We start from the raw sequence: 288,358 nt of genomic DNA, 5'->3' as shown, positions 1-288,358 counted from the left end.
GCTGTTGCTCTACATCTCCCAGGCCTGGCACCTCTGCTGAAACAAGGCTAGGCTGTTGATCCAGAGTGTCCCCTGAAGGAGACTCAACAGCCCCAGGATCTGGTAGGACAGAACTAGGACCTGGCAAGGCAGGGTTGGGGTCTAGCAGTCTCTCAGTTTCCTCCTTCTCATCCTCCTCATTGCTGGTCGTGATACAATGTTCCATTCAGTTGCACACAGAAAGTCTAGTGCGCATTTGTCCAGGGACTTGGCAGCCAACGGACTTTGTTCGTGGCTGCGCACCTGCGCAGTTGCGCACCTGCGCACCATCGCAGGAGGGCTTGGGTCAGGTCCTGAGTTGCTGTGTGCGCAGCAGAGGAATTGACATGTAGGGTTGTCTTCCTCTGCTGCAGCTTTGTTACATCGCTGTGTGGATTATTGGCCATGGATGATGGACAGCTGGGCGAGGGGATGGTGGATTGTTCTATGTTGTATGGAGCTCCTATTAGAGTAGTGTGGGGCAGGGGGAGATATAGTGGTAGGAGAGTGGAGTCGTTTCGGAAGGGAAGGCAGGATCGATGCGTAATATCTATCTCTCCTTCCATCCTCTCTCCTATCCCAAAAGATCTGTGGGTCAGTCCAACTGTACCACAAACCCTGTCTCTGCTCCTGTGCAATGCCAGGTCTGTAAAGAACAAGACCCATATCTTGTATGATTTGTTGGAGGAAAAGTGTTGTGACCTGGCACGCATTACTGAGACCTGGCTTGGGCCTGAAAGCGAAGCAGTGTGGGCTCAGACCCTCCCAGCTGGGTACTCAGTTAAGGACCAGTGCAGGTTAGGTGGGCGGGGGGGAGGTGTTGCCTTGATCCATAAGAACACCCTTTCCTTGACCAGGAACCATTTACGTCAGACAGATTACATTGAGTGTATTTACCTGACCCTGAAGAACAGGGACAGTTTGGGGATTTTGTTGGTCTACCGGCCACCCCGTGTGCTAACAGACTCCCTAACTGAGCTGACACAGCTGGTCTCGGAACTGTTGTTGGAGTCCCCTAGACTTTTAGTCTTGGGGGACCTCAACATCCCTTTTGAGACCAGTCGTGATCCAACTGGTGCGGCTCGGGAGTTCATGGCTACCATGACAGCCATGGGCCTGTCCCAATTAGTCTCAGGACCTACGCATTCGGCTGGTAATACACTTGATGTTCTCTTCTGTACGGATATGGAGACACCATGGGCAGAGATTTCTAATGTCTCTCCCTTGTCATGGACGGACCATTTCCTGGTCGAGGCTAATATCAAGGCTTCTACCCGGATCCCTCCTGGGGGTGGCGGACCTATTCGGATGGTCCACCCTTGAAGGCTGATGGAACCTAAAAGGTTCCAAGAAGCCCTAGAGGGGCTTATGGTTGGAACTGACGGCGATTCTCTTGATACCCTAACTAACATCTGGGATATTGATCTCTCCAGGGCTATATACAGTATCGCTCCCAAGCGTCCTCTCAGACCTGCTTCCAAAAAATGGCCTTGGTGTACAGAAGATCTTCGGGCCAGGAAGCGGATTTTGCGTCGACTAGAGCACAAATGGTGGAGACATCAGGCCTTAGCTGACAAGACACTCCTGGATTCTCTTTTGAAGGACTACGGAGTGGCGATAATCGCAGCAAAGAACTCTTTCTTTTCTGCGCGTATCGCGTCCGCGGAGTCGTGTCCGGCAGAGCTGTTCAGGGTAGTGAGGGAGCTTACTCAACTCCCTCCTCCCCTGAACCCTATTTTGGAACCATCGAAAGCCTGCTGCGACGAGTTTAACAACTTCTTTACAGATAAAATCTCTCGGATAAGGGCTGATCTCGACTCCATTATTAGTTCAGAATCTAGAGTAGAGGTGTCCAGAGCTTCCGTGGACTTGGTTAAACTGGATCACTTTGAGTCTGTCTGTACTGAGGATGTGGACAAGATTCTTCGAAGCGTTAGGAAGACGACTTGCTCTCTCGATCCCTGTCCTTCATGGCTGACAGCTCAAGGGGGAACGGTTGTGACTAATATGTTGCACCGTATTATCAATACATCCTTCAGGGATGGGCAGTTTCCATCAACTTTGAAGACGGCCATTGTTAAACCTTTGTTGAAAAAGCCCTCCCTTGACCCCCTAATTCGGAACAATTATCGGCCTGTCTCGCTGCTGCCATTTTTAGGGAAGGTGATCGAGAGGGCAGTTGCCTTTCAGCTTCAAGGAATCTTGGATGAGACGGATTATCTGGACCCATTTCAAACCGGCTTCCGGGCGGGCTATGGAGTTGAGACTGCTATGGTCACCTTAGTTGATGATCTCCATCTGGGTATGGACAGGGGGAGCGTGTCCCTGTTAGTGCTCTTGGACATCTCAGCGGCCTTCGATACCATCGACCATGGTATCCTTCTGGGTCGCCTGAGGGAGTTGGGTATCGGGGGCTCTGCTTTGCAGTGGTTCCGTTCCTACCTCTCGGGCAGATCCCAGATGGTGGAGCTGGGGGACTATCGCTCCGATAGGAGGGCCCTGACATCTGGGGTCCCCCAGGGAGCGATTTTGTCCCCTATGCTTTTTAACATTTACATGAAGCCGCTGGGAGAGATCATCCGGAGACATGGGGCGCGGTGTTATCAGTACGCTGATGACACCCAAATAGTCTTCTCTGTGTCTCCGACTGATGCAGTGACTAGGGATGGCATCTCTCCTCTTAATGCTTGCTTGGAGTCGGTAATGGGTTGGATGAGGGAAAACAGACTCAGCCTGAATCCAGAGAAAACGGAAGTACTGGTGATTGGCTCTCCTGGCCCGGGTAAGGAAATTTTTCCACCTGTCCTAAATGGGGTCACGCTCCCTGTGAAGGACTCTTTTTGCAGTTTGGGGGTGCTTCTGGACTCGTTGCTTCACCTTACTGCTCAGGTGGATGCGGCGGTCAAGAGCACCTGTTATCAGCTTCGGCTGATACGCCAACTGCAACCCTTCCTTGGCTGGGGGGACCTTGAAACCGTTATACATGCTCTGGTAACCTCTCAATTAGATTTCTGTAATGCGCTTTACATGGGGCAACCCTTGTACCAAACCCGGAAGCTTCAATTAGTGCAGAATATGGCTGCTCAGCTGGTTACTGGATGTTCCAGGGCCAGCCATATAAAACCAGTCCTAAAAGATCTCCATTGGCTGCCTATTCGCTTCCGGTCCGAATACAAGGTGTTGGTTATCACCTATAAAGCTCTAAATGGCTTGGGTCCAGGGTACTTGGAGGACCACCTCTCCCCATACAATCTGCCCCACACTCTCAGGTCGGGTGAGAGACATCTTTTAAGAGTTCCAGACGCTCGATATGTATCAGCTCAGAGGGCTTTCTCTATTTCAGCCCCTCAGCTCTGGAACTCTTTCCCCAATGAGCTCCGTACTTCCACCTCCCTCGATGCTTTCAACATTGAAGACTTTTTTGTTCCGCCAGGCTTTCCCCCAGTGAGCCTTGTGGTCATTCTCTTCCCCTTGGCAAAGTTTTTGTGTATTCCATTCTACACAGCCACTTGTATAGGGTGTTGTTAGTTTTTACTGTTCTTAATTGTTAACTTTGTATTATTGTCATGCTGATGTTTTAATTGTCTTACTCTTTCATGTACACCGCTGTGATCGCTGGAATAGCGGTATAGAAATAAAATTTTATTATTATTATTATTATTATTATTATTATTTCTAATACAATGTTGATCCATTTTGTTATTTCCTGTCAGTACGGGATGATGACTGGACTGAGGATGATGACTAGTCTGGAGGATAGCATATGGATTTATGGTACCTCCATGTTCAGAACATTATTCGTCCTGGTATAATCTATTCATTGTCCAGATTATTTTTTGTTCTATTAATTGCAATTATAGATCTAGGGAGGAGTTTTTGATGCTTGCTAGAATACCTGCCCAGAGGAAAGCATCTATTGTGTTTTTCCTAATTTGATAACCCATTTGTCAATGCTCATCCAAACTGGGACCCAGTTCACCTCTAACACAGTACTATAAAATTCTGTGTGCTCACCAGATATTTTATACTACATGTGAATTTGGGGGAAAGGTTTGTATTCATACTTACAGTTTTTGAATTGTTTAAAGCAACTATTCAAATCAATAAGTACCGAGGTATTAATTCCTAGGCTTGTCTACGCGTGTTTCCTCTATTTTTTATTCCGGCATTGCCCCAAAGTGTTGGGTCTCCATATATTGATGGATCAAAGCCCGGGGATGCACTCTGATTCCTCCATACTCTCCTTGTTGCTGTGATGTGGGGTTTCAAATGTAATTGGGTTTTTGGCAATGATTGGAGGTCACCTATTCTTCTAATAGTTCTATTTTCTGTCTCTTGTAACCCATTCATTCAGGACTTTCTATGCCCCCCCCCCCCAATCTAGTATGTTGCCTAGAGAATCCTGAATGTGCTTTGAGAGGTTTTGAGGTGGGGAAGATAAAGCTACCTTTATTAACTGGTAATTGCAGTTTGTATCATGTATGATATTTGACCAGCCCCTAATATGAATGATGGGAATGAAGCATCTATGTGTGAAAAATATTTCTTAAGGATGTAATCCCCAGAGGACATCTATGTTGCAAGGGACTAAATCAGCAGCCCATGCCCCTGAAGGCCTTCTCCATCTCCTACAGACTATCTCTCCTTAGCAAGAAGGTAGCACCCCCACCCTTATATCTCCACCATAGGGATTGCTGTCTTCTTCCACACTACAATGTCTTTCCTATAATAAACACCCTTCTTATTTTGCTACGAATCTTGGTGCGATTGTTTTCCAGGGTAAAGAGATCACCTCCATTGATCCTGATATTCCAGTGAACCCACTTACTACAAATGCATGTCCACAGTCTCATTCCAGCTACCAAAAACCCTGACCAGCAAAACGACCAAAAACTGAAACCTGAAGGGAAATTAGGAATTTAATGGAGAGGCTTGATATCCCGAACATACATAAGTGCCATAACTATTTACTGTATTATAAGTTCTCACTTAGATATTTTAAAAGCAACCTCCGTTCTCTATGCCCTGGTCCTTAAGTAGCTAAATGGCACCACCATCACCAGTCCCGGACTGCAGGACAAAACTCAGCCCAAAATGTAGGACATTTAAGGTCCACCATTTTTCTTCAATGTCCTACATTTTGGGCTGAGTTTTGTCCTGCAGTTGTCCTACAGTTTGGTCGCGAATTTGTTCCACATTTTGTCCCTGGTAAAAGTGGACAATTATGGCAACCCGTAGTGGAATCTCCTTTTTGGAGGCTTTTAAACAGAGGCCAGATGGCCATCTATTGGAAGTGCTTTCATTGTGTATTTTTGCATGGCATAATGGGGCTGGAATGGATGGGTCTTGCAGTGTCTTCCAACACTATGATTCTCTGATTTTTAGCAATTGGGAGGAGGGGATGGGTCCCAGAATAAACCACTCTTCAGTGGTGAAGAATGCTGTTTTGGGGGGATTGGGGACAGGAAATAAAAGCAATAGGGGGAATGGAATGGAGTATTCTACAAATGAGGAGAGCTGCATGGCTTGTAGGAAATACAAAGAGGTGCTTTGCAAAGTGCAACATTTAGTTGCAGGTCCCAGTTGTTCCTGTTGAAAAACAAACTACAAATTCAACAAGCTATTTTAAAATGTCAAAAAAGTGACAACAATAACAAAAGCTATTAGAGGTGTAAGAGCTGGCACTGAAATTGCACACAAAGTGCCAGAAAGCTACTTATTAATAGCTATGCTTGCTTTTAAGACAAAAGTCAGCTTCCTGTGCCAACCTAATAATGCAATTTCTTTCTTTCTTTTTTTTAAAAAAAGCAATACCACAAAGCAACCCTTGCAAAACAAGCCATTTTGACCTTATTGCATATGAACATTTCCTTTCCTGTTTGCATCACATCATGTTGCTTTACATAGCATAAATCATACTTTCCTTTGTATCAGCTTCAACAAGTTAGCACAACATTTAGTTAGTTCTCTGAGAGAGGAAAGACAATAGGAAGTAAACTCAGCATACAAAGAACATAGCTAGTTTGTTCTGATGCTATATTCTCAGTCTGAGGAGCTGTAGATGTAAAGAGATGTGAAAATATGACCTACCCAAAATTAGTATACACTTTGATTTTGTTCTCATACTTTCTAAGGATCCTTTCAAAGAAGCCTTTGCCTCTAGCAATCACATAAATAGATTGTAATTATCATAATGCCATCTAAAAGCTATTAGGCAATGTGGAAAAGGGTGGAACAGTTTACAGTACCGCTCCCAGCAACATAAAAAATGAATGGTCCTACCACTTGTTCTGAACTTGGAAATGATAGTTGCAATTAAGAAATTACTTAAAATTAGTTGCTGTTGCCATAACAAAGGTTGAACTGTTGTATATGTGAACATTTCTTTTCCAGTGAAACTGTAATTTGTTACTTTTATAATCATGGGAGTGGTGAAGGAGGAATAATACAGGGACACTTTGAACTTGTCTTTACATTTGAACTGTCTCATGTGTCTAGAGTAGTGATTCCCAGACTCTGGTCCTCCACATGTTTTGGACTTCAGCTGCCAGAAGCCTCAACACTCTTGGCCAGTGGTCTGGGATTTTGGGAGCTGAAGTCCAAAACACCTGGAAAGCTAGAGTTTGGGAGTCACTGGTCTGGAAAAATTTGTCACATGTGAATCAATAGCGGAAAACACAACTGGGAGTGGCATTGATGGACTTCCCCCATTAATGTAAAGGAGCACTTCAGGAGCAGATGGAATATGAAGCAGCTACAGGGCAGATACAGTGGCATGTAATAAGGAACAACCACAGACGCACTATCTTACTGTAATCCTGCTTTTGCAGCCTTATGTGATAAAGTCCTTTCACACTAGACAATTAGAGTGTATGCCATTTAGTTTTACTCTTTTATATTTATTGTTTTTACGTACAGTGCTGTGCAAGTCTACAGCGCTATATAAATAAATGTTTAAATTCAGGAGTGGAAAACAATTATCCATCTATGATGTTTTGTCCATCTTCCATGGCAGTGCATAGCATTTGGAATTTGGGATTGTTATCTCCTCAAATGTAATGCTGAATGAGATGTTCAATGGAACATTTTCTTCTTGGAGGTGGTAGCCTTGTAGATGGTAGCCTCAGCTCTTCTGTGATACTTCATTTTACTTTTCTCACTGTTCCTAAATTAATTGTTCTGTTCTGTACCCAAGGATTCGTCCTTCTGGGACTTTTGGCACAATGTCTTGGGTTTTATTTTATTTTTTAAAAGTAACTTTCCATGCTCTGGAGTGGTTACAATGTTGTTGACGGGAGAACAAAGACAGTGCTTGACAATATTCTCCGTGTTACACATTTCAACCCGTACACTGTAATTACTTTATTTACTTATTTTTTAAAAATAAAGATGTATTTCAAGACCTATTGTGGGAGAAGCTTTTTAAAAAATCATAGAATTTAGGCAGATATAATTGTGCATCAATGTAATAAAGTTGCTACGCTGTTATTGGGGTGGGAGCTTAGAGACAGTATTGTGAAATCATCAAGTTTTGGGGACAAAAATGCGAAGACCAGCCCTACCATTAGGAAGACTGAGGCCTCAGGTAGAAGATGCTGAAGGAAGCAGAAAGAGCTGTGTGCCATATGTCTTGCCTTGCCCCCATAACTAATCTCCCTTAAAAGTCAAACAAGGTAAATTAAGCACATATTTAGAAGAAGTGCTCACTCAACTGATGAAAGACGTTTCTTTTAAATTATTCAATTTTATTGTTAAATTGCATTGTTCTTTTAAACTGTAAGCTGCTTTGGGTCCCAATTTTAGAGGAAAAGTTGGTTGATTATGTAATAATAATAATAATAATAATAATAATATCACCTTTTTCATACTACATGTTATTTTTTTCACATCCACTATGTTTTGTGGCTTTATTTTGTTGCTGGAAAGTAAACATGGGCTTTATTTGCAAATTGGTTAGTGAAGCATATATCTCCAAGAAAACACTATTGTGTGAGAGAAAATGTGTTAATCACAGGGAATACATATTTTCCTTAACCCAAAGAACTTGTAGTTTAATCCTAAGAATCAGTGTTAGCAAAGGACATTTTTGTAATGCAAATACTGACACATGATTCAACTGTTAATCTGCTTGGCACTTTTATCACATGGCAGGAAGCACCATCTAGGAGGACCAAACACTCTTGGGTCACAGTTTTTTGTGGGTTTTGGGGGCTATGTGGCTGTGTTCTGGAAGAATTTATTCCTGATATTTTGCCTGCATCTGTGGCTGGCATGTTCCAAGATACCAGCCACAAATGCAGGCGAAACCTCAGGGATAAATTATTCCAGAACACCTCCACATAGCCCAAAAAACCCACAAAAAACTATGGATGCTAGCCATGAAAGCCTTCAGCTTCTCTTGGGTCAGCCCTAAGATTATGGGAAGTGTCTGACGGAAGAATTTTACAAGTGGAAAGGCAATTTATTCTGGTGGAGAGATGTCTTGAATTTGAGGGAGGACCAGTGGCAAGAGCCAGAAACAGGAATGAGGTTTGATCCAGGTCAAAAGATCATTTTAAAGAGGTACCCCAAACAAACAAACAAAAACAAACAAAAAAGATGAGGCTGCATCTGCACTGCAGAAATAACTCAATTTGACACCATTTTAAATGCCATGGGTCAAGGTTATGGACTCCTGGGAATTACAGTCTATTGTAGTTCCAGAATTGTCTGACAGAGAAGGCTAAATTTCTCACAAAACTACAGTTTCCAGAACTCCATAGCATTGAGCCAGGGCAGTTAAAGTGGTGTCAAACTGGATTATTTCTGCAGTGCAGATGCAACCCTAGAAGTAGAGTACCATGACATGCCACAGAATGCAGTGTGGGTTTAGCTCCCCACCATTCATAAATAGCTGCAGTTCATGTCAAAAGTCTTCAGTTTAGAGTTTAGATCTGAGGAAAGTGACTGTCTTATTGGTAAACTTTGTTAGCCCTTCAGCTAAAGGAAAGCGCAGGGTAAAACTTCTTTAAACCAATAACATGTATCCTACTTGTAGAATAAATATTATACAAAGCAAATTCCAAGACAACATCTTTGAATAACCAGGAAATCCAGCCATGATCCTTATGATTCATGAAGGCCGGTCCTTTGTGGTTTGAGAGGATATTTAAAATACAGTGCTCTTCTCATGCAATCAATTCTAATCATCATTGACTCAGTCTGTGTTCTAATCAATTTTCATTAAAGGTACTTATCTGCTTATTAACAGAGAGATGCACTGTAAACCATCACCCTCCAACTTTTTTCTAAGTCTTAAAGTAGCATTAAGGGCTCAATAATACATGTTAAGAGAACTTGTGAATATTTCAGGTCCGTCTAGCTTCCCTTGGGCATAATCCTCGAGGAGCAAGATGTGTGATGTACAGCAACATGTTAGAAGCCCTGATCTTTATCCCCCACGTACACATAAAACTTTCAGTGGATGGCAACGACACTCCCAGTAATTATCTGTTTTTATTTATTTAAGTAAGTTTGGCTCTTAGTCCACTGAGACTCCCAAGGCAACGAACAGGAAATAAGAACTGATAAAAACATCATTTAAAAACAGCTCAGTTTTTTTCCAAAGCAGTTATTAAAAAGACATCCTCAAAAGAGTTTTTTAAAAATGATACAATTAAAAAAACAAAACCAAGGGCAGCAAAGAACAGTACAATCTTGTTGGTTGTCCATTGGAAACTCAAGCGGGATGGACACAATTTGACTTCCAAGGTGCTACTATAGAGAAAGTCCTGTTTCATGAAACCTAGGTCCAAAAGGCACTGCAGAAATAATCCAGTTTGAGACCGCTTAACTGCCCTGGCTCAGTGCTAGGGAATCCTGGGAATTGTAGTTTATTGTAGCACTAGAGCTCCCTGACAGAAAATGCTCAATGTCTCACAAAACTACAGTTCCCAGAATTCCCTAGCATTGAGCCAGTTAGTCTCAGACTGGACTATTTCTGCAGTGTGTTTTGGACTCTAGTTTCTTGGGACAGTGAGACATGCAGCAAAGCCTCCACTGAAGATTTCAAATTCTAAGATCAGTCTAATATTACTCTAAACATAATGTACATTATGGGAAGCTTTGTCTTTTTACTTAACCCTTTGCAGTAAAATTTATATTTACCAATGGAAAATTAAAATGTAATTGTGGAACTTTTTATTGACAAATTTCACTAATATATTAATACATTTCAACTAAGTACTGTACTGGGCAAAGCAGCCTGCATTAATAAACAAGAACTAAAAGGAACCTAACAAGCACTAGAGATTCTGATTGTTATCTTCCCAAATTATCATGGAAAGACTATGACTATGGAGACATTAAAAATGTAATTAGAAAAACTGTACACAATTAGGATGTTAAGCTTTATACAGTATGAATTAACTATTACGTATTTAATGTTCAAGACACTTGTGAGGATCAGATAAGTAATTTCAATAGCAATCTTGATTTTAATTTTCAAATTACTCTAGCAGAGCTAATTCCATTAATACCGATAGAAATCAAAGTGGGAAACCCTCTCTTTCCTTGCATTTATGTGGCAAGCTTCCCAAATTACACTGGTGGTGGATCTCCCATACTACACAGTATGCTTCTAAAATTTTACTGTTTAGGTTTATATCTTATTTATCTTCAAAGCACAAGGGAGAGGATAACATCTATTCTAAGAGACCCATTCTTCTGATAGAATGGGACAAAAGAAATACATATGAACATTGGAGAATATTTATTTTAATTAAGGAATAGCTATAATTTTTATTGCAACATTTAATTCAGGGAATCCAGCCTCTTTATGGTAACAATTTCCCCAGTTCCAGAAGCGTAATTGTGCCAGTCTGTTACAGGAAACCCCTGTCCCCAAAAGTGCTATAGCACCTTACAGACCAGCCTTTCCCAACCTACTGCTTTCCAGATGTATTGGACTACAATCCAATAATGCCGCAGCTATGGGAAAGCATCCTATTGCAAAAGACTGTTGTGAACTAAGAAATCTACTATTATATCTGAAATCAACCAGGCATAAAAGCAGTGAATGGAACAGAAAAAGCCGAAGACTGACTTAGTTATGAAAGAATCCACTGCAAAGGCTCTGACCACACTGACCACCTGAGCAGAACTCGGGTGAAAAAGGTTTGTTGACAGGCACAACCTCTTGGAATATGAGTGTGACCACTGGATTACATAGGATTCTTCCCTCTTCATAACCCTAGTCTAACTCAAAAACCCTTGAAAGATATAGCCATGTTAGTTTTTAGAATCGGTACGTAGCACCTTTAGACTGAAAGAAAGAGGTTGGCAGCATGAGCTTTCATAGACTTCAGTCTACTTCCTCAGATGCATCAAAAACCCTTGTCTAACTCAAACCCTTATCTAAGTGTCACTCAGCAACTGTTATTCACCAACCTTATGGGAATCTGAATCAGCATTCACTCCAACATTACAGTCTCTCCCCCCCCAACAGCTTTGTTGTTAGTTTTTTGTGGGGTTTTTGGGCTATGTGGCCATGTTCTAGAAGAGTTTATTCCTGACGTTTTGCCAATATCTGTGGCTGGCGTCTTGTTCTTGTATTTATTGTTCTTGTTAACTGCCCTTGAGTGGCCCTCATGGCAGCCCTATGGGTGAGACATCCCCAAGACTATCTTCCACTACTGGGCTTAGTTCCTGCAAAGACATGACCATGACCTCCTTAAATGAGTCCATCCACTGAGCATGTGGCCTTCCTCTCTTTCTACTACCCACTACCTTTCCTAGGAGTTTATCACACTGGGGCTGATATCGGCATTAAAGAGAGATTAAAGCGCATTTAAAGCATCCCGCAAATGAAGCAGAAATGGCAAGTAATTGCACGAACGATTGTCACATGCAATTGCGCAAATAAAGCGATATTGGAAACACAGTGTCGCTGAAATCCCGGAAGTAAAAAGATGCATGTTAATGCTTCTTTGTGACCACTTTAATGGCAGGTTTTGTGTGATATCGTGCGAAATCGTTGGGTGTAATTACACAATTTTTCCGGGATATTCACAGGATAAACTCCCAATCTCCTTAGCCTTATTATTATTATTATTATTATATTATTAATTTATATCCCACTTTCCTCCTGGTACAGGGACTCAAGGGTTGCCTCAAGGTTGCCATTAATTGGAAACAACAGCGCATAACAACAAAAACTGTAGTAGCTTTTTAGCTTTCATTTTTATAATTGGTACTTTTTTATAATTGTTAATGTAACGTTTAATACAATTTTAATAGCGTTATGCTAATTTATGTTAGGGACAGGGATATGATTCAGATCTATTGCATTGTTTTGTGACTTTTTATGTCTTTCATTTGTACTGTAACCTGCCTTGATTCCTTCAGAAAATGGGATATAAATAAATCATAATATTATTATTTCCAAATGGATGTCCATGTCGTCACAAAACCCTCTCACAGTTTTTGAGGCGCCAAAGGTCAAGATCAAGGGGAGGTGGGTCGAGGAGGGATTAGTGTTTGATGCAGTGACCAGTGCTTTGAGTGTTGGACTACTATGACTCTGGAGACCAGGGTTCAATTCACAGCTCGGCCATGGAAACCCACTGAGAGTCCTTGGGCAAGTCACACTCTCTCAGCCTCAGGGGTAGGCCATGGCAAAAAACCCTCTGACAACACTGAAACAACTTGCATAAGGCACGCAGCAGCAGCAGCAGCAACAATAATGAAAAAGGTGCGCGAGGGGAATCACTGAGGAGCTGACAATGACCAGCAGAAACGTGATCGCTCTCTGCGCATGCGCTCTTAGGAGGTGCCATATATACCGGCTTGCGCCTAGATAGCACGAGAAAGGGGGCGTCTAAGGCGAGCTCTGATTGGCTACTCGCGTTCCCCTTACTCTTTCTTGGCGCTTCGGATTGGCTGAGCTCCCGAGCGTTAACTCGGCCCTCCTCGTTCTGATTGGCTCCTCCCTCTCTCTATGTCTTTCCCCCCCCCTCGACTGGTTACTAAACCCTCGCGGCTCTGTGATTGGCTGCCCGAGAAAATCCTTTCCCCCGCCCATTGAGCCTCTTCTTCGGAGGAGCGAATGAAGTTTGGCGGTTGGAGAGAAAAGAGAGGAGTGGGGTCGTCAATCCCCCCTCCCTCTGTTCTTTTTGGCCCCGCCCCTTAGTTCTCTGAGGCTACTTGCCGGGCGTAGCCCCGCCCACCCCTTCATTCCTCGGGTGGCGGTTGGGCTCCTGTCTCGCGCAAGGGGGATTTCCGCGGAGAAGCCTCCTCTCTTCCTCTTGTTTTTCCCCCCCACCCCTCCCCCGCCGCGAGGACAAGGCGCGCGCGCGCCTCCAGGTCTCCAGGGCAACGGTAAGTGGGGGGGCGCCCCTCGCGCGCGCGCTGCGTATAACGGTCGTCCTTGTCGTCGTCAACGGCGCCTAAACAGTCCTGACTAAGGAGCCCCTTGGGCGCAGACGGGGCTCGGGAGCGGGGAGGAGGGGGCAAATACTGTAGTGGAAACAGGCTCAGGGAGCTGAGTCCCGGGGGTATCCTCCTCTTGCTGCTGCTGCTACTGCTCTGTTGTCGCCCCTCCTTTATTATGTATATACACACGCAAGACGAATACAAGGAGAGTTGCGTGTGGCACAACTGTTTTCTCCTCATTAGCCTATAAGGCTGCATCCACACTGGGGAAATAACCCGGTTTGGTAGCGCTTTAACTCTTCTCTGGCTCAAGGCTATGGAATTCTGGGAGTTGGAGTTTGTTGTGGGCCCAGAGCGGGGCAGAGCTCTGCTCTGGGCCCCACAACAAACTCCAACTCCCAGAATTCCATAGCCTTGAGCCAGGATAAGTGCTGCCAAACCAGGTTATTTCCGTCCTATATGCACTGCTGAAGTATCAACTAATTCACGCCCCATCGTCGCCCTTCGCCGAGGAGGAAGCGGGTGCTGCATACGCGTCTCAAGAAACAAAAGCGTCGACCAAGGCACGCACCACCATCGACGTTCACTGCGAAAGAAGACGCGTCGTCTACGCGTTCTGAAAAGCAAAACTAAAGTTATCAGCTAACGTGCACCATCATTAACATCACTGAGAACCAAACGCGTTTGGAGGAACTAGACTTTAGTTTACGAAAGCTCATGCCACCGACTTCTTTCTTTCAGTTAGTCTCAGGGGTGCTCCAAGATCTCTCTACATCACTGAGGAAGAAATTACATATGCCATAAATGCATTAAAGTGTCAACTAATGCACCCACTATCATTAACGTTCACTGGGGAGGAAGGGAGTGTCATACATGCATTACAAAAAAGTGTCAGCCAAGGCACACACCATCATGAGAACCAAATGCATCATTGGCCACCAAATGCATTTGGAGGAAGTAGACTGAAGCCTACAAAACCTCATGCCGCCTACTTCTTTCGGTTAGTCTCAGAGGTGCTCCAAGACCTCTCTATATGACCGAGGAGGAAATGACATATGTCATCAATGCATTTTAAAAAGGAAAATTAAAGTATCAACTAAGGTGCGTGCCATTTTCAACATTCACAGGGGAGGAAGAGGTGTCACACATGCATTGTAGAAAGCAAAACTTAAGTGTCAACCGAAGCATGCACTATCATTAACACAATTAACATGCAGTTGTACTACCCATCCGCCTGTATTTCTAGCTGGGATAAACAGATGAAGCTCCTCTGTTGTTTCCCCCTCCTCCTGACCCTTTTCAGGGCACAGGATTATTCTGTTAAGTGCCTGGGAGTGTAAAAGCTAGGATGGTTGTGCTTCTGAACATGAGGCGATTTGTGTGATTTTGCAAGCAGAATGGAGAACAGCTGGGTCATGCTCTGAGCATGGATGCTTCATTTTTCTAAACACAGTGTTGCAGATAGGCATTATTAACGCTGTTTGAAATGGAAGGTGGTTCTCAACTTTTCACTGAGGAGATTAGTCTCTAGAAATGGAATCTAAACAAGATGAGCTTTCCTTGTACATTCTCCAGTTTTGTGCAGCCTTTTGCCCTTCATCATTGTCAGAAGACAGTCCAGGGACTGAATTTGGTCCTGCCTGACATTCTGGAAAGTGAGGCAAAGCTGGGCTGCACCTTGTTCTGAATCAGAAATTCAAAAACAAAGAACAGACAAATGAAAAACCCTTTCTTCTCCTTTGCCTTTGCTTACCAACGCAGTGTTGATCACTAGTAGCTCCTTTTGCCAAATGATAAACCAATGTGGTAGATATCAGTATTTTAAGATGTGGTTTATGTAGAATTAAATTGCCACTTATCTGTCTAGACTGGTTTGGCTCCAGACTGAAATTTTCCTTTTCTAGTTGTATATAAAAGAAGGGGAACGATGCCTTTTAAATAAACTTTGTAGTTTACTTTTGCTTTCCCATAGTGAGGAGAGTTGATAGTAGAAAGCAGTTTTGTGCACAATCAATCTAAATGACGGACAAACAATTAAACACACCACGGACATTGTAATAACATGACTTTAACTCCATTTTGAAGAGAAGAGATCAGGGTTTGAGAAAAAAGCGGAAAAGCCCATCTTTCACAAAAACACCCCACAGTAGCTTCAACTATAAGAGAAGAACTGTCTTGATCCAATAAGGTCATTATTATAATGTCTGGGGTAAGAGATAATCCAAACAGAAGTGTATCTGGTAAGTGCAGTTTGGTCATACAGAGCAATTTTCAGATTGGGAAAATCTAAATACTGCAGTGCTACCTGTATAGTGTTCTTGAAGTGCACTTTAAATATGGTACAGTATCAGTTAAGAAGATCCATCTTGTATGAGTGTCACATGATCAAATTTCTTGATAATAAATGTTGATGAGAAGCTGCTCCTCCCTCCCTCTTCTCTACAATTATGAAAGATTGGAGGATTTCACATCATTTGTCTAAGGTGTTTTGTTATCTCCTGTTGTAGATTGTATTATAGTAGTTGGTGTATCCACAAAAGCACAGTATAGATAGCAGCAGCGTCAATATTAGAAATCAGTTTAATATGAAATGATAGCTTTGCACAGCTGAGAAATTCAGTTACTGTGCAATAAATTCCAGTGACATTTACCAATCAGTTGGCAAGATACATTGTGAAGCTGAGGCAGTAATGTATGAGGTTATTATGCTAATTTTGACTTTATTGGGAGTATGCCAATATATAACATGGAATAATAAGAACATACTTCATATTATGGATTCTAAATTCCTTTGGTCATTACAATAAATTCCATACCAGTGCTTTTAGGGAAATCACTTCCATGATGTCTGTTTCTATCTAGATTTCGTATTTTGATATTGGTACAGGTTGCGTATTGCTTATCCAAAATGCTTGGGACCAGAGCTTTTTGGGGGTTTGGGATTTTGGAATATTTGCATATACATGATGACAAATATTGGTGATGGGACCCAAGTCTAAACACAAAATTGATTTTTGTTTCATATACACTTTATACACATTGCCTAAAAGTAATTTAATACAATATTTTTAATAATTTTTTTGCATGTAACTTGCAAAAAAATTATGCTCATTGAATCATTGTACTTGTTGGCATCATTTCAACACTCAAAATGTTTTTGATTTTGGAGACTTTTGGATTAGGGATGCTCAGCCTCTATAACAGTAAGTACTAATGTATATTTTTGTGGTACCTACATGTACTTGATGAAAAGAGCTCTTCATATGGATTGCCTACTATTTGCTTTAAAGTTTGGAAGGAAATGCTGGCAGTCTTTATCTAAGAAAGTTTTCTAAAATGTAAAGTACAATTACACAAATTTGTCTGAAGGACTAACATCAATCCTGGTTTTATTTAACTCAACAGATGCAGTTTATGTTGCTTTTTAGTCGTCAGGGGAAGCTGAGACTTCAGAAATGGTATGTCCCATTGTCTGACAAAGAAAAGAAGAAAATCACAAGAGAACTTGTTCAAACAGTCTTAGCCCGAAAACCGAAAATGTGCAGCTTTCTGGAATGGAGAGACCTGAAGATTGTCTACAAAAGGTGGTTTCCTTATATAAGCTTATAATTAACAGATGAAAGACACTAGATAGTAGAAAGGAGGGTTTCCTGCCTTGTGTGTGGTGGTGGGGATATTTTAAGAGTTATAGCATTATAGAGATTGTCCATGACTAGAATGGTGTTCATACATTTAGGAATGTGCTGATAAAATGATGAGATTATTTCATACTTCATCAACAGGTTTGTATTCAGCTGTTGTAGATTAAATATACATATTTGAAAATTTTATTGTTTGAATGATGAAACTTTACCACAATCAGTTTGTTATAAACTAGGTTTTGATCTATCTGGAACATGGAAAAGATTGTAAAGCTTTATGGATTTATTCTTATAGCCAGGTGGAGTCTGGACCAAGAGCTATACTGATGATTCTAAAACAATTCTTGCTACCATAGTGAAATGACTTCACCCATTTTAATATACAGTGAACTCTCCTTATCTGCTGGCTTGCCATTTGTGGATTCGAGTATCTGCGGATGGCAAGCGCTACCATTGGGGACAAAAGCTCCTTGCACCCTTTCCCCCTTTCTGTCTTCCTCCTTCCCTCCCTCTCCTTCCTTCTCCCCTCCTCCTCCCTTACCTTCTTCCTTCCTCTTTGCCCCGGCATGGCTTGATTCAGAGCACCATTGGCTGAAGGGAACCAGCGCCAGGGCCGGAGCTTCAGTTTTGGAGCCCAGGGGCTCCCTCCCGGGTGCTAGGCTTGGAAACAGGGCTACTAAACACAAGCCTCGGCCCTGGCCGACTAGATAGCAGACTCTACCCCCAGTCAAGCTGGCACCACCATTAAGGACAATGGGACTTGGGCATCTGCGGATTTTGGTATTTGCAGGGGGGGGAGGCATTTGGAACGGATACCAAGGACCCACTGTATAAGGAGATTAAGTACAATTTGTATTTTAGTCCAGTCATAAATCTCTCCAGGTTGGAAATGTCATGTCTCACAGATCAACTGGGAACATTTATGTAAAAGAAGAGGCAGAATTGAGAATTATGAAGATGCCATATAATCAGTAGCTATCAACTGGAACACAGACCAGACTGACTTGTCATATTTAGGGTCTGGAGAAACTGCTTCATACTTTCAAAATTTAGTGATCAACCGTGTTTTTTCTGTAATGTACTGCTTAGTTTATTCTAGAAAAAACATGGTTGCCAACTTGACGTATTGCTTAGTTCAGGGCAGGTATGATTTGGTCTGAGGTTACAACTCTGGAGACTAGGATTTGATTCTCTGCTGGCCATGGAGAGACACTGGGTGATCTTGGGTGAGTCGCACAGACAAGAGGCCCAGAAAACCGTGTGGTAGGTTTGCCTTATGGTCCCCATAAATCAGAAATGACTTGAAGGCACAGAACAACAGCAGCAACAATTGCTTAGTTCAGACTTGTGTGAGACCAGAAACTGGATTGGTACTCGCTTCTGTTTGGTCTTCATTATTGTTGGTGATGTAGATCACTCTAGGGAGAGATGTTGTATATATTGGCGGGTTACAGACCGCCGAAAAGCGGCAGCCTGCACCCACCCGTTTCCCCGCCGGATCGGGGCCTCAGTAGCCAGAGCGGCAGCCGCTGAGGCCCCGATCCCCGCTTTCCAGGCCGTGGGTAAGCGGCAAAACGCCGCTTCCCTGCCACCTGGAAAGGGGTGTCCTTGGGGCTCCAAGCCCCAAGGACACCCCGTGATGTCAGGGAGGAGGAGAAAGGGGCCGCTTGGCCCCTTTCTCCTCTGCATCGCTGGGCGCAGCCGTCTGAAGGCTGCGCCCAGTGGCACAAAGCCAGGAAGGAGCTCTGAAACGGAGCTCCTTCCGGGGTCGCGGAAAGGGCGCACTAGGCGCCCTGGCGCAGCCCCAATACGTCACAACCGCGCCGCCTCGTTTGGAGGTAGCGTGGTCATGACGTATGATGGCAGCAGCCGTGTGGAACAGTCGCTGCCATTTTCTATGCACGGAGCACATACTAGGGTTAGGGGTGTCCGGAAAGGACGCCCCTTTCTAACCCTAGTACGCGCTCATCACGTACTTTAAGGCCCGTTTGTAACGGGCCATTGTCCTGACTGAGAGAGATGATTTTACATGTCTCTTACTTTAATAAAGTGAATGTCTCATAGGTGTGTTTGGAGGCAGCAGATGGCTCAGTAGGAGACAGTTTAACAACAACAAAAACACAAGCCTGCAATGAAAAAACCTTTTTCAATATTGTAGCTTTTTTAAATGTGTTTTTGGGTGCTAAATTGGAAAAATAAAATAAAAATGTTTTACCACATACAGTTCTTTCATAAATTTGATATTTTTTTTTCAATTCAGCTTTGATTAAGTGTAGACGTGGGTGTTCCAGTGCAAGTTCTTTTAGTGTTTTGGAACGGATGTTTGTTTTTCATATCATCCAGTTAAAGTGTTTTGAAAATCTATTAGAAGACTTTAAACTCTTTCCTACTCTTTGCAGTATCATTTCATTCAGTCATATTACAATATAGAGATGTCAAAGAAAATTTTTAAAAATACATAATGGAGCAAATGTGAGGTTGTTTTTTTATTTAGAATGTCAAATTCCTATAGAACCACACATTTTGAAAAAGGGTTTTACAATTCTCAGTTTTGTAGGCCTGTGTAATGTATTCCTTACTTGCCTCTTTATGGATCACGGTGGGGGGAAAACACATAACACAGTTAAAAGAACATATACAACTGATACACATTAAAAACAATCAATAGACACTTTAAAATTTCATAATTTAGAAATAATAAAAAATTATTTATTTATTTGTATACCGTTTTTCCCTAGATCAAAAAATCATCTGGATATGTCTACTGGAAGAGATTGGCATTTAGTAAATGGTGCACCAGTGCACAATTTAAAGTGTACGGTGCACCCTTTACAGTGCACTGGTTTCTACTGGTTAAAGGATAAAACATATATTCTCTGGGTGGAACAGAGAAGCAAGTCACAGTTCTTTGGGTTACACCATTTTATGCTAGTTCTAGAGCCAGGAGCCACAAGATCTTTTTCTGTCTGTTGAATCTGCTGACCCCTCTCTCCTCTGAGATTTTTCAGTCCTACTGCCTGTGACAGATGTTTTCAGGGTCTCTTCCTTCACTCTTTGGATCTGACTCCTCCTTCATAGTCTGGATCTTAGCACAGCTTTTCCTCCTTCTAAACAAAACAAAACAAACCTAGCTAGTCCATTTTTGGGGAACTCTTTTCAAATTACTTTGGTGTGCTTTTAAAATTGTTTCTTCATTCTGTATGGTTTCTCTTTACTCTTGTAGAAGGTGGAACTGTTAACATCTGCAAAATATATGAGATTATTATGATACTGCAAAAAAGAATTTGACAATGACCATGCAAGTCTGTACAGTCATTACATTAAAATATATTTGTTACAGATATGCAAGCCTCTACTTCTGTTGTGCCATTGAAGATCAGGATAATGAGCTAATTACTCTGGAAATAATTCATCGTTATGTAGAATTGCTCGACAAATATTTTGGAAGTGTAAGTTATTAACATTTTTTCTCCAGTGTTTTAATACTGATTGGTACTAAAGAGAGTTTCACTGGTGCTGAAAGAAGAGGTGAGGTAGTGATTTTTCAAGGTTCATCCTTAATCATGAAACCCCCTGCAAACTGTTCAAGAGAGTTAGGGGACCAGCTGGAATGTGGTGGGAACTGGTATTTAAGGCTGAAGTGGGAAGGAGAAATTGGTGAAAATGCCCATGTCCCTTTTGATGAGAAATCTCTGATCCTGATTTCCTTCGTGAACTGAAGGAGCCCATGTGTTTATGGAGGACCTGTATTTGATGACATCTTTTTAATCTGTATATAAGCCTACCTATCTAATGAAAAGTTGTTGTTGGTGGTGTGTGTGTGTTATATATATATATATATTCTGCACCTGCAGAATCTTAACAGTATTTTGCACACACTGAAAAAAATGCAAGAATAAAAGAAGGCTGACTTTGTATGTTGGCTTTATTTTATGACTTTAATGACTGAATCCCTTGGCTAGCGTGAATAACATGAGTAAGAATAAAAAGTTAATCTGTTATACTAAACTGTGTGGGTCATTTTCGTACTGCAAACTGGGGAAATTAGTAGGGTAGTAGGAAGAAGAGTCAGGGTAGTGTACAGTGGTGCCCCGGGTTACGAAATTAATTCGTTCCGGGGCGCCGTTCGTAACCCGAAAAGCCTTCGTAAGCCGGATCGCCATAGGCGCTAATGGGGAAAAGCCGCGTTTCGTGCGAAAAAGCCGAAAAAAGCACCAAAATTTTTTTTCGTAACCCGAATAAACATTCGTAACCCGGAACAATTATTTCCTATGGGATTTTTTCGTATCCCGGAAATTTCGTAACCTGGGTATTTCGTATCCCAGGGTACCACTGTAGTAGTTTGAGTGTTGGACTACGACTGCTACAGTCATATAAACCTGCTGGGAGACCTTGGGTGAGTCATGTACTCTCAGCCTCAGAAACTCTGTGATAAAGCCTTAAAGTTAGAAATGACTTGAAGGCACACAATAACAAATTAGGAAACAAGAAAAAAAAAACCTTAACCTACCTTCCTAAAGAAGGATTGTGAGCCAACATCTAACCATTTTATGTTTTCTAGGTATGTGAACTTGATATTATCTTCAATTTTGAAAAGGCTTATTTTATTTTGGATGAATTTCTCTTGGGAGGGGAAGTACAGGAAACTTCAAAGAAAAATGTTCTTAAAGCCATTGAACAGGCAGATCTATTACAGGAGGTAAGCAATTTTTATTTCTTTGCCAGAGCACACCAGCATGCTGTGTTCTTGTCTTAGAAAAGCTTTTATTCTTCCAAAGTTGTAAAAAAGCTTTTTAGCATGTCTAGCATGTAGCTTTTACTTAATACTCTCCTCTATACAGGATTGTGTTGCCCATTTCTTGGTTTATTTCGTTCTCACTCTATTCATTGTGCAACCTAGATAGAGTAGTAGTACTGCTTTAAAAAAAGTAATAGTCTTACTTTCCTAGCTTCTTTAAGCTAAGTGTTGCTAGACATGCAGTTGTGGTTTTTACATGTGCATCTTGTAATTTAGATGCTTTTTTGTTAGTATTCATTTTAATTCCTTATCCGTTTCTTTTTATTAAATTAATGGAATGTTTACAGCTAATTTTTGTTATACCTGATGCATGTATGCCTCTTTACTGTTTCATTGCTGAAATCCAGAAGCTAGACTCTCTTCTTTGACACTCTTTCAGGTATATTTAAAATTAACTTTGTCTTAAAAACAAGTCAGAATGCCATAGCTAATTAGATTTGCACTAGGTGCCTAGGAAATAGTTATAATGCTAGTCTTAGAACTATAGAAAATAGAGTAAATTTTTGGGTTGAAACTTTTTATCTCAGATGCTAACAAAATGTATAAACGTTTAAGAGTATCTGCTACCTTTAGTGCATTGATTTAAATTATGAGCATGGTTAAATACAGTAGTTGAAATGCTGGGGGTTTATTGAGAATTTACTTAATTTATTTGAAAAGCTTATAACCCATGTTGAGGGAACTCAAGGTAGCAAATAGCCAAAATAAAATTCCTAAAATAACATACTTTCCTTCAAGTTCACAGTATTCCATTCTGTGCCACCTATAAACCTGAGGTGGTAATGTAGAATTGGTAATGGAGGTGTTTTGAACTTTGGTTTCAACTTAACTATGTTTGTATCATGGGTCAGTTTCAGTTCATTTCTTTGTAGAGTTTAGGTTAAGATTAATTGTGAAAATTGTGAGCTTATAGCTTTGTTATATAGACACTATATGGATTCTATGCTTAGATTTGTATGTGTTTTGATCTGTTATGGATGTTTTGTTTGGATCTGTCTTGTATTCCCTGTGTGCTTATGGTACCATTCATCACTGAGATTTTTAAGGTAGTAAAAGGCATACTCTAACTTCATTACCTAAGAAGACTTTCAGGCTGTTGCCATCCCAGAATGGTTCAATTCTTGAAAACTTTTGTCATCAGAAATCTCTCAGTGGTAAAAATATCGACATATAGAAGAAAAGGCTAAGCTTAAGATATAAGCTTTCCACAGTGAAGCTGATAATGTAGGAGTTCTGAATTTAAATTCAGCATCTCACTATGGTTTGTTCATAATATATAAGAAGCACAACAGAAATGATAAAAACAAACAAACAAAAAACCCTGGAAGGTGCAGACTTGAAACATAATAGATTGTCCTCAGCCAGGTAGTGCCTGTAGACATGCTGCTGAAAGTTGCAGTACAACTACATTGCATGATTCCAATTCATACTATAAGGCAGCTCCAATGACACTATTTAGAGAGGCTTCTGAAATGTTTAACACTTAATATTTCAGACATTCTTCTCTCCCAATTTCTTGGAACTTGAATTTACATTTTGCTTATAAAAATGAACTCTTTCCTTCTTCCTTCTGTCTACAGTAAACCTATATGTATGTGTGAGGGATGGTTCCTTCAGAAAAAAACGAATCATTCACATTTTTATCATAAGGGGATGACATACCTCTTAGTTTTCATTGACTCTACCCACTGTTACACGTACTGGGCAGATTCTGAGGAATTTTAGCATAAGAAAGAATATGCAAGCTATTATGTGAGCATAAGGTTTCAAATGTCATTGATCATGAGAAACTAATTTTAGATTGAATTTTATAAAGAATCCTTAATTTATATATAACCTAGTAGATATTCTTGCTTCAGTATGTTTTGCTTAATTAGTTTGGACTCCATTAGTTCCTAACATGTAATTTCTCAGGTTTTTTCCCCATGGGAATTAGATGATATTAATTTTCTACTTGCCTCTCCACAAGGATGAAGGTGGGAAACAATGACAAATCAACAATGCACAACATCAAGTAAAACACATTAATTAAAACATGCAACAGTTTAAAAGGACAAATAAGACATAACACATTTTAAAACAATCCACAATCTAAATTCACAATTTAAAGGAAAGCCTGGCACAAGTAACTGGTCTTCAATGCTGTTTTAAATTTGGACAGTGTATTTAATTTGACATCAGCAGAAGAATATAGCAAGGAAAGCCTTGGTTGTTATCTAAGGTACTTCCTCAGAATTTTTGTAGCAACAGAATACTAATATAACAATATCCTCCCAATACATAACTGTAAATTTTCTTATTTAGCTTCCTATATTTAGTATTATTTTATGATCAAACATACCACAAAATTCATTGATCAAGATAAAATTCTATAGTTTGTTTAACTACTGCAGCAAAAAATGGGCATTATTCCCACTGAGATTTATTTAATGGCAAATTTTGAAGGTTGAGACTTTGATAGAATGTTACTTTGTCAAATTGTTACATAATTGTTTACTCAGTTATTTGACTGGAATCCTGTTGATTTTGTCAGTATAGTTTTGTATCTGGCATAGGCAGTGGCAAGATGACAAATGTCCTGAGTTCAGCAAAGGTCAGAATTTGACTTCTACAGCTTCCTTTTCCAGATTTCTAAAGCAATTTAAGTGGGGTGACTTGCATGGTCACCTATGCTACAGGTCATGTGATTGTCCAAATCACACATTCCAGAATACATTCATTCTGAATGAAATGGACAGGTATGATTTTTAATGGAAGAAGCATTAGATTAAGGAAAAATGTTTAACCTCTGTCACCAGTGCTAGTCTTCAGATGAGGGTTTTTTTTTTACCCAGCTAGGGTTCCCTGGTGCATTTTTATAGTGGTGGAATTGGTTGCAGGGAAGAAGCAATAGGCAGATTACATACTGTATTCCCTCTTGCTGTTTGTCTCTAAACATGTAACTTCTTCCCTTTTTAATTCATTTAATAATAGCATAGGACTTCAGGTCTGAGTCACCTGAATCCAAATGTAATCTAAAATTTATTTCATTAAGAGTATCTACAGTATTTTTCTATGTCATTTCTGTGGTATTTGTACAGGCATGACACAGTAGCACTCCTATATCTCCATTTCAGGCTGCTCTAGTAATGATGCCAGACTGTAAAGATCAGTCATATAAGGGGGAGAGACAATGCTAGTATGACAGGGTTAATTTTGTCTTTCTATATATGTGTGTGTGTTAGAGGAATATTTTTCTTCATATCATCATGTTCCTCTTACATGATTCTGCATTCTTGGGACATAGGAGCAAGACCTAGGTTAATGGAAAAACATTCTCATAATGTATCTATTTGATATTTACAAAAATTGCTCAACTGGGCACTAGGAGTGTCAGTACAGTACATTTTTTCCCTGTTGGAGATGCATATTTTTAAACTGCTTGCATAATGCATGAACTAAGTAGTTCTCTTGTGAAGTAAAGCTGTTTAATCCTCATTACAAACTTTATGCTAGGAGTTAGATAACTCTCAAAAACCATTTGGATGTTTGGTGTTTTGACCTCTGACCACAGAAGTAATCTTGAAAATATGCCATGCATGGAAAAATATTGAATTAAGACCTTCAGTATTCAGCTCCATTTTCTCTCCACCTGTATCTTAATGTGTCATCCATTTTCATATTTTAATAATTTTAATTTATTAAAATATTTAATAAATCTAAATAAATAAATAAATCTAAATAAATAAATAAATCTCCATAAATCTAAAGATCTCAAGGTGGCATACAGTTCATATGTTCATCTCTGTTTTTTGTTAGTACTAAACACTTCATGTATAATTTCATTGCTGAAAACTAAAAACTAATAAGAAAGGAGACATAACTTCCATTTTATATGTTTAAGCTGTAAGTTTGACAAAACTTTTAACTAAGTAAAATATATTTTAATATAATCCATTAAAAATAAATCTTCATAACTTGTTTCCAGCATAAAGGTGGATTTATAAATAGTGGGGGGAGATCTTGAATTTAATATGACCTCTTAAAGGAACAAATTAGTTGTGATGGATATTGTCATTCATGTGTGTGTGTGTTTGTGCCTTCAAGTTGCCTGTTGACTTATGGTGACCCCATAAATTTCATGGGTTTTTTTTTAGGAAAGGAATACATACACACAGGTACTTTTGCCAGTTCCTTCCTCTGAAGTACAGCCCACAGCAAACGGTATCCATTGGCTGTTTCCTACTCAAGTACTCACCAGAGCTGGCCCCGCTTAGCTTCACAAGATCAGCTGGGATCTGGTATATTTAGGGTATTTAGGTACCATCATTCATATGTCTGTCTTATTCGTTCATAACATTGAGGGTATAACAGTAAGATGAGCTCCTAGGAGAAAGATGTTCACCTCTTTGTGTTCTAGGTGAAAGAAAGCAAGTATCTTCAGCCTTCACATCTAGCTTGGCTCTTACAAATGGGCTTATTGTATTCAGAATAACAAGTCTAACATTGAGTGTATAAAAAGAAGATTCTTGCTGTGTTGAGTTCTTATGTTTCTGTGTGGAGTCCACTGGAATTTTCATTAATGTTTGAAACATTGACATTTTAAGCAGTGCAGTGAGTTAGATTCCTGAAAGCCTTAGCAGCCTTCATATGTACAAATCTTGTGACAGTGGAATTTCTTTTATATATGGCTAGTTTTGCAACAACAAAAATGTTTCACAAATACACTATCAAATTTTCAATTGTGCTTGGTTTTGTTCGTAGAGCCAGAATGAAGACTGGGGAGGTTTGTCTGAGGATATCTTATGATTAAGAACAGTCTAAAGGCTTAGCGTTTTGATCCCATCCGTACAATTGGTAACTACCAAATTTACCATTTTGGTGGCATGGATTATTACATGGGTGCTTTGCAAAGTTTTGCACGTGTAATGGAGCCCTTGCCTGAAATAAAAGGGGGGCAGAAAAGTGACTAGTGATGGGCTTAACCTTCTGCCATACTTGCATGACAGTATTGAAGTGTGCTTTGGGTGCTCTGTCTTCCTTTACTTTTCATACTAACAGCATCAGTTTGAAGTGTGTGATTTGTGGTTTTTGTTCTGGTGATATTCATTTTTCCCCTGTATAAATAGAGTTTGGATTCCCAAAGTTAATTGCTAGGCAGATGTTGATTTTATGAAATGCATTTAAATATCTCCTGGAAGAGTCATTATGTCTGCTATGAAGTGAATATAGGGCTTGCAGCAGAATAATGTCTGTACCCTACAACAGTTGATTGCATATACTACATAGTAAGACAAGGTAACCTTAAGTATACAGGCCATTACGGTATGTTTTGGTACAGAGCATTAGAGGAATGTGCTACACACAAAAAAGGTAAGTGTGTGTGAATGTGTGTGAGAGAAACATGTGAATATTCAAATGAAAGAAGCTTTTTCAGCTTACAACAACCTTACAATGAGAGACCTTCAAGAGCCTGGTCATCAACAGTCCTGCTTAGGTCTTCCAAATTCAAAATTATGAGACAAATTATACATTAGTTAACATATATGTAAGAAAGCCTTGAAATAGTAATATTTTCTTTTTTCTCTTTTTTTTAAAAAAAAGCTTATGCTGAATTTCTGAAATCAAAATATTACAACTACACATTGTCTATCATACTTAAGCCTGTCTTTAATGGAAGCATATTAGAGTAAAGCACATGAGACTGAATAACTATCAGGGTGTTTTTTTTTTTTTTTTTTAAAGTCAAAACTATTTCTTAATAGGATTTTAAAATTGAAAAATAAGTCATAGTGCCTACTGAATTTAATGTAAGACATGCAAGCCAGCATGTTCAAATCTGCAGTAAAACTGTTTCTTCTTCATGGTCTCGGTTATGTCTGCACCTGCACAACTACTTTGGAAACTTCTAGTGCCACTAAGCAGAACTTCAATTGCAATTTTTTGGTGGTAGCTCTGCCCACCCTTATAAAGCCCTGAATGTTCCCTCTCTTTCTCCAGTTCCTTTTGTCCGAAATGATAGCAGCTAGGAAGGAACTTCGCTCTGTTAGAGTTGCTCGTTTCAGATTGACCTAACAGACTTGAAATTCAACCATTTTTCTGGATTTTGACCACTCTTTTGACTTCGGATTTGAAATTGTCACTGATCACTCGACCTTGGACTATCTGACTTATGATTTGCCCGCCGATTTTACCTTTCAACTCTGGTTGAAAATGGCTTCATTCAAGTGATGCACCAAATGTGGTGCCAAGGTTCCCACTTCTGATCACCATGATTGGTGTGTTTTGTGCTTGGGTGAGGCCCACAATGTCAAGACCTGCCCGCACAGCAAGATCATGATCACCCAGGCACTCAAAAAACGGGACCTGAAACTCAAGGTGGCTCTGTGGGAGCAAGCCCTGAGATTGATCTCTGCTCCCGCAGCCCAGGACTCCTCAGCTGAGACCATCTCTACTTCCGGTAAGGAGAAGGAAAAAGACAGAGGGAGGCTTCCAAAGAGAAGAAAGCTTCCTGATCTGAGAAAGACTGAGGGGATGAAGGGTCCAAAAAGACTTCCAAGCAGAGGCATCAGGAGAATAATTCTTTCCACTTGAAGGAGGATAGACCAGCTGACCATTTAGCTTCTCAAGGGGGCCAACTGTGCTTCCTGTCTAGGGAAAACTGGCCGTGAAGAGCTTGTGGCTTTGGATGAATCTCCACCTGTGGCCCTTGGATTTGATCCAGCTGAGCAGCCTCTTCCCCAGCTTGAAACGCTCCCAACTCCCATCAGGTAGTGTTTCCCAGGTCATCCACCTCATCCAATATCTCCTGCTGGTCGATGCTGGCCAACTCGGCCGCAGTCTCCAGCTCCCAAAAGCTCTGTTACCTTTCCCAGCTGGTAGTTAGAACCTCCACTCCGACCAGATCTTCAGATCCACCTTGGTGTGAGTCACTCTACCCTTGACCCTCTTCCGAAATGCCTGAAGACTCTGAGGTCAGCTCGCTCTCCGAGAGGATAATAATAATAACAACAATAACAACAACTAATTTATTTATATTTCCCGCCTCTCCCTGCAGATTGAGGCGGGATTCCAACCAGATAAAACATAAGCGACAATAAGAAACAATAAAATTACAATCAACAATAATAATTCTAACAAAAACCTTACCCTTCCCATAGTTCAATGATAAAATCAACAATTAATAATTAGAGAAGCAATTAAAATACTCATCTGAGCACAATCACTAAACTGGAGCATTGAAGTGAATGGGATTATTTTATACAGAATCTGATGGGAAGGCCTATTGGAAGACATCCATCTTGACTGCTTTCTTAAAAGCATCTAAAGTAGTGCAGTGGACCCTTGTTATACTCTGGGGTTTGGTTCCAAGATCCCCCGTGTATAACAAAATCTGTGTATGCTCAAGTCCCATTAAATATAATGACATAGCAAAATGGTGTCCTTTATAAACAAAATGGAAGATGAAGGTTTGATATTTGAAATTTATACTTTTTTGGAACATTTTCAAACCATGTATGCTTGAATCCGTGTATAAAAAAATCCACGTATAAGAAGGGCCGACTGTAATAAGACGGATCTCCTCCGGCAGGTCATTCCACAGTTTTGGAGTGGCAGAAATAAAGGTCCTCTGGAAAGGACCACTAATCTGGTCTTCTGTAATTGAAATAAGTTCTTCCCAGAGGTTCTGAGAGTGCAGGGCAGACTATGTAGGAAGAGGCATTCCCACAAGTAACCTGGGCCCAAGCCACGTAGGGCTTTAAAGGTAATAACGAATACCATGTACTGTGCCCAGAAGCTGATCAAACTCAATGATCAAACTCTGGGCGCAGTATATCTCACTGTCCGACACCCGAGTCCAATGTGGAAAAGCCGTCAAAACCAGTCCACCTGGTTGACCTAAGTTCTGCCTCACCTATGAATGACATCAGATCATTTGCCAACCAGATAGTCCATATGGCCAACCCCCTCGATTGAGAGCAACTTGTTGACACAATTGAGAGGAGGGTCCACAGGAAGGTTACAACTCCTCCTTCCATTGGTTACCTCCTGTCGCTGGAGAGGATTGCCAAGCGCTGTTGGACAACCTCAGCCATGATCGCCTCCACCTCGAGGAAGATAGAATTTTAACGAATCTCTCCCTCGGCACTGGCTTGGTTGTTTGAGCATCCCAAGCTGAACTTGGCGCTCGTGGAGGGGTCCCAGCTGGCATTCACCCCGAAAACGCCTTCCTCTCTTACTGATAAGGAAAGTAAGAAGACTGATGGACTGGCGAAGAAGTTCTACACCTTGGTTGTGCTGGACGTGAAGGTGGCCAACTACACAGTTTGCATGGGGCCTATGTCCAGCACTTGATGGAACGCCTGGAGCCCATGCTGGAGTTGGTCCCAGGTAATAGGCCCTGGCCCTGGCCCTGGCCATCCAGGGTTCCATTCCACCGATTGCTCTGCCAAGATTCTCTCCAGGTCAGTGGTCCTCCGAAGACACGCCTGGCTCCGGTCTTCAGTTTTGACCCTGCAGGCCCAGGCTGTGATCAAGGACATGCCCTTCAATGACTTTGGTCTCTTTAAGAAAGAGACGGATGAGAAGCTCAGCATCTGATACTGGATGAATGTGGCTGCCAGGAAGCATGGCAAGGTATCTACCTCCCTCCAGTCTCCTTGGCGTCACTATGGAGGTGGTACCCCTCGCACCAACAGAGGTCTTACCAACAACAGGAGCATCTGTACCATGCACAAGACCAACCCATTATAGACTTGTGCCAGTTAAACACTTTTATTTTTTACTGCCATTTTCGTATAGTAACCCTTGCCTCTATTTTGCCACTCGTACAGAGAGAGAGGACACTGGTTTGCAACCCTGAACCTCAAAGATGCCTACTTCCACATTGGAATCCGGCAAGATGAGAGGAGATTCCTCACCTTTGCAATTGGGACTGAGATCTTCCAGTACAGGTTTCTTCCCTTCGGGATCTCCATGGCATCGAGAATCTTTACCAATTGGAATGTAAAAGTAACAGAGCAGAATGCCCTAGAATCAAGAAATAAAGTAGGATATTATGGACATTGCCTGATGTCCACGGTATAATTGGAAGTAGAAGATGGAGAAGCTCCATTCTGTCTTCAAAAACGACTAGGAGCAAATGGTGGCATAGAGCATGATCTGCTAATATCAAAACTTAGAGTAAAACTAAAGAACACTAAACTAACAATCATGCCAAAATACAATCTGAAGAACATCCCTGTAGAATTTAAAGGTAACATAAACATTGATTTGCACTATTAAACCTAATTGACTGGGAGCCAGAAGAATTCTGGGCTGAAATCAGGGACATTATAAGAGAGGAATGCAAAAAACCATTATCTGTGGCCAAAAAGAAAGAATCCTCAGTGGATGACAGTTGAAACTCTCTTAAGCAGTTATGGGCAGTTGAGAAGCAAAAGTAAATGTTGACAGAAATAGAATCAGAACTCTGAACAGAACTGTTCAGTGACTTGTACGTAGGGATAAGGAGTCAATGCAGAGAAAAAGAAGATGACGACATCAACAACAAAAAAGAACAGAAGACCTCCTCCACAAGATTGAGAAATGAAAGGAAGATTTAAATTAGGAATGCTTTAAGGGTAACACATTGTATGAACAAGTAAAAAGAAAAAGACAGTGGAAACCACGCAGAAGAACTATGATAAAAGGATGAAAGATATATTCAAAGAAGAACCGTGTGAAGATGAACCTCCAATTTTAAAAAATGAAGTGGAAGCTGCACACAGAGCCTATGGAAGAAATAAATCACCAGGAATAGATGGCATACCAATAGAGCTCCTCCAAGTACAGAGGTGGAATCAACTCTAGTTCCAGCTAAAATCTGTCAAAAAATAAAGACAATAAAACTAACCTTCAGATTTGAAGATGTTCAGTATACGATATGACTTCCATATCTGTAGGACCAGTACCAGCAATTTAATTTACTCACATCCAAGAAAAATATTTTCTGTCTAGGCATTTTCTAGGTCCTCTAGCGCGATTCTGTGGTATGCCTCTAGCAGACATTAACCATAGACTCATGCTGAAGGATCTAGAAATGTCTAGAGCAGTGTTCTCTCTAGGTCTTCCAGTAAGACTCTTATGTTCTACTTCCTCCATGAGTCATGTATTTTGGTAGGGCTTGCTATTATCTATACCAGGGGTCGGCAACCCCCGGCCCGTGGGCCAGATCTGGCCCGGCAAGGCCTTGGGACCGGCCCGAGCCCAGTCCTGCTGCCAATTGGGCAATCCGCAGCAGGACCAGGCCTCTCGCGCGAGAGGTCAAAGGCCCCGCGCCCTCACGCGAGAGGCCTTTGGGGGGCTGCTGGCCTCCTCCCTCCTTCCCAGCCCCCATGGAGGCCAGGAAGGAGCCCCAGGGGCTGCCGGCGGAAGCCTCCTCCCTCCTTCCCGGCCCCTGTGGAGGCCAGGAAGGAGCCCAGAGAGAGAGGCCTGGGGCTGCAAGAGCCGTGGCAGAGCCCAGGAGGCAGCCTGCCCAAACCCTTCCCTTCGGCCGAAAGGGCCCCTTGGAGCCCTTTCGGCCGAAGGGAAGACCCAAAGAGAAGGGCCTGCGATGGGTGCCCAAGCCCTTCCCTTTGGCCTCCCTCCCCTTCGGCTGAAAGGGCCCCTTGGAGCCCGTTTGGCCGAAGGAAGGGACCAAGGAGGAGAGGGCGGGCACACGCCTCCTCCTCTCCGTGGGGCTTCAGCAGACCTGAGGTGTCATTTGGAGGACACCTCAGGCCTGTTGAAGCCCCGAGGCTCCGCCCCCGGCATGCGGCTCCGACCCCGGAGGATGGAAGTTCCACCCCCGGCATGCGGCCCTGCCCCCGGAGGGTGGAAGCTCCACCCGCCTTCGGCCCCCCAGTTGTCTGAGGGACAGCAACCAGGCCCCTGGCTCAAAAAGGTTGCCTACCCCTGATCTATACTTTACAAGTTGGGGGACATGTCTCTTGTGGATATGAGGGTCATTTTCTAAGTTCCAGTCCCTAAGAATAGGGACATCAGGAAATGCAGTACCAATAGGGCCATTGCATTAATTTCCCATGAAAGCAGAGTGACGTTCATAATTCTATAGTAAAGTTTTTTGTGGGGGTTTTTGTGAGGGTTGGGGCTATGTCGCTGTTCTGGAAGAGTTTATTCCTCTATAACAAAGACTTACCATATAAAGAGCAAGAAATACTGCATGTCTAAGCTGGGTTCAGGAAAAAAAAAGATACACTACTATTAATTGGATAATAGAGCACTCTAAAGAATTTCAGAAGAAAATTAGACTGTGCTTTCTAGATTATAGCATCTAAATCCTTTGGTTGTGTAGATCATGAAAACTGGATCACTCTTGAAGAACTGGTTGGGCCACAACATTTAATTATGCTGATGTGTAGCCTGTACTCAAGACAGAATACGGAGAAACAGAATGCTTTTGAATGGGCCAGGGAACTTTATCACCCTGTCTGTTTAACTTGTATGCTTGACCACAAATTATTTACTTAACTTTACAGTAGATGATGAAGACATTGAAATAGTTCAAGATTTTCCAGTCATTAATCCAAATGGAGACTGCAGTCTGTAAATCAGAAGAATATTAGAATCTAGGCCACTGTGAAAGAATTAGACCGAATTCTGAACTGGAAAAGTTATAATTGAATACTAAAGTCAAGATGGTCCATGCCATTTTACTTCCAGTTTCTATGTATGCCTGTGAAAGCTGGGCAGTGAAGAAGATTGACAGGAAGAGAATCAACTCATTTGGGATTTAGTGCTAGAGAAGAGTTCTGTGGGTAATGTAGACTGCTAAAAAATAACAACAAATAAATGGATCCTAGAGCAAATTAAGCCTGAACTTTCCCTAGAAGCCAAGATGATTGGGCTGAGAGTGTCATATTTTGGACATATCATGAGAAAGCATTATTCACTAGAAAAAATACTGTTTGGTAAGGTAGAAGGAAGTAGGACAAGAGGGAGACCACATTGCAGCTGGATTGATTCAGTCAAGGAAGCCACAGCTCTGAGTCTGCTAGGCAAAACAGGGCTGTTGATGATAGGATGCCTTGGAGATCTCTCATTCATTGGGTCACCATAAGTCAAAGTCGGCTTGAAGGCAGTTGACAACAAGGCTCATACAGGAGATACAGTCTTTCAGAAGCCTAGAACAAAGCCATCTAGGATGTTGTAAGTCATAAGCAGCACTTTGAATTGTGTCCCATAGCAAGTGAAGCTTGTTGAATCCCAACAAGGGATTTGTATTTTTCCTGTAACTAGCCCTGATCTTCTTAAGAGTCTTTTTTTTGGAGGGGAGGGTTGAAATATGGATGGAGGTGGCTCTCTTATCTTTCTTGGGTTAGATATGAGTCAGTAGCATCATCCCATTGACTCCAGTCCTGGCTTTCTGGTAATGCTGGTGGACACCATGGAGGTGGCTGTCTTGGAGCATCAAAGGGTCAGCCCTGGCATCCCCCCGGCAGACAAATACATGCTGATGATATCACTCAAATCCCCCAAACAGGCTCATTGGGAGTAGGAGGCGATGGTTGGAGAAAGAACACAGTGTCTGAGGAGCCCCATAAGCTGCAGTGGCTGCAGCCATGCTGTAGATCGAAACGGCTACAGTCATATAGGGCTGGGCTGTAGACATGATGAGGCTGTATTGGAGGCCACTCACGTCGTATCAGTGCATGGGCTGGAACTAGCTGCAGCATTTTAGATTCACTGACATTTTTGAACAGTTTTCAAAGGCAGCTCCAGTTACAGTACGTCACAGTAATTTAAAAAGAATATAATGAAATCATGTGATCAACTGTGGCCAGATCTTAGGTCTCCAGACGCAGTTGGGAGTGGGAGGTGATGGTCAGAGCAGGGGATCTGAGTACACTTGGCTAATGCTGAAACCTGAGCATCCAGGCTCAGGGTTACATACCTAAGATATTGGGTGTGGGGGATAATTCCACCAAGCACAGGCTGATGTGCAGCAGAATACGTTAATGCTCTATTACATTAGTTCTTATTGGTGTAAATTAGTGTTTGAGTGTTGGACTACAAGTCTGGAGACCAGGGTTTGATTCCCAGCTTGGCCATGAAACCCACTGGGTGACCTTGGGCAAGTCACATGATTTTAGGCTATGGGGAAGGCAAAGGCAAATCTCCTCTGCTTTTCTTTCATATTTGTTCATTGGACTAATGTATTAATATATAGTAATCATACAGTATAGTTCATTGTGATACCCTGTCAGGAAAAACTTTTATCAGCATAGGTTCAGGCATGAATTCTGATCCTTCATGAGGTACTGACTGGCATGGTAATGTAGACTGAGAGAGGGTAGTAGGAAGGCAAACTCTGCTCTACTTGGCTTACTTCTGCTTGTACTGGTAGCGCAAAGCTAAATTTAGGCTTGATTTTGATCCTTATGTGACAGCTTTTACTCACAAGGTGAGCTTCTGTCCTACATTGGTTCCCATATCAGGCTGTCAGTGCAATGATAGGAAGGTCAGAAATGTGTGTCTGAAGTAGTGATAAGTTAATTATGGAGATGGTGCCACAGTAAAAGATAAACAGATGATTTGTAAGAGGATGACTGACAGGAATACGTAGAGGCTTCTCCAGTCTGTCTGAGAGCTTGCGGAAAAGGAGCTTGAGCATAAAGGTCTCACACTGTGTAAAGTGAGCTGCTGCTTAATTGGAACAACTGTACAGGATTCCAGGAAGGGATGGCGTCTTTTTAGACGTGACCTGCTTTTTTACAGTTTTGCCTCGTGATCTGAGCTGTAGGATGCAATCCCAACTGTCACCATAGTTAGAAGAAAGTGTTTCAGGAATAAGCTTTAAGATTTTGAGAGTTCTACCCTGAGACATCTGCACGCATTTATGAATGTTAGTGAAACTGATGGTTCCTATCACATTGTATCCTGTGAGGCTGCTGCCCCTTTTTGCTTAAAACTAAGAGATGGGTTGACTTTGTTGTTAAATCATAAACAAGTTACCTTACTTGAATGGGAATAAACATCCTTACAATTTTTTTTTACAGTAGAGGTGGGCAGTGAACATCAGAGGGAGGGGAGTGCAAAAGTCGATTGGGAGAGAATGTTAATGTTTTAACGTTTTAAATTATATTTTGAAGGTGAAAAGCTATAACAGAACTATTTCAGATGTCTCATTTGAGCCTGCTGTCAAATCACCCTGCTCATTTACACACACACATGGAAATAAATAAATGTATGTGAAGTCAGCATCTGATGAAAAGTTCCAGCTAGTTCCTTGACTTGTTCAAACTGCCATTTCCATGAGGAATTACAGCCCTGCAAGACTCAGTGGGAGTCATGCACACACAGTGGTTCCTCACTAGTTTTCCTTGTTCTTTATTCTTTGTAAGCTAAAAGAAATGGGGCACAAGGTTTTGATTTTTGCCCTGGTCCTGTAGGTATTCTCAGTGATGATGTGAATTTGTATAGAAATGTTAAAAGATATAGCTGTGTGCTTTTGTTCCTATATGGGATGGAACCCTTTTTTAATTGCTAAATAAATTCTACAGCAAGCTTTTTTCCTGATACCTTTAAAAATACAGTTTTATAAACTGAACTTAGTGAATTAATTAGTGACATAATAAATGGGCATAAAGCTAGCAAATTGGGCAACATCTTATGGAAAGTATGGGTGGGTGGGGGGCGCACACACATGAATATTTTTTTTAAAAAATCATGCCTCAACATTTTTCAATACCTTCATTAAAAAATAGACAGTGCAGGGGGTATTAACTGATTTGTCAGATTGCTACAAGTAGCAAGAAAAAATAGTTTTTTGTGGATTTTTCAGGCTATGAGGAAGTGTTCTAGAAGAGTTTTTTCCCTGATGTTTCGCCAGCATTGCCAGATATCTCTGAAGATGCCAGCCACAGCTGCTGGCAAAATGTCAGGAAAAAAATTCTTCTAGAACACGGCCTCATAGCCCGAAAAACCCATAAAAATTATGAATGCTGTCTGTGAAAGCCTTCAATTTCACTAAGAAAAAAATCGATTCAGTGTGATTTGACTAAATCCAATGCTAGTCCCAACTAAAATACCCATTAAAATAAATGGGACTTAATTACCATTAAAGTCCCATTTATTACAACAACAATAATATTTATTTATATTTTCCTGCCTCTCTCAGGTGGATCGAGGCACAGCAATAGGCCAATTCAAATATATTTTTGTTTCTGGGGAAAACACAAGATGTATACATGTTTGTAGGAACATCTGGAGTACTTGTATGTCTGAAATAGTATGCATAAAAACATAAATTGTTATATATGAAAATTTTCAGAGCATGTTTAAAGACTTTCTGGAATTCATTCCTTCAGTGATCTGATTATACTGAGGCTGCTCCTAGGAAAAACATGAGAGAATTTAAGATGCTGTGAATGGCCTTGAATGGCAAAAATGCACAAAGCCAAATCTCCATCTCTGTGTAGTTGGATTAGCAGTTAGCCAGCCTGGAATGTTAATGCAGGTGGTTTTAAAATGGATTAAGGAATGTGGTCTTGTGACTGATGCTTATAAAGAATCAGTTCTTTAGATTATGATTGAGGAAGGAAATACAAAACTCACTGTTGGGCAATACCTTTATATGAACCTACCAAAATGCCATCAAAAGTTGCGCCACAATTAATGCTAGCTTTCATACTGTCTAAGAAACAAATCAGTAGTGATCCAGTTGGATGTAGATACATGAAAAGGCAGACACAGTTTCTCTCCCAGAAGCAAAATTTGGTTGCTGAAAGTACAAATAAAATATGATCCCATATGTTAATTTGGTGTTGATTCCAGCAATATACAGATGGTGTTCTTCTTTTTCTTACTAAACTTAGCCATATGCAAACAAATGAAATATGGCAGTAAGTATGCATAGTGCAAATCAGCCATAATGAGTATGATGTGGGGGGGAAATCAAGAAAACATAAACATACACTATATAAAAAAGAAGAAAAAGAAAACTTGCAGTGATGTATGGTTGTATATAGCTTCAAAAACTATGTATTATGGTAATGTACCTTTTTCAGCCTACGTAACATTTATAGCAGTGCGTGTAATTCAAAAAATTGGATAGGAAAACAATAAAAGCATTAATAAGAATTTCCTAATAAGCATTAATAGAAGTACTGAATAAAAAAGCCATTTGTAAATATTGTATGTATGCAAAATTCTGTACTATTTACAAAGAATCTACACATTTCTTTTGTAGCCACGTCATGAATACTTTAATGTCCCAGTATACTAAATGACTTCATTCATCATGCATAAAAGAAGCAATAAAGCTGACTTACTCATGGCAGAACACTTATCCTCAGCTTGGTGAATCCAATCATCTTGAACAAATTAGTCAATATCACACTGTTATTTTTTTTGCTGTTTGTATATTTTCTTGTCTTACCATTTGCAATGTCTGTGTTTTTCCTTTCATTTGTCTTGTCAGCATGTCATAATTTTCATTTTAAAGTACTTAAATCTGTCATTAGCACTTGGCATAGCATGTAATATTCAAGCTGAAATACTATGTGGAGCCTAATTTTATAATTTAAATACTCAAAACCCATGGCACAGTATTCCATCAAACTGGATATAAAGCTGTTATTTGTAGGTGCAAAATAGATATCCTTATTCTTAAACTCATTAAACAAACAAGTATTTAAAACAGGGCTTATAGACAGTACCTAATTTAAAAACCTTGAAGATTTTTTTTTAAAATCTATTTTAGAAAGTAATTTTTAGTGCTTTGCATCTTGACTTCTTTGTACGAGTTTTAAAATTAAGCACTCTGATCTTGCATTATTAAAAGCTTCAGTGGACATGGTACTCCTCTAGTGTTTGAAAGGGCTCTCCCACTCACTGCAGTGTTGGAGTTGATTTTCATGCTCACTAATGGAGCTGACTTAGTCATTGCAAGGACAAGCAATATCTCTACTTGCTGGTAACCATCTGGAGACATCCACAGAAATGTATACACTATGAATAAAAAGTAAAGTTGCTACTCTGCAGTTTCTGTTCTGAAATGTGAACAGCGCAAGGAGGAAAAGTCACTTCTGCTTTGGAAAGTGACTAAATTATACAGTGGTTATGTTTTTCAAAAAGTTAATTTTAAAAAATAGGAGAGAATGGTTAGTTTGATCAACCATTGTGTGATAGAAAATTTCAGTTAAGTATTATCAAGATAACTATCAACACTCTCAACAGTGAGGGGCTTAAATACCAATTCTGCAACATTTCTAGAAATATTACTAGTAAATCATAGGAAATACCTGCATTATCAAACCTTAATTTTATAAAAATTGGTATTGCTTCTGTGAATGTATGTGGTTGTGCTTCATTGCATTCTGTTAATGGCTGAATCTTTAAAGTACTATGCATGGAGTGCTAATGAGCTGTTGTGGTCTGTTACAGTTTTATATTCCTGCATGCTTGCAAATTATTGTGAATTAGCTTTCCTGGCATGTCTGTAATAAAGTATTGCATGCACTTCTCACGTGAATGGCTTTTTTTTCCTCCTATCTCTTCTGCTGTGATATATTTCCTGTTTGTGCAATTTGCCATTGGTAATTTGGTCTGGAAACCTGTGAAACACTTAATTACACTGTACAAATTATTTCTAAAATAATTCCTTAATTACACATTTCCAAACAGCAGCTCACATTTATTACATTTGACCATTGCTATAAATGTATATTTTAATTCCCCCCCAGATAGAGTATCTATAATCCTCAATACTGATTCTGTAGTACTATTTGCTGATAGTACATTTGTTAAAGTCTGAAAGACTTAACTTTGAAATTTTACTAGCCATCTAGAAATAGTCAAAATTAACAAGCACTTGTATATTACAGTTATAATGTATTCACATTAGTTGGTTTTCCAGGATTTGTTCAGTTACCCAGAAGAACATTAATCTCTTATGAGTATATAGAGAGTGGGCAACTTTTGTGGGGTCAGGGACCACTTCTCTGGTTGGACAAGTGTTAGAAAGCTTAGCTTAGCAATTCTTTTTCCACTTACTGGACAGGGGCTCAGAAGAAAGGTGCAAAATTTAGCTGTTTTTTTAAAGGGAAAGAAAAATAAGATTGGTAAAAATAGACTACTGTATTTATACATTTCAGGTTCCATTATTTATTTTAAAAATACCCCATTCTTACTTGATGATTATTTGGAAAGATTTATTAGATTGCTAGTAACTCCCCCCTCGTTATTAATAAAGAAAATCCCTGAATCAATTCTTTAATTAAGTATTATTAAATTATATAAATTAATGTTAAATGTATCTGATTTGACTTTCATCTAATGTAGACATGGCAAATAGTTTCCACAGACACAATAATTAGTTTTTAATTTTGTGCATTTCATGGTTTGCTGCTGAATTTTGGCACAATTTTTTTAAATTTAATTTTTCTTTGGGATTGTGGAGGGCCACATGTGGTGTGCAGGATGCACTTTGTCCACCCTGATAGAGATCCACTAGCACAGAAGCAACCCTGTCTGTGTTTTTAAAAACACCTTTAACAAAATAGTGGGAAATTGACACTGACCTGTTGAAGTGGTGGGTATCTGCTGAGACCTAAATGGGTAGCTTACCTCATGAATTGTAAGGATGGTGGTTTTCCTGCTGTGGATCTTCCTGTTAGCAAAAATCTCTGCACAGATCAGCTATAGCTGGATTAAATAAAGATTCAAATGGAAAGGTAGTTCATGTACTCCAGTCTAAGCCAGATAGTGATGGAATGCCAGATCATGCCACCTTTGCAAATCTGGACATCCTGGAACCATTCTAGTTTGATGACAATGCATATTTTTAGTGACACAGTTTATCTTTTCACTCATCGATTTTTCGAAACACAATTTCTAAAACATATAAAAATGTGATAAAGATATATTCTTGGTTTTAAGGTCCTTGACTGAAGCCTATCAACATTGTCAGGGTTCAGTGATGAGACTGAACATCATTTGTTTGCTAATGCTTTTCTTTTAAAGTGAAAATTTTAAAACATGACTTTTGAAATTTTGTGATCACTTTGTGTTCCTCTTCTGGAACTCTGTAATTTAAAATGTATGTTTATACACGTTTAAACACTGCCTTTTTTGAGGAATTGTTGCTAAATTCTGACTCTCTCTTTTTTTGGCTATGCCTTATTTAGGATGCTAAAGTAAGTATTTATTCTGTTAATAACAAAATTACAGGTTGTGCTTTTAACAAAAAAAAAATTTTTTTGTTACAGAAAGGATTGTTAGGAAAATGGAACCTCTCTCATACCTCTTACAGTTTTGCTGCCAAACACTTTCAGATCACTTGCAGAATATTAAAAATTCCACGTGGTCTTGACATATACATCACTGAAACTCTAAACTACTAAATAACATAACTAGGATTGGTGCTTCCCAAAGGTTTTAGGCATATCATTTCAAAGATTCTGTGTTCAGAAGCTCATAATTCTCTGTCTGCCAGTTGACTCAAAGAAGGGGGGGTTGCAAGGAATGGCATATGTATGAAAGACAGAAAACTCCTGAAATGAAGGGTGTGCTCTTTAAGCACTAGTTTTGTGTCTGTGTGCCTTCAAGCCAGCTGTTGACCCCATACATTTCATAGAATTTTATTAGGTAAGGAATACACAGAGGTGGGCTTGCCAGTTCCTTACTTCCCTGTTAAATAGCAATGTGTGCTTCCACAGGAGCCCAAGATCTGTTCACTCTCTAATTTTCCTTCCACAGGAAGCGGAGACCCCTCGTAGTGTACTTGAAGAAATTGGACTGACATAAACCTCGTTTGCTGATGTCTTACATGGTGTTTCATATACCTGTAAATGTTCACTGCCTCCATTTAATGTTAGCTAATGGTGTTATGATGCTATTTGTCAGTATTACTGTTCTGCTGAGCTACTTCATTCAGGCCTACAAGAAAAAAACCCATTTACTGTGAAATTGGAAAAGGGAGCATACTTTTAAAAAGCTTTTGTGGAAAAAAATTAACAAGGGATTTTAAGCAACAGTAACATAAATAATAAATGGCAATTAAGGTGATTTCATAAAAATTTACTTTGCCATCATGTGTCAGATAATTTTACATTATGCCATATACTGAAAAACAGTAACATGGTAAGAAAGTGAAATGTGTTAACATAGAACTTGGCTTTGTGTAACCAAAGACTCGTTATTATACAGTCAGCATTTGTTAAAACTCAGTTTAGGTTATTACATAAGATTGGGGGGAAATAACTTTGTGACTATTTCATTTATACCAAAGAATCTTATTAAGGTCTGTAAAATCAAACTATTGTGAACTGTCTTGGTAGCTTCATTTCTAATAATTGAATTTTAAAGGATTTCATTAGAAATTCTAATGAATGAGATCATGATGAGATTGTAAATTCAATCAGAAAACTGAGTTAATGCATTGCAAAGAGAAATAGGTTGGGGTCATAATGAATTTTTTTTAAAAAAAAGACTTACTTTTTTTTACTAAATTTAAATGCTTTCTGAATTGAATACATAGTCTTTTGGAAAGTGTAAAGGAAAATTAATTCAAAACACACTGAGATACAGTGATATAATCCCAAAGGGAAACATGTAGAAAGAGAATATTACCAAGCTTCAATCTGTCTTTAACATTTTTACAAGTATCATCCACTTTATGTCTCTAAACTAGGACTTGAGCAGCTGCTTGTAGAGTTTGAAAATATGTAGCTATATATCAGTTTTCATATCACCTTGCACAAGGTTAGGTTTTGTTAAAATGCATTTCTTTGTATCATAGAAACAAGCCTTAAAATGGAAACTTTGTTTAAATCACTGCCATGTTTTCACAAGAAAAAAACCAGGCTGCAATGACATGCACATTTTACTTGGCAGTAGGCCCCAATATAACAGGACCTGCTTCCAAATAAACTTGCAAAGGTTTAGGCTGCAAAGGTATCACAAAGCCATAACTTATTTACTCTAATGTGTGTTTTGCTGTATATCCTATATCTTAGTGCTAGGAAAGCTTCAGTACAGAGCACATGCTGTGAAAAGCAGTGTAACTTCCCCCCATGTGTAATAACCTGTATGTGTTCTCACTTGGCAACTTCTCCAATAATGTAACGACTTGCTGTGATTGGTGTATTTAAAAGCATTCAAATGCTTTAAATGGTGCCACGAATTTGAAACACAGTTGTTTCTTGCTTCATTAACTACAGCAGAATCCTTATGAAAATAATCATGTTTGCATAAGGTACACAGGAGTTGTGTTCTACATTTCACTCTGGGAAAACATGGACTAATGAATTTCAGGTGATGTTAGAGTGGTCCTCTGCATGACACTGAAGGGACAGAAATACTTGCCACTGAAAAGCAGTTTTTGTTTGTATTCAAACCATATTTAAAGTTTACACTGTTGCCTTGTATGTGCTTGGTTGGAAAAGCTTTGTGATTGTGACATGCGCTATGTGGACACTGTCTTAGTATCACACCAGTTTAGTTGTAATAAATGTCCATTTCTACTCCATTACTCTGTCTGTCTATTCTAATAATTGATGGGAAGACATGTTTCTGTCTCAAAATGCAGCAAACACTTTTTAAGCACATAAACCTATCCTAACAACATGCAACCATTTTTCTGAGAAAAACTTATGAACTTATTTCTGTAATACACACTCACATATAGGGTATATTCCAGCTGTTACTTCAGAATTAAAAATAGTTTAGAGTGTAATTTAGTGCATATACTGTATCAGATAGAATGCCTTTTAAAAGTTATCCCCCCATTTCTATTTTGTTTTGCCTAATCAGGGGGAGAAATGCAGTGTTTAGGCACCAACAGTATTTCAGGACAGATTTCTTACTTTTTCTTCTTTTCTCTGGATGTGTGGACAGAGAATAGAACTTATTGTACTTATAATTATGTGTTTCCTTTTTAGAATACAAATACAACTTAACTGTAACAGTTTGCATGAGTTAGCAATATTAAAACTTGGTTTTGACAGTTTTACAGTAGGAGTATACAGTGGACCCTTGTTATACGCTGGGGATTGATTCCAATATCCTTGTGTATAACTAAATCCGTTATAATGACATAGCAAAATGGTGTTCCTTATAAAAAATGGAAAATCAAGGTTTGATATTTGAAATTTATACTTTTTTTGAACATTTTCAAACCGTGATGCTTGAATCCGTGTATAAAAAAATCAGTGTATAAGAAGGGCCAACCGTATTTACTTCTGTAGTAGGAGTATTCTGTTAAAATCCCAAGGTAATCCATATTGTGTTACAGTCAGAACTGGATTCATTCATGTAAGCTGAATTCATTTTGATTCTTGCCATTTTTCAGTTTTACCCCTGAAGTGTAGTATGGAATAATGCAAGTTAATGGAGTCACATCTCAGCTGCCTTTCTAGGTCTGAGATGAAACCACAGTTGTCTAAAATTCCGTTCACATCCAGTTCGGTTTTGTGCTCTAGAATTGTACCATGTGCACAATTTGATCTGGATTGAAAAGGACACACTTATACAACTATCTCTCTGAAGGGACTCTGGACAACAATGTGGAGAAATGTACCTGTGAACTCCCAGATGGTACTTTCCTTTGCATTTCTCCCTTAGCTTCCTGCACTCTCTTCCACTGAGAAAACATCAGGGACTTAGGGGAAGCAACCCTGTGTATTTCTGTTTACCTTCTCAAAATGAGAATCAGTCACTTAAATGGAAGTTCCATGCAGTCAATAATTATAGGCCCCATACAGACAGGCCAAAATAGAGCTGCTTCAGGTCACTTTGGATGTATGCTGTTTAAATGATGCATATGTCCTAAGAGTTTGGAAACTGCGCCAAAGCCACACTCCAGTCCTGAGGACTGGGGCGTCAGTTTGGCGTGGCTTTTGGACTCTTAGGATGCCTGCATCATTTAAACAGCATACATCCAAAGTGATGCGAAGCAGCTCTATTTTGGCCTGTCTGTAAGGGCCCTTATTTTTAACCCCACTACTTACAGCAGAGGTGGAAATTGTACACCACTGCAGCTCCCAGCAGTCTTAGCCAAGCATAGGCAAAGGTGAGGGATAGTTATTGTAGTCCAATCATATTTGGACCTTCACATGCATAGCACAAATAAGAAACACAATTGCAGGGCATCAGTTCCTTTAGCCTTAACTAGTAAAGCTAACTGCAGAAGAAGGAAACCAGTCCAACAGCAAGAAAACCACATACTCCCCATACCCCAGCTTGTGAGGTTTTCTGTAGTTACAAAGCATACTAAGAAACACATGCTAGCCAACATGTCCAGGACTGCTGGGAAGTGCAATCCAAAGACACCAAGTTGGGGAACACTTAGCAAACCACAAGGACATGGTTTTTTACATGCTGAACTGGTAACAAAGCACTAACTTGTGAAGTCAGACTTGTTTTGGTATAAAAATTGAAAGCACAGCTAAGAGCAAAGACTGATGGAAGTCTATCAATGAAGTGCTTACAAAACCCAGTTACCAAATTATTAACAGATTTTTAAAAAACGTCAAGTTTATCTTAAAATAATTTATTGCAAAAAGTAAGATTGGCCAGTGAACAGCAGCTTTATTTTGAAGCACAGTAATACATGACAAGTTCTCTACTATGCAACATCTCTGGAAATAATAGGTTGGTTGGCTTTTTAACTCAGGCTTCTTACAGTCATTCACTAACAGTAAATTCAACTGTTTCTTCCTCTGCTACTGGATCTCTTCCTGCCTCGACTCCTTGATCGAGAGGGACTTCTGCTACGTGTCAAGCTCCTGGTGCGACTCCGTCCTCTTTTCTTTTTACTGTGTGACCTTTTCCTTCCACGACTTTCTGACCTCTTGGGAAGGTGTCTTTTTTTATGCTTGTGATGGCTTTTTTTCCTCTCAGATTCTCCATTTCGTTTGTTGTAACCATGTTCTGGACTTGGGCTGCTTCTTCGTCTTGACCTACTATAATGTTCTTCATAGTAGCCCAATCTATTCCTCCTTTCCGAGTTTTTACTTGCTTCTTTAGTCCATTCAGGAGATATGTGAATATCTCTGTTGGCTTCCCAAAACTCATTGTTTGGATTTCTGAATACATGTAGGAAGTTGCAGTGCTTCCCTCTTGGACATTTTTGTCTTTCAAACAAACCTAAAATATTTTAAAATGATTATCCAAATCTGAATGTAGATAAATTTCTTTAGCCTTCAATGTCTGTTTATTTATTTTGTTCATTTTTGCTGCAAGACACTTTGTTCATTAACAGTGTTTAGTCTTTGAGAGTATTGCTGCTCTATAACTGTCTTTTCTGTGTACAGGAGATCTTACCCCATGACACAGCAGGTTTATGTATAAAGGCCAAAATCTTGCAGATGTATAGCTTTTTTTGGCAATGACTTCCCTACTCTTGATTCCACAAGCCTCCTGAGAAGCATAGGCATTTCTTCCCACAGCCACTGAACAACAGGGTGGAGACTATTCAGGCAGCACCTAGAGTAAAGAATGGCCAGCTGAATACTGTCCAGAAACCCTATCCCTGTCATTAAATGGCTGATGGAGCATGTGCTTTTCTAGCAGATCTGTGGACTGGTAGATCTGGAACTGGTAGCTAGGTGGAATTGCATGGGGTTAGTTATGCTCCACTACATGTGATGTAGGTTCTCAGCCAATTATTTTGTTGCATTTTAAGCCAGCAGCTGTACAGAAATTATTTCCAATTCTTCTGAAACAAAATTTATAACTTAAATTGAGGGGGAAGTAGTATTTCTTGGTGAAATCCTATATGTACAGCTTTGGTCATTTTGGAAAACTACACTGGACCCTTGGTATCCATTGGGGTTTTGTTCCAGGATCCCTCATGAATACCAAAATCCATGGCTGCTCATACAGTGGTGTAGTAAAATTGTGTCTCTTATATAAAATTGCAAAATCAAGCTTTGCTTATTGGAAATTAGTTTTTTAGAAATATTTTCAAGCCATGTATGGTTGAATCAGTGGATAAAACACCTGTGGATATGGAGAGCAGATTGTCTGTCCTTTGAAATAAAACTATGCTGAGAAATCCTGATTGGTGTAGCTTAGCTGATACTATCCATTTCATCATCCCTCAAAAGCCCTGAATTCACTTTTTAAAATAGCAGTTTATGAATACTAAGATATTATGCAAGGCATATATAGACTTAAAGGTATTATTAGATTTCACAGGCATACCACAAATTGCAGTCTTCCATCTTGTTACTGGGCAGAATTCACACTGAAGCTGCCGACCTGCATACCATCGACCATTGAATAAAGCAAGAGCCTCCTGACATTCTTGCTCTCTTTAAAAATAAATTTGAAAATGTGTCACTATAATCGCAAAACTAGTAAAACAACTTTTGTAAGCAAACACCAAAAAAATTACAGCTTGACTAGATAACCTCAGAAAGACACCTCTTGACAGTCTGTTCCTGTGCCACCTTTCCCATTCTTGCACCCTCCAAGGAGAATGCTTGACCTCCCAGCACAGGTCAAGGGAGCAGATTTGGACTTGCTGGACTGGCCAGAGATTCTCTCCTCTTTTCTCTGTGGCCTTGCCATCCCAGGTTTCCATGTTCTTGGGGGCAGGGAGGTACTGGAGGCTAAAAATGACTTAAGGACTAAAAAATATAACAGTTTAAGGAAGGGGAGTGTCAAAAAATTACATAGGATGACTGCAATAGATGCAGTGACAAAATGGAGCAGAAGAAAACACCTCTTATTGGAACACTAGGCAGGAAAAAAGCTTACTTTCTAGGGGGTTGCTCCTCCACATGGGGACACTAGAAAATCTTTCTTTTTATGTCAACTGAAATGAGTGGGAGGAGCAACTCAAGTTACAGGATGTTCTGCCATTATCTACTGGGAAAAGTGATACTGCACAAACATGGAGAGTTTACTACCTATACTAGGAAGGACTGGTCCATGGCAATAGAAAAGAAACAGGCACCCTTACTACAAATTTCCCTTATATTATTAATGTTTATCTATTAACTTCATTCATTTTTAAATACTTACAACTGATACTGAACATATACATTTCCTCGAAGATGAGGCTCAAAGTTGCAGCTGACCTATGTAAAAATTCAATGAAAACTTAATTTAGGCAGGATATAGAACCAATTTAGTTTAAGACAACATTGCTAGTTTGACATTCAGATCACCATTTGTTTTTGTACATTTTGAGGCTGCACTCCTACGGAAGCTTAACTGGGAATAGGTCCCATTAACTAATTAGGTGAAATTAGCGTTCTGAATAGACACAGGACTGCAAGATTACATTATGTACACACATTAACTATAGTACACAAAGTGTACAAATGTCAAGAATTATGAAAGCTGTAGTGCATTCTAGAGGGTACTGGGTTGCCAATCCCCGGGCAACATTGCACGTTCATTTTCTGTAAAATGAAGTGGTTTATCCGGAAAGTAGGGATGTTTTAAATACTTAACACTGCTTCTGAATCACCAATGGCACTTTCCCAACAAGCTATCCCATAATGCTCTAAATGTGGTATGATACTAATACTGAAGTAAGACAAGAGCACTTCAACTGAAACTTTTCTCAATGCTGTGATCTTCAAACAGAACCCTGCTGGAGAACCCTTCCTCTTGAAGACATTAAATGATCTGCAAGGTAATCCAGGCAAACCTTCCTTTTAAAAGACAGTATTCAATTGAGGGAGCAGGGATTGTGAAGGACGTAACGTCCCACACCCACTCAGTAAGTTCCTCCAGTCAGCAAGCAGAAAGAGGCTGACACGGGACAGAATACTCTCAGACAGGCTCTACAAGGGCTTCAGGATGAGCTTGTTTGTGGCTTCTCCACTGATGTCAATACAGATACTGCTTAGAGAATGGATGCTTCTCAAGAGGCCAAAATGCACTAACTCATGCAAGAGAATCTTGCTATCTTCCTGGTGTCATGTGTTTCTCCCAGTAATGTTAAAGCAACAGCCAATTGGTGAGGGTGGGTGGTGGATGGGGTGGGTTTCCATTTTATAACAGAAAGGGCAAGGACCATATGCAAGAGGCACAGTCTAATCCCAATCTGCAACCTTCACATTTTCTCATTTTACTACATTGATAGCAAGATGAAAAACTGGGATGGTTGCAAAATGGGATTAGGCTCTCTCTCTTGCCTGTAGTCCTGAGGTCAGAACAAATATAGAACAGAATCTACAAGTACATGTTGCTGAAAAGCAGAAAACAGCAGTACAATACATGTTGTGTACAGTGTACCTTGAACTGGATGACCTTCCCTATGTTCTTGAATTCAGGGAGTACATCTTCATAGAAGTCTAGGAACTGCTGGTAGATTTCTTCCTCACTGTATTCTAGGCTTGCATCTGTATCATAGTCATCTCTTTTACACTGTTCCATCCCAAAAGTAACAAACATACCCCTAATAAGGAGTGTCTGGCTAGAGGCTGGGTAATTGTGCCTCCGAGAACATCTTAAAATTAAAGAGAAAAATGCTGCTATTACATATTATGTAACTTAACACAAGCAATTAAGAAATTTTATCACTAACCACCACATATGTGCCACCATATAACAAAGTGATCAATAATTACAATAGAAGATTTGAATTCAAACCATTAGGTTCAGACTTTTACATCAGGGCAAAATGTCAGATGTCAGTTGGGCTACTAGTCAATGATCATCAACCCCAACCCCATTAAATATAGTGGCACAAACAGAAGGTTTGAACAAATGATACATCTCTCCATATCCATGGACTTGCCATCCGCGGATTCAACCATCCGCATACAGCAAGCCCTCGTTGTCTCCAATGGTAGAGTGTGCTCATGGTGCGCTGTAATTACGGACTGACCTTATTGTCCCCAGTGATTGCATGTGCACACGGCTGTGCTGCCACTAGAGACAATGTGGACTCAAGTATTCACAGATGTTGGTATCCACAGGGGGATCCGGAATGAATCCCCCGTAGATAGCAAGGGCCAACTGTAGTTTCATTTGTGAGGGCAATTGAAAAGGGGGAAAAACAGCCTGGAAAAGACTCCTGGTATTTTTTACTTTGCCCAAAGTAAAGCATAGGTTAGAGCTTCAAGGAGGGGACCATTTGATAAGAAACTGGACAGTGAAATAAGATGTGAACTCAAAAATGAACCCACAAATGTACAACTGAAAGTTTTAAAGTATCTTCCTTTTAACTTCATTGAGTCTGTGAAGGATCTCCCTTTCTTTTTTAAAGAACACAGAACTATTGCTTAAAATGTACCTCATGTACCCTTCCATCAAAGAAATGCAGAATGATTTAAGCAGTTTAGTGATTCAGGTCTATTTCTCAACACCTAGCCCCTAGTTCTTGGTCTAAACTCTCTCCCTAAAAAAATTATGGCAGCAAAGAAGAAAGAGAAACATTCCAGACAAGAAATTCACTGATGTTATATTGTAGTTTTTGGTTCTGATGCTCAGTTATGATCCATGGCAAAATGTGATTTATCTGATCATGTCTTAAATTTGAAGGGCCTTCCCTCCAGCTCTAATTAGCCAAGTGGGGTATGGTCTCAACTTTCCCTGCCAGTGTGTGCCTTGGCTTGTTGAAATAACGGTCTCTGTGTAAATACTCTCTCATGGGTTCTATAGGTGGCCAAACTCTTGTTACCATCATGGGGCAAAACAGACTGGCTCAATATGCTGGCTTGGAGGCCGCGTGGGGCGTTGTGTTTAGAAGACGCATGTCCAAACCCTGACGCCCACCCAACCAGATTGCAGGCAGTGTTGCGGTGCTCCAGAGGTGCAGCATTTATATGCTGCACTCCACAGGAGTGCCAAAAAGCCGGTGCTGCAGCAGAAAAGCCGCCCTTTTTCCACCCCAAAAAGGAGCAGCCTTTTGCCACTTCTTTTTGGTCTAAAAAAAATGCCGGATAGGGGCTGTGGCGTGTGGTTGTCGTGGCCCTGATCTAGTTTTAATGTGGTGGCATCAAGCTGCCTCTTTAGGGTCATCTGTACTGGCCATACTAATCTGCCTAATCTAGGTTATAGGATTCTCAATATCAGAAGCCATGCAATATTTGTAGTGGAAATAAAGACCATATAAATCAGGGGTAGGCAACCTGCGGCCCACAGGCCGGATGCGGCCCGGCGAGGCCTTGAGACCGGCCCCAGCCCGGTCCTGCCGCTGATTCCCGCCGGGGCCTTTGGCATCTCGTGCGAGGGGCATGGTGGGGCAATTGTCTATAGAAGTCTCAGAAACATGCATTTATCTTAACATTTTTTTAAAAAATCAGCAAATTTTTTCGCGCGTCCTCCATTTTTTATTTTAAAAGTGCCCTCCATTTGAAAAGTTTGTCCTACATTTGTCTCGGTTTATTTATTTATTTAATTTTTATTTATTTATTTATTTATTTATTTATTGGCTTCGGCCCCCCCAGTTGTCTGAGGGACAGCAACCCGGCCCCCGGCTCAAAAGGGTTGCCTACCCCTGATATAAATCATACAAACATAGAGATGGAAGAGTCCACAAGGGCCATCCAGTCCAACCCCCCTGCCATGCAGAAACTCACAAAGCATCCCCAATAGATGGCCATTCCGGCTCTGCTTAAAGACCTCCAAACTCCACCACACTCCGAGGAAGTGCAATGCTTGTTTATTTCTTTTGCACCTTTCTTCACACACACACACACACACACACACCCAAGGCCAGTCATAAGGGCGAAGGAGGAAATTGATTGTGATTGACATTATACATGCTTACTTTTTGTTAACCCAATTAGGAGACTGACTAGAAAATAAGTGTTGCTCATGCTGCATTACAAGTCATAGAATTGTAGAGTTGGAGGAGACCACAAGGGGCCATCCAGTCCAACTCCCTGCCATGCAGGAACTCACTATCAAAGCATCCCTGACAGATGACCATCCAGCCTCTGTTTAAAGACTTCCAAAGGAGACTCCACCACACTCCAAGGGAGTGTGTTCCACTTTCGAACAGCCCTTACTATCAAGAAGTTCCTCCTAATGTTGAGGTGGAATCTTTGTTCCTGTAGCTTGCATACATTGTTCTGTGTTCTAGCCTCTGGAGCAGCAGGAAACAAGCTTGCTCCATCCTCAATGTGACACCCCTTCAAATACTTAAAGGGGATTATCATAACCATAACCCTTAACCATCTCTTCTCCAAGCTAAAAATACCCAGCTCCCTAAGTATTTCCTTATAAGGCATGGTTTCCAGACCCTTCACCATTTTGGTTGCCCTCCTCTGGATATGCTCCAATTTGTCAACATCCTTTTTGAATTGTGGTGCCCAGAACTGGACACAGTGTTCTAGGTGAGGCCTGACCAAAGCAGAATAGAGTGGCACTATTACTTCCCACTATACTTTTATTGATGCAGCCTAAAATTGCATTGGTCTTTTTAAGCTGCTGCATCACACTGTTGACTCATATTCAACTTTTGGTCTACTAGGACTTCTAGATCCCTTTCACAAGTAGCCAGGTGTCCCCCCACCCACCCCAATCCTAAATCTATGCATTTCATTGTTTTGCTCTAAGTGCAGTATCTTACATTTCTCTGTGTTGAAATTCATTTTGTTAACATTGGCCCAGCTTTCTAATCTATCCAGGTCTTCTTGAATTGTGATCCTGTCCTCTGGGGTATTAGCTACTCCTCCTAATTTGGTGTCATCAATCTCCTTTCTCTCTTTTAGGAACTCAGTAAGTAGTGGAAAATCTTTTAAAAGGAGGCATTTAGTACAAGACGTATCAGCAATTAAATCTGTTCATTTAAAATGCATTAGTGATGCAAACAATAGCATCAGCATCACATTTTCACATTACCAACAGAATTTCCATTTACAGTAATGCTGCACACATAATGGGTCATTCAATAAGCACGGTCATTCAACAAGCACAGTGTGAAATTCAGTGGCATTCAAAACAGATTCCCACTTGCTGTTGCTTGCTACCAAATCTACCCCAAGATAGCCCAGAGACCCTCTGGATGTATACTCTTCCAACTCTATGACTGATTGTATGATTGTATATACTGGACTATAAGTCAACTTCATACATAAGTTGAGGGCAAGTTTGGGGACCAAAATTATGAATTTTGATATGACCCATGGATAAGTTGAGGGTAAAACTTAGGGGCATTTAACAAAGGATGTAAAGGACGAAGCAAAGGAAAAGAATGCCAAAGAACTTACAAAATTCCAGCAGGCATAACTGTTCATGCTCATACTAAAGGCTAAATGGATGAGAAAATAAGAGGAGGTTCAGTGATTCAAGGGCAGATGACACTCTTGCTTTTCAGCAGGGGATGGTTCCTTTTTTAATGAGAGTTATACAGCGCCTATATTGACCCATAGATAAGTCGACTCAGGGTTTTTTGGGTCTTTTTTTTTTTTAGTATATACAATAGGTGTAGGAAAAGAGTAGAAGGAAAGCCTTAGTGCAAGTGGAAGTCTATTCCTGAAATATTGGATGGTACCCTCAGAATTTATGCCAAAATATATTTAACCTTCAAGATGCTTTTTCAAAATGCAAAATACTTTTAAAAATCCATTTAGAGTTGAATTACCTGTCTCCAAATCTGCAAGCTCCAGTTTTAATGTAGAATGGGCAATTGGCTCGATCTTTCTCTGTTCCTATATTTTCTGGGGGTTCTGGATTGTGCCAGGTAGTTCCATTTTCTAGCTGTTTTTTCAAAAAAGAATTTACATGTCAAAAGAATCGGAACACTGTTTATTAATAAGCCCCAGTAACTAAATTTACCCAGTTGATTTTCTGATAACAACAAAGATTAAAATTCTTCCAATGCAAAAGGTATGTTTAGTTACAGCTAATAGTTTAAGGTAGGGAACAGGTAGAGAGGAACTGCTGGACCTCATCCCCTTCCCCACCACCTTTCCCTTCTCCTTTTGTGTCATGTCTTTTTAGATTGTAAGCCTAAGGGCAGGGAACCGTCTATTTAAAAAGATTGTATGTACAGCGCTGTGTAAATTTACAGCGCTTTATAAATAAAGGTTAATAATAACAATAATAATAGGGGTGGCCAGCTCCAGGGGCCAATGATACCCCAAGAGTCCTCTGAAAACCTCCTTACACTGTGGGAGAAGAATAAATATTTCTAAAAACAGTGGGATGGGAAGAAGGAACATCACATGGAAGGAAAACTGCTGTTCATGAAGGCTTCAATGAACAGTATTTAGCCTTTTTCACTGAATTTCCCCCCAAAAGGATCATGGTACCTCAAAACCACCCATGGCAGGGAAAGAACACCAAGTTTAAGGACATTTTAAGGGGGAAAGCTAAACAAACATTGACTTTCTTGTCTCTTAATATTTGTGCAAACAGATAATAACCTGTGTAACTACATATTACATGTTAGCATTTGGTACGCGTCACACAGCTTTTTCATACTCAAACATCACACATCATAAATATAGCCTCAAACAACCTCTTTTCTGTTTCCCTACTACAAAAACATGATCTCCTTAAATGCATCCTCACGAATACTGTTGTCACATGTTGCACTGCTATTCAACTAATACATGTATTGTGACTGTTAAGTGATAATAACACATTAATATACAAAGTAGCTTATATGTAGCAACAGAAGAGGCTGATAAGAAGTTAAAGAGCAGTTTAGAAATTCCTTAGCCTCACTGTTTCATTTTAAATAGTTCTAACTCACCTGACTTTCAGCCTGGTCCAACATCTTCTGCACAGCTTCCTATAAATGGTGCAAACATAGGACTAGTGAAAACTCTGAATGTAGACATCACCTGGAGTCTCTAGTTAAGATTATAATATTTGGTTTAAAGTTCATTTTCTCAAGCATCAGTAGTTTTGTTAAATACAACTGAAAGCCAAATGAGTTAAACTCCCAACACAAAGATGTACAAGCATTTTGGACTAAAACTAATGTTACGTTTGCAAAACTTTCTTCCGCCACCCCCACTTACAAATTTCCATGCTGTCGAAAACTGTCTCTAGTGTGTTTTGAGAGCTAAAGATGGGAGGGGAACTACTTTATGCCATTCTTTCAGCAGTAGACATCCACTGTTGGATTCTGCCAACTACATTTAAAGTCATGTCCTCAATTTCTACCATTACTCAATATTTCCTTTCTCAACAACTACAACAGACAAAAAAAGAAGTTAAAGAAATAGAAATGAAGACCAAAAAAAGTATTACCAGTTCTAATGACCAATTTTCCCAATTTCTTAAAAATCTCCCTCTATTGGAACTGGTTGGCCTAGATTCACCTTCTCATACGTATCAAATGAGACTTCATTTGCATGATTTGATTCTGGAAACTACTGTGAAGGAGAATGCCTGAACACTAGCCTAAAACACTCTCCTTCGTGAAGTCCAAATATTAAGTATGCCCATATCCACCAATGCTGCATCTGTGATGTCTGTGTAACGGAATTCAATGTTCCAGTATTGTATCTTCAATCTGGGTACCAGTGTACTGAAACAACATTTAAGTCTGCATAAATAGCGTTGAAATTATTGTGTATTATTGAAATTGCAATGCATTAACTCTCTTTGGCGGGATACAGACGGGCAAAAAGGGGTGTATTCATGACGTCATGAAGGTAGAGCCTTCAGACGGGCCTTACCTGAATGCCGCCATGAACATGCCCCCCGCACGCCCCAAGTGGGAAGAGGCGGCATTAAAAAGGTGCTGCTTTTCTCCGCTTCTTTTCCGTTTGATGCGCAGCTCCGTCTGTAAGCTGCTGCACCGGTACGCCAGAATTGCTACGCCGCTAATTTAAGTTGCCCATTTAAAAGCTCCGTGTCTGCTGCGTCGCATAATGAGTCAGGGTCCTGGAACACGCGCAGTTTGCAGTCAGGCTTTAATTGCAGCGTCAGCTGCCATGCAGGTGTGGAAGCTGCAGCACAGCTGCAGCGCATTTTAAGACTCGTAACCCTAACCCTAACCCTAACCCTAGAGCAACATGTACGCATGCGCTGCTTGGAAAGTTTGGACTTTAAAGTGAGCCCCTACACACATTCCTGTGCCATTTTCACCTAACAATAAAAAACGCTAAAACTGTAAATATTTACATATATACAAGGGAGGTGATGGGGGATGGCAGGGGGACAGCGGTGGCAGCGGCGACAGCTGTGGCTGTGCATTGCAGATTCAGCAGGAGCGCGGGGACCAAAGGAGAGGAGGCATCCATGATGCTGGTGACACTGGCAAAGTGCAAGCGGGCAAGGATGCCAACACCAGCTGATCATCAGCTGGCAGGAGACCACCATTGTTCTTGGGCAGAGCGGGGAAAAAAGTTTTAAAGGGGCTTGGGCACTTTAAATGTGCCCATAGGCTTTCTGCTGCCGCTGCTTAGCGCTGCAGCTGCGCATCCGCCAGCCGGCAAAGGAAAAAAAAAAGCCCCGTTTTTGGCCGCCCGTGAGGAAGCTGCCTCTCTCTTTGCAGCGTCCTCCGAGGCGGCGGTTTGGAAACTGCGGGTCAGAAACGGCCCCAGGTGAGGCGTCTTCACTGCCCCCCATGTGGAAGCCCCATCTCCTGAGCCACGCCCCCGGGGTGGGCGGTCTGGAGGCTCCGTATTCAGCAGAATACACCTCCAAGACGTCTTCCCCTGCCCGTTTGTATCCCGCCTTTATTTCTGTCCAGAGCTTTTAGAATACAGTATATTGCATCCCCATAAAAAGCCCTGTTTTTATCTTATTTAGAGCCTACCGCGACACCCGAGAAAGGACAGACCTTGTATATAACAGGTTTCTACTTATGCACTGATTAAAAAAAGGTAAACAGTACAAACCTATTTTGATCTTGTAAATAAGAAATAAAATGCCATCCAATATAAACTAAAACATACACATATTTTATGCTCCTTTGTTTTGTTCCTCTAACCAAAACCAGTTTGCCAAACCCTTAAAGGGTAAAATCATTTTCTTTAATCATGGTTTCATCAGAGGTGTTTGTTTAAATTTTATTCATTTCAGAAAAAAAGAGATTCTCCTCAACCTCATTATTATGTTGGGGAAATAATATATGCCAAATGCATATTTATTTTCAACTTTCCAAGGTTCTTAGGAGTATTTACTCAGTACTTCTACATGACACTACTGTGCTGGACAACCAAAATAATATGAGAAAGTCCTAGTGCTCTAGACAAGCTGAACCAAGAGATTTGCTTAGGATAAAAAGTTAAGTCCCAACCACACAACTTGGGAAAAACAAACCAGAAAGACTATGTGTTCTGTTCTATATATACAGCAAAAAGTATTCAAAGAACCACCTACAAAAAGCTGAGTGTTATGAGCTGAGTGTTCAGTTATGTTCCCTTCCCACACCCAACAAACTATAGAAAAAGATACATCTTGATGAATGAGTCAGGTAGTGATGAGCTGCAACATCTTTGAGTGGAAAAAGTGGTTAAGGAATCGCAGTAATGTAAGTGCAGATAGAGCCAAGTACTTGAAAAAGCTGATTATATGGAGGTTGCTACAGAGTCTTAGAGAAATTACACTAAACACACATATAACAGTTTGTAACTTGGCCCACAGTCTCCCAGAAAGAATTCTGTGTTTCTGAATGAACAATAAGAAAGATCTCACCCATTTGCCAGTTGTCTTAAAATTGCAGGAGTGCTAGAAGGGACAGCTTGGCCAGTTACTGCCCAAGAGTTGCTGCGAACTGGTTCCCCTTTATTTCTCTTTCTCCCTCATGATAAAGGGCATCATAATTTCAACTGCATGGGGAAAGGGGAGCTGCTAAGCATCGCTACATTTTTGGGACCACTGCAGGGGCCATTGTTAAGTTTTATCCTCCTGTTTTTCTGCCCGTTTTAAACCAAAGAAAAATAGTGAACGTTTGTATGATGTTCACAGAGCCTTGAGAAATAAGGAGGCATATAATATTGCAATAAAAACAAATTACAATTGGTTAAACAACTTAAGTGGCTCTATGCCCTGCAGTACGTTCTCAAGAGGTGAAACAACATTTACAATACAGTTCTGTGTATGTCTACTCCAAAGTAAATCCCACTAAGACCAATGAAGTAAATGGGTACAAGACTGCATGCTAATTTAGCCACAGAACTGAAGATTCAGTGGACAGTACATTAAGCAGTGCCTTGGAAATGTTACTTAAAAACCAGGCAACTCAGCAGCCACTTTCCACTTTAGCAAGTATTATTATACTGAGAGGATATGCACTGTGTTTATCCTCCTAGAGCACGAATCACCTCTCTTTCTTTCTTCACTTGTTGCTTCCGATCCTCTTCCTCTTGTTCTTTTCTTTGCTGTTCCTCCCATTCTTCTTTTATTTTTTGCTTTTCAAAAAAGGGAAAAACGACATTTCATCTAAAAGAACAGTTTTTATTTAAAATCATGCATACGAAAACTACTGTTTCAGGTTAAATATCTATTAAAGGTGCGAAGAGAGATTAAAAAATGTTAATGTTGTTTGAATCAATGACCCAAGTAAATATAGGTTTGTCTTTTTCCCAAACCTCAATACAGCTGCTTTTTGAGATACTGAAGAAAATTCTGTAGCTTTTGTTATTGGATATGTATTATGCAACACTTTTTTGTGTATTTTCATTGCCTATTGCAGTAACACACAACTAAAATAACTCAAAATGCTGTTAATTAACCAATCATAATTGGCTTCCTGATAATTAAATGGAAGTTTTTCAGTACAATGTTATGCACATCTACGACTTACTTCCAGGCAACTGTATTTAGGACTAAAGAAAGGAAGAATAATTCTGCTGCTTATTTATGGCCCAAGGCTAGAGATTGAAAAGGAGATTTGCTGGCAGAACAACCAAATTGTTGATATAGTAAACAGGAATGTATTAATTAGGCCAAGAGCCCTTGAATATATCTTGTAGCCAGCTGCCATGCCACATTTCCCCATATTTTACATGCAAAATACATTTTGCAGGTTGAGGTTTTTGTCAAGTGTGCCAGAGGACCTCCAACAATGTGTCAACTCCCAGAATACTCTTATCTCCAGTGATTGATTGCTCTTATATCACTTTCCTAGTCTCCTCAAACTGAAGTTAGGGTTGCTCCTTTAAGACAATACAGGCTAAACTGATTAGAACCAACGGCCATAACAACTATACGTCAGGGTTGCGTTTCGCATATTACTTAAGGGTAAAATCTGGTTGATTTTTTGTTTCCTTTTTTGAAGTAAGGCATCAGAGATTTTAAATTTTATACTGAGAATGCTAGTCCCAGAATGAATTCAAAACATATACCACACCTCTTCCTCTTCTTGCCGTTTTCTTGCTGCTGCTTCTTTTTCTTTTCTGATCCTGAAAGCTTCTTGAGCTCTTTCCTCTCTCAGCAACCATTCTTCATGGAGTCTTTGCCTGCAAATATAGTAACACTAGCTATCATTAAGCACTTTTCAATTTCATCTTTTTAACAATTATGTTCTGCTATTTATTTCTGAAAAGTAAAATCAAGCTTTCTTATAAAACTTTAAAATCACATGAAGTTTGCAATCCTACTTGTGAGTAGTTGTTTACAGGATTGCACTGTAATAATCCTAAACAAGCCAACCATCCTGCAAGAAAGCAAAATAAAAAGCTTACTGTTAAAAACTTGCTCAAACAGGATAGTCTTGGGCCAATTCCTAACTATAATAAAGATGGGACCAAACTACTCTCCAGGGTATCCAGTCTTTTTGGATAGTGATCACGTTTGAAACTGTGAATAAATATAACGGTTACCATCACAAGACAGTTACCATGGTGAGTATGGAGGTAAACAAAAAAAATTCACAGAAAAATAAGTTGCTGAAATATAACAAAATAACTTCTCAAAGAATATTGGGACATAAAAAAGTGTGGTCTGAGAGCTCCGGACACAAGCCTATTCTTCTTCATCAGATTGTTTTCCATCTTTCCTAGGGTTCTCATTATCAACCCCAAATTTCATCTATTGTCAGGTAGTGGGGTCTTTTCCGTCCTTGATTTCTTCCAGGTGTCCACCATTATTAGCTAAGAATGTTTCTTGGTTTATGTTGAGCCCAAAGGCAATCAGGGAAATAAATTTAACAGGCATCTAGAGATCAGCATTGCACTTTGAAACAGTCCTGTTGTTTTTACAACTTACAACCAGTGCACAGCTACCTCCTAATGTAAGTTATATCAGAAACAAACATAAAGCCACCTAAATAACATTCTAAAGCTACAGCCCTATGATTTTACTTGATCATAGAATCGTAGAGTTGGAAGAGACCACAAGGGCCATCCAGCCCAACCCCCTGCCATGCAGGAAATCTAAATCAAAGCATCCCCAAAAGATGGCCATCCAGACTCTGCTTAAAGACCTCCAAAGAGACTCCACTACACTCCAAGGGAGTTTATTCCACTGTCGAACAGCCCTTACTGCCAGGAAGTTCCTCCTAATGTTGAGGTGGAATCTCTTTTCCTGCAGCTTGGATCCATTGTTCCTGCTCCTGTTCTCTGGAGCAGCAGAAAACAAGCTTGTTCCCTCCTCAATGTGACACCCCTTCAAATATTGAAACAGGACTATCATATCACCTCTTAATCTTCTTTTCTCCAATCTAAACATCCCCAGCTCCCTAAGGCGTTCCTCATAAGGCATGGTTTCCAGACCATTCACTATTTTAGTCACCCTCCTTTGGACACGCTCCACTTTCTCAATGTCCTTTTTGAATTGTGGTGCCCAGAACTGGACACAATATTCCATGTGGGGCCTGACCAAAGCAGAATACAGTGGCACTATTACTTCTCTTGATCTAGACACTATACTTTTATTGATGCAGCTTAAAATTGCATTGGCCTTTTTAGCTGCCGCATCGCACTGTTCACTCATGTTAAACTTGCGGTCTACTTGGACTCTCAGATCCCTTTCACATGTAGTTTCATTCAGCCAGGTGTCCCCCATCCTATATCTGTGCATTTTATTTTTCTGCCCTAAGTGCAGTATCTTACATTTTTCTGTGTTGAATTTCATTTTGTTAGCTTTGGCCCAGCTTTCAAGTCTATTCAGGTCATTTTGAATTTTGATCCTGTCCTCTGGGGTATTAGCTATTCCTCCTAATTTGGTGTCATCTGCAAATTTGATAAGTATGCCCCCAATTCTGTCCTCCAAGTCATTGATAAAGATGTTGAATAACACTGGGTCCAGGACAGAGCCCTGTGGGACCCCACTGGTCACTTCTCTCCAGGATGAAAAGGAGCCATTGTTGAGCAGCCTTTGGGTTCTGCCAGTCAACCAATTACAAACCCATGTAATAGTTGCCTTGTCTAGCCCACATTTTACAAGCTTGTTTGCAAGAATGTCATGGGAAACCTTGTCAAAGGCCTTACTGAAATCAAGATATACTATACCCACAGCATTCCCTTCATCTACCAAGCTAGTAATTTTATCAAAGAAAGAGATTAGATTTGTCTGCCATGACTTGTTTCTCTGAAATCCATTTTGACTTTTTGTGATTATGGAATTGCCTTTTAAATGTTCACAGACTCCCTGCTTAATGATCTGCTTTAGAATCTTTCATGGTATAGATGTCAGACTAACTGGACGATAATTGTTGGGATCCTCTTTTTTCCCCTTTTTGAACATGGGGACAACGTTTGCCCTCCTTCAGTCTGCGGGGACTTCTCCTGTACTCCAGTTTTCAAAGATTATTGCCAATGGCTCCGATATTACATTTGCCAGTTCTTTTAATACCCTTGGATGTAGGGTATTAATGATACTAAGGCTAGTCTCCTAATATCATTTACTTCCAAGTAAACATGCAAAGAACTGGGCTGACAATTGCACATTTATTCACCTTTCCTCTTCAAGTTGTTTTTCTTCATCATCCAGTTCTTCTTCAGAAATATGTTCATCTTTATCTGCTTTTTCTAAAGGAAAAATATTTATTTTTTGAAATTATCCCTAACATTAATTGCTCACTGTAATTCAATAACATCTTAAGATCCCATTAGCACATTTTCTCAAGATTACCAAACAATGAATTACATCTCCCAAACCTTGATTCTATTAAACAGACTGCAACCTTCGCACAGAGCAGTAAAAAGCACTTTGATGATCACATATGCAGCCCAAACTTCAAGGACTCAATTGAGAATCCAGGAGTAACCTAAAGTGATTTATTACAGAAACCAAGAGTGATATATCCTAAACTACATTTTCTTGAAAAACAAGGCATACCAAAGTTATTCATGTTTGACATCATAATCAGTGGAATATGCAACAAAGTATTACAGTGCAGTCAGTTTTCTAGATTTCAGGCAAGAAATTATGCCCACTTTTGGGACACACCATTCCATATTCCCTCCCTAATTTTCTACTTCCCCTCTCTCAGCAATCTTATAACACCGAGTAAGCTCAGAATACATGACTGTTAACTCCTATGCTTTTCAGTTTCCACAAATATTGCAGTTTCCCTAAGCCCATGGATACTTTCTTCTTCAGCATGGAAAGTGATACCTTGAATATATAAGTATCTCCACTTCAATACGGAATTAATTATATGCATGATCCTATTTATTGTTTTATTAAAATACATAAAATTATTAAGGAGTTGAAATAATGTATCCTAGTATTTGTAGACTAAGATACAGCTTTCGTGGATGATTTTAAGTGGTTTGTTTGTTTTACTAGAAGTAAATATTGACAGCTGTGACAAACACATAGATTCTTAGAAGGGACGCCAAGGGCTATTTAGTCCAAGCTACAGCCATGCAGGAATACACAACTACACAACCCCGTAAAGATGCTCATCAATATTTATAGGCCTTCAAAGTTTCCACTGTTGAGCAGTTCTTACAGTAAAGAAACTATTCCTGTTGTTCAGATGAAATCTACCTTCTTCTAATTTGAATCCACTGGTTTGTGTTCTAGTGTATGGAAAAGCAGAAAACAAATTTTCCCAGTTTTCACAATTTCATCCCTTCAGATATTTAATTATAGAATCATAGAGTTGAAAGAGACTGCAAGGGCCATCCAGTCCAACTCCCTGCCATACAGGAAATCTCAATCAAAGCATCCCTGACAGATGGCCATCTAGCCTTTGTTTAAAGACCTCCAAGGAAGGAGATTCCACTACACTCTGAGGTTATCATGTCTTCTCTTCTCATCTCCAGGTTAAACATACCCAACTCCCTAAGTCAGGGGTCGTCAACTTCCGGCCCACGGGCGCCTTTCTGCCGGCCCCCGGACCCTCCTGCCGCTGAAATCGCCGCCGATTTCGGCCGCTCCGGCCGCCATTTTGCCCTTCAAAATGGTGGCGCCCATTAGGAGGCTCGATGCGGCCTCCGGAGCCCTGAAATGGGCGCCGCCCACCTCCCTCCTGGCTCCGCCCACCTCCCTCCTGGCTCTGCCCTCCCTCCTCCCTCCTCCCTCCTATAAATGGAGGGGCGGGGGGGAAGGAGGAGGAGGCAGAGAGAGAGGGAGGGAGGGAAGGAGGGGAGGAGAGAGAGAGGGTGGGAGGGAGAGAAGAGAGAGGGAGGGAGGGGAGGAGAGAGAGAGAGAAAGGGTGGGAGGGAGAGGAAAGAGAGGGAGGGAGGGGAGGAGAGAGAGAGAGAGAGAGAGAGAGAAAGGGTTGGAGGGAGAGGAGAGAGAGGGAGGGAGGGAGGGGAGAAGAGAGAAAGAGAAAGAGAGAGAGGGTGGGAGTGAGAGGGAGGGAGGAAGGGAGAGAAAGAAAGTGGGTTGAGACAGTGGCATGCATTTTTTGCTGTTTTGTGGCCTTGCCTAGTCACTTCCATTCTTGCAAATATTGCTATTATTATTATTGTTGTTATCCTTTGGTATTCTCTTTGCAAAATCCCCCCACATGGACTTGCTTGCTCTTTTCTGGGTTGAGACAGTGTGCATGCATTTTTCCTGTGTTATGGCATTGCTGGCCCTAGTAGCTTCTTGCAAATATTATTATTATTTTGCGGCTCCGCCCCCGGAGGGTGGAAACTCCGCCCCTGACATGTGGCTCCACCCCCGGATAGTGGAAGCTCCGCCCTGGCATGCGGCTCCGCCCCAGAGGGTGGAAGCTCCACCCCCCATGTGCGGCTCCGCCCCCGGAGGGTGGAAGCTCCACCCCCTGGCTTCGGCCCCCCAGTTGTCCTAGGGACAGCAACCTGGCCCCCAGCTCAAAAAGGTTGCCTACCCCTGCCCTAAGTCATTTCTCATAAAGCTTGGTTTCCAGACCTGTGATCATTTTGGTGGCCTTTCTCTGGACACATTGCCATTTGTCAACATCCTTCTTGAATTATGGTACCCAGAACTGCACACAGTGTTCCAGCATTCTGAACAAATCAGAACTGGGTGGCACTAACACTTCCGTTAATTTATATACTACACTCCCATTAATGCAGCATAAAATTGCACTGGCTTTTTGGGCTGCTGCATCACACCGTTGAAACCTCTTGCTCACTTCTGTCTTTTGGTAACAGTTCATGTTTTACAGTTAACAGCAATCTGTGTTTCTTTACATACAATGGCAGAATATTTACCTGCATCTCTCAGTTTTGCTAACGCTTGTCTCTTCTTCTTCCGTTTCTCCTTCTTCAAAAATGCTCTATACTTTTTGTGGCTGAAATATAGGAAAATAATTTTGTTAAAAAGTAAAATATAATAACAAGGAATTGACCTCCACAAACGATGAGTGCACAAGTGTTTACAACATCTTCCTGCTGAATTAAGGCTGTAATGCCAATGTCCTACATTTTTGCAGTGCCTTGTCCTCCTCTGTAACAAGGACATCTGGCCACACTGGTTTCAAGCTGTATCCCTCTGAATTCCCCACCCAATGCATCCTTGTTTTAACTGATGTTGTTTGTTAATTGTTGTTATTCCTCCCTTCGATCCATGGGCAAGAAATAAATAACATCATCATCAACATTATTATTTTCTATGTTTTCTTCTGACTTCCCATTTATAAACTGTGTTAGTCTGTCCATTTCAATCCTGTAATTGTACTTTTGCTGCCTCTGTCAGAAAGAGCTCTGGTACCGCAATAAACTACAATTCCCAGGACTCCCTAGCACTGAGCCAGGGCAGTTAAAGCCTTTAATTACCACCATCATCCTCTGTCTCCCAGTGATTCCCTATGGGCAAGCATTCCCCAATGACTCCCTATGGGCAGAGAATGTAAGCCCCTCAACCCTGATCAAAATGGAGGGCATTTTGGAGTTCGTCCTGGGCAGAAGGATGACATGGAGGACAGGTCCTGGAAGAGGAGGGGCCCTCTCCTCGCCCACCTCAGCCTCGCGGCTCCCTCCTCCGCTGGCGGCACTGGCAGCAACACGGGCGCCGCCATCTTAGATGGGGGCCTAGGCTTGTCACGTGATGCAGAGCCACCGGACGTGACGTAGAGCGCTTCCTGTGGGGAAAGGAGGAGATTCCTAGAGCGGCGAAAAAAAGAGTATAGACCCACTTTAACTGCCACGGATCAATGCTGTGGGATGCTGGGATTTGTAGTTTGTCGTGGCACCAGCGTTCCCTGACAGAGAAGGCTAAGTGCCTCAATGAAATAGAATTCAACTCCAAAGCTATAGCCTTATTGTAGCACTTTTGAGGCTAATTCATTAATCCCCAAACTGTGCCCCTTTAAGAGATTTTTGGGACTTCAACTCCCAGAAGCCTCAGCCACGTTGGACAATAGTCTGGGATTCTGGGAGCTGAAGTACAAAATCCCTTAAAAGAGCTCATTTTGCCGACCACTGGACTAACTGAAAGAAAGAAGTTGGCAGCATGAGATGAATGTATTGCCTGAGTAAAAGATATAGCCGTGTCAGTCTGTAGAATCAGTATGTAGAGAGATCTTGAAGCACCTTTGAGACTCACTGAGCTTTCCTAGACTTCAGCCTATTTCTTCAGATGCAGCGATGAATTCCATAGGAAGGAGCTGTGGCAGTTAATGTGGTACCAAACTGGGTTATTTCCACACGTGTGGATATAGCCTAACACTGAGGTTGCATCTGCACTGCACAAATAATCCAGTTTGACACCACTTTAACTGCCATGGCTCAATGCTATGGAATTTCTGGGAGTTGTAGTTTTGCAGCTTAGCCCTTTCTGGCTGCACCCGCACTGCAGGAATAATAATTCACTTTGACTGCCCTGGCTCAGTGCTAGGGAATTCTGAGAACTGTAGTTTTGACATTTGGCCTTTTCTGTCAGAGAGCAATGGTGCCACAACAAACTACAATTCCCAGGATTCCCTAGCACTGAGCCAGGGCAGTTAAAGTGGTCTTAGACACTAGACTGTTTCTGCAATGTGGATGCAGCCCGTCAGAGAGCTCTAGTACCACAACAAACTACAAATCCCAGGGTTCCTTAGAATGGAGCCATGGAGTCTGAGCAATACGTCCTCTGTCTGAAAAGTAGCTTTTCCTACTCTTATGTCCCATGAAAAATGTAGTCAAGCGGGTATATGTATAAAGTGGGTTCGGAGGGAGAGGACAGAAGGAGAACCAGGGAGATCTTGGCCTTATATTGCAATCACAACACCATCTCATACATAAATTAAAAAGACTTCCTCCCATACAGTCTCTTGTGGTTATTTGGCATCAAGTCGGCTTTGACCCTCTGGAAGAGAGACCTCCAGGAGACCTGACATCCTAGGTGCATCTACACTGTAGAAATAATGCAGTTTGACACCACTTGTAAGTGCTGTAGCTCCATCCTATGAAGTCCTGGGATTTGTAGTTGTGCAAGGTCTGTAGCCTTCTCTGCCAAAACATGTAGATTCCTCCTTTATGGCCAATAAAGAAAGTGGCTTCTGCCGCCATTGAAGTCCCTCAGTATCATCATAACTGACAACATCTCAGACAGAATGTAGGCCTGGGACTTTAACATCGTCACCATTTTTCTCCTGTATGATTTTTAACATCTTTGCCTGACGAAGAAGCCGGCGGAGCTCCGAAAGTTTGCATAATGTATTTTATACTTTGGAGTTGGCCCAACAAAGGTATCACTGTTTGTGGATTTTGATGGTTGGACACGTCTCCCCCCCAAAAAACCCCTTTGTCTCCTTTCCAGAGTAACATTTTTTTGTCCAAGGGAAGTTAATTTTTAGTCTGCAGGAGTAGTGATTAACTCCCACAGAATTTGAAACAGTTAATATGTCAAACACCACAGCTCAGTTTAAGTGGGAATGTAGCTGTTAATTAACCTATATGTCAGGAACATTTTGGCAGTCCTGGGTCTTCTTCCTTTACCAGCAATGAAAGTGACATGGGGGAGCTCCTGCTAAATTGTCCTCATTTTGGTTTCCCAAAGGGCTTCATTCTCCTTGTAAAGAAAACGTAATCAAAGGTGAATGCATAATAGAATGTACATCTCAGCATTCTTGAAAGGCCTAATCTAGACTGATATATTGAAATATTGATAATTAGTCGCAGACCACAATAATTCTGCCTCACTTCAATGCTGGAGCATTCATTCTGGTTTCCAGAAATGTTGATATGTACAGCTCTCCAGAACTGGTTATTTTTTTAAAAAAAATCCTGACTTTAATGGCCAACATTTCATATATTTAAACCAGAAAAGGTGTGTCCATGCAACATCAGGATGGCATCAAGATGGCAAAGGTTATTAATGAGGAAGAATACCGAGGCTAGAAGAGGCTGCAGCAGTTTGCTGTTGCCTGAGCCTATTGGGAAGGTCAAGAGTCCCATCCTCTCCTTTCTTTCCCCCACTGTTTGGTTAGCGAGTATAAACAACTTCTACACTTTGAACTCATTTTTGCAGCAATGGAAGTAAGCTGAGGACAAGGAGAGAAAGGAGGGGGAGAGAAAAACTGGGACATTTTAAAAGCAGAGGGATGGCAGAGGGTTGATTGGCTCTATCCCTGCCAAATCTGGACAATTGGAGGATATGTAAGGAGTTCTCAGAGTCAGTGCTCTCTGGGTCGGGTGCCCTGGCCACTCCAGGAATTTTTTATAAAGCTGATTTTAATTAGAATTGTCTGTATGGTGCCACTGCCATTTCTCTTGATGGCTTGCAGGGCATCCTTTTCCTAGCATCATCTTTGCCATCTTCACAGGACGGGGAAGGTACAGAGGTATTTCTGTCAACTCTTCCCTTTCTGGTCTAGTGGGCCAGTTGAGTGTCCAGTGTGTCCAGGAGTGGCCCTCATGAAATACAGCCCAGTGTTTCACTTCACTTTTATTCAGGCAGCAGTAGAGCTCAGCCATAGTTCCATAAGACACATGTGAAGTGTCTTTGCATTAAGTTCAGAAGACTTGGGAAGAAAGAAGCGTGGGGAAAAAAAAACAAGAGCTCAGTGTTTGCATTGCAAACTGGACACAATTCCACCCCAAAACAGTAAGTATCTAACGTAATATCTAAAAAACAGTGTTGAAAGTTGCATCCACAATTATCTGCTTTGATACCACTTTGACTGCCATGTCCTGCACTAACTAATAAAACAGATTATGTTAGAATAGTGCCCTTTTTTTAGCCCTTAAGAATGTTTAATAAAATATCTAGTCTCACAGTGGATCTGTGCATATGTGCCTTCAAGTCACCTTTCGACTTAGGCGACCCCATGGATCTCATAGGGTTTTCTTAGGCAAGGAATCCTCAGAGGTGGTTTAGCCAGTTCCTTCCTCTGAAATACAGCCTACAGGTATTCCTTGGCAGTCTGCTATTCAAGTATTTGTTCTGTTTACTATACTAGCCCAACTGAAATGCAGTCACATTCAGGAATGTTTGTGATCTGCACACTACGCAGTTATAGTGCTCTATTCCACTTCAGCTGCCATGGCAACAGAATCTTGGGGTTTGTAATTTGGTAAGGCCCTAGACCTCTCTGAGAATTCAAAGTACCCTGTCTCTGATTGCAAACCCCAGGACTCCATAGAAAAGAACCATGGTGGTTAAAGTAGAATTACAGTGTTATATTGCGTAGTGGGAATGGATAGGATGCTTTTAGGAGTGTGTGGCAGAGAAGTTATCCATTTTGTAGAGTTTATCATGAAAGGTGGTATGTGCATATTATTTGAGAAAAACAACCCTCTTTTTTTTCAAGAGCAAGGTTCAGAAATAAGATTTTCCTCTGTTGTAAACTACAAATCCCGGAAATGTAACATTCATCTAATCCTGAGATTAGCTGCTAGTCATAATATGTTTACTTTGTGCAGTGGCTCAGAAGCATGAAGAACGCCAGTGAGGATCAAGGGTTGAAATCTGTTGATGGTGAATTTGTCCAGCCAGGGCAAATGTTTTGGGAAATTGCTGGAGGTTTTGCTGTAATTTGGGAGCATATATATATATATATATATATATCCAAATAACATTTCTGTTGCTCCAGACTATCTTCCTGGTAGTTCTTGGTACCAGCTGCAACATTTACTCCCATCCTCATGTGGGTTTCTTTTTAATATCAAGATTTGCATTTGACAAAAAAAAGTGGGGGGATGAGTCTCTTTTCAATTGTCTCCTTTAAAACAAAACTTTGGGGAGAGGAGAATTTTTGTGCTGTAATGCATCTGTGAAATGGAGTTTTTGCACTGAAGTAGTATAATTCTAAGGGGGAAACAATTTAGAGGGAGAAATATTGCCCTTCAGATCATAGGATCATCTCAGCAAACCATGCCTCTTTTTTTAAAGACACTGAAAGAGCTCTAGTGAGGAACCAAGCAATCACTACAAACAGTCCGTCAAAAGAATCGAATTAGTGGCCATTTAGCTGAGAACAAATGGAAAAACTCTGCAAACACAAGAAACCATATTGTGAGAACTCATATTTCTTGTTTGTGGTCTCTGTGAATAATGTAAATGGGTTTTTCGGCACCTGCACAGAAAAAACCATTTGTGTGAATTCACAGATGACCACTCAAATAACTGCAGTTACAGGTAAGCAACTTGTCCTTCTTTAAACAAGTCTAGAGGAGTCCATAGTTTATTTTCCTCCTGGCTGTGAGTTCAACATACCTCCCATCTCTATTTTGTGAAGCTAATCAAGATGGTTTCTTTAAAATTATTATCTCATCACAGAGCATAGCTAAAACAGTGAAGTTTGTATTTGATGTGCTAGCTCATATTTTTCAAGGGATTATGGAGTTGAAAACCTCCACAGATAGTACAGGATTGCTGGCCACTCTAGACAGCCATCCTCTACCCGTGTAGGGCAATAAGGACACCGGTGGCAAACTGTGGGGCAAGTACTTTCGTCCCCAGTCACATGTGTGTAATCTATAAAGGTTCCACAGATAAAACCTGAAGAGTGCAAAGCAAACAGTATTATTTTAGAGCAGAGCAATGGCCTCTGCCCATTGATGTATTCCTCACTAAAGGCTATAGGCTAGGGCTGATAGGAGTTGCAGTCCAACAACATTTGGAGGCTGTACAATTCCCACATATTTTAGAATATTAAAGGTTCATGAACCCTGTCTTTTTCTTTTTTCTTTTTTCTTTTTTTTTTTTTGCATCTGGCCAAATTATTTTAAAAGATTTTGCTGTCTGCTATAAGTGTGGTACAGGAAAAAATGTATTTATAATTTGCTTCCAAGCACAGTGGGCCCATGGTGTCTGCTGAGGTTTGGTTTCAGGACCCCTCATAGATACCAAAATCTGTGGATGAGCAAGTCCCATTATATGCAATGGCATACTAAACTGGTGTCCCTTATATAAAATGGCAAAATCAAGGTTTGCTTTCTGGAATTTAAATAATATTTTTAAGCCATTGATGGTTGAATCCATGGGTGCAGAATCTGTAGATATGGAGAGCTTACTGTATATTTTAATTATTCTGAGAGTGCCATCTCAAAATGATACAGCATGAATGCACAGATACTTAATGCATTACAGAAAAGTAGTCCCAGTGGAATGTAGATCATATTCATACAACCTCTAGATGGGTAGTAACCACAGGGTGTACTAGTTTTCAGACTTTGCCCAACAGACTATGCACATTTTGTTGATAATTGTAGATACCTAATTGAATAGCCACCATCTTTGAGTGAAGTGATGGGCAATAGCTCCTGTACATCAAACCACTGCCTTTCATTCTTACTTTTCTTTTCAGCTTTGTAAGTAAACCCTATTCACTGCTAAAGTCTGAAGTTTTATGATGCCCAGGAATTCTCTCTCACCCCATCTCTTTTTCCCCAAAGCAGATCTATTAAGTCGCTTTTAGTAGCAACTGGTGGATCAAAGTCAGTAGGCAGTGAATGTGTACTGGGTTTTAGTCAGAAAGTGCTTGAGCCCATTACAGGGACAGGTCCACCACCTTGAACAGATTCTTTAGATTAAAACTTGGACTGGAATGTACAGTTTAATGTGCCAAACAATGCCTTCGAGGAGGGATGGGGGGAATGAGCAGTCATGGCTGCCAACTGCCTCCTGAGGCCAGCTGCTGTGTGAATGTGCACACCACAATCACTACTCCACCTCCTCCTGACGTTTGGGGCTGCTGTGTGCACACTTACACAGCAGCCCTGCATGATCATGGCTGCCAACAGCCTCCCAAAGTGGATGTGAATGTGTTACTAGAACCCGCTTCAGGAAAGCGTTGACTGCTACAATTGTTGTGAGTAAGAATAAGGATATGGGGAGAGAAGCAGAATCACACTCACTCACACCAAGTGACTGCCTCAGAACTGGAACTGCAGCGGAAGAGACCTATCACACAACGGCAGTAATGGAATAGCAACGAGACTGAGGGGTCATTCAAACATCAGGTTTTTTAGTACAATGATGCAAATCATCTCACGTATTCTGGCTTTGTTGTTCACACTATGGTACTGCATCGATGCACATCTCTATGAGTTTGTTTGCTCACATGTGCAACCATTCAAATAAAGATAGAGTCGTTGATGCAAATGCATTCAGAACACATTCAAGGTATGCAGCCTTTTATCCCAGGTCTATTCAGATCTATTTGTATTGGTTATTCACACTACCCACAATGCTGATCTTTTTTTAAAAAAACTTCGGGGGGGGGGAACCCGATATCAATTCTCCTGGATTTTTGGCAGCCCCTCCCAACTTAATCAGGTGCATTCAGGATGTGTGTGAACAATGGAGATTCAACCTAGATTCATCCTGAATTATTTTCACAATGTGAATAACACCTGAGAGCCTACTGACACTTTTTTTCCTACCAGTGAAAAGATGCACTATAGTAAAAAATGGAATGCAAGGCAGCAGCAGGATGGGCCACAACATTGTTGTACCAGCCAAAAACACTTTTATACTGTTAAAATTCCACTTTTATAGCCTTGTGTGATAAAACCCTTAGATTCAAAGGTTCTACAAGATATCTTTGCATATTGATATTCCAGATTAACATGGCTATGTCTCTTTTTTATTCTGGTAAGAAAAATGACACAAGAAGCAGTAAAAAATATGAGGTATATATATATATATATATATATATATATATATATATATATGCGCTAAAAACTCTCCCATAACATTTGAATCAGGACCTTTGTACATGACTAAAAGCCTAATCTGGACATCACAGCATAATCTGGACAGCAAAGCCTAATCTAGACATCATAGAACCATACAGTTGAAATACCAGAAGTCTCCTATCCTTCATAATTGGTGTCCCTAAGTGGCAGTATAATAAGTGTTTTCTAAAACAGCACTTTTAAATAAGGTGGTGAGTGGTTATGTTGTTCATGTGAGCCTACAACTGAAAAGGCAAACCATTCAACTTGTAGATATTAGATCAAGAAAATTAAATCGCTTTTACTCCTTTTGCTGAGGTACATAAAGATCTAAAAAGATGTATCTGGCAGAAGATAGTTGTTTTCCATAACTGTTTGCTAAAATAAGAAGGGTTAATTATTAAACCTTTTACTCAATGGCTCTCTAGTGCAGTTGATGCTTTAATCCTGGGTCACTAAAAGTTTAAGACTACATTACAGTGGAGGCTTTTTTCCCCTTCTTTTGCCTGAAGTTTTCCAATCTACAAGGATGTTAGGGGGATTGCTGCTTGCATCTGCTTGGGTTACTGTAGCCTATGCTGAACTTTGCAGACCAGGTAAGAGCCTATGCTTCCATGCATCATTCTTCTGCCACAGATGGCTTTAAATGATCTGACAAGCTAAAACCTAGGTCTTACCAGTACATTTTTACTTGTTTACTTGGAAATAAATCTTTCTCACCTCTGTGAGACTTATTTTTTGAGTAAATTTACCACTGGATTAGGCTATAAAATTATTTTAAAATAATTTGGATAATTCTTTTACTAAGGGAGTTAAAAGAACACTGAAAGACCTTAATGGAGCACCTCCCATGCTGTTTATAATAGTATATCGAAGTCATTGGTAATTCATCTTGTGCCAAAATGGTTTATGATTATGTTACACATGAAAACTGGTCTGCAGTTTCCGCATAGGTAATCCCCCCTCCTGGGGGTGTAGCTAGGCAGAGAGGGGAAATGAAGTGGTGCCTGTCACATAAAAATTCTTCAGTCACCAAATTTCTAGTATTACAGAAACTTAAAATTTCAGTTAAGCATTCAGAAACACAGATTATGTATCCCAAGAAAAGCAGAAGGCAAAGTTGCCAAGGGAATCTAAACAAAAGCAATACAAGAGTTCTAGGTGTGAATGATTTTCAATATCTTCCTCTCAAAAATGCTAAAAATGTGTGGAATGAAAGAAAGTTTCACTTGGAGGTTCAAAATTCCTCTTTTGGGGCAATGTCTCCCTCCATAGCTATATCCCTCTCCCAGAGCATTCACACTTATGGTCTTTCCTGTATTGATTTCTGTGAGCAGCCATTTCTCCAATAACAGAAGTTCCCGTTGTTGAAAAATAACTGCTCCCAAATGCGTTGATGATAGGAGAAGAGCGGGATGCCTCAATGATAATTAAATCATGGGAGGCAAGTGTGATTGGCTATCACACCCATGTGCTTTGGGCATGATTTAGCCACATTTTAGCCACGGTAAGCCTCTATGTGATAATCGCCTTAGGAGTTTATCACACGGGGGAAATCCCATGCAAAAACGGGGGTTTAAACTAGAAAAAAACTGCAAAAGTGAGTTGATTTTTGCACAACGTCATTGTTAAACTTGTGTTAATCCGAATGGAAAGTGGACAGAAAGTAGACAAAATCTGCTCCCAAAAGTAAAAAGGAGTGGCTTTTGTTTACTTTCTGTTCGGGTTAACACCAGTTTAACAATGACATGTGTGAAAGTCTACCTGCTTTTGTGGTTTTTGTCTAGCTTTTAAATTCCATTTCTGCACTGGATTTCCCCTGTGTGATAAACTCCTTACTCATGGAGACTTACCCTGTATTAATTACAGTTGGGAATTCTAATCACAGAATGTCCTGTTATATACAAAGCAACTGACCCTTAGCCCTTTATTCATGTGTGAAGTACACATTTCCATTTGTCACTTTTCTTTGCAACAGATGGAGAGAATGCTTTCAAAGTGCGGCTCAGTATCAAAACAGCTCTGGGAGACAATGCAGTAAGTGAAATATGAACATCTACTTTGGGGAGTGAAAGTTTTATGTAAGGCCAACTAGTATCATGCGCAAGATCAAAACATGTCTAAAAATGTTATTAAATTATCAATCAAGTATATTTTCCAACATGAAACTAGCAATTCTTTTGACATTTGGACAGCATTGTTGACATAGATGTAATGCTTTACATCCTTTAACAAACCCAAGAACAACAACGCATTCCCCCAGCTGCCTTTCAAGCTGCCAGTCTTTCATACATAATTTCCAGAGCCTGTTCCTAGTGTGAACCATGTACATACTGTAAGAAGCTGCTAATTTCCTCCATCCCACTAGAATCTCTATTTTGGCTGTTAGGCTACTGGAGAATTAAATAAAATGTGAACATGTGAGCTTCCATGGAAGAAAATATATTTTGTGTCAGGTTCTGGCTGCTTATAATCTGGCTGCTTTTGTCTAATGCTATTCAACAAGTGCTGAATAGTTCATCTCTTCAGCCTTAATTCTAAATACCCTTCCTCTAAAGGAAAGAAAAATCCCACTGTCTGTCCCATCACCTTCACAGAGACATTTCACGGGATCACAGAAGAGGACTTTTCAGGTTCTGAAACCCCCTTCCCAGAGATGTTAGATTGGAGCCCTCCTTGCTATCCTTCCATAGGAAGGTGAAAGTTTTGTTGTTGTCTAGCAAGCCTTTGAAGGTGGTTCTTCAAGGGGAAAGACTTAAGGCACTGTACTGTCTCTTTGTTTTCTTTTTTAATGTCAATGTTTGTAACTGGTATTAATTTTATGGATAGTATAACTATATTTTTAATTTTTCTATGATGTAACTTGGTTTTAACTTTTGTAAAACATCTTGAGTTCCAAACTGAGGAAAAAGTGAGATATAGATAAATATTATGATGGTGAATGTGATGGTGATGGTCCAGAATTAGATGTTTATTTTAACATAATACCAACAAAATTGTTATTTGTTGTTGTTGTTGTTGTGTGCTTTCAAGTCATTTCTGAGTGAAAACCTAAGGGGGCCCTACCACAGGGGTTCCTTGGCAAGATTTGTTCAGAGGAGGTTTGACATTGCTTTCCACTGAGCAGAGATTCAAATCCTGGTCTCCCAGAGGTCCAACATTCAAACCACTACATTGGCACATTTTCAGGGAATGGTTTAGGCAAAGGCATGTAGCAAAGAAAAACCCTTTACATATATACAGTATGTTCCAAGAACTGTTAGGTAATTTATTTATTTATTACCCACCTTTCTCCCAGACTGACACTTAAGGCAGCTTACAAAGAGATAGAAAATACAATAAAAACCACATAAGGTTAAAAACACACAAGTTTAAGATCAAAACATCATTAAGCAACAACAGGATTTTTAAAAGATTAAACAACACATTAGCATAAAAAGCCCATTTCTTGTTAAATATCTACCTGTCACAGCAGGTAGAGTCCTTATACTGGCCAGTAAGAGATGATCATTCAACCCTTGCCTTGCTGGAAACTGAATTTAAGTATCCTTGAATCTTCGTGCTAATACGGTATGTTTCATATGTAGTTTGTCTATGACAGCCTTCAGTTTACAAAGGAATGATATCTCTATGGGCATATGCTCACATCCATGCCTTTCCAAAGAGGTTCCAGAAATGTGGAATTGGTGACCCATGTGTGTGTGTTCCAGCTAATTTCATTTACACATATACACTCAGATAATTTGTAGATGACGTTTCAGGATTCTCTGCTGCTACATTCTAGCATTTACTATTTTACATCTTAAAGCAACATTGATTGAGTGTTCTCAAAAATGCAACTGATGCAGTTCTTTTGATACATGAGAAAGGAATTATAACCCATTAAATCTCGTGAAGCTACAGGAGGAACCTTGAGTAGACAGATGGTGCAGTTATATTGCTGCTTGTCTCATTGTGCTGTAATGTCTCATTGTTTACTTATGTCTGTCTAATTCATGGACCTGTCCAATATCCACTAGATGGTAAACTAGAAATCATTAACTATACATCTATTATATCTTGCTAAAGATTCTCATATAACAGAAGCAGGTTTCCAGCTCCAAAATTTTAGATACAACTTCAGACATCTGTTCCAGAAAAGGACCCAGCTCTGGTTGTTGCATGAGTGCAGTATGCATTGATGAAATAAAAGAATCGGGTGAGCTCTATTCTTTGGTGGAAAACCCTTCCCAACTATATGTGATCTGGATCAACCAGTCTCTCTGTTATTCCTGCCACACTGGAATAACAAAATCCTAGGAAGACAGTTCCAAACCTCAATAGCTCTATGAGAAGAAGTCCCCTGGATATCTTTAGTTAGGACTTTATCACACCAGCTTTTTTTCTCACAACAATCATGTAAGTGAAGCAAATGCGAACATACCATTTTGAAAACATTCAGTATCTCACTTCTCTTCAATTGTGATTGTGCTGCTTTGGCAATCCATGGTCCCTTCTACACCATCTCTGTAATACTGCCTTCCATGCCTTTTAGTGCATGAATGCCTTTGCCAAGGCTATTTTTACTCCCTTCCTTTTGTATTTTTCATTTTTATTTTTGCTGTAATTATGCAATCACAGCAAAAATGAAAATCATCATCATCATCATCATCAAAAATGAAAAGCACAGAGTAAAGGCAACCTTTGCCTGCCCCTGTAGGGCAGAAGCCAATCCTCCTTCTTGACCATGAGGGTTCTGAATACAAAGAGTCATAAACTCCAGGAAATAAAATTTAAAGTTCAATTTAAAGGAGGAATTGCCTCTGCCTACATCTTAACACAGAAAAACTATAACAAGATCTTGATAAAATGTAGGATTCTGACTCCAACATCATCATTTCCCCCCCTTGTTTCATTTTTAACACATTTGCCTGATGAAGAAGCCAGTGGAGCTTTGGAGTTTATCACTTAGGGAAAATTGGAACTTTAAATGGGTCCAAACCCGCAGTTATCCAGTATATTGGGCACAATTGCATAAATTGTTTTCAGGCGACGCTATGCGCAAACTGCTTAGCATCTGAACAGAAAGTGACATAAATTAGGGAATAGTCATACTGTGTTTTCATTTATGTTTCATTCAGGAATTCACCTTCTTTGCACAATTGCTGTAGTGTGAAAGCTATTTGTGGGATTTTGTGCTTGTTGGCAGATTTCCCATGGTTCTTTGCTGCTTTGTTGTGATGAGAGGGATGCAGCCTTTTATGCTTCAGCCAGGCTTTTAAAGGATCAGCAGGCACGCGCACACACACACACAGAAAAAGCTTCCTTCTCTCCCTTGTGAATGTCTCCTCCTCCAGCCATCTCCATTGGCCAGGTCTCTGAAAGGAACAGCTAGTGAGGGAAGGCAGGGACGCTGTGAGAGGAAAGTTTTCTCTTTTCTTTACATTACATTGGGTAATGTTCTGTTCTTTTTACTTAGTTTGGATACCAGTAAGGGCAGTACAGTATATTTTTATAAAGAAAATTGTATAAATAAAATTGTTTATTTCTCTGGGTGACTTCTGGTGACGCAACTACTGTTTGTGCACATGTACTAAAAAGTTATTTCCAAACCATCAGAGAGATTTGTCTGCATCGGTATGAAAACCAAATGCGCTTTCTACCAACTTTCTCACATTAGTAATGTGCTCTTAATGGATCATTGTGCTCTGCATGTGATAATCATTTGCACATTTGTGTGCTTTTCTGGGATGCAGCCACTTTAACCATTTTTGGGATTGAAGCACATAGGTTCCTGTGTGATAAACTCCTTTGAAAGATTGCATCATGCATTTTGTGCCTTTTCCTTGTTCAATAAAAGTATCACTGTTTTATGGATTTTGTATGTTATTGTGCTTTGCTATGTGGCCAACATGGCTATGTGGTGTAGTGGTTTGAGTGCTGTAGTATATGTAGTATAGTGGTTTGGGTGCTGGCCTAGGGCTTGGAAGATCAAAGTTCCAGACTCCACTGAGCTATGAACTCTATCTGTCTCCTCCTTTCTTTCCCAGAGTTGGTCTGAAGATAAAAATGGGGAAGAAGAGGAAGAAAAGTAGTACATAAATGTAATAAATAAATACAATATAATCATAGGTAGCCCCATGTAGAACATATTACAGTTTTCTAATTTGCATAAACCAATTTCTGTGTACATCAAGAGCAAAGCATTTTCTTCTTCAACCTGACAAAAAGAGGCGGAGATCTCTTCTTCTATCTCCCTTCCTATAATCATTATTTTGCTTCTTTACAGTATAGATGGGATGCTACTGAAGAATATCTCTTTAAAGCAATGGTGGCTTTTGCCATGAGACGATCCTCCAGGCAGAAAGCAACCAAGTGAGTATCCCTAATTTTGCTGTGAATATTCTTTGTTATTATGTGACATGGATGATACCCTGCAAATGTGAGAATTTCAGATTCAGCCAGTAAAGTTTCAATATTGCATGAAGGTCCATGAACTTAATTAACAAGTAGAAATGAGAGGACTCCAATGTTGGTTTAGGTAGCTGGGTGCAACCCCACTGCAGTAGTTTGTCACCATTTTAAATGCCAGGACAGTATCCTACAGAATTCTGGGATTTGTAGTTTGAGCCACCAGAGCTCTCTGACAGACCAGGCTGAATACCTCACCAAACTAGAAATCCCAGAATTCCACAGGATAGAGCCCTAAAGTGGTGTCAAGCTGCTTTATTTCTGTAGTGTGGCAGTTCTCGCTTTCTCAAACTGCATTAAATTATTGATCCGTCCATCTTGGTAGTGCCTCCAGTGATTTGCAGTGACTTTCTGGGGTCTCAGACAGAGGTATTTTTTATCACCACAGTTAAACCTATACCTTTTTACAAGCAAAGCAAGTGCTTCCTCACTGAGCAACATTTTTTTCCCACTGCAGCTGCCAAAGGTCTCAAGCAGCGATCTTTTCTATCATTCAATACCTATCACTTTGAACTAGAGATGCTCCGAATCGAACCAGGATCCTTCTGCATGTAGAGCACGTATTCTGCCACAGAGCCATGGAACCGTGCCTGATTTCAGTGCACAAACAGCTGTGCTCACAATTTATATTCATTGCTCTGTCATCCAGGCTGATGGGGATGTTATACTTCTCAGTTCATATTTAACAATTTTTAAAATTAAAACAGAACTTTTATTTCTCCATGGACATTCCATCCATTTGCAGAACACATAGCTAAATTTAACATTTTAAAATATAATGCAGTCAAAAAACTTACAAAGATTAGCTGCCAGTCATGCAGTACACAATGCACTTTATGTACTAAACTGTAAATCAACAGCTGAAGAACAAGAGTTCTATAGGCCTCTTCACATGCCACATTTCAGATTACAAAATTACGTAGAAGTCAAGAAGGAAATAGTAAAATATAATGTATGAGAATTAAAAAAACAAGTATATGAGGTGTTTATTGTCATGATTATGGTGCCAATTCCTAATTTCCTTTACTCCCCACCAAAGCAAAGCACTTTTAATAAAAGCAAAAGAAATGGCTCATTTTTTAATCAGAATAGAGACTGCAGTCAAGAAATCAGAAGAAGACTATATGGGCAGATATGAAGGAATTAAACAAGATCCTGAAATATCAAATCATTGAATACTAGAGTTAGGATAGTCTATGCCATTTTATTTCCAATTTCTATGTATGGTTGTGAGAAAAAGCTGACAGGAAAAGAATCAGATCATTCGAGATCTGGTGCTGGAGTATTCTTTCTTTCCTTTCTTCTTATTTTCACTTTCCTTTCTTCACCCCCTTTCCCCCTTATTCTCTCCCATTCTTTCTTTTATTGTAAATACCAGTATGTTAATATGCTTATTAGCATATCTTTATATATGTGTTTTAAAAATCTTAAAAATTCATTTAAAAAAGAGTTCTGTGGGTATTGTAGACTACTAAAAAAACAAATAAATGGGTCCTAGAGCAAATCAAGCCTGAACTCTCCCTAGAAGACAAAATGATTAAACAGCATTTGAAATAAAGAGTACAAGGAGAAAGTGTGGGAGAAGAAGAAAGAAAATGGGATGTTTTAAAAGTAGGTGAAAAAGTGGAATGACAGAGGATTAATAGGGACTGTCCTTGCCAATATGACATCTGTGATTAAGAAAACTAGTACTTAAGTGATTAGGCTCCACTGTTGCTGTGAAGATGATGCAAAACCTAACTGCTACAGTTTTTGTTTATGTTTTTGTTTATATTTGTTTACAAGCAGCTGTTTTGCTGGACCAAATGAAAACAGTTGTAGAAAAAGCCCAGTTTGGTAGAGCCATCTTTATTAATAAAGAGTTTTATTCCCAGTGATGAGTTCATGTGAATTCTTTATTTAATAAATCCAGCATATTATTTATGTAATAGAGGTATTCATAACCTTTGATCAGTCCATATTAAAATCTATATCATATAGTCTGTGTTTGTTATTTTGATTTTCATAATCTTTGACCTATTTAAAATATCAAGTGCAGCTTTTAGGGACAAGTAGTGTGAATACTTGTTCACTCTAACCCAATTTGGAACCAAAACCATGTTGCCTCCAGATTAGTCAAAAGCTCTCCTCAACCTCAGGAGGGGCACGAGTGGCCGTATGGTTGGATTAGAGAGTCTTTTACACCCCCTCACCTTTTCCAAAGAGCCTTTTTCTATAAAGGAAGTAACCAGACAGTGATTTCTTGTTTGGGAAAAGGAAAAGCCTTCTCCCTGCCTAAAAAAGGCGAGAGGATGCAAAAAGGACCAAAAACCCACAAACCTCCATAAATGACCAATAGTACTCACAAAGGCTTGGAGAGCACTATTGTCCCTCATTTGGCCAAACAAAACACACACACACACACACACACACACACACTTTGGGGGATTGAAATTCTTATCAGCAATAAAAATAAACTTGAAGGACTGGATGTGCTCATAGGCCGCATTTTTTGTGCCTAATGGATGGCTACACTCTTGTCTTATAATGGAATATTATTGCAAAGCTTACACATATGATGTTTATGGTGGAATTTTTAGCACAAAGGAAAAAGCAAAGAAAAATGAAAAATGCTAAATGATGGCTCACTATCTTTCTCAGAGTCCAGACTGAGAAAGGCCAGAAGCCTTTTTGGAAATTCTTGTCTTAAAAAGTAACTTTTCCAAGTTCTGGTTTTACCCTAAGATTCTGTTTTCAATGCCAAGGCTGAACTCCAACATGTTTGAAGCAATCATAAAGAAAATGCTGTGAAGATGTGAAGGTTTCATTTCTAGATAGATTTGAAACATGCCCTGTCTCTTTTGATTACTTGAACATGGATGATCATGACCTGTTATTTGCTAATAATCCTCCCCCTTTTTGTAACCTTTCACAGAATTTCCAATGTACAGCTTTGCAGTGTAACAGAGCGAGTATCATTTTGGTTCGTGGTTACCGATTCATCCACAAATATAACTGTTCCCAAGGGTGATGTGGAAGCAGCCATAAGGTACTGCAACAATGTGTGGCCATCCATATCTTTACAATGTAGTGATGTGACTCTTTAGTGTTGTTTGTGGTGGGAAATTGCTGGATTTTCTCTTTTTGCCTTGGGCACACATATATCTTATTAGGAAGCATGGTTTGCATAAGCCACTTCCATGGGCGATGTGATTACTAGCCCTGATCTGGAGGCATTTCAAGACTCTTATCCTGGTGTACATGTCTCGTCATCAAGGGCATATCCCTTATGTGTTTTAGTCATTGGAGCTAAACATTTCTTTGACTTCTACAGTAGAAGAACTGTAAGAAAACCCCATAGTGGGAAAGAACAAGCCATTTTGCAACCTATACAGCCAATGGTGTTCAATAAATTTGTTATCCATAAGTAGATTATCCATGAAGTTTTTGCTAAATTTTTGCAGAGGAAAATAGCTGCTGTATTTTTTTCAAGTTGCCGTAGAAATTAAGCATTTTTATAAAGGTTATCTTTAGGAAATGTAATGCTTCTTTTTCTTTTTTAAAAAAGCAGACATGGTAGTGAATGAGAATGCATTCTTTGGGAAGATTAACTTTTAAGCTTATGAGCAGATTAAATTGTTTTCTACAGAGAAATTCAAAACCAACTTCAGTGCATTAATGCAGGGCAAGGAGATTATTGATTTTTTCGACAGTAAGAATAGTGGAATGTGCTGAGGGTGGGTGTTCTTTGAAGCATTTGAAGTATAAGTAGATTTACATTAAGTCTGTTACTTCATTGGTGGCATGCTGTTCCAGGACCTTATCCATCACTTGTAGACAGGATTTGTTATTTTGAAGTGTCCAATACTGTACTTTAAACTCCAATTCCTAAGTGACAGATAAGTTAAAAAAAAAAAGTGGCAACCATTGTCTGAATCTGTGGAATGGACATGTAAGACAATGTTAATGAAATCCACAAGACCTCTACAATTTTGGCCAAGTTTTACACCCACAGGGAGTGGCCTAAATACCCTGAAGGCACGAGATCTCATTTGATCTTGCAAGGAAATCAGAGTCAACCCAGTTTAGTGCTTGTGTGGAGACCAGGCTATATTTCAGAGGAAAGAACTGGCAAACCACCTCTGCATCTTCCTAGCAATGAAAAACCCTATGAAACAGATGAAAAACCCTATGAAACAGTCATGAGGCTGCCACGAGTTGACAGATGACCTGAAGGCACACACACTCTTAAGCGGAAGACATATACACTCTTAATACCCACAGTGTTCTAAAAATAGTAGCTATGGTAAACTTGGCCACCACAACAGGTGAAGCAAGACACCCTGTAATTCAAATACTTTTATGTGCCAACAGATCATCCCAATTTAGAAATTTCCTTCCTACCACACCTTATCTCACATAAGAATCCACAGAAACCTCAAGGAGTATATTTGAAGTGGAACAAAGATCTCCTATGCTGAGTGTGGGTGTGTGTATTATTGATATGTACTTGTCCCAAAACTTGAAGGGCTTTAAAAGACAAAGCTGTTATCTTGTATTGAGTTCAGAAGATAACTGAAAGTTTGGTGAACTAGTGTAATATGATGTGAACGGGCAGCTTCTGTCAAAACTCTTGCAGCAAACTGGACCATATGGTGCTTCCTGTCTTTCTTCAAGTAGACTTCAGACAAAGTATTTCAGTGTCTCGTCTAAAGAGGCTATGAATGACTACAGCCAGGTCATGATGATTATTCATCCCTTGTGGTCCATACAGTTGCAATGTCTGGATATGAATATATTCATATTTAACATGAATAATGTGCCTTACTTTGATTTGTTTCAAAGGTCCAACAAAAATCGAATCAACAGTGCCTTTTTACTAGATGATAGCACACTGCAGTTCTTGCACATCTCAACAACTCTAGCTCCACCAATTGAGCCATCTGTGCCAACATGGCTGATTGTCTTTGGTGTTGTTCTTTGCCTGGTTGTAGTTGGGATTGTTCTCCTTGCCAGCTCTGGAATCTGTCAAAACAGGAGGTAAGCACTTCGTGTTTTCCAGTTTGGTGTCAGCCCAGATTCACAAAGCTGTATGCATTTCATGGTTGTATGTATCTTTATCTTGCTTCCTTCTTTATTTGAAGCAATGATGACATCTTCTTGTTCTCCTACCAGGCCTCCCAAATGTAGCTAACTACAGTAACTGAAAAACAAAGGGATAATTTTGAAAGGGGAAAAATGTAAAAAGACAAAATCTTGATGCTCAAGAACTGTGCAGGCTGTAGGCATATGACAATAAAGCAGTTTTCACTTGGTATCTAAATTCTATCACAGCCAGAAGTAGCTAGTGGCTCCTGTCAATGTGGTGGTGGTGAAATCTCATCCTAAATTTAAAGGACCTTTTTGGAGGCTGGAGTTCAGCACCTAGGATAGCTCCTTTAAACTTTTGATGAAGGTCTAAAGCAGTGGTCCTCAAACTGTGCACTTTAAGAGATTTTGGACTTCAGCTCCCAGAAGCCTCAGCCATGTTGGCCAATAGTCTGGGATTCTAGGAGCTGAAGTCCAACATCCCTTAGAGTATAGTTTGAGGACCACTAGTCTAGAGCCAAATCAGTGTTCACTGACATGGAAATTATCACTCTCCATTGGCATCAGATATCAGAGAAAGGACCTGTCAACACACCAGTGAATTCCATGGCTGGGTGCCACAGTAAGGAAAGCCCTCTTCCACTTCTTAACTGACTGTACCTCTGATTGTCCTGTGATATGGAAGATTGCTTCCCAGGCAACCTGTGCTGGAGGAGGGGATTTTGTAGGAGAAGGAGAACTACAGTTAAATGGGATGATATTGCTAGTCAGACTGATTACAGAAAGACAATCGTGGCACTTCCTCACCTGTCACTATTTGATCTAAATCCTTTTTACCACCCATTCCAGCATGGTGGCTGTTAGTTTGCATGCCAGTGGGGTGATGAATTTTTCACCCAAACTCTAAGGAACTACCATGTGGAATCCTATCTCCCAAAGCTTCAGCACCTTGAGTGTCTCCTTTCTTAAAATTCAGACTAAAGTCTAGAGTAAATTCACAACCCCACTGACATGAGGGGGCACTGACATCACTTGTGCATCAGCGTCTAGCTATCTGCAGGCTGGATGTCTGCATGGTCAGCAGCTCTTGTGTGACATGTCACTTCTCTACATCTATCATTCTTTCTAACAATAAACTCAAGAGTCCAGACAAGCTTATAGCCAAAATGGACCACTGAAAAGAGGGAGGTGTCAGTATCAAACTCAATGAACACCCAAGGTGTGCAGAAGTATAAAATATCCAGAAATACAAAATGTAAGAGGACAATCCCACTCCCCCTATAAAGCAGGCCAATGAATGTATTAAGAGCCACAGAATGTAGAATGAGAGCGGGGAAGAGAAGAACAGAATGGTCTGCTTGGAGTGCACAGCAGCATCACTTTTAGGTAGATGGGTACAGTACATTTGGTTGCAAGCCCCATGTTTGTAAGTGTGTATGCCTGTGCTTGCATCTATGTGTATTATTATTTCTAAAGTGGCATATATATATATATATACAGAAGAATTTGTAGCTTATGCTGCAGACTTTCATTCTCTCTGCAGAGGATGGAATTGCTATCTGATAGTTTGAAACATTGATCACATAAGCTGGTCCATGATCCTTTTAATGTTACATACAGACAGTAAAGTATAGTGGGAGGAAATACCCCATTTATTCCCCAGATCATGGTGCTATCCTACTCAAAAGGGTGCTGCCCCCTGATTTCCACACCTTCCATGGATGGTTTGCCCTGGTCTCAAGGGACTTTACCAATGGATACAGAAGAAATGAGATGGTAAGGCGAGGCAATGTATCTAGGTTCCACTTTTATACACACACTGGTCCATTGCTCCACTATCTAACAGCAGACCCAGCCAGAATGGACATACATTCCACAGGAAATGCAGGTGTAGCACTGTAGAAGTCCAGTGTAAGCAGCAGACATGCTTGGAAACTAGTATACCAGATATATTAGTTGAATATCATGCTATTGGTAGAGTGGGCTCTAATTCAATTACTAGTTCCAACTAGAGCAAACTCACTGGAGTGATATATTTTATGTAAATATTGATTTACCATTCAGCAATTGATTCACTGGATCTATTTTAGGTTGGGGCTAAGAACTAGAGTTCAGCCCTTTTTTTGGTTCATTAGAGTGCGTTCATAAGAAATATTCACCTTGTGATGACTGCCATCAGTCCCAAAAAGTCAATTTTTCAAACTGCATTGGAATGGACTCAAATATTGGTAGGATGTTAAGTCAGTAAATGATAATAATAACAATAATAATGAGAAAGAGAATAATATTCTGGACAAAAGACTTTGCACTGTTTCTTGGATCCATTAAAGCAAAGGCAGTTCTATGAACAAGCCTTGTGGAGATGCGGCTGTGTTGCAATCAAAGCGAGCCCTTCCTTGTCCATTTATTTTTAATAAATCACAACATCTGAGAATTTGCAGCAGAACAATATACCTTTATGGCTGTTAATATTGCTGATATATGAGCCCTGTCTGAGGTTGTTACAGTATATATTATAGATCTTGGAAGGAACTGAAGGTGACCTTTGGGTTGGTTATCTCCCAACATTGCTGATGCTGCATCATATAAGACATAGGAGGAGGCCTTGTCTATGAATCAGTGGCCCTCAAGGTTGAAAACCACTCTTGCAATAAAGACAGCAGAGACAATTTTTAACATGTTCTTTGTTGTAAAAATGCAACAATACATAGCGTTATTTTGGAGGAGGAACAGAAAGGTTGCTGCTTTTAGAGCTGAGTGAACCTGGATGATAAACTGTGTCAAAGACATAGGAGTGCTTTCTGTTTGCAAAACCTTCCTCCTCATATAAGACAAACAATTGTCTAAGCTTTGTCTATCACCTGTGTAGTCTACATCCCAGGCGCAGTTCCTGGAACCAGTCACCTTGGCTTGGTTGGCTTCTCGGGAATGGTAGCCTTCAGGTAGAACAGAGGGGAAGCCTCTCCCATGCCTTACAACTCTCAATTTGTCAGGGACAGTCCTGATTAATCCTCTGTCACTTTTCCAGCTGCTTTTAAAATGTGTCAGTTTCCCTCTCTCTTCTCACCTTCCCCTTTTGTTCTTGGCTTACTTCCATTACTGTATACTGGGTTCAAAGTGTAAAAGCAATTTGCAGTCAGTTATTTTAGCAACAGAGAGAGAATACAGAGGGCCTAATCATTCCTTCCCCAGTAGATTCAGGCAAAAGCAAATTGCTGTAGCCACTCCTAGTTTGTATGTTCTTCATTAACAACTTCTATTTTGACTACTGTCTGATGTTATTTGTCCAAATATGTCCCATTTTTCCTCAGTCTAATATTTGAGGGTATGCTATCCTTCCCTAACTTCTTCTGGGCTATTATTTTTAAAAAAGTATTTTCTAGTTTTCTTGTGTGTTTTTTTAACCCACCAAAGATTCAATCTAAATACATTTTTCTTGAGAGAATGGAGGTGCATAAGTTCCTTGATCTAAAATGAGGCTTCCCTATGTACCACAAGGAGACCTTTGCAGGTCATGGCAGAGGAGAGCTTCCCTGGGTAGCACTATGTTGGGTGACAGGCTGTCTTCCTTCCATGCTTCGAATGTGTCCAGGAGGCAGCAGCTAATATGGGTCTACCTGGTTGTCTGAGGAAGGGACTTGACCAGGCCTGTTGGAAGGCTTCACTCAGGTCCTGTCCCAGGATATAAATTTAAGCTGTTTGCTGCTCCTGAAGCCAGTTCATTGCTGAACAATGTCTCACCCTCCTACCCTTTGTTTTGTGATTAGGGAAGGTCCTGTCATAAGCAGTGGAGGGTCCCCATAAATGATCTTGGGGCACAGAAGAGTGAACCTGCCCAGCTTTGGGGAAGGAGGATTCATGGTCCTCCCCAGGAGGCAGGAGACCCACACAGTGGTATCTGCCCATGTGGCATCCCATTTCTGTCATCCTGGTTGGACCAGCAGGTGGGCTGTGGGATATGTTTTGCCATTGGTCGACAAAGTTGGGATGTCTGTCAGAATCCAGGACCCATGCTGAAGCCAAGCCTATGTCACTGTCATCAATAAAAGTTGTGGCCTCATTGCTTCATGTAATGGTTGTAGTGTGAGTTATTAGGAAGGTGGGGCTCTTCCGTTAGATCCCAGAATGAGCAGCAGTACCTTCCAGGAGGTATTCTTCCACACTTTAGAGAAAAGTGTGATGGAGGACAGGTTAAGCTTTTTAAAACGAAGGTATCCGTCTGCAATCACAATAATTTTGTCACTTAAGGTAAACCAATGAATTCATTAAAAATGCAGCTATGTTGTGCTGATGTGTTATTACGTACTGGGATTAAAAATTATTTATCACAGAAGAAGGGGGGATAAGATTTAGTGAGGTTTGTATTTCAAACATATTAATTATATGTTCGTATTTCAAACATTATTATATAAAACGTGTTATAACCTTGTGCCGAAATTTACTTTCAGAAGCTGATTTTTTAACTGGTGATTTCTTTCTACATTATACAAGCCTTGCATCTCTTCCTTGTTGTTTTAGGTCTAGGAGCTGAATGACACATTCAGAACTCTCACGTTCCATATTCCTTTCTTGGATGTACAGTAGGCCCTTGGTGTCCACTAGGGTTTGGTTCCAGACCACCCCCACCACCCCCACCACCCCCATTGATGCCAAAATCTGTGGATGCTCAAATTCCGTTAAATTAAATGGCATAGTAAAATGGTGTCCCTTATATAAAATGGCAAAATTAAGGTTTCATTTTTGAAATTTATATATTTTCAAAAATATTTTCAAGCTGTGGATAGTTGAATCTGCCGAAAAAGAATTAGTGGATATGGAGGGCCAGCTGTAACATTTTTGACTGCCAATGAGCACTATGTGTTCAAGTTGTTTCCTCTCATTTTGCTCACTCTGGCAAAGTAGCCAGGTAGAAGGATGCTAACATTTTTACTTTGCACTGATTGTGTATAGAGAGAATAGAGTATGTGTCATTTTTAAGAAGTTTCCATTTACCTCCTCTAGGTTGATTTAAAGAAGGGATTGATTTAAAGAAGGTTTTCCTGCTTGTCTTCTCCTCCATGTACACTTGCTGCATTCTTTGGGGCGGGTGTGTGACAATTTATTGCACAAGTATCTTTTATTTTGGCCAAAGTTTTAAAAAAATCTGGGCATACCTTGCAAAAAAGCTCCTATGGTCTGAAGAGAATTTTTTCTCCTTTTTCAATGATTTTCTTTTTAAAAATCCATAGATTATTGTGCAAAACTACTATTATACTGAAATACTGATATATTATAACTCTTTAAGGGGGCAGGGGAAGGAGAGAAAGGAGAATTAGACTTTTGTTCTGATATATCTCAGAATTATAACGAAACCCACTTGAGGGTGGGAATCAAATGTTGCCAGACTTTCTTTAAAACAAACAGAGAACTACAACAAATGTCACAACCTCCAGCTACTTGCTGTCTGGAGGAGCTCAATTTGAGTGTACCTCTATGTGCATGTCTATGTATTTGTCAGGGAACTAATACAGATGTGAGAACCCCACAATTTGGAGTTTGTCGTGAAGTTCAGAAAAAGCCGTTACCATACAATAGTTCTGAATGTCTAGATTGACTTCAGGCAAGTTGAAATTATTCTCGTTTCATTTTTCTCAGGTGCATGACCTTTGATGAAAATAACAAGTATTTGCTCCTCTTTTCAGGTGTAATAAGGAGCATGAAGAAACAGAAGGTTTACAAGAGAAATGTGAAACCACATTAACCATGGAAAATGGAATTCCCTGTGATACTTTAGATTTAAAAGCTGGCCATATTAATGGAGTCTACACAGCAGCAGATGACGAACGGTTTGCACCCTTATGAACAGTCACTTGTTTCTCACACACCCTTTGTGAGACTCTGCCCTTGTTTTATCTAGCTATGAATGTTGATTATCAAACAAGAGAAGAAACCCATGAACTTTGCCTTTTTATTTCCCCATGGAACACTTCCTTTAGTAAGCCATGCATATGCAAGCACATACACACTCAAAATGTGATTTGCCTCAAGATATTATTAATGAAAACATCTAACAAAACTCCAAGTCTTTGGATGTACAAGAGATTTGAGTCCAAAGGCTATTTTCCAGCCTGTGCCTTGCTATTAATTGTTTTCACTTTTAGTTACCTTTTATCCTTTATTTTATTTTCCTGGGGTGGAGGAGTATGAATTGCTTTGTTCCGATATATTCACCAACGCATTGATCTGTGAAGTACAGCTGCCACAGAATTCAGTTCATGTCACTGGAGCTCAGAGGGATTTGAAAAACTGATGAGCAAAAACAAATGTTGCACGTGACAAACAATGGCTTTTCAAAAGACTGATGAGGCCATTGTAGCTGTCAATGGCATTTTACTTTTATTTGCATCTTAATCTCCCACCATGAGTTCTGGTTTTACAGATTTGGGTAGCACTTCAAGAAGTAAGGAGGGGGGGAGGGGAACCAGTCCAGGACTGTTCCGATAAACATGAATATATTTTGGAGTGTCTGGCCTTGTCTGCACTTGCCAGAGTACTCCAGGGTTGACCTGAAGTATCCTAGTTCTACAGTTGCCCCAACCTGCCACTGTCACTTTGGTCTCCGTGCCATAGCAGCTGTCTGCACAGGCATCCCACTGGGCCACCCAGTGCATCCACCACTGCCATGGGTCACTTGCTTCTGAAATCAGAATAAGGCACCCAATGATGGTCATATGCTGAGTTCTTCGTTCTGACCTCACACTAAGTGACCCATGATAATGGCAAATGTGCTAGTTGGCCCAGCAGGATACCCATGCAGGTGACCAGAGTAGCATGGAGATGTAGGGCTTCAGATTTTCCCAGAAGATCCGGAGCAACAGGTAGTTTTTTTAAAAAATCATGTTAACCTTGTTTTGTCTGGATTATGGTGTTGGATGTGCCAGAGATTATCCAGACTGCTTGCACTAGAACCAGGGTTTGGGCAAATAGGACAATGCCAGAATAGGGTGTGGGGAAGGAATGGGCCTTTTGGCCTGTGAAGACAAGGCCTCTCTTAGTGTTTAGAGGATCAGCCACTAGAAGATGGCTGCAGTGTTCACATATGAAATTACAGTTAGCAAGAGAAGCAGTAACAGGCCATGTACATACTGATGTTCACAGGAAACACAGAGGGTCTAAGTCCAGACTTGTATGTATGGACTTCTCAATGTGCTTGAATCTCTGGCCCCTCATACAGTCTGCACGTTTGGCTGCTTGGGTACATTACTTTTTAAGAAACTGACTCCCAGAATTTTCAGTTGGTGTGACCATGGGACTTGTCTATAAAAAAACAAACAAAAAACCAACACTTTCCCAGGCTCTGCCTATTTTATCCTTTCCAACTGTAAACACTTCAGGCAAAATTAATCTTTCCCATGGCTCATATGATGTGGTTTGAGTTCTTTTGGCTAACAAATGATAAAATAAACTGTTTCAAAAAAGCATGTGATCTCTTAAATTTAAGATGTGAAACAAATTATTTTCATAATATGCAGGGTGGGGGATCATTTTGGGATTTTATCTTGAAACAATAATGACTTCTTTTTCATTCAAAACTGATCCGGAATGACTGTCTAACACATATATGTAAGATTAGGTAGATTATCACACAGGAAAACAGATGTGGGTTACATGCAGTTTGTATCCATCTCCGATGGATCTTACCACATTGACCCGTGCCTGAGTAGTGGGCAGCCTGTATGCAACCCAGGCTACTCCAGCAGCTTTTCAAGAACAGGAAATTCTGTTTTTGAAAAGATGCCAGAGAAGCCTGGGTTGCATATGGACTGCCTACTGCCCAGGCACGGGCCAATGCATGAAGATCCGTCAAAGATGGATACAAACTGCATGTAATCTGTGCCTGTTTTCCCGTGCGATAATCCCCTAAATTTCAGTTACTAACTTTTAACGTTATTTTAAAGAAGAATAAATATACTGTCAGCTCTCCATATCCATGGATTTTTTTATCCATGGATTCAACCATTCATGGGTTGAAAATATTTTTAAAAATATGTAAATTCCAAAAGCAAACTTTGATTTTATTTTATTATATAAGGGGCACCATTTTACTATGTCACTGTAGTTAATGAGATTTGAACATCCATGGCTTTTTGTATCCATGGGGATTTGTGGACCGAAACTCCAGCAGATACCAAGGACCCACTGTAATATCATACTGAAGTCACCCCATAGCTTGTTCTGACAGGGATCCAGTAGCATCACTGGGGGGATGCAGGGGGGGTAGGGACTGTACTGGGTGACACCCCAGAAGGGGGGTGACACCAGGTCAGCTCCCTGCCCCCTGCAGGCATTGTTTGGACTGATTTTCTTATCACCTTTCTTTACTGTCCCCTTATGACCTAAATATACCGTGTGGGAAAAGGCAATCCTATAAGTAACTTGGACCCAAACCATACAAGGCTTTAAAGGTAACAAACAACACTTTGTCCTTTACCTGGAAATTAATTGGCAGCTACTGCAGTGATGTTACTATTGCTGCAATATCGTCACTCAGATGTACCAGTACCTATTCTGTCTGCCATGCTTTAAGCTAATTGAAGTTTCCAAACTTGGTAGAGAGGTAGCCTAATGTACAGAACATTCCAGAAGTCCAGCCTTGAAATTACCAGTGTGTTCACCACCATCTTTAGGCCCTCCAATTCTAGGAAGGGAAGCAGCTAGCATAAAATCAGAAGCTGATAAAAAGCTCTCATGACCATTGCATCTGGACTGTCATTTGGAGTGACAGACATAACAATATCCTCAAGATACAAACAGTAACCCTATTCAGGATAGGTTGACACCCTAGGCTAAGATCCTTGATAGTAAGCCCATCTGTCTTGTCTGGATTCAGTTTCAATTTGTTTTTCCTTAACCAGCCCATTAGTTCCTCCTGGTATTTATTCAGAAGAGATTCACTGCCCTTAGCTGATGCTTTTACTGAAGGCCTAGAGAAGTATATTTGAGTGTCATTGAACATTGATAGCACCCTGCCCCATGTTTCTGAATGATTTCTCCAAGCAGTTTCATATAGATGTTGAATAGCATTGGAGATAGAATGGCACCTTCTGATATGCCATATAACATTTACATTTTTGAAAAGTAGCTATTCTTAAGCACCACCATCTGGAAACTATCTGAGAGATAAGACCAGAACCACTGAAGCACAGTGCTTCCAGTTCCCACCCACCCTCAGACACTGCAGGAGGATATCATGATCAATGATATCAAATGCTGCTGAGAGATCCAAAAGCACCAGCAGGGACACCCACACCCTGTCAATGCTAAAGTGAAGATCAATTCCATATCTTGCCCTGAAGCCAGTCTGAAATACTGTAGGTCTAGGAAGTATGTATTATTGAAGTTGGCTGGAGTTGGAAGGCAACTCCCAATCATCTTGCCCAGAAGAGGAAGATTTGATACTGGTCTATAGTTGTTAAAGTCCAGTGGGTCCCAGGGGGGCTTTTAAAGAAAAGGCTGCATCACTAAGCAGGATGGAAAATTTCCCTCCCCAAGAGATGCATTATTGTAATTGAGATCTGATTGCATTTCTTCCCTGGATGACCAGCCAGAAAGGACAGAGATCAAAAAAACAAGTTGTCTTCCTCACTCACCCTAGCAATTTGTCCACATCAGGAGTACTCACCAAGTGATATTTGTAATTGAAGTCTAATTGCATCTCCTCCTTGGACAACCAACCAAGAAGGATAGGGATCGAGAGGACAAGTTGTCTTCCTTTCTTGCCCCAGAATCTTGTCCACATCAGTGCTACTCAGCAATTGAAAACTGATTCAGTATAATCTTACAGATTCACTGGACCCCTCGTTGTCAACTTCTGCTATAATGATGGAGTGTAAGTATGCTTTTATCCAAGAAATTTCAGTGTGAAATGATTGTTAAAAGCATCACAGCAAACTGCTGAAGGCTCTAGAACTGGATTTGGTGAGAAGAGGTGTCTAAGTTAGACCTCTCATCACCCTGAATAGTTCAGTTGGATGCGAATCTGCCAATGCAATACATGCACAGAAATAAAACTCCCAACCCTGCATTATGTCCAGAACCCTGGGACACACATACGTGCCCAAAAGAAAACCAGATGTACCCCAAAACCTGCTTCATATTTGTTTTTTTTTAAAACCAAGGCACAGGCTGGGCCTTCAGCTTGTTTTAAAACAATATTGTCATTACCAGTTTTGGTAAAAAAAATATATTCCGGGGTGGGGGTGGGGGGTGTTCCTGTTTCAGAAAAAAAAAACATGGCAGGTAACAGGAAGCTTCTTTTGCATTGTCTCTTTTAACAGAATGAGAATAGTTGGGATAGCTCATTCTTAAACCCACCCATCTGTAATGTGTTTAGAAACTTTTTTGAGTTGGTGGCCCACGAATACACTTGTAAGAAATCAGACATACAACACACAGCGACTGTGATGGCTATATACTCCCTCTAGAATCAGAGGGAGCATATACATACAAAAATAATGACCACGTATGATCTACATAACTGAAACTAACGCCCAGTACACACCGCCTGCAATAGGCAGACTGGAACTGCCCCTCTGCTGTGCAGCATTATCGCAACAACCAAATGACATGGTACCGCTCCTGCTTGCTGTGCAGCTTTGATGCAGCAAAGCGCCATAGGACGGCGAGGCTACATCACAACTGCACAGCACCATTTGGACGCTGCACATCCGTGACGTCACTGATGCATGCGACATGTGGGCGGTGCTGCACAATCATGGCGCCCCCACACGTACTAGGGTTAGGGAGCATGCGGTTGGTGCATGCTCCCTAACCCTAGTATCGCCGGGAGCACGGCACATTTGGGTGGTCTATACTGCGCCTTAGATAATGAGAAAATCAAAATGGTTTAAAAGGTCCTGTACTTTGGATCAAACATTGATAAAAACTGTGACTGCAGTCAGGAAATAAGAAGAAGAATAGGAATGAAAAGGGCAGCCATAAAAGAACTAAACAAGATCCTAAAGTGTAAAGATATACAGTAGGATCTTGGTAGCTGCAGGGGATCAGTTCCAGACCCCCTCCTGGATACCAAAAAATGCAGGACCTCAAGTCCTGTCGTCCCTGATGGCAGTGTGACATGTGTGTGGCCATGTGTACATGCTGCCACTGGGGACGATAGGCCATCTGCAAATACTTCAATGCATGGATGGCAAGCACACAGATAATGAGGGCCCACTGTACAACTGTATACTAAAGTAAGAATCATCCAAGCTATTATATTCTTCATCAGCATGTATGGATGTAAGAGCTGGAAAGCGAAGAAAGCTGATAGAAGAAAGAAAATTAACTAACTGGAGATGTAGTGCTGGAATAGAGTACTGAAGATACTGTGGATGACCAAAAAGAACAGATCAAGCCTGAACTTTCCCTGGAAACCAAGGGGTCATTCACACTACATTATAGATCTCATAGCAAACTGGTTTATAAGTGAGTAGTTCCCACTGGTGCCGGTTTTTGCACACCCGAATCAAGGTGGATCTGGGCAAATTCCCCTTATCAAGGGTTTTCTGAAAGCATTGTTTTTCTTGTTTCTTTTTGGAAAACCCAATTTTCCATGGTGCTGGGAAATGTGAACTTGTCTCTGATCCTGGTCGGAGGATGGGCAGTTGGGCAGAACATGCCTCCCCTCTCGCTTTTGTAGGGCCATTGGTGCTTCATGTTCCCAAATCAACCGGATGCACATATTCTATCAGATTTAAAAAAAAAAACACAAAAAACACAGGAATGATCAAATGTGATTGATAAGGTGGCTCCATTAAAGCACCCATGCAGTTGACGAAAAAATGACTGCAGCAGATACTAGCAACATGTCACTACTGATGACAGCAGAAGTGAATATGTGCAACATTTGATTGACAGAACAAAAAAATCCACGGGAATGATTGAAAGCGATTGATAAAAAGGCTTCATCTTAACTCGATACTTGTTAAGTATGAACATCAGGCGGGTTAAATTGCACTGGGGAGGTTCGATCGGAGTAAAGGTAGTGAAAACATCCATTCCAGACATATTTGGTATTGGAGGAATGGATCGGCCTGAATCTATCCAGAGCAAAAGCGCTAGTGTGAAAGGGGCCCATGATGACGAAACTGAGGTTGTCATACTTTGGCTACATCATGAGGAGGCATGACTCACTAGAAAATACAATAATGCTAGGGGAGGTAGAAGGAAGAGAGGAAGACTGCATGACAGATGGATAGATTCAATTAGTAAGGTTACAGGCATAAATTAACAGAACCTGAGCAGTACAACTGAGGACCAGCGGTCTTGGAGATGTCTCATCCACAGGCTCGCTATGAGTCATAGTCAACTTGAGGACAGTTAACAGCAACAGGATCAGAGGTACTAAATGCTAATCATTTGGGAACAATAGCATGTTATTCCTCTCATGTCCTTCTATAAGTGTTTCCAGAAGTATTTGGTTGGTTGTCCACTGTGGAAAAAGATTATTTGGAGTAAGATAGGTTTTTGGGCTGATCCAACATATTCTTATAGTTCATTGTGCCCTGTATTTGCATTTCAACTCTGCCATGACTCAGTTCAGTTTGAAAAGAAGCCATACACCAAGCTAAAAAACTCAGATATCACATGATGTCCCTTTAAGTCATTTCTAACTTATGCCATCCCTACAGTGAACCTATCACAGGGTTTTCTGGGAGTGTGTGACTCACCCAGGGTCACCCAGGGGGTTTCTATGACTAAGCAGGGAATCAAATCCTGATCCCCAGAGTTGTAGTCCAATGGTAAAGCCACTGTGGCTGAGCAGGCAATCAAACTCTGATGTAGTGGCTTCAGCCCTGGACTATGACTCTGGAGACCAGGGTTCAATTCCTTACTCATCCATGGAAATCCCTGAGTGACCTTGGTCAAGCTACACACACTCAGCCCAAAACACCTTATGATAGATTTTCTTTAAGGTCATCATAAGTCAAAAATGACTTCAAGGCACATGACAACAACCAAGTCATTCAAAAGATCTCCACTTGACTTCCTGGACAAGTGCTATCATCACAGCAATTGGTACCTTATCACACATGGGTTTTAAATCACAATTTTAACAAGAGAATAGTGCATTTGGCAATACCTATTGCATGGATGATGCTGTCTCTGATAAATTGCTGTCTCTGAAGCGCTGTTAGAGGGCATCTTTTCATTGATGGAAAAAAACACCTGTCAATAAGCAGACAATCACACTGCCATCCCATTAGTCCACATGTGTGATAGGTTGCTCCCACAGCAGTCCCAATATTTGGCAGTCACGTGGTGTCAGTCTCCTCCTTTCCCCCTCTCCCCCTTACTATTCCTAAGCAGCCTATTTTCTTTATGACAGCTGCTAAAATGTTACAAAAGTTTTCCAAGTTATGAAAAATCTTGACCTGTTTCAATGTTTTCATCATCTACTTTAAAGCTATGCAAATCATCTGTGATCATTATTTTTGTTTTCTTAACGTTCAACTGTAAACCCGCCTTTATACTTTCTTCAATACTCATTCCAAGTCTTTGCTATTTTCTGCTAGTAATATGGTGTCATTTACATATGTTAAATTGTTGATGTTCCTTCCTCCAATTTTCATTCATCCTTCCTCCAAGTCTAATCCTGCTTTATGTATGATATGTTCAGCATGCAAGTTAAACAGATAGGGTGATAAAATGCAGCGTTGCCTGACCCCATTGCCAGTCGGAAACCATTGTTTTTTCCATATTCTGTCCTAACTCTTGTCCTGAATACAGGTTGTGCATCCAAATGATAAAATGCTGTGATATAGCAATTTCTTTGAAAATGATACATAGCTTTTAAAAAAATATATCTATACATTATCCAATGTATGTTTGTAATGTGATCCCTAGTGCCTCTTCCTTTGCTGAATCTAGCTTGGACATCTAACATTTCTTGCCCCATATGTAATAAAAGTCTTTGCTGTTGATTTGCTTGTGTGGGAAATTAATACAATGGTCCTGTGATTACTGCAATCCTTGATGTCCTCTTTCTTATGGTTTGGAGTATATATTGAATGTTTCCAATCTGTGAGCCATTGTTTTCAATTTTTGTTTACAGAATTTAAAATTTGTATAGATTCTATCTGTGTAGCTTCAGACAGTTCTACTGGTATGTCATCTGTTCCTGGTGATTTATTTCTCCCAAGTGCTTTGATAATAATGTTATTAGAGCCACTAAATTGTTACAAATTTGGTATGAAACTTTCATCAGGCAATATGTAGTGATGTCACTAGGGTGGTATGAGGGAAGTGGCCCATACCAGGTGATACCTCAGAAGAGGGATGGCACTAGGTTGGGCCCTCCCAGCTTGCGGTGGCAGCAGTGGAGTCCTCTTCTTTGATCTATGCCACCATACCAAAGGAGAGGGCTGAGCAACACTCCACTGGCAATGAAATGAAGGGGAGGAAGAGATAAGGATATCAGAAGTCATATATGTACAAACTGAATGTGCTTAGGCTTTTGGTGGGGGAGTCATTTCAGCCTATGCCAAATTCTATATTTTGATAATCTCAGATGCCAGTGTAATTGTGGGAAATGGCACCAGTGGTCTCCAGTGATGCCAGAACAATTCACTCCTGGATAAGCTTCCTTAGGACTGCAGTATAAAATTTGTTGAGATCACAAAGAGGCACCTGTTTGGACAATAAATGTTTTATCAAGACCTTTTTGCAAGGACAACCTCTTGACTCTGAACCCATCCTTTCTCAGGATATTTCTATGATGTAGAGATGTGTTAAATCTATGTGGTGGTTAATGACTAACTCAATGGTTAACAACTAACCCCATAGTTAGATTAGATAGTTAACTTCTAATCAGCTGTTTAGCAGCCAGATTCCTTAGCAGGGCTTGGCATATTTTTCTGCACAGATATCACAGAGAGAGAATCCAGTTTCAAAGCAAACAAATATATATTACAGGTACCAAGAATTGTTTGTAGTTAATTTTAATGTTCCCATTTGAATGATAAATAATAAAAATATGTCTGTGTGCCACTTGTGTAGCCCATTATGTTATTCTATTCTGCTTTCTCTTCTTTAAGGCTACCCATTTATCACTAGGTCTTGTCCTATTTCCAACTGGCTCCTGTTTCATTTTGATACTTTATTCGAGCGCTTTTTAAAAATACAGCATCACCTATATGCTCTATTCTCCTTGTTTTGGAAATTACAGTATGCTGAATCAGTCACCTTTCTATTCAATCTAAAATGGTAACTTTAAGTTGTATAACTCAGGGTGTAGCCACACTGCAGAGTTAAAGCAATTTAACATCACTTTAACTGCCATGACATATCCTACAGAATCCTGGGATTTGTAGTTTGGTGAGGTAGAGTAAAACAATGGAAACAAAGTAGGGGAAAATGTACAGGTTGGCTTAGAAATTTTGATGACAAAAATCATAACATTTCTAAGCTCTGAAACAATTGTTAGATAATAGTGAATCTAATGTTAAGTCAAAGGCTTTCATGGCCGGCATCCATCGTTTTTTGTGGGGGTTTTGGGCTATGTGGCCATTAATGTTCTAATAGTAAGAGTTTCTTCCTGACATTTCGCCAGCATCTGTGGCTGGCACAAATGCTGGTGAAACATCAAGAAGAAACTAATTTAGAACATGGCCACATAGCCCAAAAAACCCACAAAAACCAATCTAATGTTAGTTTCAAAGAGAAATCCTGAGACATTTTTGGCATCTTCTCAAGTACAATCCATCTGGAATGTCTTGTACTGACAGTGTTCTAGAATGAGGGACTACTGTTCTGAATACAAAAAACAAAACAAAACAAAAACCCACCATTTTTTTCATACAAAGACTCCCCCAAAATCTCAGAAGTCAGGGTTGTAAAGACAATACTAACATAGAGCAGAAGCAAACCCTTTTCAGACAGCCCATTCTCAGAGGTGATAACGCCATATCCAGGAAAAATGGTCTACATTTAAAGCAATGTAAACTTGATGGCTTGGATGGAGACCCATGGCGGATGACCACTGGAGAGAGGGTACTACAGTGAAATACAACATACTCCCACACACCACCCAGCTTACTCATAGGTAAGGTAAAGGTGGGGAAAGTGAAACACTCTTTTTAATTTCAGTTGCATTTCCCCCTCCTCAAATGCAATATATTTTCAATTAGATCAAATGAGGAGGGTTGGAAAAATGTGAAGAACTTTTGGGGCACAGTATGAGTATATTGCTTAGTACTGAGGGTGGGGAGCCAGTGTCTCTTTAGACTTTCTTGAACCACAACTTGATCCATCTTTGAACATTGGCCAAGCTGTCTGTGGATGATCCACACTGGAGTCCAACAACATCTGGCAGGTTTAATGTATAAGAAAGTGAACTTGATTCATTCCAGTGACTTAAGAGGAGCTGGAAAGAGGAACCTTGGGAAATGGACATTTGTTATGTTTTCTGTCACCAACTGTGTAATGAGTAAAACTGCAATGGGAATAGGAAAGAAGGAAGTGGAATCCTGCCCTTCTCAGTAGGCTCAAGCAAAAGCAAACTGCAACAACTTCTCCTAGCTTGTCTGTTCTTCCTCATTAATAAATTCTGTCATTATGGATAGATGGATGATAATACATGTGTGGATCGATGAACAATACAAAGGTATAACAAAATAATAAAAACATTCTAGAACAATTTCCTGTGATAAATAATATGTTAACATGACCAAAATTCATTTAATAATGAAACCAAAACAAATGTCCCTTTAAAAAGTGACAAGCAGAAAGAAAGAAAAGAAAAGAAAAGAAAAGAAAAGAAAGAGAGCCCATACAGACAAGCCAAAATAATTCTGCGGGACACTTTGGAGGTATTCTGTTTAAATGTTGCATGTGTCCTAAGAGGCCAGAAGCCACGACAAAGCCACGCTCCAGTCCTAAGGACTGGACCACAGCTTTGGCACAGCTTCTGGCCTCTTAGGACACATGCATCATTTAAACAGCATACCTCCAAAGTGACCTGAAGCAACTTTATTTTGGCCTGTCTGTACGGGCCCAAAGAAAGAAAGTTGTGCCATGTAGTTTTGTGAAGTGGTATCACTTTGATTCACTGCTAAATCACTCAGACATCAGCTCAAAAAGTTGCCTTTTGCATGGGGATTTCTGAAATTGTTTAAATGTGTTTTAACTTTTGAATCTTGTCGATTTTTAACATTTTTTAAAAATGGTACAGACTCTGTGAATGGGGGGGCAGGGGGCAGACCTATGGAACTTTAATCTAGGATGCACCATGGCACCCTGATGCTTGTTCAGGTGCAGAGATGTTTCCTTCCTTCCTTCCTTCCTGCCTTCCTTCCTTCCTTCCTTCCTTCCTTCCTTCCTTCCTTTATTCAACAGATACATATTCCATCATTTCTTTGAAGAGCTCAAGGCAGGTACCAAGATAAAATAATCAACTGGTGTGCATGTGTCTTTTAAAGCCCTTACAATGTAACTATGAATAACAGCTGGACATAACCAAATGCAACACTGAAGCAATTTAAATGAAAAACTAGATTAAAAACTGCATCCACTAATGTAGCAATCCATAGCCAAACTACAGTCCAAAAAAGGAAGGTTTTTATCAACTTGCAGAAGGACATCAGTGGAAAGGCAGGATGAGTTCAGCTGGAAATTTTCCATGGGCAAGAACTTCAATTACACGTCTGCACTATAATGCGTTAAGCCAAGAAGAGAGTTTGCAATGCTGGGGAAGACGCACTCGGACCACAGATAAGTAGGACAGGTACGGAAAGCCTGCCATTTGTTAAAATCTTTTTAAAAAATCTTAGGGGCCTAGCAAAAGGGAATCCATGGGGGTCTTGTCAGGACATGGGAAACTGAGCTGGAAGGAGTAGTGCCGAGGAGCAGAAGGAAAAGAAAGAGATGGTAAAAGCTGAGCAGGGAAGCTGGAAAAAGTCATACAGATGAGCATACTGAGATAAAGAATACCAAATTTCTCATGTCATTCTGATGTAAATAGTTAGAAATTTTAGGCTGTAGGCTTCTGATGTTATCATATTCTCAAGTGCTCAGCTGAGGAAACAAACAAACATAATAATATAGTGCTGATATTATGGTGTTAGCCACTCTGAGTCCCCTTAGCTGGAGAAAGGCTGAATAAAAAATGAATACTACTACCACTACGTAGTAGTTGTCTTGTTGACAGGCTGCTGGGGAAATGTAAACTGCCTTGGGGAGGCTTTTCCTCAAAAGGTGGTAGAGAAATATTTCAATTATAAAATATAAACCATACGTCAAATATTAACTGTATAGAAAGACCTTTCAAAAGAGCCATAAAGCACTATAGGTACTTATGCCTCTTCTAAGTTAATTATTCACTTTTGTATACTTGGGGGGGGGGGGGGAACCACACCAACACCTAGATTGTGTCCTTTTGCTGGATTCAAACTATAAAGTGCCCTGTGAACTGGATTCTGCCTTTCCCCCTCCCATAGCATGCCTATGTACAAATAAGCATTGATGCAGAAGCCTTCTTGAAGAAAGTTCATCCACATAGCATTTCTTGGCTCAAGAGGAAGTATGTTGTCCCAGCTCTACCTTATTTGGAACTTGGTTCTTCTGGCTGTAGCCCAGGATGTGACCCAACAGGCGACTGAATTTTTGACACAATTTAATATCAACGCAGAAAATCTATCTTATGAACGTTCACTCGCTGCATGGAATTATGACACCAACATCACAGAAGAGAATGCCTGGAAGATGGTGGGTACCACTGACAAGTTTTTTTTTTCTACTAATAGAACATAAGAAAGATAGGAATCAGAAAGATAGGAATCAGAAAGATAAAACAGGAGCCTAAAAAGGGGTTACAATGATGAATGAAATGAAAAATTAAGCACCATTAGGGCTCCAAACCAGTACTAGTCTCCCACAACTTGATACCCTCCAGAGAGGTCAGATTAATGCACCTACCATTCCCAGCCAGCACAGGTATTTATCTATTCACTAGGGGTGATGAAAGTTGTAGTCCATGTCTTTTTGGAGGATGGCAGTTTGGGAAAGGCTGCATGACATGCTGATCTAGAATTTATCAATACAGAACCCTCTTACATGAAGTGAGACTGAAACCAAATTAGAGGTGAACATGAAAAGTGGACATTTCCCTGAAATGGTCTGAACAACCAGCAGTACACTAAAGTATGCTGAATGTTATTTCCTATCCTTGAAGCATGGCAGTCTGGGGAGGGATCTCAGTTGAAGGCTGACTTTCTCCACTCTGTTCTCTGCTTTATGTATCAATTTGTCTCCTTTCTGCTAGTATTGACTATGACTTGTAATTCTAGCTTTAATGCACCCACTTGCCATTTTTAAAAAAAGCAATGCACTAAAGCAGATCAGATAGAATCCTATGATTTTCCCAAACAGGGCAGCTTGTAGGTTCCCCATCATGCCAGAAATGCTTTGTACTCAAATCTTCCAAATCCTTTTCCCAGAATGCCTCAGTTATAGAGCTCAGCTATAGGTTCCCAACTCTCCTGACTCTTACTTACTACTGACTACTGACTACTGAAAGATATCATATTATTACCACAGCAGCAACTAGGGATTGCCACACAGCCCAATGGTAGTAGTTTGATAGCCCTTTGCCATTGCTCCATTATATGGAATTCTGGGATTTGTACTTTGGCGTTGTCCTAAGAATCTTCTGCTACAGAATTCCAGTGCTAGAGAATCCTCTGGTAGTGAGCTCCACTGGACTCTCTTGAATTACAGTACCAGAGTTCTTCAGTAGGGAATTCCAGTAGGGAATTCACTAAACTAGAAATCCCAGAATCCTACAGAATGGGATGATGGAAATTCAAGTGACATTAAACTGCTATAGATGTGCATGTTTACCCTAACAGCTTACTCTGCCAAAAAAAAAAAAAGGGGGGGGGAGGTGGTGGAGTGCCTAAGGTTGGAATCCTGTGATAATGCTTGCTCAACATTGGATCCCCCCCCCCCCAAAAAAAAAAAATCTATAGTGTTCTCTTTCTTTCATTTAAAGCACTAACCTCAGAGAGGGAGAAAACTGAGTCAGGGATGGAGTGATAAGCAGAAATGGACTAGGTGTACTGAATCTGCCCCCATTTCAGTCCCCAGTGGTGCACTAAGCACAAAGACAAAATTGGATGTCCAAAGGGAGCTTTAACTAATTGTATTGTACAAAACAGAAACAAAAAGGGCAGCATTTGTGTGTGGGAGGAGAGATATAAAAATCAGCTCTGCCAATACTTCTCCTCTGCTGGCAAGGCTCCAACAAAGCTTTGGACAAGCCAGTCTCCAACAACAATGTGCTTCATCCTCCAGTTCTCCATCTCCCTACAACTTCAGCCTAAGTTAATTATGAGTCACGAATTGTTCAATCAGTTCCACACTATTGCTTTCAATAAAGTTACAAAGTGTGTGGAAATGTCCTATGGATCTATCATTGGCATCCTGAGTGCTGGCTACTGATGAGGAACCAGTGACAGCTAATGCTATCATGTAAACAGGGTGAGAAATCTATGCCAGGTGACATGCGACTCAACCTTTCCCCAAAATACATTCAGCACCTTGGAAAGCTTATTTAGGCCCTGTACAGATGAGAAATGTCAGCGGGAACAATCTGCTGCCAAAAGGAGCTTTGAAATGGAGCTCCTTCCTGCGTCATTTGCGCCCTGGGGCATCACGGTGACATGTTTTTAGACACTGTCTAAACGTGTGCACACCAAAATGGTGGCACCCATACGTACCAGGGCTTGGGAGCGTTCAGCTGCTGTGCACTCCCAAGCCCTAGTATAGGCTCAGCCATGCTGCTTTTGGCTCATCTGTACCGGGCCTTAGAGTTAAAAATAAAATTCAAGAATGGATTCACTGTACTACTGAAATGGGAGCCACCATGACAAGGAGCCAGGGGTAAGTGCATGTTGGAGGCAGAGTTACCAGTTTTCCTTCCATCATTTCTCTCAATTTCAGTGTTTCCCTTGTCCAGGTGAATGAAAATATCTGCAGCAGGCTGCAGCTGATGTGGCCCTAATGTGGAACTAAGAGGCTTTGGGTCCATAGCCCTTCCAAAACTGCCTCAAGTCTATCTCAGAACAGTCTGTTTTGGGGAGCACAGCCAGACATAGCTTTGCACAGGGGAAACTAAATTGTCCAGGGTGCAGATGCCCCCTGTTAATGAAACAGCAAGGAGAAAACCCCCTCCAGACAAGCAGATCTGGAGATAAGGAACATATTTGTAGTTATGAAAAATATTTTTATTTAAAGCATTTTTATTTTGTTCTTCAGACAGAAAAACTCTGATGTCAATATATAGATAAGTAAGCATACACAGAAATCAAGACAGATTCTTTCCTCAGGAGTCCACTCTAAAAGCAGAGCCTGGGAAAGTTACTTTTGGAAACTACAATTTCCCCAGTCAACCTCTGCCTGAAAGAAGTAACTCAGACAGAGAAGATAAACAAGCAAACTCTGGCACCAATATTTCCTTCATTCCTTGGCTGTTTCCAGTTCAAAAACCACCATTCCTGGGTCTCTAAGAAATAAACATAGCCTTTTCTGGTTACAGCCAAACCTTTTCACTTGTGGAATTTATACAGCATTTCTTCAGCATTGGTCACAACATTTTTTGAATCAAGCTACTTTAGGTATCTGTTCTCAGAAAGCACAGTGATGCTGTTTCAGAACAAGCAGGTGAGAATCTGAACTATCATCACCGCCATGAGCTTACTTGATAACATGGTAGGGTTTTAATGCCACAGCTGCCATGTAGTATCATGACAGCTTTCTTCTTTCTTAGATCAACCTTAGTTGCCCTCTGTATTTTTCAAATTGGAAATTGTATTTGCTTACTTACATTTCCGCAGGATTCATGTCAGAGTTTATGAGCACTATCACTCTGCTATCAGCATGGAGCAAGGTTTGCATTTCCCATTTTAATTTCCATTTTAGAATCACCAGCTGGCCCTGACATTTCCTGCTAGTTACAGGGATCATATAATTCCCTTGTTGAAATAGCTTTACTGGCTGGCAACTTTTCCTGAGGCACAGTTCACAGCTGATTATGACCTATAAAGCATAGGTCCTTGCTGTGTGAAAAACTGCATCTCTGTATATGAACCTACTTAAGTCTTTAGATCCTCAGAGGAAGGCCTTCCCTCAGTCGTTTCCACCATCACAGGTCCATCAGGTATGGACATCGGAAAGAGGCTTTTAGGTGGCTGCTTCCAGCCTGTGGACTTGCTCCCCCAAAGTCACCCAGTGGGTTTCATGGCTGAGCAGGAAATCCTAGTCTCCTGAGTCACAGTCCAACACTTAAACCACTATGCCACACTGGCTCATTCAGTGATAAATGGGAATTATGATTTATGAGCAATTTTAGAATAAAAAACATTATTAAGGATTCTGTGTGGTGTGGTAGGGGAGGAGGTACATGGGGGGGGGGTTTTACTGCATTGGGTAACGCCAACCCTAGTGATGCCACTGGTTGTAGGGAGTCTTTTTATGGGGGAGGGTGTTGCTGTACTTTGATCTTTAATGTTACATTTTCAATTATTTTTAACACCTTTTAAAACTTAATGGCATTTTAATATGATAAATTAAGGCCTTCCCAGAATAAACAACCCGGCCTTAGAAAAACGTCTGGGAAAGATACTGCTGCTCCCACTGATTGTTTGTTGGTATGATGTTGTTGACCTTCTGGTCAGTTTTTAACTTGTATGTTTGTTTGTTTGTTGTTGTTTTTGTTCTGTTTTTTAAAATATTATATTGGATTTAATACTTTTTTAAGGAGGGGAGGGTACCAGGGATTTTATATGTTTTGTATTTTTAACTTTGTTAGCCGCCCCGAATGTTCTCAGAGGGGCGGGATACAAATAAAATTATTATTATTATTATTATTATTATTATTATTATTATTATTATTATATTGCTTAATTATGTTTTAACATTTAATCAGCAGTTTTATATGCTTTATTTTTAGTCTTGTTGTAAGTCAGCGGTTCCCAACCTTTGTTGGGCCGCGACCCCCATTGCGGGCGAAAGTCCTGCCTGTGACCTCCCTCATTGGTTGGGAGGCCAGGTAGGGGCAGGACTTTTGACCACCTATAAGCCCCAGCGACCTTTGCGCTTGGAGGTCCCGCCCCTTCCTGGCCTCCCAACCAATCAGGGAGGCCACCAGTGAAGAAGGGGTGGGACTTCTGGCCGCAAAGACTTCTGGGGCTTGCAGCCCCGTCTCTGTTCCCTTCTTCCTGCGGGTGCCTGGCACCCGCGGGGAGAAGCAGAGGAAGAGGAGATGACTCCGTCCCTTTCCCCTTCTCCTCGCGGATGCCTTTGGTGGCACCCATGAGGAATCATAGAAGGAGAAGGGAAAGAGGAGGTGGTGGCCTCAGACCTTTATCCTTCCCCTCGCGGGTGCTTTCGATAGACCCCACGAGGAGAAGGGAAAGAGGAGGAAAGCGCCGGCACCTGCAGGGAAAAAGGGAGGAGGGGGAGGCAGGGGGGATCCCAACCTGGCAACCCCCAAAGGGGTCGAGCGACCCCCAGGTTGGGAACCCCTGTTGTAAGTCACCTTGAATCCAAGATTGGAAGAAAGGCAGTGTATAAATTATTTAATTAAATACTTTATCTGTTAAGCCTTCCAGGATATTCTAAAGTAGGAGTTCCCAACCTGGAGTGTCTGCATTCCCAGGGCATGTAAGATTGAATTTCAGGGTGTGTGACAAAGAGTGGCTTGTGTTGAGTCACTAGTCATCACTCTTTTATTTCTGAACTAGCTGTACCTGGTCACGTGATGCTGTGGCTCAGTCTGGTTAAAAAAAAAAAAAGAAAAGAAGGAAAAGAGAAAGCATACGTCACAATTCTTGTGGGTATACAATATTTTTTGTTGTTCCATTGTCTGTGTAGATATAGAGATTGTGTGGTTTGCTGACTCTAGAACATGCAACATATAACTGTCCATGTGAGAAGCAATCCATGTCTAGATTAAACCGCACAATTCTAAAGATTGGCCCTGACCTTTGTTGAGGGTGACTGCGAATGCCAATCAAATATTTAGTATAGCGTGTGTTGCTGTTACACCCAACAGATGGAGATGTTTTTCTTTAAAAAACATATTTTTACCTGTCACAGGTGTGACATCTATATAATAGTATGTCTGTATGTATAAAAACATGTGTGTATTCGAATAGAACGTTGTATCAAAATTTCAAAGCAATCATAGAATCGTAGAGTTGGAAGAGACCACAAGGGCCATCTAGTCCAATCCCCTGCCATGCAGGAACTCCCAAACAAAGCATCCCTGACAGATGGCCAACCAACCTCTGCTTAAAGACCTCTAAAGAAGAAGACTCCCCTATACTCTGAGGGAGTGTGTTCCACTGTCGAATAGCCCTCACTGTCAGGAAGTTTTTCATAATGTTGTAGTGGAATCTCTTTTCCTTTAGCTTGTATTCATTGCTCCGGGTCCTAGTCTCTGGAGCAGCAGAAAACAAGCTAGCTCCCTCCTCAATATGACATCCCTTCAAATATTTAAACAGGGCTATCATATCACCTCTTAACCTTCTCTTCTCCAGGCCAAACATCCCCAGCTCCCTAAGATGTTCCTCATAGGACATGGTTTTCAGACCCCTCACCCAATCGGTGAAGAACTTTAGGAGTTTTAAGATTTTGAATAAACAAACTTTTATATTTTTATTTCTATAGATAAATTAGAATCTAATTGCTCTATTTTGGTGGGTTACAGACTGCCTGTTTGGGGCGGGCTGCACCTGCCCCTTTCCCCGGTGTATCGGGGCCTCAGCTGCCAGACCGGCAGCCTCTGAGGCCCCGATCCGCCGCTTTCCAGGCTGCGGGGAAGCGGCAAAAGGCCCCTTCCCCGCAGCCTGAAAAGGGGTGTCCTTGAGGCTTCAAGCCTCAAGGACACCCCACGGCGGTGGGGAGGAGGAGAAAGGGGCCGCTTGGCCCCTTTCTCCCTTGCTTCGCTGGGCGCAGCCGTCTGAAGGCTGCGCCCACCGACGCAAAGCGGCGCCGCAAACCAGGAAGGAGCTCCAAAACGGAGCTCCTTCCTGGTCTGCGCAAAGGGCACACTAAGTGCCCTGGCGCGGACCGACAACGTCACGTCTGCGCCGCCCCGTATAGAGGCGGCGTGGTCGTGACATCGTCATGGCGGCCCCCATGTGGAAGGGGAGCCGCCATTTTGTACGGACTCAGTCCGTACTAGGGTTAGGGGTGTGTGGAAGCACCGCACCTTCCTAACCCTAGTACGGACCGACTCCATACTTTCATGGCGGTTTGTAACCCGCCTTAGGTTTGTATTTTATGCACTGAGTTAAAAGCTTTTTTAAAAGTTAAATTTCTTCATTTGCAGTGAAATTGAAATTTCATCTTCCAGTGTAATACATTCGGCCCTTCATATACACAAAGGTTCCATTCTGCTGCCCATGGATGCCAAAAAATATGGAACCTCAAGTACCGTTCTTTTTAATGAAGGAATGTGTACACATGCCACCATTAAGGAGAACACAATGAGGCCATCTGCAGATGCTCCAGTCCATGGGGGGCAAGCCCACGGTGGCAAGCCCGCAGATCAACAGGACTGACTGTATTACTTTTGTAGGGGGTGGAAATATTAATCAAACATTTCCTAGGGATGTGGGGCATAGAAAAGGTTGGGAATCACTGGTCTCAAGAATTATGAGTTCTTGTGACATAGCTGCTAGGGTTTTCCCCAAGTTTTGCCAGTTATGTTCAGTGCTTCATCCACTCATCCCATTCTTTTTGAGGGCTGGTTGTAGCAAATCTTGGATGTGTACTAGGGATCTTTCAATGGTTTATTAAATTCAATGGAAGACACGCATGTGTGTGTGTGTGTGTGTATGAGAGAGAGAAAGAGAGAGAGAGAGGACTTCTGGAGGACTGAAGCTTTCTTAACCTTGGCTTATTGGACTAGCAATGCAAGTTTCTATTTGAGGGTCTTTTCACAGTGAATAATGACACTGAGGGATATATATAACTGATGGCCACCAGAACTGATAGGGAGAGGATGAGGTGACAAAAGCTGGAGCGATAGAGTTACCAGAATTAAGACCAATTATGCTTCATTTACTCCCCAACCCTTTCCCTTTATCTTTGAAGACTTATGACCAAGGTCACAATTTGCATTTTTCTGTATTCTGAGCCAGCGTGGTGCAGTGGTTTCAGCACTGGACTATGACTCTGGAGATCTGAAATTTTTTAATTTCAACTCTGGAGACCAGTTCAGTTTTGGTTCAGTCATATATACCCACTTGGTGACATTAGGCAGATCACACTCTCTCAGCATCAGAGGATGGCAATGGCAAATCCCCTCTGAAGAAACTTGCCAAGAAAACCCCATAAGTCAGAAATGACTGGAAAGCATACAATAACAACAACAACATGTTGAACCCACATTCTAGTCCAATATTCTCTGCATCTTTGTTTTTCAAATGAATAATTTAGAACTCTAATTTATCTTTGTTTCAGAGTGCAGTGGGCTCTGAGTGGTCAATATTTTATGATGAGGCATCCCAACGGGCCAGTACTTTTGATCTGAACAGCATTTCAAATGAGACCATCAAACTCCAGCTTCATTTTCTACAGAACAGAGGAATATCTGTGTTGCCCACAGAAAAACAGAACCAAGTATGTTGCCAAATATATATGGGGTATTTCTGTGTTGAAATCAATCTGTTAGGTTGGTGGTTATAAAATAAATCCTGTTTCGCATTTATTCTAGTATTATATGCTAAACAAAAGAAGTAAACTCAAGTCTACAAAAAGCTCATGTTACCAACTTCTGTTTTTCAGTTAATTTCAAAGGTGCTACAAGATCCCTTTTGCGTACTAAACTGTCATTTTTATTTTGCTCAGAATGCAAGAGTAGATAATACAAATAGAAGTACTCTTGCACATATCATGGTAGATCATGCTGAAAAACTATAAACCATAAATGAAATGATATATTTCATTTTGTAAAATGACCATTCCAACCCACTGATCCCTTAAAAGGTGAAGAATTGTGCTGCCCATTCCCATTGAATCAAGTGCCACCTGGTTCAGCTGGTTTTCTTGCCAAGACAAGTACACTGAGAATTGTAGACTTAAGTTGCAATCCTTGGCTGGCATCATGTGCATAGGGGTTGGCAGGGGGCAGAAAGGTAGGCAGCTAGCTGTGCTTTAGCAGGAAGCTGCAGAATGACAAAAATATCCCCCCCCCCCCAAACCAGCAGCCTGACACTGTTTTAACTGCCATGGCTCAGTGCTGTGGAAATTTGGGATTTGTAGCTTTATGAGATATTTAGCCTTCTGTCAGAGAGCTCTAGTGCCACAACAAACTATGAATCTCAGGATTCCATATGATAGAGCCATGACAGTTAACACAGTGTCAAACTGCATTAATTCTGCATTGTGGCAGAAGCCCCAGATCCACACACACACTCCCCTACCGAGATCCTCTGGGAGGTCTGTCAAGATTATATCATCTTTCTGCAACCAGTCTGGCCTCCCTGTGGATAAGGACAATAAGGTAAAGACATAGGGAGGCTATGTTGCTGACTTGATCAGGGGCACATTTAATTAATTGAAATTTATTCAGAAGGAGGATCAGGTACTTGTACATGTTGCAAAAATGACATAACAAATTATGCAGCCAATATCTGAAATTATAGTTCCTATTGCCATACTGCTTATTTGGAGTTAATAGTTCCAGAAATTCAGAGCATTTTCAGTTTGACTATGAAGGTATATTTTAGCTTTTCTCGTGCATATTTTGGCTATTGCATATAAATAGTCTTGCAGCCAAAGAGAGTTTTGCAGGGAAATCAAATGAGCATCCTGCAAACAGACCATCATCAAGAATCATCATCATGCCAGAAGCCATTGTAAAACAAATCCATTTCGAATCCACGGTATATTTATTTCTTAAATCATCTATATCCCAAACAAGTATATTTTTATTTGGAAGTGGCCCCCATAACTATATGTTATATAGTGCAAGGGTTATATGCTTACAAGGAGAATGAGTGAGTGTATGTTATAAGTAAGCTGGAGCTGGAGGAAATGCTGACCTATAATTAATTGATGAAATATAATTAAGGATTAAAATAAAATGCAGACAAAGTTAACTCATCCTACATTCAGTTCAAAATAAATTTCCTATTCAAATAATATTTATCTGTCGGAAATCACAACAAAGATCAAGAGAGGATCTCCAGGAGAAGGAGTGAGTTAGACACACACTATGTGGCCATGTTCTGGAAGAGTTTATTCCTGCAATAGGAATAAACTCTTCTAGAGCATGGCCACATAGCCCCACAAACCCACAAAAAAATATGTTTGCTGGCCATGAAAGGCTTCAATTTCACATTGTCATGACTGAGTCTTTGTCTAGGAACCTACACAGTTAAAGCAAGCAGGGAGAAACCAAAATACCTGTTTGCCAGCTTCTGGAAAATAAGCTTTTGTTTAATGAAATCATATTTTTAAAAAACCTTTGATAGCCCTTCTGTGTTAATTCTAACTTGCACAAGCAAGCCTATTTAGGTCAGCTGGGGGCCCTTAGAAAATTAGCCTAGCCACATGTCAGCTGATTTTCTCCAAACATTAAGCAGCTGAGGCCTAATTCTGTAGATCCTATTCACTGGCAGACCACTGGAACAAGAGGGGCTAATTCTGAAGAAAACATCCATGCAGTCAGGAGTGAAAGAAGAAGAGAGGGGGAGGAAGGGGGGACAAAATCATGCCATATATTGTGAGGTTGAGTAGCTCCTTCATAATGCATTTCAACTGGCTCCCAATCAGTTTAAAAGATTTTATTTTTTTTAAAAAAACTATGATAATAGATATGAAGTTACAGTCTATACCTTCAGGGTCCATTAGTTTGATCCAAGCATTTTGACTGCGATTAAAGTAAATCCACAAAGCAGAGGAAACAGTAACAGGGTGCAATAACCCCAGAAGTGGCTTGTATGAGTGATAGGAGGGCACCTTGCTTGGAAGTGGTATGGTAAGATGCCACCCCTGTTCAGATCATGAGTCATGACTGTTTAGCCAGCAATGTGGTATTCGAGTCAATTGAATCAGACTCAAGTCAGAATCAAGCTGCTTCAGTAACTTGATTTGGACTCGAGACCGCAATAAATGACTCGACTCAAGAATTGTATATTTTTAGCAACCAGCTTTCTGGCCTAACTTCACCCAGAAGCCTATTGCCTAACATGTTTGCTCTTCCTTGTCAAGAAACATGCCATAAGCTATGGGGACAGGTTTGCCTTCTGCTGCTAGGAAAAGCTTTAGAAGGCTCCTCCACTGTGCAGTGGGGCCAGGATGCCGAGTAGACTTTATTTTTTAAAAAATTGCAGTCTTGATAAATTGCCTATGATATTTTTTGTTTACCTAGCTTACACATGGCTACATGATTTTTTAATTATTGAAACTCCACCCCCACATATACAACCACAACCAGCACCTCCTCCTCCTCCTCCTCCTCTTCCTCCTTTTCTATTAAAATTGGCTCCCAGACTTTAGACTCAGCTTGAGATCTGAAGGTTGAGACTTGGACTAAGAGACTTGAATACATCATGCCACATATATAGCCCTATCCCCTTCCACTGATGCTTCCATTGGAATTGTCTGCTCGCCTCCAGTGCCCCCGAATCATTCGGGAGCAGGCATTTCTCCTTGAATGATTCAGGGACACTGGAGACGAGCGGACGATTCTCTGACATTTAGGAAGCGCTTCAGGCTTTCACACATACTTCCTAAATGTTTTAGCAGCATTTTATCAGTGCTTACCCTATGGTCAGTGCTGGTATGAAAATCTTCTTCGAAGGGTGGGCTGCAGGGAAGGAGAGGATGTAAAAGCAGGAGTGAGTGATTTTGGGTTTAGGTTCAAAGGGAGGTTTGAGGTGAGTGAGAGGTCTTGAGAGATGGTCAGATAGGAATTCTGATTAGGCCTTAGAGAAATTCAGAGACGTATTCTGACAAGCCAGTAGGGAAACTGGGAAGAGAGACAAAGGGTCTCAGTATGGTTAGATAAGGATTCTGACTAGATAAGGAAGTGTACTTGAGTCAGTAAAGAGAAAACTGTGAGAAGCCTGCAACTGTTAATTTAAAGTAACCACATTAAGGAGATTATGGCATTGACAAATAATGTGACTGCTCCCTGACGGGATGCAGCCAGGTTACAGGATGCAGGCGGGTATTATCATATGTAATTTGCCACCGCTGCCACTGGGCGGCTGCTTCCCAGCTGCATCCTGGGTCCCAGGTGCACATCGGAGGCCACTTTTTGAAGCCAGGAGCTTTTTGACTTTGAAAAACGGCCTCCGACGTGCTGCTGGGACCCAGGATGCAGCTGCCCGGCGGCGGCAGGACAGATTATCTGCCATAATAACCGCTTGCATCTCACAACTCAGCTGCATTCCCATCAGGGAGCAGTTGGATTATATGTCAATGTGATAATCTCCTAAATTGAACTATTTAACCTAAACTAATTTCTTACTCAATGTTATTCAATAAAGTTACTGTTTATTTGTTATAACAGAAGTCTCTGTCTGAGTAAATGCTAGACATTACAGGAAAAAACAAATACACTACCTAATACAGTATATTGAATTAGCAAGAGGAAGAACTTGGGGCCATAGCCCTTATACGCTTAGAGAGACTGTGTAAATGTGAAGGGTGAAACAGGGCTGTGTCAATGACCAGGGACCTTCTGTAAGGAAGAGATAAAAGGTAACCTTGAGGCACATAAAAGGGGTCCCGTCACACCTCCATAGATAGAAGCCATTCCCACATGTAAAAGGCAGTGAAACTAGTAGGAGGAGGAAGGGCTAGAATGTTCATTCTTGTTCCTTCTCCCCACAGATTCACTGTAGCTACACTCAGAATGCATGAATAAGCTTTATGGTGTGACCTTTTAAAATGAATAAAATGCAGTTTTAAAACATGAGGTTAGCTCTCTGCAAACAAATAGATGGAGCAATTTGTGTAATTAAATAGATAAATCACAGCAAGCATATCAGAAAGATTCTTCTTTGCATCTTGAAATTAAATGATTTTATTTTTATTTTTTGAGGCATTGTACACCTTACAGCTCACAGATTTGAATATACTATTCCATACACTGCCTACTGTTACTCCACACTGTGACCTGGATCCAGTAATTATTCTGACATCCAAAAGAACAGATTCTCCAATCCCAAGAGTACAAGGGTATCCATAGACATCCAGGTGCAGCTCTGTTTCTGTCAAAGAGTGGCCAAGAGAGGAGGTGCCTGCGATTCATCTGGCTGTGTGCACTGGGGCTGAAGAAACTGCAGAAGGAGGTACAGGATACCTCTTTCTGCAATGGATTAAAAATGCTTAAACTGGTGTATAACTAGGACGCTGTCTGAACTGGCCATAAGTCTGGGGCCAGTCTGGAGCATTGTGCTCCAGAACTTGCCATGGATTGGCTATGATAGTGGGTACACACATCAGCCCCCCCCCCCCCCCCAGTGCAATAGCACAACACTGTTCACATGGGCTAGTTGGGCTGACATTTCATCAGCACAGCTGGCTGGTCCCATGTGTTTGGAGTTGCAGCCACTGTTTCAGTACCTACAGCAACTCCTTGGACAAGCTGCCTGTTACACCCCCAATTGCATGGCTGTGGTTTCAGATCACATGACTGGGAACTCTGGAAATCCCAGCCATGTAATTTGGGGGGGGGTCCCCTTCACCCTCTCTTCTCATTGGTTGCAAAGGCAAATCCAATCTCAGGAGATACAGTGATGCACTGGACTGCTTGTTCATGTAGCTCCTCCAGCTACTGAAGCAGCAGCCATGGTTCCAGGGACAATATAAAGTCGAAGGCTTTCATGGCCGGCATCCATAGTTTTTTGTAGGTTTTTCGGGCTATGTGGCCATGTTCTAGCAGAGTTTCTTTCTGATGTTTTGCCAGCATCTTCGCCAGCAAGAAGCCAGCCACACATGCTGGTGAAACATCAGTTCCAGGGTCAGGCCATCCCTTTCCCTGCACTGGCCTGACTCAGGCCAGACTCAGCTGTTTGCATACCATATAACTCCACACTAAGCATAGTGTTTTGGAGAAACTCTGGAGCTTGCTACAGCTTTTGCCAACTCCAGGGAAGAGTCGGGTTAACTGAGAAGACTTTTGGTATTTCACTGGAAGTTGCTGTGCAACATGTGATCAGGCAGCACTGGCACCAGAGCCGAAACAGGATTTTTCACACTTGTAGATAGGGCCCATGTGTATGCTTGTACATACTAACTACTGGAATTTGATCAGTGAGGGCTTATTATGGAATCAGCCTTCATCACTTGTAGAATCTTAGCCAGGGTGGGATCAAGGTTCCACAAATTAATTATCTTCCTCTTGTAATCTTTATGGGTTTTCCTATGATTTTTCCCATCTTTTTCTCACCACAAGCAAAATCCAGGAAAATATGGAAGAACTGCACAGTGTCTTGGGACCAGTGGCATAATAATAATAATAATAATAATAATAATAATAATAATAATATGTTTTATTTTTATACCGCTTTTCCGAGGTGATCAAAGCGGTTCACAGAATCAATAAAAATTAACACATCATAAAAACAACATGCAATAAGACAAGCAAGATGGCGGTCGGGGGGAGGGCTTGTCTTCTTAGCAGACAGAGGCCTGTTGTTGCTGGCCTGCTTCTCTCCCCCTCAAGATGGCGGTCGGGGGGAGGGCTTGTCTTCTTAGCAGGCAGAGGCCTGTTGTTGCTGGCCTGCTTCTCTCCCCCTCAAGATGGCGGTCGGGGGGAGGGCTTGTCTTCTTAGCAGGCAGAGGCCTGTTGTTGCTGGCCTGCTTCTCTCCCCCTCAAGATGGGGGTCAGGAGGAGGGCTTGTCTTCTTAGCAGGCAGAGGCCTGTTGTTGCTGGCCTGCTTCTCTCCCCCTCAAGATGGGGGTCGGGAGGAGGGCTTGTCTTCTTAGCAGGCAGAGGCCTGTTGTTGCTGGCCTGCTTCTCTCCCCCTTAAGATGGGGGTCGGGAGGAGGGCATCCCTGCACCTGGTGTCACCCGATGCAGGGGGTGGGTCTTCCAAGATGCAGGGCTTCTGAGCAACCCCTGCTCCCTGTGCTGCCTCATGCCACCCCATCATTTTCGTGATGAGGAAAAAGACAGGATGGTGCATGTAGGGGAGAGAGCATGTGAATGACACATGCAGTGATGGGGGCATGTGGGTCAGTGCATGGGGACAATGAGTGATCAAGGGAAGAGCCTGACTGGCTATCACATGGATGGGTTGCACCACTGCAACCCCCTCCCCAATTATGCCACTGCTTGGGAGTGCTAACTGTAGGAGCCCTCTCCTAGTTCCACTGATCGGTTGCTATTCCCTATAATCTGACCATAATTGACAGACAAGAGTCTAACACTACAATGTTAAATATATCCACCTGAAAGTCAACCCTAATGAATTCAATAGGACTTGTTCTTGAGTAGAAAAAATATTGGATTGCACTATGGAGATTATCACACTGGCTGTGTTTTCCCAATCTGGGCATGGGCTGAAACAGGTCTTATCATACAGCTCCATGCTTAGATTATTACCATCCCATACTTCTGTCCTTAGCTAAAAACGCTTCTTTTCCATTCTTAGCAAAGTGATGGGAGATGTTCCGATCGGGTATGGGATGGTAACGATCCGGGCATAGAGCTTGTGATAACACATGTTCCCAGCACGGTCTCAGATTGGGGAAAAAGCAGTTCAATAATCTCCCATGTTTATTCTGAAGTCCATTCCCAGTTTCTTGAAAAATACGTTTAGGATTATAGTTTCTGCCTTATAGTTTCTGCCTTAGAGGAGAGATAGGGAAGGAGAATTAATCTCTGATCACACGTCAGCAAAGTCAAGGTGGGAACAAAGAGTATTATTGTATCATGGTGGAATTATTTTTGCTCTCTAGGATGCAAAGTTCAGTGGGAACAGTGGGGAGTGGAGAAGCGTAAGGAAAAGTTGAGTTTCACTGTAGAAAAATTTCAGGTGAGAGAGAAGAAGGTAAATTTGTTCAAAGGAAGAATCCTCCAGGAATTGGTGGGCAAGAGCTTCCATCACTGCCAGCCACCACAACAAATGGTAGAGCTCAAAGTACACTAAAGGTGGGCAACTGTAGAAGATGAGGGGGACTTTCACAGGCTGCACTTTGCCCACCCATGCAGTATATAAAAAGCGGTACTTGAAATGAGTCATCTATGGTGATAATGAGAGATCAGCAATGTTCCTTTGCAAAAAAAATAATAACCATCAAGGCAATTACATTTTCAGTGTCATGAGTAATGGTTTTATACATTAGCCATTGTTGATGGGCTAGTGAGGAGAAGAGAGTTGCCACATAACTTAACTATACAGTGCAAGGTTGACCAGTAGATCTACCATCACTGGGGTAACCAAGCCACCCTAGATTCTACCATCACTCCTCCGGCAGCTGCTCTGAGTTGACTGGAGTTCTGCCAGTGTCCAACTAGGGCCCAGCAAAGGCAGAGCTCCCATTCAGAGCAACTGCAGGAGGAGAAAGGGTAAAATCCAGAGTGCATTCTACACCCTTGCAGTGCCAGATCCACCAGCTTCCCCACCCCAATGTGGCTAGAGGATTTTGGTTTGGCTTTGTTTTACTGTGAAACAAGGCCTAGCACAGGGTCATGTCTACATTACTTCCTAGAGTATAATAGTCCACCGCAGACAAGAGCAATGTAATAACCCTGCTATTCTAGGAAGTGTGGATGGAAGCCACAGGTCAAACTTCTGGAAGTGACTCAAGCAATATGCCATTCAAGGAACTGTGGCTGGGGGCTGCTTGCCATGCTTCTTGAAGTAGCTAAAGCATCATATTACTCCAATTTAACCTGAACCTGTGCATGTGCACATGCCACTGACTTGAACTGAACTCAGAAAGTTACTTTTTAAAGGTAGTTAATGGGCCATTACAATGTTGCAAATTTAATTTGTCATTATTCATTACAGTGTTTGAATTGGTAATTTGTTGCTCCTATTGCAGTTGTTGTTGTTATTTTAAGAACCCTAGGGTTAATAAGTCGTTGCTGTTCTGTGCTTTCAAGTTGTTTCTAACCTATGGTGACCCTAAGGCAAATGTATCATGTTTTCTTGGCATGATGTGTTCAGCAGGGTTTTGCCTTTGCCTTCCTCTGAGGGTGAGAGAGTGTGACTCACCCAAGGTCACACTGTGAGTTTCCATGGCTGAGTAGAGGACCCTGATCTCCAGACTTTTAGCCCAACATCCAAAACATTACACTACACTGGCTCTTGAGGGTTAACAAGAAAATGTCATAAAACCTGGGAAGTTCAAATTAAAATGCATCTAAAATGCCTTTTTAAAGTAATCTTTTTTTTAAAAAAAACCAAACAAACCCCATTTCTTTAAAAAGTATTCTTATTTATGTTACTTTTGAAATCTAACTTGTTTCCAAAAAGTTACAAGAAGTAACTATGCTTCTTGTAACTAACTACATCTGAGTTCTACTTTTTCAAAGGTTTTGGAATTTTTTGTATTTTCCTTTCAGTAATATCCATCTCATTTAAATTGCAGTTGATCCATATTTTAAATAAAATGGGTACTATCTATAGTACTGGGACTGTGTGCAAGTCATCTGACCCTTTCACCTGTTTACTACTGGAACCAGGTACAGTAATACTAAGCATCTCTTGTAGTTCTTTACGTACAGACTACAACTACTGAAACAATTAATTTTAAAAGGGATGTTGTTTTTATGCTTACAGATCACTTTTCAGTAAAGCCACCTGGGAGCTCATCTAACTGGCCAGAATACTCCAGGCTGCTCCCAAAGTTTTCTGGCCTTGGAGCTACCCTGAATTTTCCTGTTACCTTTGCACTCACAATGATGCTGAGTAGACCCATATATATGTCCCCACTGCTGTTGCTGGTGCAAGTCACTCCCTATCAGGTCACAAGGTGCCCAGCATCTGGGTGCCTTGTTGTGACCTCAGAGGGATTGACTTTGAAGTCACAGTGAGGACCTATTTGTAGTCACTACTGAGTGCTCCAGGTTTGCCTGCAAAATTTGGAGCAAAAGCTAAGCTTTTAAAATCCAGTTTAAGGGAGGCATAGGGTGGATTTGGTGTGGAACTGGTTTCACATAGTGAAGACAGTCCACACTGGAATTGGGGATTTGGCCCTGCATTGTAAAGACAGGTTGCTGTGAGGACAAGTGAGACCATTTTATTTAGTCCATGCAGAAAAGCCTTGGGACAAGTCTGTTAAGAGGTGGGAGAGCTATAGCCCTCTGGTTGTTGCTGAATTCCCAACTCCATTACTCCAGCCACTGGCCCTTGCTGGCCAGGGCTGATGGAACTTGGAGCCAAGGAGCATCTGGAGATCAATAAGAGTTTTGTTTGTTTGCTGCTGATCTATAGGCTATTTCAGACATTGAATTATTTTAGGTGTACACCTTGGTTAAATGAATCCTGAAAATGGTAGTATACAAATCAGAAATATGAGGAGGGCTTGTAAACACTTTCCTCCTGGGTATGCTCTTCTAAAAGCACTGAATGTAGCTCTTTATTGCATATATACTAGGTGGCAAGTCTGGGTTTGCTGAATATAAGGTGAAAACTGGCCCTTGAACAAGGGAAACTGATTCCTACTAGCTCTGTCTTTCCTGCTGTTATTTAGTTGGGCTGAGTCTCAGGCAGAGGTATTTTCCCATCTGACCATGCAGGATGAAGGTTCAGGGAGTTGTAATCCAAAAAAAGAAGAAATAATTTTCTGAGCGATAACCATAGATCACTTTAGGTGCTTTTAGTGAACAACATGAACAATATTTTGTAAAATAAGTACAGCTGGCCCTCCATTTCCATGTTTCTGCATCCACAGATTTAACCTTCCACAGCCTGAAAATGTTTTTTTTAACCCCCCCCCCAAAAAAAAAACCCCAAATCTTGATCTTGCCATTTTATATAAGGGTCAACATTTTATTACACCACTGGATAAAACAGGACTTGAGCATCAAGAGCATCAATGAATTTGGGTATCCATATGGGGTCCAAACCTTAATGGATACCAAGGGCTCACTGTAAATGAACTAATCGTTTTTTGCATTCTAGTCAGTGATGCATTCAAGTCTTTTAGTCCAAATCTCAAGCTTCTATCTTCTAACCTCAAGTTCAGTTTCAAGTCCTTGCAAATACTTTCAAGTCAAGTCTTAAGTATGGGAGCCAACTTTTAACAGAAAAAAATGGTTGGCTGCATTTCTCAAATGGAACAGCAAGTCAATTATGCAATGAGCTTGAGGAAGAGGTTGTGGTCTCTTGGCAGCCTGTCTCTGCTGCACATTAGAGAAGTTTTCTAAAAATTTTCAATATCTTTGGAAGGATCCTTCTACTACAAGCCTATTGTCTAATACATTTGCTGTTCCCTTCTGATAAATGTGTCCTGGACCATGGGGGCAGCTCTTGCCTGCTGCTTGAATGTCTCATGTAAAATCTCAAGTCAAGTCAGTGTGTCATTTTTGCCAAGTCAAGTCACTGAAGTGACTTGAGTCTGACTTAAGTCCGAGCCAATTAACTCATGTCTACATCACTGATTCTAGTATATCTACTTGGCTGAAATGTGTGGTTATAAGAGCAGGAATGGGAATCATGCAGCCCCCTCCAGATGCTGCAGGACTCCCAAGTCCCAGCACCTCTAAACTAGCCTAGCCAATGGTGAAGAAAGCTGAGAATTCTATTCCTTTGAGCTGAATGTGGTAAAAGGGATTGTCTAAAAAAAAGCTCCATCACTGATCTGACTTAGCAGACCACTGCAGGTGATTTAAATAATATAATCATTAGTGGGTTAAATGTTGGACTATGATTCTGGGAGACTAGGGTTCAAATCTCTGCTCAGCTGTGAAACTCACAGGATGCCCTTGGGCAAGTCACAGTCTCTCAGTCGCAGGAGAAGACAATGTCAAATCCCCTCTGAACAAATCTTGATAAGAAAACCTTGTGACAGAGTCACCTTATGGTCCTCACAAGTCAGAAATGACTTGCAGGCATATAACAGCAACAGCTAAAATATTAAACTAGAGATTTGTATAGCTGAGATTTTATCACACTACAGCAAAATTCTGGTTCTAAATGTGTATAAACCTGATTTCATGGCAACAGGCTTGGATGATATAATGGCAAAGAGCACTGACTATTCAGAGAGATTATGGGCTTGGCAAGGCTGGAGAGCTGATGTGGGCAAGAGAATGAGGCCTTTGTATGAGGGTTATGTCGAACTGAACAATGAGGCTGCAACAACTAATGGTAAGTTCCAATAATATCAATGGCTTTAGGCTGCAGCTTTTCTTTTTTACTCTCTGTCAACATTTTTGCAATTATATCTATTAGTTTTTGTGGTATGTCTGCTTGACAATCCAAATACTGCTAAATAAAAATATTCCATCAGTAAATTTAGTCATATCTAGACTATGGTCATCAATCTCCAATCAAAATTATCAAATGAGTGATGCTGGATACACTGTTAACCATCTAATATTGACAGCTAGATATTTTACAAATGTCCTTCAGACCCATGATGACCAGTGGGTCTCTCTTACCTGAAGCTGTACTGGGAATGGAAGTATAGCAGAAGGCCTGAAATGATGACGCATCTCATTGGCATTTGTTAAGGTTATCAAACATCATTTTGTTTTTCACAGGTTGTTCACTGTTATATATATAATGTCATGCTTTCAGAACAGAATATTGCTCCTCCTATTCTGTAAAGTGTTCTTAAAATGTATCAGCTTAAGCCCAACATAACACCTATGACTTTTATAGTGTAAGCAATCGGTGGCATCACTAGGGTTGGCATTGCCTGGTGCGGTAATTTATGGTGTCACCCCCGACATTGAGCTCCTCCCATACCACACCATACAGAATCCTTAGTAATGCTTTTTGTACTAATATTATTCATAAATTGTAATTCCCATATATTATGAATGTAATGGCAATAGTTGTGACATAAGCAACTAACAAAAATAAAATTATATCTTTAAATTGCATTGTCATAGCCTAAATGTATTTACATGGACATAATTGCATGTGGTTAAAGTTAAAAACTGGTACGATGTGATGCTTTTAAAGAAAAATTTAAAAGTTTTTTTTTATTCTCCTTTTTCTTCTCACTGAGCCTTATCCCACTCACACTACCATTTCTTCCGCTCCAGTGCTTTAAAGGGATGCAGGCAAATACCATAGCCTGTTTCTGCCAAATGGCAGATATTTGGGGACCTGGGGTGCAACCCCTCCTTAGAGTGTCATCTGGTGAGGCTCTTACCCCACACAAACCCTCAGCGACGCCCCTGCAAACAATTTTGTAGGACAATACTTATTATGCTTGGCTTTCACTGACTTTTATATTGAAAACAAGAATTTGTAATTTATGTCCCATTCCCATCCCACCTTTAAGATTATAATATCTCAGAGGAAGGTTGGTGGGTCTTCTCTGATACACACTAGACAAGCCTTCCAAACATGGGATTCTCTAGCTAGGTTGGAATATAATTCCCATCATGTGCCAGTTAGAGTTCCTATATCTGAAGGAACCTAGACTGAGAAAGGCAGATCTACAATTACATCATATATTACATATTTTAGCACCATTCTTGTTATTGTTGTTGTTATTTATTATTTATTTATATCACCTTTCCACCAGTTTGGGACTCAAAGCAGCATACAGTAATTTAAAAAACACATAGTTAAAAATTCAAAAAAATACAAAGATTTAAAAGAGATTAAGCAATAAAAAATTAAAAGACACACTATTAAATACACACACGTAAACCTAATCACCTAAACATCAAATGCCTGTCAAAAACTTGTCTGGAAAAAAAAATGTAGTGAGATTTCCAGTTTGACTTCTCTGGAAAAGAAGTGCCAGAGCTGGGGTCAGCCACATAAAAGACCCCCTCCTATGTTTCCACCAAATGTACCTGTGAGGGTGGTGAGACAGAAAGAAGGGCCTCTGCAGCATGTTCATAAAGAAAAATATGGTCCTTCAAATAACCTTGACCTGAGTCATAATGAACTTTATAGTCAAAATCAGCACTTTGAATGATGTCTAGCAGCCAGTGGAGCTGTTGCTACAAGGCAGATGACTCCCTGTAGCCACCCCCAATTAGCAATCTGGCTGCCGCTCTTTGGACCAATTGGTTTCCAGACACTCTCCAAAGGCAGCCCACATAGAGCACATTACAGTAATCCAGTGCTTCTCAATTATTTTCTCTCATGCCCCCCCTAGGAAGACGAAAACATTTCGCGCCCCCCGCGCAACTGTAAATAGTATCATTTGTCTATAAAATTGTTATAAGTACACCTCTGCATAACAGAGCCTCGCACCCCCCTTTACGGAGCCTCGCGCCCCCCCTGGGGGGCCCACCCCACTATTTGAGAAAGGCTGCAGTAATCCAACTGGGATGTAACTAGGGAATGTGTTGCTATGGTCAGATCTGACTTCACAAGGATTGGGCGCAGCTGGTACACAAGCTTTAACTGTGCAAATGTACTCCTGGCCACCACTGAAACCTAAGCTTCCAGACTCAGGTTTGAATCCAGGCACACCACAAGTTGTGGATTTGTGACTTCAGAGAAGTATAACATCATCCATCATACACTCAATCACTATTCTCTGATGTACCTTTCAACTGACAGGAGCTCCTCTGTTGTGTCTGGATTAAGTTTCAATTTGTTTACTTTCGTCCAGTCCATTACAAGCACTGGTTTAGGACCAAAACAGCTTCCTTGTCTTATGATGGAAAGTAGTAATAGAGAAGGGTATCATCTGCTTACTGATGGCACTGAACCCCAAAATTCTAGACAACCTCTTCCAGTGGTTTCATGTATACCATGGAGGACAGAACCAAACCTTGAGGGACCCCACAGACCAATGATCAAGGGGTTGGACAGGAGTCCTCAGCCCCACCTTCTGGGTCCACCTCTCCAGGAAGGAACAGAACCACTGTAAAACAGTGGCCCCAAGTCAGAATGCTCTGGTCAATGGTATAGAAAGTCACCAAGAAGCAGAACCAACAGGAACACACTCCCCCTGTCTAATTCTTGTCCACCAAGGTAACCAAGGCTGTCTTTGTCCCATAACCATGTGCGAAATCAGATTGAAATGGGTCAGAATAATCCACTTCATCTGGAAACCCCTGCACCACACACTCCAGAACCATGCCTAAAAGTGAAATGTTAGAGACTGGTTGATAATTGTCAAGCATGGTAGCATCCAGGGAGGGTGGCGGCTGCAGCGACTCCTCTTCTTCATGTTTGTATAACAGCCTCCTTCAGGCAAGCTGGAACTCTGCCTTGTTTTAGTGAGGCATTAACCACTCCCTCTACTGACTCAGCCAGTCCTCTTCTTGCTTTTTAAATAAGCTATGAAGGGCAAAGATTTAACACACCTGGGGTGGCTCTCATCTCTTCAACAATACACCAGTATTACATGTGCACCATTTCACCTTGAGCTGCACAAATTCAAAAGTATCCATTGTCACTGGACAAGCAGAGATCAAAGTTATATCCACCGGATTTATATAATTTATCATATCCAAGTCAGATAATTGCATTTCTCCTCAATCCCATGATATAATTTTTACGATAATATGACTGTCTCCATGACTGTTTTTCAGGTTATGCTGACTATGGAGATTACTGGAGGGGAGATTATGAAGTAGATTCCCCTGAAGTGTATCGATACCAGCGTGCACAGCTGATTACTGATGTGGAAAACACATTTCAACAAGTAACATTTGGCTTAAATGGCATTCTATTCAAAGCTGACCAGTTCTTAAACTGTTGTGTTGTGGGTGAATGGAGAACTGCATGGGCAAACGGGGTACCATATTATTACTTATGCAAAAATGGGAAAAGAACAGCCACCACCATACCAGGAGATATGTCAGCAAAAAGCCCCAAGAGTACTCCGACAAAAAGGGTGCACTTTTTTGCTTTACTGCATATGGGCCTGATTCAAGACATCAGTTTGAGTGTTTGAATAGATCCTGCCAGGGCCTTATGTTGTTCTGATGGCCCATCCCCAGTCATGGCTCATCTTCTTCTATGGTTCACACTAGGAATTTACAAAAAGAAATAAAACCCAATGACGGTCAAGTTGGGATGCACGGTATCAAACACAATTACCCATGAATTCCAAAAACACTTTGCAACCACACATAACACATTTTATAGACACAAAAATTAAAGGTAAGCTTGAAGCATCTTTAGAATAAGTAAATTTGTAATCCCTCAATCAAGACAAGTATCAGACTCATTTCGACCAACAATTGTCTTTCCCATTGCTGTAGGAATATCACTGCAATCACAGTTTCTCCTGTATAGACATAAAAGGAATAACACCTAATCTCAACCTAAGATGGGAAATATGGAGAAATAATACAGTTTGTAACATTAGTAACACCATTATAAAATGCACTGTCTATGCCCTTCTGTTTTAATATGGTGATATGTGGAAGAGAACTTTCTTTTATAACTGCCTTCTCCAAACTGGGCGCATGAAAAGGAGAGGTGTTCTCCCAGCCCCCCAGATGTGTCCCTCTCCAGCAGAGAACTACGAAAAGGGAGTCTCTTTCACACTAGACAGTTACAACAGTTTTCATCCCACTTTAATTGCTGTGGTTTCTTCTACAGTATCCTGGGATCTGTAGTCAGGGAGGCACTAGAGTTATCTGGCAGAGATTTCTACATAAATCATGAAACTCCAGATCCCAGGATTCCATAGACAGTTCAAATGGGATCAAAGTATTATCATTATCTACTGAAAAGACCAGCAGAGAAAACTGCTTTGGTGTCAATTAAACATTTTAATGTCCCTGTGGACATAATAGTGGCTTTGGCTGCTGCCACACTATAGGAATAAAGCAGTTTGACAATGACTCAGTGCTAAAGAATTTGGAGATTTGTAGTTTTGTGAGCTATTTAGCTTTCCCTGTCAGAGAGCTTTGTGCTCCACCAAAGAGGTGACACTTTTCACCTTGAGTCAGTTACCATGTTACCATGTTCAGTATATTGTCACATGTTCAGTATATTTACTGGTCATTGACTGAAATAAATAAATGTATGCATGTATGTATATGTTCTATATAACCTACTTTCCCCAAAGTTGTTGCAAGGAGGGATAGGGGAAAGTTTGATATGATTTCAAGCTGACTAGGGTGGAAATACTAATGAAAACCTTGCATTTCCCAGTGAGACAAATTAAATGGAATTATTCTGGTTGTTGCTGTTTTCCAGATAAAACCCTTGTATGAGCAGCTGCATGCTTATGTGAGGCACAATCTACAGAAGGTCTACGGCTCAAAGCACATTGACCCCAAAGGATGTCTTCCTGCTCATTTACTTGGTATGAAAATGCAACATTACAAGCCATGTCTGTTATGTGTCACAAAGGCAGACAATGCTGGTCTAGAAGGCTACATATAACAGGCAATATCTTGCTATTTTCTTCCCACTTCTCTGAGTATGACAGCAGCGCTGGCTGAGTTTTGCTTCCTCTGAAGGAGTGACTAAAAGATTTAACTTTGATTAGTGAAAATTGTTTGCAAATATACAAATAGAAAAGTGAATGGTAGTGTGACCTTCCCCACGTTGTTGGGCTACAACTCCATCATCTCTGGCTATTGTTGAATTTGATGGGATCATGGCAGTTGAAATCTAACACCATTCAATGGGCCTAAGTCCCCTTCTCCCTTGAATTATAGTGGTAGTTTCTAATGTTTGATCTTCAATTTGCATCGAATCCTGATACAGGGTATATGACCATCATTCCCACTAGAAACCGCTTCTGATCCTCACTGAATCGATTCCAGTTGAAATAAAGCGGGGCTAACATAAAAATCCAGGGTTTAAAAAATTGTAGTTTTTTGGTGCTTCTTTTCAAAAGATTCAGTTCTGACCCATGTCCAATAAGTGGGAACGCCAGATCAGAATCGATTCTTTTTCTGAGGGAAGATGTTTACCATCCCTCCCCAGAGATGCCCCAGTGGTGCTTTTTTCCTTTATTTGTTTTGTTTTAATAAACTTCATTGGAAAATTGATAGAATGGTAAAGCAACAATTTGCAAAGTGATTGCTTTAGCAATATATTGCTTCTTTGATAAAAGTTTAATTTTATTTTTAAAGGGGGGGGGGGCTTCTGTCCATCTCCTCCTTCTCTCACCCCCCTCCCGACCTTGCCTCCATCCTCCTCCTCCTCTCCATTCCATTCACCGGCCTTCCAGTGGAATAATTCCCTGCCTTCCAGGGGTCTGGATGGGCCCTGCCATGTCTGGATCACATGATATAGGCATGGCAGGGGTCTGGATGGGACCCCTGGGGGTCCCTTCCCTGCCATGCCTGGATCATGCAATGCAGGCATGGCAGGGTTCTGAACAGGAGCCCTGGGGGGTCCCCCTTCCCTCTGCCATGCCTGGATTTGAACAATCCAGGCATGGCAGGGGTCTGCCCCCCGCCTCTGATGACCTGCCCTTCATTTCAGCCCCCCTCATCTGCACAGGCTTGTAAGTCCAGACTGCTGCTTACGTCACAATGGTTGACTTGTCTTTTGCAGCGTGGCAACTAGTGGGAATGACAACTAGGCCACAAAAAATAACCTATTTCATAGGGGGTAAGAAAAAAAACCTTTTCATAGTGAGAACAAGGGACATCTTTGAATTGAATTCCAAAACGCAGCGAGAGTGAATCAGGATTTGATTCAACTAACAAGTGGGAATGACCCTCAAATGTTTGTAGTTTCATCACCCAGGGTGGCATTAGTAAAGGATTGGGGAAGTTGAGAACATCTGGAAGACCACTGGTCTCACCCACTATGAAGTAAGGGTATAGAAGAAGAGACATACACATTCTTGCCATGTTAATGATTTGATACCTTGTACAAGGTCTTCAAAAAGGGGCACGCTGCTTTGCTTCTTGGTACCTACCTGTTTATACAATAAGGTTTCCATAGCAGGGAAATTTCAAGGTAACAAGTTGCAGAGAAATACAAGAAGATGTCTTTTTTGAGTAAGCAAAGTACCCAATTATTTTTAATCAAATGCTGTAACATTTCATAGATAAAAAACAGGATACACATGACCAACATCTGGCCAAATATCAGAATGTGGTCAAGATGGCAAAACTTATTTATGAGGAAGAATGCACAAACATGGAGAGGATGCAGCAGTTTGCTTTTGCCCGAGCCTACTGGGAAGGAGAGGACACTGTCTCCTTTTCCTTCCCCCTATTGCGTTAATTGAGAGCAAACTACTTTTTCACTTTGAACTTGGTGTGCAGCAACTGAAATAAGCTGAGGACAAAGGGGAAATGTGGAAGAAGAGAGAGAGAAGCTGAATCATTTTAAATGCAGCTGAAAAAGTAGGATGAGAGAGGATTAATCGGGTCTCTCTATGTTGTCAAATCAGGACATGGAGGATATGTTTTTAATACTTAGCATGCAGTTATACTGTTGTTGTTGCATGCCTTCAAGTCATTTTCAACCTATGGTAACCCTAAGGCAAACCTAGCATGGGATTTTCTTGGCGAAGTTTCTTCAGAGGGTTTTTTTAAATTTTCCTTCATCTGACTGAGTGTGACTTGCCCAAGGTTACCCAGCAGGTTTCCATGGTCAAGCAGGGATTCGAACACTGGTCTCCAGAGTCCAACACTCAGACCATCAAACAACACTGGCTCCTGTAAAACTATAGCCAGTGTTTTTTCTGAAATGTCAGATGGGGCAAATTTATCAAGATGTTTCAGTACACTTTGCTGTAGTTCACAATGGTTTTTTTTTATTTTTAAATATCCAGCCACAATCTTTGGCATTTGAAAACAGCAGGTATTACTCATTTTGTGTTTACTGGAAATTATCCTTTTTCTGTTGAAGGTGATATGTGGGGAAGATTTTGGACAAATTTATACCCATTGATGATTCCCTATCCAGCTAAACCAAATATTGATGTATCGTCTGCAATGGTGGAAAAGGTAGGCCATGTACATGGGTTCCAACTGTTCATGTGCTAGCAGAATTTTTTTTTTTTTGGCTTTTAACATGATATTATATCAGGTATTTGAATTCTGAAAGGCAGTTCTTGATAGCATCATTGTTTTATTAGTACTTGATAGTCCTCTGTCTAGTGTAGGTAGTCCTCTGTCTAATGTAGGTGTATAAACAAAGTAGTGTTGCTTATGAAGCACCCATGCACAACAGGGAAGTATCAGTTGGTTTTCAGAAGTACAACAAAATGCTGGCTCTCTACTTAGGGTGACAGTGGAAAATTCAATAGAGGATGGGAATGGAATAGTATATATGATCCTGCAAAATTTTGTTGCAGGTCTCACGTATATTTTATCATTCATTCTTCACATTTCGAGACCAGCCAATAACTGAATTTCTGTGTGTAGTATACAAGGATAATTTGTATCACTTCCATCTAGGGCTCTGTAGGGTTGGGTTGGAGTCATCTTGGTCCATATTTCTACTCTCCCAATTTCCTCCTTTCCCTCTTTACATGACTTTGCAGGTCTTATCAGTTCATGCCTGCTGCCCTTGTCAATTTTATCCAGAATCCCATTTTCTTATATTCTGCACACATAGATTTAATTTAATGGCTTATTTCTACAAATGCCATGGATATGAACTAACTTTATGATCTGAATTAAATACAGAGATCTAAATCGAATTGCTAGTCCAAATTAGAATTCGTCAAAGTATTTCAGTAAGTGCTGATTGGTTCTACTGTAGCAAGGCTAGCAACTGGAGTAAAAAGTTAGCCTCTTTGAGTCCCTATGTTGAGAGAAAGGCAGGATAGGCATGTGCAAGTATGTGTGTGTGTGTGCAGTTAAAGATGCTGCACAAACAGCTAAGGCCTCATAATTCAGTTATTTTAAAGACTGCCAGTTAACAGTGAAATCTTTTTCAGAACTGGAATGTAACAACAATGTTTAAGGCTGCTGAGAATTTTTTTGTCTCAGTTGGACTCTATGAAATGACTGAAGGCTTCTGGAAGAATTCCATGCTGGTAGAACCAAATGATGGCAGAAAAGTTGTTTGTCATCCCACAGCTTGGGATTTGGGGAAATATGACTACAGGTACTGAAAACTCAAAGATTTTTCTTTCTTTTCTGATTCCTGTGAAACATGTGCTTGCATGCTCCACATAAAAGAAAACACAGACACTTGTGGCCTGGAATCTCTTCTCCACTGCAGCCATGCACCTATCCCACAGGATCCCAGAACTAAACATATCCAGCTTTAAAACTGGGAATTAAAATCTGAAACCACTTTAATTGTATTGGCTCCATCCAACAGAATCCCCGGAGTTGTAAATGCCATGAAGAATTTGTAGTGTAGTGAGGTTTTTCCTCCTTCCTGTTTTGTTTTGTTTTTTAATTAGCGTTACCATGTTATGGTGCAAAAGGGCAATTTCACTGACGCACTATAGCACTGTAAGAAAAAAAAACTTTAAAAAAAGGAAAGAGAAGGAAAAAAGGTCAATGTTTGTTCTGATATGTCTTGAAATTAAAAAGAAATCCACTAGAGTGGGAATAAAATATTGCAGCTGGTATAAAATTTGCCAGAAAATAGTTCAGGACAACAGGAAGGTTGTTTAGATTTTTTTAAAAAGAGAATTTCAACAATAAATACATTGTTATGGTATATTTGCTTCTTCTGGAAGAGCCCAATAATAATTTGCTGGGTTTTTGTCGCATCCAAAAAATGTTGGCCACTTCATTCTGCCAATTTAATCACAGTAGTACATCCACTGTTAACTTCCTGCATCTTCTCATGACACCTGTTCAACTTATAAGCAGAAGATATTGTAAGGAAAGCAGGCTTGGACACAGAGGAGAAGGTGTGAAAATAGGGAAGGCATATCAGTGATCTGAGATATGCTGATGACACGGTAATACTAGCAGAAAACCTCACAAGCTTTGAACAACTACTAAGGGAGATCAAAGAAGAAAGTGCAAAGGCAGGTTTACTGTTGAATATAAAGAAAACAAAAATAATGACTATGGAAAAATTACATAAATTCAAACTAGACAATGTGGAAATACAAACAGTAAAACAGTTCTCATATTGGGATCAAATATTGATAGAAATGGGGACTGCAGCCAGGAAATCGGAAGAAAGAACCAGAAAAAAATCCTAAAATGCAAAGATATACAACTCAGCACAAAAGTTAGAATCATACAAGCCATTGTATTCCCCATTACAATGTATGGATATGAGAGCTGGACAAAAAGCTGGAGATTCATAAAGAAGATAGGAAGAAAACCAATTCATTTGACATGTGGTGCTGGAGAAGAGTTCTGAGGATGGCCAAATAGACAAACAAAAGGGTCCTAGAGCAGACCATGCCAGAAATCTCCCTGGAAGCCAGGATGACAAAACTTAAGCTGGCATACTTTGGACACATCATGAGAAGACATGAAACACTGGAAAAAACAATAATGCTGGGAAAGGTGGAGGGAAGTAGAAAGAGAGGAAGGCTGCATGCTAGATGGATGTACTCTATTAAAGAGATCATGAGTATGGGTTTTTCAGGAATTGGGCAGAGCAATAGAAGACGGGGGTCTTGGAGATGTCTCATCAGCAGAGTTGCCATGGGTCGAGATCAACGCAAAGGCAGTTAACAACAATAACACTATGTACTGGGGTGGGGGGCTGCCCTTGAGGACCCAGAAGCTGCAGCTACTGAAATATTCAATAGCTAGGCTGCATAAACTACATAATAGCCATTTTAAAGGAAATACATTGGCTACTAAAATGCTTCTGGTCTGAATTCAAGTGCTGGTATTGACATTCAAAATCCTAATGTGCATAGGATATTGTTACTTGAAGGAGTGCCTTTTCCCATATATACTTCCCCATGGTTTGAGCAGCCTTCCTTGTGTCCTATCAGTCAGGGCAATATATTCTGGGAGGACCTGAAAGAGGGCCTTCTCTGCTTTGGCACCGTAGCACTCCCCTTGAAGACCCAATTGGCACCCAACAAAAAGCTACAAAGAGGTATATTGAAGAGTAACAGATTTATTGTTGCATAAACCTTCATGATGACAGTCCATTTTGTCAGAGGATGAAATACTACCTTGAGTTTTGAAGTCTGCACTATATTTGTCTGTAGGATCAAGATGTGCACAAAAGTGACTATGGATGACTTCCTCACAGCACATCATGAGATGGGCCACATTGAATATGATATGGCCTATTCCCATCTTCCTCTTTTGCTCAAAGGGGGTGCCAATGAAGGGTTCCATGAAGCTGTAGGAGAGATCATGTCACTTTCTGCAGCTACTCCAAAGCACCTGAAAACCCTTGGCCTTCTGGAGCCTACCTTTCAAGAAGATAGTGGTAAGATGGCATTGGGAGTTGTTGGTAGTTCTGGTGGTACAAGATTTCATAACTATTGTTAATTTATCAAAATTGTATTGGAAAGAATTTTCCTTTATCTCCCCCCACCCCCCACCCCAAAAAAGATCTCCTTGGCTGCATCTGCACTGCAGAAATAACCTTCTTTGCCTCAGTCTTCTCAGAAAAGGAAAAGGGTGCTCAACTTGAGGATAATGGAGCAGGGGACAGAATAAGGGAATTTCAGCACAGAATAAGTAAAGAGATAGTACAGGAATAGCTGGTTAATCTAAACGAATATAAATCTCCAGGACCAGATGAACTACATCCAAGGGTATTAAAAGATCTGGCAAATGTAATATTGGAGCCATTGGTAATAATCTTTGAGAACTCCTGGAAAACAGGAGAAGTGCCAGCAGACGTTGTCCCATCTTCAAAAAGGGAAAAAAAAGAGGAACCCAACAATTATCATCCAGTTAGTCTGACATCAATACCAGGAAAGATTCTAGAGCAGATAATTAAACAAAGAGTCTGTAAACATCTAGAAGCCAATGCCATAATCACAAAAATTCAACATGGGTTTCAAAGAAACAAGTCATACCAGACAAATCTGATCTCTTTCTTTGATAAAATTACCAGCTTGGTAGATGAAGGGAATGCTGTGGATATAGTATATCTTGATTTCAGTAAGGCCTTTGACAAGGTTTCCCATGACATTCTTGCAAACAAGCTTGCAAAATTTGGACTAGACAAGGTAACTGTTACATGGATTTGTAAGTAGTTGACTGGCCGAAGCCAAAGAGTGCTCAGCAATGGCTCCTTTTCAACCTGGAGAGAAGTGACCAGTGGGGTCCCACACGGCTCTGTACTGGGCCCAGTGCTATTCAACATCTTTATCAATGACTTGGATGACAGAATTGGGGGTGTACTTATCAAATGACACCAAATTAGGAGGAGTAGCTAATACCCCAGAGGACAAGATCAAAATTCAAAATGACCTTCATAGATTAGAAAGCTGGGCCAAAGCTAACGAAATGAATTTCAACACGGAGAAATGTAAGGTACTGAACTTAGGGCGGAAAAATGAAATGAACAAATATAGGATGGGGGACACCTGGCTGAATGAGACTACATGTGAAAGGGATCTGGGAGTCCAAGTAGATCACAAGTTGAATATGAGTCAACAGTGTGATGCGGCAGCAAACAAGGCCAATGCGATTTTAGGCTACATCAATAGAAGTATAGAGTCTAGATCAAGGGAAGTAATGGTGCCACTCTATTCTGCCCTGGTCAGGCCCCACCTGGAATACTGTGTCCAGTTCTGGGCACCACAATTTAAAAAGGACATTGAGAAACTGGAGCGTGTCCAAAGGAGGGTGAATAAAATGGTGAAGGAAGGGTCTGGAAACCATGCCCTATGAGGAATGACTTAGGGAGCTGGGGATGTTTAGCCTGGAGAAAAGAAGGTTAAGAGGTGATATGATAGCCCTGTTTAAATGTTTGAAGGGATGTCATATTGAGGAAGGAGCAAGCTTATTTTCTGCTGCTCCAGAGAACAGGACCTGGAACAATGGATGCAAGTTACAGGAAAAGAGATTCCACCTCAACATTAGGAGGAACTTCCTGACAGTAAGGGCTGTTCGACAGTGGAACACACTCCCTAGGAGTGTAGTGGAGTCTCCTTCTTTGGAGGTCTTTAAACAGAGGCTGGATGGCCATCTGTCGGGGATGCTTTGATTTAGATTTCCTGCATGGCAGGGGGTTGGATTGGATGGCCCCTGTGGTCTCTTCCAACTCTACGATTCTATGATTCTATGATGTAAGGCTGGAGCAAATGGACAGGAAAACGTGGGTTGATCCTGGATTTTCTGAAAACTAATTGAAACCTCAATGTCTGCACTGCCTGCTCCCAAGGTGGGCTGAATACCCATGGGCTGTCTGTCCTATGTAGTGTCAAGCCACTCTATGGCTATTTTTTTGTCGCCTCCCCACCATACATGTGCACCATCACACAAACACACCGCCTTCAGCCTCCAGGCACCCTCTTCCTGCCCAGATGCCATCCCAATGGATGCCCACCTGTATGCATTGGTGTGCCTAATGATACATTGGCAAAGCACAATCATGGAGGCCCACCATACATGCCCCCTCATCCGATGCCCCCTATTGGATTGCCTGGTTTGTATGTTGTCATTAAATCTATTGCATTATTGGTGAACATGTTTTTGCTTTGCCACAGTCCTGTGCTGGCACCAGGCTGTTTATATTCCAGTGTGATTGTATGCATTTTCCTCCTTCAATCGGAGTATCCCAGCTTCCTTTTACTCCAGTTTTTAATCCCAGACCATGGCTTCCTTTCACTTTCCAGCTAGTTTTGCCTTGTGCATTGTCTAAACACCCATCTTCAAAGCTGTTAGAAGCTGCTTTATTTGGCCAGTGTGGACTACTCCAGAGAACGCTAAATTGTGGACTACTCCAGAGAACGCTAAATATATCACAAAACTACAATTCCCAAAATTCCATAGCATTAAGCCATGGCAGTTAAAGTGGTGTTAAACTGGATTATTTCTACAGTGCGGATGCAGCCCTAGAGGAAGATATGTTTAGGAAGGATTAGGAATCATGTAAGTTTTATAATGATGTTGGTTAGTCCAAAGCTTGGAAGTAACATGTTAAAAATAAAAAAAAAATAAAAACTTTGTAATTAACTTTCAACATTTTAATAAGAATTATATAAAATTTATAATGCATCAGAGAATACTTGCTTTGTATTGCAAAAATGTTAATGGGGGACTTGGTTGGGAGGTTGGACATTTTTAGTGACTTTTTGCAAGGTGAAAAATATGAAATTGAGAGTGACATGTTAATAATGTATGCAAAGGGATCTTACAGTAGTTAATCTCAAAGGTAGTACAAGATCCCTTTGCATACTGATATTCCAGACTAGCATGGATATGTCTTTGAATGTTAATAATGGGTTATGTTACTCATAAAAAATTAGCAGTCAATGAGAATATAGTGGAGTTTTTTTGCATTACAGTTCCAATCACTGGGTTAAGGATGCTATTTTTATAATAAAATAGTTGGCTTTCTGTAAATTATAGATGCTCTCTTTTTGCCTTATTTTAACATTTTCCTGTATACTATTATATCTGAAGAAACTTACATATTGACTCTCTTTTTGTCTTATTTTTCATGTTTTCAAGTAAAATAAAATTCATTATATTAATTGTTGTCAGGAAGGCTTTTATTCAGGGTGTGTGTACTAGTTATGTTTTTTTTTATTTTTTGTATGTTTTATGCATTTTATACTGTTTTAATAAGATGATTTTAATTGTTTTTTTAAATTTTCATTCTAAAACCTTTACGTGCAGTTTTCATACAATGCTTTCAGCCAGTTTTGCTTTTCACTTCAGAAACAGATATCAATTTCCTGCTGAAACAAGCCCTCACTATTGTTGGAACAATGCCTTTCACTTACATGCTAGAGAAATGGCGGTGGATGGTGTTTTCTGGGCAGATCCCAAAGGACCAGTGGATAAGAAAATGGTGGGAGATGAAGTAAGTAAAGGAAATGGCTTGAAGGACCTGAAGAATTTCTGGGATATAAAAATATATACTTTAGAAGTATGTTTTAAAAAGTCATGTGACTATACTTTAAGGCCGCCTATGTTAGCTAACTTCCTAATTTTACAAACTGTTTCATTTCTGTTATAAAAGCGGAAGCGTAGATGAACCTATCTTCTAAGTATCTCTGCCAAAGGCACACATCTCTTTGCTTTATAGAGGTGACTGACATGTATGCATAATAATAAACGCTATTATGATGCACTGTTTGCTTTCCTGTTTTTTATTCCAGTCTTCAGTGCATCAAAAAGACAGGTGTCAGGAAGAATTTTTCTGCTGAATTCGAAATTGGGAAGGGTGCATACCAGCAGTTAGCAAGACCAAAAAGACAGTATACATCCAAGGCAAAGTGGCCAGGGCCAGATGTAATTCTTATTTCCTCATCTGTCAAACAAAACACAGCCCAGTACTTACTCAGGAGTAAACTACTGTGCAACAGTCTCCTGAGTGGCATCTCAGAGGTCACTTACATGCAACAGTTTCTCAGGCTGTAAACCAGCGTTTAGACCCATGCAAATGGGATCCTGTTGCAAAACTGATCACTGACATAAGAGAAAAGGAGGTTTACAGCCACATCTGGCCCAGAGGGGTTGAGGTTCCTCCTCTCTGATCAGACCTGTAAAAAAGGTAAAGGTTTCCTCTTTGACAAGATTGTGAATTTGAGTCTTATTACATGGGGCAGTGCTCATCTTTTTTACTAAGCTGAAGAGCCAGCATTGCCAAAGACAACTTTATGATCATGTGGCCAGCATGACTGCATAGTATGCTGTAACCTTCCCACCAAAGTGGTACTTATTTATCTACTTGCATCTTTACATGCTTTTGAACCGCTAGGTTGGCAGAAGTTGGTACTAGTAACAGGAGCTCACTTCATCATGTGGCACTTGGGCCTTGACCTGCCGACCAGACAATCTTGCAGTTATCAGAGTCAGTGTCTCAACTGCTGGTCCATCACATCACTTGCGTGATGAAACCAAAGGTTTGTTTGATCAAACCTTGCTTCCCCCAGAAATGATAAACTCTTGATATTTCTCTTCTCTACAGGCGAGATACAGTTGGTGTTGTGGAACCATTGCCACATGATGAGACATACTGTGATCCTGCAGCTCTCTTCCATGTAGCCAATGACTATTCTTTTATAAGGTAAGCTGACCTATGAGGCAGGCAAGAATCTTTGCAGTTTGAGACTTATTCTGCACAAAATTTGTGTGTAGTTATTTTTGCTCATAAAAGAGACTTTTCTGCCATGAAACAGAATTTTGTGAAGTCAGAGGCTTTCATGGCCAGCATCCATAGTTTGTTGTGGGTTTTTCAGGCAATGTGGCCATGTTCTAGATGAGTTTATTCCTGATGTTTATTCCCCACAGATGCTAGCGAAACATCAAGAATAAACTCGTCTAGAACATGGCCACATAGCCCAAAAAACCCCCACAAAAAACCTATACAACAGAATTCTCTTCACAAAAAATAGTATTTCTGCATAGAACTATTATTTCATGTGCAGAAAATGCTGTTTCCTGCACAGAAAAGGTTGTTTTCTGCACAAAACAACCATGTTTGAATTTTGCGTGTATTAAGCCCTGAATTGCAGATAGACAATCAATAACTGTGTGGTTTTCAAAGACTTTCTCACAACAGGAAGAAAATTGTTATAATGATTCCTTCCTTCCTTCCTTCCTTCAAGAATTAATATAGTTTGACACTACTTTAACTGTCATAGTTCCATCTTATGGGATCCTTGAATTTATAGTTTGTTGTAGCATGAGAGCTCTCTGACAGAGAAGACTAAATAGCTCACAAAACTAAAAACTCCAGAATTCCATAGCATTAAGCAATGGTAATTAAAGTGGCAGACAACTGCATTATTTCTACAGTTCAGATTAGACTGTAGTCATGACCATACTGTAGGGCTTCCTTTTCTACTTTTGAAACAGTTTTACCTGTCTTGATTCACTGGAGGGTCTCTCAAAACCCACCTACCATCTTGCTTGGGATCAACAGGCATTTAATTGCCCAGCTCTTCTCTCTAAACTCTCCCCTGCATGAACTGTTCTACCCAGCCATTTTGCACCTTCATGGTGTGACTATTTAAATTTATTATTATTATTATTATTATTATTATTATTATTATTATTATGCTTTATTTATATAGCACTGTAGATTTACTTAAAACTAAAATTCTTTAACCTGTTTTAGGGCCTGAACAAACAGGCCAAAATAAAGCTGCTTTTGGTCACTTTGGAGGTATGCTGTTTAAATGATGCATGCGTCCTAAGAGTCCGGAAGCCGCACCAAAGCCAAGCTCCAGTCCTAAAGACTGGAACGCAACTTTGGTGCAGATTCTGGCCTCTTAAGATGCAAGTGTTGTCACAATTCCCCACCACCTCACAATCCTTTCCTTCTTTGTGACCCAATACCTCTGTTGGTTTTTAAAGGGCAGTAGCGTGGATGGATTTCCAAACACAGGCCAAGTGGATAGTTAAACAAGAATAAAAGTTTATTTTAACACAGAATAGGCAAAGGTTACTTTGAAATGAAGTTGTTACTATGTCTTCTTTTATTACATATATACAGGTCTGGTTTTAACTCTCTAATAATAACTCAGCTGCACAGGCTATAGTATCACTCAAATCCCTCTTTCTTAGTCTGGCTACACTGAGTACAGCTTCTCCAGTACTTTAGTGAGATGTTGTATATGTTTTCCCCAAGAATTACTGAAGATACTGATATCATCGATGTAGGCTACCACACAATGTTTTAACCCCACTAAAATGTTGTCCACCAATCTTTGGAAGGTGGAGGGTGCGTTCTTTAACCCAAATGGCAACACTGTAAATTCATATAACCCCCTATGTGTAATAAAGGCAGTTTTTTAACTGGTCTTTAGGGCACATAGGCACTTGCCAATATCCCTTAGTCAAATCCAGGGTGGTGATATACTGAGCCCGTCCCATCTTTTCAATTAGATCCTTGGATCTGGGCATAGGATAGGTGTCAGTTTGGGTGACTTTGTTTAACCATCTATAATCTACACAAAACCTAATAGTATGGTTGGGTTTCTCCACCAAAACTACCGGAGATGCCCAAGGACTCTGTGATGGTACAATAATCCCCATCGTTAACATTGTATCAATTTTATCACTTATGTTATCTGCTAAAGGTCCAGTGACACAGTATGGGGAAGTAGCAATAGGTGTTGCTTCTCCTGTGTGGATATGATGGACTATCCCATTTATTCTCCCTGGCATATCTGAAAAGATGTTCTTAAACTTCGTTAACAACTGCATTACTTCTTTTCGTTGTTGAGGAGTGAGAGAAGGGTCAAGAGTAATCGCTTGTATCTTTTCTTTCCCCCCATTCTCCTGTCTCCAACTGGGAATGGCAATCCCATCATTCTCAGTCTCTTTAACCGCGTATAATACTAGATTTTCTCTCCTGTGATAGGGCTTTAAAATATTTACGTGTATAAACTTACACCCCATCTCCTTCCCCAAGTCCACTATATAGTTTATGTCATTGATTTTCTCTGACACTTGAAATAGACCGGACCAGGCATATTGTAGTTTGTTTCCTCTTGTTGTCTGTAGAAGTAAAACTTCATCTCCCAGCAGGAACTCTCTGACTCGAGCCTTTTTATCATACCACGACTTCTGTCGACCTTGAGCCGTCTCTAAGTTTTCCCCAGCACTTCGTAAAGCTTGATTTAGGGACGTCATCAAGTTTTGGATATAGGATACCACAGGTCTGGTTTTAACTCTCTAATAATAACTCAGCCACACAGGCTATTCTATCACTCAAGAAATTATGTAACCCAAACCCCTCTTTCTGAGTCTGGCTACACTGAGTCTCTCCTCTCTGGACTCTCCAGAACTAATACAGTCCCTCTCTGGACCTAACAGACCCTTCCTTAGTCTGTTATCAAAATACTGTTTCCTCAGTCCCTAATCCTAACTATCTCCCCACTGAACTCCAGCTTCATCCCTCAGGTCCAAACCCTAACTGACTCAACCCAACTGCCAAGTGGAATCTTCAAACTCCTCAGCCAGCACCTGATTGGCTAGTAGATTTCTGGCTTCTGATTGGCTGGTTTGTAAGTCAGTTCGTCACAAGTGTCATTTAAACAACATACCTCCAAAGTGACCCGAACCAGCTTTATTTCCACCTATCTGTTCAGGCCCTTAGACTATTTTAAGTAATTCTTTAGTATGTTAAATGTTTGAAAGAGTTTTTAATTGTTTACATTGATTTTATTTGTACACTTCCCATATAGATCAAGATATAAAGATTTAAATAAATAAATAAATAAATAAATAAATAAATAAATATTACAAAATGTAATCCACTCTGAGTGTTTCGGCTCACTTTAATTCTGAAGATGCTGAGGTTTCTGAGGGTAAATCTACACTGTAGAAATAATGCAGATTGTCACCACTTTATGGAACCCTAAAATGTATAGCTTTACAAAGTCTTTAGCCTTCTGTGCCAAAGTGTGCTGGTGCGCCACAAAACTACAAATTCCAGAACTCTCTAGAACAGAGCCATGGCAGTTAAAGTAATGTCAAATTGCATTATTTCTACTGTGTAGCTTCAGCCAGGGTTCCACCTCATACTTTGGATCATTTTTTAAAAATGTAATCTGAAGATATTTTTCTGGCTTTCATAATATTTGCATTTGTTTATAAATTTCTAGACTGAACATGCATTGAGGCCACCCTCATGTTTCCCAGAAAACCCACCAGCACTTTGATATTCTTGAGTGAGCAATCATCCTCTAGTGTGTCAATTTAGTCCAGGTCCAAAAATCTGCAAGCTTATCCGAATTTACATACATCTGGTTAGAATAGCCAGTATGATTCAGCTTGTATAGATCTAAGTTTTCACTTCTCACTGTCTGATATGTGTTTGTATAGGTAAAAAGGATAATTCAGCTCCGCTTATTATTTATTCCTTCTTGGGTCATTCCCAATTCAAGACATCACCGAATATCAACAGTATTAAGAGATGTTGTCTCAGGATACTGAAAGTGATATCTCTACCCACAGAAAATCAATAATAACACAAAGGGTGTGAATGGATATGGCTTGTCATGAAGGGGTTAAAGTATGGTACACATACTTATGGTGTGGAAAGAGTTACAATATTGCACAAATGCAAAGGTTTGCTAAAAATGTTGACATCTCATGGTGCCTGCATTCTTAGATTATTTCTACATTTTTTGCATTGAGACTCCTGCATTTTTGAGATAATAAATTATTCTCATTAATGCAAGTGGGGCATGCAAGTGGACTGGCTGAAAGCACAATACTCTTCAAAGTAGCTGCCAAAATGGTCAAACTGAGACCTGAAGCAGATGAAATTCTAGTAAAGAGCTGAATCACTTTGGGATGGAGTGTTAACAGAAAAAAACTATTAGTTAGAATAATTTACATTTGTCAGATTCAGCCACCTGATTGTCTCATATTTTTCTGTGCCAGTAAAAAAAAATGGCAGAAAAGAAACTGCACAATCAGTATTTTAATGTCACTTCTGAAACATTAAAATTTTGTCTTTTAATTGTTTTTTAAAAGCAGTATTTAAATTCTAGGGCTTTTAAAATTATTGTAAGTGAAGATTTGGTTTTGTTTCCTCACCTTCTCTTTTCTTCTTTCCAGATATTACACAAGGACACTTTATCAATTCCAATTTCAAGAAGCACTTTGCAAAGCTGCTGGTCATACAGATGAGCTTTACAAATGTGACATCACTAATTCCACAACAGCTGGTCTGAAGTTGCGGTAATTCTCTGCCTTCTATAATATATGAGCAACTTATAGTAAAATTCATCCTTCATAACTGGTACACATAAAGACTGTCTTCATTTCAAAAACTGGCTTCCACTTCTCCTTTGCAAAGGGAGACCAGTCTTCACTTTCAACGATGATGCGACAAATGATAAGAGGACAATTTCAATGCTATGTCATCATTTCACTCTCATTCACCTGCCAGTTGCCTAGATGTTTCTGGTGCAAATTTAGGTTTGAAATCTGGGTGAGGAAAAAGCAGATGCTAGTATTTCCTATCCAGTGAACATATAGATCTTACAAAACGCTGGCAGTCTTTAAAAAAAGTCTTAGATTTTTTCATTTTTATTTTTTTTGAGAGGATACCTAATTTTGCCTGTAGTTAACGGAGTTGCCCACAGCAGGAGTATATGGTGTATCTTTAAGAAACATCTCCAATTCATTATGATTTCCTGAGCATGGAAAGGGAAACATGCTTTCCTGCCCATGGAAACAGGGGAATATCAAGCCAGCCCCTCTCCATCATCAAATATTCCCATTGGCATGGAGGCTTTCCTCAGGCTAGCTAGTTCCCTGATTTTCCAGGGTTCTTGCTGCTGTGGAAAGTCTCCAGTAAACACTCCCCATCTTCAGACGTGGAACTTTCCACTCAAGGAAAGTGATGGTGTAGGGATGGATTATGTGCTCCCATGCATGCTGAAAACACTTAAAGAGGATCAGGGAGTATATGAGGTGCCTCTGACAGATGTTTTCACTCCTACTGTGAGAGACTCTGAAAAGGGCTTATGTAGACTACACCTTCAATTTACTCCTTGACAAATGTGATATCAAGGATCTACAGATAGTGGCCACATGAACTTTACCTAAGTTTCCCCATATTAGGTTTTTTTTTCTATCAAAGCTTGGTAGTAGCTTCATATAAATAAAAGTGTAATTGCTATCAGTTTTGCAAACTTGGTCAGAGCTTTTAACTGAATTACGTGGGGGCGAGAGATGTTCTTCTAAAGGATGGATGAACCCTGGGGACAATAGAGGGGGAATTTGGGAATAGAAGGATACACCAATGGGTGGGGGGCGGGAAATAAAAAGCAGTTGAGGATTATAACCCATGATCTTGGATATCCTGAACTAATGCACAGAGCATGGGAAATAAACAATATGAACTTGAATTGTTAACACAGAAAGGGAAATAGAATTTAAGAGGCATCACTGAAACCTGGTGTGATGTAGTGGCCAAGATGGCTGTATTACAGAAGTACAGTGTATAGATCATTTCAAGAGAAATCATGGAACGAATGACTCTATTGCTCACCTGAAATATTGAGTCCAATTGTGGGTGCTGCAGTTCAGAGAAGAGTGACAAAGATGCTAAAATATCTAGAAACTAACCCCTATGAGAATTGGCTTAGGGAGCTGGGTACGTTTAACTTGCAGAAGAGAAGATTGATAGGTGGCATGATAGCCATAATTAAATATCTGAAAGGATGTCATGTAGAAGATGGAGCAAAGATGTTTTCTACTGCTCCAGAGATTAGGACATAGATTCAAATTAGAAGAAAAGAGTTCCCACCTAAACAGTAGAAAGAACTTTTGACAGTGGAATTGACTGCCTTAGAAGAAGATGGTCTTTCCTTTTTTGGATGTCTTTAAACAGACTATATGACCATTTTACAAGAGTGTTGTAGCCATGTACTCCTACATGACAAGGGATTGAACAATCATGAACATAGAACAGTTACTAATATTTACTCATCCATAACTGTTCTGTATTTGTGATCACCATTTAGTCATGATTGTAACACTATTACCATGATCATTAGGGTGGAGGACTAGGCCAGAAGAGGTTATCCAGCTAAGTATACTTAACTAATGCTGCATCCACACTGTAGAAATAATCGAGGTTGACTTTAACTGCCAAGACTCAGTGCTATGAAATCCTGGGAACCATTGTTTGTTCTGGCACCAGAGGCTCTCTGATAGAGAAGACTAAATGTCTGACAAAATTACAATTCCCAGAATTCCATAGCATGGAGTCATGGCAGTTAAAGTGGTGCCAAACTGAATTATTTCTGCAGTGTGAATGCACCCTAAGGACCAAAACAGATAGCCATAAATGAGTGGCTTAATGCCGCCCCTTTAATTGTCAGGCAACCACACACTATGCCCCACCCCAGCATTTTCCCAGCACAAAAAGAAGTGGCTGAAAGCTGCTCATTTTTGCACTGGAAAAAAGAAGACTTTGGCGGTTTACAGACTGCCCCTTTGGGGCAGTCTGTACCCGCCCCTTTCCCCAATGGATCGGGGCCTCAGCTGCTACAGCGGCAGCCCTGAGACCTCGATCTGCTGCTTTTTCAAGCCGCGGGGAAGCGGCAAAAGGCGGCTTCCCTGCGGCCTGGAAAGGGGTGTCCTTGGGGCTTCAAGCGGCAGGGAAAGGGAGAAAGGGGCTACTCAGCTCCTTTCTCCTTTGTGCCGCTGGTGCAGCTGTGTAAAGACTGCGACAGCGACACAAAATCAGGAAGGAGTTCCAAAATGGAGCTCCTTCTGGTGCTGCGGAAAGGGCGCCACAGGCACCCTTCCACGGCACCAGGACATCACGTCCACGCTACTTCGTTTGGAGGCGGCGCGGTTGTGACGTCGTAATGGTGGCACCCATGTAGAATGGGCGCTGCCATTTTGTACGTACTCTGTACGTACTAGGGTTGGGGGCATCTGAAAGAGACGCCCCCAGGCAACCCTAGTACGTACAGAGTACGTATGAAATGGCCCGTTTATAAAGGGCCTTTGCCACCGTGATGGTGGCTTTTCAGAGGACCTTATCACACGAGGGGTTTTGCAGCTCAGATCCAGAGTCACTGTGGGTCCAGCCATGCGTATTCACGCTATAACATAATGTATTATCAGACATGATTGCTTTTTACAGGGGGTCATTCCGAGGGGGATCCACAATCAATTTGGAGTGACGGCTCATTTTTGTGAATTCAGTAACAAGTGAATTCACAAAAAAATTTTCCAAGCTCACTTCGATTTCACTTCAATTTCACTTCAAATTAGTATGGTGTGGAAGATCACCCCAATCTCGCCCCCATTGAACCCCTGTGACCTGTCCCATCATCCCCTGCCAGCTCCTTCACCCCGATCTCGCCCCCTCTGCCACCCTGCCACCTGTCCCACCATCTCCTGCCTGCTTCTTCACCCCAATCTTGCCCCAGTGACCCCCTGCCACCTGTCCCATCATCCCCTGCCTCCTCTTTCACCCAGATCTCACCCCAGTGACCCCCTGCCACCTTTCCCATCATCCCCTGCCTCCTCCTTCATCTCGATCTCACCCCGTCTGCAACCCTGCCACCTGTCCCATCATCCCCTGCCTGCTCCTTCACCCCAATCTTGCCCCCAATGACCCCCTGCGACCTGTCCCATCATCTCCTGCCTTCTCCTTCACCCCAAATTTGCCCCCAGTGACCACCTGCAACCTGTCCCATCATCCCCTGCCTGCTCATTCACCCTGATCTCCCCCCAGTGACCCTCTGCGACCTGACCATCATCCCCTTCCTGCTCATTCACCCCCATCTCACCCTCAGTGACACCCTGCAACCTGTCCCATTATCCCCTGCCTCCCCCTTCACCCCAATCTCACCCCCAGTAACCCCTTGCCACCTGTCCCATCATCCCCTGCCTGCTCCTTCTCCTCGATCTCGCCCCTAGTGACTCCCTGCCACCTGTCCCATCATCCCCTGCCTCCTCCTTCACCCCAATCTCACTCCCTCTGCCACCTGTCCCATCATCCCCTGCCTCCTCCTTCACCCCGATGAAGGATGACAGCTAAGGAGGTGGCAGGGAAGGATGACATCACCCAGAGCCCCACTGAGCATGTGCAAGGGTGCCAATTCGAATAGTTGAATCCTTCTGGTGTGGTAATACAATGTGTACTTGCTCCGCTTTGCCCAAGTAGAGACCACAATTTTGTTCCTCAGGTATGATAATACATCACATAAATTGCCTTGGATCCGAAGTGATTCTGCTACATCCTCACTTTGAATTGGAGCTCCTGTTTCACCTGTGATAAGGCCCAGAGTGTCTATGGCATGGTGCATGTAAATGTCATGCTGGAGAAACTCCATGATGCCACCTGCTGTGTGGTCAGTGGGCCAGCATGACAGCACCATGGGGGTGGTGTTTTTGCTGGTCTGTTTTGGCCCTAAGTAGGTGGTGTAGAATACTGGCCAGATTACTTTCACAGAATGCAGCGATGAAGCAACTGGATTTTCTCTTTTCCCATTCAGTCAAGTTTGACTCTGAACAATGATTGGACGCCTTTGGAAGGATTTAATTGTTTTAAATTGATTGTACCTGTAAAGTGTCATGTAAATTTATGGTGCTATACAAACAAATGATGATGATGATGATGACAATGACAACAACAAGAACAACAGCATGTACACAGAAAATGCTTAATTGCCATGCTATTTCTTTTCCTCCAGAGACATGCTGGCCTTGGGGAGATCGCAGCCTTGGACCAAGGCTTTAGAAAGTGTGACAGGAGAGACCTCAATGAATGCAACAGCGCTGCTTCGCTACTTTCAGCCCTTGTATCAGTGGCTAATAAAGAACAACACTGGCAGACCTATTGGTTGGGACACAGCCTGGAGTCCATGTAAGTTGGCAGTGGGAACTAAACTGGGGCTAAGGCTTATTTTTGGGGCTGGCTTTGTGCCTGAGGTCTGTACTTTTAAGCTTCTAGGTTGTTGTTGTTTTAAACTAACTGGTAAATGTATAAAATAGTTTTATAATTTTAAAATATGTGTCAATTATATTTCATTACATATTGTTGACAACTGGGTTTTTGACGTGAGGTATCCCCCAACCAAAAATAATTGTAACTTAATTTAATTAAACTTTCACTGCCCTTCCACTCTCCCTTCTGCCTGCTGCATTCAGTTTAATGCAGATACCCCCTCCAATTTTCCTTCCCCAGAGTGGGCATGTCAAAATTTTTGAGTTCCTTTTGTCTGTGTCCTCCAGCAAGTATCCAATCATATGGTGCCCCAGATCAGATCTCTCTAGGAATCTCTAGGTAGTCCAGCACAACTCTACAGTCAACATCTGCCAGAAACTGGCCATAGAATCACACTGGAGGCCAGACAAATACCTAGAGAAGTGTTTTCTATAGGAATCTCTCAGTTGTCCAGTAGGACTTTATGGTCAATTTTTGGCAGAATCTTGCTTGATGACCTAGGAATTTTAAAAGATAATATGTTAATCAAATCTACAAATAATCAAGTCCGCAAAAATCCAAGCCACAAAGGTGGAGGGCGAACTATACTTGCTTTTATTTATTTTTTTGCTTTCTTCTTCTTTCCCCATTGTAATGTGCTGCAAATTTTTGCTTACAGATTATACCACCAATTTTCAGCAGGACAATTTTTAGATATGTTTTTTTCCCTCATCAAGAAAGACAGATCAGACCCCCACCCCAAGTTGGTAGGGGCTTGGAGAGTTCCAAATAAAGTCGCTCAGCCACATCAAGCCTCTACCCCAATATACTTTTAAATACATTTTGTTTGCATTTTATAATATGGGTCATAAATGCAATTGGCTCTTGCTTTGATTATCTTTTTCCACTGAAGTTATTGTTTGATTCAGTGGACTGAAATGGCCTCACTGGCTGGGGAGAATGGGACCTGTAGTCTAGTGCATCACAAAAGAAAGTCTGAAGGAGATAAGTGAGAAATGCAATCATTAACTAGCAATTTATATAGGGATCAACAATATTTTCTACGTAATGGTTTATTACAGTGGTTCTCAAATGGTGGGGTGGGACCCCCCAGGGGTGGGTGCGAGAGTTGCTCAAGGAGAGTGAGAGACTTGGAGCACCTGATCCCTCTGTCTCCTCTTCCAAAAGTTTTTTATGTGTAAAATCTGCACATGTGTTGAGTTAAACATATGTTTAAATACTGTTCTAATTTGAATGATGTTATTTCCTTGTAATATGTTAAAATATTAATGTACATGAATATGTGAATGCAAATACACACACTAAATAAGCAAAATATTTTTATTCATAGACTATATGATGTCGGTGCGGGGGGGGGGGGGGAGGCATGGCATCCACATGTAGATATATATGGGAAACCAAAGGAAAATAATTGAGTACCACTGGTTTATGATTCTGACATGTTGGGAAAGATGGACAATAGAGTTTCTGCTTTGAATGTCATGTTAGAACAAACCACAGTTGGAATGTCCACAGCTTGTTTAGCTGCTCCTACTTAGAGGAAAAGTTGAGTGAAAGCCATAGAACAACAGAGTAAGATGGAATTCTTTTGAAGTCTAATCTTATTGTGATTTGCAAATGTGACTTGAGTAATTTCAAGTAATCTGAAATACCTATACATTGCTGAACACTATATTTTATCCTATGCTTGGCACTATTTTTAATGGGTGAAGCATACACAAAACATACATTAGGCATCCTTCACCTGAACAAAATGAACTATAAACCACCAGGAAAAAACTAATGTGTTCAAAGACACAAGCTATCAGAGTAAAGAAAATGTTTGTTCAACTACAGTATGAATTCAAAATGAATTGGAATTTTATATGAAGACTTGTATTTCTTTCCTTTCCTAGATATCGACAATGCAGTCAAAGTGAGGATCAGCTTGAAGACAGCACTGGGAGACAATGCTGTGAGTAAAACGGCATAAGGCTGCCATTACTGTCTTTGCTAAATGAAAATATACAGCTAACTGCACTATTTTATTTTATTTATATCTCACCTCTCTCCCAAAATGGAATTCAAGAAGGTTTACAATAATTTTAAAAGGATGCATTAATTACAAAAGTTAAATTAAACATTAATTACAAAAGATAAAAAATAATTAAATAATACCAATATTATAATATAACAGTTTTAATATAAGTGTGTTTGATAATATGAGAATAATTAAATTTAAGAATCCTTAACAATTCACTTGATTGGAAATTCTATGTGACTGTAGTATTCTTTTTTAAACAACATTGTAATTATTTTATGAGCTTGTGGGTAGAAACCTTTGAGGGTGGCATGTTGCATCAATGTTTAAACAGTTTAAGTCCCCTTAATTTCAATGAGAGAGTGAAGTATTTGCTTAGATCACTCACATTAAAATCAATGGGAGTTAAAATGCACAAGTTTAGTAAGATCTTCTTCTGTAAACACCTGTGTCTAATTTTTCAGATTTTAAAGTACAGTCACAACATATAGAGTTGCCCCTGCATTTTTGCTGGGGATCTATTCCAGACCCCCCCCCCAGGTGAAAATGGAGGCTCATGCATATTCAAGCCTCATAGGCTTGAATGGGACATGCCCCCATATGTGTGGCCCATATGCGGATATTCAAGGGCGTGGATCTGAGATCCGCAAGTTAGGAGGGGTGACTGTAGATAGAAAACAAATTCATTGGTTTCACATTTCACAGAAATACTCCTGGGATTATCAGTTGAATGACTCTTCTTTCAGAAATCCACACATTTGTGAAAGAAAAATGTGTGGAAATAAAAATTAGTGTATCAAGCTGTGTGCATTCCAAACATGTGCTCCACAAAGTCTGCAAACATTTCAAAAATACACACATTTGTTTATGTACAGTATATAAAATATGTACTTTAGAAAAAATGCATACATTTTCAGGAAAAAAACAGTTCTCTTGTTGGTCATAGAGCATTCCTAGACGTCCTACATCGAGTGTATTTACCTGACCCTAAAATCGAGGGACAGTCTAGGGATTCTGTTGGTGTATCGGCCACCCCGTGCGCTAATGGACTCCCTTAACGAGCTGACACAGCTGGTCGCTGAACTGATGCTGGAGACGCCCAGGCTACTTGTCCTGGGCGACTTCAACATCTCCCTCACGGCCAGCTATGTTCCACCCGGTGCAGCTCGTGAATTCATGGATACCATGGCGGCCATGGGCCTGTCCCAGCTGATCTTGGGTCCTACGCATTGTGCGGGTAATACTCTCGATCTGGTCTTCTGTTCGGATGCGGAAAATCCGTGGGTGGAAATAACAAATATTTCTCCCCTGCCATGGACGGATCACTTCCTGGTAGAGGCAAAAATCAAGGTCGCTACCCAGATCCCTCCCGGGGGTGGCGGACCTATTAGGATGGTCCACCCTCGAAGGCTGATGGAACCTAAAAGGTTCCAGGAAGCACTAGAGGGATACATGGTTGGAAGTGACGGCGACTCTGTTGACGCCCTGACTGGTATTTGGAATACCGGTCTCTCGAGGGCTATACACAGCATCGCTCCCAAGCGCCCTCTCAGACCCGCTTCCAAACGTAAGCCCTGGTATACGGAAGATCTCCGGGCAAGGAAGCGGGAGCTGCGACGGCTAGAGTACCGTTGGCGGAAACACCTTCGCTTAGACGACAAGACTCCCCTAGACCAACTGTTAAGAGGACTACGGAGAGGCGATACGAGCAGCTAAGAACTCGTTCTATGGTGCTCGTATCGCGTCCGCGGAGTCGCGTCCAGCAGAGTTGTTCAGGGTAGTCAGGGAGCTAACTCAGCTCCCTCCTGCCCTGAACCAGATCCTTGAACCTTCTAAGGCCTGCTGCGACCAATTTAATAACTTCTTCGCGGATAAAATCTCTCGGATAAGCGAAGGTCTTAACGCCGACATTCAAGCAGAACCTAGGGTAGAGGCATCCAGAGCCTCCGTGGACTTTGTTAAACTGGATCGGTTTGAGTTGGTAAGTATCGATGATGTGGACAAGATCCTCGGAAGTGTTCGGAAGACAACCTGCTCTCTCGATCCCTGTCCCTCGTGGCTAGCGGCCCAGGGGGGACCGGCTGTGACTTTACTGTTACGCCGGATTATTAATACATCTTTGAGGGAAGGGCAATTTCCATCTGTTCTTAAATTGGCCATTGTAAAACCTTTATTAAAAAAGCCCTCCCTTGACCCCCTGGTACATAATAATTATCGGCCAGTTTCACTGCTGCCATTCTTGGGGAAGGTGATCGAGAGGGCGGTTGCAATCCAGCTTCAGGCGGTCTTGGATGAAACGGATTATCTGGACCCATTTCAAACTGGCTTTCGGGCGGGTTACGGGGTTGAGACGGCCATGGTCGCCTTGGTCGATGATCTCCGTCTGGGCATCGACAGGGGAAGCGTGTCCCTGTTGGTGCTTTTGGACATCTCAGCGGCTTTCGATACCATAGACCATGGTATCCTTCTGGGGCGCCTGGCAGAGGTGGGAATCGGGGGCACTGCGCTTCAGTGGTTCCGGTCCTACCTCTCTGGGAGGTCCCAGATGGTGCAGCTGGGAGACGTGTGCTCCGATGAGAGGGCCCTTAAAACTGGGGTCCCTCAAGGAGCCATTCTGTCTCCCATGCTATTTAACATTTACATGAAACCGCTGGGAGAGATCATCCGGAGACATGGGGCGCGGGGTTATCAGTACGCTGATGACACCCAAATAGTCTTCTCTATGTCTCCGACTGATGCAGTGACTGAGGATGGTGTCTCTCCTCTCGTGGCCTGTCTGGAGTCAGTAATGGGCTGGATGAGGGAAAACCGACTCAAGCTGAATCCAGAGAAAACGGAGGTACTCGTGATAGGTTCCCCTGGCCCAGGAATGGCGGTGGTTCCACCTGTCCTGAACGGGGTCACGCTCCCTGCGAAGGACTCCGTGCGCAGTCTGGGGGTGCTTCTTGACTCGTCCCTTCACCTGACTGCTCAGGTGAATGCGGCGGTCAAGAGCACCTGTTATCAGCTTCGGCTTATTCGCCAGCTGCGCCCATACCTGGCCCAGAGGGACCTTGAAACAGTGGTACATGCTCTGGTAACCTCGAGACTGGATTTCTGCAACGCACTCTACATGGGGCAACCCTTATACCAAACCCGGAAGCTACAAATGGTACAAAATATGGCAGCCAGGCTGGTCACTGGTACCTCCAGGGCCAGCCACATTACACCGGTGTTAAAAGATCTGCATTGGCTGCCGATTCGCTTCCGGGCACAATATAAGGTGTTGGTGATGACCTATAAAGCCCTAAATGGCTTGGGCCCAGGATACCTGAAGGACCACCTCTCCCCATACATTCCGTCCCGCACCCTCAGAACATCTGGGCAGCAATTACTTAGGGTTCCCGGGGCTAGGCTTGTCTCCACTACTAGGAAGACATTCTCCATCGCCGCCCCGGCCCTCTGGAATACGCTGCCCATAGAGCTCCGCTCGGCCACCTCCCTGGCCCAATTTAAAAGGGATCTAAAGACCTTCCTTTTTTGTATTGCATTCCCCGACTAAAGTCCAATGGGCCTCCTTCCTCTTCACTGGCAAGGGATTGGCTAATTCGGGGCTTTTCTGTTTTTTATTGAATTTGGGATGTTTGCATTGTATGTATTGATGTTTTTTATTATTGTTTTTAACTTGTTGTTAACCGCCCTGATCTGTTGGAAGGGCGGTATATAAATAAAAATTTTATTATTTATTATTATTTATTATTATTATTATTATTCCTATTCTTGTTTTAAATTTTTCTTTGAATTCTCTTGTGAAAGATTCATCTTGTTCTTCCTTTTTTTTTGCTGTTGTCTTCTAGTTCTCCTTGTCCCTGCACACAAATTGAACAGTTGTGTTTAAGGTTCTGACTGTATTTCTGTCACCCTTTCCTTTTGCTTCTCATCTGTCCTTAACTACTTGGATAGTTTAATCTGTCATTCACTGAGGTTTTTCTTTCTTTTTGGCTGCAGATAGTGTCTTTTTGCACTTTTCCCCTCACAATGTCTTTGGCTTCAGTCTGTTCTTGTGGCTTTTGGTCAATTAGGCTTAATAGTACACAACTATGTTTTTTCATTGTCTTTAAATTCTTCTCCAGGTTGTATTTAGGCATAATGGTTGGTTTGGTGTTTTTCTTTAACTCTTGCTATTAGTAGTTGATGAACAAATTGGCCACGAACCACAAAATTCTATCAATTGGTTTCTTGCTTCGTTACTTGTTCCTATGCCAAATTTTCCTACAAGCTTTGATTCTGCTCCTTTCCTTATTTTTGCATTCCAGTCACCTATGATTAGCAAGAAGTCTTGTTTTGGTGTGTTCCTTCTGGACTCCACCATAGAATCTTTTAATTTCTTCCTCTTCTGCCACTGCAGCTGGACCATGAGCTTGGATGATATTGATGGCTTTTCCCCAAAGTCTTACCAACAAGATTCAGTCAGACATTAAATTATATCCTTTGACTGCTTTTGCTTTTTCCTCACTAGAAGTACCACCCCATTTCTTCTTAGATTTTCATTTCCTGAGTAAAACACTGTTTACATCTGACTCAAAACGACCCATTCCTGTCCATCTTAGTTCACTTCCCCCAAGTATTGCAATATTTATATGTTCCATTTGTTGCTTTACTATGCGTAATTTCCCGATTCATGCTTCTCATATTCCATCTCCCTATGTGTTGTACAGCTTTGGACTTTCCTTTTGCCTGTCAGCACATCAGCATCTGAACATCCTTTTGGCTTGAGTCTAGTGCTACTCTGAATTGTCCCCTGCTCTGTCACTGATCACTGATTACATCCCCTGGCACTGGCATTTGTTTTGTGCTGGATTGTTTCATCAAAGGGCTTCCATGGTAATAAATCTCCAAAAAGGGGTTTACCATGCTTCCGTTTGTGCAGTATTAATAAGCTTTAGCTATGGCACTACTACCAATGTCTTTGGGAAATCCTCTGCCAGTGTCACACACACACACACACACACACACCCAACTACTGCTACTACCCAGTAGAGGCTTGGCACTGTAGTCTGCCCTCTCAGAAAAAGCCTTGATACTTGTTTTGTGTGCCTTCAGTTGTTCAAGAGTATCTTCACACTGAGCAGAAAGGAAGCTGTGCTATCTCTTGGTCAGGGACTGGATAGGTGTAGATTAGGTAAACTGAGGGCCTGTACAGACAGGCCAAAATAAAGCTGCTCCAGGTCACTTTGGAGGTATGCTGTTTAAAGGATGCATGTGTCCTAAGAGGCCAGAAGCTGTGCCAAAGCTGTGGTCCAATCCTTAGAAATGTAGCATGACTTTGGCATGGCTTCCGGCGTCTTAGGACACATGCATCATTTAAACAGCATACCTCCAAAGTGACCCAAAGCAGCTTTATTTTGGCCTGTCTGTATGGACCCTGACAGAACCAGGTTGCTTCTTACATTGCTAACTGTATCATTTTGCTTTTGGGACCAGGATTTCTATACTTGATTAAGCCTGAATTTATAGGCTGGAGATGTACACTGAAGCAATTAGCAGAGTCATCATATTTCCTCTGAGTCTGACACAGGCTAAATTAGTTTAGAATTGCTGTGGCAAACCTCACTGGCTGAGCTTCATATCCCATAATTTATCATTTATATGTTTCCCAGTATAATAATTGAAATCAGTCATGTGTACAGTTTACTTGATAAAATTCAGTTGTTTTTACAGAGAGGGTCTGCATATACTTTTGTTTGAAGAATGATTCTAGGTGAACAGGTCCAAATAAACAAAACTATTAAGTGTGACTGTTAATTTAAATTTACAGTACAAATGGGATGACAATGAAATGTATTTATTCAAGTGCACAATCGCTTATGCCATGAGAACATACTTTTTAAAGATTAAAGATGAAGCAGTAGAATTTCGGTAAGTGGTTTTCCTTTATCTTTGTTCATGATATTACCACTATTGCTGCAGCAAGCATGAGGAATTGTTCTTGGACTCAAAACCCACCAATAGCCCAACAAGCATGCCCAGTGGTCAGAGATGATGAGAGCTGTAGTCCAGAATCATCATAGTTTCTTCACGCCAGTGATACAGCATCTGAGAGAGTTAAAGCTATTTTTCTAAACCTGTAGATAGGGAAAAAACTCTTATCTTTTATTATGGACTTTTTATCATGAACTGGTATGCACATGATTGCAGTAGGAAGGGCTGTTTATGGTTTTGTCCCTGCAGTGACCTAGTCCATTGCCATTTCCAGGGGAATACAGCCCCTGGGCTGAAAATGGTTCTCTACTTCAATCATAGAAAACACTGAGCTAGGCTTCTTCCTCTGAGCATATGAGACTCTAGGTCCTGAAAGCCATCTTAAAGGTAAATGCCCCCAATAACAATCAGAACACACTGAGTTTTTAAAACTTGGGTTGTAGGTTGCCCTGAAGTAAAAAAAATCAGTGCACTGGGCACTCAGAATCCCACTGCATATGTTTATTTTATAAAACATAATTCTATATGCAGTACAAGTATAAATTCAGTGACTTGGGTCTCTGAAAGAATGCATTCTGGATACTTCTCAGTAAATGAAATATGTAGGCCTGAGGTGATAGCTAACTGTCTTTATTCTGAAGTTTTCTCCACATATGAAAACAAAATTTAGTTGCACATATTTCACTGACAACTTCAGAGATCTCTAATGCTTTATTTGGAAATTATATAAATCCAGATAGATTTAAGACTAATGCATGACTTTTAGTAAATACATTTTTTCTCCAACAGATCAACAGATGTACATGTAGGTTATGTGACATCAAGAATCTCTTTCTACTTTACTGTCAGCATGCCTAATAACGTCTCTGATTTGGTTCCGAAAGCTGAAGTGGAAGAAGCAATCAGGTGAATTTATGACTTCGAACAAATAGTGTGTGTGTGAGAGAGAGAGAGAGAGAGAGAGAAAACAGATCTATTGGTATTATTCTATACAATCACGGCCTATTGTTATTATTCAACAACATAATTAAGGTGTAGATGAATTCTCTTAGAGATCAGATGTAATTTGTCTCACAGTGGAGACAAATTGTGGTTTACAAACAAGCATTTAGTTGTGATTTAAAGTCCTGGTTTGTCTTCCTCTCACAAATCATGGTTTGTGGGTACACAAAGCTTTGCAAGTAATGTGAAACTATGACTTTGCTGAACAAACCATAGTTTCACATTATGAATTATCATAACTCATAAGTCATTAGCTCAGAAGGAACAGTAAACAGATAACAGTAATATTAAATACATGAAAAATCAGCACATGGAATTTGTGTCTGCTTCTTATGACATATGCAAAATGTTACACCAGTGTTGAGGATAAGCATTTTGTGATGAGTATAAGAAGCTAACATAGGAACTGCCCATTTTGCTTAACCCTATAAAATACAATGGGCTCTTGGTATCCACTGGGGTTTGGTTCCAGGATGCTCCCCCCCCCCATGGGTACCAAAACCAATGCTCAAGTCCCATTAAATACAATAGATAATGAAGTGGTGACCCTTATATAAAGTAGCAAAATCAAGGCTTGCTTTTTGGAATTTATATATTTTTAAAAATACTTTCAAGCTATGGATGCTCAAATCTGTGGATAAAAAAAAACAGTGGATACTGAGGGCTAACTGTAAATAGAAATTAGCCCATGTATGAAACGTGTATCTATTTTCTAGTTAAGTCTTCCTAAAGACATCAGTATGTGGCCCTACTTAGAAGCCCCACTGAGTTCAATGGTACTTGCTTTCAGGTAAATATTCATAGGCTGCAATACTATACAGTATCTATTCACCTGAAAGTAAGCCCTACTGAATTCAGAAATGTCTAGAGGTATACAGTACAAGCCTAGAAATGAAAATTCATCAGAAAGTTAGATGAAGTCAAAGTATCTCTCTTTGGGAAGCAACAGGTTAAAATCAATAAATTCTTTCAAGTATAGCACCAATTTCAGGAAGAAAAGAATGGATAACAGGACTTTAGAAACTAGTGTAAGTTTTGACCTTGAATGTTTGAATTTATTTCTAATGATAGAGTGGAGAAAACATTGACCTGAAACAGAGAGGCCAAATAAAGAGGTGGGAGACAGCACCATGGTGGTCATGCCTGGACCGCAGCAACCACATGTGCCCGGTTCCAATCCGGGCCTCCACTGTAGTCATGAACTGGACCACTTTGCCCAGTGCTTTGCAAATGATGTGGCCTCAGCATGGCTTCAGGATGCGTTTGGGCATGCATCATGTAAATGGCATGCCCCTGACGTGGCCTGAAGTCGCATCATTTTACCTATGTGTTTTGGACCAAAGATAAATTATAGAGAAATATTCTCCATCTTTTAATGTTATGAGCTTTCTCATATTAGAGCTGCATTATCATCGTAGTTCCAGTCGTTTCTGGCTTATGACAACCCTAACACATACCTATCTTGGGGGTTTCTTGACAAGATTTGTTCAGAGAGGGGTTGCCTTTGCCTTCCTCCAAGGCTGAGAGAGAGTGATTTGCCCAAGGTCACCCAGTGGGTTTCCATGGCCAAGTGGGCATTTGGACCCTGGCCACCAGAGTCCTAGTCTAACTCTCAGATCACTACACCATGCTGGATCTCTTATTAGAGTAGAATCTCTACATGTAATCCAATTTAAACATTTTGGTTGAAATGCAGGGAATATTCCTGAGGAACCTGATCTCCCTCTTTGTTTACAGTATATCTCGAGGACGCATCAATGAAGCTTTCAGACTGGATGATCAAACTTTGGAATTTATTGGAATCACTCCCACACTGTCACCAACTAGTGAATCCTCAGTCTGGCTAATAGTGTTTGCAGTTGTTGCTGGTCTTGTAGTGATTGCATTCATCACCTTGATCATCCTGGGAGTGAGAGACCGAAAAAAGTAAGTGAAAATTTGTGGACAGTGCTGCTCCTTCAAACTAACTTTTAGACTCATTTTGTGTTCAGAGGAAATTAAAAATAGTCCAAGCAACATTGTTTTGATCTAATTCAATCATACAACAGAGTTCCTCTCTATAGACTCATTTTGTGTTCTATTATTATTATTATTATTATTATTATTAACCTTTATTTATAAAGTGCTGTAAATTTACACAGCGCTGTACATACAGTCTTTAAAACTGGGCGGTTCCCTGCCCTGAGGCTTACAATCTAAACAGACACGACACAAAGGGAGTGGTGGTGGGTTCACACACTACCATTCAGTATGCATGACAGTCTTATTTATGTCAGGGTTGCATTTCTGGACTCACAATTTAAATTGAAACTGATATAAACTGGAAAGGGCAGTTCCATAGAGTAACACTTTCAGAGAATGGGGAATGTGTTCCAATAGTGTTGGGTTAGTGATTTTACTCAAGCTGCCATCAACGTTAATAAGGTTTAAAGCATGAAATACCAGAGCTTACTTTTTCTAGATTAGAGAATCCTCTCTTCTAGACAATGCAATTCCAGTTGCTCACACATACACACACCAAGGAAGCAGAGGAAATTCCTTCCAGCAACACTAAATTCTAAGGTCCTAGTTCCTTCATTCCTCACATCCTCCCTCCCCCCAGGAAAAGCCTCTTTTTTTAAGGCAAGCTTTATCTTCTCTCTCATTCCCTGCACCTGGTAGGAAAAGATAACCCTTCTTGCCAAAAGCAGCAAGATTTCAGTTTCTTCCTCATGCTGGCAAAGGAAACCTCTTCTTTCCAACAAGATCAAGAGTGCAGTTGCTTTTTCCCTCTGTACATGTGACTGAGACATTGATTCATTCAATTTCTGGAGGAACATGGTAAATTTGAAATGTTGTAAATGGAGAATCACCTGTACTAAGAATTGCTGAAGTTAGTAAGCCTTGTATCAAAAGCACAGCTCTTACTAAGTACACTCATCCCTCCACATTTGTGGCTTTGACTTTTGCAGATTTGATTATCCACGGATTTTATTATTTTCTCTTTAGGAATCTCTAGGTCCTCCAGAGCAACTCTATGGTCAACTGTAACCAAAGGTCATACTGAAGGACCTAGAGATTCCTAGAGAGAACACTCCACTAGGCATTTGTAGCTCCTCCAGTGCACTTATATGGTCTGGCAGATGTTGACCGCAGAGTTGCACTGGAGGACCTAGAGATTCCTAGAGAGGTGTTCTCTCAGGTAAAAACAATGTTTTTTTATTTGTGATTTTCCCACATTCTTGGGGTCCTGTGTCTCTAACGCCAGTGAATGTGGAGGGACAAGTGTACATCCTCACTAGAAGAGCAGTATTGTTTCTTTGTTATGTATGGGTATATTCATGTCTTGAAACCAATTTATGATTGCTATATGCAGAAAAAGAAAAGCAGCAGAGAATGACTTAGTCCGAACTGGTGGCGTCAACCCTTATGAGAACCAAGGAGAAAACAATTCAACATTCCTTCAAGAAGAAAACATTTCAACACCGTTCTAAAAGAAAACGAACAACCCAAAACAGCAGCCAGTTCATGCCTTTTATTACTGACTATGTATCAGAACATCATCATTTATTACGGCACACAGCCAATGACTATGTATCAGTGCCAACAATATGAATAGGAAGTGTTCATGGAATGCAGGTTATGTTAAACATTAACTGGACTGCCAGAGCACTGCTGTATTCATGTACCTCTATGCCTACCACTAATGTTTGATAATGCCAATCATCTGTTTTGAGAGAAGTAGGCCTGAACCAAAGAGCCATAGTATCCTATATCCAGTGGGTGCTGGATTGAGTCTTCTCTGAAAAGTTAATAAATACAATGAAAGCATAGTAGCCATCATATATTCAGCAATGCTGATGTATCTCCTGGTCCAACATCAAGAACCACATATTGCCTAGGATGCTAAATGTAGTAAGGTGGCCTTAGCAACTATGCATGCAGCATTCCTGGCCCAACATGCACACACAGGAGTCTGTATAGTTTTAGGGTCAAACCAGCTGCAATAACAGAGATCACTGATGAGGTGTTAAATCACTAATTTTTGTCCCACCCCCCCAAAATGGATCAGAATTGTGGCACAGGGCAAATTCTTCCACTTAAGCCTTTTCTCTGATGATGCTAATGTCTCCATCCCTGTATCGTTTGCTCATGAGGAAAAATGCATGTGTGCCACTCATAAAAATGCAGTTAGTGGGAAATTTATTGACATATCTCCAACAACCAATCATTTGTTCTGGAACATTTATTTTATTTGCTTATTATCAGTTCTTATTTGAAGAGTCTTCACTGAATGTTATCCACATAAAAAGCTGACATTTAAAAGAAAAAAACAACACACATTTTCTTTTCTCCTTTATGTATATGATAATTTTATATAAGAGACTCAACTTGTTAGTAAACTTGAAATGCCGCTGTTCTTAAAAATACTAAAGGGACCGTGTATGGAACTTGGAGCACTTGTTATGGCTCTTTTCAAATCCCTGAACTGAAACTGTTTCTTCTTTTGTTTCAACCTTCTTTGCTCCAAAGATAGAGCGAAATTCAGTTTTAGTCCCAGTTAGAGTAGGTCCACTAAAATCCATGAGACTTACATTAGTATTGACCAGATGAAAATAACATAGCTCTTCAGATGTGTTAGATGGCAATTTCCAGAAGCCTTAGCCAGCATAATCAATGGTAAAAATACTAGGGGCTTGTCTACATTATTTATAAACCCTGGGCACCTCATTCTGACCTTAGAATGACTCAGATATGTGGCAGTGGTGGCATCGTCTCACAGGGACTGTGGGAAGAGAGCTGCCCATCATTCATCCCAAACCTACAAAAACAGGTAAGGGTGGGATTCCGGGGTGGATAATGTGGGGCCAGAATACTCAGGGGGCAGATTGGAGTATTTTGGCAAATGCAACCTTGGGAGTTGCCACATTACCTTTGTTCTTTGTATTCATTAGTAAGTTCCTTTCTTTTCACTAAGTCTAGCTCTCATTGGGACTAAAATTTGATTTAACCCATAGAACTGAAAGAAAGAATAATAGCAGAATATTTTATAAAGGATGTGGGCTCCCCTGATTTTTTTTTAAAATAAAAGGACACATTTCAAGAATTCTGAAGGAAGCACTGCAAAGGTGTGCAGTGTGGGAACAATCAAATTATCAACAATAGTTCATCAACAGCCGTGATCAAGAAGGAGTTGTTAGCTGTTTGCTGCTAAATGCATGCCACCTTCTAGATTTCAGTTCTTCATATGGGTCCTCTGCATTCTTAGGTACCAATATCCATGCTGTAATCTCAAACACACACACACACAAATACAAATAAATCAAAAACCAAAGTGTGTGTAGCATCTTATTTCAAAATCAAAAGTTCAGCCACTGAAGGAGATAAAAAAAAAACTCTTAAAATTTATGAATGGGATTTGATAGTACCCTGAACTTAATTTAATGTCAACGTACTGGTTGCAATCTGTCTTGGAAATCCTGGATTCCACCCCAAACAAGCAATTAAACCAACTTTATATAAAATTCTTACATAATCATACAGTGGCAGCAACTGAGCAACAAAAGGCTGTGACATACAAACTCACCAATAAGAAACAAGCACAGTTTTCCAACTATTATGTCACACTTGTTCTTTTTAACTTATTTCACTTTATTAGATGTTATCAGCAGAACATGCCAAGATGTTTTGGAACATAGCACAACATATTTTGTACATGCTCAACTTGTAACATCTTTTTTTCAATGTCGCTCATTTAAATCCTTTGCCCACTTTCTGGTCTTTTCCCTTTACTACTTTTGCTGATCAATACTCATAATTTGGCAAATGCATCTAAAGTAGAATTTAGAGCATGCAAAGAAAAAAGAAAACTAGGTACATATCATTTTGGATGATGTATTCTTCAGGGCTTGTCATGGTCTCTTTGTGGCTCCATAAGCGACAGCAGGTGGCAAAATGTGGGACGTTTTTCAGGCAACTGTATAGAAAAGAAATCATGATGAAACTGGCAAATATAGTTGGAATAGAGAAGGTGAGGTATTGCAAAATAGTTTCACCATGAAATGGTGTTTATTCACCATGTTCAGGACTGGCAAGAATCTAGGAGAAGTATGGATGACTGGCTATATGTTCCAGGATTTTATCATTTTAATATGGAATACTTGAGTTATGCAGGAAAAATCACATCTATATTTTATGATAATTATGAGCCTGTCCAGTGGTTTGAGTGCTGGATTAGGACTATATGATACTTGACTTCAAATCCCCACTCAGCCCTGGAAACCCACTAGGTGCCCTTAAGCAAGTCACATTATCTCTGCCTTGAAAAAAGGCAATGACAATCCTCTTCCAATAAATCTTCCCCAGAAAACCCTATCACAGAGTCATTGCAAGTTGGAGTCAATTTGAAGGCACATGACAACAAATAATGATTAATTTAATAGATTTACATTTTTTAAAAAAGAAAAAATATCTCCACATCAGTTATAGAGCAAATCCAGACTGGCTGAAAAGTCTGGGATTTTGTTCCCAGTCTTTCTGATGTTATACTGGGTTAAAAAAACCAAACAATTAAGGAGCTGGTATATAAATTCTCTGGTCATACCGAAGCTGACAGAAAATATTCTGGGATAAAGAAAACATGTATGAATCTTCAAAGTAAAATCAGAACAAACAGGAACAAAATCTGGGACTTTCTGGTCTTTTAAATCATTCTGGTTTCACCCTAATTAATTCTTGAAATCTGTTATTTGCTAGTTTTAAGGAAGAAAAATAATTAACATTCCATTTGTTGTCTTTTGACATCAACATGTCAAAGGAAGGGACTACCAATAAATGAAATTTCTTGTCCATAATCAGACCATTGCCTTCCCTGGCAGGGACTGATTCAAACAGAGATCTTCTCCAGTCCTACTACTTGAGAACCTTTAGCTGGAGATATCAACTAGAACCAGGGGCATTTTGAGTGCAAATCAAAAATTCTAATACTGAAATGTGGGTCTATCCTCTGTACTTCCAGAACTGTGACCATTTTGTTCAGTATCTAGTCTATTTTAGGTGCTAAACAAACAATGGGGGAAACAGACAGCCAAGAAAGGGTGGTTTGAAGCTGTCCCTTCCAACGATGGATTGGGGCCATGGCAACCACACGCCACAGCCCCAATCTACCTTGAACCCAGCCAATAAGATCCACTTCTTTTTCGGCAAGGGAAAAGCTGGCTTTGCTGGCCCTGCCATGGCCCCATGGCAGCTTCATGATGCTCCACCAGCATGTGATGTGTAAACGCCACACTGCCAGAATGTCATGAAGCTGCCCACATTTGGGCAGCCATCTGACTTCTGGGCAGCTTCGTGACATGTGGTGTCTAAATGCTGCACTCCAAAGCCACCCAGATGGCAGCTTAAAAGGACCATCCTAAAAGAACCAAAGGACCATGCTAAAAGTATAGTGTTATGAAATATGCTTTTTGTGACAAGTACCTCATTATAGCAATAGGTACCCCTTAGATCAGTGGTTTTCAACCTCGTGTACTTCAAATGTTTTGTACTTCAGCTTACAGATTTTTCAGCTCACTGGCTGTGATGGCTGGGACTTCTGGAACATCCAATAACATCTGGAGGACCAAAGGTTGGGAACCAATGTAGTAGACAGCATCATGCACCTATGCACTTCTGTAACACCTTTTAAAAAGGGCAGGGGTTAACGATAAAATATGGACACACAGCTATAGAATTCACTATGTTAGAACATAGAGGAGGCATCATTTTTTAAACCTCAACTGAAATAATGCACATACCTCATGCCAACAGCTGTACATGATTTCATAGATTGCCTTAGAAGCCAGTTGTGGACGATACAGCCGATAACCATGACACACCTTCTCAATCACTTGCATATTATCATACTGGTCGTATGGTTGTTTGCCCAAAGTGAACACTTCCCACATTAAAATTCCTGTAGACATGCCCAGTGTTGAAAAACAATGACATTTATTATGTATGTGTTAGTTGTGCCATTCCCCTGCAAAAGTCATAATAATAGATAATACTTTAAAATTCCTTGTAATAAAGCCATTGTGGTATATTAGTTTGAGTGGCTTGGACAAGGACACTGGTGGAAATCCCTGCTTGGTCATGGAAACCTACTGGGTGACCTTGGGCAAATCACAGTCTCTGAGAAAGGCAAAAGCAAACCTCCTCTGAACAAACACTGCCAATAATAACCCACTATAAGTTTGCCTTATGGTCATCAGAAGTCAAAAATGACTTGAAGGCACACAGCAACAAGAGATGGGCCAAGACAGTGAGCTCAGACAAAATGCAAAATCACACCCCAACCAGTCATCTTACATCCCCTGGGCTTCCCCTCAAGCTTATAATGCTCTGCATTCCCCCCTTCCCCCCCCCCCCATGCCAACCAGTTGTGACAACACATCCAAAAACCCCCACAAACATTAAATCAATGAGTAGAATAAAAATCAGTATGCTAAGTGTGACATGACATATCCCTTATGCCCACCTCTAGTGTGAAGATGTCCGATGGAAGCCCATGAAATGTGCTACAGTAATACAGAGGTGGAAAAATCTGCAGCCTGTAGAATAGGCCAGGAAGCATGAATGATTTTAGAGACGGATGTTAGATCACACTGGTGGGTCATGCCAAGTTGTATAGAGGCCCACCTAAATTTTCTGAAGTCTTGTGCAAGCTTGTGGCCAATGTGAAACTTAGCTTGACATCTCAGCCTGAGGTCACAGACTGAATCATATAATTATAGAGTTGGAAGAGGCCACAAGGGCCATCCAGTCCAACTCTCTGCCATACAGGAATACACAATCAAAGATGGCCATCCCGCCTCTGCTTAAACACATCCAAACAAGGAGAATCTGCCACACTCTGAAGGACTGCATTCCACTGTTCAACCGCTCTTACTGTCAGGAAGTTCCTCCTAATGCTGAGCTGGAATCTCTTTTCCTGTAGCTTGCATCCATTGTTACAAGTTCTAATCTCTGGAGCCACAGAAAACAAGCTTTCTCCATCCTTGATGTGACACCCTTTCAAATACTTAAACAGGGCTATCATATCACCTCTTAACCATCTCTTTTCTAGGCTAAACATGCCCAGCTCCCTAAATCTTTCATCACAAGGCATGGTTTTCATTCACAAGACATGGTTTGGTGGCCCACCTTTGGATACGCTCCACCTTAAGTCTCATGATGGCTGGGAATCTTGGTTATCACAAGACTTCCCATGACCCACAGCCAAGCAGCTGTTTGGCCTGATTAAAAGCAACACCATCAACCTCTCCCAAGGTTCAACCCTGCCCCTCCAACATACCTTCAGGGGTACAATTATCCTGGATGTAAGAAAAGAGCACATTCTTTTCACCCCAGGTGGTAGCTGGAGATTATATAGATCAAATGGGCAAGGCGTATTAGTAATTAGTATTCAAATTTCTTGGGCAAGTCACTACCATTTTTTTGTTGTTGTGTGGTTCTAAATCATTTTTTACATATGGAAATCCTAAGGTAAATTAATACTGTTTTCTTGGCAAGTTTCTTCAGAGGGGTTTTTCTATTGCCATCCACGGAAGTTGCAAGAGTGTGATTTGCCCAGGGTCACTCAGTGGGTTTTTATGATCCAACAGGGAATTAAATCCTGATCTGCAGTCATAGTCCAACACTCAAACCACTACATCGTGATGGCAGGGGGCTAAAAAGAATGCTGAGTTAAACATGTCACAGACTATTGCAGTAGAATTCAGAGATACAGCAGTATTAGTTTGGAATATCAGTATGCAAAAAGATCTCATTCTTTAACACAATTAGTCTCAAAGGTGCTACAAGATCCCTTTGCATGTAGCGTACAGGTCCTTCTTCATGCAGAAATCACCATATACCAGTGAGTGGGTGAAATTTCGTCCTTCCCCCAAATATTTTCCTCTCCCATTCCACACAAGGACTGAAAAGAAAGAGCGAGAGAGAGAGCAAGAGAGTGAGTGAGAGAGAGACAGAGAGAGAGAGAGAGAAAGGGGGAATAGCCCTTTTCATTGCTACAGTTGCTGATTGATGCTGCACCTAAGCTCCATTTGATCAACCCAATTGCACTCTTTTGGACTGCTACCTTCTGAAAAATAATTAAATGGCAGAGAAATGAGTCTATTATTGTTTTCAGTTTGTTTGGTGAAGCATTTTAATTGTGACTGTAGTGAACTGGTCTAATTGTTTAGGTAGTAAATCTCAGAAAAGGGAGAAAGCTGGGGTATAAATCTAATAAATAATAAAGAAGAAAAATAAGTCAGAAAAGAACTTGGTGTGTGAAATGAAAAGAAAATTGGAACTGTATTTTATATATGGCAAAGATGGCCTATGTTAATAGACTGCCAGTGGGAAAAGTGTAACCACATAAAGTGCAAAGGCTGCTTTGTCCTTGAATGCTTCCAATCTGGAGGTAATTTTTTCCTGAGCTTCAAATGGCCATATACTACGTGCTACAGTCACCTCTTGTTTTGAAAAAGGCTTGTATAGGAATGAAAAATATAGATATGCATCTTTGCAGGCAAGAACAAATGATTTTACAATTTTTATCCTTGTTTCAATAAAATCATTTAAAACTGCATAGTTGTCACAGACTATTTGCAGTTCAAGACTTATTCGGTGTGAAAAAAATGTATGTGGGCTGTTTTTACCCAGAAAATGGCATTTCTGCACAGAAAATATGCTTCTGGCAAAAATTAGCATTTTCTATAGTAAAGAGAAATCTATGGAGAAAATGCTGCTTTCTGGGCAGCTAACTTGTTTTCTGGGCACAAATCTGCATTTTCCACACAGAAAAAATCAAGAAATGCAAAGATGCCCACTCATCTAGGAAATTCCTTTTCAAGATTTCCCAACACTCAAGAAACTGTAATTTTTTTTGGATGATTTTTGGACTTTTTTCAACCAGTTTTTGATCCCTAATTAAAAAAAAAAAAGAGGGGGAGTAAGGAGCAAAATTGGTGCAGCCTTCTAGGGTCCCATCTGGAGAGCAATGCAGTCTCCAAGCCTTGGCATATCACTTTCTCTCAGAAGAATAAAGACACATTTTTCACTTGCATGTGTAAAAACTTAAAAAATAAAACAAGAAATGTTTAATGATGTGTTCTTCTTCTGTTTTCCCAACTAAACAAGAGTGGTTAGACAGTGAAACTAGTTGCCTAAATGTGGGTCTCCTTCTCTGGATGTCTTCAAAAAGAGTCTGGACAGCTACCTACTGGGGATGCTTAGTTGGAGGTCCTGCAAGGGATTGAACTAGATGGCCCACAAGGTCCCTCTATGACTCTAAACCACAGTAAGTACGACACCTCTCTTCACTGGCATAACGTCTGTCTCTTGGGGTTTCTTCTACTGCATCCACTAGAAATCTGGCCTTAAGAAGCAAAACTAATTTATAAGGCTGTCCACAAATATTGTAACAGGTCAGTTTTGAACCAGGTCTTGTAACTATTTAGGTTTGTGACATGTAAGCAATTTCTTCTTGTTTTGAGTAGCATTGTCAAGATCTGTGAAATGTACTCACCAAAAGCCCATACATCAGACTTGCTGCTGAACTTCGTGTAATGAAAAACCTCTGGTGCTGACCACTTGACTGGAAATTTAGTTCCTAAAGAGCTGACATACTGGTCATCCAGGACATATCTACAAAGGAAAAATCAGTATTTAACCTACATCCTGTTGCATAGATTAAAACAAAGAACTTACCCAGCTGATGAAGAAATTCATCCTACATGAATTGTCAGTTCTCTATGGATGACTTGACTGACACTAATACTAATATCACTTTTTGATCAAATTATCTGTCTGGGCAGGTCTTTGTTTTAAACATTTGCAACAGAATTACAAAATGGATTCAAAAACTAGATGACATAAAAAGGCTTTTTTAGACACTGGGTTTTATAACAAATATTGCAACACTCATCTGGCAAAGGTAGTATAACTTAGTTGCATTAATTCAAGAACATCCTGAGATCCTAACATTGTTGGATTTTTGTTTGTTTTTTGGTCATACAGCCATATATTGAGGTACGCCTGGGGAATAGATATACCTGTCCGTGGCCTCTTTCACTTTCATATATTTTACCTATTATCCCAATCAGGTGGTCACACCCATATGAGAATTTGGCACAAGAACTTCACAGATATGATGGCTGTGGGCTTGAAATGGTGGCATTATTACATGTATCATAGAACAAAATTTTTCACACCACATCTAGGCATTCCAGAGACAAGATGAATTCCCAATTTTATGTGTGTAAACCTAATTGGACTGTTTGTTCCCCACATTTCCAGGAGGATAATCTGCCAGAGGACAGAAACTACTTTTGGCAATCCTTTGTTTAAGGGGTGTTTTTATTTCTTTTGTTTTCTGCTTTTAAAAAGCAGCTTTAGAAGATTCTGTTCCACTGCTAAAGGTTTTAGGTGAGCTTACCTTGTCATTCCAAAGTCAGACACTTTCACTGTTAGGTCAGAATCAACCAAGCAATTCCTAGCAGCCTGTTCAGAGAACACAAGAAATATCAATGAGGACCATTGTGACGGTGATCAGCCTATGATGTCCCAACTTTGTATCTTTCTCCCCCACATTAAGCAAGCTTTGATTTTTACTGGAAGAATGGCACCAGGAGAAGTAGTATTAATTCTTTCTTCTATGTCAGCAGTTCTTTACCTGTGGTCCACAGACCCGGAGTGTGTGTGCGATATTCCTGCAGGGGGCCACAAAGATTTGAGGTCTGGAAGGCTGCTCAACCCACCTTCTACTTGTATAGGGCAGCCACATGACAGGAGACAAGGCAAAGTGTGTGTCTGTCTATCAGTTTAGGCCTGCTCATTCCCTGTCATGTGGTTGAGTGACTGCACAGATAGTCAGCTTTTGCCCTTCTCTCTCTCTCTCTGCCCTCTCTGCTTTCCAGCCAAGAGCACTCCAGTTTCCCATCAGAAATGCTTCAATCCAAGAGGAGGCAGGTTGAGAAGCTGAGCAACAGTGGAGTCAGTCAGCCAGCCTGCCTTTGCCCTTCTTTCTTTCTCTCTCACAGGAAGAAACAGGGAGGAGAGCCACTTCTCCTGCTGGGGTGTTTCTGAATGAAGGTTTAATTGATAGTGTAATTGTTAATGGTTCAGTGTTCAGGTGTTGTTGTTGTAAATCTTGAGTTAAATCTTGGGGGTCCACATTAACAGGAGACATTTAAAGGTGGTCCCTGGAAAAGAGGGCAGTTAAGAACTACTTCTCTATGCAATTTCCCAGCCATTCCTTCCAGAACAAATGGAGAGCATGCTTACCAAATCCCGGTGTATAAACTGATGAGTCTCAAGGAATGCCATTGCTTCACAAACATGGTAACACATCTCCACAAGCTGAAAGGGTTGAAGTTCCTTCCTATGGTTTTTCAAATAACTAAGCAAGCAACCGTTAGCCATATATTCAGCCACAATATAGATAGGGTAGGTCTTGGTGCAAACGCCATATAACTTAACAAGTTTGGGGTGATTCAGCTTCCTAAACAAAAGACCAAGTTTTTCCATTTTATCTGTGCTCTATGTTTCAGAAGTGTGTGAAGCTTCCTTAGTACACAGTAATTAAATAATACTGTCTTACAATTGAGAGACATGAATAAATTGCACGGATCAAAAGAATAATTGGAGATAAGGTTTAAAGCAGGGGTAGGCAATCTTTTTGAGCCGGGGGCCGGGTTGCTGTCCCTCAGACAACTGGGGGGCCAAAGCCAAAAAATAAATAATTAAATAATTTTTTAAAAAATTAAATATATAAATAAACCAGGACAAATGTAGGACAAAATTTTCAAATGGAAGACACTTTTTTTAAAAAAATGGAGGACACGCGAAAAAATTGCTGATTTTTAAAAAAATGTTAATATAAATACATGTTTCTGAGGCTTCTATAGACAATTGCCCCCCAAAGGCCACGGTGGCAATCGGCGGCAGGACCGGGCTGGGGCCGGTCCCAAGGCCTTGCCGGGCCACATCCGGCCCGCGGGCCGCAGGTTGCCTACCCCTGGTTTAAAGTCACTTACACTTCTAGAAATTTGTAATGTGCAAGGAAACCCCTTATTGGCCAGATATTATGTCATAAAAGCCCTAGGGTTTTAAAAACCTTTTTTCTAAACAAATTAGGACTGAGCACCATATCTGCCTCATAGAGGATACTTCCACAATCATAATTTATGGTGTAAATAATTTCCACCACTTTCTTTTCTGCTGGAGTATCTATCAGCCATTAATGCAAACAATAAGGGAAACATAGCTATATCTATTCTGCTATAAAAATGCCCTTATTAATTTGCACTGATATTGACTGGAGTGGTTCTGATACAGACTTAATTTCATTTTTAGGTTTAAACTTGGCCATCAAACCAAGCAGTTCAGGTTTGGTTGTTTATGGTAGGGATTTAATTATGCCCTATTTTGTTCCCATTGAAGAAAGTTTTCAAAGACCATACAGTTTTTGAAGCCTATTCACAAGTCAGAATTTATTCTGTGCAAAAGTTGGATGTGGTTCTTTTGTACGGAAAACAGCATGTTCTATGCAGGAAATACTATTTTGTATTCAGAAAACTGTACAAAACAACCCCATGTGAATTTCGCAAAGAATAAATCACAAAGTATGAAGACTATTGTCAGTCCTGAGTTCTTTTCATCTGAGTTTCTCAACACCTGAAAAACACATTTGTGGCCATTTCCCCCAATATTTTCTAATATTCTTGCCATCCCTAGTTTAGGGCTTGATTTTTGCTCCATTGGCTTGTGGGTTCTATTTTGATTTAGCTGAATTGTCTATTTTGTTTTATGTTGTGTTAAAATTGATTGCACTGGGTCCTTAAAGCTTCAACTATATGGTAGGATAAACATTTTCAACTGCAATGACAGCAACAGTCACAATTGCTGAAACTTTGACCGTGCTAAAGAAACAGTAATTGTACTTAAAGGACAGACAAGCACACCTGTTAATTATGTTAACAACATATAACTCAAACAACATGCACTTTGAATACTGGTGGCTATGTTTCATATACTCTGTGAATCTGTATGTATATGTGAGTGCATAAGAACATAGGCACTGAAGAAAAATAGTTGCTTACATCATGGTTTCAGCTTCTTCTATGAATTCATCTTCAGACATTGATCCTTCCTTGATCATTTTAACAGCAACATCATATTTCTCCTTCCATTTCCCCACCTGCACCACTCCAAATTGACCACTTCCTATTTCTCTCTGCAACATGATATCTTCACGCCTGAGTTCCCAGGGTCCTAGTTTGACAGAAAAAAAACAGGTATTCACATCAGCATGTTTGTTCACTTTATTTTATTGTCAACAGAAGATTTCCTGAATAAAAATGATGAATCTAACATGTAAAGCCTTGTGAAAAATAAACATTTTTCCATACCATTTCCCAAAGGTGATGTAGATGGAACTTTATTTGTCTTTGTAGACACTGCATGTCGAAGTCTTGTAACCATACCTGAAAAATACATTTATTTTATTTTTAAAGCTATATGTGGTATACAGCTAAGCACTTGATAACAGTGAGACTCAATTTGTCATATTCATAGGCAGATACAGGTTGATTATCCCTTATCTGAAACTGAGATGAGAAGTGTTTTGAATTTCGAATCCCCCCCCCCCATTTTGGAATAATTATACATATATAGAGAATGAGATATGCAAAATCAATTTATGTTTTACATACACATAGCCTTAATGTAATTTTATATTTTCTTCTGAAAAAGAAAAAGAAAAAAAAGCATGTGTACATTAAGTATCAGAAAGCAAAGGCATCACAATCTCAGCAACCCATGTGGAAAATTTTGAAGTATTTCATATTTCAGTTTTTACAGATAAGGGTTATTCAAGCTGTATATAGTTCTGGTTGTGAATGTTCTTTTGGTTGCTATTGTTATTGCACTGTTTCATTTTAAAGCATTATAACAATTCATATTATTTCTTGGAAAAATTATTTCCCCTAACATGCCTTTAAATTGTTTCACTTGTCTCAAAGAGCTAGCTATTCATATGAATAAGTCTATATGCTGACCTCTGTATGTATCACTTTCAATACTGTTCATCCCTTCCCAACAAAATTGTCATACTGTCCAAGCTGTACAATGCTTTGTAACCCTTCTTATTTAGGCTAAAAGCCATTTTTCCTCCATTTCATTTTTAAATACTGTATTGGCTTGGCGTGTATAAAGCTTCAGAAAGGTAGAAGTCATGACAAACAAATAGCAGTACACTTTCAGGTATGGACAGCATCACATTCATGCTGTCTGAACTCACACTCATAGCAGACAATGTTCAATGCTGGGTTTGTACTAATGGAAACAATTCACATTAATAAAAGGTAGGACTCTCTCTTTTTTTACCCCTGTCTTCCCATTCTACTGCAGCACAGTGTTTTTACTGTTCCAAAGGCTACCTGCAACCTGTAACTTTGCAGGGGAGGGAGCAAAAAAGTCTGCATTGGTAAAGGGGACTGCTGAAAGACAGATTACCCCACCGTTGCTAATGTACATCGACAATCTAATACATCTCAGCACATGCACCTGTTTTGTCTGGGTGGGTGGGGGGATCAAATCTAATCAACAACAAAAATTATTAATTAACTTATGGATTTTCCAAATGTTCCTGATGAATTCTATTGCATTTTCCTTACAACTATGGCTACATACATGCCAAGCACCATGGGCCCTAATTGTTGGCTTGGAAATGGCTGATGAAACCATGAGGGGAAAATCCATGCAAGAATGGAACACTACATTGCTGTCAGCACCCAGCCCCACACTTGGGAATGGGAGTCTGCTCTGCAGGTGTTCCAGTCTTAAAGTGTATGCAAGTCTGGAAAATCAAGAAGATATGAAGTGAAGAGCATGTTACAGGTAAGTTAACTCAGGTGCTTATCTTATAAATTGAGACAGAAAAGGATAAAAAAAAAGTCGCAAAGATTAAGAAGGGACACTGGTTAGTAATGGGTCATTTAAAAACATTAAAAGCTTTTGACAAACATTACAGAGATTTATATGTAAAGGGCAATGAGAACATTTTAGATATGAATATGGGATCTAAAGATTAAGCCAACTGAAGACTTTTTGAAAGATTGGAAACCATTTATAGATTTTTTTTAGGAATAGAAAATCTAACTAAGTAATACAGTCAGCCCTTCTTATACACAGATTTTTTTATACACGGATTCAAGCATCCACAGTTTGAAAATGTTCAAAAAAAGTATAAATTTCAAATATCAAACCTTGATTTTCCATTTTTTATAAGGGGCATCATTTTGCTATGTCATTTTATTTAATGGGACTTGAGCATCCACAGATTTTGTTATCCAGGGGGGGATCTTGGAACCAAACCCCAGCGTATAACAAGGGTCCACCGTAATCTGTGGCTCTGGTTATTAGTAATTTTATTAGTAATTATTAGTAATTTTAGTACTAAATAGTTCAATCTGTAAAGGTATAGCCAGGATGGGGGAGGATCCTAGCCTTACTATGGACTTTATCACACCAGCAAAAAAGATGGGAGCATAGTGGGATGCTCCCGTCAATATTGCATGATAATTCCATGATTATCACACCACATTGTGTAACATCGTGATTATCCTGTGAATAAAGAGGAATTCTAGAGCCGCTTTTTATTCACGGAAAATCCTGTGAAACAACTAAATATGTTTTAGTTGTATGTTTTCCTTTTTTCCCTTCTTTTCTTTTTCCTCATTTCTTTATCTTTGATTGTATACTTTTTCGATTATAAATTAAGCTATTCATGCTAAAAATTAACAAAAATTTTAAAAAAGAAGGTCAGAGTGCCAATAATGCAGAGAAATTTTAGCCAGCGATGTCCCAGCCCTTTGGCTGAAATACACTTACTAGGGAGCAAGCCCTACTAAACACAATAGAAATTACTTCTGAGTAAACATGTTTAAGACTGTGCTGGAAACTGATACTAAACACTGCAACAGCCATCCATACATAACTAGTAAACTTATGTGCATAAGCATAATTTAAAACTATGAAACATTTAAATAAGCTTACCTGCTGAATTATGTTGGTGGTAATGAATGAGCTTGGGAAGTGAACTGAAACAGTAATTCTCAGCCAGGTAAAATTGGTTTGCACTGTTTACATGAACATGATAATGTTTAACTATTCCGTTTTTATCTCTGAAAAAAGAAATACAAGCAATTGTTATATTTAGAAGATCCCAAAGAATGGCAGAGAAGTCAGGAAAAACCCCTCTATTGTTGTGCCTTAATAACTGTGGGTGTTTCTAAAACTGAGATATTTTACACCACTTTCTTCTGTTAACGTACTATCGACAGCCAAAAATAAATAAATAAACAATTTAGCTCTTCCATAAGAAACTTGAGAAAGCAATCCTAGAATTGGCCTTCAGTACAGGGACAATTAAGTTTCAATTATGCATGCAGTCAGAGAAACAGGATAAATATCAGCACAAAACACACTGCAGAAATAATCCAGTTTGAGACCACTTTAACTGCCCTGGCTCAGGGCTAGGAAAGCCTGCAAATTGTAGTTTATTGTGGCACCAGAGCTCCCTAACAGAGAAGGATAAATGTCTCACAAAACTGGTTCCCAGAATTCCTTAGCATTGAACCAGGGCAATTAAAGCCGTCTCAAACTGGATTATTTCTGCAGTGTGTTTTGGACCACAGTTCCCATGTGCTGAGGCAAAATCTTTACTGCGTGTAATAAAGAAACTATATACATGGGATATATACTGTATGTTGCATACTTACCTACCAATCATGCTAAGTACTGATACTGTATACTTCCCCGTGTGACTGGAATTACGAACCATAAAAGCACCTTCTTTCCCCTTTTAATGAAAGGAAGACTAGTATGAGAAGACAACTTTAATGAAAGTAAGGAACTTAACAGTTCAGAGTCATGACACTTTCCTTTTTTCGTTTTGGTGCTCTGCCTGTGCTAGATGTTACTCCATTGCTAGTATTAAAATAAAAAGCAATTGTGAGGTCAGGCTGCTACTACACTACAGAAATAAAGCAGCTTGATACCACTATAACTGTCTTGACTCATTGTTATGGAATTCTGGGATTTGTAGTCTGGTGGGGCACCAGAGCTCTCTGATAGAGAAGAATAAATATTTCACAAATTATAAATTCCAGAATTCTATACCACTGAGTCATGGCAGTTAAAGTGGTGTCAAACTGCTTTATTTTTGTGGTATGGCAGCAGTCTCAGCCAGCTTTGGTAGGTGGAATTGCAAGCACCAACTTGTCCTTTTATACCAGGCAGGAAAATATCTTTTATAGAAATAAGTTTTTTATGTTCTATGCATTTTATAAAAATAAGAGTGTATTATTAATTTAAGAATTTAAATCAACCTGTATTCACAGTTGTATATTTGAAAAATTTGTTTTCTTGAAGCAGCTTCCTCCATGTGATATGTTAAGTTTATGAAGCTGGCTGACGACTTATGGATGTAGGTGTTCAACACATCTGAGGGGTATCAGATTGGGTAAGGCTGCCTTAAAGTAACCACAAAGAGTCAGTAACAGAAGGGGGGGGGGAGCAGGATATTAATGAACTACTTGTGTCCAGGGCCTTCCTTGGATGCTTCATATGTAGAAAGACAGATTGTCCATGTACATTCTGAACATCCGCAGCTGCACCTCCTTCCACTGAATCCTCCAATTCTACAATCCTGTCTCCCTTTTAGTCAGTCTTATGTAAGTTGATTTATTCATTTTGCAGGCACTGCTCGCACATTTATTGTAGCTCATTATTGTGTAACACAAGGATGTAGAACGTGTGGCCTTCCAAGTGTTAATATTAGTCCATTGTCTATGCTAGCTAGGATTGACAGGCGTTGCAATTCAGGAACATCTGGTTCCCCCCCAACCAACTAGAAGACCCAATTAAGAGCCCAGCTAAACTTTGGCCAGACTTAAAGTGAATGCTAACTGAAACCTTCTGGTTATCATCACTTCCTAGTATTTTCTAATACCAGGAAGCAAGAAGTAAATTGGCTTCCTTGCCAACAGGCAAGCAAATGGAAGCATGTTGCTAAAGAGACAATGCAGAAACCTATCAAAAATGTACAGATATTTAAATATTACCTTCTGTTGCAACAGTTGTTCTGCCTGGGCCCTCGAAAGACTACCAGCATACCAACTGCAACAAAAATGATAGCTAACATATTATATTTGTGGCATGCAATGATTATGGAACAATAACTGAAAATAGATTAAAGAACACACTAAAAGAATCCATTAATTGAACCAGGCATCCCATAAAAATATGTCAAAGTTCTAATTCCTGCTTTCATTAATTTCATGAATTAAATATTCTTACTTAATATTGGCATGGGATTTAGAAGTACATATTTTGATCAAAACTTTACACCTAAAAAGCTAGTTTGAAATGCCAAACAAAATATTTAGTCACTATCACAGCAACAGATGACTGCTGAAACATCTGCTTAATAGTAATAACTTAATATAATTTTTCTCCTGTTCTTTTAATACTAAGATATATAGAGTCATCAAATGAACTTAATGGGACAGTCAGGACAGACAAGGGGTACTTTAGTTGGTACCTAATTAAATTATGTAATTCAGTACCACAAAATATATTGATAACTTCAAATTTGAATGCTGGGCTTGCTAGGTCTGAAGTCCAGTCTAAGAATCTAGGCCTGTGGTCTAGTCTAGGAGGGCTCATCTTATATTCATAAATATGGGCAACACAACAAGGACTCGTTATTTATTTACCATATTTTCTAAATGGTACAAACTGTTACTGTAAAAAAATTGCTGAAATGTGCAACAAGCCATAGGGAAAGCTATTAAAAATATTACAGGTACATTGCAAATATTCAGATAAGGATTAAAAAAAGAACATCATGACCAAGCCTGCCCAAAAGGGTTACACAGAATTAAAATCTGAGGTAAAAACTTGGAATTGTACTTTGTAAGTTTAATGGCAGAGTTTGGAAAGTTACTGTTAAGAAGATGGAATACAAAGACATGTTGGTCAGCCATAACTGAGCAGTGGTAGGACAATGGTCTGAATCTCAGAACATCATTATGTCACTTCTGTGTGCCTTTAGCATGTCATTATATTAAATATGATTTCAAAAATGTTTTCAAGTCTGGCACTGAGTATACAAAGCATAGCTTAATTTGATGTATTTCTTCTCAGCAGTAAGCTCCAATATAAGAGCTTCCAGGGCTGCAAAGTTCCATGCAACAGATTTCTGGGCTTTAAATGACCCCTCTGTCTTTGATTGGAAGTAACAGCAGAAGAGGTTATGGGCCAGATGAGGATTCCCCACAGGTCACAAGTTTTGCAAATGTAGACTGTAATTTGCATTCACCTACCAGGTTTACCAACTCGTTATGGACTATTTGCTTTCTCTCCTTCTAACATAACTCATAGCATTGTTGCAAGATTAAAAAGAGTAGGAAGGGAACTATGTAAAATCCTTGGAAAGAAGAAAAATGTGAGATATAATTGCAGTAAGTAATAACTGCAATATCATATCATATAGTGGGATTAGCAATTACATGCAATGGCAAGCTGATAGTAGCAACAATGCAGTGCACAAATCTTGCAGGTAAAATTGATTTTAAAGGGCATTGTGAATACTCTTTTTTCCCCCTGTGGTAATTAAGGTTTTTCTGCAGTGAACACTCAAATACTGCCATCGTACTTTGTGAGTCATAGCCCCAATAACCAACAACACCCAATGGTTTCCTCACTCGTATTTGGCAAAGTTTTCTTCCTCTTTGGCTGGTACCACTTCATCTGTCTCAGTGCTTCCTCTGCAAAAAGAAAAAGCATGATAGATCGTAATGAACATCCAGATATAATCCATTTTATTTCTCAGCCATATTAAGATTAACCTAGTAGAGAAACTGACCAGCTATATTTATAGACATAGGCATGTTATGTCTGGACACAGCTTACCTTGATTCATCAGTGGTCTGGGATATCACCTTCAGATATGCATGTGGAGCAAAGCCTTCATTACTGTAAATGAAAACAACATTTAAAAGGTGTTTTTTAATTCCTAAAGGAAGCACTATAAAGGAAGGAGATACAAGATCAAATGAAAAATTGGATTTCATAATGATATCATGGGAGTCTGCTATCATTGCAGAATGATCAGCATCTTCCTTCCATGTATATTAATGCAGGACCAGTGTCCAGACTAGGGACAAGAGTTCAAGACCAACAAGGATGTGAGGGTGATCTGGCTGCGACATCTGTCACCCCACTGATCGCCAGGGTTGATTCGGATTATCTGGCTGGCTAGGCGGGTGTCCCCTTCTTCCCTAACCGCTCCATGTGCGTCCCTCCCAAAGCTGCGCGCTTAGTGGAAGGGGACAACCATCCCAGATAGAAGGAGTGTACCGTTCTTCAGTCAAGGGTATACGATAGCTGCGTTCCCCTGCTAGAACCTCCAAACAAGACCAACAATGTGATGGTGGGAGATGGTGGTGCTGCCATGTTTTTCTTTTTTGTTGTTTTTAACTTATTTTAACATTCCTGTTGGGATATCTTCCAGTCAGTCTGTGAAAACGTTTGCATGGCAGCAACCATCCTAAATGAATGATACATTTGCCCAGCCTCACACAAAGAAGTACTCTTGCAGCTTTTCAAATCTTAAGAGATTTGAAATATTACTCCACAGTCTTTCCTCTAATTTCTATATTAATCGACTAGACCACTTATACATACAGTTATCATTATTCACCCCACTTTTGTATTGAACCTTTCCTCCAAAGAATCTATGGCAGTGTACATGGGAGCTACCTTGTCCTCTACATATGAGGTAGATTAGCTGAGGATGCATCTACACTGTAGAAATAATGCAATTTGACACCACTTGAAAATGCTGTAGCACCATCCTATGGAATCCTCAGATGTATCATTTTACAAGATCTTTAGCCTTCTCTGCCAAAGACTGATGGTGCCTCATAAAACCATGAATCCCAGGATTCTGTAGGAGGGAGCCATGACAGTTAAGGTGTTGTCAAACAGCATTTTTTTTCAGTGTAGATACAAGTGATTTTGACTGAATCATATTGAATATCACAGTTGAGGTTTGAATCGATGTGTCCTAGGCCCATCAATTATCCCTGCAGAATCACATGTATGCCAGGAGTTCAGCCAGCAAAGTATCAGTTGACTCTTAGACATAGTTTTTGACAAAATAGCACCATGGGTTTTCCTTTTAAAATCAAGAAATTTAATTCTTCAGTAAATTCTGTACTCATGAGTGAAAGGTTTGTTAACAGGGTATAAAAATAATTTCTCAGTAATCAGAATATATAAATGATCTTTCCAAACATACCCTTCCAAATCTCTTACTTGCCACCAGTCAGGGTCCTCATCTTTCAGAATATAATATTTGTTATTTCTGACAAGTTGAATATCAGAGTTTCCTTTTGGTTCATAATTATAAACAGCTAGTGCTTCTTTCAGATATGACTTGCCAAATATTTGACCTAGTGGCTGCTGTGAAAACAAACCCAGCAGGAGAAGGAAATATATTACACAGTGAATGTGGAGAAAAAATGATAGCCAGTTCCTCATTAATAATATCAATAAGAGCAACAACTACTACAAAGCACTTGTCAAGTGTTCAGAGTACCTTAGATACACTGTGTTGGATCCAAATGTAATCATACTTAGAGCAGACCAGTAGAAATAAGTTGGATCTCAGTTAGTTTGTCTAAGTGCTTCACTGCATTAGTGATTTTCTAAAATGATTATATATATATGTGTGTGTGTGTGTGTGTGTGTGTAATTTTAGTGTTCTGAATATTGTCAAATCTTTTCTTTTCATTTACTTTACTATACATTTTCCCCCTGACATCAGCATACTGCCCCTGAGATGAAGTTCATGCAAAGGAATCTTAATGTTTAATTTTAAAACCCATGTAATCAGCACATATACCCGTCTGTTTTTCAGGGGTGTTAATTTCAAAAGATATAATAATGTTTGTGCAAGAGTCAGTAAGACTAGAGTCTGCAAATCCTAACAGATTCTTCATTTAAACAATTCTTTAATGAGCTGTGTGATCACACTCCTAGTTGTTGAAGCCTTTGTTGAAAGAGTGGCAACAGTAACTAAGGATGGAAGAGTTGCTCCCATAATTAGCTGAAACAAAGTTATCATAACTGTGCCATGTAAATGTCAAACATGTACAAGGACTAGGAGTCTCCTTGTCTCTATAGCTATTTTCTGTGGGCTAGGAGTGCTTGAGGAACCAGTACAATGAGAAATATTTTCAACCTTTTTCAACTTCCCACTAGATGGTATAATAAAGAGACCATATATTTTCCTGCATGTAAGTTTGAATCCTAAAATGACAGTTTGTAATGTTTACTGTCAAACTGTATAGCGATGTATGTAGCATATCCTTCTATATGTATGTATGGGCTCAGATATTTAAACAACATGCATTTGCAGAGCTTAGGTTTGATTGTCAACAAGTGGGTCAGAATAGGAGATAGAGAGGTGTCCGCCAAGACACTGTTGAACTACAATTACCATTGGTCCTTACCACTGGGTATTTTTGCTGATGGGAGTTGTTGTACATCAAACAAACAGCAAACTGGTCTTGCCTCTTCATTTTCATAAACATTGGCCAATTCCCAATGTCTTTGTTCACTAACGACCATCGTTAAAACTGGACTTGCTACTTCATTTCCATACACAAAAGATTTTGAATTTTAATTGACATTCTCACATACCAATGGCATATATATGTCTGTCCCTGATTTTCACTCCAATAAATGTATCTGACAAAGTAGAATGAAGTCTATGAAAGCTCATGCTGCCAACTTCTTTCTTTCAGTTAGTCTCAAAGGTGCTACAAGATCTCTCTACATACTGATTCTACGGACTAACATGGCTATATCTTTGAATTCCAACATTTGGAAGGCCACATGTTCCCAGGACTAGGTTAAAACCAGAGCTTGGAAAAATTGTACAATGTAGTCCAAAAACAAAAGTAGCTTCCTGAAGCTCTGGTTAAAAAACAAATTATATTAGATGAAAAGAGAGGCAGGGCAAGGACCTCTCTTCTTGCCAGGAGTCACCCATCAATTCAAACATTTCAATGGTCTGTCTGCCACATGTATAAATACCTAAAATGGATTGCTAAAAGGATTCTCACTTACCAATTGTCCTGGTATGGGTGGGAGTGGTTTCACTGCACTACTTACACTGTGTAGGCTGGAGTCTACATTAAGAAAAAAAAAAAACTAAGTGAAATTCATCCCCTAGAACAGGAGTTGGGGGGGGGGGGATATTGCCCATGGGCTGCATGTAGATCCCCAACCTCACTTTTTTTGGCTCCTGAAGCCCCCTCTCCCCTATCTCCCCAATAGCAATAGCATTTACATTTTTATACCACTTATCAGTGAACTCAGCACCCTTACAGACAACCCAGAACCCCATATTACTTCCAAATACCCATTTTCCTCAACCATGTATCTCAAAATGGCAACAGACAGTTATGGGGAGTGAAAAGGAAAAGAGGGGTATTTGGGCTTGCTTTGGTGTGTGTGTGAGAGAGAGAGGGAGAGAGAGAGAATTGGCTCCTAGCTCCCACACATCTTACAAGTAGGACCTAGAGTTAGATATTGGGTAAACTTTCTGGCAGCTTTAATTATTATGGCATAAGCACTGGACTAACCAGGGCAAATTTCAGTGTGTATTGTTATGGAATAAAGATCCCATTCAGAGGAACTCAGCAGCACCCAATGCTACACTGGACCATTGCAAATGAACACTTGCATGTGTGCTGAGTGACAACACTTAGCTCTCTTTAAAGAGAGCTGCTGTCTACTTGCCAGAATACTCTGGGCTGCTCCTAGAGTATTCTGGTACTGAATTACCCCAATATTCACCTCTTATCTTTTGGCTCTCTTGACAGAAAATGATGTTGTTGCTGCTGAGGTGAGAATGAGGCACCTAGCACACTACTGATAATGGTGCCTCATTCTGACCTCAGAGTGACTGACACACCTGCAGTGGTGGCACTAGGTGGTTTGCAAGGACCATGTGGAAAGGCAACTACCCATCATCATTACACAGAGAGCTGGAGGGGAAAACGACAGCAGAAGGTAAACCTTAAAAATGTGGGTTGGTGGAGGTGTGAGCATTTTGAAGACTATCTGGACCCTATTTGGGGTTTTGGTCCTTCATTGTGTAAACAGGACACAGTGAGCCTGGGGGGAATTTGGGTTCAATCACATGTAGAGAAGACCAAAGTCTACAGGCATGCATCCTCTAGGCTGAGATGAGTATGTACATATATCTGCAATTTGAAGGTGGAACTAATGGGTACCTTCAAAAGAGCCCATCACACACTCAGACCCAGTGTATCAAATTATAGAAAATGATTCTTCACTCTTCATGAATCACAGCAAGGTCCTTGTGAATATCAGACAGCAAGGGCAAATAACAATAGAAGTCATCCTTCTGACTGTATAGGCTGGATGTCTTTTGTTGGTAGCTGTCAGAAAGACCTGGACCTTGATCTGATCCAGTTATGTTCCTTCCTTCTAGGCATGCGTAACTGAAACTGGTCTCCCCAAATCTGGTGCCCTCTAGATGTTTCGCTGGCAAGGGATAATGAGAGTCACAGAGCAGCACAACTGGAAAGTTTCAGGTTGGGTAACAGTGGCTTAAACTCAACGTTAAAATCTTAAATCGTTTTGAGAGAAGCAACATTTAAGATGCAGTGTTCTCCAAACAGTAGAGCACTCTTTATCTAACTGTAAAGATTAACTAGCAAGTAAAACTGTGATGTGTCAGAAGCTAGGCCAGGGTGCAACATTTGCATGTAGATCATTTGTTTTGGAAATGGACCAGTACTCATATTTCTGTATAACAACAGCTGCATTTGAAGAAAAAAAATAACAGTGCATTGTTTGTAGCTCCTGAAGTACACAACAGCCCTTACCATCAATATGTGTGCCTAAGCTTTAGCATTTCACTCTCGATCCTTCTCCTCTCCAGCACACACATCTTGCTACATTAACATAAAAGCCAGTACACCAGAGAAAACAGTAGGCAACAACTCTCAACTCTGACATGCCAGTTTCTTTTGTGGAGTTTTTTCCCCCACCTCAGGAAACGGGGGAGAAAAAGTGTTTTTAAATCAGACAGGGTGGCCAGAATCCTTCTGAGATGTTATGATAGCTTAACCAGGAGTGATGCTAGCATATCTACAGTCTGTGGTATTACAAAAAGAGATATCCAGTACCTTCATATTCAGGTAGTACAACAGCTATGAAATGGTGCCTGGCCACAGCTCTGCCCCAATACAAATAGCCACTGCTACCACTGACTTGTCTGGCTCCGTCTCATTGCTCTTGAACTTGAAACACTGTCAGCTTTCTACAGGAGACTGGCCAGATTTATCTCCCTGGTGAAAACTACAAAATTAAAATACTGTTCATTCTATCTAGATAGACTGTCATCACATGTGATTCAGAGAAATTCAGGATTTTTGCCAGGGGCAGGGGAGGACTTCATAAACTCTGCAACATAAAGAATCACAGTTTTTACTGGGGGAATCCACAAATATTTGTGAGGATGCACATTATTGAATGTATGGCTGTCTGTCCTCTTTGCATGGATTCACATGGATTTCTATGGCTGCACATTTTCAGCAGAGAGAGGGCAAATAGATGCAAATTTGTGCAGGAAAGTGAAGAGAATTAAACACTGATGGAAATGTGCAAAAATCCACAGCAATTCGCACAATATACTTACATGCAGACTAGCCCTAACTTGAGCTTGTACCAAGTGAAGGGGAAGAGGAATACATGGTCCTCCTAATCTAATGGACTGTGTTTTTTGTCCAGTACATCACATATTACTTCTAAGATGTACTTCTTACTTCTGAGTGCAGCCACTCAGATTACTGAAACACACTAGAATCATAAACGTTAATATTTTATTTCTCCATATCAACCACCACTTGGAAAACCACATATTTCATACTAGGGGTAAGAGGAGTTTTTTCCCCTCCAGATGTAACTGGATTCTAACTCCGATGAGCCCTAACTACAATGGCCAACATTTAGGGGTGAGGAGAAGAGTGGTCTAACAAATATAGAGGGCTATAGGTGTTAGGGATGATGGGAGTTGTTGCTCTTCACCTCTGGCTCAAACTCACCACCTTGTTACGCACCGGCACTGACCAGTTTTGGCCAGTGGTTAAAGCTTTGCTCTAAAGCAGCAGAGTTACAGAGAATAGGCTGAAGACCCTGACAAACTCTCCAAGCCTTCTCACTCTTGCTTCCACAGAAGTCTTCCCACTTCTTCAGGATCCAGCTGGCTCTTGTATCTTCACCCAAGACACCAGACAACTCAGTAGTCTTATATAAACGATCTACTTTATTCTACTATATACAGCTCCAAAACTATCCAATACAACAATACTCCTCCTCCACTACTACCCACACAATACATTGGGATTCATAGCCATTATTATAGTCATTGCAAAATACCACCCACTGTTGTCTGTTTCCACCCAGTGGGCGTGTACATCCACTCTCATTGGCTCTCTTGGTTCAACCCACAATTAATGATTTCATCATTTCACCTTGTCCACTTAACAATTCTCAGGTGTGTTCAATTATCCACTTTACATTTCTGTCCTTGGCATTTAGGACTTGCTAATTCCATTACCTTTTACACCTGTGTGGCTTCTATTTGTTTCTGCTGAGTCACCCTGACTCTCACATACATGTTTTATTTCAGTCACTGTATATCACATGCTGCTTTTTCTTTAACAATAGGTTCCACGCACTATCACATGGGGTTAAAACCCCGGCTTACTTTACCTCAAATTCAGTGCAAATTCGGGAGGCAGCCGGGTCCTATCACACAGAAATCGTGACTGAATTGCTGCCTGGGTCCTGTAAGCTGCTTCAATGACCCCCTTTTGAAAACAGAAGCTTCCAACTCCTACGAATGCCCACCGAAGCGGCTTACAGGACCCGGGCTGCATCTGGGATTTCTGTGTGAAAGGAGCCAGCCGTCTCCCAAATTAGCACTGAATTTGGGAAAGGTAAACTGGGGTTTTAGCCCCCTGCGGTAGGGTCCTGCTTTTTTAAACTAATGTTTTAGGTTGCTGTCCTACAAAATACTATAAGTTTCTTTCTAGTCCTGCACTCAGACTGAAGAAATCTGTCAGTTTTGCTTCCTCCAACTTCAGGAGTTACGGACAATAAAAAAAAAATTAAGGTCTTTTCACAGAATCTAGGAAGAATTTCATGGTACAGTATATTGGCTTGAGTATCAGACTAGGACACTGGGAGATCAGGATCCAAATCCCTACTTGGCCATGAAAACCCATTAAGTGACCTTGGGCAAGTCACACTCTCTCAGTCTCAAAGAAAAGCAAGGATAACCCTGTGCTAAACAAAACCTGTCAAGCAAAACCCCATGACAGGTTTGCCTTAGAATCATCATAAATCAGAAATAACTTGAACGTATATAATAAGAAAAAAGTTTTTGTGAAAGATATTCTCAAGCATCTGGACTGTCCAAATTCAGTATATATAGCTATTTTTGGTACAAAGAAGATTATGTTATCTCTGACTGCCACATAGCTGTTAAAGAAGTGCCAGCTCTAATTCACTACCACAAACATGGAATTCAAAGCCATATTATTAAGAATTAAGTGCACAAATCCTTCTGCCTAGAATGGGCAATGCTTTCCCCAAAATTTATTTTTTTAAATATCCGAAGTTTTTTCTATAGAATTTACAAAGACATTTGCAGATTTTGGAACTAAGGGTGGCCTGCAGCTGCCCCTTTCAGTGCCGGATCAGGGCTGTGGCAACTACATGCCTCGGCCCCAATCTGGCATTTCCATGGTGCAAAAAGGAGCCACTTTTTTGGCTCCTTTTTGCACCACGGAAAGCGTACTTTTGCTGCCGCCGTGGCACCTTCTGGCATCCTTTTGGCATTGTGTCATCTGGATGCAGCGCCAAAGGAGTGCCATGATGTTGCCCACCGTGTGGTTGGGTGCACAGCGTGACAGTAGTGTCAGGACAGCATGAGGGCATGCATTGTTTGGACGCCATGCCCCCACTCTGCCCTGAGGCCGGCATTTATCGTCTGTCTTCGAGGCTGTTAGTGAACCTAATGCAATCATTATTCACACCAAGATGTAACCATACATTAAAGGAGTTCCATTTTATGTTTGCCTGGCAATGTTAACTGCAAAGTTAGACAGATAGTATTGCAGAGAAGAGAATCAATTGGCAGAAGCCAGACAGTGAGTTATTTCTATACCCATTAATTCCCTTATGAATACACCCCATCTCTCTTTATTATTATGATTAGAAACAGCCTAGACAAAAACACAAAGAAAAGAAAGAAAGATAAAAACTTCTGGCAGCTGTGAGGGGTGAAGTACCCACTTTCCTGTTTAACGATTTTGACCTACAAATACCTTCCCACCCTTGTCAGCATAGCACAGGGTGGGCAATTGCAGTGAGTTCAGGGATCGGTTTTATGCCCCCAAAATCCTTTGAGAGCTGTAATTGATTGTCAAAAATATAGAAAAAAAGCAAAGAAAAAACAAAACCAGAAGTAGGCAGAAGTAAGTGGTATTTTTTAAAAAAGCTAAATTTCCTAAGGCCCCTGCAATCTATTCTGAAGGTGAACTGCTGGTCCTAGAAGCTTCTAAGACAGATAAATTAGCCTCTTTAAGCTAATAGAAGGACATTATAGGTATTCTAGAGGAGCCAAAAACAATCTTGTGTTGTATATAGTTCCAAATGTTTCTCGACCCACACCAGAGCATCATCTAATTGTGTCCTTTACATCCTAGTAAACTAGGTTAGGATTGGTTTGCCAGGTGAGAAGGAATTATGTTTAATATCACTGTCACACAATCCCCTGAACTTACAGTACAATGTGGAGCTTCAAATGCACAACATAAAAACATGTGTACTAGCTGTGTTAATTATCACAGAACTCTATTATCTATTGTTGTGCATAAAAGTAATTAGTTGCAGGCTCTCCTTTCCAATTGTGGATATAGTAAGCAATAGCAATAGCAAGTGCATTTCTATACTGCTTATATACATTTAAGCATTCCTAAGCAGTTTACAACTTGTAAGACAATTGCACCAGCAAGCTGGGTACACATTTTAGGATGCAAGGCTGAGTCGACCCTGAGCCAGGACTGAACACACAACCTTGTGGTTTGTGAGTGAGTAGCTGCAGTATAGGTTTTTAACCACTGTGACACCAGGATATGTCCATGTTGCAAAAATAAAGCAGTCTGACACCACTTGAATAGTCATGGCTTCATTTTGTGGAATCTTTTGAATAGCAAACTGCTTTATTTCTCCAGTGTGGATGCAGCCTGTGACTCAACCTCCCCCCCCCCTCAAAAAAAAAAAAAAAAAAAAAAACAATCAAAGGTAACACATTACATTTTTCCCATATTGTGCATCCAGGAGCTGCTTTGCAAGTCTGGTTGCAGCAGAGGAACTTCCCACTGGAAAAGAAACCACTGTGGTATTTGTTTAGTAAATCTGTATTATCTTTCATCTCTGAAAAAGATGATGGTTGGGGGAGAACAAGAAACAAAAAATCTTTACTGCTACAGAATAATCATATCTTCTTGTCACCTTCTCATTCACCTTCTCCTATTATTCATTTGTATCCTATCCTTTCCCCGATAATGTGACCCAAAGCCACTTACAAATTACTAAAAGTACAGTTTAATTAATTAATTAACTTTATTGATTTCATTTGTATGCTGCCTTTCTCCAGGACTAGGACCCAAAGCAACTCACAAAAAGGATAAATTAAAAATGTAACAAATGTTTTTTTAAAATTTAAAAAATATCACATTTAAACAGCAGAAAAATCATTTAATATGCATACAAAAGTTAAAATAAATAAAGAGAACCCCTATAAGAAACCTCGCTACTTACATATCAAAATCCTGCTTAAACAAAAAAGCCTTTGCCTGCTGGCAAAAGAAGAGCAGGAAGGTAGGTTAAAATCATACAACAGCAGTAAAAATGTGTGTGTGTTATTTAGAAACACTTAAAACAATCTGTAATGCTGAAACTATTTAAAAGACATTAAAAGACAATTTTAAAATCAACAGAACATCACAGCACACCATTAAAAGCCCATCACAGTCAATTTCTAAAATCCTGGTGGAGTGGAAATGTTTTTAGCTTGCTGACAGGAGAGCAAGGAAGGAGTCATCCTAGAGTCCAAAGTCTGTGAGTAGCCATAGTCTTTCACATCCACAGAACTGCACTCACCCTTGTTCCTACAAAATGAGCCTGAGAAGGTAATGACACAGAGAGAAGGACCTCTCCTCAGAGCTTTTTCAGGCTCATATGGGGAAATACCAATGGTCCTTCAAACAGCCTGGACTCAAGTCACTTTGAATAGCACCCAGAAACACATGACTAGCCAGCAGAAATGTTGCAACAACATATGCCCCACTTCAGCTGACCAGGAACACCTCCGTGTTGCCTGGATTAAGTTTCAACATCTTCACCATCATTAAGACCACGACATATCCCAGTCCATTACCTCTCAGTGGGCAACAGAATCTTATAAACTGATACAATTAAGGCACAATATTAAGAGTATGGATTAGGAAGGTCAGTTGCAGAATTCTTATATAATAACCAGTCTTGTAATGAAATCAAAGCTTTCAGGGTCAAAGCACCAGGACATTTTGGTTAGGAAGGATGATATCATCTGGCACTCCCCTCAAACATCCCTTTTCCCTTTGAGTTTAGCTGCAAACTTCAAGCTAATACATTTTTTCAGTAGAAATGTATTGTTGTGAGTCTCCCCCTGCTAATATGAAGTATTTTGGGGGGGGGGGTGACTTATTCTTGAATGTGCAATTAAATCCCATTTGATTTAGCTTTTGTTAGAGATGGAAACAGTTAGGCCTGCTTTAATATGGGCGAATACATATGTTGCCATTTTTGGACTCTCATGGGACTATGGCCAGAAACATTTGCACTTCAATTTTACCACTTTACAACAGGTAATAACTTACCCAACCTTTCTCAAAGGTATCTACATATTGTGCTCAGCTTGTGTCCTACTGCTTTGTTGTACTTAAATTATGTTTTCATTTTGTAGACTACTTGGGTATTTTGTTTATTCTTATAAGTTATTTTGTAAAGGGCTTTCACAGATGTATTGTCATTTTGCTAGCAGAGCTAAACTTTCATACATTATTTGCAACAGAAATAATTTAAGCTTTGCTTTTAAAAAATCTGATTCTAACGCTTGGTACCTCTATGCAAAGCCTCCAGCCATCGTCTTCGACTGTCTTCACTTGCAGAGAAGATGTACAGGAGGCCACCTTTGTACACAATCTAGGCAGAAAAGAAAGCAGTTCAGTAGATACCTCATTAAAAGCATCTCCAACCAATTATATAATGTACTCCAGTCAGGTCCAATGCTCTGTTGCATCACATTTTGTTGTTTCATCTAATGTATGTGTGAAACAAAAGTTTTTAGTTATATCTTCCAACTGTACCAGTTTGGCAGGGACAGTCCTGATTAATCCTCCATTGCCCCACTGCTTTTAAAATGTCGCAGCTTCTCGCTCCCCCTTCCGTTTTCCCTCTTTGTCCTGGCTAATGTCAATTGCTGCTAAATGAGTTAAAAGTGTGAGAGAGATTAGTTTACACTTAGCCAAGGAGACACAGTCTTGCTCTTCCCAGTAGGCTCAGGGAAAAGCAAACTGCTGCAACCTCTCCTTGCTTCTATGTTCCTCCTCACTAATAACATCTGCCATCTTGACCACTCTGATGTTGCTTGGCCACACATGTCCTGCTTTTCAACTATGACATGTTGGAAAGTATGGTACTGTCTGGTTTATTTTGCTGCCCCTGATGAAGGTTGGTATGAAGTAGAGTAGACAGTACCTAAAGCTCACCACATATGATAGTTGAGTTTTAAAAAGACAGAGGAATACTGATTAAGAGCACAGAACATAGCTCTATGGCCCATGTGACAAACAATAAAAATTGTTCTGAAACTGTAAGGAAAAGCGAATGCCCGGGCTCAATGCTATAGAATTCTGGGAACTATAGTTTTGTGAGAGATTTAGCTTTCTCTGTCAGAGAGCTCTGGTGTCAAATAAACTATAGTTCCCAGGATTTCCTAGCACTAAGCCAGACCAGTTAAAGCAGTCTCAAACTGAATGATTTCTGCAGTGTGTTTTGGACCTTTGTTTCTGAACCTTTTGTGGGGATATCTTGCACATACACTTTACATTTTGGACTAACACTTGGAGTAGTTCCACTGACATGACCTGCATGGGAAAACCAAGCATTGCCTGCAATCACAAAAGGAAAGGCAGTTTAAAGGAGTGCTTTTAAAGGAATTCTGTGATGGGAAATATACAAAGGAAAGAAGAGAGCAAATAATTTAATCAATTTCCTCACTGCTGCAGGAAAATCTTCAAAAAGTGTGCAATTTTCAAAGATGCTTTTGCAGGGTAGAGAAGCCACCATAGATTCATCTTTTACCAGCATCCTCATGCAGCCATGAGAAGGAGAGCAGTCAAAGAAGGAGGCTCACCACCACCCATGTTCTTGGGTCACAAATAGTAGCAATCCTTTCTTGGTTGCACCCTTCCTACTCCCGCCAGGACAGCTACAGCACAGTAACCCATAGTAGCGGTCTCTCCTGCTCCTTCAATACATCCTGTATTTGAACGGAAGAATCATCTACAAATCATTTGACTTGCACCCTCATTTGGTCATGAAGGTCACATTACTGGACTGCAAACCTACAAAGCCAATTGGTTAAGAATGGTAGAAGTCACAGCCTAACAACACTGGGAGAGCGTCACAAGTCCTATCCATGATTTAAAGCACTTATTATAGCTTGGTCTTTTATTACATTTTCTGATGTGGCTTAAAACAAATTAAAAAACAATGAGGAAGATAAAAACCCCACCAAACAAACAAACAAAAAAAGAAAGAAAGAAAGCCAGGAAGGCAATAGCAAAGAATCTTTAAAAATACTTTTAAAATGGCCTGAATATCCAGAGGCCAGATAATTAAATGTAAATATAAATACAAATGTATAATTCTTATAAATAAGCAGTTTTATACCCCTAATTTAGCCTCTTTAACATGAGAGTTAATAAAGGCAAAACTAACACTGTTTCCAACCCCCAGGTCATACATATGACAAAAGTCATAACCTTGTGGTAGAAATCTATGTGGTAGACAGGGAGTAAAGGGCAGTCTCCCTAAGATCTCAGGTCAGGGGCATCAATAAAAATAACCTTTATAATTGGCTTATTGCTGGGGAACACCAGAGCTGGCAGCATTTACTTTTTTAGACTAGAGACTTTGCTTGCTAATGGATCTGTAAATAGCTTCCCTATGCTTGAAGAACACACAGTGTCTTTCTCGATGCTGCTGGACCCTCTATCAACTTTAGTTAGCATGTCAATGGTCAGAGACGATTAGAAACCAACTTCTTTGCTAGCTAACATAAACATTTGTTTACCTCTACAGGACTACAAGCCATTCTAAGGCATCCAGCTTGTTTCCCACAACCCAAAAGACGATTTGATAGATAAACATTTTATCCAATATTGTTCTGTTACCTGGAAGGGATATTGTCTTCCTGGAAGGGTTTGTTCCTCAAGATTTACTGCCTCAGCACATCGAATGTTCTTAACATCAATTGATCCTTTTCTAGTTCCTTTTTTCTAAAAAACATAATATGATACAAGGATTGTGACAATCTTGCCCATAAATACACAAAACCATGGGGGGGGGAGGTGTGCAAAAGAGGACAAGATTTGTTCATTATGGAAAGGAGCTATATCTACTTTTACATCTGACCTCTTAAACATTTCATGAAAACAGTTTAACAGGAGGTCCAGGTATTAAGAGACCCCTTAAATCAGGAGTAGGCAACCTTTTTGAGCCGGGGGCCGAGTTGCTGTCCCTCAAACAACTAGGGGGCCGAAGCCAAAAAATAAATAATTAAATAATTTAAAAAAATAAATAAATATATAAATAAACCAGGACAAATGTAGGACAAAATTTTCAAATGGAAGACACTTTTTTAAAAAAATGGAGGACACATGAAAAAAATTGCTGATTTTTTTTTTAAATGTTAATATAAAGGCATGTTTCTGAAGCTTCTATAGACAATTGCCCCCCAAAGCCCCTGGCGGCAATCGGCGGCAGGATCGGGCTGGGGCCGGTCCCAAGGCCTTGCCGGGCCGCATCCGGCCTGTGGGCCACAGGTTGCCTACCCCTGCCTTAAATTCTTCCATTGCATTGTAAAAAAAAATCTATTTCTTACCTCCTTGTCATATTCATAGTAAGAGAGGCTTGTTTTTGTAAGAACAAACAAGCGCTCTTTGTAATTATTTGGAGAGATTTTCTTCTTCTGCTGAGACTTCTTTACCAGTACCTCTTCTAGAATAGATTTTTCCCCTGTGCTATTCATTCCTCAATTGCTAAAAGTTCCTGGGTAAAAATAATAAATAAAGGCTGACATTTAAGTAGACATGCATACAACTGCACTGTAAAACAAGTACACCTGCACAAATCAGTTGCCCGGTTTTTATAACCAGTTTTGCTCTGGTTTTATAGACCAATATTCTTAGGCTTAATAATCCACAAATATAATGACTTTTCTAAAGATGAATACTCTCTATCTTGCGGGGGAAAGATCATAATACCTCTATATGATTACAAATATTGGAAGCAAATTAAATTCATCATCAAATTTTGCTTATAATATAGTAAAGACAAAATAGACAATAAAGAACAATGCATTGATAACCCCTTGTAAAATATCTTTTAAAAAACAATGTGGCTTACTTTGGTATGGCGCTTTCTACCGAGACAGATTCCTCCCTTCCTTATGACTGCTTGTAAAGGAAGTGTCCTTCTTTGTACTTCTTTCTTTTACATATTTGGCAGACATACTGATATCTATCAAACATTATTTGCATGTTATTCATAGAACCCACTATAATTTACCCAGGTGTCATATACCTGCTTGCTTTATTTTGTCCCTTTAGATAATTTCCAATTAGCTGGTTTTAAATTTTCATACCATGTTATTAGGTTTGACTACCAATATAGGTTTGACTACCATTGTAATTCTGGGAATAAGCCAACCCTAGTGAATTATAGACTTGTAGAGGATTGCATTGTGTGAAGTGAGTATTCACAGACAATAATGGTAACAAAGGCGGGATACAGACGGGCAAAAAGGGGTGTATTCATGACGTCATGAAGGTAGAGCCTTCAGACAGGCCTTACCTGAATGGCGCCATGAACACGCCTCCCGCACGCCCCAAGCGGGAAGAGGCGGCATTAAAAAGGTGCTGCTTTTCTCCGCTTCTTTTCCGTTTGATGCGCAGCTGCGCAGCTCCGTCTGTAAGCTGCTGCACCGGTACGCCAGAATTGCTACGCCGCTAATTTAAGTTGCCCATTTAAAAGCTCCGTGTCTGCTGCGTCGCATAATGAGTCGGGGTCCTGGAACATGCGCAGTTTGCAGTCAGGCTTTAATTGCAGTGTCAGCTGCCATGCAGGTGTGGAAGCTGCAGCACAGCTGCAGCGCATTTTAAGACTCGTAACCCTAACCCTAACCCTAACCCTATCCCTAGAGCAACATGTACGCATGCGCTGCTTAGAAAGTTTGGACTTTAAAGTGAGCCCCTACACACATTCCTATGCCATTTTCACCTAACAATAAAAACCGCTAAAACTGTAAATATTTACATATATACAAGGGAGGTGATGGGGGATGGCAGGGGGACAGCGGTGGCAGCGGCGACAGCTGTGGCTGTGCATTGCAGATTCAGCAAGAGCGCGGGGACCAAAGGAGAGGAGGCATCCATGATGCTGGTGACACTGGCAAAGTGCAAGAGGACAAGGATGCCAACACCAGCTGATCACCAGCTGGCAGGAGACCACCATTGTTCTTGGGCAGAGCGGGGGAAAATGTTTTAAAGGGGCTTGGGCACTTTAAATGTGCACATAGGCTTTCTGCCGCCGCTGCTTAGCGCTGCAGCTGCGCAGCTGCGCATCCGCCAGCCGGCAAAAGAAAAAAAAAGCCCCGTTTTTGGCCGCCCGTGCAGAAGCTGCCTCTCTCTTTGCAGCGTCCTCCGAGGTGGCGGTATGGAAACTGCGGGTCAGAAACGGCCCCAGGTGAGGCGTCTTCACTGCCCCCCATGTGGAAGCCCCATCTCCTGAGCCACGCCCCCGGGGTGGGCGGTCTGGAGGCTCCGTATTCAGCAGAATACACCTCCAAGACGTCTTCCCCTGCCCGTTTGTATCCCGCCAAAGTTTATGGAATGGCCTTACAACACTTTTTAGTCTATTGCTTTGGGCTAAGTGTCTACTCAAAGTAAATGAAGCCAATTGATAGCAAAATTCTATGCATGTTTATTCAGAATAAAGTACCAACAGTACCAATGGGCCTGACACCCTAGTAAGTGTATTTAGGTTTGCTGAGAGCAACAGTTCCTGGATTAAGGAGTGAACCAAGGCTGCATCTACACTGTAGAAATAGTGCATTGATACCACTTTAACTGCCATGGCTCCAACCATCGGTTTTGTAGTTTTGTGAGGCACCAGTGTGCTTTGGCACAGAAGGTAAAAGACCTTGTAAAACTACAAATCCCGGACAAAGGCACTTCATCCAAACACTGTCAAAAGGGTGAATATTTTTAAAGATTTCAACATTTTCCAAAAGGGTAGCTGAGTTGGTTTGCCACAGCAAGAAGAAAATGTTGTGGCCCCTCAAAGTTAACAAACCTATTATAGCATAAACTTTTGTGAACTAAAGCATATTTCATTAGCTGCATAAACTATTAACCAGAATTCTCTCCTCCCTCTTATTTATACTTGAAATTCTGGAGGGAAACTTCATGCATTTGATAAACTGGATCATTGCCTGCAAAAACTTATGTGATAATAAATTTGTCAGTTTTTAAGGCGTCACAGAGCTCTTTGTTGTTACTGCTGACAATATTCATTAAAAGCACCCACTCTCCTTCATTTCAGCAGTTCCCTGAGTTAGAGGAGATTTGACAGATCTATAACATAATTATGACTACTCCTTTCCCTTAGGGGAGAATTTGTGAAAGCTGAATGTATTAAAACCAGTTTACGCCTTATAGTAAACATACCCTAATTAAAGCTTCTGCTTCTTTCCATTTGCATTTTCATGTTCTCTGATGACAACTCATGCCCAAAGTTGCATACTCTTTTCCTCTTGACTGTGATACAGCACTAACTGTGCACAAAAAAAAAATTACACTGATATGAAGGAGTCAATCAATCATTGTATTTAAGCACCTTCTGTGTTTTATCTGTGAGCAGTTGATGGCATATTCAGATTCACAATTAGGTGTTCTCTATCTGAAAAATACCTGCTATCTGCTTCTGTATTACCAGAGCTATCTTGCTCCTGTATTAAACTGTTTTGCTATATGATGCTCCACATTTATAAATCCACCTGAGTTCAGATACATAATGGTTTAACTCCCCGGTCAGTGCGCACAGCTAGTTAATACCCTACCATAACCAAGTTAGCGAAGAAGTAGCTGATCTGGTTTTTGCATCTTATATATTCCCCATCATTATGTACGGATGCGAGAGCTGGACAGTGAAGAAAGCTGGCAGAAAAAAAATAAACTCATATGAGATGTGGTGCAGGAGAAAATGCTGAAGATATCATAGACGGCCAAAAAGACAACCAAACGGGTCCTAGAACAGATCACTCAAGCCACAGGATGACTAAATTGAGGGGGGTCATACTTTGGCCACATCATGAGATGGCATGAATTATGAGCAGAGACAATGATGCTAGGAAAGGTAGAGGGCAGGAGAAAGCAAGGAAGGCCACAAGCCAGATGGTCGAATTCAATTGGAGAGGCCATGGCCAGGAGCCTATGTACCTGACTAGAGCAATGGAGGACAGGAGATCTTGGAGATGTCTCATCCACAAGATTGCCATGAGTCAAGGCCAACTCAAGGGCATTTAACAATCGCAACAATTATTATCCCCACCACCACTTTTTAGGGGGACTGTAAATAGGCAGCATGTGCCTTTGGCAGCAGCATTAAGAACATCACATCAATGGGCAAAGCTCTAAAATACTGAATTTCTTGTTACACAGCTCCCAGCAGCCCTGGTATGGGAATATGGAAGTGGCAGTCCAAAAACACTTGGGAGTTTATCACACGAAGTGCGAACTGGTAAAATCCCGTGCAGAAATGGGACTTTAAAATTGTTTGTCAGATGCATTGGCGTGAAAGGGAAATAATGTGAAAATAATCTGAGCAGAAATTTAGTGAAAGTAAAAAGCAGCTGGTTTTGACAACTTTGTCTTTGAATTATTTTTGCGTTATTTCTCTTTCGTGCATCCCGCAAATGCTGTTCAACTTTCTGTTTGGGTTAACCCTGAACATCATTGTTTTCAGTTTAAAGTTTTAAATTCAGTTTGAAATGTGGGTTGTTTTCAGTTTAAATTTAGTTTCTGCATGGGATTTGTCCCGTGTAATAAACTTGGAAGGACACAGCTAGCCACCCATGATCTTAACTAAAAGGGGGAAAGAAAGACGAAGATGAGTACTAAATTCTCATCCTCTTCTCCATTAGAGGCTCAAGTTCTATTTAGGGCTGGAGATATGGACTCACATGTGCCTTGGGACAAGTGCCATTAAATTCAGTGCTCAGTGGACACAGATAGGGCTGCCATGCCAAGAGGTCTTTCCTGTTGCTGCTTCAGTCATGCAGACTCAGGCAACAGACCAACAAAGATACATACAAACACCAGTTAAAAGCAGACACCATCTTAACAGAAGACACAAGACACATAGTGAAAACAATCTGTATTTAAAAGCCATCGTTTAAATGATACACTTGAAATTTGCCATCAGTTTGGTGGCTACAGAAAAACAGAAGAGTCACCTGCACTGCAGAAGTGATCCAAGTTGACACCACTTTGCCACTTTGCTCTATTATTATTATTATTATTATTATTATTATTATTATTATATTTGTATCCTGCTCTTTTCCCAGAACTGGGACGTTGGGTGGCTTCACAACATTAAAAAAAATCAACAGTACAATTTAAAACAACAGGGGGGAAAAGTACATGAAAAAGGAATTAAATGGTTATAATGTTAAAACAGATGGTTATTAAAAGAGTAAAACACATTTTAAAAAGCCAAAATTATATATATATATGGAATTGTGAGACTGGTAAGTTTTGTGAGAGATTTAGCCTTCTCTATCTGAGCATCACAGAATCCCAGAGCGCTGAGCCCTGGCAGCTTAAGCGGTATCAAACTGGATTCCTTCTGCAGTGCAGATGCAGCCCAAATGCCTGCCTAGCTTTCCCTTCTTTGCAAAAGCTCATCATCCCCGGAAGGCCCACCTCTTTGCACTGACGTCTGCAAGGCTGAGCACACACCCCTCCACATAAAAGCCCCTTCCAGCCAATGGGAGGCTTGCCTACCCTGGCTCCTCCTGGGAGAGGAAGGATGATGGGCTTGCCCCTCCCCCTCCTGGCCGATGGGAGCTAAACAGAGCCAGCTTTGGGGGGGGTCCTGCTTTCCAGTCTCCATCCCCATTGCAGGAATAGAGCTTGGGAGCCCCCTTCTGGCTTCTGGAAGTCCTCAAACTCCTTTGGGTAGAAGTAAGTTTTTCCATGGGTTGGGCACTTTGTGCCAGAGGAGAGCTGGGTTCGAATCCTGCCTCAGCCATCATGGCACTCAAGCCACACTCTCTCAGCCTCAGAAGGTGGCAAGGGCTGCATGTGCCAAGAAAAGCCTAGGGTGGCCTTAGGGTCGCCCTAAATCGTAAATGACTTGCAGGTACACAACAACAACAACAACAACAAAAACTAGCCTGCCAGCCCCCTTGAGCCCAGGGTGGCTCCATCACGTTGAGAGACTGTGGTCTGGGAGGGTGCTTAGGGGAGCTTGGCTCCACCAAAATCTGTAGCATCTTAGGGGTGCCACAAGTTGTTTCCCCTTTGATTGTGGGTCACACATGTACCCCCCCCCCCCAAATGCTTAGACTGCTGACTCACCTCCTGCCTCCCCTTCTTCTGTATTCATTGTTTTGTGATCACTTGGGAAGAGCCTGGCCAGGCTTTGCTGAGTCACCCTGAGCTGGCTTTCCTGCCTCCTTTCCTCCCTTCAAAAGGCAAGATACACTGTCTTTTCTGCAAGGTTTCCCTCTTCAAGCTTGCAGCCATTTAGCCAAGAGGCCCTGCCTAAAAGAAGGTGGTGAGTACATGCATTCACATTCCTTTTGAAATGGGAAACCAAACAGGACCAAAACTGGCACTTTTGGAGAGGGCCTGTATAGCTAGAAAAGAGACCAAGTGGAAGGCAATAGGAACAGAGAGAAAGCGTAAGGCAAGGTGGGTAGAATTGATGGAGCAAGGCAAGCACGGGCCTGACTTTGCAAGACCTGAGCTGAGCTCTTAATCACAGCTAGTCAAGTCCAGACCACACTGAAAAAAATCATCCAGTTTGAGATTGCTTTAATTATTATTATTATTTTCTTTTCTTATATCCCACCTTTCTCCCAATATAGGGACTCAAGGCGCCGGACAAGCATAAACCTCCCTGGCTCAATGCTAGGAAATTCTGGGAACTGGAGCTTTGAGAGACATTTAGCCTTCTCTGTCAGAGAGCTCTGGGGCCACAATAAACTACAGTTCCCAGGATTCCCTAGCACTGAGCCAGGGCAGTTAAAGAAGTCTCAAAGTGGATTATTCCTGCAGTGTGTTTTGGACCACAGCTAAACAGCCACTTAGTTGAATATACTTACCTAAATGTTGTTGTTGTGTGCCTTCATGTCATTTCCAACTTATGGTGACCCTAAGGGAAACCTCTCATGGCGTATCCCTGCTATGCAGGAATACACAATTATTCTTATTATTTAATTACTATTAATAATTAGTTTGGTACTGAAGTGTGCCTTGAAGTCATTTCCAATTTATGGCAACCCTAAGGCAGTGAACTTATCACAGGGTTTTCTTGGCAAGGTTTCTTCAGAGGAGGTTTGCCATTGCCAGCCTCTGAGGCTGAGAGAGTATGACTTGCCCAGGGTCATCCAATGGATTTCATGGTTGAGTGGGAATTTGAAGCCTGTTCTCCAGAGTCATCATCTGATGCCCAAACCACTATGCCACGCTGCAGTATACACTGCAGAATTAATGCAGTTTAGCACCACTTTAACTACCTATGGACTAATGGAATGTGTAGTTAGATGTGCACCAGAGCACTATGGAAGCAGAGGCAAAATACCTCACAAAACTACAAATCTCAGAATTCCATAGCATTGAGTCATGGCAGTTAAAGTGGTATCAAACTGAATTAATTCTGTGGTGTAGATGTACAGGAAACTCTCTTGGCCTGTCTCCCCTCCAGACCTGATGGAAGTATAGTTCACCTGCGTTCCAGTCGCTGCCAGAATGGATCTCCTTCTTCCCTGGAAAATTGGGCTTTAGTTGTGATTGTGTCAGGAGTGACAAAATTGGAACTGAGGGTACATCTACACTGTAGAAATAAAGGAATTTGACACCATTTTAACTGCCATGGCTCTGTCCCAGAGAATCCTGGGATTTTTGTGAGCTACCAGCATCCTTTGGCAGAGAAGGCTACAGACCTTGTAAAAACTATATATCTCAGGATTCCATAGAATGGAATTATAGCCCTTAAACTGGTGTCAGAGTGTACAGTGTAAATGCACCCTGAATAGTTATCATGGATAAGAACCAGTTCCCTAGGTTTACTTATCTGTAACTGTTTTATATTCACAATTGCTACTTAGTTACAATTTTGTGACACTTTTAAGTGTACGGTGAGTCCTTCCTGTATAAGGGGAAATCCACGTATGCTCGCACCCCATTGCAAACAATGAGGCGCGTGCTCGTGGCTTGGGGCAGTGTGCGCATCATGGGTGCGTGTGCCTTTTCTTTAATTTTCATGTGGCTTCCATGTAAGTTGGAAGCCGAGTATAGTGCACCAGTGTATGATGCGGGTCCACTGTACTTAATTAGGGCCAAAAACACACTGCCGAAATAATCCAGTTTGAGACTGCTTTAACCGCCCTGGCTCAGTGCTGGGGAATCCTGCAAATTGTAGTTTATTGTGGCATCAGAGCTCTCTGACAGAGAAGGCTAAATGTCTCGCAAAACTACAGTTCCCAGAATTCCCTAGCATTGAGCCAGGGCACTTAAAGTAGTCTCAAACTGGATTGTTTCTGCAGTGTGTTTTGAACCTAAGTCTGTTCAACTGGTGTATCTACTAATGCAAGGGGATTTAGTAATGGTCATTGTTATCCTCTGAGGCAGAGAGATTGTGAGCAATATGTCTTGTAGTTTTTTCACTCATGAGGGAAAACAATGCCAGCTTGATAGAACCTAACAACACATAAAAATAAACCTTGCTTTTTTAAAAAAGTTTCTAATTGGAATATTAAATATTAAATAGACACGAAATTATTTATTTTTAAAAGATCCTTCCCTGAGCATTCATTCCATGGTTTAGGTAACTGAAATACTGCTGCCTGCGTATTCTTTTGCTTAATTTTTAAAAAACAAACAAACAGGGTATTGTAATTAATACAATTTAAATTAAAACATTTGTTATTTATTTTTGACAGGCTGTTGAAGTCTTTGGGATTTGAAGTCTTTGAGATTTGAATCTTGTGACAATGGCTGTGGTAAGGAAAGTTATCAAAACGGTGCTCAGTAGGGAGCAAGCAGAAGGAGTTGGGGCTCGTGTGCATCGGAGCATTGGCAGACCAGAGGTAAGCTTTTTGCTCATCTGTACTTCCAGGTAGATTCCATAACAACAGTGAATTGTAGTGTTGTCAATTCCCACTGTTATAGGTCCAATCAGAGATAGCCAGGATCCCTCTACTTCTATTTACTATCAGGAAGCAGATGGGCCAGATCTAGATTCTTCTCAGGCTGCATTAGGCCCATGGGCTGAAGTCCCATTGTTGTTGTTGTGGTGGTGGTGGTGTCTTCAAGTCGTTTACGACTTATGGTGACTCTAAGGTAAGCCTATCATGGGGTTTTCTTGACAAGTATTGCAGAGGAGGTTTGCAATTGCTATCCTATGAGGCTGAGAGAGTGTGACTTGCTGAAGGTCACCCAATTAGCTTACATGGCCAAGCCGGAATTTGAACCCTGGTGTACAGAGTCATAGTCCAACACTCACACCACAACACCACACTGGCTCACCTACAAGTTTCTTACCATGCACTAAAGCACAGGCATTTCTTTAACAACATACTTGCTAAATAGGTGTAAACCAAATACTCTTCTAAGCAGTGCAATGTTTAATGATAGTTTCTAAGGAAATAAGGGGAATTTTCCCACACACTCTTTATAATGAGATATCTTCTGTTTTAGATTGTCACAGTACCATAAATTTAAACATCTAAATGTTTAAAATAAATAAGTATAGTCCATGATCTCCATCTTCAAACATGTAGATGTGCTTCAGGTAATGGTGTAGGCCAGTACAGGTATACCTCAGTTAACTAAGTAGAAAGTATTCCTGAGGTTTAATTCTTTAACAGAAACTTTGGTACCAAAGATAAAAAAATAACATGAAAATAATAGAGAGAGTTTCCTACACTGCTAACAAAAGAAAAAGAAAAAAACAGTGGCTCAACATGTTTCAGCAAACCTTTTATTCAGACTTAACAACACAGGGAGCCCTGGTGGCGCAGTGGTTAAATGCCTGTACTGCAGCCATTCACTCAAAACCACAAGGTTGCGAGTTCAAGACCAGCAAAAGGGCCCAAGCTCGACTCAGGCTTGCATCCTTCCGAGGTCGCTAAAATGAGTACCCAGGCTGCTGGGGGCAAATTAGCTTACTTGCTAATTAGCTTACTTGCTGTTCACCGCTATGATCTTTGGAATAGCGGTATATAAATAAAACAAATTATTAATACACATGAAATGACTCAACCAAGTCGGGTAAGCCTTGCATAAGTAAACAAAAACATTTTTAACCAGCTAAAGGCTTGCATAACTAAACAAAAAGCTTCTTCCAAAATGTATACAAAACTGGGAGGGGTAGCCAACAGATTGGAAGATAGGAACAGAATTCAAAAGAACCTTGATAAACTAGAAAAATGGGCTGAAACTAATGCAATGGAATTCAATTGAGAGAAAAGGCAAAATTCAACATTTAGGACACAAAAACCAAATGCACAGATATTGGATGGGGTATACTTGTCTTAGCAGTACCACATGTGTAAAGGACCTTGGGATTCTGGTAGATCATAAAATGAACATGAGTCAGCAGCGTGATGCTGCAGCAAAGAAGGCACATGCTACCTTAGCTTGCATTAATAGAAGATTAGTTTCCAAGCTGAGGGAAGTAATATTCCTCCTATATTAAGTGCTGGTCAGGCCTGATCTGGAATACTGCGTTCAGTTCTGGGCTTCATTTTAAGAAAGATGTAGACAGGTTGGAACAACTTCATAGAAGGACAATGAGGATGATAAGATGTATGGAGAACAAAACACATGAGGAGACATTGAAGAAGCTGGGCATGCTCAGTCTTGATGAAGAAAAGACTGAGGGATTACATTAGATGACTGCACTCTTTAAATCCACAAGGGATGTGACAGTGAGGAAAGATCTATATTGTTCCCTGATGCCTCAGAGCAGGGGTAGGCAACCTTTTTGAGCCGGGGGCCGGGTTGCTGTCCCTCAGACAACTGGGGGGCCGAAGCCAAAAAATAAATAATTAAATAATTTTTTAAAAAATTAAATATATAAATAAACCAGGACAAATGTAGGACAAAATTTTCAAATGGAAGACACTTTTTTTAAAAAAATGGAGGACACGTGAAAAAATTTGCTGATTTTTAAAAAAATGTTAATATAAATGCATGTTTCTGAGGCTTCTATGGACAATTGCCCCCCAAAGGCCCCGGCGGCAATCGGCGGCAGGACCGGGCTGGGGCCGGTCCCAAGGCCTTGCCGGGCCGCATCCGGCCCGCGGGCCGCAGGTTGCCTACCCCTGCCTCAGAGGGAAAGCCAAGTCTAATGATTTTAACTTGCAGGAGGATAGAGCTCAGTTGAACATTAGAAGAAACGTCTTGACAGTGAGGACAGTTCAGTAATGGAACTACAGTTGGCTCTTGGTATCTGCTGGGGTTTGGTTCTAGGATCCCCTGTGGATACCAAAATCTATGGATACTCAAGTCCCATTAAATATAATGGCACAGTAAGATGGTGTCCCTTACATAAAATCAAGGTTTGCTTTTGAGCATTTCTATATTTCAAAAATATTTTCAAACCATGCATACTCAAATCCATGGATAAAAAAATCTGTGGATATGGGGGGCTGAATGTAATTGCTTACTGATTTAATGGGATCTCCTTCTTTGGATGTCTTCAAAAAGAGGCTGGACAGCTACCTGCTCTAGTTCAGTGGTTCCCAAATGTTGGTCCTCCAAAAAACCCAGTAAAGCCCCAACCAGTTTGGCCAACAGTTAGGAATTCTGGGAGCTGAAGTCCAAAACACCTGGGGGATTAAGGTTTGGGAACCACTGCTCTAGCACTAAGCAGGGGGTTGGACTTGGTGACGCATAGGGCCTCTTACAACTTTATGTTTCTATAAATATAGTGCGTGGTCCAAAACACACTGCAGAAATAATCCAATTTGAGACCACTTTGAGTGCTCTGGCTCAGTGCTAGGGAATTCTGGGAATTGTAGTTTATTTTGGCACTAGTGCTCTCTGACAAAGAAAGCTAAATGTCTCACAAAACTACAGTTCACAGAATTCCTTAGCGTTGAACCTGTTTTTCAACTATTGTTCTTTACGCTGGTTACAACTGAAGGAGATAAATTACCAGTACAATTACAGCACTGACAATAAAATGTTAAAAGATATTAAAAATAGACCTATAAAATAGAGAATCACCATGATTACAGAACCTTCTTCATTGTAAAAGCTTTGTTCCAAAATTCTGTGCAGCTCATGTAATATCTCTTTTAAATGTTGGTAAGCTGCTTTGGCTCTCATTTTGGAAGAAAAGCGGGATGTAAGTGCAATAAATAAATGTCTAATTTGTTCTTTTCAAGCTGGATAACCCAATAGGGCAGTCTATTATCCACTAAATTATTTAAGCAAATTTGTATTGCCTCTCTAAAACAAAATAATTCAAAAATGATATTAACTTTATTTTTCAGTTGAAAAACATGGATCCATTTTTGCTGCTTGATGAATTCAAAGGAGGTAAACCAGCTGGCTTTCCTGATCACCCTCACCGAGGTTTTGAAACAGTGAGTTATCTGTAACGTGTTTCTTTATATATGATGTAAGTTTTTAAAAAGATGTTTTTAACTCCTCCTATTCCTACAGAAAATAAATTTTCTTTTTATATGGTAATTTCCTTGGTCAAATTATATCAAGCCATAACCAGCTAGTAAATGTATCATAGCAACAAAATGTCTGCAGTCCTAGGTTTTCCCCCCTAGGCTAAGAACATTGTGTAACTCTTCTGTGTTTTCTTCTTAACACATTTTCTTGGTCAAGAAAAAGAAAAAAAGAGAAACAGCAATGGAAAAAAATAAGGCAGGATTATGTGTGGAGGTTGCTGTCATGTAAAAGCACCTGCAAAATTAATATTTTAGCTTGATGGCTTGAAAAAAGCTTTCTCTAAAATCACATTTAACCACTCACATTTCTTTAATATTATCTTCTTCCTGCTTGTTCTGTTCATGGTAAATAAAACCTGAGAGACTGGAGAAAGGGTGTAACCTTGCCCTTAGCCTTTTATATAATCTACAAACTACTACTTCACTGTGCCTTTTGTGTGTGTGCATGTCCCTTCAAGCATCCAGATCCATTGTTTATTTATATGAAAATATCTATAATATGCAGAGCTTGTTTGTAGTTCCGCCTCCTGAATGATGATTCTGGGCTTTGAGATATATAGAGAAGTATTCAGGTATGTGAGCCCTTACAGACACTCGCAAGTGGTATAGTCCAGATACATGTGTCTAGATCAAGGGAAGTAATAGTGCCACTCTATTCTGTTTTGGTCAGACCTCACCTGGAATACTGTATCCAGTTCTGGGCGGCACCACAATTCAAAAAGCATGTTGAGAAACTGGAGCATGTTCCAAAGGAGGGCGACCGAAATGCTGAAGGGCCTGAAAACTACGCCCTATGAGGAACTACTTAGGGAGCTGGGGATGTTTAGCCTGGAGAAGAGGTTAAGAGGTGATATGATAGCCCTGTTTAAATATTTGAAAGGATGTCATATTGAGGATATGTTCTCCCAAGCACTCACTGTGGCACACCAGCTCCAAATCTAACACAAGATACCACACAATTATAGAACTATGATTCCAATTTAACTACTATGGCTGCATCGTATGGAATCCTTGGATTTGTAGTTTGGGCTGGTACTAGAGCTTTCTAGCTGAGAATTCCAAATGCCCGTCCATACACTGCAGATCCCAGGAGTGTATAGGATTTTGCCATGGCAGTTGAAGTAGAATCGTAGCACTCTAATTCTGTAATGTGAAAGGCCCCCAGATGTTCAGATTATGCAAAAGATATGAAGGGCCATGTTGTGCGATTTGCCTGGGAATTCAATTGTACAGAAAGTGTACAGAAGGTGTTTTCCTTCCTGCTGGCCTTTCACCTTTTTATTTAGGCAGGCTTTTTAATGTAATTATCATGACAGGGTGGTTTTATATGTGTGTGGGGGGTGTGTGTTTTAGTTATGCTTTATTTTTTGTATGTTTTTAATGATAATTTTATATTGTTCTAGTTAGATCATTATAACTGTTTTAAAATTTTAAATGTTTTTTTTAATTTTATGAGCCACCTTGTGTCCCTTTTTTTGGAAAAAGGTGGCATAAAATGAAATAATTAATCTGCTGCAGATGTTTGCTTCTAGTTTCTGCAGAATCTTGTAAGAGGAAGCTAGTGCACTAATCCCTATATGGCCCTACTTCATGAATAATTTGAACACCCGAATAAGGTTATTGTGAGAGGTGTTTGCATATTGTTAGAGATAGCTATGAGAAGAACCTGGAGGGAGTTGCCTGTTAAGTCGCTGGAAGAAAACAGTCCCTGGAGCATTTTTGCTGCAGCAACAAAGAAGAGAATTTAGGAATAAAAAAATGTTGAAGCAACCTCTTTTGAATTTGGATGGAAAGGAACTTTCAGCCTAGACACCTTAAGGCACCAGATTCTATCTGATCCTGGAAGCTAAGCAGGGTCAGCTCTAGTTAGTACTTGGAAGGAACACTGCCCATGAATTCCAGGAGCTGCAGGCTATAAGAGGAAGGGAAAACCACCTCTGAGTAGTCCTTGCCTAAAAGCCCCCATGAAATTCATGGGGTCACCATAAGACAACAGGCAGTTTTAGGACACACTTATTGTTGTGTGTCTTCAAGTTGCTTCCAACTTCTGGTGACCCTAAGGTGAACCTATTATGGGATTTTCAAAGCAGGTTTCTTGGGGGGGGGGGGGGTCCATGACCATCCTCTGAAGCTGAGAGAGTGTGACTTGCCTAAGGTCACCCAGTGGGTTTCCATGGCTGAGCTGGGATTAGAACCTGGTTCTCCAGAGTCATAATCCAATACTCAAGCCATGCAGTATGTAAAAGAAAGTTTGGGAATGGCATGTTAGCTGATGAGCTGTTTTTGGATGAGGAAGAAATTAGGAACAGGGTTGTTGATGTCTTAAAGAAAGAAATACTAGTTTTGTTCTAACTTAAGAAAGATGGTTTCTGAGTACTAAGCAGTTATAATTTGTGAGGTGAGTAACTTTAGGAGGTGCAGGGTTTGGATTTTTGGCCTGTGGACTTCATGCCAAATACCATGCAAAATTGAGAAGTGGAAGTGGAAGTGTTTCCCCCAGGGTGGTAGAAGGAGAGCTTTTTGAGTGTGTGTGTTTGCATTGTTGCTCCTGGAGGTTTCTTCACAGCAAAATAGGTTGATTGGCTCCTCTAGCACTCAGAAGAGAGATCTGGAATAAGTCCAGCTACTCCAGAACAGCCTTGGAGGACTGTAGGTAGCCTGTGGGATCTACTTTCCCTTGACTGAGAGTAACCTATCCCAACAAGATGACACTGAAAAGATGTTTAATGCAATCCTCATCCCCACCATGGTCCTAAAGGTAAAGGCCGCCTCATCTCTTCACCTTTCTTGCACACCAGATCTGCCAAATTTCAACTTCCTCCTCCACTATTATCACCATTTGCTGTTTGTGGATGCGGGGCTTTGAATTCCAAGACATATGAAGGGCACTATTTAGGGTCAGAACTAGATATTCAGTGGGGTATCATCTCTTTGATGTACTTGAAAGGGAGTTGACTTTTTTTTCCTGAAAATGCTCTTCTGATCCTCCGTACCACCCAGTGATAAATGAAGGGTGACTAACATTTCAGGAATGAAGGGTCAGTAAATGTTTATTTTATTTTAAATATTTCTATGTTGCTTTCCCAGAAACTCCAAAGCTTACAGTTTGCACTAAAAAAAGATAAACTTAGGCCTGAAACAGACAGGCAGATGTGGACAGCACATGCCCCCAGAGCACCTTGAATCTGCTCTGGTGCTGTGGCAGAGCCGCCTAAGGTGGCCCAAAACCACCACCCCCCCCCCAAAAAAATTGCATTTTCTGCTCCTTGCTGCGGCCCATTTGGGACCGCTGCAGAAGGTGCCCTAGGTGCCACGGCATATGTTTCCCATTGTCCTGGGGTGATTGGGCTGAAAGCAGCATCTGGCCGCTCTTGGATGACCATCTGCTTCACCCCTTAATGAAAACAAAACAACATATATGAGACAGAGCAGTCTTATAAGCATTTAAATCAGTGCTCCTCAAACTTTTTCGGGCTATTCCCCTTTCCTCTTGGGTAAAAACCCTAATGCGTCCCCCTTGGCATATTTTTTTGATATTAGGTCTACTGTTCTACTGCAAATTCAAAACAGCCAATCTCAGTTGCTGCTCCCTATGCACCGGGTTACCTTGGGAGCATCAACCAAACAGTTGGTTGAACAGCAACTGAGAACTTCGTGCTTGTGCCAGTCTTGCAGCAAAGGCTGGCACAGGCAAGAGTCTTTTTGGTTGCTGTTTGGCTGCTCAGTTGCTGCTCCATTTGCACCCTGTCATCTTGAGAGCAGTAACTGAACATCTGGCTGAGCAGTGACCGAGAAGCCTCTCACATGTGCCAGCCTTGTGGCAAAGTCCAGTGCAGGCAAGGGGCCTCTTGGTTGCTGCTCAGTTGCTGATCCCAGAGTGACCAGATGTAAGGGAGAATCTTCTCCCTAGAGAGGAGGGACTCTCAATCCTTCATTGGGGCAGAGAAAGGTGCAGCCAGGGCATATGTAAGGGGTTTACAGAGGCCACATGCTCTGCACTGGAGCCTGGTGTGGATTGGGAAAGGGAGAGATTTTAACTACAGGAGATGCTCCAAGACAAAGGACTCTTTCCAGTAACTGAGCATAGATACTCCTTCCCCAAAGACGACGACATCATCATCATCATCATCATCATCATCGATAGTATTTATACCCGACTCTTTAGAAATGTTCTGAGTGGACATGTCTTCCCCACACTGCTTCAAGTGTCAACTCCCACAAAAAATGGTTCCTTCTGTTACCTCTTCTCTCAGTCTGTCTGATAAAAGAAAGAAGGAGCAGCAGTGGAACACCAACTTGCTATCCAAGTCCCTGCAAAGCTTAAACAGGGTCCCAAATTTGAAAGCCCCTTTCTGTCACCACATCTCCCACACCACCATGTGCTCTTACTCTTTGCTCCAGTATGTCCCATGCCACAGAAGTGATGCCATGTACCCAAGCCTCATGAGAGTTTCCCAATTGCCACTACTAGCGAAAGACATCAGTAAGAGTGTGAGCTCACATGGGCAGGCAGAGTGGAACATACCACACAAAATGATCAGCGAGGCTGTATGGTGTTTTTTTTAGGACCTTGAAAAGATGTTTCATCCAAACCTCATCCCCACCATGGTCCTAAAGGCCGCTGGTTCCCCTTGTCTTTTTTGCACACCAAACTTTGACTGAAGACCCCCTGCCACCCCCTTTTTTCTCAACACCCCCCCTGGAACCTTCCGCCGTCTCAGGGGAGGGGGCGTACCACCCACAGGGTTTCCATGGAAGGAATAGATAGCCAAAGGCTGATGAGTTTAACTTATTTGACAAGTAAATGGCTCACTAAAATGCACCCAGTTAAAAAAGTTGTTTGTATATCTGGTCCACTAGTGTTTCTGTTATAGTTCTGGAATCAGAAAGAAGCGTCTTATGGCATCTTCAGGATTTGTTAGGACAAAACATCTGAAGAGTTCAAAAGATGACCTGATAGAATAAAAGCAACTACTGTATATACTCAGGTATAAGCGTAGACATTTTAATCAAAACATTGACCCAAAAAAACTGGGTTAACTTATCCATTGGTCAATGTAAGTACTGTACTTTAATTCATATAATTCAGAGAGAGAGCGAGAGAGAGCTATCTCCTTTCTCTGAATAGCATGGTAAAAGGCGAGAGCTACATCCATCCTAGGAGCACCTAAAAGAAGCTCAGAGCTTCTGCCATCCACCCAGCCTTTAGGATGAGCACAAACAGTTATGCCTGCAAGGATTTTGTAAGTTCTTTGGCATCATTTTATGTTGCTTCTTCCTTTACATCCTTTGTTACACACTTCTAAGTTTTACCCTCAACTTATCCATGGATCATATCATGGATCAATCCATACGTTTGGTCCCAAGAACTGTCCTTGACTTATACAGTGTGCCCTTAGTATCCACTGGTATTTGGTTCCAGGATTTCCCATGGATAACAAAATCCATGGATGCTGAAGTCCCGTTAAATATAATGTAATATAAAATGGCAAAATTAAGGTTTGCATTCGGATTTTATCCTTTTAAAAATATTTTCAAGTTGTGGATGCTTGAATCTGTGAATAAATAATCCACGGATATGGAGGGCCAACTTATACATGAGGTCGACCTGTAGTTGACTATATAAGGTATTCTTTGAGGGTCCATTAAACTTTCCTCTTCCCTATTCCCTTTTAAAACAAGTTTGTTGGTGTATGAAAGACATTGGCACCATTTTCCTGCTCTAGTTCCTGCTTTTGCCAGCAGGTGGCACTGCCCAGTAGAAATTGGGGGTAAGAATGAGCTTGCCTAGGGCAAAAAGCCCTCTTAGGAAAGCTGAAACAAAACAAAACAAATATATATGGAGACTTGTGGGCTTATTTATCCTTTGAAAACCCAAACACAGATGCAGCAAATTTCTGCTATGCTAGAAAGTTATTTGTTCTATGTCAGGAGCAGTGCACATTTGCACAAGTGATCTCAGTTTTATAATTTATGAAACTAAAGCCATTAACAAAAAGCTGAAAGGGCTCCAGGATTACAGCTTTTCTACACATTAGAAATATGGTTGTCTTGAGTTTATTTCAAAATTGATATCTTATCAAGACAATCTTAGCAGTTTGGATGTATGTGTGGTACTTCTGAGACATAGGGCTTTTAGTATCACTCAAAAGAAATCACACAGCCATTCAGTCCATCTTTTCTCGGTGGATTTCCTATGGGTAGGAGGAAGAAGGAAAAGTGTGAGAGGCCTATAAATGAAAGATTACTTTTTCTGGATCCTTCCCCGAACCAATGCCTGAGGCAGGGCAATTCCACAGTAAAAGTGTTGTCCAGAAGCAACTGTCACTAGGTATTCCAAAAGCCGGCCCGTATGCAGTTATATTTGCAGCATCTTTTTATTGCATTCTTTTATACTCCCTGAAATGATATTTTTAAGCATTTAGGACTCCCTTTGGTGAAGGTTAATGTGGCACAAAGAGGTGAAGGTTGGAAAGAGAATTGCCAAAAACTCACCCACCACTTGGGTGGTGAATAGAACAACCTCTTGTTCATACACTGGACTTGTAAATTTCTAGCTATATTTTCATTCTCAGTCTGAATCCAGAGAAAACGGAGGTACTGGTGATAGGTTCCGGGTGGTGAGATTTGCCATCCTGTCCTGAATGGGGTCACGCTCCCCTTGAAGGAGCCCTGGTGGCGCAGTGGTTAAATGCCTGTACTGCAGCCATTCACTCAAAACCATAAGGTTGTGAGTTCAAGACCAGCAAAAGGGCCCAAGCTCGACTCAGGCTTGCATCCTTCCGAGGTCGCTAAAATGAGTACCCAGACTGTTGGGGGCAAATTAGCTTACTTGCTAATTAGCTTACTTGCTGTTCACCGCTATGATCTTTGGAATAGCGGTATATAAATAAAACAAATTATTAATTATTATTATTATTAAGGACTCGGTTCGCAGCTTGGGAGTGCTCCTGGACTCGTCGCTCCAGCTGTCATCTCAGATGGATGCGGCAGTCAGGAGCGCTTGTTATCAGCTTTGGCTGATATGCCAGCTGCGACTCTACCTGGACCAGAGGGACCTTGAATCTGTAGTACTTGCTCTGGTAACCTCTCAATTGGATTTCTGTAATGCGCTCTACATGGGGCAACCCTTGTACCAAACCCGGAAGCTACAGTTAGTGCAAAATATGGCAGCGAGACTGGTCGCTGGTGGTTCCAGGTCAGACCACATAACACCTATTTTGAAAGATCTTCATTGGCTGCCTGTTTGCTTCTGGGCTCAATACAAGGTGTTGGTTATGACCTATAAAGCCCTAAATGGCTTGGGCCCAGGGTACTTGAAGGACCACCTCTCCCCATATAATCCGCCCCGCACACTCAGGTCGGCAGGGAAGAATCTGCTGGAGGTCCCAACTGCACGTTATGCGAGGACCTCGCAACGGGCCTTCTCTATCTCGGCCCCAAGAATATGGAATAATCTCCCGGACGACCTCCGCTCCACCACATCTTTAGATACTTTTAAGAAGAATCTTAAGACCTTCTTCTCTAAAGCCTTCCCCCCCATGAGATGTCATTTTATGTTTCACCCCCTATGTTGACGACCTTGTAATGTTTATGGATTCCCCCACTCAGCTGGCCCTGTGTTGTATTGTGACTGTTTTTAAATGTTGTTTTAAATGTTTTTATCTTGGTGTATTTTTTATCTAAATTCTGGATGCCACTTTGATCAAAGTTGGAAAAGCGGGATAAAAATAAACTTTTATTATTATTATTATTATTATTATTATTGTAGTATTTTGTTTTTTCCTTCTGTTAATACAAAGTAATTTCTTGTGAATACAACAAAATCAAATCTGAGGATAAGGGAAACCTGCTACTATCTTTGTCGGCATACTCTCTTTCTATTCCTTCATTTTCATCAGGAAACATTTAGTGTACAGACAAAACAGTTCATCTGGTATTTAAGTTTAGAGTGATCACGTACTTTTTACATGTGTGTGCATGTTGACAGATTAATTAATCTTCTGGAATAACTCTAAATAATACTCTTAAGTGTTCAAAACTATAGTATTCTATAACTAAAGTGTTCTAAGTCCAGGCAATATAACAAGTGAAGTGGATTTATTTTTCTTTTTATTAATGGTTTCAGAAGTTTGTATATAATAAAGGCTGAGTCTCCCTTATCCAGAATTCCAAAATATGAAATATTCCAAAACTTTTTTCATGGGAGGCTGAGGTCCAAAACACACTGCAGAAATAATCCAGTTTCAGACTGCTTTAATTGCCTTGGCTCAGTGCTAGAAAATCCTGGGAATTATAGTTTATTATGGCACCAGAGCTCTCTGATTAAAAAAAGGCTAAATGTCTCACAAAACTACAGTTTCCAGAATTCCCTAGCATTGAGCCAGGCTGCCAGGGCAGTTAAATTGGTCTCAAACTGTATTATTCCTGCAGTGTGTTTTGGACCTGAGCTTTCTGATGGTTCATTTTACACAAACTTTATTAAAAAATACTTTGCACAAAATTATTAAAAATGCTTTGTATAAAATTACCTTCAGGCTATGTGTATATGGTATATATGGAACATGAACACATTTTGTGTTTAGATTTGATTCCATCACCAAGATATCTCATTATGGTATGTATATGCAAAAACAGGTATTCCAAAATCTAAAGATAAAATAAAAATCCAAAGCACCTCTGGTCCCAAGCATTCTGAATAAGGGAGGCTCAAATTATATGCATATTATATTGAATAATATGAGATAACTAATTGGTTATTTTCAAGCATTCTTAGTACATCTGGTTCTCATTTTCTCCCAACAGCTCCTGAAGTTCAGTGGGTTCTTCCACAGTAACAGTTTCCACCAAAATTAATTTCATTTGCTTGCTATTATATTCTGGGCATTCTAGTCTTTTTCCTGGTATTTCCCAGTTCTTAAAAAGCCTAGTTTCTGGCATTTTTTAATGACTTGCAATTCATTTGCATGTAGCAGTAACTTTCCATGCATAGGCTATTGCAGAGTCATGCAGTGTCGACTCTCTTGTCAACAGTGGCTTGTGAAGTACATGGAAACACGGAAGTTGATATGTATAGCCCAATCTTTCATCATTGAGTCTAGTTTTACAACACTAAACCCTATAATGTACCTGGTGAAGAACCATCTTCTTTTTTTTGTCAATAAAACTAATTAACAGATAACCTCATATTAAAAAATGATATTTAGTACTCATTAGGAGACTGATTTATATTTTTTTAAAATTACTTTTGGAAGTAATTACTGGAATACTAATGCATGTAGCAGAAGTGCCTTGAAACAATACCTTTAAAAGTCCAGTCAGTTTAGTTGGTTTTGGCACATCCTCCCAACTTAGAAGGAAGAGTTTGGAGGGGGGGGGGGGGGAACAAGCAAGGGTTTAGGTTTGACTTCATGATTAGCCAAGTCCCTTAGCTCTCCTGATCCTTTTTGGGAGTGTCACAGACTCCCAAAATGACTTAACAGCATCTATTACTTGTGTTGAGAATCTGTACTGCAGACTGAAGAAAGCAAGCATGGCATTATTTTATTATCTTTGTGTGCATAAATATGAGATCAGAGGTTAATGTGCTGCATTGCAAATGTGCTTTGCATTGCAAATTGCGGATGGCCCACTTTTACCTGTATTGTTATCTAGAGGTTAGGGCTGGTTCTAGTGCTAGCAGCTGGCTCAGGCAGTAGATTTTTGGTGTCCTGAAACCCACTGTGTGTGCTTGGGGGCAGTCATGTTCTCTCAACCTTAGAGGAGGGCAGTGGCAAACCCTCTGAACAAACGTGAAGTCAAAAGCTTTCATGGCCAGCATCCATAGTTTTTTGTGGGATTTTCGGCCTATGTGGCCATGTTCCGGAAGAGTTTATTCCTGATATTTTGCCAGCAGCTGTGGTTGGCATCAGTTGGTGAAACATCAGGAATAAACTCTTCCAGAACTAAGCCACATATGGGCCAAAAAACCCACAAAATACCTCTAAACAAATCTTGCCAAGGTGATTTTAATGGAAGCAGCTATCAAGAAGGCTTTTTCTCATGTCCTCACCAAGCTGAAATACAATAACAAATTCTGCAGCTTGAAATCAAGATACACAATACCTAAAGCAAGCGGTTATTTTAGCTCATGGGACAGAAACTCCCACAAGCACCTCTCCTGCACCTTGGCTCTCATGATCCAAAATAACAGAGGGCTTTAGGTACTGTATACCTTGACTTCAGGCTGTGGGATTTGTTACTGTATTTCAACTTGGTGAGGACATGAGAGAGTCTTCTCAATGGCTTCTCCCACCTCCTGAATCCCCTTCCATGAGAGGCTCAGCTGACCCATCCCTGCTTTCCTTTTGCCAGCAGACAAAGACCTTTTTGTTTAAGCAGGCTTTTAATTGGTAAATCATGCATAAGGAGGCTTCTTCTTGGGTGTGGGTGGGTGTGTGCGTGCGCTTTATTTATATGTTTATTTATTTATTAACTTTTGGATGCTTTGTAATAATTTTGTACTGTTCTAAATGTGATTATTTTAATTGTTTTTAAAATTATTTTGTTGGGCTTTAACTGATTTCTTTTGTGATCTTCCTTGAGTCCCACTTTGGGATGAAGTTAGCATATAAATAAAACAAACAAACAAAATTTCAAGAAGGAAAATATTTTGAGCTAGCCTTGATAAGAAGCAAATCAAATTTAGACTTCTCTGAAGTTCTAAACCATCTCTGTTTTTCAGGTAACATACCTACTGGCAGGTGGATCCATGGCCCATGAAGACTTTTGTGGCCATACAGGTAGATTAGACCCAGGAGATCTGCAGGTATGCCAAGGTGTCAAGAATTGCGGGAGATTATTTTAATTAAGTATTTTTAAAGTCATTTTTCAACCCTGTTCTTTCCTATTGAAGCTGATTTTGAAGGCCTGCAGTCTATCACAGTCCATGGCCTGTTACAGACTGCCAAAATAAAGCTGCTTCGGGTCTCTTTGGAGGTATGCTATTTAAATGATGCATGGGTCCTAAGAGTCCGGAGGTTGCGCCAAAGCCACATTCCATTCCTAAGCACTGGAGTGCAGCTTTGCTGCAGCTTCCGGATTCTTAGGGTGCATGCATCATTTAAACAGCATACCTCCAAAGAGACCTGAAGCAGCTTTATTTTGGCAGTCTGTAACAGGCCCATATTTCTTCATGATTGCTCTAATATATTTTGTAGAACAGTGGTCCCCTACCTTGGGTCCCCAAATGTTGTTGGACTGCAAGACCTATCATCCCTGACTGTTGGTCATGCTGGCTGGCAATTACAGAATTTAGAAGTCAACACCGCCTTGGGATCTAAGAGTGGGAGCCCACTGTAGATCACTGATCCTCAGCAGATAAGTCAAGACCCATCAGTGTGCTGCATCCTGACCTATGGTGGATTATAACCAGATTTTAGAAAAGTGACTTTTTGGACTACAGCTCCCAAAGCCTCCCACCCAGCATGGTTACTGACTGTGATGGCTGTGAGTTTCTGGGAGTTGCAGCCCAAAGAGAAACTTTCCCAATTTATGGTTATGACACTAGTACAAATATTATTTTATGTTTGTTGGGGTTTCTTTTCAGAGAGGAGTTAGGTCAAGGGGGTTGAAGGTTGGAGGTTGAGGTGTACGGATACAAAAGAACAGAGCTGTTGTACATTTTGTTTTGCAGAATAAGGCATTTAGGCCAGGTGTAGTGTCACTCTTCTTCAAACTACACCACCAAACTACATTTCTATATGAATATGAGAGCAAAAAATGCTCAGTTATCTTTTATATCTCATCACCCGAAGAGAAAAAAAATGAACAAATACTATTAAATGAATAAAATGGTCCCAATTTGGAAGTATGGAATTAAAGATAGGCCTGGGTCTAAAGAGGGAAGAAACGATTGTTGGAAAAGGTGTTAGTATTTCCAAATTTATTTAAAGTCTCAGTTTTCATTGGGAGAGGGATAAGTGTTCTTGGTATTTTTAAATGAAGAACCCAATTTTATTGCCTTTCTTTTTCTTTTTTTTACCTCATGGTCCTTCAGGATGTGGCCTATTTTATAGTCTATAACACTAAAGGCACTAGATCCTGGCTGATCCTGGAAACTAAATAGGTTCAGCCCTGGTTAGTACTTGGATGGGAGACCACAAATGAAGACCAGGTGCTATAGCTTGTAAACCAGATTTCAGAGGAAGAAACTGGCAATACCACCTCTGAGTATTTTTTGTCTAAGAAATCTCTATGAAATTCATGGGGTCATTATAAGCCAACAGGCAATTTGAAGATATACATGTGTACACATATACAGTGGACCCTTGTTATACGCTGGGGTTTGGTTCCAAGAACCCCCATGGATAACAAAATCCGTGGATGCTCAAGTCTCATTAAATATAATGAGGCCCCATACAGACAGGCCAAAATAAAGCTGCTTCGGGTCACTTTAGAGGTATGCTGTTTAAATGATGCATGCGTACTAAGAGTCTGGAAGCCGCGCCAAAGCCACGATCCAATACTAAGAAGTGGAGCACAGCTTTGGCACAACTTCTGGACTCTTAGTATGCATGCATCATTAAAACAGCATACCTCCAAAGTGACCCAAAACAGCTTTATTTTGGCCTGTCTGTATCGGGCCTGACATAGCCAAATGGTGTCCCTTATAAAAAATGGAAAATCAAGGTTTGATATTTGAAATTTATACTTTTTTCAACATTTTCAAACCACAGATGCTTGAATCTGTGTATAAAAAATCTGTGTATAAGAAGAGCCGACTGTACACACACAGTCTTTAGGAAGTAAAATACTAGTGCTAGCTGTCATAACAGCAAATCAAGTTTGGACTTGCCTGAAGTTCTGAACCATCTCTGTTTTTCTGTATGTGACTCTACTCTGTCACTTTCCTTCCCTGGCATACTTTTATAAGAAAAATATTTTTGTTTGTGAGCTTTGAAAGCTAGAGTATTTAATTTAGTGCCTGTTTGCTTTGTCTAATAAAGGTATAAAACAAGAAAGAGTTCAGAATTTGTTTATAGTCATCACAGCTCCCGTTGCATTTCTATACAGTATTTTCAGAAACCTTTGGATATTTATATTCTGAACAAGCCACAATTTTATAGAGATCATTTTGATTCTTGACTTTTAAAATGACATATTTTTGGTTGATCACTCAGAAGGAACTTGGAATATGTCTTCTTTCACCTAGGCTGAATAAATAAATTTTACCACAGTGATGAATGTAGCTACCCATCTCTTTTATACTATATCCTCCATCATTTTTACTAGTTATGGTTATGCTGACTAGTTATTACCAATCTTGCAATCTGACAGCATCTAAAAAAACACAGTCTCCACTCCTCTTTTAGGTGATGTTTCCTGTTCTAAGGCAAATTATGTATAAAGATGGTAACTAACTTTATATACATTTATATACATTCATGAGAGACAGTGTGGTGTAGAGGACTGAGCATTGGGCTACAATTCTAGAAACCAGAGTTCAAATCCCCACTGAGCAATAGAAACCCATTGGGTGAGTTTGGAAGGCAAAGTGGAAGGCAAAGGCAACCCCCCCTCAACAAATCTTGCCAAGAATAACCCATTATAGGTTTGCCTTTGGGTCACCATAAGTTGGGAATGACTTGAAGACAAACAACAACAACAGTATACATTTATGCGGGTGGAGGCGGCAGAAGTTCTGGGCTGTGCATCACTCTGGTTTTTAAAAAGTACTGTAATTCTCTGTCATCTATTCTTTTCTCTCCTTGTGCACAGTGGATGACAGCTGGCCGCGGGATTCTGCATGCAGAGATGCCCTGCTCTGAAGAGCCAGCCCATGGGTTACAGCTGTGGGTCAATTTGAGAAGCTCTGAGAAGATGATTGAACCTCAGTACCAAGAACTGAAAAGCAAAGAAATACCCAAACCTTCACAGAATGGTGTGACAGTGTCTGTCATCTCAGGAGAGGCATTGGGTGTAAAGGTAAAAGATATCCTGATAAGCTAAGAAAGAACAGTCTTTGAAAAGATGAGCACACTTGCTAGTTATCTAATGACAGGGTAGGCATTGTATGTCCTGGGGCTGCATGTGCCCTTTCCCAATGCTATGTTTATGGTCAAGATTCCTCAGTACACCTATTTTCTGGCTAAAAGAAAGGGAGAAATAGCTTCACCTGGAAGCTTCCAGGGGCATATTCACACAACACAAATATAATATGATTCCACCATGGAATTTTGGGATTTCCATTTTAAGGAGGGGCATGGCTGAGAATTCTCAGCCATAGAGGTCTGATACCCCACTAAATTATAAAACCCAGGATTCCATAGGATTCAGCCATGGCAATACAAGTAGAATCATAGTGCTGTAATTATGTGGTGTGAAAGGTCCCCAGGAACAGCAAGTCATCCTGTTAAAGAGATCCCAGAGCCTTCCTCACTGATTAGCATTAAAATATCATTTAAAAAAAAAAAAGCAGAAATGAACTTCTATTTCTTGTTTGGCTTTCAGAGGGGAATGCATTTTTAGCAGTGTGTGCAGCTCTCAAACACTGCTGGGGTGGAAAGTAGGTGCCCGGACATAAAGCAGTTTTAGCATAAATGCCCTCCCTCCTCCTTGTCAGTGTGTGTATTTACAAAATAATACATTCTCTGTCTCTCTCTCATCTGTATTCTTCACTTTCAGAGCTGAACCGTGAAAGACCAGGTTAGAGGGCACTGAGTATTAAGGATGAGAACCTTGGTATATGATGCAAGCCTTTTAATGAGTATTTTATAAACTGGCTTGCAGCACCCCATTCAAGAGGCACATAAAGGAGCTAAGCAGGTCCTGCTCTATATAATGCTGAGGCATGCCTTGGTGATATATTGGAATGTAGCTTGCAAAGGAAACTGGCTGTCTTCGTTCTTGCCGTGAACTAACATCAGAAAAGGTTGCAAAGGAAAAACAAGCAGCACAGCTTGTTAAGCCAGTTCCTGCAGACCCCACACAGAACACATGCACCCACCCCTCACTTTCAGAGCTGAACCCTGACCTCTGCTCTGCTTTTGCATTCCATGCTTTTGTTTTATTAACTTCCCTCTTGCCTATATGAAAGCAGATAGGTCCTTTTACCCAGACATGCCTGTCTAGCTCATGGTCAGCTTAGAGGCTCTTCAGTCCTAGTTATTATTTGCCATTATTGCATTTCATGAGAATGCCATAGGAGATCTTGAGAAAGCATTTTCCATAGTTGAGCAGTTGTGAAATTTGTAATAGAAGGAACCTGTTTTGCCTCTTGCCTAAAACATTTAAAAACATCCATCCACTTTTGTAGTCCATATCTTACACCACCCCCAGTAATTTAGCCTTATATTTGGAGAGAGGGGATAAGATTAGTGTAAACATCACAAGACTGCTTTATTTATTTTAGTAAAATATTTATATTTATCCAACCATCTATCCACCCTTTGTTTTATTTTTACCCTACCTTTCCCAAACTGGGACTCAAGGCAACTTACAAAAGAGAGAAAATTATAACCAAACACCAATAGTTAGAAACACAGCGAAAGCTGGGACTAAAACAGTATTGCATTAACAACAGAATTTACACCATTTGACATATTACTTGAAAATAAAGAATTAAAGCACAAAAAAGTCCTTCTCTCGTAAAAGAATGAGTTCCCAAAGGCTTGCTGGAATAAAAAGATCTTTGCCTGTCATCAAAAAGAATGCAAAGAAGGAGCCATCATGGCCTCCCCAAGAGAAGAGTTCCATAATCTGAGAGCAGCCACAGAGAGGGCCCTCTCTCAGGTTCCCACCAAATTAAAAAAAAATTATTTATATTGCCCCACCTCTCCCTACGGATCGAGGCGGGGTTACAACCTGATAAAAACATATCATACAATCATAAAATCCAACAGTTCAATAAATACATCCAGTTCCAATAAATACATCAGTGGTTATACACAAAGAGTCTTCTTTGAGGGGAATGTCCTAATCAAGATGAGGAGGGTAGGCCCACCGGAAGAGCTCCGTCTTGACTGCCTTCTTAAAGGCGTCTAGGGTAAGACGGATCTCTTCCGGTAGGCTGTTCCACAGTTTAGGGGCAGCAGCAGTAATAGTTCTTTGGGAAGTCGTGTGCAATTTGGTAGATTGTATTTCCAGTAGATTTTTTCCAGATATTCTGAGAGTGCAGGGCGGACTGTGTCGGGAGAGGCATTCCTGCAAGTAACTCGGGCCTAAGCCATATCAGGCTTTAAAGGTAATAACCAGCACCTTATAATGTGCCTGGAAACTGATTGGCAGCCAGTAGAGTGATTTTAAAACAGGAGTTATATGGTCAAATCTGGAGGTACCAATGACCAATTTGGCTGCCATATTTTGAACCAGTTGAAGCTTCCGAACTTGGCATAAGGGTAGCCCTATGTAGAGCACATTACAGAAATCAAGACGATAGGTTACCAGTGCATGTACTACTGCTTTAAGGTCTCTGGTCCAGGCAGGGGTGCAGCTGGCGTATCAACTGAAGTTGATAACAGGCACTCCTGGTTGTTGCGTCAATTTGAGATGACAGCTGTAGTGACGAGTCCAGGAGTACTCCCAAGCTGCGAACTTTGTCCTTTAAGGGGAGTGTAACCCCATCCAGGATAGGTTGACAAATTTCTTTCCCCGGGCCAGGGGTACCTATCGCTAGTGCCTCCGTTTTCTCTGGATTCAGCCTGAGTTTGTTTTCCCTCATCCAGCCCATTACCGACTCAAGGCAGGTATTCAGAGGAGAGACGCCATCCTTAGTCACTGCAACAGTCGGAGACATAGAGAAGTAGATGTGGGTGTCATCAGCGTACTGATAACACCACACCCCATGTCTCTGGATGATCTCTCCCAGCGGCTTCATGTAAATGTTAAACAGCATGGGGGACAGAATGGCGCCCTGAGGGACACCAGATGTCAGCTCTCTTTTTGAGGAAAAGCTGTCCCCCAGCATCACCATCTGGAATCTGCATGAGAGGTAGGAACGGAGCCACTGGCACAATGCCCCCGATACCTAACTCAGGCGTTCCAGAAGGATACCGTGGTCAATGGTATCAAAGGCTGCTGAGATGTCCAAGAGCACCAACAGGGTCACACATCCCCTGTCGATGCCCAGACGGAGATCATCTAAGGCAACCATGGCTGTTTCAGCTCCGTATCCCACCCTAAAGCCAGTTTGAAATGGGTCTAGATAATTGGCTTCCTCCAAGACACCTTGGAGTTGGGTGGCGACTGCCCTTTCGATCACCTTGCCCAAGAATGATAAGAGGGAGACCGGTCTGTAATTATTTCGAATCAGGGGGTCAAGGGAGGGTTTTTTCAAAAGTGGCTTAACCACTGCTTGTTTAAGTTTTTCCAGAAATTTTCCCTCCCTGAAAGATGCATTTATTATGAGTTGAAGCAATGTTTTTATCGCATCACCTCCTTGGACAGTCAGCCAATCTGCTTGTAAGGTTGGTGGAATTGAGAGACACGCCTCCTCCAGACTCTGAGAGACTCAGTATGTATCTATGCTGTAGAAATAATGTGGTTTGATATCACTTTAAGTGTTGTAGCTCCATCCTATGGAATCCTTGGATTGATAGTTTTACAAGGTCTTTAGCTTTCTCTGCCAAAGTGTGCTGGTGCTTTACAAAACTACAAATGTCAGGATTCTGTAGGATGGAGCCATGTAGTTAATATGGTGTCAAACTGCATTATTTCTACATTATATATGCACTCTCAGATAGGAAAAACAGTCCTTCAAATTGTCTAAACCGAAGCCTTGTGTATTCCACTCTAGTCCTGTGATCTTAGAGCAGTGTACAATAAAATTAGTTTAATCAGTTTTTAGAATTCTAATCTCTTTGTACTCTATAAGCTCTGTAAAAGTGTGCCAGTCAGACCAAATTCTTTCAAGGCCATAATGTCCAAAAGGTAGCACTGATTTATGTCTAGAATTTCTAGGAAGAAAATACAAATTCATTAATTCCAGTCTTACCTCTGGGAAGATGGAGAATAGGTTCACATTTTGTGGTGCTTAACATAATTTATGTAGAGAATGTGGTACAAGAGATGAAAATCTGGATAGTTGACAGATCTGCTCCGCTCTGCACTCTTCACTGCTTGTTGAACATCTTCCAAATGGAAGAACTCATAAATGAAATACAAATGAAATTCTTGTTCTTGTCAGACCTAAAGCACTGAAAAAAATCTGTATTCTATTTGCAACTTTTCAGCAATTGATCATTAGATCATGTAGTTCTTCAGGGTGAAGGCATTTGACTTGGCATTTGACATGGAACTCCAAATATTGGGGGAAGTGGAGAGAGAGAAAAAAGGAAATATCTGAATACTCAGGCCAGCTGTCAATATACGTTTGACATCTTACTAAAGTGGAATATAGGATAACAGTTGGTTGATAGTGTCCATTAGAGAACTTCATTTTTATTGTCCTAGATTGCTGTTTCTGAATTATTATTTTTTTTAAATCCTTATAGGCAATGCATAACCACTATCTGCATACTGTGTAAAAGAAAATACTACTTATAGTTCTTTCAAGTGTCTCCTGAGCCCATGCTGTGAATTGGTATTGCAGCACATAAATCAGTGTGCACAACCTATGGCCTATCCATCAATTGGGAGAGAACCCATCAACCATGTGCCATAGCTCATCAGTTTTGCCTGGTGTGTGTGTGTGTGTGTGTGTTTGGTAGTTTGCTTGTTTGCTTTACATTTACAGGCAGAATACAGAAAGACAGCCTGATGGGACAAGCATGATGTAAATGCTTTTGATGGGATATACTAGTTGTTAAGCAGAGTGTTGGGAAAACATGTGCTGATGCAGGTGCTGTAAAAATATTACATTGGGATTACAAATGAGCTAAGGGCAGAAAGTATCATTACAACCCATCTGTGTGCTCTGTATCTTTTGAGGGAGTACAGGTCCCAGAATTCTCCAGTCAGCATGGCCAAAACTAACTTTTCCAAATTCTGCTCTTGAAAGAAGAAAACAAGGCTTTCTTTGCCTATTACTTGTAGCAGTGATTTAAAAGGTAAGCCTGTTGTTGTGTGCCTTCAAGTCATTTCCAACTTCTGGTAACCCTAAGGTAACCTATCATGAGTTTTCTTGGTAAGATTTTTTTTGGGGTGGGGTGGGGGTGGCTTTGCCTGTCTTTGAAGCTGAGACTGTTGTGACTTGCCTGAGGTCAGCAAGTGGGTTTCCATAGCTGAGTGGGGATTCGAATCCTGGTCTCCAGAGTTGTAGTGCAATACTCAAACCACTACATAATGCTGGCTTTTGAGGGCATTACTGTCTACTATTCCAGTTTCCGATGCTTCACAAATAGAAAGTCTTCTACGTAATATCACAGCTTCATATGAGCTATGGCCACCAGCACAAAACCCTCCCCCCCCCCCCAGTGGCAGTTCTGATATGACAGCAAACACATTTAGAACTAAGGTATAAGAGCCAATGTGGTGTAGTGATTTAAAATTGGACTAGAACTCTGGAGACCAGAGTTCAAATCCTCACTCGGCCATGGAAACTCACTGGTGACCTTGGGCAAGCCACACTCTCTCAACCTCAGAGCAAGGCACAAACTGTCTCTTAACAAATCTTGCCAAGCAAACCCTATGATACATTCACCTTAAGACTGTTATAAGTCAGAAATGATTTAAGTGCAACAACAACATGAATTATGTGGTCAGATTGTGACAGTTGCTTATTGCCCTAGTCAGTCCTGGTGGAGTGCACACTGAGCAGTATTACTAAGTGTAAGCCTTTAATGTTGCTCAGCTACTGATATGCACCATGGGGTTCTAACCATATGGAGGTATTCAGCATTTTAATATGAAGATATGCCTGCAGTCAAGTTACAACAAATGTTCTTCATGCACTCAAAGGTTGACTTCTCATTGCATAGTTTCCTGAAACTTTTCCAATTGAAAGACTTTAATTTTATCACCTTCTGACATTCCTCCCTTGGATTTTATTGGCAAACATGTTGTTCATTATGAAGAGAAATCAATGCCACATGTAAGCAGCACGGGCTAATGAAATTGTGTTCATACCTATGGAAAGTGATTCCCTTTTCTAGTGCACAAAGAACAGGGAGAAAAAATTCTTCAAGCCCAGCATAAAATCTCTTTTGCATTTAGAAGCTGACTTGTTGATTCATTTTAATGCTCTTGGTATATTACCATGAGTAATTGGGGGGGGGGGGGGGGATAAGGTTTGCAAGATGAGCCAAAGTGGGGTTTGCATACCAAAGTAGTCGTAAATTCTTTCAACATGTGGCTTCAGATGTTTCCATGAGTACTTCACAGAGCTGTTTTAAAAAACATTTTGGTTTAATACACCTCCCATTCCAACAGAGATGCATTTCTTCCTGTGATTCATTTCCTGACCAGGGCTACAATTTGTAAGATGACTGAAGTACAAGACACCACAACCTGATGGAGAGGAGGAACTGATTGGTTCTCTTGCTCTGAGAACAGCTTCTTCTTTTTCTTTTCCTTATTAGAAGACAGTTTTGCATTGCATAGTGTGTAGCTTGATGTGGAATTGAAGGTATTCTATCAGCAGATCTTGTAAAATAGTTGGAAGTTATCATTACTAAGGAAATGTAATTTATATTATATTGACAGTCCTTTTAATTTACAGCCTTTCAGGCATGTCCGCAAATGGAGTTTTATGGGTTTACCAATGCCCATAATCTAAATTGTTGACATTTTTAGACATGCAAGAGGTAACTGTAGGAATTCTGACCCCTTAGTCATAGGCATTTCATATTAGCATGGATTAGATGAAAATTAATAGTTGTAAAGATTATTGTAGAACGAAGACACGTCTAGATTTTTGATGTTATCTTTAGATTTTCTGCTATTGCACTTTTCATGTTTTATAACAGTGCTGACCCAACTGCCTGGTAAAACCCATCTTACTACTAGTTGATGAATGATTGAAAGCTCTCTCTTGATCTTGAAAGGAACCACCTCCAGGGTTGAGAGGTTATTCTGTTTGTTAAATTAATCCTTGGTATCCCTGCTGAGACTAATGAAGTCAGTGTGAATTTTTAGGAATTAGGTTACTGCTCGTAATATGGGCAATGACTAAAGATCAGAACCAGAAGGGAAACATACTACCACCAACCCATGCTTGTGCTTTTGCTATTTATAAATTGTTCAGAGCAAATTCATTTTCTCAAGAAGTATCTATTTAAGACTGATGTGTATGTTATTTCTATGTATATATGTTAGGTTTTAAAGGTCTAGTGTATTGTCCTAAAGTTAAAAGATTGAATAGGAAGTCATAATGAATACTATCCATTAATAGGTAGCTTGTGCTCCATCAGTTTGTCTACCCATTCTAAAGCCATCTACACTACTGGTAAGAATGGAAGAGAGAGAGTATATTTTTAAATGAACCATCCTATTTTACACCTTTGTTCCCAGGTAGGAACAAAGTTATTCTTTGAAGAGCAGTCCTCAGCTCAAAAAGATGTGTAGAAGGTTACATATAAACAAGAAGCATCTTAGGGAGATATCATTCTGGAAGGAAGGTTGGGTATAAATTCAAATAAATAAATAAATAGTAAGATATGTATCCAAACATACCTAGTATTAAGGAAAATGCATACCAGGAACACGTTTAATGGGATCTTATGTGTAAAAATAAATGAAAATGTTGTGCAGTTCAAACTATGCAGACTGATGTAGAAATTAATCAAAGCAGACCTGGAACTGACTACATGTGGAAATGCCACAGAACATATAGAGACTGATTGGTTTGCCCCAGTACCACATGGTATTGCAATAGATTACATTAGTTGATTGTGCATATTGTCCTGCTGGTCAGTTTCTTTTGATATCCCAAATTCAAGTATTATGAGTTAGAGGATTTCCAGGATCTTTTTAATTTTGTTTGTTGTTTTTGTTCATTCATCTCTAGTCTTTAAGATATAAGGTGACCAGAACTGTGCACCATATCAGAAATGCTGATGCACCGTAAAGTCTTACAAAGAGTCAGACCAATGATCCATTTAGTCCAGAGTATTCAAGTCAGATTGACAGCAACTCTCCAGTATTTGAGGTAGGATTCTTCCCTAATCCTAGCTGAAAATACCTGGTGTTCCCTGATGGTCTTCCATCAACATACTTACCAGGCCCAAACCTGACTAGCTTCTAAAATCCAACAAGACTGGGTATGTTCAAGCTGGAATGTATAATTTAAAGTGGTAGGATGATATATAAAATTGGGTTTTTCCCCTTTCTACTAATTTATAGGATGGGATTTGCATTTGTTACAGCTGCCCCACACTTCTTAATGTGTGCCTTCTTGTGGTTTCCAATTTAAGGCAACTTTAAATTAAACCTATCAGGGTTTTTTGGCAAGATTTGTTCAGAGAGTGTATGCCTTTGCCTTCCTCTGAAGCTGAGAGAGTGTGACTTGCCCAAGTTCAACAAGTTGGTTTGACACCCACATTAGGTGTCCTTTATTCACCCTAAACTTACACTTTATAGCAATAGTAAACTTTAATACTGATCAGCTTCTAAACTGCTCTATAATCATAGCAATAGCAACAGCAATAGCAAATACATTTCTATACCGCTTATCAGTGAACTTAAGCACTCCCTAAGTGGTTTACAAAGAGAGATGAGACTGATGATAAAGTCATTGGACACTTAATGTAAGGTTCATTGGACTCATCAGGACTTAGTAGATATGTGAAGGATTGTGCTGTAATGCAGGGATACCAATACGTATAAAGGATTTTTCCACCCATGCAAATTTCCGTGCAACTTTGTTAGAATTTTGGAACTGTGGCTTTTATAATGAAGTTTGTAAAATACAATTTTGGTCTCTACTGTTATGCTAAAACATAAGGATTTGAGAAATTGTGTGTGTGTATTAGGCTGTGATCCTGACCCCCTTACATCTAGCTAAGGGATTCTCTACACAATTAAAATACTTCTCATCCTCCAGAGGAATAAAATGTGATTTGACCACACACAATTCACAGTTTGTGAGGGGGGCACTTCTTAAACTCTGCAGAATAATGATTTGTGGTTTTTACTGGAGTATCCAGAGTATTTACAAAATCCGCATCATCGCACATGTATCAATCCCCCTGCTTCACATGCATTTGAATGACTAATTTGAATAATATCAGAGCCATTGGCAATAATCTGTGGCGGGATACAAACCGCCGCTTTGCGGCGCTTCCCCGCCGCCGCCGTTTGAAGGGAATGCTGTGGATATAGTATACGGTATCTTGATTTCAGTAAGGCCTTTGACAAGGTTCCCCATGACATTCTTGCAAACAAGCTTGTAAAATGTGGGCCAGACAAGGTAACTATTACGTGGATTTATAATTGGTTGACTGGCCGAACTCAAAAGGTGCTGAACAATGGCTCCTTTTCATCCTGGAGAGAAGTGACCAGTGGGGTCCCACAGGGCTCTGTCCTGGGGCCAGTGTTATTCAACATCTTTGTCAGTGACTTGGATGACAGAAATGGAGGCATACTTATCAAAATTTGCAGATGACACCAAATTAGGAGGAGTAGCTAATACCCCAGAGGACAAGATCAAAATTCAAAATGACCTGAATAGACTAGAAAGCTGGGCCAAAGCTAACAAAACGAACTTCAGCAGGGAGAAATGTAAGGTACTGTACTTAGGGCGGAAAAATGAAATGCACAGATATAGGATGGGGGACACCTGGCTGAATGAAACTACATGTGAAAGACATCTGGGAGTCCAAGTGTAGACCACAAGTTGAACATGAGTCAACAGTGCGATGCGGCAGCTAAAAAGGCCAATGCAATTTTAGACTTCATCATTAAAAGTACAGTATAGTGTCTAGATCAAGGGAAGTAATGGTGTCACTGTATTCTGCTTTGGTCAGGCCCCACCTGGAATACTGTGTCCAGTTCTGGGCACCACAATTTAAAAAATGTTGAGAAACAGGAGCGTGTCCAAAGGAGGCCGACTAAAATGGTGAAGGGTCTGGAAACCATGCCCTATGAGGAATGACTTAGGGAGCAGGGGATGTTTAGCCTGGAGAAGAGATGGTTAAGAGGTGATATGATAGCCCTGTTTAAATATTTGAAGGGATGTCATATTGAGGAGGGAGTAAGCTCTTTTTCTTCTGCTCCAGAGAACAGGACCCGGAACAATCGATGCAGGCTGCAGGAAAAGAGATTCCACCACAACATTAGGAGGAACTTCCTGACAGTAAGGGTTGTTCAACAGTGGAACACACTCCCTCGGAGTGTAGTGGAATCTCCTTCCTTGGAGATTTTTAAGGAGAGGCTGGATGGCCATCTGTCGGGTGCTTTGTTTGTGATTTCCTGCATGGCCCTTTTGGTCTCTTCCAACTATGATTCTATGACTGCATATTTTTAGCAGAAGGAGGGTGAATAGATGTGAATTTGCACAGGAAAGTGAAGATAATTAACCATCAATGCGAATGTGTGAAAATCCACAGCAATACACCTACCTATAGATTGGCCCTTAGTCCCACTGAACAATAGGTTTGTCTTCTGGCTAGACATATATAGACTTGATCTCTTACTCTCTTACGTTGAGTATCTCTGAAAACAGTTTGGTAACGTTATGTTATTTTAAATGTGATGCATGCTTGACAGGCAGAGTTAGTGAAATCCTGGTCTTGATGGAATCTGTGCTGCCCATGGATTTTTCTAGCACTGCAGAGAGTGTGACACTGGAAATCATTCCAGATCGTTTAGATTTGCTGTGTTCATATTCTCTTGGTAACTTTGCCTTCCACCTTTGTTTGGATGTTTAAATTGTATTTGTTTGTTTGATTTATATGCCACCTTTCCTCTGAAGTGGAATCCAAGCCAGCTCACAGAAAGAAATCAGTTAAAATCTACCAGAGCAAATCTACCCGTCTTTCCTCCCCCCAATTGTGCAGCCAGAGCATTTTCCACCAATTGAGATCTCATTGTTTCTTCTTGCTCTTGTCTTCCCAGTCCAAGGTGTACACACGGACACCAACACTGTACCTGGATTTCAAGTTAGACGCAGGAGCAAAGCATACACAGCCAGTTCCCAAAGGTAAGAATAATTTTTTTCTATCTATTGAAAAAGCAATCTCAAGCAGCTTAAATGATAAAACTTGTATTTGAATCTCATTGGTGATATAATGTTCTGGAGCAAATTATTAGCATGAAATGTTTTTGAACTTAGGGGCATCCTGCAGTTAGGGTGAATTTTCCTTTTGTAAAGTGAGCAGGACATGGGTGTAAAGCAACAACAACAACAAAACGAAATGCAATCACTTGTCTTCTATACATAGTCATTTTCAATGGACAGAATCACTGTTTTCACAAGGTCAAACTATACATTACAGTTACTGTATGGCATGTACTTACATCTTGCTTTTCATAAAGAAATTAGAGTCATGTGAGAAGGGGGAATTGTTATTTCACAGTCCACATGTAGTGACAGGAGGCTTCTTCTCTCCATTCCCTAGCATGTTTCAGCTAAGAATCTCATCTTCCATATAACTTGATGCTGTAGGAAAAAGAAATCCTTTTTGGTAGCAATGGGGACTTCCCCCTCAAAAAATGTTTGGTGGGACTGGGAAGAGAAGAAGTAAGTTTTCAAACTGAAACAAGAGATAAACTTCCCCTTGCAATGTGCTATGTACAAAGTATGCCCCCAAGCACATCTCTCCCCCTCCTTTATAAAACTCAACTATGTACTAAACTTTAAGCATAACATGTAATTTGGCCTCTGGTTGTCATATGGAGGATAAATACTCTGAACTGATTTTAGATGTTTCCACTTTAGTACTTTTAGTTTCATGTCCATGCTCAGTTGTGTGCTGAAGTCCCTTTATGCTGTAAACATCTTGGAAAAGAATAATCCATTTCTTATTATGGGAATTGTTTAAAAATTAATTAAAAGGCTTGGCAAAACATTTGCTTTTATTACCGCAGTTATCTCCACTAGTCATATTCTCTTTATGCATATCTTGGTGTATTAGTAAGAAGTATGGGTTTTTTTGGCTTGACATGACATGCAAGCATATCCATAGTAAAACACAACACAAGCATTATATCATATATGTATAATGTATTATATATACATTATATGTAAATGTATTATATGTATAAGCATATTCACACTGTTGATCATGTGGGAAATGGCTGTTTTCAATCTAGTAGACAACAGAATTCTTCTAATAATTCAAGGCCAAACTGGACATTTGTGATTTGTTCTTTCCATGCTGTGTTTTTAGTGAAATGCCACCATGGATGGGTTGGAGAGAGAAAGAGAGTTTTACCCTTTTCCATTTGCATTGTGGGTCAAAAAACAAAACAACTTCTTTGGCTGAACACTTGGAGAGTGATCTTGATTGCTGAAATGGAATTGGGGGAGGAGTTGAAATACACACACACACAAATTGGCCATCCTTCCAGCTATATGTCAAATATGGGGGGGGGGGGGGAACACCTCACAGAATACTCAATCACGTAATATGTAGTTTAGCCCCAATTCTTACAGAAAACAGATGTTTTCTACTGGACACTGAGGTCAGTAATATGTTTATACATTGTAGATTCCCAGCATCAATTGCAGGGAATATGTGGCTGGATCCAAAAGCTTTATCCAAACCTTTGCGTTGCTACTTATGTCATTTTAGCTTCAGTAAGATTCAAATGGATAAAGATTGGCAAGGCTTTCTGTATGAGCTCATGATCTGGAGTTGTAATATTCTTTAGCATTTGCTCCACATTTTTCTCATAGGTAATGGACAGGGAATTTGTTGTAAGTTCATTCTGCAATATCTATGAAGCACTGACCCATACTTTCTCCACATTATTGTTTGTATGAAAGCAAACCCATGGAAGACACAGTCTCATAAGTATATATTCAGAACTGCTGAATAGTTGAAGGATTAGCAGCTAAAGATATCTAGCATTCAAAGAGATCTTGTAACACCTTTGAGACTAATGGGGAGAAAGAAAGAAGTTGGTAGAATAAATGTTCATAAACTTACTACTTCATCAGATGCATTTGAGTCTCAAAGGTGCTACAAGACCTCTTTGAATACTGATCTAGATTAACACAGCTATGACTTTGAATTCTCTATCCAACATTAACAGTGTTACTCATTTGGAACACATCCTGGAAAATAATTTTGTATCTTGCCAGTAGATTGGTGGAGATTGCCTCATAATAAGAAAGGCATAAGTGATATGGGCCTGTATTGTGTTTGTTTATTTTGTAGAAATATCCTTGGAATAAAGAGGTTGCAGTCCTCATGGCTATAACTATGTAGTTAGGATTTCTGGTTCTACTTCTGGAAACAAGTAAAAAGTTAATATATGGAAAATTGGTTGCAAAAAAACCCCAAAAATTGGTACGCAGAAAACTCCTGAACACCATACATCACAGAAACTTGATAGTTGTACAGGACTAAACTTTACACAAGTTCACCAATCTACTACCTTCACTTAGAATGCAGGTGTATGACATTTGCTGTATCATCTTTCCGCCATCGTCTCCTACCCACCCACTCTTAATTGTATCTTCTCCCCCACTTTCTACAGATTGAGTGTTCCTACGTGGATATTCAAAATTTGAAATACTCCCAAAACCAACATTGTCTACATGGGTAGCTGAGAGAGTGAAACCTTTGCTTTCCGATGGCTCGATGTACACAACTTTGTTTCAGGCACAAAATTATTAAAAATATTGCATAAAATTACCTTCTGGCTATATGTATAAGATGTATATGAAATGTAAATAAATGTTGTGTTTCAACTTGAGTCCCATCTCAAAGATATCTCATTATGTATATGAAAATATTGCAAAACCCCCCCCCCCCCGCCAAATCTGAAATCCAAAACACTTCTAGTCAGTGCATTTTCAATACGTATCCAGACCTTGTGGATTCTGCTAAACCTTGTGTATGGGTGTTCTTGCCTAGGTTGTATAAGCATCCCAATCATTCCATGAAGTTGAAGAAAAAAAGGTGTGAAATAATGGCTGCAGTGCATCTATAATCTACTCACATGTCATGCAGTCACCTCTGGGTCCTTTATATGATCTTAAGCCCTAAAGATAACTACAGAACATTCATTTTGTCTTTAGGATGTCTTCCTATATGTGTCTATTTATGGATAAAAATGGCTATCTCTTATCTGGAGCTTAATTTGGCAGGATTATTGTGTCTAAGTTATAGAACTCTATGCTTGTTCTGGGAGAGATGCCCAGAAAATGGGGAAAATATAGCCTTGAAAGGAAAGTAGCTGTGCCTGAAATCCATGTGGTCATTTCAGAGGCTTACTTGAAAAGACAATGTTTTCTGACTGCTATAGTTGTAGCAGTAACAGTTTAATAATAATATGAATAGACCGGAATGTTAATGTAGTTAGAATGAAGCATTTTTCACTCACAGATCTCAAAATGCTAAGTGTTTTGCTTGGCAGAAGGGAAATGGTTGAGTCTGACTAGGAAAGAAGAATCTTATCTGATCTTTGTTCTGTATTCTTAAGTGTATTTGTTTGCACAGTAATTCTCATCAAACCTGGTAGGATTGTAAAAATTGGAAACGTGACTTTTGGATGTGAAAACTCCAAGAATCCCTCAATGAATGTGGTCACTACTGGCCAAAGATGTTGAGGGTCATAATTCCCAACCTCATTTTTTTTTTAACGCTGTAGAGCAAAAAGCCTTCTAAGACTGGTTGGGATAGAAGAAAATAAACTATGAAATAAAATGCATGCACGCACCCGCACCATCCACAGGCTTGCCTACATGGGCTCAAGGTCTCACAGATGGCAAGCCCCAGAAGAACTGTGTGCAGGGTTGCGCCCCATTAAAACAAATGGAGCTTGAGCTCACATGGTTTTTGCCATAGGAAGGCCCCACTGTACAGGGTAAATCCAAATGCATGAAAGTGATGCCAACTGTGCATGATAGTATACTCATATTCTCTCATTTAAATTCTCTGTTCACATGATAAATACCCTGTACTGCATTGGTATTGTGACTGTTCCACACACAAAAATACATTTTCTGTAGTTGCAATAAAATAAAATAAAATACTAGACCATTGTGTATGGAATTGTCACAATTAAAAATGTAAAACAACTTAAAATGTTGTAATGATTCTGATTCAAAATCCTTCTGATTTGTATGCAGTTAAAAAAAAGCTCAACATTGCTGAAATTCCACTTGTACCTTGTAATATTAAAAGGTAGTCCAATACTGGCTGCCATATGTTAAATTCTTCTCTATATTCTAAGATATTCCAACTGTTTGTATTTCAGGTTGGACAGCATTTATTTATATGCTCTCTGGCAACATTTATGTTGGTAAGTTTGACATTGACAGTGACCTCTCATTTTTTATTCTTGGAGTATTACATCTGTTTCGGAGGGGGGGGGGGAATAAAAAGGAGATACAAGATGTTTTTAGCAAAAGAAATAAATTGGAGTTAAGAATTTCATAATGTGAAATGGGCAGTGACTCCTGTACAGTTTTTCCTCTGTAAATTATTACTGTGAAAAAATTAGTAGATGGACTGAATTATTTCTGCCTACTTAATTTCTGGTGATCACTTGCTGACAGTCCTAATTATTTGTGGCATGCAGGGAAAGATGCTTTTTTCCACACACAACAGTGGAGTAACAGCTGTTTGTTTTTAAACAGTGTAACAATTATCTGGTAAGACTATTGTTGTATGCCTTCAAGTTGCTTCTGACTTATGACATCTTTAAAGCAACCCCATCACAGGATTTTCTCTGCAAGATTTGTTCGGGGAGGGAGTGTCTTTGCTTTCCTCTCAAGTTGAGAGAGGGTGACTTGACAAGGTCACCTAATGGGCTTTTGAGCCCTAGTCGCCAGGGTCTATCACCCAAACCACTACACCGTGTGAAATATTTCATATGAGTCCCAAGTACATGTTACTTCCAGGAACAGAGAAGGTGCAAGAATATCTGTAAAATGCTGCTTAGACATTTTGGAACTCTGTTTTACATTGCAAGTTCTGTTCTTCTGCCTGCCCAACTGATGGAATGGGATATTTTGTAGAAGGGGGCTGAATGGTTATATATGTTACAGAAACAATGTGTAAGGTTCACTAGTCAATAATGCTTTGAGGCTGTTAAAACAGATGCTTTCTCAAAATGTTTCCCCCCCCCAAAGGTCCTTCTGATTCTCAGCAAAAGATAGAGCCTCACCACACAGTAGTGCTGGATGATGGGGACTGTGTTCAGCTTGAGAACAAGGTACTGTATATATACTGTACTCATGTATAGTCTAGAAATTTTAGTTCAAAAATTGACCCAGAAAACCTGAGTTGGCTTATCCAAGGGCCAATGTAAGTACTGTATTTTAACTCTTATAAACAAGGAACCATCCCCTGGTGAAAGACAAGAGTGCAATCTGTCCTGGAAGCACTGACTCCCCCCTCTACTCTCTCACCCATCCAGCCTTTAGTGTAAGCACAAAACAGTTAAGCCTCCTGGAATTTTGTAAGTTCTTTGGCATAGTTTTCCTTCATCCTTTAGATTCTTTCTTACATGTTTGTATGTTTTATCCTTGACTTATCCATGGCTCATATCAAAATCCATAATTTTGGCCCCAAAATTGCCCTCGACTTATACATGAGGTTGATTTATAGTCGAGTATGTACGGTATTTTTCAAATGATCACTTTGGCTCAACAACACCCCATCCCCTGCTGCCACCACCAACAATGCATCTGAAAGGATTAAATGCATCTCATAATTATTTAACTGTTGTGGTCTGGGAGAGAATGTGGACCCTAAATAAAGCAATCTGAAAATTGTTGACTGGGAGTGTGAACTCATGACAGCTGCCTGTACTATTAGATGATAGTATTGTAGCATGCCAAGGGAAATTCAGGGGTTGTAACTCATAGATAATCACATCATTTTCAAACAGAAGGTCTCAGTTCCATTTTGTGGTATATCCAGGTGGACCTGGAGGAAAAATAACACTTCTGTTCGAAAACATGGAGAGCTGTTGTATGTCACCATAGTCTAATGGCTCCCAAAGCTAGATACCCTGGTGGTACTTAAGAACAATCCCATCACCTCTGTTCTTGCTGGATCAGAGTCATGGGAATTGTAGTCCAATAACATCTGGGAACCCAAGGTCAGTAACCACTGGAAAACATTTAAGCTAAATGAAATAATAGTTAAATCACTGTAAGGCAGCTATACATGTTCTCTAAAATCAAACTAATGGTTTTGTTTTTGTTTTGTTTTATCAGTCTGTTGCAATTGTTCCCAAAGTACAGTTTCCATTGTTTGAGTGTATAATTTACATAGTGTGATCCATGTTGTGGAATAAAAATGATGAATTATTTTACATTTCTATTGAATCCAAACCTTTCTGGGCTAGAAAATAGATTACATTCTGGCTTGTTCAAAAGAGTAATTTATTTTCTGGAGAGGATCATGGAGAGGATATAATTGAATTTTTTTAAAAAAAATATATGGCACTTTTCCTCTTGTACTTTTTTTAGAAAAATTGAATTTGACATAATCCCAAAATGGTTCTTCTTCTGTTGTTTATCCTACATTGTGGGCTACACCCTTATGTCCCAAGCCAATTTTGCAGTACTAAGCAACACATGTCTGTAGGATAACAATAGATTCTGTTGCAATTCTGTCTTGCAAAATGCCCAGCAGTTCTTCTTCAGGTCAATCAGAAAGAGCTTATGATTTTGACCTTTTGCTGGAGGGCAAGAAGCACAATTTTGTTCAAGTTTCTAAAGCTGTACAATTTCAGAAGGAAATTTGTCTATATCCTAGACCTGTTAAATGAACAAATGAATATATGCATCACTTTTAGTCTGTCCCATGGGTGTGCTGGATGGATACACCTGTTTATTATTTTGCCAGGCAATTTTATTTTTGACTGCAATTTTTTTTCTGAGCCCAGGTTTTACACTGATTTTTTGTCAGATACTTTGTTGATGTTGATGGTGATATTGTTGTTATGTCTTCAAGTTGTCTTTGACTTATGGTGCCCTTATGTCAGTTTTCTTGGCAAGATTTGTTCAGAGGGGTTAGCTTTTGCCTGCCTCTGAGGCTGAGAGAGTATGAGTTAACGGTGGGATGGAACTGTTTTAATGAATTAATTAACTTTTCCAAGTACCAACACATTGCTCATGGTGGAGGGGAACATAAACATGTAATGTAGGATCTCTTCTTCACACTTTTCTGTATACTTGGGTAGTAGGAAAATAAAACAAAATCCAAAATTCGCAAAAGAGCGAACCCTCTGTGGCTAATGGAATTTAAATTTTACTGTCCATTGTCCCAGTCCTCTCATGGTCAAGAGGAGACTGGCTTCAGCCTGGATTGCGATCCCTCCAGTGCAGAGACAACATCTGGTACAAAATGTAGGCCTTTGAGTCTAACATCATCACTTTTTCTCTCCTGTGTCTTTTGCCTGGTGAAGGATTTTGTTTTATTTTGCTGCATGGCCAACCTGGCTACCCCTGGATATGTTTCTTGGGTGGCAGAGTTGGGGATGGTAGGTAGGATCAACGCAATATTAGTGATATGATTTGGATGCTTGATCAGGGTTTGAACTGTGAAAATATGTGTCATATCAACATTTCTTCATATGTTGTTGATTGATACTTTCTTTTCATTTCTTTAGGATGCTGTAATGGGTCATTTTGTTTTAGTGGCTGGTGAGCCAATTAAGGAAACAGTGGTCCAACATGGTAAATACTAATCTGAAGCATTTTTTTAAATAAGTGGGGCTAATTGTAATATCTTGTCATCTTCAACTACACACAGTGTTGTAGGTATTCCTTATTATTCTCTTCAGCTACAAAACCATTTGTTTCTCCAGTGGCTGGCCTCTGTGGTCTTCTTCTAGTTTTGAATCATGTGCATCTCTAGTATTTGAGAGGCTTTGCAAGAGATCATGTGTTAAAATCTATTTTGTATCTTTTGCCCTACATTTGAAATAGGCCTGCAACTGCGATATCTGAACACCCTAAATATGCACACCCAATTTTGTTCTGTTTGTTTTATTGGTGAAAGGATATATCATGTTGCAACATTTTAAATCACTTTGGAAATTTGATTTTGAAAACTGGTATATAAACAATGAAAAGCAAAATAAATAAACAAACCTTATAGCTGGGTTTTGAACTTGAAACAGAACAGTGTACTTCACATTTCAGTGGCTCAAGGCAAAAGTTATATTACAACAGATTTTTATATATTACAACTTTCCTTTTTCACTTGAAAAGCAGTTCAAGTGTCAAAATGTGTCTTGACATTAAAACAGAGTTGTCATGCAGACATATTCTAAATTTTATTCAGTTATCTCAAATACTTGGCACTATATTAGTTGGTCAGATGAAATTTCAAGTTAGTTAGACCCAATGCTTCATATTCTTTGGCTAACTGACTATATGAAACTGGGTTTTTTAATTAAATTAGCATATTGGTTGGTCTGTTTCTCTATTTTCTTATTTATGTCATTCTTTCTTAGTCATCTTTCAAGATCAAAGTCTTCCCAAGGCACATTGCTGGATAAAAACAACCCAGTTGAACCTTAAAAAAACCCCACCATATTAAATAACCAAAGGCACACACCAGCCTCCAAAGGTGCAAACAGACTAACGCTTGCATGCTGCTGTGCTTTCTGCAACCGAACCTGTTTATCCCGAATTGGCCTTTTTAGTCACCAACGCGCTTGTACAAAGTGCGAATGAGTCCTTCCTGAATCTTCATTCGTGAAGCAAAGCCAGAGAGAGACAAGAAAACACACTTTAAGTACCATAGAATATACATTTTCCAGCAATGGAGGTAGAAACATCCTATAACATGGGTTGATTCCATCTCTTGCTCTGAAATAGGCAGGAAAAACAGACTTGAAGGAGTCACCACCAGAGGGAACAACGCCCACCATTCCCCAGTCTTTTTCCTGCCTCGCTCTGAGTAGGCTGTGTTTTTCCTTTTCTCCTCCTTTACTGTGTCTTAAAGACTTTACTATTTCTTCTAATATTTATTCTATTCTTCTTATATTCATGATCTGTTCTCTCCTGCTTTGGCAACTAGCTACAAAAACAGCTATGTTTTCTTTAGTCTTTCTCTATCCCTTTGATTTTCTAACTGCTGAAACATAGCCAGGCAGAGAGAGACAGTTCAGAATCTGCTCTGTTGTGAGGCAACTAGGCCCAGTTCCAGCATTAAAGAAGAAGAAGAGAGCCCAGCCATGTCTGGCTGAAGGGTCTGAAAGGCCAAAGAGCCCAGGCACGGCCAGAGGAGGGAGATCCCTCCATCCTTGACCAGATGCACTCTGCTGCAATCTCCAACCCCAGCAAGGGGTCTGCGCAGTGAAATGGATAACCTGAAAGGAATTGGCGCGGTGGAGGAGGGAATATTCTCTGTCCTTAACCAAATGGCACTACACCGCAGTCACCAACCCCAGAAGGGGTTTGGGCAGTGAGATGGACAACCTGAGAAGACCTTGGCGCGGCTGGAGGAGGAAGAACCACCTGTCCTTAGCCAGATTGTGCCCACTGCAGACATCAAACCCAGTAAGAGGTTTGGGCAGTGTGTGAGAGAGAGGAGGCAGATTTCAAGAGATGAGTGATGATCCTACTTCTAATCCATCTAAGATAAATGTAGGTCATGACATGGCCATCTTCCACATTTACATGCCACCACTGTTGGGTTGCCTTGAATCAAAGAGGCTTCCTTTGGACAATAGATCTTGTGGTTCTCACATAAGTGACATTCCTCAGTTCACCCACCCGTTCGTTGGGGAGCTTTGGTAAGTCCCATGTTATAAGATGTTTCCACCATCATTGCTGGAAAAAGGAACATTGGCCTGATACAGACAGCCAAAATAAAGCTGCTTCAAGTCACTTTGGAGGTATGCTGTTTCAATGATACATGCATCCTAAGAGTCCAGAAGCTGCACCAAAGCCACGCTCCAGTCCTAAGGACTAGAGTGCAGCTTTGGTGCAGCTTCCACACTCTTAGGACGCATGCATCATTGAAACACCATACCTCCAAAGTGACTCGAAGCAGCTTTATTTTGGCTGTCTGTATAGGGCCATTGGTTCTTACCTGTGATATGTTCATTTTCAGTGATGTAGGTGGGAATATCCTCCCCACCCAGAACTGAGGAGGCTGTTTCCCTTGGCTCTGCAAGGGTGGTTGTTAGTTAGTTATTTTTAGTTTGACTTTATGATAGTTTCTATTTATTATACTTATATTTGCATTGAATGCTCTCTGAGTTTGTTTTCTATCCTCGGCTATAATATTGACTGAGGGATGGTGGGGGTTGCTCCCTCTGGTGGGGACTCCTTCACGTCTTTTTTCCTGTCTGTTTCGGAGCAAGAGGTGGAATCAACCCATGTTATAGGATATTCCCACCTACATCGCTGAAAATGAACATATCACAGGTAAGAACCAATGTTCCTGTCTGCTTTCTATAGCCACAGATTTTTTATCCATGGATTTAACCATCCGTGGCTTGAAAATATTCCAAGAAGCCATAAATTCCAAAAAGCAAACCTTTGATTTGCTATTTTATATAAGGGACACCATTTCACTGTGCTATTATATTTAATCGGAGTTGAGCATCCACTGATTTTCATATGCACAGGTGGCCCTGGAACCAAGCCCCAGCAGATACCAAGGGCCCACTGTACTATAAATAACATAAAAATATGTAAAGGGAAATTAACTGAAAGCCAAATATTTTAAAACCAGTTTGTTAAAGAAGTTAAAAATGGGTCCAATCATATATCTCTTTGGAAGAAATTCCCTAAGACTGGAACTACAGCTGGCCCCCTCTGTAGTGAAGCAATGAATAAAATGTAGCCTTCCAGATATTGTTGGGCTGTGCATTCCTCACCGTTGTCTCTGCTGACAAGGGTTGTAGTTCAACAATATCTGGAGCTCTACACTTTTAGTGCCTGCCAATCTTATTGACCTTCCTGACAGACAAATGACTAAGATCTCTAGCAATTATAATACAATGTAGGTGGCAGGTATGTGCAGTCCTTCCAAACAGCTAGCCTGTATTAGGACCAGCTCTCCAAGGTCTAGTGCTGATGCCTTCCCAGCCCTCCCTACATGAGATCCTTTGATCAGGAAAAAAAATTCTAGCATAAGGTTCCAGGGGCTCCAGTCCATTTCATCAGATGCTTGATGGAACACTGAAATCCATAAAAGCCTATGCAAGATTTTCTTTTTCACTCTCAAAGGTACTATGCAATTCCTGTATATCTTTTTATGCTGAAACAGACTAACATGGCCAGGTTGAATAAATGAGATCCCATTTGTTTAGTACACCTCAGTGCAGGTTTGTTGTTGTTAACTCAGGGTGACCAGCCAACCCCCTTATCCAGGATATGTCCAACATTTCAACCTTCTGTCCAGAAGGAATTCAAAATGTCCTCCATTTTAAGCATGACTAAGAAGCATGAATTTATATTTATATTAGTTTTTTAAGCTTTTATTTTATAATGTCCTACATTTTACAGTGCATTGTCCTCCTTTGTGTTTATGATGTCTGGTCACCCTGTGTTAATTGCCCTTGAGTTGCCCCCGACTCATGGTGACGCTGTGGATAAGACACTCCCAAGACCCCCCTGTGCTCAACTGCTCTGCTTAGATTCTGTAAATTCCAGCCTGTGACCTCCTTGATCGAGTCTATCCTGGCATGCGGTCTTCTTCTCTTTCTACTACTTTCCACCTTTCCTAGAATTATTGTCTTTCCTAATGATTCGTGCCTCTTCACAATGTGGCCAAAGTGCAACAGCTTCAATTTGATATCTTGGCTTCCGGGAAGAATCTGTTCAAGGACCCATTTGTTTGTCTCTTTGGCCATCCAAAGTATCTTCAGCACATCTTAAATAACTTGATCCTCTTCTTAATCTGCTTTCTTCACTGTCCAACTCTCACATCCGTACATGATTAAGCAATAGCCCATAAGACCCAAGACTGCAAATTATAGTCCAAAACAACTGAGTGGTATTGCATTGTGAAATGTGGGTCTCTAAAAGGGAAGACAAGAAATAGGATGCAGTTTGAATCCCAATTATTAAAAAACTAAAGCTCATAATAATTTGTTTAACAGAGTATTTTTATACGCTGTTAATAAATATATACATGATTTTTATCCTAGGTCCATTTGTGATGAATACTCAGGAAGAAATTCTACAAGCCATTGATGACTACAGAAATGCAAAAAATGGATTTGAGAGAGCTACCACTTGGAAATCAAAGATTGGAAACAAATGACTTGGGGTATTAGAAATGTGACTGGTTGACTTTTTATGTTTGTAGCTATACATTTTGATTCTTCTAGTCTTTCGACATGAGTTACTGTGCTTGCTTCACTGGAGCTAATCATTTGGGTTTGCCAGATTTACTTATAGAAAAAATTAACTTACTGTTATAGAACAGTACATCTGTAGGGTTTTTTAAGTGTGTGTGTGTGTATTATGTAATGGGAAATATAAAGAAATGTATTTCTTTGTAATAAAAAGTACATTCATTTTCAGTGTACATTTATTTTGAAACATTATTTTATACATCAATGAATATGCTCTAGCAAGTCTTACAACACAGAGGACTTAAAGGTGTATGGATAAGGTTGTATTGGGATAATTCCGACTGTAGTAGACATACCATTGTAAGAGCATGTGCTGAGGTTTCATGTTTCAGGTCATTCTTCTTAAAATAATGGCATTCTGCATTGCATCAGTTCAGTAAATGCTACGCCATTGGTAGGGATAAAATGGGATAAGAGCCAAAACGTGACTGTGTTTTCTGCCAGTGTCTGTATCAGATTTAAGACACATGCTTCTGCAGGCTTCCATGAAGGCTGAGGAAAAAAGTTTCAATGCAGAGTTGGATTACAGCTCTCCCTGGCTCAAAACATTGGCAGTTAACACTGTTGTTTTAAAAGGAAGCTGTAACATGGAGCACCAAGAAATCCCAGCAGATTTTAACCTTCTCTGGACCACAAATGAGTATTGACTTTCTTTTTTAAAAGTTTTTATCCAGGTGGGAGATGGATAAAGGTGGATTAAGTTTATGAACTGAAAACACATTTTTTTTGGTCATATGGAAATATTTTTCTATACTTTTTAATATTTTTTAATCTAAAGAGCATCAACAGGAAAGAGATGACATTACTCATGTGAATTCCACTCATTATTTTTAAAACTGTAATTGTTTACTTCTGATGTATATTCATCAGGTTTACAGCAGATGGTGGAAAATGATCTGGTTGTGCCTTTTTTAACAATTAACACTTCATAAAGAAATGCATAACTTTTCCAACTGCGCAATATCAACTGTGTAGCAAAGTGTGGTTATTAAACACAAGGATGTACAAGCCGTGGATAACGGTAAACATAATTATTGTGTCTTGCTTACATCTCCTGCAAGGTTCTGAACATGGATCTGTAAAGGTAGGTAGGATTTTTTTAAATGTTATAATCCTTCAGATTTTAAGGTGTATTAGTGTTTTGTGACTGAGTGGATTTTCCAATGAAAGTAATTAAAGGGCTATAATGACACCTGATTTTTGTCTTGGGATGGGGCTATCCAACTCTCTCTCTCTCTCTCTCTCTCTATATATATATATATATATATGCAAGTAGGAAAATTATTGGGATATAATTTGGTAAAGTTCAGCAGTTTTTAGGCATACAGATTTCCACAAAAAATATTCAGCTGCTTGCTTAGCTTCTCCCATTGGAATAAACATGACTTAACTGTTTAGTTCTGGGGTAAATTTTGCTTAAGCAAAACTATATAATAAATAATAATAATAATAATAATAATAATAATAATAATAATAATAATGGAGCCAATTTCAGTTCCTATATTGAAAAAGCGTCAGTCTTCCAGAATTCTCCCATGTGTTGCATAAGTATATATGACAGTAATAATCAGCAAGTCAGAAAAATCAATGTAAGATTCAACCATGTCTTAGGACAGCTCAGAAGTTACACATGGAAGTTTTCAAATTACCACAGAGTTATGCCGTAAAACAGTTTCCCTTTGTACACAACAAATGTATATGGCAAGAACAAACAAACTGGTTTTTGTTATTATGGTAATCCTGTCCTGGTCCCATTAATAAACAACTGCAATTTGATTAATGTTTGGTTTACGTGTAAATCACTCAGTCCCCAGGGCAATACTGCCATACAATGTAATGACCATCACAAGCAACATGGAGAAGTAGCACAAGTCAGTCTTCATGCTACAGTATGTCATCTTTGGTTGATTATGCATGAAATGGTTTCCATTCAATTTATGTGAACACTTACCCAGATTAAGATTGCAATCCTATGCATCTTTATTTGGGAATAAATTGCACTGTACAAATCTAATGCATAGGATTCAACTACAGATGCTTTCTTCATAGGAAGGAGAAAAAAATCATATTAGTAGTCAAATCCTTGACAGCTTTGAGATCATTATTTACTCTTTGCCTCAATTAGCTGCTTAATTCACATTATTTAGAATATATTTCAGCTATTCCAATTTCTGTACACATTCTATATTCTATACACATCTATTTAAAACAATATGCTTCTAGGTTGTAATATTCCTTACTCCTAGGTAAGCAGATATCAGATTGCAGCCTCTGATTTGTGTACTATGAGCCTTCTCTTAGTAGTGGTTTTTTGAAAAACCTGGGGAAACTAAACTGTTTATTTTTGACACCATACTATGGACAGTGATGAATGAGTTAAACAGATTGCCAGACATGGTTAGTTTCAAAGTTTATGCTAAATATGCTAAAGGGAAGAGACACAAATTAAGATATATTATTTCTGTAGTGGAAGTGTCTTGCTATTTAGTGGGCTTATCTTGACTGTTACCCAAGACATAAATATGGGAAGTATTTTAACTGCCTAGTATTAGACTGCCTAGTACCGGCTTTTTCCTTAGCAAGTTTTCTAAGCTAATTTAGCAAGTTCAAGCATGCACTTAGCAAGACAAAAGCAGAGGGTCATTCTGCATGCTAGCAGAAGAGTGTGTGATATATGGGCTAGATAAATGCAGGGCTTTATAGTTCAACTGAGACCTTGTTCACTGAAACCAGCCAATTGATTACCAAAGGAGAGAATATTGAGAGAATTGGTAGCCTTGGCTACCAATCTTGCCCCCAAACACTGGGTTTTGCACCCTCCCACATTCCAAGAACACCAGATCCCACCAAATCTTGGAATCTAAGAGGGTCATCCCTGGTTAGTACTTGGATGGGAAACCACCAACAAAAATCAGGTATTGTAGGCTATATTTCAGAGGAGGGAACTGGCAAAACCACCTCTGGGGATTCCTTGCCTAAGAAAACCCTTTGAAATTCATGGAGTTGTCATATGTCAACAGGCAACAGAAAAATGTCCAGACAGTGCTCTCACCAATAGGAAGAGAAACCATTGCTCATTTTAGACAGTGCTTCTGCCATGTGCTTAAACCAACAGAGGTGGAGCCTACAGAGAAAATGTTAGAAAGCATGCAAGAGGGGGGACTCTGAGATATTTGTGTGAAACCTGGTATTTAAAAAGCAGGTATCTGAAACCAATTTAAGCAAAGAGAAAAGTATTTCTTAAGAAACTATGAAAGAGAAAGGATGGCATTCCCTAGCTTTCCTGTTGCTAAGAAGGAAATGTCTGACCAACAAGGTGGACTGAATGGATATAAAGTCAAGCCTGAGACTGTTAGTGGAACACAACAGAACAAGGCAATCAATAGTGGGAATACACCAAGGAAGCCTCATTAGCTATAGCTGAGCTGACTCCTTTAGGCTTAGTTGCTTGTGCAACTATTGGTATGGAATATCTGTATGCAAAGGGATCTTGCAGCACCTTTGAGATTAACTGAAAGACCGAAATTGGTAGCATGAGCTTTTGTAGACTTCAGCCTACTTCCTCAGAGGCATTTGGCCACAGTTAGTTAATGTGCATGATAAAAAGAGGCTGAGAAGGAAGGGATTTTAAAAGGCTTAGAGCCCATTCTACTTAACTCCAAGGGCTAGCCAGGTTTTTGATACTGTATTTCTTGGATGCTTGACTCCCATATAAGGCTTCTCTCCAAAGGGTTTATCACACAGGATGAATCCTGTGCAGAAACTAAATTTAAACTGAAAAACAACCTGCATTTGCAGGTTTTTCAGATGATGCTCAGGGTTAACTGAAAAGAAAGTTGAAAAAAACACTCATTTGCAGGATATTTTTCAGACATTTGCATTAAAGAGAAATAGCATGAAAATAACCTGAATGCAAAGTTGTCAAAACCAGCTCCTTTTTACTTTCACTAAATTCTGAAAGTACAAAGGAGCTTTCCATTCAGATTGTTTTTGCGTTATTTCTCTTTCATGCCAACGCATGAAACAACACGCAGATTTTAAAATTCAGTTTCTGCACGGGATTTTACCAATTCACCCTCTGTGTGATAAAGTATGGCCACCAGTGATGGGTCTTCGGAAGGTCAATATGGTTCTGCTTCCTAAGCAGTTGCCCACTCTCTTCTAGGTGGTACCCAGCTGCCTTGTTCAAAAAGTGTAGGGAAAGTGTTATCCTGATGTTGGTCTGCACGTAAAATTAAGAGTCTTGGTGTTGCCCATCAAAGCTTCCTGGACTATAGACTGAGCAGGCCCATAACATACTTGATCACATTCTAATTGAATCTATTTACAAAGATCTGTCTAGGCATGCATATTAACATATGATTTCAGTTTCTTCTCTCCTATCCTTTTAATGGTAATTTCTTCTTCTTTGATCATGTTTAAGTGCCTAACCTGTGTCCCATAAATATGGGGAAACCAGGTTAAGGAATGTTGAGCTATACAGTGCTGCAATATCAATGTAGTTCTCCAGTCCACACCCAACATCTCTGGTAGCAAATATTGCACTGTGAGGGAGAAAGCAGCACCGGCTCTTTCCTTCTCAATCTTCTGGGGTGCTTCTTTTTTTTAACCTCCTTGCACCCACAGTCTCCTTCTGTCTTATCCACAGTCCTTCGCCCTCCATGAAATCTCAGACTGTCTCCCAAATTCTTCAGGGTAAAGCTGGATTAAAATGGTCATGATCCTGGAGCACCAGAACCAGAGCCTTGTTGCCATACATGTATGAGTTGTTCTCAAAGAGGCAGAATAGAAAAGGACCGACTGATTAAATAAGCAATAAGAAAAATAGAAAGTACCTCAGAGGGCAGCCCAAAAATCCATAGTATCAACTCTTAATCCTCAATTAAATTAACAGCGTTATATCATGCATTATAACTCATTTCCTCCAGTAGCACACAAATTATTGGTTCTAATAAAAAAAGCAACAACCCACTAAAAAAAAGTTGCGGGGGGGGGGGGGCAGATATATCCTTTGAGATGCCAAAAAAAGGTGTTTGGAAGGGAATCAAAGTTCTGAGAGAATCTGTAACTGATTTATTTGCATATTAATAACAAGCAATCCCCAAATCACCTATGGAATTTATCACACTGGGTCTAATTTTGGCATTAAAGAGAGATTAAAGTGCATTTAAAGTATCTCTCAAAGCAAAAATGGAGAGTAATTGCACAAATGATTATCACACACAATTGTGCAAATAAAGTGATATCAGAAATGCATTGGTACTGAAATCCCAAAAGTAAAAAGATGTGCATTAATGCTTCTTTGTGACCACTTTAATGGCAGGTTTTTGTGCGACATTGTGTGAAATCGTTTTGCATATTAACATGATTTTTCCGAGATATTCACGGGATAAACTCTCAATCTCCTGTGTGTGATAAACTCCTATGTCTACTCAGAAGTAAACATGAGAAGCAGCACAGTATTGCTTTCTTATGGATGTCTGTTTGGAAGTAAGAATGACTAAGGCTGAATCTACGTGGGGGGAATAATGCTACCTTACTTCAAACTCGGACTTGTTGGAACACATCATTCCTCTCTTTCTTAGGGCTGAGATAACTGCTGAGGTATGTTCCCAATGCAATGAGAATGCAGGTGGGCAGCCAGAATAATGGAAAACAAAGAAATGCTATTTGATTATGGAAATATGCACATGCATATTGGCAACAACAACATCAAAACTGAAATCCTGCAGCCACTGCAGGTGTGCAACCAGACATGTACTGATACAACTAATACATGTGCACAGTAGAAACCCCCCCCCCCTTGCACTGATGTCACTATATGATGGAAAGCCCATGTGGCTTTCCAAGCTTAATGAAGTGACTGCAGTAGTAAAGGGGGTCAAACCAGGGCAGGATATTATGCAGTGAAGCTGGGTACAGCTTTCATGTAGATTCAGCTAGGAGAAAGTTGAGGTGGCATCCACACTACCCAATTATAACACTTCAACATCAGTTTAATTCCTGCCACTCATGATTGCGTTTTGTGAAGGCAGGTAGAAGTATTTGCTCTATTTTTATTGCTGTAGATAGGGGAGTTGATTAAAGAATTCTAAATCCCTCACCAAACTATGTATTCCAGGATTCCATGGGATGGAGCCATGATAGTTAAAGTGCTGTCAAAGTGCTATAACAATGTAGTCTGGATAGGCCTCTGCAGCCTATCATCTCCTAGGCAGATGTTTCAGAAAGGGTTGAGGCTAGGGGAGGTTGGCCAGGTCTTATCTGAATATAAGGGACTTTAGGAGAAAATCCCTTCATTACAATGCATATTTGTCTATCCTGAGGGAAATGAAAGTAATACACATCCCAGAACCCAACTCAATATCCAGTCCTTATAATCAGTTGGCCACCTACCATGTCCTTTCCTAATGCAACTAATAGGCCAAGCAAACTGGAGAAACTGTCATCTTTCCTTCCTATTAGTTTGCAAAATTCATGAGAAAGACTTATTATTATTATTATTATTATTATTATTATTATTCAGCAAGTTGAGAAAAACAAGAATTGGAAGTAAATCCAACACATTGTTACAAGGCTGCTATAAATTATTTTCTCACTCATGATGTGACTTATGCCAAATCATAGAGTTGGAAGAGACCCCAAGAGCCATTGACTTCAGTTCTCTGCCAAGTAAGAACACCAGTCAAAGCACCCCCAACAGATAGCCATCCAGCCTCTGTTTAAAAACCTCCTAAGCCTTCCTATAAGTGTTAGATACTGGGTAAAGTATACACATGTCATCAATAAATATTTTATTGCCTATGCTAGTCCCTTTGTTTCTGTTGATTCATTGTGACTAATATAAACTACATTTATATTTTACAATAGTGTGGGTGCAATATTCCAGAAAATCAGTCCTGTTCATTTCCCCAAGAGGATGTCATTGTTTTCCAGTAAATCTCAAAGAAACCCAATGTAATTCAGACTTTTATGTTGCACCATGTTTTTTTTAATACAGGAATGGCAGATTAAAATATGGTCATTACCATACATTGTAACTGTCCCAACTTATTTCATTGGAAAAGCGAACTATGAAGACTTCATCTAGCTCATACAGTTTTCATTCATGCTATTTGCCACTTAAATATTCATAAGAAGTATAATTGCATATATAATTTGGCTTTTTGAAATATGTAGTAGACTGTTCTGATGCAGGTAGCACCTAAGACATTAGAAGGCTTTTTGATATCGTATAATACCTAGTGCTTTTTAAACTAATGGCAACTGTTCTATGTGGGGGACACAGTCGATGTTCTTCAGTACATATTCTAAATAAAGGTTAACCTTTTTTGAATGAGTAGCTGTCAGCTCTTGTACTATTTTGAAAAGTGACATATATAATTAGGACTGCAATTGCAAGTTTGGTGGTGTTTCATGGCAGACGTCATATAAAATACCAACTCAGTCCTCATGTTATACAGATGCTATGCTAAGATGTTCATGAACTTTGGTTGCTATGCCTCCTGAAAACTTGCAGCTCAAAAATAGGAGGCAATGAAAATTATGGGGCTGTACAGATGGGTGGCAGGATGCCGTCCCTTTTTGCCCCAGATTGAGGCCAAAGCAACCAAACCCCACAGCCTCTGCATGGAGCAAAAAGAAGCCCTTTTTTGGCTCCCTGGAAGAGGCGTAATAGGGCGGCATGATGACACCCCTGCATCATTTGGATGCTGCACAAGAGTCGCGCCATGATGCCATGCGCCGTGTAGAAGGGCATGTAGTGTCATGATGCAATGGGGGCAGACTCATGGCATCCAGCGTGCGGACATTATGCTGTGACTCCACCCACAGGCCAGCACAAAGTGCTGGTCTGTATTCTGCCCAAGTCAGTTTTTCATTGTTGTTCTTTTATTGTTCAAAAATATTCAACAAATTCCCGTGAGTAAATGTTGCAAAGTGTTAAATCACTGGACATATCAATGATATGGAAATGTGGTGAGTTTTTTGAAATTGCAGGATCCTGACTTCATCTCCCAAATCCTGTCCCACTAGAGCTTAAAATCTTAGCAATCCTCTTTCCCTTGATTCAACAGGGATGAGGAAGGCAGGCAAGTGAGAGACTCTCTCTCTCTCTCTCTCTCTGTGTGTGTGTGTGTGTGTGTTTTACAGCTGGGTGATCTGTAAGAACATTATTAATAGCATTCAGATATGCAATATCATACTAGGCCCCTCCAAATGAAGCATTTTTGCTGTTATTAAACTGACAGGAACAGAGAAACCAGTAAATGCTGAGATGCCACAGTGCTACTTCTATGGACTTTATCACATGGGGAAAATTGGGTGTTTAAACAGTGATTATCCTGTGAAAATCATGTGATTGCAATTAATAGTTTCACATGATGTTGCAATTAAAGAGCCATTATCCCCAGAATAACCAGGCAATAAACAGCAACAAATCATTCATGGTGAAATCCTGTGAATGATTTGTTGCTATTTATTGCCTAGTTATTGCCTGGTTATTCCTGGGATAATGACTCTTTAATCGTGACGTATGTGAAAATCTTAATTACGATTGTGCAACTTTCACGGGATAATCACTGTTTAAATCCCTGCTTTCCCCCCCTCCCTCCAATTTTCCCTGTGTGATAAAGTCCTATGTCAAATGGTCTGCTTAAATGCTTTTCTTAGAAAATCAGGAGCACATAAAACTTGGGAAGTTACTACACTACTATGTGTTCTGGGTCCTCAAATCATTACCCTACCACTCAGGTATGGGTGTCTTCAGTACGTTTGTATATCCCTTCCTCTTAAAGTAACTTGCCAAGATAAGGCAGGTTACTGTTATTCATACCAGGATATCTTCCAGACCAGATTATATTTCTACATATGGTGCATTAAGTTGCATTTGATGACTTCTTGGGAAAGCAGTAATTAGCCTGCTAACTGCTTAGAGAGTGCAATACATCCTGACATTGCCTGACAAATGACAACACTACATCAACTGTCAGTTTATTTCTGGGTTCATTTCAAAGCACTGTTCCTGGCCTTTAAAGACCTAAACACCCCGGGTCTGTGGATATTTGAAACTCACATGCATTTTCTTAAGAATCTGGCTAGCCATTATGATGTTCTCCTTCTTTTGAAATATGGCTGGAAACATAACTCTTTCCTACTTATAGCAAAAAGGCTTTGGAATTCCCTGTCCATTTCAGTTCCCCCAACTTCCCACTCCCATTGCTTTTCCTCTTCCTTTTTTGTTTAGTATTTATGTCCTTGTTGTTGTGTGCCTTCAAGTTATTTCCGACATATGGTGACCTTAAGACAAACCTATCACAGGGATTTATCAGCAATATTTCTTCAGAAGAGGGTTGGTGCTGCCATCTTATGAGGCTGAGACAGTGTGATTTGCCCAAGGTTACCCAGTGGATTTCCATGCCTGATTAGGGATTCGGACACTAGTCTTAGTCCAACACCTAGACCATTAAACCAGTGGTTTTCAAATGTTGGGGCACAACCCAAAAAGGGGTGTGTGCAAAAGTTGCTTTAGAGGGGTGCAATAAATAAAGGCTCTAATTAACTAATGTCTGATCCAAGGAAGCAACCCACTTCCCCACTGACATACTGGATCCTGCTTGAGCGGAGGGGCTGAGAAGGAAGGGGATGAGAAGAAAACTGCATCCTCTGCTTGTTTAGACTTGCTTAGAATTGGTTATCTCTACCCAGTGGTACTCCTTTCTTCTTCTTCCTCTTCCTCCTCCTCCAGTAGATGGATAATGCCTTGAAGATGGCAGCCGGGCTGCATGGAGGAAAATACCAGACCCTCTAGCTCTCCCTGCCAGTCATTCTCTTCTTCCCAAGGCCCCAGTGTGATGGTGCTAAGGATTGTGCACTTGCATACAACCATACCTTGGATACCTTTTGCAGGCTCCTGTCCTCTCCTCTTGCACTTCTTTTGCTCAAGTCAGTATTTAACATTTTAAAATGACTCGGGCCACAAGGTCCAGGCACCAGACATGCATTCTTCCTGGACTGTTTCACAACTGCCCATCACAAAGGCTCTGTCAGAATTTAAACCCTTTCCTGACTCTGGAGTTTATCACACAGGGAAAATCGGAGGTTTAAACAGTCATTTTCCTGGCAAAGTCGCATGATCACGGTGAAGATTTTCACACACATCGCAATTAGAGAGGACTTATGCTGGGAATAACCAGGGAAAAACCAGCAACAAATCATTCATAGGATTTGCCCATGAATGATTTGTTGCTGGTTATTCCCTGGTTATTCCCAGCATAAGTCCTCTTTAATTGTGATGTCAAGTGAAAATCTTCACTGCAATCACGTGACTTTCCTGGGGAAATGACTGTTTAAACCCACAATTTTCCCTGTCTGATGAAGTCTCTGTTTCCCACATTCCCAACCTTCCCATCTCTTTACCAGATTTTAAACCACTTTGCCACTGATCCGCCTCATGGAGGGGAAGAAGAAGGAATGGGGCAAGAAGGTGTATTGGCAGGAAAGGAGTTTAAATTGGCAGAGGCTTCCTTGTGAGAAGGTGGGAAACAAAGTCAGGTGCAGATTTAAATTCTGGCAGTGTCTTCCTTGTGAGAAGGTGGCATATGGAGACAGGCAGGTGTTTAAATTTTAGCAAGGGCTTTGTGATGTGAAGGGGGAAAACAGAGTGAGGAAGAAGTTTAGGTTCTGGCTGTGGCCTCATGGTGGGATTGACATCCTTGGGGGGAGGGAGGCATTGGTTTGCCTGGGTCTTGCCACAGCACTCTCTGCTATTGCCCTGGGACCTGCCCTTCTCAGCCTGACCCTCACAGGCTAAAAAAAAAAGTTAAATGCTTCATCATTTCAATCCAAGGTTGCTCAAATCCGTGGATATCAAACCTGTGGATACCGAAGGCCCACTGTACTGCATTGAATGGGCCCCTGCAACATGTATATATAGATATGCGGATGGCCAGGGGGAAAAAGTTTGAGAACTGGTGCATAACACCATGCTACATTTAATTTACACACCACTTCCTTGTTAAAACACACCCTATCAAAACAGTTTGTACTTAGTAGAACTAAATTAATAGCGAAACTAAGAAGTTGCAAGCAATCAAATAGCAGCAATGTAAATGGCCAAACATTAAAATCCTCACAAAGGGCTTTGCAAACCTGGCAACACTTGCAAGACCTTCTTATTCTTTCCAATGTTTAATAAGTTCTGATTTTATTACTGATTTTATTGCTGCTGCTGCTGTCTGAGTCTGTTTTATTATTTCCCCCCTCCTTCCCTCCCCCTCTCTCCCTCCCTCCCCCCCCCCCAGCCTTTGCATATTTGTTTTGCCTCCTTCCATGCCACCATTGCAAAACAAGTATCCTGTGGCAGCAGTAACGGTCTCCAGACTAGTCTACTGTATATTCTAGCTTGGAAGACATTCAGCTCCTCTCAGTTTTGGGGCCTCTTGTGCAAGGAGGGAGAGAAGGGACTGGAAACATCATCCATAGATTAAAAACGGATGCCCAAAGATTGCCACATCTCCAGGACTCTCCCAATGTTTCCGGGAATCAAGCCCTACCACTGGGTTGCAGGAATGGTCAAGAAACTCCAGCTGGGTTCACTATGTCCTCCTTAAGCCGAAACAACAACCCCAAAGCCAATCTCCAAACCAGATACTGCAAAGCCTGGATGGATGGATAGATGTTTAGATGGACGTTAGAGATAGGAGTAGGGCTCTGTTGCTCCTTTCTGTTTCCACCCTGAAGCTGGCAGCATAACTTAGTAGAGGGTACAGGTGCACATTTAAAAGTGGCAACAATTTTCTGGGCTGGACTGTTGCTGCCATGGATTAAGGAGTCCGGGAAGACTATGAGAGCCTGCCAAAGAAAACAAAGCAAGGTTTAGCGAATAAGTCACTCCTTTTGTTCTGTCCCAAGTGCATCTGAGGAAATAGACTGAAGTCTATGAAAGCTCATGCTGCCAACTTCTTTCTTTCAGTTAGTCTCATAGGTGCTACAAGATCTTTGTACCTACTGATTCCACAAACTAACATGGCTATGTCTTTGAATTCATCCTGTCCCAGTTTGTGTTTCCTTTCTTTCCAACTCTATCTGGGCTGCTTAAACTTTTATCAGGGTTCTGCCAATCTTCTCAGAGGCCAGTTCATTTTCAGGAGGTGGGAGAATTTAAGGGCTTTGTAGGCTATAGCTACACCATTTTGCTTTCTAACAATTTATCAGAAAGAAGCCTCAATTACCTTCTGATATTTTGGCTGGTGATCAAACTATCTTTCCTTCTGTTTGTGCAAACTGCTGCATTGGGTCCTATTCTCAAACATTACTATAATAATGTAGGATTGCAGAGTAGATCTGATCTCACAGGATTACTGTGGCCAGGGACATAGCCAACGGGGGGGGGGGGGTTCTTGGGGTCCGGACCCCCCCTTCCATTAGAAAAATGAATGGTGTGTGCTGCTCCGCCGCCGCGCCCAAACCCCATTATAATGGTGGCACTTAGTCTGGACCCCCCCCCCCTTCCTAAAATCTTGGCTACGTCCCTGCTGTGTCTTGTGTCTGTATCAGTGGATGAACTGAATGGGAATAGCTTCCCCTATTCAGCTGCTTCTAGTTTCTCATTCCCTCTTCTCCTAAGAGTAAGAACTGGGAGAAAATTGTTGGTGCTGTTGTTCATGATCAAAGCTGAACTCTTTGTTACTCTTTTTGAAAGCAAAATAAATAAATAAACAAATAAATTGCAGGAAGAGAGAGGAGTTCTAGCTAGTATCCTTGGGAGTTTATCACTTGGAGGGCAAATTGGTAAAATCCCATGCAGAAACAGAATTTTTAAAATCTGGGTGTTGTTTGTCAGATGCATTGGTGTGAAAGAGAAATAACTTGAAAATAATCTGAATGGGAAACTCCTTTGTACTTTCAGAGTTTAGCAAAAGTAAAAGGGAGTTGGTTTTGACAACTTTGCGTTTGGGTTATTTTCACGTTATTTCTCTTTCACGCAAACGTCATCTGAAAAACATCCTGCAATTGCAATTTTTTAAAACTTTATGTTAGGGTTAACCCTGAAGGTCATCTGAAAAACAAACTGCAAATTTGGATTGTTTTCAGTTTAAATTTAGGGGCAATCCAGACTGCCCCAAAGGGACGGGCTGGAAGCGCCCAGTTTCCCTCTGGAGGGATGCCACAGCAGCCAAACTGCATGGCATCCCTCCAGACCAAAAAGAACCCAGAAAAAACACTGTGATGTGTCCAAGACGTAAGTGCAGCGCCCGGCGGTGTGGACCCAGCGCCGCTCTTGCATCACGCACGTGCACCACATATGGATGCGCCATGTAAGGATAACGCTATCCATACGTATTAGGTTCCAGAGCGTCCTAATCCTAATTTTGGTGCTGACACAGCGCTTTCGGCCCATCTGTTTCGGGCCTTAGTTTCTGCATGGGATTCGTCTCATATGATAAACTCCCAGACAGCATGTTTGATTTGCTTGCTTTGCTGTAGTATTTGCAGCCAGAAGAATGAGCAACCAGGAAGGTAGGAAAAGAGATGCTGAGGGGAGTGGGATTAAAAAGTGTTGTTTTAGCAAAGGAATGGACCTTTCTCTGTCTGTCTCTGGTCCAGATTCTACATCACCAAATGATAATGTGTGATGTAATAGGGAGAGAGGAGTAATTAGTATAGAATATGGCAGCGAGGCTGGTTACCAGAAAATCTAAGAGTGACCACATAACACCCATCTTAAAGTCACTCCACTGGCTGCCTATTAGCTTCCAGGCACAGTACAAAGTGTTGGATATTACCTTTAAAGCCCTACATGGCTTGGGTCCAACCTATCTAAGAGATCGCCTACTTCCGTATAATCCACCCCACACTCTCAGGTCCTCTGGGAGGAATTTATTGCAGCCAAAAAAGACCAGACTGGCTGCAACCTCCCAAAGGATATTCTCCGCGACCACTCCCAGATTGTGGAAAGACTTGCCAGAAGAGATCCATCAAATCACCAACCTGGATAGCTTCAAGAAAGCTATTAAGGCCTTTCTGGAATTGTTTCCACCCAGCATGAAAGAAACCCCCCCCCCCCCATATATGCTGCATATTTTATATTATGTTACTCTCACCTGTTGTTATTGGTTTTAATAGTTTATTTAATAGGGTGATTTTAATAGTAATATGTTTAATTCTTTTTTAAGGGGAGGGTTATGAGATATTGTACTATATATCGGATGTTTTTATACTGTAAGCCACTCTGATTGTCTTATGGTAGAAGAGCGGGATATAAATAAAAGTTTTATTTTATTATTTATTACTCTTGATTCTTGGACTGTCTGGTGATTATTTTGCTTCTCTGGAACCCTTGACCATGGATTGTTTGACTACCCTTCTCTGCAACTCTTGAGCTTGAACTGCCTGACTTCTCTCTTGGATTGAACCCTGGACTTAAGACCACAGACCTTTGTAAGAGACTTTGCCTTTGCTTTATATTCACAATCTCTGTGAGCAGTTACTTTGTTTATTGTTTAGACTGTGGCTATCAGCTACTTGGCTGCTTTCCTGGACATTATAGAGCTGTCCCTACCATTAGGAAGTGTAAAGCAGCCACCACAGGCTGGGGGATTGTTGAGAGGTGATGTCAAGAGGCAGGGGGACAGATTTCTGTGTACCACATTAAGCTGATCTGCCTCCCTCAAGTGCAAGTCCAGTGTTCAAATATGAGTTACTGTCAAGAGTTGCACATACACTATGTCTGCCATAAAGATTTAGTAGTTGGTATAATGGATTATATAGTAGGGGGACAAACTATTGCAAAGACATGGAGATCTCATACACAGGTGCTACTGAAGGGATGCAACCATGGATCAAGCCTGTTCAAAGTTGTTTCAGTGAAAGGAATCTGGTGGCAATAACATGGAAGGGATGGTATGGCAACAAGAAGGGAAAGTGTGTTTATCAATTGTAACAAATAGAATTAAGCCTTGTTGAAGTTTGAAACTGTGTACAGTTTTATTAGATAATTCTAATGCTTGGTGGTAATTTCTGATAATGAACGTCACTGGACTGGAAATATCATTTCTTAATAAAGGTTTTCTGAGTTTTAACTACTGGAGTCTGGTTTTCTAAATTTGGTATCCTGCTGGTTTGGACAGTTACCCATCCCTCATTTGTTCTGAATAAAGAAACTTGGTTGGAGTACTATCTGGACCTTTGCCTTGGGCAGTCAAATGTCTGCACATGAAACACATGAGCACTGTTCTTTTTAGTGGAACAAATGGTACCGCAATACTTCTCCGCAAAATGAGGAAAGCAGGATAAAAAGGGGTATTGAGAAGCGAAATACAACCGCTGGCTCAAATTTTAAGACATATGTTCACAGCTGACCGCACATAATACTAAAGAACTAGTTTGACTATATTGCATTGGCATATTGGCTGGAAATTATATACCGTGTTGTATGTTAAATTGGCTGTTTGGGCTTGTACCAGGACTCCTGAGGGGAAGGGAAGCGTTCAGAACCTTTTCTCTGGCAGCCCCTTCTTTAGTTACAGACTATACTCCCGTCCCATTCAACATTAACCCTTGTGGAGGAAATCATGTGTGCAGCGTGATATAGTAGAGACAACATGGAAATCAGAGAAGGGATGCCCTCCTCACAATAATTCTGTATTACACTCATCACTCAGTTGCTTGTGTTAATGGGACGGGAGTCCAACAACATCTAGAGGGCTACAGGTTTCTCACTTCTGAGTCAAAAGGGTGATTCATTTCATCCTAGGAAGGCAAATTCATTCTATGGCTATGACTAAATTTTCCTCCCTCATGCTAACCACAAGGGTGTTTTGAGGATGAAATTGGTTGGTCTTCATGTACTACTGTACATCACATTATTCCTCTAAGAAAGGACAAGATCCTTCTTCGTTAGAAATATGAGAAAGACATATTGAATGTGGTGTAGTTTTGATCTGCAGGACCAATTTCTTTTGAATTACAGTTGTGCAAGGAGCGAAAGGTGATCCACCATTCCTAAGAGGTATTGCCAATGAAGTGGTTTGTGACCAGAGTTAGACCCTCTGGGTTCATTGCAAAAAGAAAATACAATATAACATTTAACTAGGTCATTTATATTTTCTCCAAACCCAAAACTGTATTCTTTCTGGATGCTACTATAATGAAATGCTTATTGTTGTTTTTAGGGTTAGGAACCAGAAAATATATTTGGCACTGTGGCATCATGAAATGCTTGGGCCACAGACACATTTTTTAAGCTCTTCAGAAACCACATGTAGAATGTCATATTCAAGTGGGAAGGAAGTTAAATGCTCCCTGTTCTCCTACAAGTAATTTGAGAATATTTATATTGGAAAGGAAGCAAATAATCAGGAAGGAAGAAAGGCAGCAACTGAGATGGTCTGGGCGGGGGGAGGCAAAATGAGTACATTGGTCCTTAAATAAGAATTCTGCTCCCCATAAAGTTTTCCTTCGATCCCCAAGATTCTACCATAGTAGAAAATGACACTGAAAATCACACCTCTTTTATTTGCTATGTTCATATTCTCATGGCAACTTTGCTTGTCTTTTTTATTTGGATGGCTCAACTGTATTTCTAAATGTTCAAGTGAGGTTTCTGTCTATGTGAAGGAAAATGCAATTTGGATGAGGAAGAAATTTAAACTAGGTTTTTAACCTATTGTTTTAAATTATTTTTAATCTAGTTTTACTTCTCTGGGCAGTTTAATATTATTTTAATTTTAACTTGTGTGTGTTTTTAGCTTTATGTGGTTTTATTTGTATCTCTTCTTATAGGTGGGATATAAATAAAATGATTGCTTGATTGGTTTTTCCCACTGGAGCTACACCCTGGCCCAGACTCCATTCATTCTGCTTCATAGGGGTGCCAGGTTGAGATTTCATTCCCTGAGATTTCACAGCCAAAACCTGAGGCCAGAGGGTGGATCTTTGTGAAGTTCCAAGGAATAAGCTTTGCATAACAATTACAAAATAACATACATTACATTAAAGTACATTAAAGAATGCTATAGACAATGTGTATTTCTTGCAGTAATTCCTAACTAAATCCAGAGACATAGCTGTGTTAATCTGGAATATCAGTTTTATAGCACTTCTGAGACTAAGGCCCGTTACAGACGGGCCTTAAAGTGCGCGCTTTGCGCGTGCTAGGGTTAGAAAGGGGCGTCCTTTCTGGACGCCCCCAACCCTAGCACGCGCGGAGCGCGCACAAAATGGTGGCGCCCGTTCCACATGGCCGCCACCATTATGACGTCACGACCGCGCTGCCTCTATATGGGGCGGCGCGGACATGACATCGTCATGCCGCACCAGGGCGCATAGTACGCCCCTTCCCCAGCCGCAAAAGGAGCTCCGAAATGGAGCTCCTTTTGCCGTTTGTGTCGCTGGGCGCAGCCTTCAGACGGCTGCGCCCAGCGACGCAGAGGAGAAAGGGGCCAAGCAGCCCCTTTCTCCTCCTCCCCACCACCGCAGGGTGTCCTTGGGGCTTGAAGCTCCAAGGACACCCCTTTCCAGGCTGCGGGGAAGGGGCCTTTTTCCGCTTCCCCGCAGCCTGGAAAGCAGCGGATCGGGGCCTCAGCGGCTGCCACTCTGGCCACTGAGGCCCCGATCCGGCGGGGAAAGGGGCGGGTGCAGGCCGCCGCTTTTCGTCGGTCTGTAACGCGCTAAACTGTGTGAAAGAAGTTGTAACATCAGCTTTTGTAGAGTTGGTCTACTTTATCAGCATCTGCAAAAGTAGACCAAGGACTTCGACTTCACATTAGACCAAGGGCATTACCATATGTTCTCAAAGTAATTGCATCATTTTAAAAAAATGGAAATATACTGGGTTCAGAGCAGGTGGTATGTCTTTGCAAATGCATGACTGGAGCTGCTGTTGTTGACACACTCTCTTCCTGTCTCACCCTCAACTCTACCTCTAGTTTTTAAATATATTTTAAATTTATTTTTCTTTAAACTTTCCACACAATTCTGATTCTCTGCTACTGTGATGTAAGTTTTTTTAAAAAAGAAGAGACGAAATAGGAAAAAAATGAAATCAGGCTGCTTGAGAAGAACAAGCGGGTGAGGGAGAGGAGACACTGACACCATATGTCAATTCCAAAAGCCCCAGAAACAATGTTTTACAGCTGGGACTAGTGTGATTGGGAGGTCATTGACAAGTTTCCCCATCAATGAAAAGGCATACAGCAACTAACAGTCAGGGACACAGCAGCTATGGGTTGTCTGTTGACCTGAAATCCAGGAGAAGCCCAACAGTTCCCTAAGACTCCAGGCAGTGCCTCAAAATTTGTCAACCCTACTCTAACACACATACTTGCAAACTCACATATCACCCCTTCCACATTGCAATCAGGCTCTTTAAAAGCTTCAGTTGCTGCCAATGGAGTCTTTTGAAAAATATGGGGTCATACCTTCCAACTGTCCCATATCCTTCAGCTGTCCTGATTTGGCAGGGATAATCCTGGTGAATCCTCTGTTCTTTCACTCTGCTGCTTTGACAATGTCTTAGTCCATCTGCTGAAAACTGGGTTCAAATGGCAAAAGTAGTTTGCACTCAGCTAGCTGAGTAGGGTGGGGGGAGAGAAGGGAGAGAATCTTTCCATTCCCAGTAGGCTCTGGCAAAAGCAAATTACTGCAGACTCTCACTTGTTTTCTTCCACAGTAATAACTTTTACCATTTTGACCACACCCTGATGTCGCTTGGCCACATGTGTCCCAGTTTTCATCTGTGAAATTCTGGAGGGTATGTGGTGTGTGCATATATCTGGTATTGCAATTTTTTTAAAATTGGGATTGCAGTTTTGGGCAGTCCACATAAAATGGCAATCCTCTCAAATGCCCCCTGCCAGCATTGCAAGAGAGTCTTTAAAAAGCTTGCAGTCCTTTCAAATCCTTAAAGCCTCACTGCAGTGGAGGGAGTGGAGTAGGGGTAGCAGCAGCCATCCCACCTCAACGAAATATTCCCCATGCTGCAAAGCTTACCAAAGTCTACAGCATAAGGATTTTATTTTCTTGTGTGGCTCAGCTTTTTGGCTAATGCTACTTAAAATCATTTGCTAAAAGACTCCCTTTGCCATCATTTCCTGGCATTAAAGTCAACAGTTTGAGCTTTATTTGCTAGTCTGGGTGTGGTGGCTGTATGAGAGCCACAGATCTGTTTTTGGTATTACTTACACATCAAATTGTTGTAGAATATTAGCTTTGGATAAAAGGGGCATTGGCCAGCTGTTAATGTTGTTGTTTTGTAGCAACTGTGTGCCAGTATTTCATGATTCTACAGAAAGATTATTTAAGTTCAGGGCTTTTCCAGGTATGCTAAGGGAATTTTATTCATATATATATATATATATATATATATATATATATTCATATTCTTTATTATTTATTAAGTCAGATTTAAGCAGGAGATAGATACAAACAATTTATATATTGGACAATACAGTTCATGATCCAATACGCTCATTAGGCAGCAGAGGAACCAAAAATATGATCAATGTGAAGGGTATACTCATTGCACATGTCTTTGGGTGTTTCAGGCTCCTAGCATTAAGCAGCTAGAAGGCAAACTACACTTTGTACATCAATTCTATTTCTCCTAAATGGATTTTCTGTGGAAATGACAGAAGAAGCAGTGGGAAAACATGGGAGTGTATGAATGGAAGACATGTTTCCAAGGTTCCCCTTCTTTGCCAAATTTCTGTGAATGAGGCAGGGTGGTGACACAATGAAAGCATCACCTGGAAGCATCACCTGGAAGGGCATGTGTGGGTGTTTTGCATACACATGCCACTATTTTGCATCAGACATCTTGGCCAAGATCCTCAGCAGAGCAAGCAGAGCATAGTTCCTTTTTCTCCCCACCGCACCCCAGCAGCTGTCAAACTCCCAGAGTTGTCTCTGTTGTTTACAGGTGAAGCAATTCAGAGAGGGGAAGCAATTCAGATAAGGAAGGAGCAGCAAGTCTCATTTTGGAGGGGAAAGAAACAAGGTGCACTTACAGGTGGGGCACACCCTCCTTTCCCTTAGATGCCAGACCAACTGCATTTTCCTTTGATGAATTCTTTCCCCCTTCTTCACTTTCACAGCTGGGGTGGGAATACTTTGGATGCCTAGAGCAGTACTTCCCAGTAGTGATCCTGCACCGGCTGATCCTTGGTGCAGGGGGGGAGGGGGGAGACTTCCTGGGGCGCAGCCTCTGGGGTGGAACTTCTGATGGAATTTCTGGGCTTCTGGGGACCGCACATGCAATTCTCCCTGATGAGGAAAAGTATGGGATGGCATGTGGGGTAGACTCCACACAGAGAAAATGGGGCGGTGTGTGGGTGGGAGGACTGGAGCAGCACGTGCCTGCAAAGGACGAAGTGGCATGCAGGGGAGATGGAGTGGTATATGTGCCATGGGATGAAGCAGCACATGTGCACATGGAGAAGGAGTGGGGCAGGGAAAGAAGTGGCACACGGGGTAGATGGCGCATGGAGAATGGTGAAAGGGGGACTGAGTGGGTGTCACCCCCCCTTCTGGGATGCCACCCGGTGTGGGTAGCACTTCCCGCAAGCCCACAGTGATGCACCTGGTGATAGTCAAACATTTCAGGCTACCTCCCCCTTTTGTCTTGGGTGACAACCCTAGTGCCTCCCCCATGCTAGCTAGCCAAGGCAAGGGGGGGAGGAGGAGAGCTTGTGCATACCTGTCCTCCTCCATTCCCTTTTGCCTTAGAACCAGATGTATCTTTCTTACTCAAGGAGGCTTTCTTCCTTGGGCTCCTTGTAGGAGGAAGCCAAGCAGTTTCTGTGGCAAGTACTTTGGTGCCCAGAGAGGGAGTGAGGAAAGGGGAAGGACAGGGTCTGTTTGCTCTGCTCCCAGGCAAGGCAGAGGAGCCATGCTAGGTGTCCCGCCTCACAGCCTGAAAAGATGGATGGGCAGCTAGTTTCCCAAGCTACTCTCCATTTGTTCTCCCTCTGTCCTGTCCTAGAATAGTTCACAAAAAAAGTTTCATGCAACCCTGATCTCCACAATTCCCCTCCACCCTCCTTTTTTTCATCACTGCCCCCTGCTGCCCTTTTTCCCCCTCAGTGCCCCCCTGGAGCTTTCCCATGCCCCCAAGGGGGCGCTCCTGCCCAGTTTGGGAATCACTGACCTAGAGGATGTCCCTTGCACCCCTTCAAAAAAAAAAAAAATACCACACCATTTGTTTAGTAAGCGACACTTAGGTATGTGGATGCCACAAACAGAAGGCTGCATATGTACTATATTGCATATTCTGTACATACAAGTTTCCCTGTTATTTTAATGAAGGAGAAAATTCCTGTGCGCATATATGAATGTGTATAATATATACCACATTAAGAACAATACAGAAGGATGATCTACTTACACCCCATAGACTGCTTGTGGTTCCTTGAAGTAGTGTGGATAGTGAAGCTACTTCATATGGCAGGGCTTACTCAATGGTAGCACGCCAGCTATGGCATGGAGGGCACAGGTGCTTGCAGCTCTTTGGATATTGTTAGGATCCTACTCCAAGTCCACTCACCATGGCATTAGCCATGCCTAGGAACTGCAGTCCAACAAAATCTGGAAGTTTTTTGTGGGTTTTTCTGGCTATGTGGCCATGTTCTAGAAGAATTTATTCCTGATGTTTTGCCAGCATCTGTGGCTGGCATCTTCAGAGAATGCTGGCATGGAAGAGAGTGGGGTATATATATGTATGTAATGGTGGTGGCCTGATGGTGGCATCCCATCTGAACAGTTGCCGCCATTTTCACATAACGGACACATAGCGTCCGCATTGGCACACTCATAACGTAACCCGGGCGCCAGTAAAAGACTCCAGAACACCTGGGTTCTTTTTACTCTGGAGGGACATCGTGCAGTCTAGTGGCTGCGGCGTCCCTCCGGAGTTACAATGGGCACCTGCAGACCACTGTTCTTGGCCGGTCTGTACTGCGCCTAAGTAATACTTAACTGCACAATTGTATCTGACTTGACTCAGAAATTTCCTCTTACTGATAAACAAAATTCTTGTCTAGCTTTCTGATTTGTGTGTTCTCTCATTTTAAAGCCACTGTGTTATTACAGTATATTGTGTTTTATTTTAAGCCTATCTACATTCATATGTGTTTTTAATCTGTTTTCTATGAAATTTGTATTTCCTTGTCTGGTAAATCTTGTTGTTGTTAAAGAGTATTATTGGTAGAGCAGTTTTTTTTTTCCTTTCCTGAGTGTGCTTAAGATTTAATTGAACTGTGTTATTCCATTAAATTTTAATGGGATGAAACAACACTGCAATCTATTCATTTTTTTTCTCAGAAGTAAATTTCACCATGTTCAGTTGTGTTCATTAAACTTTAAAGGAACTTAATGGAATTTACTTCTAAATTACTTGTCCAATTATTTGATTTACTCAATATTTTCTAGTACAATATTTTAGCAGTACCAAAACAATCTACAAAATTGTTACAATTTACAAGTATTTATTTTTGAGAACTATAGGCCGTTTAAAGCCAGGAACTTTTCAGCTATGCTTATTTTAATCCAAAGGGTTTTGCAATTAATATGCAGAACAACCTGTATATGTCAAACCTAGATATCATTTAGAGTTATGCACCTTTTGCTTACAAAGAATCTCATTTATTCATAAAGGTATAAAAAGCACATTCAGGTAACAAACCTTGTGGCTAACTAGAATGCAAACAATGTCACGTCCCTTGTGTTTTATTATAGAAAACAGTTTACAGTGCAAAGCTCAAGTCTTATTTCTGCTGTTTGAAAACAACATGAATATGTGACTTACAAATGCTTAAAACTGTATGTAGTATGGAGCAGAAAGTCTAGGTTGTTTTACATCTTCTACAAGGACTTGTTCATAGAAGTTTGTGTTCTAGTCTTTGGATAGAACCCCAGGCAGTAAAAGGGCAATTTAAATTCATGATGAGCATTTTGAAATGTCATTAAATCCTTTCCACATTTAAAAGCCTACTTCCTCCTTTATATTACAGTTGATAGAAATATTTAAAATAGTTGAGAAGTGGTTTAAAAAATCCATCCAGTCCTGGTGACTCAAGTACTGGTTTCTGGCAGAAAACAAGTTTCCTTGGCCTTTCTGTGTGGAAAATAAATTTTCCGTGTAGGTAATGGGGTATTTATAGTAAGTCCAGAATAGTTTTTGAAAACTGTGCTTTTTAAAATGACTTTCTCTCACTAAGGAGAAAAATCGTAACACTATTTGGTTTTACTTGTGAGAACAAAACTTTACATCCCTGCATCACAGCTGGCTGCTGACCAACAAAAGAGGCTAGTAATCCATGAGATAATATCCCTGGACCTCCAACTGTTTTACTAAATCTGATCTTAAAATATCTCCTTTTATCTGAGGCTAATTTTTGTGGTTGCTTTGATTTTAAAGCTGTGTAAGCTATCTCTATATTCCATTGACTATCTGTATTCCTGAGCAAGCGTAGTGTAGTGGTTTGAGTGTTATACTGTAACTCTGGAGACCAAGGTTAGAATTAGCCTTGGAAACTCACCCAGTGGGTGACCTTGGGCAAGTCATATTCTCTCAGCCTCCGAGGAAGGCAAAAGAAAACTCCCTCTGAACAAGTCTTGCTACAATGCTCCTATGACAAATTCATCATAAATCAGATATAACTTGAAGGCACATAACAACAAATCTATATTCCATTGGCTTAGTCAGCACAAACTGAATTTGGCTGCTCAAAGAATTGGTGCTCTGGTTTGATCTTTTGTGGTTTGCCTCCATCTTTGCAGAGAACAGCACTTTCTTCCTTGGAGTGGTCAGAGCAACAGATCAGGAATGCTGCCAGTTTAGAGGAGCTCCTTCGAATTACCCATTCTGAGGACTGGAAGCTGTGGAAGTGCCGACTAAAACTCAAGAGTGTGGCTGCCTTAGATTCCAGATCTGCCTCACACCGCTCCACAAGATTTGCCGCGGCTTTCTATGATATCGAGATGCTCAAAAGTAGGTGCAGTGTTTATGAGCCTCATCTTTTCTCGTCCTCTAAAACAGGGTTGGGTAGACTTGTGGGATGGACTTTGGCATTTTATTAGAACCTGTGGAGTCACCAATCAGATCCTGGTGCAGAAGACATAAAGAATCTAACAACAGAATATTTTTTGTTGAGTACCAAAAGTCAACAGAGCTCATAGCCCTTCCATTTAAAAAAAACAAAACAAAAAAACAACAACACAAAACCCAGTTTACTATATCCCAAGGCTTTCTTCATTTCACCTGTCCTTGTACTCTGTGATTTTAGGTAGCAATATTCAGGATTGCCAGATGCAATAAGGGACAAGACTCTTGTCCCTTTAATATTAAGTTAGAAGAGGAAATTTTAACAGGTATTGCTTTTCACCCAAGCAAAACCTGACGAAATTCCCTATTCTACAGCTGCAATTACACTGGAGAATTAATGCAGTTTGACACAGCTTTAATTGTCATGGCCAATGCTACAAAATTATGGGATCTGTAGTTTTATGAGATATTTAGCCTTCTCTGTCTGAGAGCTACAACAAACTACAAATCTCAAGATTCCATATGATGGAGCTATGACAGTTTAGATGGTGTCAAACTGCATTAATTTTGTAGTGTGGCAAGCAGCCTACACAACTATTAAAGGAACAGGAGTCTTATCCTTTATTTGTCCTGGCAATCCTATGCTAGTCTTGAAAAAAATGCCCTCAGCACCCTCAGAGCCATGGATTGACTTTGTCTGGCCAAAAAAAGAGGGTGGATTGATGGTGAAAAGAGGCCTCAAGGGGCAACAATTTAGTTTTAAATAGGTTGCAAGACCTCCATGTACATTTTAATCTCTCTCACATACACAAACTTGTTTTTTTTAAGAACCAGAAGTGGATTTCCAGTCACTTTGGATTTTCTATGTTATTTTTCAGTAGTCCATGCAACCCCTCAAGGATTCCAGGGCATAAAAATGGCTTCTGGACTTGCCACACTTACTCACCCTGATTAACTGCAACTTGCACAGAGACCTGCCAATTGATCCACATTCATTTTCTGCCCTGCTGTAGGCATATACAGTTTGTGATATGAGTGGTCACAGTCTGTATAGAGTATAATCTGAACAAAGGAGAAAAACAGGGTTAATGTCAGAAATGTATCCAGTATCTGCCACAGAATTCTTTGGATTATCTGTTCACAACGGTTTGGTTTTGTTTTTAAAAAATAGACATTTCCCCACTCATCAAAGAAAGAAGGCATGTAAACAATAACCAAACATCCAGGAGTCACCATCTGAAGAATGTACCAACAGCAGCACATGTACACACACAAACACACACAGAGAGAACTTGCCAGCTCCTCAGAAACAAACAGTCTGCAGATGAATAACATTTGAATTCCTGTTTTTAATTACGTGTGTCCTGATATAAAACACCACATTAGCCTGGACATTGATGGGTAGCAGAAAAGGCCTGGAGGGCTAGTCTCACAAAGTATGGAAGTACTAGGGATGGAAATTGTGTAGCCTTCGAGGCGCATTGGGTCTGCAGCTCTTTGCAGTCCTAGCCAGACTAGCCGATGGTGAGGAATGCTGAGACTTGTAGCCCAACAATTTTTTTTTGGGGGGGGAGCAATTCCCAGTGGACCAATGATGTGACATGACAGCTGCATTCTTGCTCATCTTTTGCATTAGCTATCTTGACCACACGTTGACGTTGCTTGGCCACACATTTCCTTGGTTTTCATCTGTGAAGTGATGAAGAGCATGGTAAACACTGATCCTCACATTGTCCAAAAGGCACAATCCACACATAAGAGCAGGGATGGGGAAGTATGGCTTCTTGTTTTTCATTTTTCAAAAGATCTCTCCTGGGCCTAAAATAATTCGGAGGTGAGGAATGTAGAAGGATTGCCCTCCTGCCCTGGCCGGGGGGGGGGGGGGCGCATTTTCTAAAAGACAGTCACTTGGCCACCTCTCCCTAAGAACAAGATTGATAGTCTTGGTGAGAATTAGTAAAACTCCAAAGTTTGTGGAAGTACAAAAAAGCAAGTCTCTAAGGGTATAATATTCAGTAAGAAGAAGTTTCCTCTGTGGGTCACTGGTGCTGGCACACTGTTGATTGGTGAGAGTGGGGGGGGGGGGGGGAGGGAGAAGCAGAGGCCTCAAGGGAAAACAGGGCTTGGGAACTTTTTTTGTAAAACAGATACATTGATACTGGCCATATTGGCTGGGGGATTGTGGGAGTTATACCTTTATAAGCAGTAAGAAGAAGGTATGGCCAGCTGGAACCCTGAGCAGATGTACTCCCATGTTGCAGGCACCATTTCTTGCTTTAAGATATGGTTGGCTTCCTGTTAGTGAGTTAAAATAGCAGTAACATTTACATTTCTATACCACTTATCAGTGAACTCAGCACTCTCTAAGCAATCTGTAAGCCAATTGCCCCCAACAAGGTGGGTACTCATTTTATCAACCTACGAAAGCAAGGAAGGCTGAATGGGCCTTGGAGCCTTGGGACTGAACTCACAACCATGTGGCTGCAGTACCGGCATTTAATCACTGTGCTACCAGGGCTCCACTAACAATAGTTAGTGAGTTACGGCAAATATAACATCCTTAGGGTCCTTGAGGATGTGTTGCAGTCTATCCAGTTAAATTTGAGAAAAATGTCTTGATGTTTCTGATGCTCCCTCACTTTCCACACTGTCCACCAACACGGAAATTCGAAGAAGGGGCTACCAAACTGAAAAGGTGGGTTGGAAGGAGTTACATCCAGAGACATATTTCAACCATATGCCACAGATATTTCTCTTGTTAAATTTTTGCTCCCTGTGAAAAGCAAAGTTTCACCTGTTATAGTTCTGTATAGTATAGCTGACCTCCAGTTGTGATTCTTGGTGCACTGAGAATGGTTTTGTTTTTCCAGTCATAGATGAGGAGTGGCAAAAGACTCAGTGTGTTCCACGGGAAACCTGCGTGGAAGTGGCCAAAGAGTTGGGTGCAGCCACCAATAAATTCTTCAAGCCTCCCTGTGTGAACGTGTACAGATGTGGTGGATGCTGCAATGAAGAGAGCCTCAGCTGTATGAACACTAGCACCTCTTATGTGTCCAAAATGGTATTCAGATCACTTTCTGCTCTTCTGCAGCCACTAGTGCCTTGGCAAAGAATCCAATGCTATGCATGTTTCTTTAGGAGAAGTCTCACTTAATTCAGTGGGATTACAACGTGTTCCTAAACAAGTCTTCATAGGAGTCTGCTTTATGCTGAGCTAGTCTGTTGCTCCATTTTGTTCTATAGTGTCTACACCACTGCTCCCCTGAAATCTGGTGTTATTTATTTATTTAATATGCCACCTTTCTCCAACATGGCCCCCTATGTTTCTCATCATTCCCTAATAGCATGACAAATGGTTATATATGTTGGAAATTATAGTATGCCACATCTGCAGGGTGTCAGGTTGAATACATTGCTAGTCTACACTGACTTGTAGTGACTTTCCATGGTTTCAGACAAGAATCTTGTCCAGACCTACATGGAGATGCCAGGGATTGAACTGAGGACCCACTGAGCTATGGCCCTTATTATTATTCAATTTTACAAACATCTGCTGCACTTCAAACATGTTCCAGATACAAATGCATGATAAATTATGCATCACTTTAAAACTGACAAAAGTGTCATTTATTCATGGCTTGCTATCACAACAGCCCTGTTTGGTTGTCCACTACTATCTCCCATTTAGGCTGAGAGACAGGGCTTATCTGCACTTGCCAGAATACATCAGGCTCCTCCTGGAGTGTTCTGGCCCCAAATTCCCCCAGAATTTGCTCCTTATTTTGTTCCCTCACCCAGTGATGATGGATGGCTGCCTGCCCACATGGTCCCCGTTTGCTGCCTGTCACTGCTGAGGTTAGAACGAGGTATCCAGCCATGCTGTTGACACTGGGCACTTTGAGTGATGAACAGGGACTGTGAATGTAAAGGCAGCTGCTGCCACCGCTGAACCTCCTACCCTAGAAACCCCCCAGAAAAAAAGTGAGTTTTAAAGATGGGGTTTAGGGGGATGAAGCTCCAAATCAGGTGTTGTAAAGACAGGCTGGATTCAATTTTGGATTTGGGCTCTGTGTTGTATAAGCAGGATGCAGCGAGCACAGGGAGACTCAGGGTAAAACACCCATGTAGGTAAGGGCAACGTCACTTCCTTAAGGCTATACAAGTTTCCCACAGGTGTAACTGTTTACACAGCAAATGAATTTTGTTCCATTCATGCTAATTAGGGTTGTCAGTTCAGAATCATCACAGGCCCAAAACCTGAGACCTAGGGAAAGCCCATGGTAATATTATTAAGCATGGTGAATTAAGTACCAAACACAGTTGTTCACAGCTAGTCATTCAACTCCTCCCCCCATATTTTCCTGTTTGGAAATTAAGATAGAATTTAGAGATGACCCATGAAAACTGGAAACTCAGGGCCAGGCCCTGAAATCAGGCAATCCTAATGCTAATATGAAAGAGAAAACATGTACCCTCAAACAAGTGATTCTGGGCCAGGGATTTCCAAACTATCACAGTTCTTGGGTGATAGTTTGAGTTGTTGTTGTTAATTGCCCTCAAGTCAACCCTGACTCATGGTGACCCTGTGGATGAGATCATTGTCTTTTCTAGTAAGTCATGCTTTTTCATGATGTCGCCAAAGTATGAACACTTCTGTTTGATCATCTTGGCTTCTAGGGAGAGTTAAGACTTGAGCTGTTCAAGGATCCATTTGTTTAACTTTTTGGCTGTTGACAGTATCATCAGCACTCTTCTCCAGCACCATATTTCAAATGAGTTGAATTTCTTTTCATCTGCTTTCTTCACTGTCCAGATCTCACATCCATGCAGGGACATAGCCAGGATTTTGGGAAGGGGGGGGGGAGTCCAGACTAAGTGCCACCATTTTGAGAGGCTAAGAGCCCTCCCCCCCCAGACACAAAAAGAGGGTCGAGCGTTTATCTCATGATGGCACCACTTTAACTTCCGTTATGGCTCTGTGCTATGGAATCTTGGGATTTGTAGTTTTGAGGAGCTGTTTAGCCATCTCTGTCAGGTGCCGTAACAAACTACAAATCCCAGCATTCCACGACATGGAGCCAAGGGCAGTTAAAGTTGCATCAAACTGGATTATTTTTTCATTGCAGATGCAAACTAAGTCCTTCCTCTCGAGGTGTTTACATCAGATAAATTCAGCTCAATAAAGCAAAGTGCAGCTGCTCAAGCAATGAGCGACAGCCATTCTGTTCATGCTCAGAGACACCCTGTTCATGCTTTGAGACACTGCATTCCAACTTCTGAGCTGAGCTAAGAACCCAGGCTGCATCCACACATTTCATTCCCACTTCCAAGAGGGATTTTTAATTCCAAGACACACACACACACACACACACACACACACTTTTTAATTCCAAGACTAACTAACTATCTATCTATCTATCTATCTATCTAAATTTTAAATTCCAAGACACTATACGTTCCTTTCTTTTTGTAAAAAACAAACCCCTTTAAGAGAATCCTATTTTGGGAGAAAGGCAGGATATAAAATCAGTGCATGGATTGCATTATAAGACTTTACAACTTTAAAACTTTATACATTTAAAAACAATTAAAATCACAGTCGGATCAGAGTGCTATAGAAACATGGAATCCTAGAGTTGGAAGAGACCCCAAGAAGGGCCCTGATCCAGTCCAACCCCATTCTTCCATGCAGGAAATCCAAATCGAAGCATCCCCAACAAATTATGTAATGGCGATGTCCATCTACATTGTAGAAAGACATACTTTAGATTAATGCTATGGAAAATCACCAACTTGAGTCCGTATATTGGGAGAACAACAACAACAATATCTGGGTATTGTAGTTTTGTGAGACATTTAGCATTCTTTGTCAGAGCTCTGGTGCCACAACATACTACAAATCCCAGGATTTTCCATAGCATTAAAGTGGTGTCGAACTGGATTATTTCTGCAGTGTGCAGCCTTATTAGACTTCAGTTCCCAGCAGTCTGTGGTGCTGCTGGATGATGGTGCTGCAGTCTAGCATTGCCTGGAGCAGGGCCATAGGACTCAACAGCCCCGATTCATCATCTGGCAGAATTTGGGGGAAACTCCTTAAAAAAGGCAAAAATAAAGAAAATAAAAACTCTTTGCAAAGTAAAACCCAGAGGTCTTCCAATGGACTTTGCTTACAAGGCAGGAGGGCAGAGAGGCCCAGACCTTTGCAGCCGACCTTTCGTTGGCGACCCACTGAGACTGATTCCGTATATTAATAAGTTAATCATAGAATCATAGAGCTTTATCGCATGGGGTTTAAACCGTTCCCCAGCGCGTTCTAACGGGGGCACGTGGGGGCGTGCACAGAACGCGACTTTACTGCACGGGGGAACGCCGCCGCCGCCGTGTGTTCCCATCGCGTTCCAATTCGGTTCCAGAGGGCGCCATTTCTGGGAACTGCGCCCTCTGGAACCAAATTGGAACGCAATGAGAACGCGCGGCGGCGGTGGTGTTCCCCTGTGCGGTAAAGTCACGTTCTGGGCCCCATCCCGTGCTCATCGCATTCCGTGCACGCCCCCGCGCGCCCCCGTTAGAACGCGCTGGGGAACAGTTTAAACCCCATGCGATAAAGTTCATAGAGTCGGAAGAGACCCCCAAGGGCCATCCAGTCCAACCCCATTCTGCCATGCAGGAACTCTCAATCAAAGCATCCCCATTGACATGCTGAAAAGGGGCCAGCTAACTGTATTTTATTTTATTTGTCTTTTTAAAAAGAGAAAAAACAAGGCTGGATGGAAGTGTCTTGCTTTTTTGATCACAGACCCTCCTCTTTTTTGTTGTTGCAAAAATCCAGAAATGACTGTTTTTGAAAACATGAGTTCATTATCAAAAGAAATGTACAGAGTAGAGTCCGAGTCTCCTTTCTCTGGACTTCTGAATTATTCCAAAATCCAAAACTGACCATGAGAGCATCTGGTCTGACCCCAACTCAAGGAAACTTGGGGATCCTGAAGGCTTAGATAAATTACTGAATTATTGAATTATACAAGGAATAGTGGTCTCAGGATTTCGCTGACTGCTCAGTGTACAGAAGCACAACATTATTTTTAAAATATTGTGTATTAAATTACCTTCAGCCTATGTCTATGAGATGCATATGAAACATAAATGGCTTCAACGGCTGGACTTGGGTCCCATCTCCAAAATACCCCATTAGACATATATAAATATACCAAACTCTGAAAAACTCCAAAATCCAAAATACATCTAGTCCTCAGCATTTTGGGTAAGGGCGACTCCAGCTGTAGTTGATAAGATATTATTATTATTATTATCATTATCATCATCATTATTATCATCATATATTGTATATGGATATAACTGCTGAAAGGAAAGTCAGAAGTCACCTTTTCTTTCTTTTATATTTCCTTTTAGAAGCTTCCTTCCTTCCTTTTTCTTTCTTCCTTTCTTCCCTTCCTCTTCTTTCCTTTCTTTTCCTTCTTTTCTTCAGTTCTCCCTCCCTTCCTATCATTCTTCCTTCCTTTTTTTCCTTTCTTCCTGTCTTCCTTCCCTTCTTCTTCCTCCTCCTCCCCCAGGAAGGGAGACTTTTATTCTGGCAAAAGCACAGGGGAGGAGGAGGAGAAGAAGGAGTGGAAGGACTTGGATGGAGAGGAAAAGAAAGGGAAAGAAGTCACAGGGAGGGACCCCCGCCCACTTCCCCTCCCCCCCTCTCTCTGAGCCTCCCTGCTCCCTCCCTGCAACTTTTGTCTTTCCCCTTTTCCCTCTCCATCTGAGTCCTCCACGCTTTTGATGGAGGGGAGGAGGAAGGAGCTTGAAAGTTCCCAAGCCTTAAGGGTGGTCCAACCCCCCAAACCCCCCCCCCCCCGGCTACGTCCCTGATCCATGCATGGTGATGGGGAATACAGTGGATTGGACAATCCTAATTTTAGTGCTTAGTTGTATATGTTTATTCTTTAGGATCTTCTCTAGTTCTTTCATGGCTGCCCTTCCCATTCCTAGTCTTCTGATTTCTTGAACTGTACTATCTGTTCTGGTCAGTGTCTGATCCTAGGTATGAGAAATTTTTATTTAGATGTCCTCATTCGCTAGGCTGAATTTATGAAGATCTCTTTGGGTTTTTTTTAATGTTCTTCAGTAATCCTGCCTTTGCACATTCTTCTTTGACCTTCCTTAGTAATTGTTCCAAGTCTATGTTGTCACCCACTAGAGGTATGGTGTCATCTGCATATCTTAGATTGTTGGTGTTCCTAATACTCAATTGTAAAACTATACTCATAGACAAAATGAATATTCACTCTGAATATGAGCAACAGTGCCCAGTTTTTACTTTACTGACCAGGAAAAGTATCGGAAGAGACTATCTAATAGTGGAATTAATTATAGTCACAGTAGTTTTAAAGTATTATTTTTCATCTTTACAGCTTTTTGAGATTTCTGTACCTTTAACGAATGTTCCAGACCCAATCCAAGTTAAAATTGCAAACCACACAGGATGTAAGTGTCTAACAAATGTTCAGCGCCAATCATATACTGTTATACGAAGGTCTGTCCAGGATCCAGAGGTAGATCGGTAAGAGACAGTAAATTTCCCCCTCTTTTTATAACCCTACCTTAAAGAAAGAAAGCATAATTAACCATCAGATTTTTCTACAACTGTAAGATTAATGCTTTCTTAGTATATAGATAAAAGTATGCACTTCTCATTTCTAAAGAAAGATCAATTACTGCCTGGGAAAATGTTTCATAATATAAGGAGAGAACTACTTCTAGCAGCAGTGTTTAATTACCATGGCATCTTCAATATTTATGAAAGTCAAAATTGACAAGGCAGCTGTGATAAGTTAAGAAACAGCAGGCTGCAGGAATGTAGTTGGAGGCCCTAGTTTGATGACTTAGCAAATGTTATTCCCTGAATTGTTCCTTTGATGGTAATGAGGTTTCTTGTCAAATGATCCTAAAGTTAGGAATGTTCAGAAGCTGTGTGAGTACAGAAATTGCCAGAGCTTGTGCTTTGACGTCAACTCTGACTAATGGTGACTTCTTGATAAACTTCCTCTGAATAAAAAGATTTTTTCAGAGGAAGTTTGCCATTGCCTTACTCTAAGGTTGGGAGAGTGTGACTTTAACCAAGAGAGCACACTCACAAGGAAAATGCACAGGTGTGTTGTATTGGTGCTGATTTCTGAAGAAAATGCAATCACATCTCATGGTGCATCTTTGCCCCCTTCTGGTAATATTTCTGTTGATGCCCATCCACAGAATACACAAGCATTGGGGGGAGGGGGGTACCTGGATCTCACGGACCAGATTTATATTTATGTGATGATCTATGTTCTCATTCTGTTCTTAAAACATTTGCTTTGTATTTTGTTTTCATCCAGCTGCCCCCATATAAACAAATTATGTCATGAAGGATGGATTTGGGATAGCAGTAAATGTGAATGTGTTGTCGACGAAGACCATCCTGGAAGAAGGGAAGGTACACACTACATTCCTAGCACGTGTTTCACAAAATGACAAAATAAAATCATTGACCATAGACTGTGATTCTTATGGCTGGTCTTTCTTATATCAAGCAAGTACTGTGTGCAGTGCCTGGAAAAGAGCATGGAATATCATAAGTATATAGGCTGGAGAAATCTGAGAGTTGTGATGTTCACAATCCAAGTACTACATGACCTGTATTATGTTAGTAGCAGATGTCTGAGAGTGTTTGGGGCTTTCCTTTCTTGAATAGTATAACCCTATCAGGGATGTAGCTGTAAAGGAATAAGAATTCTATCTCCAAAATGAAATTTTCCTACTCTTCCTAAATTTCTAGGACTACAGAGACTGAGATATTGAAAATCATGCACACCTAGAGCACAATTTTGGCTATGTTTGCATTTCCTTGACAACTTTGCCTTCTCCTTTTTTTCTATTCCTAAATGCTCAATTAAAGTTTTAAGTTACTTCAATGCTAAAAATCTGGGCACTGTAGGAAAAATTCATTCTGTAGGGGCAAAATTCTTATTCGGGAAGGCAATGCCCTCATACACCCCCCCCCCAATAGAAAACAAAATTCCTTTGAGACAGAGGTGGCTAAAACAGAATTTGTGATATGTCATAGGCAACTGTCTGTTCAAAGAGACTCTAAATTCCCATTAGATATGCTGAAGTTCTTAGAGTTCAACCAAAATAAACCAATATGCATGGCTTTCATATTTTATAATTATTATTAAGACTCTGAGTTCATTTCTGCTACAATATTAATATAGCATATACAATATTAATTTCATCATTCATAATAACTATGTATTTAGAATGCTTGTACTCAGTTTTAGCGATATATTGCTGAAAATTCAAATCTTATTCCATTGGATAGGCCATAGATCAACCTGTTTATCAACCTGTGGATAGATTATGCATTTTATCCATTAAATTCAAGACTTTTTAATAAAAAGCATTGCAGGATATTACCTTGGATTTACATCTGATTTTTATGACTTTTACCAGTCTGATGAACTGCCAACATTTTGAGAAGGTCTTTTGTTTGAGTTGGGGAGCCAGTAGCTTGTAAATCTTTCTCACATTCTTTCTCTCCACAAAAACGTGTCTTTTATGCCAGGACTGCCTCCTCTCGCTGAACTTGCGATGTGTGCACCAAATATGGACTTTGATGAGGAAAACTGTGAGTGTATCTGTAAATGGAAGTGCGCTGGAAATTTATTTCAGAACAAAGAGAACTGCAGCTGTTACTTGTGTACAGAGAGCCAGGAAAGCTGCTTTCAGAAACACAAGACCTTTAATGCAGAAACATGCAGGTAAGCTCTTCACTGGATTTGAATCTAAAACAGCCTGCTTGATCCATGTCTGTGGTTCCTGACCGATTTCTCTCTCCAAGCTGGACTTCATGTTAAATTGGATGTGAAACCTCAGGCTCTGAGGTTAAACCTGCCCCAACCCCTGGATTCTCAGTCTTCCCCAAACAGCTGTACAGTGTGAGTCTCCCTTATCTGAAATGCTTCAGACTAGAAGTGTTTTGGATTTTGGATTTTTTTAATTTTGGAATATTTCCATATACATACGGTGATCTCTTGGAGATGGGACCCAAGTCCAAGTATGAAATTCATGTATATTTCATATATACCTTATACACATAGCCAGAAGATAATTTTATATACTATATTTTTAATAATTTTCTGCATGAAACAAATTTTGTGTACACTGAACCATCAGAAAGTAAAGGTGCTGCTATCTTAGCCATCCCATGTGGACATTTTTGAATTTTGTGATATTTTGGGTTCCCAATAAGGGAGACTCACCCAGTTCCTGCTTTTCTATAACATTATTGCATGATAAAGATTTCCCAGATTTCCATTCTAAGACTTTGAAATACATGTCCTAAAACTCAGTTACTGGCAGCATGAACTTTCAATTGAAATATGTTGCAATTCTTGTTCCTGCCTTTCCTCTTTTGGCTCTGCCTACCCGTGATCCTTGAGAACTTACCTAAAATTGAACCCAGCCTATGGAACAAAAGAGATCCCAACCCACCCATGTGCCAAATGATGCTGTTCAATGGGTATTCTCTTTGCAGAACAGCCTTCCAGAACTTAGAGCCTTTGAGATGGGTTGGAGGGAACAGTGATGTGCTATCTGTGAATGCTGGAAGTTGCAAGCCAACACATCTGGAGGGCACCAAGTTGGGGAAGATTGTTGTAGAATTTATATGTTCACATCATTTCAGTAAAAGAACCCAAGCAAACAAACAAACAAACAAACAACTCAAAACAAAAGTAGAGCCTGAAGAGTCTGCTCATCCATCTCCTAGTCCATCTCTTGGTATTTTCTGTGTATATGCATTTATGGATTTCCACACTACAAGGTGGTTGGGTCAGTGAAAACAGAACATCCTTGAGTATGCATTATGGTAACAGGATGGAGACACACAGAAACAGAAAAGAAAAGAAAAAAGGAAAAACAGAGTAGTCAGGACAATGGTCTGTAGGAAGATATTGGTATTTAAAACATCTGGTAGGATAAGAGCTCTTTAGAGAAGTTTCTGGCAGAGAGATTAAGGAATGAAGACACATACAAGATTAGTTGCATTTTCTTCCACCAAAATCAATAGGACTTAAGATTTTAAACCATAACTAATTTCTCCCACTGATTTCAGTGGAGCCTAAATGCAACTAATTGTTTTATTTAATGGGTTTCCTGTTTTGATGTTGTGCTGTGCTGTCTTTTAGCCCATGCTTTTACATTAATGGTTTATTAGCTTCTAATTGTACAGTTTAAAATTTTCTCAACCTTAACATTTTGTATATTTGTAGCTATAGGTGATTTTATGTGCACCTCTTTTTATACTATGTTTCCTTGAGTCTTGCTCTGGGGGGGGGGGGGGGCAAATACAGTACTATGATTGATTGGTTGGTGGGTTGGTTGATTTGCAGACAGAAAGGTATAGATGGCCAACTTTTCCTACCCCTGCTTTAAAAACCTGGGATATGGGAGAGCCAAGCAGCTCTTCAGTCCAGCAGGCCAAAGAGAAACTTTCTCATCAGAGCAGAGAAAGAAACAAAACTCTTAGCCAGGATACAGAAGGTCAGAAGGCATCCCATGGTCAGTGACGTACCTAGCATATGGGATAGCCAGTTTCCAACAACAGAGATTGCCTGTCTCTTTGGGACCCCAGCAACCTCCAAAGAGTTGGATGGTGGTGGCAACTCCATATGTTCCTGCCTCTTCACTGCCTCTCCTTCCTTTGCCTACCTTTCCCACTGTCCCAGCAGCCTCTTCCAGATCTGGAAGGGGTGCTATCCAGGTAGAAAAGTTAGGTGGAGGAAGGAGAGGAGTCCATGGCCACTAAGGTTCAGTGGGTGACAAATGAGAGGCTCACATTGCTCACTGATTGTGACTGTGAACAAGCATCTCCTTTCTGCACACACTGAGCAGTGGCATCACTCCAATTAGAGCATTACCAATGCTGCCCTCACCCCCTGTAGCTCCTATTGATGTCAGTGTCCATGGCTCCAAAGAAGGCCCTATCTAGTATCACAGGCAGAGGCACCTCTGTCAGTGAAACATGTAGAAGAAAGCGTCCCTTACAGATCTCAGTGAATGAGTTGTGTATATGGAAAGAAAAGGTATTTAGGTGTAATGGACCCAAGCCTTGTCCCCAGTAAAACCGGAACCCTTGTTTTTGGTAAACTTTTTTTTTTAGGGTGGAGGAACTGCAATATAAAAACATATGTTGAATCATTCACAAATCCAGACCACAAAACAGCAGTGAGAATCTAGCTTACCAAATGGACAGAATATAGGTTACATTTTCCCCCAAACAATAAAAGGCCGGGTCTTTAATCCTGTCCAGATCACATTGTATGCTTATAGTTTCATTTCTCTTAATTTCTTGTCATCAACAGTTGTGAAGATAAATGCCCGTTCCAGTCCAGAATGTGCCCACCTGCACGACCGGTTTGTTCAAGGCACTGTCGTTGCCTGAGAGGAGGAAGAAGCCCTTATGGGTCCCAAAGCAAAGAAACCCCTTAGCTGTGCTTTTATTTCCTGTATCAAACACCACACTGCTTTGCAAAGTAGCTGCCTGTCACTATATTAATCATGGGTATATGGTTGACTTTACTGGTAAAAACACAAAATCCAGTGTGTATTCATGAATAAGGTGGATCTGCAACGACATTGTCATCTAGCCTCAGACCTCTGCTGCCAGAAATTATCTTTATTCTGTCAAAGGTCCCTAAAAAGGACTTAAATTATTGTAGTGTGGAAAGAAACAGGTTATGACTGAAAGAGAGAGAATAATCACCCTGCAACTTGGAAATGTTGAAACCTGTTTTACTGCCCTTTTACCCCATAAATAGCACTGAGCATATGCCTTTAGGGTAATACTTTCAGATCTGCCGAAATTCCTTTCCCTAATGCAATCAGCACTGAATATTTGATCTACTGTTTGTCTTTTTTTAGTATTTGGATTTATTGTAGAACTACTACCTGATGTGACATATTTAAAATGTATATAGGAAATAAAGGCATTGATTATTAATATGTATCATTGTGTGTAATTCCTAACAGAAGCCTAGGTCAGAAAAAAGTTAATGTCAGCCATATAATTTAGTGCATTTTTGCCATTTCATATACATGAAATTACACAAGGAGTTTTGGTACTTAGCAGAGCTGCTCCCTGTGTACCACCACACCCCTTTTAAACAAATAAGACTAAATAATGTGGTAAGAGAGTCGTGTGGTTTGAGCCCTGGACTATGACTCTGGAAATCAGGGTTCAGTTCCCATTTGGCCAAGAAAATCCACTGGGTGACCTTGAGTGAGTCACATACTCTCAGCCCCTGAAACCCGGTGATAGGTTTACGTTAGGGTTGCCATAGATTGGTAGTGATTTGAAGGCACACAACAAGAAGATAAAGACCCTGTACAAGCCAGCACTTTGTGCCAGCCTGGGGACAGAGTCAGGGCACAGCGTCTTGACGACTGACACCCAACTCTGCTCCCCCCCCCCCCAGGGTGCCCTGACTCTAGACAGCACACAGCATCATGATGCACCTCCACTACTGCATCCAAATGATACAGCATTGAAGGGGTGCCATACAGCCATGTGGCTGTGATTATGGTGCCCTTTGAAGGACGCAAAAAGGAGCTCCTTTTTGCATTCTCCAGAGGCTGGATTGGGGCCATGGTATGAGGTTGCTGCCACCCCTTCACGGTGGTCTGTACAGCCTCTAAATGCTCAGAGCTTCCCTTTCCAGGATGAATAGCAGCTTCAGAGGGGCATTTTTCATTGGTGGCAGGGAAGAATTAAATTTCATTTATCAAAGTCATTTTAAAAAGTAGACATTACCTGAACACATTTAGCTTCATGTGTTTTGGATCCTAAATCAATAGCAACCCTGGTGAAATTGGTGATGCTGCACTTATTTAAAACAACTAATAAGAAGCAGGGCTTGACAAACAACATGAATGGAGCCTACCAGGCCTATTTAGATCAATGTACACAAATCAGGCCGTGGGCTATTAATCTTTATTAATGCCAGGAAGGTAATGTGAGCATACGTTCATCTCCATGCATTACAAAATGCTTTCCACTTTGAGCATTAGTTGAGACAAATGACATCTACAAATAATGCCCTGTCATCTGGTTTCACTGCCAGTCTCTCACATTAGGATTCAGAGAAAACATCAATGGAGGAGATGCAGAATAAAATCTGTTTTGAGTTAGAGGGAAAAGGATACAGCCTATAGCTAATGAGGGATGACTGGGCAATTTAAAATGATACAACACAGAATTTGTAATTGCTTATGTTCTTTATTTTTCCAGCTATTGTAACATTTTCTTCATATATAGTACTAACAAGTACTGTATAACTTTTCTCTTTTTGACAGAGAAGGTCTGCTAAATTCTATCTTAGCTCTGCCAGAGGCTTATACAACTGGCCCTCAAATTTTGCGGGGGATCTGTTCCAGACCCCCCGCAAAAATGGAGCCTTGCACTTATTCAAGCCCCATAGGCTTTAATGGAGAGCGCCCCCATGCACGCAGCAAGGATGAGCATGTGCAAATAGCAGAGGTTGCCCTTCCACATATATTTAAGGCCACGGATCTCAGATCCGTGCATTAAGAGGAGCGACTGTATAACCCAAATACAGTCAGTCCTGGGTGTCCTCTGGGGGTTGGTTCCAGAACCCTCCATGGATACCAAAATCCATCAATGCTTAAGGTCCATTACATACAATGGTGGAGTAATATGGTGTCCCACATATAAAATGGCAAAATCAAAGTTCGTATTTTGGAATTGTTTTGGAGAGGGAATATTTTCAAGCCATGGATGGTTGAATCAGATGCAGAATCCATGGATATTTATTTATGTATTTATGTATGAATTTATTTATTATTCCATTTTTATCCCATCTTTCTCCCAATTTGGGACCCAAGGCGGATACAATTGACTATACTAAACCATTTTCTGTGGACTATTTCTCCTTCTCTATTGATACCAGTTGCTTTGAGAAACAATATCTGGAACATGGGATGCAAACAAACTACTAATATTAATGAAACTACAGGTAATCATATACTATCTGTTGTCTGTCCCACCACTGTCTCAGGCATGCATTTCAGTACTATAATTTCCCAACTCCTGAGCATAATAAAATTCCAATTTAAACCTATCTACCTCAACTCAGAGGGTTTCAATGGCCAAGCAGGGATTCAGACCCTGGTCTCCAGAGTCATAAGCAAATGCTCCAACCACTAAACGATGCTTGCTCTCAGCTTATGATTTACACCTGCTCTTTTCAGTCTTATTTTACAAACAATAATATGCAAAGTCTTGTTTTTTTCTTCAGAAAGAGCATACTAACAGAAAAAAGATCTCCCAAACATCTTGGTGTTGTTTTCCATAGCGCATGAAATAGCTATGTTCCTTGTACTGGACAGAAGAGTGGAGAAGCATCACCTGTCAAAGTAATAAAAATGGAGTGAGCACAACTCTTTGAGAAGCAGCTCAGTTCTTACTACATTTTTTCACCCCATTGTCCTTTAAAAATGTTTTTGGCACATAGCCCTTGGGAAGTTCCTTCAAAAAGTAATTATACAAACTCTGGTCCCCATTAATTTCAACAATAAAGTTCCTTTCCAATGAGCAGTGAGATTTATATGAGGTCATTTGGGAAACCAATCAACTGTTAGTGTTACAATACACCCTTCCTAGCTGCCTGTCACCCAATGATTGCATGAGATTGTATCAGCCTGCATTCAGGTGATTGCATCAGCTAATTATCATTATTGCAATGGCCAACAGACTGGAAATGATCGATATACATCCCCATTCACAAAACAAGGAGACACAAAAGACTGCAGCAACTATAAGACCATAGCATGAATTCCCCATGCAAACAAAAAATATACTTAAAAGTCTGCAAACAGACTCAAGCCATCATACATGGAGAGAGATGTTGCAGAGGTGCAAACTGGACTCAGGAAAGGAAAAGGCACTAGGGGTCACATTACAAACATATGATGGCTAAAGGAGTGCACCAAGGAATTCCAGAAAATAATCAGCATGTGCCTTATAGACTATAGCAAAGTGTTTGAGTACATAGATCACAAAAAACTATGGAATGTTCCTAAAGACAGGGGAGTGTCACTACATCTTATAGTCCTAATCAGAAATCTTTTCATAGGCCAGTGTGCAACTGTTAGAACAGAATATGGAGAAAAAGAATGCAGCAGTTCCCAGCTGACAAAGGAATCAGACAAGGCTGCATTCTATCATGCTATTTGTCCAGCTTATACACAGAAAATATCATATGATGAACAGGTTTAGACTTTGAAGGAGGAGGAGTGAAAATAGGAGGAAGGAATATCAACAATCTAAGCTATGTGGGTGACACCATACTATTAGCAGAAAAGATCATAGAGTTAGATCAGCAGTTCTCAACCTGTGGATCGTGCTCCTTTGGGGGTCGAATGACCCTTTCACAGGGGTCGCCTAAGATCACCAGAAAACACATATTTCTGATGGTCTTAGGAACTGAGACCATCAGTTGGGGGTCACCACAACATGAGGAACTGTATTAAAGGGTCACAGCATTAGAAAGGTTGGAACAATTACTAAGGAAAGTCAAAGAAGAAAGTGCAAAGGCAGGCTTGGTGGTGCTAAACATAAAGAAAATAAACATAATGACCATGGAGGACCTACGCAAATTCAACCAAGTTGAATTTACCAGAGCTGGACAGTGAAGAATGTGGATAAGAAGAAAATCAAGTCATTTGAGATGTGGTGCTGGAGAAGATGCCATGGACAGCGAAAAAGACAAACGGGTCCTTGAACAGATCAAATCTGAACTCTCCCTGGAAGCCAAGATGATTAAACTGAAGTATCATACTTTGGCCACATCATGAAAAGGCACGACTCATTGGAAAAAACAATAATGATAAGAAAGGGAGAATGTAATAGAAAGAGAGGAAGACTACATCAGATGTATAGACTCAATCAGGGATGTCATGTGCCTGAATTTACAGGATCTAAGCAGAGCAGTGGAGGACAGGGGATTTTGGGGGTCATCCACAAGGTCACCATGAGCTGAAGCTGACTCAAGGGCAATTAAAAACAAACAATAATCCATGAAGTATGTATTTTTAGTAAATCCAATAACATCCAAACAATGTCACGGGACAGACCTCCCCAAAAGGGTGGCCTGCCAGCAGCCTTTTTCCCTCCGGAGGGATGCTGTAGCCACCGGACTGCGTGGCGTCCATCTGGCGTAAAAAGAATCCAGAAAAAAAACAGGTTCTTTTTGTGCTGCTGGGCGGACATAATGAGTGTGCCAATGGCACATTCGTTATGTAAGCGATGTGCAGCAACGTGCGGATTCTGCACGTCGCTTATGTCAAAATGGCAGTGCCCGTATGGACAGGATACCACCATTACTATACTGCAGTGCCATGCTAGGGTTAGGTACCGTGCAGTTGGTGCGCGGTCCCTAACCCTAAAATTGGTGCCAGCACGGCGCATTTGGCTCTTCTGTTCCAGGCCAATGATACCAAAATGCACAATATTCATGTTGCAAGCTTTCAAAGCTCCACTGGCTTCTTCATCAGGCAAGGTGTTAAAAAACATACAGGAGGGGGGGGAATGAAGATGTCAGCCATAGGCCTGCATTTTGCTGTCTTTGTTCTCAGATGATATGGAGAGGTATTTCTTGCAGGCTGTAACCTCCACCTTCTGGCCATGTGCTTACTGGGAGATTCTCAAAGTCCAGAAAATGTAACCTCAGATAGTAAGATCCCAGTACATTGGCTCTCTCTTTAGGATTCCCTTGTTGTGGCTATAGTGTGATATCTTGAAATCCAAAACACATGCAGGAGTTGCCGTGTTGGCCATATTATTATTTGAGGTTTCTACCTGCAACAAAGGTAAAACAGTCCCCCCCCCCCAAATATTGGGACTGGATTGGCATGTTTTACCTAGGGTTTCATAAGTCAGGACCTCCAAACCGGGACAAATGTAGGACAAATGTAGGATAACATTTTCAAATGTAGGACTTTGTTTTTAATGGAGGACACACGAAAAAAAATTGATGATTTTTTATAAAATGTTACTACAAATGCATGTTTCTTAGGCATGATCAAAATGGAGGACATTTTGGCATTATTCCTAGACAGATGGCAGAAATGTACTTCCCTTTTTGGCTAAACACCCCCCCCCCCCCAATTCCAAAACACACACACAGCACATTTGGGCATTTGACATGGCTTCTTGCATATTTCAGAGGCTTATTGCATAACCAATCCCTTTGGGTTTAACATTTAACATGGTTATCTATTTAACATAGGTTATTACATATTTCAGTTGCTTATTCCATAACCAAGGTCGCCATAAGATGGAAAGGAGTTGAAGGCACACAGAACAGCAGCAACAACAAAAGAGGAGGAAGAAGGGAGGAGAAGAAAAATGAAGGAGAAGGAGAAAGAAGAAAAGAAGGAGAAAGAACAATAGGAAAAAAAGATAAAAATAAGAGGAGGAGGAGGGGAAGAAGAGGAGGAAGAGTGGAAGAAGCAGAGGAGGAGGAAGAGGAGAAGAAGAAGAGGAGGAAGAAGAAGAGGAAGAATGGGAGGAAGAAGAGGAGGAGGAGAAGAAGTAGAGGAGAAGAAGAAGAGGAGGAGGAGGAAGAGGGGAAAAAGAGGAGGAGGAAGAAGAAGAGGAAGTAGAGAGGAAGAAGGGGAGGAAGAGGGGAAGAAGAAGAGGAGGAGGGGAAGAAGAGGAAGAAGAGGAAGAAGAAGGGGAGGAAGAGGAGGAGAGGAGGAAGAAGATGAAGAAGAAGGGGAGGAAGAGGAGGAGAGGAGGAAGAAGATGAGGAAGATGAAGAGGAGGAGAAAGAAGAGGAAAGGCTTTTTTCCCCGCCTGGGCTCTGTTCTCGGCAGCGGAGCCCAGGCGGGGAAAGAAGCCTGGCCTCGGCGAGGCTTCTTTCTCTCCCTCAGCTCCGGCAGAGCCAAAGAGGGGAGAGAACACCCCCCCCCCCGCCAAAGGAGAGAGGCCTACACAGACCTCTCTCTTTCCCCCACCACCACTGTTGCAGACTTTGCAACAAAGCCCGGGGGCGAGGGAAATCCTGGGGACGGGGGCAAACTGGGGCGGGACCGTGCGGACCCGCCCAAAACCGGGAAAGTCCCGCCCACAGGCGGGATATGGCAACCCTAGTTTTACCTCAACAACGGTTTTTAACACTGCCTGATGAAGAAGCCAGTGGAGCTTTGAAAGCAACATATATATTTTGCATTGTGGTTGTCTCAATAGAGGTATCATTGTTTGGATGTTATTGGATTTGCTTTATGGTGAACATGGCTACCCCTGGATATGTATTTTTAGTTTTATCATATTTCAGTCACTTGTTTAATATTTCTGTTAGGCTATTTTCTTATTGCCTTTGTTTGGAATTAAATAGCTTCATGCTCAGAACTATTTGGTAAGTGTGTACTCTATTATTATTTTTTCTAACACCCTACTTTTTAGTTTAAACAGACACCATTAATATTCAGGCTTCAGGGACTTAAAATTTGCTAAGTATATACCAAATTAGTGCTAAGCTGTAACATTAGAAAATGAATTATCTTCTCAAGAAATAAAGATTGTGATGGAACCCTAGAATTTCCAGCACATTTGAGTATCGATGAATGTCACCAAGCAACCTGGATGCTACATCATGTTTCTTGCATTTAGGAAACTGCTGAGCATGCTGAAATGGATTGTCAGTGGTGAATAGATGAGGTCTCCTGACATTTGTGTTCTGCATGTTCATGCATCTTTCCTGACCTCCAGCCTTCATTATCATGCTGTGTGCCTTTGGACACTACAGTTCATCTTTCCCTTGCTTGCCTGGAGGAGTACTCACTCATCCATTTTTGAATTTCCCCATACAAAGAAGTCAATTGTGATGTTTGTTTTTACTTTAAATCGCAGCTCTGCTGCTACCACAGTGTAAAATGACCTCTGTGCAAATAAAGAGCCAAGTCTTCCTCCCTCATAAAGTGGGCTGACATTTAGCCAAATGGTAATATTTCTCCCCACAGGAGTCTCTTATGATGAACTAAATTGTGGGCGAAAGCAATTTTGAAAATGGCTTTCATGCAAGATTGGTAATAGGTTGTATTTTATAGTAATACAGCATATTATCATATATTGCCTAATCTCCTTTTAGTCTTGGAGCAATTAACTGACCATTTTCACTAATGTCCATCTGAAGAAAATTGGTCTAGACAACTGTAAGTACCCAATAAAGCTTTACTTTCAACTGGCACAATGCAATTGATTTTGCAGGAAAATATTATATTCCTGTAGCTCCACCTAGTGTTGCCAGGGCCTTATTCCATTTAGTAACAAGTCTTGGAATTGGGGGGAAATGACAAATTATCCTGGAGGTCCTAGACCCCATTAGTTAAGATCTTTGGGCCTCTTGTTTGTCATTGCTGCTTCTCATCTGGTACAAGAGAGCTACAGACAATAATGTCACTTCTCTCCCATCCTATAATCTCCTTAGATCAAGCAGAATCTCTTTTTTATCTCCTCCACCCCAAGTAAAATTTCTTCCTGAGCTCTTCTCTGATCATTAAGCTGCTCCTAAACATGTCAGCTGCACTTCTTAAAACCTGTAGTTAAATTCAAATATGCACCTGACTATCATGTGTAATTTGGCCCTTCTATCAACTGTATAACTAGGTAAGAAACGAAAAATTAGCACTAATTTTAATACTATTGCAAAACTGATGAAAACTGTCTTTGTAGCTTCAACTATCTTTATGTCAGAATCACTTTATTTTTAAAGGAACAAAATGGGGGTTTGGAGATTCTAAATTTGGCATACTATTAAACAGCCTTTCAAATACACCAGCTGATTATAAAGCTAAGGCATGATTAATCCAAAACATGGTTTTGTTGAGAGGTAAGCAAGACTAACCTAAATAGGTTAGAGGGTATTCCATTTCTGCCTATTAACAATAATGTATTTATCTAATTTGAGAATCCTTTTTTGAGGAACTACTCTAAAATTTGGAAGATGTGAACAAAATGTTTCATCTTTTTACTGTCACCAATTATTCCCTTTTTGAACCACCCATTTTTTTATAGTCCAGAGAAATGAACATAGTGTAGGGAATGGAAAGCAAATCACTTATATAGATTATGGATTTATATATAGGATCAGAACCTAGATCTAAGTTACAAACTTG

General features: G+C 40.6%; 7 protein-coding genes across 12 annotated transcripts; 5 read left to right on the top strand and 2 right to left on the bottom strand.

The window, feature by feature from the left end:
- Window positions 1-13,047: 13,047 nt before the first annotated feature.
- On the top strand, window positions 13,048-43,357 carry AP1S2 (adaptor related protein complex 1 subunit sigma 2). 6 transcript variants are annotated; one of them, XM_089511669.1, is made up of 6 exons: window positions 13,049-13,374; window positions 16,834-17,012; window positions 20,410-20,518; window positions 21,631-21,768; window positions 22,215-22,246; window positions 38,078-39,348. In XM_089511669.1, exons 2-5 carry the CDS (start codon window positions 16,834-16,836, stop codon window positions 22,233-22,235), a joined length of 447 nt encoding a protein of 148 aa, XP_089367795.1. In that variant the 5' UTR covers window positions 13,049-13,374; the 3' UTR covers window positions 22,236-22,246; window positions 38,078-39,348. The 6 variants fall into 6 exon arrangements, with proteins under 6 accessions (XP_089367790.1, XP_089367795.1, XP_089367793.1 ...); XM_089511667.1 differs by lacking the exons at window positions 22,215-22,246; window positions 38,078-39,348 and adding exons at window positions 26,611-26,703; window positions 41,587-43,357 and having other exon boundaries at window positions 13,050-13,374; XM_089511664.1 differs by lacking the exons at window positions 22,215-22,246; window positions 38,078-39,348 and adding an exon at window positions 41,587-43,357 and having other exon boundaries at window positions 13,048-13,374.
- A 2,023-nt stretch (window positions 43,358-45,380) lies between these two features.
- Window positions 45,381-65,119, bottom strand: ZRSR2 (zinc finger CCCH-type, RNA binding motif and serine/arginine rich 2). Its single transcript, XM_089511662.1, has 11 exons — window positions 65,031-65,119; window positions 64,284-64,363; window positions 61,604-61,676; window positions 59,057-59,165; window positions 58,029-58,115; window positions 54,500-54,538; window positions 53,384-53,499; window positions 49,084-49,297; window positions 47,860-47,915; window positions 47,035-47,144; window positions 45,381-45,975 (listed from the first exon to the last, which is right to left on the bottom strand). The coding sequence occupies exons 1-11, from the start codon at window positions 65,087-65,089 to the stop codon at window positions 45,533-45,535; spliced, it is 1,386 nt and encodes a 461-aa protein (XP_089367788.1). The 5' UTR covers window positions 65,090-65,119; the 3' UTR covers window positions 45,381-45,532.
- Window positions 65,120-72,690: 7,571 nt separating this feature from the next.
- On the top strand, window positions 72,691-90,187 carry CLTRN (collectrin, amino acid transport regulator). The gene is made up of 6 exons (XM_089508067.1): window positions 72,691-72,772; window positions 74,155-74,213; window positions 78,445-78,530; window positions 81,541-81,654; window positions 83,451-83,645; window positions 89,375-90,187. Exons 1-6 carry the CDS (start codon window positions 72,706-72,708, stop codon window positions 89,532-89,534), a joined length of 681 nt encoding a protein of 226 aa, XP_089364193.1. The 5' UTR covers window positions 72,691-72,705; the 3' UTR covers window positions 89,535-90,187.
- Window positions 90,188-102,239: 12,052 nt separating this feature from the next.
- On the top strand, window positions 102,240-160,562 carry ACE2 (angiotensin converting enzyme 2). Its single transcript, XM_089511658.1, has 19 exons — window positions 102,240-102,437; window positions 110,202-110,360; window positions 111,319-111,324; window positions 119,298-119,391; window positions 121,877-122,020; window positions 125,389-125,501; window positions 127,010-127,118; window positions 129,635-129,732; window positions 130,671-130,840; window positions 132,879-133,105; window positions 136,519-136,663; window positions 137,774-137,872; window positions 142,381-142,503; window positions 146,988-147,160; window positions 149,137-149,195; window positions 155,059-155,159; window positions 156,012-156,128; window positions 157,962-158,150; window positions 159,580-160,562. Exons 1-19 carry the CDS (start codon window positions 102,255-102,257, stop codon window positions 159,695-159,697), a joined length of 2,427 nt encoding a protein of 808 aa, XP_089367784.1. The 5' UTR covers window positions 102,240-102,254; the 3' UTR covers window positions 159,698-160,562.
- A 618-nt stretch (window positions 160,563-161,180) lies between these two features.
- Window positions 161,181-198,469, bottom strand: BMX (BMX non-receptor tyrosine kinase). The gene is made up of 20 exons (XM_089511659.1): window positions 198,380-198,469; window positions 195,467-195,573; window positions 192,622-192,788; window positions 191,912-192,016; window positions 189,575-189,656; window positions 187,725-187,844; window positions 181,434-181,495; window positions 179,599-179,762; window positions 178,209-178,271; window positions 178,001-178,063; window positions 176,357-176,411; window positions 175,013-175,092; window positions 174,288-174,415; window positions 171,641-171,715; window positions 171,332-171,503; window positions 169,515-169,731; window positions 168,667-168,731; window positions 167,758-167,876; window positions 164,000-164,157; window positions 161,181-162,180 (listed from the first exon to the last, which is right to left on the bottom strand). Exons 3-20 carry the CDS (start codon window positions 192,766-192,768, stop codon window positions 162,106-162,108), a joined length of 1,950 nt encoding a protein of 649 aa, XP_089367785.1. The 5' UTR covers window positions 192,769-192,788; window positions 195,467-195,573; window positions 198,380-198,469; the 3' UTR covers window positions 161,181-162,105.
- Window positions 197,849-242,255, top strand: PIR (pirin). The gene is made up of 10 exons (XM_089511661.1): window positions 197,849-197,983; window positions 200,968-201,114; window positions 204,529-204,621; window positions 215,441-215,524; window positions 218,476-218,682; window positions 229,687-229,771; window positions 234,001-234,045; window positions 234,878-234,960; window positions 237,370-237,436; window positions 241,873-242,255. The coding sequence occupies exons 2-10, from the start codon at window positions 201,019-201,021 to the stop codon at window positions 241,986-241,988; spliced, it is 876 nt and encodes a 291-aa protein (XP_089367787.1). The 5' UTR covers window positions 197,849-197,983; window positions 200,968-201,018; the 3' UTR covers window positions 241,989-242,255.
- Window positions 242,256-242,327: 72 nt separating this feature from the next.
- On the top strand, window positions 242,328-280,163 carry VEGFD (vascular endothelial growth factor D). The gene is made up of 7 exons (XM_089511660.1): window positions 242,328-243,166; window positions 265,858-266,068; window positions 268,993-269,183; window positions 274,540-274,688; window positions 275,500-275,597; window positions 276,726-276,921; window positions 279,526-280,163. The coding sequence occupies exons 1-7, from the start codon at window positions 243,083-243,085 to the stop codon at window positions 279,650-279,652; spliced, it is 1,056 nt and encodes a 351-aa protein (XP_089367786.1). The 5' UTR covers window positions 242,328-243,082; the 3' UTR covers window positions 279,653-280,163.
- Window positions 280,164-288,358: the final 8,195 nt, after the last annotated feature.

This window comes from Sceloporus occidentalis, unplaced genomic scaffold (genome assembly GCF_023333645.1).
Source record: "Sceloporus occidentalis isolate IW3139 unplaced genomic scaffold, rSceOcc1.0.p SCAF_2, whole genome shotgun sequence".
Lineage (NCBI taxonomy): Eukaryota > Metazoa > Chordata > Lepidosauria > Squamata > Phrynosomatidae > Sceloporus > Sceloporus occidentalis.
The sequence above is the reverse complement of the archived record's forward strand: the minus strand, read 5'-3'. Positions and strand labels throughout refer to the sequence as shown.

Excerpts from the sequence above, each read along its gene's own strand:
- AP1S2 (XM_089511664.1), top strand. The coding sequence starts at position 16,834 with ATGCAGTTTATGTTGCTTTTTAGTCGTCAGGGGAAGCTGAGACTTCAG. Across the intron at positions 17,013-20,409 it reads CTGAAGATTGTCTACAAAAG|ATATGCAAGCCTCTACTTCT; the intron begins GTGGTTTCCTTA and ends TATTTGTTACAG. Across the intron at positions 20,519-21,630 it reads TCGACAAATATTTTGGAAGT|GTATGTGAACTTGATATTAT; the intron begins GTAAGTTATTAA and ends TATGTTTTCTAG.
- ZRSR2 (XM_089511662.1), bottom strand. The coding sequence starts at position 65,089 with ATGGCGGCGCCCGTGTTGCTGCCAGTGCCGCCAGCGGAGGAGGGAGCC. Across the intron at positions 59,166-61,603 it reads AAACAACTTGAAGAGGAAAG|GCAAAGACTCCATGAAGAAT; the intron begins GTGAATAAATGT and ends CTATATTTGCAG. Across the intron at positions 58,116-59,056 it reads AACGGCAAGAAGAGGAAGAG|CAAAAAATAAAAGAAGAATG; the intron begins GTGTGGTATATG and ends TTTTTTGAAAAG.
- CLTRN (XM_089508067.1), top strand. The coding sequence starts at position 72,706 with ATGTTAGGGGGATTGCTGCTTGCATCTGCTTGGGTTACTGTAGCCTAT. Across the intron at positions 81,655-83,450 it reads GATGTGGAAGCAGCCATAAG|GTCCAACAAAAATCGAATCA; the intron begins GTACTGCAACAA and ends TTTGTTTCAAAG. Across the intron at positions 83,646-89,374 it reads GGAATCTGTCAAAACAGGAG|GTGTAATAAGGAGCATGAAG; the intron begins GTAAGCACTTCG and ends TCCTCTTTTCAG.
- ACE2 (XM_089511658.1), top strand. The coding sequence starts at position 102,255 with ATGTTGTCCCAGCTCTACCTTATTTGGAACTTGGTTCTTCTGGCTGTA. Across the intron at positions 102,438-110,201 it reads AAGAGAATGCCTGGAAGATG|AGTGCAGTGGGCTCTGAGTG; the intron begins GTGGGTACCACT and ends TCTTTGTTTCAG. Across the intron at positions 119,392-121,876 it reads CTGTTTACTACTGGAACCAG|GCTTGGATGATATAATGGCA; the intron begins GTACAGTAATAC and ends TCATGGCAACAG.
- BMX (XM_089511659.1), bottom strand. The coding sequence starts at position 192,768 with ATGAATAGCACAGGGGAAAAATCTATTCTAGAAGAGGTACTGGTAAAG. Across the intron at positions 178,272-179,598 it reads CAAGTAAGAGATTTGGAAGG|TAATGAAGGCTTTGCTCCAC; the intron begins GTATGTTTGGAA and ends TTTCATTTACAG. Across the intron at positions 168,732-169,514 it reads AGTTTATACACCGGGATTTG|GCTGCTAGGAATTGCTTGGT; the intron begins GTAAGCATGCTC and ends TTCTCTGAACAG.
- PIR (XM_089511661.1), top strand. The coding sequence starts at position 201,019 with ATGGCTGTGGTAAGGAAAGTTATCAAAACGGTGCTCAGTAGGGAGCAA. Across the intron at positions 201,115-204,528 it reads GGAGCATTGGCAGACCAGAG|TTGAAAAACATGGATCCATT; the intron begins GTAAGCTTTTTG and ends TTTATTTTTCAG. Across the intron at positions 218,683-229,686 it reads GAGAGGCATTGGGTGTAAAG|TCCAAGGTGTACACACGGAC; the intron begins GTAAAAGATATC and ends TTGTCTTCCCAG.
- VEGFD (XM_089511660.1), top strand. The coding sequence starts at position 243,083 with ATGTACAAGCCGTGGATAACGGTAAACATAATTATTGTGTCTTGCTTA. Across the intron at positions 243,167-265,857 it reads CTGAACATGGATCTGTAAAG|AGAACAGCACTTTCTTCCTT; the intron begins GTAGGTAGGATT and ends CCATCTTTGCAG. Across the intron at positions 276,922-279,525 it reads TTTAATGCAGAAACATGCAG|TTGTGAAGATAAATGCCCGT; the intron begins GTAAGCTCTTCA and ends TGTCATCAACAG.